Source organism: Netta rufina, assembly GCF_964035555.1.
Source record: "Netta rufina genome assembly, chromosome: Z".
Classification (NCBI taxonomy): Eukaryota; Metazoa; Chordata; class Aves; order Anseriformes; family Anatidae; genus Netta; species Netta rufina.
Window position 1 is genome coordinate 8,055,589 of NC_140126.1, and position 256,718 is coordinate 8,312,306.

The window sequence follows — 256,718 nt, forward strand, 5'->3', positions numbered from 1 at the left end:
GATTGTCTGTATTTCGCATCTGCTTTACTCTTCTGTGAAGCGACTGTCACTTGTGCAAAAGAAAAGGGCATCATCAGATGTCAGCTGTCCCTGTGGCAGGAGACCTTCATCAAATATAGACGTGGGAGCAAAACCAGAGCAGAGACCAGTCCCCAGGGAAAGTGAGCTACTAGCTCCATTTCTCTAGGAACCAAGCTTTGAGCTGCCGTTCTAATACTCCGGTGTATTTGCCGAGTTTCACGGAGAGCTCTGCCTTTTGTTTTGTAGGGGTCCCTGTGCATGCTCGCATTAAGACGTGCGCTGAGAAAACAGCGCTGCAAAAGTGCTGGCCACTGCTGTGTTCATCAGTACTACTGCGTGTAACTCAGTAGATGGCAGTGTTGGACAGCTTACCTTTGACAGAACCCTCATTTGTGTAGATCATGCTGATAGTTTCCATAGCTTGTCTGTCAAAAAAACTCTATGTAACAAATACATAGGTATATAAAAATACATTACTAGGAACAAAACATAACAGGACACTCCAGTAAAGCATGGACACACCCCAAGCATGACGTGGACCGAGCTGAGGTGTCCAAACCCAAACCGTGATCAGTGCAGGGCTTCACTCGCACAGACTTGGTAGGACTAAACTCCTGAAGTACCATGCTCATCATCCCCTACGGCAGGAGGATGCTGTGCAGGCTTGGGGTAATAGCCCAATGGTTGGACCACTCACTTGTCAAGCAAGAGAGAAGCCTTTGCACAGTTCTTCCCAGGGATGGGAAGGCTGAAAGACTCCCCTGCCATTCTTCAGAGCATGCTCTGGCTTACTGCCAGTAGGCAAGAGAAATCCAAAACATATGCAGCTTCATTTTAAGCCTGCACGTCCCCTGTGAGGTTTTCATGGGAATATGAATTGCCTCACATTTAGCACAGACTCCATCATGCCATGGGCATTTTCCTCTGGAGCAGCTGATAAGGTACAGCTGAAACTCTGCTTTACTTCACAGCAATTTGGTTCTCGTATCTTAAAGCAGATTCCAATGCAAATTGCTGAAGAAGTGACAGAGAATGACAGTGAAGGATGCTACCTAACCTGATAAATCATTCCAGTATATAAAAATAAAGTCTGGCAGGAACTTCTGTACTTGGATAGATCACTGTGACAGCTTTCAGTGAGCCTCCTCAGTTGTGCAAACTCACCTAAAAGAGTTTTCCCCAGCCGAGTCATCTGCAGACTGCCATGAGCCAAGATGAGTCCACTACGACTGTTCCCATCACATTTTGGGATCAAATTCCTACAGCAGCTGCTAATAGTACTGCCTCAGACCACTGGGACAACCTGATGCAGTTTCAGTATTCAGATTCAGTAATGTAATTTCAACTCCTCTAAAAGCAGTGAAGAATCACCTTTAGGGAGAACCCAGCTCCAAATCAAATTTTAATCCCTGTAGGCACCTTTACACAGTCAGCCCTGCCCTGACCACACATTTTTCTACTGTATCTAACCCAGTCCACTCCTGTTGCCCCCCTAAAAAGGCAAACAAAACAAGCCTTCTGGTAAAAACAAACAAACAAAAACAATTAAGGGGCTTCTTGTAAAATCATTTAAGCCTTCAGTTTATGCCCTACATAATTTCATGATTGCTTCAGCTTTCTCCACAGTTTCTTAACCACACAGTAAATTTTGGCCTTCAAATCAGATAATGGTAAACTGATGCTATGAAAATTAAGTATAGGCTCTAGCAATACTTATAAAAACAAGACAGTGCATACTGCTTAGTTCTTAAAGAGTATTTCTGAAACTACTCAGCCTATCTACACACTAGTGTTTTCCATCTGCCTGGACAGAAATATTCCTTTACAATTCTCTGGTTGCACTTGATGCCTTCTTAGTCACTGTGATAGAATATTCTCAGATAGAATGTGCTACATCTGGATTTTGTATCAAATTTACTTTTTTTTTTTTTTTTCAGTCTTCAAATAGGAATAGGAGAGTGCATAGAGCAATGCATGGATTAACATCATTGGAGAAATTACTACAAGGAAACTTGTGCTCAGATAAATAAGAGCAGCCAAGGGCATTTTCTTTTGTTCTTGGATGTTAAAGGTAAATCATCTGGGCTATGTAATTAGTTTCAGTAAACAACATACCTGTATCCCATTCCAAATGATATTCTTCAACTGGATCACAGAGCTCTTCTGAAACCAGGAAAAATTTCTAAGATGCAGAGAAGGCAACTTTGAAAACTAAAACTAAAACTTTTGAAAACTAAAAAAAAAAAAAAAAAAAAAAAAAAAAAGGCAATTGAGCAAGCAAGAGGGGTGGCAGACAGGGGCAGAGGTTTAGCAAGGAAGCTTGGAACAAAGACATGCAGTGCTGTCCTTGCCTACATCCAGCTGAAAAGTACAATTAAGCTTCTTGGAGTTTCAAGCGTCCTCTCCTGTGATAGGATTATCTCACTATAAGAAAATACGTTCATTCCATGCCAGTTTGGGGCTGACATTTAAAGTACTTTTTGCTATCCATCACAGGAAGCTGCAGGCCTACAAAACAGGCATTTGCTGATTTATTACACTCCTGAAACATCATTCTTCATTTTGGGAATACTCACAACTCACTCCTGTGCACAGAGTGCGTACGGCAACAGAACAAGTTAACTTAATATTCTGCAAGAGCTTAAATGCACAATGACATTAATCTAATCATGCTTAATATGTGATTTCTCAATTGCACACTTCAGGGACAAACTGTAACCTGTCTATAGTACATCAGCAATAGAAGGAAAATCTATCTGTATTTTTGTTTAATGGGATAAGGCCATGAAGGATGTGATACCCCTGTGTATCTGCAGGGATGTCAGGCTGCACACTGGAACAGCTGTAAATCAGTTGAGGAATGGGTTTCTTCAATATGAATATGACTATGGAAATAAAGCTTTTCTTGGTGCAGCCACTGAAATGTCAAAACAGTATTAATAACAAAGCATACATTTCCAAGAAGCCATTACCTGCTGAGAGCTAATAATCATGCAATCAACTCCATTCATAAATACTCCACTAGGCTATGGGAAATCAAATCACACATGTTCTAAGTTCTGGCCTCCACATCAAGATAGGTGGTGTAATAGATAGAGGGATTAGGTGGAATAAAATACCTTTACATCAAACTGACAGGACAAAGGGATCAAACAGAGACATTCTTTTAGAGTAGGATTTCTTTCCTTAGGATTTTTAAGACACTCTAAGTCTTTGAGCAGATCACCCCTGGGCAGACTGCATGCACAAATACAGCCAGTCAGAGCTTTACTACCAAGTTTTCCCTTTCTTGCACTGAAAGGTAGATATTCCCAAACACATCAGCATCGGGAGGCTGAACTGCTATTATCTCTTACTGGAAGAGATTTTTGAAATTGTTCACCGGATGGAAATAAAAATAATTTCAGAATGTGTAATTTTTAGTTTCCAATGACAAGTATGTTTTATTTTTCAGTATAAGACGTTTTCCACATATTAAGACTTTCAAGATGTCTCTAGAAATGATCATAAAACAACAAATTTCCATTTTGCTTTATGATACATAAACTTGCATCACTCTGGATCTGCAGATAGGGAACTCATAATTAAGGAGGAACAAGGAGCACATTTTGAAAAGGATTTCCAAGCTGCTTTTTTGGGGCTCAGATCCCTCAGAGCCCCTTTGGGGCTCAGTTTGATAACTCTTTCAGATTTCACGTATGGACTGTCAGAGGAACCCAGCATTTAACTTGGCTGATCTGGAAGAGACAACTCAGTGATCTGGAAAACAGACAAGACAAGCTGTATAAAAGACTCAGCCCTTGCAACTGAATTCAAGAAAGATATGATTGGCCTGAGTGGGACTCAGGTAGACACTAGAGCCCAGAGCCAGTACATAACTGATTCTGCAATCAGCTGCTGCCTGGCCCTGAAGTACCAGAACCACCAAGGCAATGACTTGTTTATCTAAAGCTCCCCACCTGTCATGCACTGAGTGCCTGTCCCAGAAGTGGGATTCCCCAGTTTGGTTTCCCTCCTCTGCCTATGGGGGGATTCAAATCCCAACATCTAAAGAGCCTCTTGTCGGACTGGAGTCTCTCCTAGATAGGAAAGGACACAAGAAGGAAGACAGCAAAGAAATGCAGAAAACAGAGCCTGACTGTGCAGCCTATTGGGGATTTCAAACACATTTTAATTTTATGGGAAGGAGCTACTGTCTTCTCACCACCAGTAAACAAAGTTAGGACTTTTCTTTACTTTTATAACAAATCATGAATTCCCAGCAATTAAATTCTGAATTTTCAAGATGTTCCACACAGACTTGGTGGAGCATGAGGTGCAATGATGTGGTGTATGATTCCGTGTTCTCAACAGAAGAATACTTTGCAAAGCAGCAAATTGTCTACAGGATAATCTGTATCTTCCAGTTAACAACCTTGTCACAACAAGTATCACAGATTGTAATTTCAACACCCCCTCCTCATGCATGGAAGATATAGTACATGGAGATTATGGCAAACTGTCACTTTCTCTAGCAGTGTTTCTAAATGAATGGAAGAGAGTAGCAGCTATAGCTAATTATCTCAGTCTGCACACCATTAAAGATACACTGAATAATTCATTTTTCCTTCCATGTCAATGAAGAAAGGCAAGTATTGCATTGCTTAGAAGCATGACATGCACAACCCACTAAAACTTGAGCTAGATATCAGTATACATTTCATACAAAACACCAGTCTTAGCACAGGAAATGAAAAACCTGCTGAAGGTCGTAACACCAACGCTTGCCATTCTCATCCCACCCTGCTGTAACTGCAGGTGCCACTGCTGCTAAATTGTAACACTGCATTTTAACTCTGGTTTCCTGAGCAATAAGCAGGAGGGAAATGTGGTATTCGATTCATGGCTTGAGCTGGGACCATGAGGAACAAAAAGGAAAAGGCTACAGGAAAAGAGAGAGAACGTGGACAAATGGAAGAGAAAGCAGGATGCAGAAAAGGAGGCTGCAATTGTCCCTTCCAGCTTTCACCCAGACTTTCTGGCCAGTGGAGAACTGTGCCTCCTCCCAGACTGCCTCACCTACACCACCAAATAAAACACACCAGAAGTGCTGTCTCGCTCCTAGGCCAAAACTCACATTTCCCTCCCCCAGCCAAAAATACCATGTCCCAGCTGCCCACAGACAGCAGCGCCTTCCAGCTGACACTGGGCCATACCTGGCTGCTACCTGAGTGGCAGTCTGACTCCGGGCTGTGCCAAAGGACATGCCAACCTCCAGGTTATGATCCAGTGCCCCAGCCAACACGGTGAGCGTGTTTTAATTACAGCACATCCAACACTAATCATCCTTGCACAAATAGTTCTGGGTTTGCTATATTAGGGTTGGCTCATAAGCACAGGCATCTGTGTAAAGGCTCAAGGCGGGGGTATTTGCTGTCCCAGCTCTTCTAGCACAACCACCATCTTCAACAACAAAGGAAATGACAATTCAAAGTTCAGCCACATGTGGCAATCCAAAACAGTGACAGTGAAATCTCTACCCTCCTGCCTGCCAAGGGGATCCTCTCTGCACCTCACCTCTCTCCCCGCTGTGGCTGGCAGCCTGCTTATTCTCAGATTCAAACCCCTGGGAGAATGCCTTCTGCTTATGAATGGTAAATTACATCGGCTTTTAACAAGGTAACATGAGCTTAAATGGATTAACTGTGTCACAACCAGAGACAAAATAAATGACAACAGCAATAGAGCAATCTAGAGAGAATATCTACAAATCTTAGTTCAGCGATCACTAACCTGTGCAAGCTGCGGTTGTATGCCAGTTGAAGGAACAAATGATCAGCTCAAAATTGTAACAGAAATCTGGACTAGATCTTTTAACTTTCCATCCTCAGCCCTGTCCTTTCATCACAGGGTCGTTCTTCTTAAAAACTGTCCTACTGATGTGACCGTAAATCATATAATATGATTAATATAATAGCATTAATGCAGTGCCGAGGGACCTCAAACAAGATCAAAACCTCATTGTTCAAATCTGCACACAGGCAGCCTCTGCTCTGAGGAGCCGTCAATTTAATTAGAGGGGGCACCAGGAGTGCAGAGCACCCGGTGTCACCCTGCAACCCACAGGCTGCAGGCTTGCAAACCAGTACTCTGCTCCCCACGCTGCACTGACTCTTCTGCTGGCTTTGCCATGCAGCAGCTTTCATTAGACTGAGTTTGTTAGAAGAAAGTGAGACTGAACATGTGTGTATACATGAACATGTGCGTGCAGCATCTGTCTGCACCACTGCACACAGGTATGGCCCAAGGGATTGCTGTTCCTTGCACCACTGATTTTTACCAGCTGCCAGCACTCACCGGTGGATTTTTGCATCAGAGCAGTCAGTGAACCATGCTACCTACCACAGAAAGGGAAAACAGACGTGGTCAAAACTTTTTCTCTTGAGAAGGATGGAGTTTTTCTGCTGTTCAAGTTGCAGCTGTAAAATGCCCTGCTTGGCGTCACTGCAGCAAAGCTTTGTGCTTATGAGACACCGATTTCCTGTTTGCAGTAGGACCAGCTTCACCTCAAATCTTTAATGCCTCTTTCCCCTAGCCTTGCTGTGTCAGACTGGCCCAGCAGCTGCACAAAAATTATGGATAGTCACAGCAGTACCACTTCATTTTTCGTGGCCCAATTCAGCAATGCACTGCAGAGGGGTGGTGTTACCTCTGCTAACACTGAAAGCAGGATCAGGCCTCTTCAGGATCAAGGGACGCTTGCTGAAGAGGTCTTTGCCACCCAGCCTGCTCTGTGTCAGCCCACTGTGCAGCTCTGCATGACCTGCTCCTCCAGATTGCTTTGGCGCTGTCTCAGGGTCTGCAGGAGAGTGCAATCTTGCAAGGGCTGGACTGTTTGACCCAGCTGACACAGGGAACTCAAGTTGCCCAGAGAAGTGCTGCTTCAAAAGCTGCAAATGGAAAAAAAAGAAAAAAATCAATCATTCCTTCTCTTTGGTCAACCTTGGCTTATGGTATTTCAAGTCCATTATTGATTCTGTACTCAAAACATCACCAGTGCTTTTAAACTGTTATTATCTGTAGAGGGTCCTCAGTTCCTCAGAAGACAATGGTCTTCATAAACTCGTCATCGTCACAGATGATGATGTCTGTAAAAAAAACAGAGTAAGAAAATCTTACTTGCTGTTTACTTTTGTCCCATAGCTCATCAGCATGGGGCTTCAGATCTGGCACAGTCCCAAGGCAGGCAGTTTTCATCATCTATCATGATCAAGTGTAATTCCAGAGGGAGATGAATGGATCCAGAGGCTTTGCAGTCCATTTTGGGGTTACTGCTGCAGATAATCCTGTGCAGTGGTATCTGGAAGGTCTCTCTGAGCCCCTGTTGGTTTGAGCACTGCTCACTTCTCCCCAGTCATTTATTAGCTACTCTTTTTCTCCTTTCTCTGTTCTGTTCTGCAAAAACAGCTTTAGAAGTTGGGTGAGCAACAAAAATGTTACTTCTAGTGTTGGAGTGCACAGGAAGATCTACATTATACACTTGAAAAGGCAAAAGCCTGATAGCTAGCAATTTACTTTTTCCTTACACAGGCTGAGAAATCACTTCAAAAAGTTTTCAGTTATCACGGTGGAGGTTGTCCGTTCCCAGCTGTTTATTATTGTTGGATTTCTGTACTGTTACAAAAACTACATTTACACTTGACAAGAATCATTGCTGCTCAAGAAAAAGAACGAGCTGGTGGGGGAGAGGCATTGTACAGAAGGGCAGCATCACAACCTCAGCAAGGATTACCTCATGTAACAGCAGCACACAAGAATTTCATAAAATCAATGAAGAACTGCCACCCAATAACTTTCATCCTTAGATAAAACTCAGTGCAAGACAAGCTGATTTTTCTTTATCTGGGCTGCAAACATTTGGCTCCCAGTTATACTTTTGTAAGTCCAGAGCATGAAGACTGAGGAAAATTTCCTCAAGAAATAAAAGACATTATTTGTTTCAGTTACCAACACTGTAATGGGCTGATTTTTCTAATTATGTTTCTAGTCCATACTGGGTTTCGATACCCGTTCTGCATTGGGTTGCAAACTTAAGTACTGTCAGGAGAGACTTTTTTGTGAGCACTAAAACTAAAACTAAACATCTAAACATCTAAAACTACCCCAGGCAAATCTTTTGCGTTAACCTACCTGAATACCAGCAGGTGGGTACCTGCTGTCTATCTCAAGTTTATCAGCTTTAGGAGGGCTTTTAGCACTGTCTTCCGTAACTTCTTCATTGACAAGTCAGTGGAGTATGGACTAGGTAGGTGAAGGTAAGGTGAGCTGAACTGAAAAGTGGCTGAAATTCCAGGTTTAACAGGTTAACAGGTTGTGATCAGCAGCATGCAGTCCAGCTGGAAGCCAGTGACTAGTGGTGTACCATGATGTTGAATCTGGGGCCAGACCTGTTTCACATTTTCATTAATAACCTGGACAATGGAATAGAGTGCAGCACCAGCAGATTTGTACTGGGAGGAATAGCTGTAACAGCATTTTCTTTCCTCACTGTGGGAATGGTTGAACACTGGAAGAAGTTGCCTAAAGAGGTTGGGGAGTCTCCATCCAATAAAGGAAATACATATTAAAAACAAAACAAAACAAAAATGAAACAACAACAACAACAAAAAAAAAACACACATAACTCTGGTCAACATGAGCAGGGAGATTGGGTTAGGCAATCTCCAGAGGTGCCTTCTAACCTCATCCATTCTGTGATTCCATAATTCCCATAAAGTGATCAGGTAGAGATCACACACACAGCTTCAGATGTAATAGAAACATAACAACAATCAGAAGATGGCTAGAAGAGTTGAGCTGGAAACTGAAAAGGATGCACACACGAACATCTGTGGGAGTGAAAAGAACCCTGCATTGTTATCAGAGCAGTTTTCAAACTGGGAATTTACAGTCACACAAATCTCATCCAAGAGATGAGGGCTTAGCTGGACACATGAAGCTTCAAAGTTATCGCAAGCTTTGCAAAATATTTTTGTGAACGTGGACTGAATTTCTGTAAATAAACACACAAAGCAATTAGGTTTTTGTCCCTGGTTTCAAAAACAGGACAAGGACAAAGTTCTGTAAATGAAAATCCTCATGAATTGCTGCTCAGTTTTATTCAGAAAAAAGAAAGTAAATACTGCTGTTTTCCAAGTAGCAAGACTTGCTATTTGGGTAGAAATCATGTTGAACCTATCATTTTAGGACTCTTCAGATCTCATACTGAGTGTTCATATGAATCATGATTTGAAGTCGCATATGTTAATAAATAACATACAGTACCATATAACAGGTAGAATATAAAGGTTATTTAACAATGAACAATGATAACTAACTATACCTCATCAGTCACCATGCAGTATTCCTCAAACCTTCATAGGGGGAAGTACAGTCACAGAAAGGAAATTAGACAGGACACTGTAGTTAACATTGCCATATCAGAATCAATTTAAATGTTATTTCTCAGTTGTTGCTAGGACCACATGTGGGGTCAAACAAATGCAAACAGCACGTCAAGTTTTTGACAGCTTGTCAGCTTTCCACCAAGAACCACAACACTGTCAACACGTCACTTTTAAAGGAAAATGTTAGCTATGAAAAAATACAATCTTGTCATCAGGAAAATATTCACTTTGTGTAGTAAAGCATCATTTATCCTAAAATTAAAAATTAATAATAATAATTCTGAGCTTCTCACAAGAGCTGAACAAAGTATCTTCAGCTGTGGTGGTTTTACACTGCTGGGCAGCTGAACTCTACAACAACTCCCTCACTCCCCCTCCTTGAAGTAAAAGGGGAAGAAAATAGTGATGGAAAGGGCTCAAGGATTGAGATAAGGACAGGGAGATCACTCAACCATTATCGTCCTGGGCACAACAGACTCAGTGTAGGGAGTTTAATACAGCCTGTTAGTAATAGGCAATAAATTGTAACAGTGAGAAACTAGAAGCAAACTAAAACCACCTCCCCTACCCCCACCCCACCCTCCACCCTCTTCCACCTCCTCCCCCTGAGTGGGACAGAGGAATGGGCAATAGTGGCTGCGGTCAGCCCCTGATGCTTCATTTCCTCTGGCTTCCTACAGGCAGCAGCTCTTCAAGCACTGCTCCCACACAGCTCCCTCCCATGGGGTCCATCCCCCAGGAGCAAACTGCTCCAGCGTGGGTCCCCCACAGGTGGGTGGCAGCTCCCCCCAGACTCCCTGCTCCTGTGTGGGCTCCTCTCCACGGGCTGCAGCTCCAGCCTGGGGCCTGCTCCTGCAGGGGCTCTCCATGGGCCGCAGCCTCCTCCAGGTCACATCCACCTGCTCCACCGGGGGCTCCTCCACCCATGGGGGGGCTGCAGCGTGGAGATCTGCTCCATGTGGGACCCATGGGCTGCAGGGGGACAGCCTGCTCCACCAGGGGGCCTCTCCACAGGCCACAGGGGAACTGCTGCTGCATGTCCGGAGCACCTCCTGCCCTCCTGCTGCACTCACCTGGGGTTGTGCAGGGCTGCTTCTCACTCCTCACCGTACCAGCTGCTGTTCTGCAGCAGTTTTTGTTGTTGTTGTTGTTGTTGTTTGTTTTCCCTTTCTTCAATCTCTCCCAGAGGCCCAACCAGCATTGCTCCCTGGTTTGGCTCTGGCCAGCCATGGGTTCTCTTTTGGAGCAGCTGGAGCTGGCTCTCGTCTGACATGGGGCAGCTGTGGGGCTCTGCTCACAGAGGCCAGCCATACAGCTCCCCCACTACCAAAACCTTGCCATGTAAACCCAATACAGCAAAGTCACTTTTTATCCATTAAAAACGCCTGACCAGTTCCAGTCCTGAACCGTCTAGAGATTCAGAATCCAGTTACTATTTTATAGGCTAGAAGTCATTGACAATTGAAGTAATATCTGATATTTCATATAGAAGGAGGCATTTTCAATCATAAAATGGGTAACCAGAGAGCGAACTCAGATCACCGCAGATAAGCATTCCCAAGCTGCAAATTCAAAAGCAAATTACTTCTCCTTCACAAACGTATACAGTGGTGTCACAGGGGGAAAGTGCTAAGAAAATGAAATTTCTTCTCGTATAAAAATATCATACATTTTTACTTCATTTTATCTGTAACTAGTAACTCCTACTGATTTGAAGTCATCTGTGGATGTTCTGCCTAACTACAGGCCTATGGCTGTACTTTTGGGATCAGGATGATCACTGCTCAGCACCATACAGGCAAGTAGACCCAAAGTGGACCTGGATTTGTAACAAGGTCACTGCCACCTGCCTTCTCTCACAAATTTCCAGCACTTCAAGTTGCCCTCTTCTTTCACCTCCAAACTGGCAGTAGCTGGACCTGCTCATAAAACAACATACCTGCACTTCTAAGCTGTTACTGAAGCTAAACTGGTCTCCTGTGCTCAAAAGCAGCTCTGCTTCTGGTTTCATCTACAGACAACTACAGACAATACTACTGAATTACTTGTTCACAGGTGCCTGAGGCAGGTGAGGACAACCAGCACCCTTGAAGCCTCCCCCCTTAACCTTATTTGACTCTGCAGGAGCCATGGCCAACTAATGGCCCCAAGGATGGTCCAGGAAGGCTTTAGTTTAATCTGTTTGTGCTCCACGGTAGCAGACAGGGGTTGGGATTCACTTTGATTTTTCAAACACAAACCTGGAGCACAGCATTTCCCATAGTAGGCTCCCCTGCTGATCAAATCCTCAGGCACATTGAAATATGGAGAAGATGGGAAAACATAGACTTTTCAACTGCTTAATAACAAAGCCTCTATGACTCTCTTATTTTTTTTTCTTATTTCAGAGGACAGCTTGCCAGCTGACCCAAAGATGCCTCCATAGTTATGTTAACAGAAAGCTGAGATCAAAGACATTTCAAAGCTCTTTTCAGTGATATTTGGAGTGTGCCTTGAGATTAAAACTTCAGTAAGACAGAGGTTAGTGCTGTGGTTTTTAGTAACTTGTTTCTTATCAAAACAACATGACCGTAGCCTCCCTCGAACAGACAAGAGGCTTGGTTGGACTGAACAAAATATATCTGTGAAAAACTTCATTTTTTCCCATCCAAAATTTTGACTGTATAAACTACTACTATGTTAAAAACAAGCCCATGCAGAACTGATTATAAAAGGAACATACATGAGAAACATCAACCTAACACTTCCATTCCTGTAGAGAGATATTTTTGCCATTAAATATCTTTATTGTTGAGCTGGAAGAGAACAAAAAATGAGTGCTGGGTGAGACAGTAAAAGGATGATTGGTTAGGCAGGGTGAACTGGGTCACTTGCTAAAGTCAATGGAATTTAAAGATCTGCTTTCATAAAGCAAGCAAAACAAAAAGCAAAGAAGTCAAGTCCTATAGAAGAGGTGGGCTGTATGCTGAAGTTCATGACATTGGAAAATAGCAGCAGACTAATGACAAACTACCAGCTGTGTTTATGCTATTTACCCTAATGCGACAGCTGTAAGAAGTACAATTTGCCCCTGAAAAAATGGTAAAAGTAATACCAATGCTGTGTGGACTGACAAGACCAAATTTTCAATTCTGTAGCAAGTTTGTGTCTGCACCTCAAAGTGGATTTTTGAGGGTTCAAAAACAAAACAGAAAAATTGATGTCCATGAAATATCCATGGCATAACTGGAAAAACTCAGCATATTTATTTCATTTCACAGAAGATTTGACCAAAGTTTGCAAGCACCTCTCTGTGGAAGAGATTTCTAATGGAGGCTGTACATATTTTTGGCACAGAAATAACAGCACACAGTCCAGAGGTTGAAAGCATAAAGTACAAAAATTTTCAGCTGGGAAAAGGCTTGAGCCCGTGCAATAATGAAACATGAGGTTAATCTGGACTTTCAGTCATCCTAGCAGGCCAACTCAGAAGCAAACAAGATGCCTTGATTTCACTGGACACAACCCCAGGGTAGCTCAAATTAAGAACATACTTTTCCCTTGATTGGAACAAACACTCTTAAGGACACAATAGTCCTCTAATCAGCAACCTTAATTCACTCATCCACGGATAAAAAATGTATAATTACTCAAAAATGTAAAGGAGCCCAATAAATAAAGGTGATGAAATAGGAGAAGGAAGCCAGCTCCCTGTTAGTTCTTGTCTGCAGCAGATTTTGTGCTCCATATACGGCATATTTTCATCTTAGCAGACAACTCCCAGATGAGAGGGAGCAGTGGCACTGACTGTTGCAGAGGATACACAATGTTCTTTCCTCAAAGACTTATTTTATTGTTTCCCCTATAAAGTTCCTCAGACTCAAGCACATGACGGGGCTGTGTTTGTTGAAACAATGGGAGTCAGTCAGACATACTCCATAAATCTGTTTGGGGACTACTGATTATTAACTTACTGGGGCAATTCAGCACAAACTTGCTTTGGCTGTCAGCTAGTAAAACACACCCAGTGAAAACAACAACTCTCAACTTTGTGCTCAGTACATTTCCTGTATAAAATCTGTATAATTCGTTTGACAACCAGAAAATGAATGGCATCTCTAAGTGACTGTTTCTTTCTCAGGTGACTGATTACTTAAAATAGAAATCACCTGCAGTCAAGATGAAACTAAGATTTTTCCCTGTGCACCAGAGAGGAGATGCTCCTTACTCTCAGCTGACAGACCTAAATATCACATCACACTGTCCATCTCTCAGTGCTACTATAATTATAACTAAAAAAAAAATAAAACAGTGAAAAACTTCTGAGAGGAAAGACTGGAAGGACACCACTTCAGCATCCTGCACAGAAAGACGTGGCACTCATGCCAAGTCACAGCCAGGTACATGATCAAAACACAAGCTCCAGGCAAGGTTGCTGCTGGATGAGCCACCACAGTTTACAGTTGGACTTGGAGGAGCCAGGAGTTGGACTTGATGTCTAATTTGTGAGTCCATCCAACTCAGGATATTCTAATACAGTTTCTGCCTTGTAAACAGTGCCTGCCCACATACCCCAACAAACATTTAATTTCAGCAATATCAAAATTAGCAGTTTTGATGTCTTCCATGACTTCACACTGAACCTAACTTAACACTCCAATACTCCCTTTTTCAATGACTAAGCTTTTTAGCAAAGCTGGTTCCTGTTTCTGTTGTTAAAACTTCTCACTTACACAGACAAAACCATTCTGCACCTAGGGCATGGGCTATTGCCTATAGCTGATGGAAAACTTCACCACTGACCTTGGTTGTGTTTCTACAGATTCACACCTACTAGGGTCTTGGACATGGCAGTCACGACAGCAGGATAAAAGCTCCCAGCACAAAGCTTCCTTTGTGTTACAACATCAGCCAGTGAACACGGAGACATGGGTTGCTTAAAGGATTTGTTGAGCTCAGTGAAGAACACGTTGTGTGTTCCCTATCTTGTTGCCCTTTTGAATACGGAGCAGTGAAAGCCACATTTCCCATTTGGAGGTTGACTGCAGGTCAGACAGATCGGGGTTGAGTCAGAGTGGGTGCTGAAGACACAAATGAGCAGAAGCCCCAGCATCCTTGCAGGGGTTTCACGCCAGCCCTGCCTGCTCCCAGCAGGCTCCCCTACAAATGAGGGTTCCCTCATCAGTCAGACCACGTGTCCCCTGTGGGAAGGGAGCATGAGCCAGCAGGAAGCTTTGCTAAAAATCTAGTTAGTTCAACTTGTGACTGCATTAATTACCAAGACCCATTTCTGCTCCCATTAACTCCAGCAGGGTCTGGCTGTGGCAACATCCACTCTGTCTCTTTGCCTAAATGCATGCTTGGAAGACAAGCGTGGTAAGAAATTAAGTGATCCTGGAGTAACAGGAACTGTCAGCTGTAACTTGCTAACAAGGGGACATCCATTGTTGGCAAAATCCCAGCTCATGCTAGAACCTGAGGACGCTCCTGCCTTCCTGTCAGCTAAGATGCAAAAACTTTCATTTTACACAGCGATGAAGCTGAGATCAGCTGAGCTCACCATCAGATGGGCAGTAGGAGTAAAGTTGGTCCCATTTCCTCTAAGTTCATGGCCATTGCATGCAGGGTCTGGCACAGCCTCTTTTAGCTTGGGGCAGAATCTTGCTGGCTTTTCAGTGTGTTAGTTATTCCAGTGGTGTGTTTTGACTAGCAGGACCAGGCCCATCCCCAGTGAAGTCTAGGAGGACTAGGGATAGAAACACATTGAAATGAATTTGCAGTTTTCCCCTGGAGAAAAACATCATTCAATTAGCATTCAGATAGTAGGACTTGCAGCAAAGGACAGTAATTTTATAAGCCGGCATTATTTGTTATGAGTATGATTCAGGCTGCCATATATTATAACATGACAAGGTATTTTTACTTCCAGAACCAAGCAACCAAACAATACCCTTCGAAGTGAACCCAGAGGTAAGAGGTAATTTAATCTCAAGCTTCATTAGTTCAGCTATTGTATGAAACAGATAACAGATGCAGGAGAATAGACAGAAAACATAGTGTTTCCATGCCTGCCATCTGTGTGACACTTATGTGTGCTTGGGAGCTTGAAAATTCACTGCAGTCCCATTCACAGACTGTCCTTGTGGGTTTGTAACGAAGCTTTCCCTTTCTGGTATTCACGAGAGTAATCGGCTTCCCTCATACTGGAGTCTTCCTTATGGTGGTTTCCCATTAATACCATGTTTGCCACCATTCCAGCACGCCAGCATTCCCAGTGGGAATCTCTTCTAACACCAGCACTATGGTAAACAGCAATGCCCTTTCCCCAGGGGGCTGGCAAGCAGGAACACAGATATGGCATTGCAGGAAGGCAGCACTGGGTGCCTGCTCACATCCCAAGGACCGCTGCAGTAAAACCATGCACTGCCTTGAAATGTTCATATGCACAGTGACCTTGATTTGCCTGGGACCCCCCTCTCACTTGCAATGAATTGTCTTGACCCCACATGCAGCCTTTTCTTGTTTCTGGCTTTCCCTCAGCCTCTCCACACACAGCATGTTCTCTTTTTGCTAGCTGATAGCATTTACTTAAATCCAAGGCAACACTTAAAATCCAAGTTTCATCCCTTTTTTTCATTTATTGAGACTTCATGCAAAACAAAAGGGAATTTGGAGTTTCTTTTCTGCATTTACAGCATAGTAAGAGCTGACACGTGCCACATGTACATTAATTGTGTTCCAGGGGTTCATCACAGGAGGATGGGAAGGGATGGCATTGCAGCCTCACCATATCCAGCTCCAGACCCAGCAACACCCATGAGATGGCTTGAACTCTTCCAAACGCTGCAGTTGGGACCCAGCAGTCCAGAGGAAAAGCATATCCAGCACTCTGCTTGCACGTAAAATCTCTTACCCATAGGAAAATCTTAAACAGGCTTCCTTCATTTGTTTAAAATTAACCATGCTCTATTTACAGCACCTTTCTGCACAACCTGTTGATATGCTGGGATTGCTCCCAGACCCCATGGCTCCCTAGAAGATCTTAGTAATTGTCCTTTTGGGTCCACTTGTCTGTCACACCTATCCCAATGGCCACACATGAAAGCCATGCATTATGACTGTATATGGTAATTTCCTTCTTTCCCAGGTGATTTAAGCAATAGTGTTTTGCTGCAAAAATCTTCAAGGGTAGGAGACATATGAGCTGGGCTCACCCATTTGTCTTTTTGGTACCATAGTTACTGCTTTAAACTTTTCGTATTTCTTGTCAGAGTTTAACCTACAACTTGCCTGGCTGCCCAGATATTACCTTCACCTGAGTGGTATTTTCAGAAGTAATTCATTGTTCAGGTTCACTTTTAAAGGGAGGCCAGTGGGTGAAGAGGACATATAATGGGCTTTTAAAGCCCTGTCCGTCACCATTATCACCTGTGGGATGAGTGTTCACGAACCATGTACTCGTCCACAAAGGACTCCACGCAAGAGCCACAATATCAATAACGTACGTCAACGCTGACACACTGTTCAAAAAGCAAACAACTGAGCACAAAAAAACTGTTATTTTTTCAGGGACAGTGTGTGCATCTGTTTTCAAAGACCACGTAACAGCTCTGAGGTAGGAAAAGCAGGTCCGCTTCAGAGCTGTCACCTTTTCCAGCAATGCCCAGAGTGATAGTTGCAAAAGTAAGTACATCTGTATTTTTACTGTGACTAAGCCAAAAGGCTGAATTTGCAAGGATTATAGCTCCGAAGTTTTAGATACACCTGATAGTAATGACTTCCAAAGAGGACATTACAAGACTTCAGATGCTATGATTACTCTATGTTAGCATGGTTTCAGGCTGAATTAATTACTTGTTTAGACACTGTTTTATTCTCCCACTATTCAGTTTTGTTTTGCTAGCCTGAAGACACCAACAATTGAGTTGCACAAATTAGCTTAGATTTACCTTTCATGCTTTAGCTTTATAGCCCCTAACTCTTTGTAATTAGGGGTGAACATCAACTGAGTCCCTCTCTTGTGTCACTGAAGGAATAGTTATGGAAGTCTTACATACTTACACTTTTCTCAATACTTTTCCTTGCTTTTTATAGCCTATGGTGTTACAGAACATCACACCCAGAGCCTACCTATGTAACAAATTCCCCCTTCTCACATGTCACCCAGGCACCCCAGCTTACAGGGGTGGTTGTCCACTTTGAAGGTGGTGTAGCTATTGCTCATCCTCCTGGCTCTTACTGCTACCATCATTGTGTCTGCAGAATGGACTTGGACTGCTCTGCTAACATACCTCAGGCTTTGTTCCTGTGGGCACCCTGGAGAGATCTGTATTTGTCCATTAAGAGAAAGAAGGGATCAGTCAGTCACAGAAACATGCAATATCCTTGTGTGAGCTCCCCATGTCCTACTACCTGCAGGTGTAAGGGCTAGGGAGGCTGCAGTGCTGGCATCACTCACTGAGGCCTCACAAAGTGGAGGAACTTCAACTCATTTCTCAACCCAATTCATTCCCCCCTCTTAAATCACCTGCACAGGGCTGTTTCCCCTGGGGGCTGGAGATGCTCACCTACTTAGTGAAGGAAGAAGCAGCAACGTCCTACAATTTCCACATGGTGTCATGAGGCTGAACCCCTGGATGAAAGGGGGAAGTTGGGTAAGCGAGCACACTGACAGTGCTCTCTACCCAAGCAGATACGCCTAACACTGATCCTTGTGCTTCTGGGTCAGGTCAAGGAACTGAGTTAGCATGATCATATTTCTGGGCAGCACAGAATCAGCAGTACTTGCAAAACTTGAGTATTGAAAGGATTTGGGGGCAAGGATGGGATGAGCACATTGCAAACAACCCCCTCAAGAAAACAAACACTTCCCACAGTTGGCATACATACATACATCTGCTGCCAGGGCACATCTGCTGGATCTCAGGAGGTAAGATGTCATATATTTAATAGGAAATAACTTAGTACCATGATTTATTCTGCCACATTTTCCCTCTCCTCTTTAACGATCTCTTTTGTGTTGGAATATCAAGCATCAAAATATGTTAATGATGAGGATTCTGCTGGAATAACTAGATAGAAAGCACAGGAAGATACTGTCTTAGGGTTTTGTTGTTTTTTTTTCTTTTTTTTTCTTTTTCATTGTAATCCCATTTTATGAATCTTCTTGCACTGGAAACAAAATACCAGAGACATCAGATGTAAGCAATGCCATTTATTGAAGCTTGAAACAAATATGTCATTGTAGTTTGCTTTTTAAAACTTGAAATATTAGAACAAGCAGTGAATGTGCCAAATACACATTTTTCCTGAACAACCTGTTGAAGCTGAAGTGTTTCAGGCTAATGTGATAATACAATGATATTATGCCTCGGCACTTAATACTCCATTCAGTTTTGAGAATAGCAACCATCTGGGTTAGGATCATAAATCCACCTTTACTTAAAAAGAGATATGTCATAAGAAAAGAACCTTGCTAATGGATGGCAGAGATGTTTGCAAATACTGTTAGCGTAGAGGAGATATTAGGCTGATGAGTGCAATGTAAAAACCTATGTAAAATACAGCAGTGGCACTGCCCTATTAAAACGGTTCGTGTTGTCACAGTCTCTTCCCTAGTTTTAAGCTGAGCAACAGTGCTGACTGTACTTCCCTGGGTAGAAAGTCCTTCATATCACTTACTCACTTTTATCCATTTCAAATGAAATAACAGCCCCCTGTAGTAAACAATGAAGCCAGGAATGGTTTTACTCCACCAGTGCTGCAAAGAGCAGTGGAAGGCACAACCTCCCAGGCACTTTTCCTCCCACCTGCACTACCTCCACTCAGTCAGCTCCCTTCTCATTAGCTCACAAGCCTGATGTCTGTTTGCTGACTTCCACTGTGCATTCCCACCAGTCTAGTCTGCTTGGCCATCAGACAACTGCCTGTACTTGGCTTTACAGGCTCTGCTTTACACAATGCAGCCTGGGGCCAAACCCTGCTTAAATGCTTTCTGAATCACAGATGGGACACCTCCACTCCTTCACATGATTCAGTTCTTCACATGATTCCTCCCACAGAATAAGAACCAATCTGCCTTCTCTTGTTCAGAGGGCCAATAGTCATTCAGGACCTCAGAAGGACATAAGCACACTGTGATACTGAAAAAGCAGTATGTCTGGCATTGGCCAGCAACACCACAGATATGTATTATTTTAAGAAAATGTGCATGTAGGCTATGTACACCCATGCATGCACACGCACCACTGTAAGTCATTGCCTGCAGCTATTTATACTAGCACCATATTTGTATCAGTGGATTTTGAGTTTTATCAGCACCTATAACTGGGGTTACATTGCCATCACAGGGGTTAGTAAATCTAACCTTACCATGCTGCATATCCTGAACTCCCAGAGACTTCAAGTGAAGAAGTGAGCCCTTAGCCAAAGGTCACAAACCTATGAAAAAGGACAATTAGACTTGTGGTCTTCATTAGGTTAATATGATATAGTCAGGCCCAAATATTTCCATTAACTTTCATAAAAGTCTGTCTAGAAATACAACTATTGATAATCATAACTCTGTAACCATAGTGACACTTTGATTCATGGCTATGTATCTCACTCTACATTGCACAAAATATGACATTTCCCTGTATTACAATCTCAAATCGTTAGGTGGCCAGGGAGTAAATACATGATTTTCAAAAGAGCACGAAGAGCCAAGGCGTCCAACTCCTACTGAATTTCAAAGGAATCTAAATGTCAGACTCTGTCCACCTCTTTTGAAAATGCCCACCTTTCCTTCAAAGGGTCCAGTCTGGCATCCCTAAGCGTTGTTCTGCCATTTTCAATAACACACTATTCAAAACACTGTTTGGCTGGTGCTCTCCTAATGCCAGAGGTCCAGAGCTATGCAGATACTCTGGTTTTAGGTTCCTAATCCCAGATGTCATCACCTTCACTATGATCAAGGATTTGCATGGCGGGGGGGATGAAGTTTGCTGTGAGTGAGGTGATAAGAGTAATGTGGATGTGGGTTTATGCTCTACAGGAAATACTGGATTAAATGATAGAACTGTCACTGATTATCTGTGTGAATTATATATCTGCCTATTCAGGTGGTAGATGCAAACAGCTTTGCTTTCATGGTACCAATAAATGTTGCTTAAAGCATATCTGGGAACTTAACATTCCAGATTTGGTGGGTTTCTTCTTCTTTTTTTTTTTTTTTTGTTTGTTTGTTTTGTTTTTGTTTTGTTTTTACATTAGAGCAAGAAGCAGGAGAAAACTGGCCAGGACAGGCTATTTCTGAGGTATCCTTTAGATGTTGAGTCAAGTACTAAATTAAAACGTTTTCTTTTAAAAAACACATTTCAGATCAGCCTACACATCATAATCAGTTATTATAAAACTCTACTTTTGTCTTTATAACAACTGAAGTGAGCAAACAATATAGAGAAACACTGACACCTCACCTTGATTCTGAAAAAAAAAGAACAGAAAAGTAAGTGAGCACAGGGGAATGGTTGTCCCATCATCCGCCTTCACTCAGCACTCTTAAGTGGTGCTGCTGTTCCAAGAGAGTTTTGGAAAAGAGATGGAAGAAAGAGCAAGCAAAACAATCATTAAAAAACACAAAACAACCTTCTTCCAAGCTTGCCTATAGCCTCTATGCACATCTAGGTACTAGCTGCTTGCACATTGCAAATAATGTTACAAATTCTGGACTTCTACAGGTGAAAAAATGAAGCAGTACATTAGAACTGATAACCGTAAGGAATGTGTTTTCCCAGTTATGATCACAGATTTCCATGTATGTTGGACGATTCAGAAAAAACATGAAGAAACAAAACCTGTAAACAGAAGCCCCATCCAAATGAACTACATAAAAAGCAGCTAGTGCTGAGCAGCTTGGTTGTTGTTTTCTTGGTTTTGAGGTGATTTTCTTCTAAGTTTAGTATAATTTTGTTGCTTGAGGCCTCGCTGATCCCAATATCTTGCTTTGTTACGAACTCTGGGATGACTACACGTGGAGCAGCACTGAGTCTGTATGGACGGCACCAAGCACTTGCCAATGCTTTTCAGCCTCTGGCAGAAGTGGACTGACAGTTGGTCATTGCTGCAGGGTAGGCCTATGGTGGAGAAGATGAGAAGAATTAGCTATATTTTGCTGACAAATCATCAGCACTTCCAGAATCTTAAACTGCACGTATGTTAAGGCTCATACTTAGGACCACTTTCGCTTCCTTTGTATTACTTGTCAGCTCAAGCCTCCTGAAATTTTAGGACTAATAAGTTAAAAGTTCCTATTAAACTTCACATGACCTTCTGCCTTGGAAAATACAGCACTTTTTTATTATTGTTCAGTGTGGGTTTACTTTTGCAGAAGACAGAGCTGGTTGATGTTTCTGACTTTACTATTTCTGCTTTTAAGAACTGCCACAGAGATTCAGTAACAATGATTTGTGTGTCTGGCACTTTGACATTCTTGTAACAGTGCATTTAAAATAAGCCCAAAGAGCTGCAGTGTGCTGCAGAGAAATGCAGGGCAAGCAGGAAGAGCATAAACAAGGCATGTAGAACTACAAGTTCAGCTTGGCTCTACTTTCTGCAGCACTAGGATAAGCCAGGGATTGCTAATATCAGTAGTAAGGTGCTGATAGGGCTGTAGTAGCTTAAATAAACTGACACATGTCAGATTTGGTTAGGCATTACTGAAATGGAGGTCCTGAGCTGTGAGAAGAGATGGCTGAGAGAAGGCAAAACTTTGCAAAAGCAGAAAGGCGGTGGATTAGTTGAATGCAGGATTTGTTCAACAAAACCCTCAACACTGGATCTAGGGAAACACAGTGAAACCAGCAGAAAGTGGTTTACAATAGATAGGAGGACTTCTTTTCAAAGCAGGCTATGAAATGCTGCAACTTGCTGCCAGAAAAGATGGCAGAAGCAGACAGCACTGTAGGTTCAAAAAGGGACGTACCATATTCATGCAAAAAGTTCCATAAATGGAAACCAAAGGAACCAGGCTAGGATGCCTTTAATAGCCCTAATATATCAGTTGGGAATGCTGGTAGAATACCAATGAAATGAACCACAGAGAACGACTAAGCTCCTGTACTTTCCCTAAGTGGTACTTCCTAATGCCATCACTGGAGACAAAGTATTGGGCTGCATGCACCACTGGACTGCCCACTAGGTTATTTCCTATGCTGTATTGGCTTCTTCACAGAAATAACTACTAACTAATCTGTGTAGGTACTATTTACCTGAGTCTGTCTTTCCAAACAAGGAGAGGATAGGAGATGAGCAAACCAGTTCGACCTTAGGACAAAACATGTGCTAAAGATCTGTGAATAGCAGGAGGAGTAAAGCAACTTTTATCACTCTCAAGCACATAACCAGATCTGCACTGCTCTCAGGAGTTAAACTCGTCAATCATCAGATTGCACTCTTACTGCTGACTTGCGAGGAGGGAAGAACCCGCCTCCAAAAGCTCTTTGAAGGCTCTTCCAGAACGGATCTGAGCTGTTGCTGTGGGTACCTGTTGGATACTGCTGTACACAGACTACAGAGCTTCAGGTTTTCCTCCACTTTATATTTGTCACAAAGAGAGATAAATGTACTTGTCTGTAATTTTCCCCCCACTCAGTCCCTTTTTTCCTGGCCAATTATCATCTGTGGGAGTTTTATTCTCTCCACCTCTTCATTTTGGAGATAGTTTCACTCTGGGGATCACTGAATTCATAGTGCCAATGGAGTATCTGGGTTCACTGCCAGTCAGATTTTTCTTAGAGTATCTTTTTCACTTTGCTTGCTTGTACTCCCATCCCAGAATCTGCAGTGCCTATAGGGGTGTCTGTCTTAAGAAAAGTCATCTGTATGAACTTGCAGCATTTCCTACCACAGCCCTTAAAGCAGCCTATGAGTTACCTAAAACCAATCAATATAGGAAGACCCATTAATTTAGTTGCGGCAGCATCACAAATTAGGGATGCGTGCTCAGAGAACTGTTTTCCCCATCATAGCAACACAAGGCCAGAAGGGCTGGAGAACATAACGTGGTTCTGCCGATAGTGTGGCTGAGCAGTAGCAGGTTAGGCTAACCTATAAATACCGAGCCTGTAGCACTCAAAACAAGCGTATAGATTGAGTCAGTTCCCAGCTTTGCAGGACCTCAGAACAAAGAGCTCTTTGGACACAATCTGCCACAGGTGTATTATCATACCTGTGATTTTCCTGCACTCTTGTAGATTGCATTTCTGATGCTCCGTTGGCTTGGACTTATCTGCACACATACTGTCATCTTCAGTTTTGTTAGTTTCTGTATTCATGCACTTCACAGTTCTTTGCTGAATGCCCCCTCCACAGGAAACAGTGCACTGAAAGAGTCATTTTAACACATTTACAAGTCTTTTGAGTAGAAATTGTGCACTATGCCAGTATTTGAGCTGTAATGTGACAGAAAGCTAAAAACACTGTATGATCCAGAAACAATGACAATAAAATACTTTGTGTACTTCATTCTCCATATAAACATTTCCATGATATATTGTGGCAAGATTTGTAAGGATACAGTGGACAGGGAAATAGAACAAATACAGCATCTTGGAATGTGTAAGCAGGGTGAAAGGAGTGTTTTCTACAGAAATGCAAAAGCTACATAGACAGTAGTAATCCAAATTAGTATTGCAAAATGACAAATTTTGTTTCCCATGTGTTTTTTTTTTTTTACCAGTTGTATTAAACATGAATAATCTCTGTCAATTAAAATGTTAGGTCTAGAAATGTCTGAGCTTAAGATTTCAGAAAAGCTCAGTGAGAAGTTTTTTCTTTGGTGACATTTGCACTGTGGTTACCCTTTCTTTATGACAACAAAACAACCACCAGCTGCTTATTCTGACTACAGACAGATGGCCATAATAGAACATTTTCAAACCATGTTTCTTTACTAGTCTAAAAATTCACTTAATTCTTCATTCCAGAGCTTATGAGAATTCAACTGAATTTTAAATTCTTATTCTCTTCAGATAAAGAGTGGCCAGCAAGATAAAACAGTTCAATAGATACAGAATGGCAGCTGGTGAAGCGCAAGAGATGAATACACAACTCGTAGCTCTTTAATTTTGCTGCAAATCATCCTCTCTGTATTGTATACCTCTGTATGTATGACACAATCTTTTTAGCGTGAAGTACATGAAGAGATCTTAGATACCCTTTCTGCAACTTTAATGTTTAAAACTTTTTTTCTTTTTTAAATAAAGTATAATAAATGGGATTAATAAATCAGCTGCTATACATTCTGGTATTCAGTTGCTTTCACTTCCATGTTTAAGTGTCAGTGTTGAAACCATTACATTACTCTAATTTCCCATTTGAAGGCTTTCTCTCAAAAGCCAGCCCTCATTACATTTTCTGTGTTAAATGACTCTCCAATATTTACTTATTTATGGCTCCTGGCTTCTGGTGTTCTTTCAATGTTCTCTTCTATTATGAGGAGTATTTGTAATGTATGAATAGGTTTACAAAGGAAACTGGAGGGAAAGATTTATTAGATATACCAGATTTTTTATAAATAGCATGTACTGCAGTTACAGGAAGGTTCTCCAAACATATACACACATATATTCATCAGCTAGATTCCCAGAATCCAAAGTGGAAGGCTATTTGTCAAAATTCAGAACTTCTGTTTGTGTGGACAATTCCAGTATTCAACTAAGTTGCTTTCAGGATATCCTCCTGGCTCCCCAATCTGCCTCCTTGCTTGCCCTCTCCCCTGTTCCAATTCACAAGCTGTGAAACATTACAATGACTGGAAAGGCTCTGAAAGCACAGACAGATCAAACAGGCTAGCTGTGCTAGGAGGGACTCAGCTAGGTTTGTATCAGGGACTTTTATTAGCAATTCAAGCTCTTCCCTCCCTCTCTAAAGATAGTCTGTCTTGTTGTCTCTTTGAAATTTTACCTGACTTTGGATCTAACAGAACATGATTGAATTTATTAGTCTCTTTCAATGGAAAATTTCAAATGAATAAGGGAAGAATATCAATGGTAACACATTCTTTGTTCGAAAAGGAAAAAGAATCATCCCTATAATGTTGATCACTTGAAGGAACTGGAGCTGGCTCTGAAATGTTTGGTAATATTTTCAAGAGATCTCCCATCATAGCCCTAGCTGTGCATAAGAATTTACACCTGTCAGGGGCACTGAAGTTCACAGACAGGTAGATAATTAATTGTCTGCCTAATCCCTCCTCCATTTTTTGCTTTAACACATTGTTTAATCTTTAAATAATAGCAACAATTTAAATACTACCAGATACAGCCAAGTCATGAAAACAAATACAGCAACAAAGAGTGGAAACCTACCGGGCCCCATGTCTGGTTAATCCATTGCGTACAAGGTTGCCTGTTACATGGTACCATGGCAGCAGGTCTTTTTGTCCAGTCACAATTGCCTTCTTCTGGGCAGTAGATACGTCGCTTTTGCTGGCCACCACCACATGTTCTTGAGCACTAACACAAAAGATGCACAAACACACAAGAAGAGAGGTGGGAATGAATAAGAGCCCAGTAACAGACCATAAAGACAAGCAAAGTATTCTTCATTTAGAAATGTGGATACACAGGTAACAGGAAGCATGTCCTGGACCTATATAATTCATTTTTTTTTTTTTCTTTGATCTAGAAAGATGTACAGAATAGCCTACATACCAAGTCTTAAAATCCAGATGAGAAGAAAAGCTCTGCAGTGAGAAATGTATTTAATCATATGCTTGGAAATAGACAGGGAAGAAGCTGTTACTGGTCCAAAATACTTGGGAGAAAGCTGTTCCTGACATATATTAATGCAAGTAATAAGACAGCACAGAAGTAGCAACACAGAATAGGCAACGCAAAACTGCTCATGCAACACCACCAGAAACAGTAATTTCTCTAACAAAAATGAGATTGCAAGTCATGTGCCTGCAGGATTAATCTGCAATATTTACAGAAGACAGTAAAAGTTCATGGGATGAAACATCTCATTTTTATGAGGTGGTTGGGGACATTAAAATTCACCCAGTGCTAACAATAAATTAACTGTAGAAAGGCAATAAAAAGCATCACACAAGGATGGTATCAGAGTTATTTTTTAAGCATTGTTGTCCCTTTTCTATTATTAGTTTTCAACTGATTTTTTACTACTATTCATTAGGTCTGCAGTAGAGCCTGCCTGAAATACAGACAAGATTTGTACTCTAACATGAAATAAGGTGCCAGATATACTTTGAATATTGCATTGTTCCTGTCCTAAGAGGAACTGCATCCCTATGGACAGGGGATCAGAGCTGGCATCTAATAAATGAACCTTTTTGATCCAATTCTACCCGGTATGCTCAATTTGAGGACAACTGCCAGGTTGGACAACTGTTTTTATAGAATATTGTAAGTGGCAAACTATGAATTCATCACAATCATTTGGTTACTCTAATTATTTACTCCCTGCTGACTGCTCTGACAGGAAACCCACAACTGGCACACAGGATGATGTCTCCTACTGCTTACGGCAGGTGGGACGTGTCAGTGACAAGAAAGGAATGTGACCACCTCCCTTAAAATCCAAAAGTATAGGGTCCATAATGATACAAACATTGCAGCACTTCCTCCAGAGCTGCGTTTATTGGGAGCAAACATTCAAAGATCATCAGCCTACGTGCTTTAGCTGACATAAATATGTGCCTGGCTGCCTATGAAAGTTTGTTGGTACAAATTTAAATCACTAAGTGACCCCAAAATCAGATTTACATCATGTCTGACCTCAGCCTCTGGCCCATAAAATTCCAGCCACAAAAAGCATAAAAACAAATTCTAAATAGATCATAATGAGAAAGCAGTGTAACAACGGCAGCAAAAGGGAAAAGTTTGAATGAATCTCATTTACGGATCCAGCAGCATAGCTTTAACAAATCTACTTCATCTTCCAGGCCATCTGCTTCTCTGTTTCAGGGTAAGGTAATTTACCGCTGTGTAACACACGCAATCCTAAGAATGATTCTGGGAAGCCTTACTAACGTCTATGATGACTTTTGCTTTAAGCATACACAAAGACTGCAGCATCTCTAAGTGTGATAGCTGTGTTTCTTCTTTTGTGCAGAAGTTTACTTAGCAGTGTGGGACATACTGCCACTGTTAAACAACAGCTAATAGCTCATTCCCAGTCTCTTTTAAAGACCAGTACCTCATTCCAGGCCTCCACATGCCACTGCAGGCAAGGCTCCATATTACAACTGGTGCTGGGTTGTGGTTTATATCCAAGTAATTGGCAATGAAAAGGCCTGAGAAGTCGCTTTTCACGAATGTCAATGCACTGAACATCTCGGGTCTTGAAACCACCGCTGCAGTTAGCAGAGCACTGTAAACAAAACAGAAAGGAGCACTTCTTCGAATGATGCCAACAGCTGAGCCCTTCCAGTGTCCCTTTTATCCCCAGAGCTTGCTCAAAGTGCCTCATGCATCAGTACCAGCTTTCATCCCCAAATACCACAGCCTCTCCTGCTGCTCAGGAAGAAATGAATTTGCTACCCTAAGGATAAGGACAAATACACATTTAATTATTCTGTCTTCATCCAGAATTAAAGCCTATTCTGCCAATGCCACTGAATAACCACAGATTAGCTTTAACTTCTATGACTGTGGCATTAGTTGTTATCTTGCAAGATTCTCGTTTACATCAATAATGATTCTTGATTTGAACAAGGAAACTGAACATCCTATTTCCCCTGGGAGTAGGAGAACGGGTGAAAGGGGTGTCCAGGTCCTTGTTTACAAAAGTCTCTGCCCCTCTGAATAAAAACAATGGACAAAATTGACTGTGCAAGAAACTCAGTACACAGCAGCCTGAAAACACATGCAAACTGTATTTGGTAATAAACTCAGACTATAAGACCTACTCTGAAACACCTTTACTTTAGGAGAGGGGAAGAATTAGATGAGAGGAAGAGAACACAAAGATTTACGACACTGGCAGTGGGATACAGCTGTCTTGCTGTGGTAAGTTGCCTTAAAATCTTTGAAACAAGTAATGAGAGAAAGAATTGCTGCTTGCAAAAGCAAACAAAAAATATCCATTTTAATATATGAAATTGTAGTTAGGTTTGTATAGTTCAATTGCTGTAAACTAAGGATGGCTTACACAACAGAAATCTGCTAGTAAAGGCCTTTTATCTCAAAGTGTCCTCTTGGACTGAGGCTTTAGAACATTTGTTTCCCATAATATTTTAACATTAAATCTGATTTCTAGCTACTTTTTGTGACACAACCATCACCTACTTGTTGCAAGAGCAATAACTTTTACAAAGGAAGAGTGAAGGTGAAATATGTCTCGCTTGAAGTAGGACTGCAGAATGTCTGTACATCATTTAAAATCAATTTTGAAGGTTTAAGTGTGGTTATGGCCTTGCCTGGACTTTCTACACAAGCACGTATTTCAAGTACAAATCAGTTCTATGTCAAAAAGCTCAATAATATAACCCAGGTTTTGTAACTATAATCTTTTCTGCAGACTCTTCTCTGCATAAATCTGCCCTCCAGTCCAATGGCAACATAACAGTCTACAAAAATGATAAGAGTCTGAGAAAGTTTGAGACACCTATCTTTCTATCCCTTCCTAAATCAACGTTATTTCAAATAGAATTCTGCAGTTCTTCCTCTTCTGAGTCTTGAAAAATAGCTCACTACTTGATGCCCCAGTTCTAAACAGCATGAAGACAAAACATAATAAGCTTCAAGAAGTCACGAAAGTCCTTCCAGGTGTTCACCACACACCTTACAATATCAAAAAAAGAACTCAAACACAATTCCTTGGGTTCCACTTAACCACTTAAAAGTATCCACTTGGATACTTTCCTGTGTGTTGCCCAGACCTTTGTATGTAACTTGGACTAAAAAACACCCTAGCCAAATCAGGCATTCTCCCCGTTACATATTTCTTTATTTCTTTCTCTCTTTCTTTCTCTTTCTTTCTTTTTTTAAATTACAAAAATTATAAGTTAAATGAACAGGGAATAGACCATTCCATGTGAGAAATGAGTAGACACTGGCCAAGGTGAACAGGAGCGTGAAAAGTCCCTCTCCCAAATTTTTACCTCCTTATTAAAATTAGGGTATGCCTATAGAGGCAGAGATCAAAAAGAAACACTTGCAAATATGTAGAGCTTTGCCCTAGGATCTCCACAAAACATGGACCATGAGCTGTGCATTAGCTCTAGGTTCAAGATTTAATGAGCATGACCCCCCCACAGGAAGAATAAAATTCACAGCAGGTGCATTACCATAAATAACTTAGTCAGGAAATTAGCACTGGATGGTCAACTGGGAATCATGTATGCATTCATTAAGTAAATGCTTATTTTAAAAATGAATAGTTAGAAATCCCTAGTCTTTGAAGTTAGCAAGCTTACTGTTCAAACGCAGCTCTCCAAATGAAGTTACCTTGCTCCAATTTCCTGTTTTCCAGCTAGCACATGGGCGGAGATAACATTTTCTGACAGAATCAGGCTGTTTTGTGTGTTGACAGTGAGATGCATTTTTACTGCTGCACTCCACGTGTCTCCAGAAAGCTCCCATTCCACAGGTGGTAGAGCACTGGCCAAGGGGAGAGGAAAGCCCAAGGGGAAAACCTGAGGTTAGTAAATCATTCTGGTAACAATTCAGGTGCCTGAACAAAAATATCTAGAGATTTTAGATAGCCTAGGTTATCTGAGAAGTCTGTACAGATGTTCAAAAGAAGACTTAAATTTACTTGTCTTACATGTACTTAAAATTACAAAGGAGGGCTTTCTGTTGCTTTGTTAGGAAAATACCAATTCTGCCTTACAGCATGCAAACATTCTGATTTATACTCTGGAAAACTTCTGCTTATTGAGACATTCTAAATCTGTACCAGCTGTTCCAACATTTCCCTCTCTGATCTTTGGGGAATCTAAGGCAAAATGTCATTGCATCCAATCTTTGTCAGCGTTCCCTCTCTATCCCTAACACTGCTAATGAGATATTTAGCAAATTGAGTACATGATGCTGAAAACCTGAAATAAATTGTGAGAGACTCCTCGGAAAACTCCACAGTAAAACGATTTTTAAAAGCATGAATCCAAAGAGTGGATAAGTGTTTCCAAAACTGCAGGACGGCTTTAGTATCAGAGCTAAGAGGCCATGGATTGTGCCAGTCTAGCTCCCAAGAGTGCCTGCTTTTCAGCAAGAAGCCCCTGTAAAGAGGTAAAAATTGACTGGAGACCCCCCTTTTACATTTTTCTGCCTTAAAATGTGAGGGACAGTAAACTATATGCATAGAGTCAAATCCAACACATGCCAAGCATATTATAGCTGGCATGAGAAACAGCATAAATAGTCCTGGATTAAGCCACTGAATAATGAAGAGAGCAACTTCTACTGTGTGGTTTACGGTAAATTTACAAGTACAGACATATCCTAAGGAGCAAAGAAGCATCAGAATACTGGCAGTTATTCTGAAATTTATCAAGTGCATTACAGTAACAGTAGAAAGACAGGATAGCAAGAGATTCATCTACATAGAATATGGTGGTATTGAAATATCAAGGCCTTAAAGATAAGTCATCAAAAAACAGGAAGCAATTTTTGCTAAGAACAGGTAAACAAGACAAAAATACACAAAGTCAGGAAACTGTAGACTAAAAATGATTTCTAAGTAAGGAACAATAAGAAAACATTCTGTCAGTGTTAGAATCAAGGTGTGTGTATGGGGAAATATAAGTCCTTCATCTCATGAGAAATGTAATAGCTGACATTCACAAAATAACAGGATAGGACAGGATGCCTGCGGGTCATCTTGTCCAATCCACCTGCTCAAGCTGGACCATCTAGAGCCAGTTGCTCAGGACCATGGCCAGAAGGCAGAAATTAAGTGGGCCAGGCTTCACATAAAGTTAATTTTAACTAGAAGCAGCAGCTTGAATCAAAATAGCAAAAGATAACTGAAACATTAAAAATAGTAAATTGAGATGTGTTAAGTATCTTCAATTTGTTTTTATCAGTTCTGCAAAGCTGCATTTATTGACCATACCACAATAGCGATTCAGGTGTTCATAAATAACCTTTGAATTGTTGAGAATAATTTTTTAAAAATTATGGAAGATTAAGGAGGCCCCAGAGGATTAGAGAAGAACACCTTTCAAATTACCTTTGGGAAAACAAGAAGACAGATCTATGGACTAGGAACACACAGCCTAGCTTCACAGGAAGATACAAAAGCAAAATATTAAACAATCAAGACCAAAATGGCATACGGTAACAACAATGATAAAGCAGACAACATGGATCTTTCAAGAACAAATAGGGTACCTGGTTTAATGAAAAAAAGAGAGCCAGTCAACATGATGCACGTTGGCATGATTGTTCTCTTAGCAAATGATAGAAATATGACCCAAGTGAAATCATTACAATGCACATCTAATCAAAAAAATAAAATAAAGTGGTCCTCAGTGATTCAACATCACAATGAAAAGATGTTTCAAATGCGGCCCTGCAGGTCTCTGTCCAGAGCCAAGCTTTCTTCAGTATTTTCATTAAATAATTGAATGATGAAGGAGAGCATGCACTTAAAAATTTTGCAGATGACACTAAGTTGGAAGAGTTGGCAGGAACACTGGAAAACACAACCTGAATTCAAAAACGTCTTGCCAAGTAGAAAAATCTCAAGGAAAAAGTAAACTGAAATTTAAAAGATGTAAAAAAACTGCATTTAGGAAAAACCTTTTATATATATATAAAGCTTTGTGTACACATATATATATCTATATATACACAACAAACAAAACCAAGAACATCTGTTGAAAATAATAATATTGTATTAAGGGATCCAGGTTTACAATGGTCCACAAATCAAATGAATCAAAATGGAATGGTTACAAAACAAGCCAAATTTCATCCCAACAGTAATATATACAGATGTGTATGTGTGTTTACGTTTGCATATATATATACATACACACACAAAACTATACAACTATAGCTATTATTCCATTTTATTTGCCATCTGTCAGCTAGGTCCATAATGAGCACCACTGTCGATGGCTTGATGACCAGTGATGAGTGGTCCTAAGGGTGTGATCATAGAATTGTAGAATGGCTTGGGTTGGAAGGGGCCTTAAAGACCATCTAGTTCCAATTCCCCTGCATTGGGCAGGGATACCACCCATTAGATCAGGTTGCCCAGGGCCTCATTCAACCTGGTCTTGAACACCTCCAGGGATGGGGCATCCACAGCTTCTCTGTGCAGCCCATGTCAATGCCTCACCACCCTCTGAGTAAAGAATTTCCTCCTGACATCTCATCTAAATCATCTCTCTTTTAGTTTAAAAGCATTCTACCTTGTCCTATCATTATATGATAAAGCAAAAAGTTGCTCTCCATAGTTTTTATAAGCCCCCTTTAAGTATTGAAAAGCTGCAATGACGTCACCTTGGAACCTTATCTTCTCCAGGCTGCACATCCCCAGCTCCTTCAGCCTTTCTTCATAAGACAGGTGCTCCAGCCCTCTGACCATCCTCATGGCCCTCATTCGGACCCACTCTAACAGATCCGCATGCTTCTGGAACAAGCTGCCCAGAGAAGCTGTGGATGCCCCATTCCCAGAAGGATTCAAGCCCAGGTTGAATGGTGTTTTGAACAACCTGGTGTAGTGGAAGGTTCCCTGCCCATGGCAGGGGGTTGGAATTAGGTGGTCTTTAAGGTCCCTTCCAACCCAAACCGTTCTATTTTTTCTATACTCAGTGCAACAAGGCTTCCAGTTATGGACTCGCAGCTGTACTGTTTAGCTTGGCTGTCAAAGAAAGGCCATCAAAAAAATTAAGTAACTTGTTCAGATACCAAAGTCTCTCACTTCAGGAATTATGATTTCAAGAACATCAACAAAAATGGGTATGTTTGCCCCTTCACCGGCCCTGACCTCCTGAATAAGTACTATCTCAGAACACAATAAGATAACAGTACAGAAACCTGACTGTCAAAAAGCATGGTTATGTGTATTGGTAAAGGAAAGTCAATAGCGCAATACAAAAGATGGTAAGCACTTCTGAAAGGCTATAGCAAACTCTGTAATTTATATTGCTCCTGCACAGAAAATAGAAGTTACTCAAGCTTTATAACCGTTCAGCAATGATCAGAGATAGCCAAGTCTGGGAAGCACAGTTCTCTACCTGCTCGATTTAGCATGTGATATACTTGCAAGGTAAGAGTTATGCTTACAAAGTTGAAAACTTCTTTCTGAAAAGCTAAGAAACTGAGACAAGTCTGAAGGTGATGCTGTAAAACATCTTCCAAATGCTTAACAACTCAAAAGAGTGTCCAAACTCCCTGTGAGCTGTACTTGTTTCATTTACTCAAATAGGAAACCAGAGCTTTCATTAGTAGTATTACGGGATATTAACACCTGTTTTGATCCAACTTCGTTCTGGCACAGCCATTGGTGCAGACTAAATCTGCTCATTTCTACCTTCAAATAACAGGACATAGCTTAATGCTGCAATTATCAGCTATTGTATCCAAAGATACTGTAATAACCAAAGCCACTGGCCTGACTATTTTAATTTTTATGCTAACCAGACAAAATGCTTCATGTTTACTACTGCTTCAACCCAGTTCCAACATATGATCACCTAAACGTCTAAGAATGGTGCAGAACTCCATTACAATGTCTCTCTGTGGACATGTGCTGGACAAATTAATGGCCCAGATATACCAGTTTAACTTTGGACTAACATTCTTATCTTGAATTTGTAGATTCAGACTGGTTTTACCAGGCAGAATGTTGCTCTGAGTTGGGAGGTTTTTGCTTAATGGTGGATACAAACACTGATGGTGGTATGAGATAGAAATGCACCACAAAAATCTGTTAATAGCCAACTAAAAATATGTTTCAGCAACCATGACATTGATTTGCTTTATATAGTAATAAAGCCAGCTTACCTACATGACCCTGGTCATGTACTAACTTAGGAAACACACATAATTAGAGAGAAATGATATATAAGCAAAGGTTAGAACTAAATAGCATATCTACAGCTAACTTGAACTATGTACTTATTTGGAAATACAAGCACACTCATTTGGTGTCTCCAGGATTCATCTAATAGCTTATCTTTTTGCTATGCTTTAAAACAAAACTCTCGAGGTATCTCTGGTTACAGTCAACCCTGAATGTCATGTCCCTGGAAGAGCTATGCATAGTTTTGCAGAATCCATAAACGGACACATTCTGTTTAAGCAGCCTAATGCTAGATGTTCCAAGTTCTGTTACCCATTTTTTATACTAATATTTCATTTGAATCTATGCTATTCATGTCAGCTAATTGTGACAAAGCAAGATTTATTTCCTCAACAGTGGTTCAGAGAGCTGACAAGCTCTCCACTACTTACGAGTTAAAAATAACTTACCTCACTCCAGTTCCCTACTATCCAGTAGGCATCACCAGGCAAACTGTTGGATGTTATTAGGTGGTTACTTTCTGTGACATTCGTCAAAACCCCATCAGATGCACTTTGGTTCCTGGTAGCATGCTCAAGAGCTGACGATTGTGTACTGGACGTTATGTTGGCAGGGAGCTTTATTTCTGTTCTGTTGTCAGTCTCGTCTCTCAGTACATTACCAAACACTGTGGGCATTACTGTAACAGATGCTTCTTGGGTAGTTATTTCTATGCTAGGCGCATCAACTTGCAGACTAATAGAGTTTGCTGGTGTTGGAAATGCCAACCCTTGTGCTGTTCTGCTAACAGGAAGGAGTGCAGAAGGTTCTTGGGGAAGAGATGCTGGAGGGAGGTGAGAAGTCACACTCTCATTCTGAAGGATGTGAGAGCTGGTATCTATCGTTGTGCTCCTGGTTGTAATTTCAGGATCGTGTTCTGTGCTGTAAAGATGATCAATCGGTTTCCCACTGCCTCCTACTGACCCGTCAATGTCATCAGATTCTTCGGTTAAGTAATCATAGCTGGAACTTATTTCTGGACTACTGGTAAAAGAGGAGACAGGAGTGTACTCACTTTTTTGCACCTCACCTGCTATAGTAGAAACTGGCTCACTTTTAGAAACATTTTCAGCATGCTTTATAATTTCGGTACTTGAGCTATTATGAAAAGGCCACAAAGTAGTATTTTGGCGTGAACTATTTTCGGTAGAAACAACAGGATAGTTGTAAACACCAGTTGATCCAACAAAATTATTTTTTAATGTTTTGCTGGTTGTTCCTTCTTTTTCAGAGACATTACCCAAACTAGAGGATGTAGGCAAACAGGGAGTTACGCTTTCAGGATTGGGAGTTTTTGTTGTTGTATGGAACCTTGGGCTTGGTAGAGGTATGGGTATCCTGTTAGGATGACTCCGTTTGGGATTTGTTGTTGTTTTTCTGATTATGATCTTTCCTCTTCTGGGTGCCAGTGGGGGTATCAGAAATCTTCCAGCAGAAGGACATTGCTGAAGACCACACAGAGCCTTAGAGTTTGGTCTCTTGGAACTATCACACGGCTCATGGTTATTTTTGGCACAAGTAACATTCCGAGTCCTTATCCCTCCACCACAAGTAACTGTGCACTGCAGAAGAAACAGAATTAATACAATACCTCTCTTCATTCTATTGTACAAGTAAGTTAAGCAACAACTGGCCGCTCTCTTCAATAAAGAAGAATCATTGCAAATAATCAATAACAGGTTTTTTTTTGTGTGTGTGTTTTTTTTTTGTGTTTTTTTTTTTTTTTTTTTTTTCCCCTGAGGAACAAGACCTTCATTTTAGTGATTTCCTATTATCATGGAGCCTTTGCCATATTTTTAGAAGAGTAAATGTCACCTTGAGTGACAAGTTGAGTGATGAACAACTACTTGATAAAGACAAAATATGGAATTCTAGAAAAATATGCCAGAATTTGATTTCTACTGTGAAACAATCACAAAAGTTGTTTAGCCAACACCCTTACCACCAAAAGTATGAAAAACAGACTGAAAAAGCTGCCATCAAAAGCATCTATCTGGCTCACAATGCCACAAACCTGCTGTGATTACTTGTGCAACACCTAGAGCCTTGCTGAGTTTATGAAATGGATCTTTCATTCAGACTGAGTGCAGGCAGACTTATTCTGACAGGGCTATTCACGTCTCTCCTAAATTATGGACTACTACAATTAACCTATGTGTCTGGTTTAAACCAGGTACTCAGCACACTTACAAACACTCCTACTGCCAGCACTTTAAAATCCCTGGGTTATCTAACCTTCTTAGAGCTAGTCAAGGTCACAGAGCAGTAGAAAGACCTGTGACCTTGTGTTATTGGTGCTTCCTGCATTGCCAACACCAGTACAGTAACATCAGCTCTGCAGCAACAGGTGCAGGGAAGAAAGCAGAGTAACCTCAGAGCAGGCACATTCGTTAGACATTCTGTCTGTCCTCCTTGCGCTTCCAGCAGCGTAGCATATTTAGTGTACTCAGAGCTATGCAAGTTTACATCAGCTACAATTTAACCTCTGAAGTTGTTGTGACTGGCAGTAGGATTTTGCCTACTGAGGAAGACAGTAACTGCTGGCATTATGTTGCTGCTTCCAGAGAAATACAACACACTTACTTTGCCACCTGGACAATTAAGATCAGCATTCTGGTAAATTAAAAAGAACATCTAACCTCATTAGCTTTCTGGGACAATATCTGTCTTTCTCCAAGAACTAGCTTTGAAAACCTCTGCGTCAGATTACAGCCAAGTACTAAAAAGAGATTTCAGAATGGCTGTAACACTTCATCCTCATTATCTGCCTAATTAACACAAATTAAACAGCAAAGTAAGTTCAGAGTAAAAGGAAGTTTTGCCTGTATAAAATCTCTCTCTCAAATTTACCAGCAAAAACAAAACAAAACTTTCTCCAATTACAGACATCCTGAAAATATTGTCATTTGTTCAGGAGAAATAATTGAGCCCATACTCCTCCTCCCCACAACTCCCACTTTTTGCAGGTGAATAAAACCATCATAAAATTCTACTAGCTAGCTCATTATCCTGAATCTGCTATCAAACTCATTAGTGAGTTTGATAAAAAAAATAGAAATAGGAGAAAGAAGACAGAAGAGTTTTTAAAAACAAAAGTTTGGGAAGTTTTGAAAAACCTGTTAAATTTCAATTTTATTGACATCTGAAATGGAAATATTTGTTGTGCATTTGCTTTCATGATTATCAGTTACATGTTCTTATCTCAGTAGATACACAAAACTGCCTACTTGTGAGGTTAAACATAAGCAAATCTTACTATATCAGAACAAAACAATTTTAAAATTTCACATGACTCAAAACCTATTTCTTTCCCCCAAAAGATGTATCTTGGTGTGTTTTTAGGTTTCATGTAGAAGTAGACTGCTCAGCATGTTGGGGTTTCAATGAAATGTGAAATTGGGAAGCACCTGCAGATACCAGCAACATAATCTAAAGAAAGCTAAGGAGTGCGAAGTCCTTCCACAGATTAAAATGTAGGACAGAGCATAAAAAACGAGTGCTCCCAATTAATACTAGCATATATTGCAGAATGTGTTCTAGTATATTTAGACAAATTAACTATTTTGCAGTTATTAACTTGACCACCTCACATTCTGCAGTTCATCAGCTGTCAGTGAAATAACTGCACAATATTTAATTAATACTTGAAGGGCGCACAGATATTCTAGTGTTAATCTGAGCTTCAAACTAATACTAGAAGTAAAACGCTTGCATGCTGTTGCAAAAAAAATGACAGAGATATAAATGTAAAAGATATATAAATGTAAAAACTCTGAAAAAGTTTTTTTGTATTCCTGTAGACACGACACAGAGCTTTCCCCATCTGTTTCACAGCAGTAATTTGTATTGCATAGAATTCTGTGCATGCAAACATGCACTGCTCTGTGGCACCAATAGCTCAGCATTCCAAAACCATAGAAACATCTCACACTCTACACTTGTTGAGGTCATCAGCCAGCAAACAGTGCAGCTTTTTTTCTCTTGTGAAGACTCGTTAAAAAATAAGGAAAAAAAAAAAAACAAAAAGCAGATCATCGGTCTTCCCTTGATTATGATGGGTCATTTTGAAAAAATAAAAAACAGAAAACAAATATTTAATGCTACAGGTGACATGAATTTACCTCAGTCCAGTTGCTCACTGTCCAGTCAGATGGGCACAAGACATCCCTGTTGCATGACAGATGGGTCTTTGGTTTAAGTAGGTGCTGGCATTCTGTGACAGCCAATGCCTGCTCATCAGATCCTACTGTCTGGATGCAAAGTACAGTTCGTTTCTTCTGTCCCGTTGGGCCACATGTTGTCGAACATTTCTGCCATTCTCCTGCCCACCATCTGAAAAATGGGGGATACAAAGCATTACAGAATATAATCCATAACCAGCGCATTAAAGATACTCCTTCACATCTAGACTGAGTAACTGCTAGGAAGTATACTTATCCTTTTACTCTATCGTATTATCTGCTTATTGTTACCTTAATAATACAGAAAGAGTTAACAAATCAGAATCATCAGAGGCTGTGTAATTACAACAGCTAGGTGGAACAGACCACCACACGTGTCTATGGAGCCAGTGCTGCAGGAGCGTTCAAACTGGCATTGGCACTGTACTCCCTGCACAAGGGCAAGCAGCAAGGCTTATTGACATCAGAAGACCAGAAGCCACACTGCTTGCAGTCAGAGCTATGCTGCTTGCACCCCTGCAGGATCAGTGCCCAGCAGTGCTTTATCTCTGGGCCTAGCTGGGTGGTCAGTACTACAGCGACCTTTTCTGTACTTTGTTCCTTCATAAAGCAAGAACAAGCCCCTTTTGTGTCTCTCCTGATTACAGATGGTCTTCCATAGCATACTGTGCAATGCTTTACCAAATGAAAATTAAATATTTCATCTCAGATCAGTGTTCCAGTGCAGCTTAGAGTACCCTCGGCAAGAATATAGCATCTATTCCAAGATGCTATATAGGCAGCTTAGCTCAGCTGTGAACTCCAGACTAAAAATGTTCCTAGACATTGTAAGTTGCTCCTGAGTTTTGAAGTAAGTCATGCCAAAGCCTTACACACAAAGCCCCCACCAGGAACATATATTTCATTATGTATTTTGCTTTTATAGAAATATGAATTCATATAGAAATATGAATAAAGAAATATGAATAAAGAAATATGCTTTTCTAGACAAAAAGGGGAAAAAAAAGTTTTGGACTTATACCCAAAATTACTGTCTTTTTTTCCTCCCCTCCTTTTTAGGCCAACGAACTTGAAGCAAAATAAACCTATTTCGATAAACACATCAAAGTTCTATGGCAGGTTTTATTGCAGTTTTCAGCATTCATCTGGATCTGTCACAATCTTCTTGCTTTCTTTCCCATCTTACTGCATTTCTGGCTTCTTCGGTTTGCTGATAATCCCTCTCCCCTTTCAACTTTCATCCTCTGTTTACTGACTAATTTATTATTCAATTGCTAATGAGCTGTCACTGATGTGGAAGGCACCGATAGGCACTGATATCTACTCATAATCATTCCAAAAGAAAAAAGAAAAAAAAAAAGACTCAGAGCAATCAAGCTACACATACAGCTCATTTGTGCAACCATCTGGTCTCCTCTGGGGTACCTACACCTTCCTTCTCTTTACTTATGAATACATATTGCATTTCCTTTTAAATTACACCGTAAGCCCTTTGGGGCATGTGGTGGAATGGTAACCCACAGCCACAGCCCTGCATGAGGCCACTGGACACTGCTGTAATAAAACGAACAAATTAATTCTCTCCTTCTGCCTTTCTTTGGAGTGTTTCTTGCTCTATCAGGTTTCTATGAATAACAAAGTAAAGCTAACAACTAGTTAAAAAGAAAGACAAAGTGCACCTCAGATGTATGTGACAAAAAAATAAGAGAAAAAGATATTATCATAACCTTAATCAAGTCATTTCAGGGTTGTTTTCATCTCTTGCATCTCCTCTCCAATTCTCTTTATCATCTCTAGTATCTTGTAAACAGCTGACGCTTTGGCACAAATGCAATCTGAAGTATGTGAATTGCCCTATTAATTTTAATGGAACCAGATCACGTATTTCCAGTTACAAACATGCTAAGCTGACACCCCCTCCCTCACTATTTTCATGTGGCTCTGAGTGAGGGTTCAGCAGTTTGCAGGTTTAAGTACTGAACTCTTAGCGCTAAATTATCAGTTTCCTACAGAACCTATCTTCACCAGCAGCAATGGTAAATTATTAAAAAGCTAGCACACACAAAACATTTTTTAAAAAGTCACTGAAGAAAATAAATTCTCTGAAGTTAGGAAATCCCAGAATTAAGATTGTATCCTATTGCACCTTCATGGACTACTTTTGGTCATGGAACTTTTCCACTGAACCCCTCCTCATGCACTGTAGGTAGCAGATGGTACTGATGAGTCAATTAGTTAATTGACTAGCACCTTGTTCACCATACACAATTCAAAAAAGAACTTGCTTTTATTAAAAGCTTATTCTCATCAGTAACTGAAGTTCTAATGGTGCATTTTTCTTATTTACATTCTAGTGTATACGCATCTGTCTTAAACACTCAGTCATGAGAAACTTAACATGGAAATAGAGTCTGACTCTTGTGGTCCCCACTGAAGACTTCTGAATTGCAGAAGAGGAAGACAGGCAAAGCAAGGAGTGAAGAACATTTGCCATCTACTTGTCTGTTCTATTGCAGGGTGCTCCAAAGCAGGTCCTGGACTACACATAAGGGAGCAGCCACGTGAGTGACAAAACACCAGTCATCTAGGAGCTTCTGTTGTCTCCACACTGCAGAGCCATGACCGAAACTGGAGGTGGCTTCTGAACACAGCCAGAATTGACACAGCCATCTGAGATCCACACACCCAACTTCTAAATTGAGATGACCAAGCTGTCAGACCTCCCAGCTGTAAGCTAGAGAGTGGACAGCACAACCAGACAGACTTAGCTTTTGGCAGGTTATAGAAAGCCTTTTTTTTCTTTTTTTTCCTCAATCACATGCACAGAGATGCCTGGCAAAGAAAAGGATATGAGGAAGAAAACTAGTAGGTAGCTGTGCTGATTGTGGTGGGAAAAGTTGGTAGAAACTGAAGCCTGATGAGAGCGAATGAGTAGCTCTTCAATATTAATATATCACCTTGTCCCTACAAAGTGACGGGACTGTCTTATCTCCACAGGCAGGTATGGCACAGAAAGATTGTGTTCACAAACAAATGAAGTGTATGATTTGGGTAACTAATTTGTGTGAGTACAAATTTTCCTGAGGCTCTCAAACTAGAGAGCAGTCTGTATGGTGAAAACATAACTTCAGTAGATTTTCCACTGCAGCTGTGAGTGCTCAGCTCTTCTACAATCCAGCTAGTAGCACCCAATCATGCACTCAGAAAATGAAGAGCATACACATAAGAATAATTTTTGAAAAATATGTGACTTGCCTGTTATAACAACAATTTTGGGACAGAGGTAGGGACAAAATCTGATTTTCTCAGGGGGCATTCGGCTGCCTGGAATGAGACTTCTCTTTTTCCTATCATGCTGAGTTTTCAAGGTCTGTAATAATTAAGGCAGAGCCCAACAGCCCTGTCTGTCTATGCCTAGATGATGTATGCTGAATGAGGATCCTGTTAGGATTTTGGAACCTAAGTTTTTGGAACCCTAAGTTTTCATCCTATGGGGCTCAATATTCCTGCCCTCTCACTATTTCTTTAAGGAAAGACTGTCTTCTTTAACTACGCATACTTGTACAGCACCAGGCAGAGCACGTATTAACAAGGCACTGTTTTTTGGTCTAAGTATTATAATAGAAACAAAACTTTACATTCTTATTATGCTGTTGAAGTTTGCTAAACACTTTAGAAGCAGGACAATACAATAAAATTGTAAAGAAGCAGATAAATTTGGATATTGCAGGAGATCCCAAGTACTTTGAAAATATCCTATTTATGGTTCCTCTGTTCAAGGGGCTAGACAGCTTAAAATTGCTTCGGGCAATTTTCTGTACAGGCAGGGTAAAACTTCTACTCAGAGCACAAGTAGTTAAAATTGCTCTCTTTTTCTTCATTTAGTATCTGTTGATTTTTATCATGAACACCTATGGAGCAAAATCCCTGCCTATCCAAGAAACATATAACTGGAAACCTCATTCCATAGTGCAGTATGGAAAACATACATTCACGCCACAGTCACTCCTGTTGAGGAGTTTCACATGAGCAGCCTTATCATGTTTGCACTCTCAACTATTCAACTGTATTTATTTTGTTCTTAGTCAACACGTGGTACACATGTATTGCTCCATTTAAAATATTCGCATTGCCCCAGATTTTTAGTAGGAAGCGTGGGGAAGAAACAACACAAGACAAATATTAAGACTTGGACTTTGCAGAAGCCTGTCATTAAACAGTTTAAAATTAACTTCCTGAAATGGATTGATGAGATAAGACCTGGTTCATGCAAGTTACAAACATTAATGTTATTCTTTGCCTGTAGCTACCATTTGATACATTATCTAATTTTCAGCTAGTCGATAGGCACATGGTAGCATATTTTCCATCCAGAGGATTCAGCAGATCATAGGAGGGTTGTGCAAGACAGCATCCTTGTTTCAGATGGGATGTTTCCACAAAGAAACTGGTTTGCTGTTGGGAAGCATGATATCATCTAGCAGTTCCAGTCCTGTGGCTACAACTCCAACCAAAGGTTCCCAGTAGTGCCATTTTTAATGACACTGTCCTCAGCTCGCGCACAGTATTTAGCACCTCTCTACAAACACCTGTCTTTTGGCAGTTTCACTTGAACTCTCAGTTGTGTTAAATAGTGCTGTACAGGACACCTTTCTCTAACATTCAGATTTTCTTTACAACCACCAAACCACAGTATTTTGTGTGCTTGAAGTGCCTACTTGCTCTTCAGACAGAGATGTCTGAAGTTGAAGGGCCTAGAGAGTAAGTCTTATGAGAAGCAGCTGAGGGAGCTGGGGTTATTTAGTGTGGAGAAAAGGAGACTCAGGGAGACTTCATCACTCTCCACAGCTCCTCCTCAAAGGAGGCTGTAGCAGGGTGGGGTTGGTCTCTTCTCCCAAGCAACAAGTGATGAGACAAGACGAAATGGCCTCAAGTCGCAGCAGGGGATGGTTACGTTCAATATTATGAAAATTTTCTTCACTGAAAGCATTGGTGAAGGTTGTGAAGCATTGGAAAAGGCTGCCCAGGGAAGCAGTTGAGTCACCATCCCTGGAAGTATTCACCATACATGTACATGTAGTGCTTAGGACCATGCTTTAGTGGTAGACTTGACAGTGCTAGGTTAAGGGTTGGACTTGATGATCTTAGAGGTCTTTTCCAACCTAAATGATTTTATGTGTGACTACCTGTCTGGGTTAGGGATAACACATATGTCATGGAAAAGTAAATACCAGCTAAACCCCATGCTGGGACCACAGCCTGGATCAGAGACCAGATCTACAAAATCCTGGGAAGGGTGAATAGGAACTCACTATTCACTGTCAGCTCTTCTATTAAAAGAGCTAGTGGCCACCAAAAGAGGCTGGTAAGAGCCACATTCAAAATAAATAAACTGTGTGGTTCTTTACACAGTAGGAATTAAAAATGTGAAACTTCTTGCAAAGGAAGATGTGTATGAAAGACATTTCACAGTTGCACAGGGAGGCTGAATTACTGCAGAGAGAAGGCATACATTGCTCTAGAAATGCCTCGAGTTAAAAACAGTTGGAAACTCTAAGAGTATTAGAATGAGAGATAATTTATGCTTGCCTTGTCTGCTCCTCCTTAGGCATGTAGTTATGGCCCTGCTGGAAACCAGAATAGGGGTTTACTTAGATGGTCACACTACAGTCATTCTTCTGTTCAGATAAAAATAAATAAGGAAATTGACTCTAGAAGTATATGTTGTCTGGGGTTCCTGCACTGAGGATTGCAAAATTGTCAAGTATTTTTTGAAGTCCTCAGAAGGATAATTATTCCTTTTCTCTGCAGAGCAGAATGAGCTTGAGAAGCATCACTCAAACTGGCAGCATACGAGAGCTTTTCTGCCTGGTTCACACTTAATGTAATTCCATGATCTGCCTTATAATGGACAAGTTCTGCTCCCTCACTTTCAAGAACAGGCCTGAATAATGCAACCACTTAGAGTAAATGGGGTAACTTGAGCACATTTGAAACTTTGGAATAAATAAAACAGTTTATACATGTAATAAATACAAAGTTCCCCCACACGTGGGAAGGCTCGGCTCTTAAGTAGTCAACTAGTTAATAAGTTTGATCTATTGTCAGTTGATTTCCTAGCAATCTATACAGAACTATGAAATGCTGACAGCTTATGCTTTTAACAGTTATTTATAGAGGCTGCAGCCATAAAGATATAATTCCCAAAGGAGGCATCATACTCTCTTGTGAAGATACTTGGAAACGATTAATAAAACCAACAGCCACACAATTTGTTACATTAAAGCATCATGAAAATTGCAGCTGACAAAGATAACATGGTATACTTTAAGGAAATCACTGCAATGACTTGGACTTGATCCTGAATTAACTAGAATTACTATGTAAAAACTTATATACCACTGTGGACATCATGATAAAGGATTTTCAAAGAAAATGAAAGATATGCAAGATGTTCCAGCATCCAAAACACAAAATTAAAACCAATATTGACTGTAGCAACAAGAACAGGAACTGTACTGTCACATCCCTGCACCACTGATACCTTCCAGCAAATCTGTGCCTATTTTACAGCCACAGGCTGCTGTCACCTGGAATGTTTGCTGTGGTTAATCTTCCTTACCATGCTCCCTAAAATTGTAAAACAGAAAAAAGAGAGATGAAAAAGATCATTACAATAATGCTATGGGAATAGAAAAAAATGATTCCCATGTGAACACAGAATGAAGAAAAGCTGCACTTCCCTGGAAAGAAATAAGAAGGGATACAATAAAAAAGATGTCATAAGTGTTATAAAGAAGGTATGGTAATTAGAGTTATGAAAAAGTGTGCATTTCCAATCATCCTTCCTCACAAAAAGGACAAAGGAATCTAAAAAAAAATACTTAAAAACAGCATAAAAAGGCTTAAAAATCTTCTCTGCAAGTTGGGTTTTGAAACATGCAGTGATACAGTATTGCTTGAGCTAAGACAGAATTTTTAAAATAAGAATTTACATGGCTTGCATGCACACCTGCACCTAAACTAAATGAAAAGAGTATCTATACAGACAGGTAGCAGTCTCTGCCATTCACAGCAGATTGCTCAGCAACTCACACTGGAAACTTTACAGGGCAGCACACTCCTAATTTAACTATTACTGGGTTTCTGACACCTCACTCTGAAATACTTAGGAGCTGTCACTGTGGCAGACTGCAGATGTCACATTAATCTGGTATTAGAACCAACATATCCTTCTGAACGACTCTGAAACAAGATTACAAGGGCCCTCCCAGCATCTGGTACCTGGGCGGACAGTCCTTCTCATAGCATTTCTTCTGTCGTCCATTTGGTTGTGTTGCTGGGTCGCAGAAGGAGTTTTTGATCGCTCCGCTTCCCTTTCGCATGCAGTGGGCAATCTGGCGCCGCACCCCTGGAAGAGAAAGACAAAAAAGGAAAAAGTAATCCCTGTAGGCTGGGGACAAGCTGCAGAAATTCTCTAGCATGGCAAGTACACAACGATTGCACTTCATCGTAGAATACAGCAACAGCAGTGTGACTTCTTCTGGAGTAAAATTCAGTTCTGCTGAATGCCTGGGCTAAGTCAGGTATGAGTATACTTACAGAACAAGCTGAAAAAGTGTTATGCATGGCTCTTTTGAATCAGTTAGCTGAAACAACACACTAGAAAGCACTTTGTCTGATCACAATTAAATTGCCAGTCTCCAAAAGGGCTCCTATATCCTGAAATCAGGCACAGCAAAGATGCAATGTGGCAGCACCAGGCTGTTTGCAGCAAGGGAATTTTTCGTGATCTTTGCTTTGTACTTCTGGAATGAGCAATTAAGCAGGAAACAAACCACAGCATTTCCCTAAAAAACATAACCCTGCTAATGCTGAATTCTGCTTTTTAAAAGTTCTGATGCAAATGACCTAAAATGATGATGCTGTAACACAAAGGAAAAGATCTGTTTTTAAAATAACTAATACTCAGCACTAATGACAAGAGGCAAATTACAGCAGCGGAAGGAGACAGAGATATTCCATACATACAATTCAGATTATTTACTAATAGTTACACTCACTAAAATTCCTGCTCATTTAAGGGAAAAAAACATGAACCAAAATATTGCATCAACCTTACTGTGAACCTAAAGAAAATCACTTACCAGAGGCCTGTATTCCACAGAATTTTACAGTAATTTGAGGTAGGTTCTGTGCTGCAAACCCAAACAAATCCCAAGGAGTAATAAGACTGAAGAAATATTTTTATTCATTGCTATTAAACCAATTTTGCTATTAATTCACTACAATTAATATGCAGATGCTAGGTCACTGTCTCTGCCACTTTTATCCCTCTCCCAGGAGGGAATGGGCTTAGTAACACTATTACTATGGTGTCAGGGTAAGCGTTACATTATTTTGCAGTATTTTTAGGAATCAAGCTTAACCTTCTCTCATACCTCCTAATAACCAGCATGAGGATCTGGAAGACAAGAACAGCAATCTGTAAGTAATAATGCCTGGGAAATGTGAAAATATTCTTCTATGCAGCACACACTTCTATTCATCTATACAGTATCCCCATATATGAGAATGAAAATGTATGTCCTAAAAATTCATGCTAGCATTATTACTACTTTGATTTAAATAATATCACAGCAGTCAAAAATTTTAATAAAAAAAAAAAAAAAACAGAAAAAAAAAAACTGCCAAATCTAATACTAGGAAATCCAAAGCTACCAATCAAGGTAATTCTTGGTGGGAGAACTGAACATGGAGTGCAGATATGAAGGGGAATTTATAGCCAAATATTACTGAAAAAGATCTCCATAAGACAGAAGAAAATTAAAAACTTTCTATCCATATTTGGGTCATTCTTTCCATGAAGCAGATGGAAACCTTTATCCCCTTTTGATAGCACTCCCAGATATCAGATCTGTGACACTGAAAAAATGCTACAGCTTCTGGAGTTACTTTCAGACTTGTGACTAGAATGCATGCAACCATTACCACAGCCAGCATGGGATTTGATGTTGAACCTCCTATAGTCATAAACAAGGGTTGATTTTCTAGAACATGTATTTGTTTCACCTAAAAGGGAGAATGAGAGGGACTGCAGCCCTGCCCTTCCATTAATACTCTTTTTGCTGAGGCATTCGTGCTCCAGGGTATGTGATGTGGCAGCAGCTGCATGACAGCACAGCCTCTTTGACTGCAGCACAGACATGGCTCTCCTCTTCCTAAGGGACTCCAAGCAGCAGAATGCTTTTCAGTTCAGTGCAGGACTCCCAGGGAGCAAGGTCCTGTTTTATGCTACGGAAAATGTAACTGGAATAGTAAGCAGCCATTCTGCTAGTTGTAAACAAAGCAGTTCACAGAAATACATTTCTGTTCCTTTCAAAATCATATGATATGTTGCTCTTACAAATGTAAATAAGCTACAGAAGAATTCTTTTGCTCTAACAATTTTTTAGTGTCATTTCAGCTGCTATAATTCACTTTAAAACCACTATAAACCTTTGCAGAAGTATTGTTTAGAGGCTGTACATTTCCATAAAACATTTGCTGATCACTGGCGTCAATAAACGAATTTATTCACACAAACACATTTTTTATTATGAAAGTTATATGAATTTGCACAGTAGTATGAAAATCTGGAAAGTTCTGGGATAGATGCATATGTTTAAAGAAATCATTCATTCATTTTTTTTTCCTCATGACGGTGTACAGTTCCGTTCTAAAGCTGAAAGGAATTCTATATACACATATAGATGCGTATATATTTTCTTGAAAGCTGTCATCTTAAAAATATAGTAGTGCTTCAATTTAGCTGAGATATGTTGGAAGAAAGAAGGAACCTTGTGTGCAATTTTAATATGTTTTTCAAGGTCCTTAGCCAGTAAAGAAAAAGAGATAGAAAAAGAAAGTTAAGCTGGGTGAATGGTTCATGAAATTAGCTTGAACCTGCCCTAAATAGAAATTTTATGCATCCGAAGCCCCATTTTTCTATTGAATATTCAAGTCTTGCTTTCAGCTATACTATTCCTCTTTGCTTTTCCTATCTAACCCGATAGATAATATGATTACCCTTTCTGTGATTAGAGAGAGTAAAATATATATAGGTATACATATAATGACACAACAAAACACAGCTGGGTTTTTCATCTTGAGCAAGTTGAACTAGAAACAGTGCAACAATAGAAAACAAGTCACCTCACACTGACCCTGGTTTACCAACTTTCGCACAGGTCTTAATTTTGATTAAATCTGCTCAGAGACCACTTCTACTTCTCTGTGCCACTTCAACCATAATGCAGAAGAACTTTTCAGACAGGAGATAGAAATTTGACACACTCAGCTCCCAGTTTCTCACTTAGTTTGGAAAGAAACAAGCAAACAAAAAAAAGCACTGGTTTGAAATCATTTGCGTCTGGATGGGTTTGAAAGAGATTAGAATCCTGTTGGCTGAACAGCCCCACCATGGCAGGTGGCTTGGAACCAGATGATCTTTCAAGGTCCCTTCCAACCCAAGCCATTCTGTGATTCTCGGTTTGGGTGAAGTTAAGGCTAAGAATGACAGAAGCAAAGGTCCTGCACCTCCAGAAGCAGACACAGAAACTGTGTGTGCAAAAGAGCATATCTGATAGTAAAATTCACTAGTTCGAACATTAAATTGTCACTGTTGTACATTAAATACTCTGCAAAGAATTCACTTTGGTATTTGAATGAATGACATTCAGTGAATGCACAAAGCACTCACGCAATACAAAACCAGCCTTTACATTCTTAGTGTTATAAAACTTAGACCCATAATCATGAAGGAAAACACAGTGACTGTTGTGTTTGTTTTTTTTTAATCTCAATGCTACACATTTAGTAGTACATTTCAGTTCAGGAACACCTGGAGGTAATTTAGCAAAACAGTCATGATAACAGTTGTAAAGGATTTAGAGGGCACACAACAATTAACCCCCAAACAAATCTTACAGTCAAGTCCTCTGCAAAGGTTTGAAAATTTGCCAATCACTGCTGTTATCTATGAAGAAGTACATTTCTGAAGTTGCCTAATACTCTCCCTTTGTTGCAGCTGTGCTGTGTTTTTTTCCTTCTTGTTACATTCAATGCCACTCAAAGCTAGTTCTAAAAAACATCACTATGGCCTTTTGACAAGTATAAAGTAATTTAACTTGTAATTTCTAATTGACCATTATGTAAAGACAGCATAATGGGTAGAAAGTATAATGGGTCTAGAAAAATACTCAGTGAGGCATTCAAATTAATCTTCCTATAAAAGAAGCTTAAGGGCTTTACATGCTACCTGGCTGGACAGCAGACTCTGGAGGGACAACCCTCTTGGCTAGAGGGTTGCTGTGCACAATTCAAGTTTGACAGTGAAAGAGCTTGCAGGACGCCTTCCATAATGCAGACTTTCTGACTGCAAAGCAATTCCTTTCTTTTGCCTAAAGCAAATGGCAATCAGAGATTCCAACTACCCTGCAGAGAGGACGGAGCAAAGCTTATGATTTTTATTGTATATTATCCCCCTAAGAGTTTGTCACGAATGGATTGCAATGTAATTACCAAACTATTTTCTACACAACAAATAGATATTGTTTATTGCCAAGTATTCTTTTCCCTGCACACAGCGTTAGGTATCTTTTGTACAGAAAATATTCACAGAATCATAGAATGGGTTGGGTTGGAAGGGACCTTAAAGACCACGTAATTCCAACACCCTGGCATGGGCAGGGACACCTCCCACCAGACCAGGTTGCCCAAAGCCCTGTCCAGCCTGGCCTTGAGCACTGACAGGGATGGAGCATTCACAACTTCTCTGGGCAGCCTGTGCCAGGGCCTCACCACCCTCAGAGTGAAGAATTTCCTCCTCACATCTTATCTACACCTACCCTCTTTTAGTTTAAAGACAATCCCCCCTGTCCTGTCACTCTGCTCCCCGATGAAGAGTCCCTCCCTAGCTTCCCTGTAATAAGGGACTTCACCTGACTGCCAGGACTTTTCAAATGTGATGGAGAGAGGCTTGGCAACTCCATCAGCCAGTCCCTCAGGACCCTGGGACGCAGGTCATTGGGCTCCATAAACTTGTACCTGTTCATTTTTATCAGGTGGTCTCCAACCTGCTCTTCACTTACACTGGGAGGAACTTTGCTCCCCCAGCCCTCACCTACAGGTTTAGGGACTTGTAGTGGGTTTACGTGGCAAGGTTTTGGTAGCAGGGGGCCATAGGGGTGGTTTCTGTGAGAAAGATCTAGAAGCTGCCCCATGTTTGGGAAGGGCCCCATTGTTTTCCAGAGCTGAGCCAATAAGAGATGTTGTTTTGCGCCTGTATGAGAGCATATTTAAGACAGGGAAAAAAACGCTGCGCCACACAGCAGCTGAGAGAGTGTGAGGAACGGCCTTGCAGGCACCAAGGTCAGTGTAGAAGGAGGGGGAGAGGTGCTCCAGGCGCCGGAGCAGAAGTTCCCTGCAGCCTGTGGTGAGGACCATGGTGAAGCAGAATGTCCCCCTGCAGCCCATGGAGTACCACAGTGGAGCAGGGTTCCACGCTGCAGCCCATGGAGGAGACCATGGTGGAGCAGGTGGCCCTGCACCGATGGAGGCTGCCGCCTGTGGAAGACCCCTGCTGGAGCAGATTCTGGGCTGGACCTGTAGCCCGTGGAGAGGAGACCACGCAGGAGCAGGTGACCTGGCAGGAGCTGCTGCCTGTAGGGGAGCCAGGTTGGAGCAGTTTTCTCCTGAGGGATGGACCCCGTGGTACGGACCCATATCTGGAGCAGTTCTGGAAGAGCTGCTGCCTGTGGGCAGCTGCTGCCAGATCATTTCATCAAGGACTGCATCCCGTGGGTGGGACCCCACAGCACAGGGGACGAGAGTGACTGAGAAGGAGTGGCAGAGAATAAGTGCTGTAGACTGACCATAACCCCCATTCCCCCGTTCCCCTGCTCCTTGGGGGGAGGAGATGGAAGAAGGTGGATGGGGGGGGGAAGGTGCTTTTGGTTTCTTTCCTTTGTTTCTCACTTCTCTAGCTTGTTAGTAATGAGCAATAAATCTTACTATCTTTTTATGCTGAGTCTGTTTTGCCCGTTACAATAATTATTGCGTGATTTTCTCGTCCTTATCTCAATCCTTGAGCCCTTTTCACATATTTTCTCCCCATTCCTCTTTGAGGAGGGGGAGTGAGAGAGCGGCTGTGGTGGAGCTCGGCTGCCCACTCGAGCGGAACCACGACAGGACTGGAGAGATGTGGGAAGCCTGACTGGCAGTGAAGGTTGAGGCAAAGAACTTGCTGAGTACCTCAGCCTTCTCCATGTCTGTTGTTACCAGCTCACCCTTCTCGTTTTTCAGAGGACATAAACACTCTCCTTGTCCTTTGTTGTCTGGCAAATGTACCTACAAAAATCCCTTCTTGTTCTTTGCATCCCTTGCCAAGCTCAGCTTTATCAGTGCCTTGGCTTTCCTGATCCCATCCCTACACATCAGAACAACATCCCTGTACCCTTTCCAGGCCACATGTCCCTGCTTCCACTGCCTGTGCACACCTCATTTCGACCAGAGGGTCCTTGCCCAGCCATCCCATTCCTCTGCCCTCCCTGCTCACTTTTTACACAAGGGGTTGGAGAGTTCTCGTGGTCTAAGAAAAACATCCTTAAAGAGTTGCTATCTCTGTTCAGCTCCTTTGTCCCTAAGGACATTGATTTTTCAGACTGTATTTTTTCCCTATTAAATACTGTTACTGTGGGCTGGTCAGACTCACTCTCTCTCTGAGACTACAAAAGACAGGGGCATGTGAAGGAGATGCTAGAAAACTTAAGCACATTTACTTCTTTTCTTTCACAGTTGCAATGGAATTGGGGAAGGATATGGGCCAGAGCACAGCAATGTAGGCCCATGGTGCTATCCTGAGGCCAAGAGCCTTTCAGAAAATGTCTATAAGGAGCTTCCGCGGGGTCATTCTGAGAAGGGACAACCTCACTCTACAGAGACATTATGCATCATTGGCAATTTTTCCAGGTACAGACCCATATCCAAGGGAAATGTATCATGAGGTTAGAACTACTTTTTCTCTTAAGACAGAAGAGGCTTTCTTGGATCAGCCTGCTCTTGTGCCTCCAGTCCCATTTGTCACTCTCTAACTCAGTATTCCTCTCTTGGCTCTGCAAATAATTTGCTTGCATTGTCCTGATCTCTGTTGCTACAGAAGACTGAAGGGCTCTTGGATTTACTGCTACCATATCAACCCATGCTGATGAGAGGCCTTCAATGAATCTTTAGACAGGCCCAGGTTTGCTAAAAAAAATTCTAGGTAAGGATCAATTTCTCCCACTGGCTATACCCATCAGAGTTAGTTCAATAGTTCATCTTTCTTGGCCCTCCTTTTGATCCTGAAAAACAGTTAGTTTATTATTTACCAAATGATGACTGCATAAGTCCTTGAAGGTTATTTCACTACCACATTTAGTCTAAACAAATGCAACTTTTTTTATCTCCTTGATCCCCATTAAAGGTTTGTCTTCAGTAAGGGCTGTCAGGTAGCATACTGATAGCTGAAGATAATCTTCTTGCCTACTTCAACGCACTTTATCTTAGAAACCTTACGGAAATCTTTAAATGTCTGAGATCTGGCACTACAGCTTTGTTGCTGCCAATGGCATTAAATTCTGAATCTAAACAGGCTGTACATTCAGATAAAATCAATCTCATTATTCAAACCTAAAAGGTAGTTCTGTGGAAGTTGAGGAAATGTGTTGATTAATGGAGCAACATTGGGAACATTCAGTTCTGCCTTTATTTTGCCTCTCTTTCCTGAGCTCAACTTGGGGGGATCAAAACACAATACTGTGCAATTGTGTGAGAATTTCTGGTTCTACATAAACGATTACTACCATAACCATTACTTGCTAAATGAGGCAAGACTTTAGAGTTTCCATATTTCTATGCTGATGGAGCATTAACATTTTCCCAATACTCCTTCTCTGCTGATACTTCCTGTTTTTCTCATGCAGCAGAGCTCCAGGTGTTTTTTGCTGATGTGTTTGTACTCTGCTCATCCAGACATAAGCCTGCTATGTTACTTCACTGGTGTGGTGCCTTGGAGGGCCAGAGCTAACTCAGACTCACTGCCAAGGTAATACAACAGCATGTTTAGTGCACACTCAGGCAGCCCAGAGCACAGTCAGATTAAGCATCATATACCTGCAGAGAAATGAAAACAGATTGTAATATCAGAACTCCCCAGGTTCAAGTGATGTACTGAAGCTCTATGCCAGGGTTTCCTTTTTTTTTTTTTTTTTTCTAAATAGTGAGTAAGGGACAATACCCTGACTTCATTATACATTAGTAGACCACATATTTCTTCATGCCTGTTCAAACGCCTCTTATGAACATATATATCTAAGGTGAAAGAGAGCAAAGGGTCTACTAATTCCTTTCCTCCTGTCCTCGAAGGAACACAAAGAACTGAGAAGGCTTCCATGCTCTTGAACTGTTATGCACCTCTTGGTTCCCCTGTGCAGTCATACCAAGAAGTTCACTATCTTTCCTAAAACACATCATTTCTACCTATGCAGAAAACAAAGCCATGAGCTCAAGAAATACTTGTTAAGAGTCCAAAGACGGTAATGGGAGAAGCCACTTATTAAATAAAAAACCAAAAAAGCCCCATATCCTGCAGTCCTCTATTTAAGTAATCATGTGGTTGTTAGAAATCAAAGCCAAATCACACAGTTCTTTAGCCAGAAGGTAGTGCACAGGATTGTAATTTACTTAGTGAGAAACACTTCTGGGAAAAGCAGAGCAGATGTCGAATAAAAACATAATAAGCAGTCTAATAACACTTTCCCCCCCCCCCTTTTTGTTATCACGTCAATTGTTATATTAAACATTATCCACAAATAGGTAACAGAGCTAAAACATACAGCATGCCATTAAGCAAAACATTTGTTTTGTACCTAACGAAAAAGCTTTCTTTTGCTAACAAGAAAGCACATGGTGCTATGTGCTGAGAGTCTCAAAAAAAATAAAAAATAAAACACAATTAATATGGGGTGGCTGACCTGGGTCGGGGGGACAGCTTATTGAGGATGGGCTGGGCATTGGTCAGTGGATGGTGAGCAATTGCATTGTGCATTACTGGCTTTGTACATTCTACTACTATTATTATCATCGTAATCATAATCATTATTATTATTACCCTTTCTTTTCTGTCCTTTCAAACTGTCTTTATTTCAACCCACCAACTTTTATTTTTTCTTCCTCCCAGTTCTCTCCCCCATCCCACTTGGAGTTGTGGTGGGGTGAGTGAACGGCTGTGTGGTGCTTGGCTGCCTGCTGGGTTAAACCACAACATGCTGGTAAGCAGGATTACTGCAAACAATACTGGCAATAAGTTAGGAGGAAAAGAAAACTAGGTTTTCATTTTTGTTCGGAGAGGTTGAGAATTTCAAGGCAGATACTACACAAAGCCACTTGCTTTAAATAGGTTTTTTAACTTATTTTATGTTAAAGCCAAAATATATTACAATGTATGCTTTCTCACTAAATGCAAGTAAAACCTTACCTCTTAAAGAAATAGAACACTGTCCAGGTAATTTAAAGCAAAAATGAAATTGGCCAGTAGCAAAGTCAAAAATTAATAGAAAAAGAAAATGAGGAATTACCTCTTCCACAGGTAACACTGCAGGCTGTCCACTCTCCATATTGCCAAAAATACTCTGGCTCTCCAATCTCATTCTCATGACTTTCTTCTTTACGTACAGTGTATTCATACTTGATTCCAGGGTTAGTCTCTTGAAAAAGCAGCTGGAGAAAGAGTGCAGCTTATTTAATTATTTATTATTATAATAATCTACTGGTCCAAAGCTTTCCAAGTGTGAAAGCAGAAGAATCAGCAAGGTTTAAAGCAGCTACCACCAGTTCAGAAATTCAGACCAGCAAATCTTCCATTTGTGTGCTGACAGTGGTGCACACATGGGCCTTTCTAAGACACAGCTATTTGCCAGGCACTTTTGCAAGCATAGGTGGGAATAAGTGGGTCAACATAATTGGCATCCTGTTGACTGTAAGAAAAGATAATGCAAAGTCCATCCAAGGCACTGGCAAATGCGCTGCTGATTAAGAGCTATTGCCAACCACCATTATAAATGGTAATAACCCTACAATATGAAAAATTTTTTAAACATATCCAGTAGATCATAAAACCACAGATTTTATTCAAATACTGCTTTATTATTTTTCAGTGTTTGTGGATTAAACAGGAAAATTCCAGTTGAGATGAGCCACCCAATAAATTCACCATTTGGCCAACAGAAGGGAGAGAAGAAAAACATTTTCAAGGGATAGAATAGTGAGGCAATGAACTTCTATTCTTCCTTCTAATTGTTTCCTTGGCTTTGCTCCTGACAGTGATTGTTAAGTTACATGTTAGATGTGCCTTCTCTCCAGACATTCAAGGTGTGAAAGTGGTGCCCATCTAGCACTTATTTAATGGCATGGTGGATACACAGGCAAACAAGCCATGAAAGAAAGATATATTCACAGAACAAAGGGGCAATTTAAAAATATTGTTTTGCAGGATTAACAGAAGTTGGTTACGTTTAAGTTAGAATCTATAAAGCAATACAAGAGAAATAAAAGGTAGCAACCTTAGTATATGCTAAACAGATCCATTTTACTTACCGTAAACTATTGATCTGTCTATCTAATGCTGTACTTTGTTGCTCAGTATAAGCTGTCACTGCTGTCACTTTGCTAGCTCTCACTGTTTCCAGCCTGAAATCAGCTGCTTTTCTATGACAGTTACTTTTCCTCTGGGTCCAGTTCACATCACAGCAGTTGGTCTAAACTGGCATAAGAGACTGTGAAGTTTGGGCAAAGGACTGACCAACAACAGATGATAGGATTCCTATCCTAGTGGCCACACTGAATTATACTTGCTTTTAATAGTCAGACTCTGACATTCAGTTATGACAAATTGCCTTCTCAAGCAACATGTTGCTTGAGAAGGCAATTCATTTCTCTCCTAAATAGCTTAAGTGATTTTTGCAAGACAGCATGCTAATATCATTATCTAAAAATATACACATTTTTCCAGCCTCAGTGTCAAAGCCCCAATACATTCCGCTGCCATCCAAACCCAGCAGGCTCTGTTAGAGATAACCTATTTACCTGAATCCATATAGATTCATTGGTGGGTCCTGGAGCAGTCAGATTTTCTAGATCACCTGTTCTGTCATACTGAAATATTGTTCCTGCCACTTTGTATTCACCATTCCACTGAATGATAAAACCTCCATTCAGGTAATATTTTTCTGGGTCTTTACTTCGCACAGCGAGGAAATTGCCTGCTTCTGCAACTTCTGTGACTCTGATTCCCCTTGCGCCTTTTGGAATTAGCCCAATATCAACATATCCTAAGAGACAAAAAAGATACAGGGAGGTGAACCACAAAAATGACATTGCATTGTACTTCAGATATTTTAAAACATCAGCTTTGTTTGAAAGTATATACAAATGTGCTATCACAAAGCTTTTATCTCAAGGTATTCTTTTCAGTTAGTTAATGGTGGGACTTCCCAAGCCAGGTTTTCCAGTATCAGTTGGGGAATATGTGATGTGTTTAGGCCATGATAGTGGCATTTAGAAGGGATATGGAGGTGAATGCTTTACTGAGCTGCACCAGATGAACTCTACTCCATTGGTAAGTGTCAACATCTTTATAAACACACCTGAGGCCTCTGGCATACTGCAATGTGAGTGCTCTGGAGAAAGGCTATGGAGTCCCAGTAGGTTAACAGCATGTTGTAGGAAAGGTCTTTTCAATTTGCAAGGAACTTTTTCATCTGTCATCTGTAGATGTACATAATTTCACATCCCTTGTCTTAAGTTACTTCTCCGTGACTATTTCCCTTACATAGCTTTGCTACAAAAACCTGAAAGTCATTCAAATGCCTCAAATTACTAAGATTAGTTAAACATTATTATAAATTACTGAGTTTTATAAGAAAGATCAACAGCTCTTCATTCATGGGCAAAAGTATCTGTAAAAAAAGGTTATTGGTATGTGTGTTAAGAATAAAGACAGTGAACCTATTACAGAATTTTGTTTGTACTTCAGGCAATACAAGAAATCAAGCTCAGTGCTTCTCATCTTAGAGGTAACTACTATTGCTACTGAATGAAAACTGTAAAAATAGGAAGTTCGCATACAGATTTGAACACAAATTCAGTTTTCTTGCTATTGCTCCTGGGTGGGCTTAAGAAATCTGATGGAAGACCAGCTCTTCAAGCAGGTGCCCTGGGAGCGTGTGCTGCAGTTTGGGTTGATTTATTTCAAGTTTGGCTACAGTATATGTATGTGGTTCCTCAGTTCTCATCACACATGGCTGAGGTCACAAATTAAGTCTGAGAATCACATCCCCTTCACCTTTCTTGTGAAATAAGCACATCATCTTTTATTACACTGACATATACCATATTGGCCAAACTTAGTGATCTTCTGAATCAATGTTATCCACGTACCTGAAGTACTAATATGCCCTTTGCTGTTAAATAACTTACTGCAGTAAGTGTCCCAAAGTCTTTAACATCTGAATTTTCCTTACTGCTCTTTTATAAGGTGATATGTGTTGGTCCTACTGTCATATTTTGACAATGGTATAATGAAAAAAAATAATAAAAAAAGATCTATCTGGATCTGTCTGCTTCAGGCTCTTCCTAATTAAATTCAATATATTTTTCCTGTGAATAATGTTAAACAGAGAGAGTTTTCTCTGGTTGCCATCTTTTACAAGTTTTCTACACTGACCATGGGAATTTAAACCTTTCAGTCTTTCATAGGTGAAGGGAATAACAAAATCCTTAGGATTACTGAATAACTTCTATTATAGGAAACTAGAGGTCTAGGTCTATTATAAACAACCAAGGTCTAATGATTGTCCCAAATGCTGTATTCATTCAGTGCGGTGGAGACATATTACAAGCACAGTGTGTGATCGTGTGAATAAAGACCTGATTAGATGGCATACTCACAAGTATGCCAAATTAAAACAGCATGCAAAATCTTAATTGTATCATGTCCCAAGAGCTTGGCCTTGCAACCCTGGTGTCCTATTTCCAGCAGATTTTTTTTTTCTAGATGTAATTGGAATAACATTTGCTCAAAACACAAAATATAAAAACAATCAGTTTTGGTTCTAACATAAAGCCTGTATCGTCTCAAGTTTTTGCAAAACAATTTGTCTGAATCACCTGCTGTTGCTCATAAACCTGATTTTAAATATATTACAGCTGTATTGTGACAGATGTTACATTTGGTCAATGTACCACACTCCTTCCCCCTAGCCCTTCCTTTTTTGACTAGCTAAATTATCTCTTGATTTCCTAGAACCTCACCCTATTTCTCAATGAATGTTATCTGCTTCTGAAAGGAAAGCTAATCAGGAAAGAGCTTTTGACTTTATCATTCAACATAATAATTTTTTTTTGTTTAATAATGAGGTAGATGGTGTTTATATAATTGCTCCTGGTTATATGGTTCCATCTGATAACGATCTAGTAATCTGAGATTCAATAACAGTTAAAATGTCAGCTCTCTAACCTACATGCTGTGTTCATTAAATCCTGGAGCATCCAAGCTCTAGGTGCTATCATAACACCTGTGAAATGGCAACTTTCAGATGCTATTAATCTTTTCCTTTTTAATGAAAAGCTATATGCACCTAATCACAGATGAGAGCACAGTATGAATAAATTCATGCAAACCTCGTAGGCACAGCTCTACTAGGACCAAAGAGCTTGTTTCTCTTTTCCCATTGCTGTGAGACAGAAGTAATTTCACTGAGGTGGTTAGCAATGTATTGTAGATCAGATTACAATCTAGCTATTTCTCCTTATCACACCAGCTCTCATCCTGCTCTCCAGTTTGTCATATCTGTGACTTTCTCACTTTAAAATGTGAGTTCCTGATGCATGATTTTCCTATGAGCTTGTTTCTAGGCAATATCACAAGCATATTACATGGAAAACAGCACAGACTCCCCATGGTTTATCAGGTTTGTACAGTTACATACAGCCTTCTCATGGAACAGACAGAGCACTGCAGTGTATGATGGCCATGGGAAAAAAGTTCTAGTTCAGAGACAGTTCCCTAAGTGAGGATCCAGAAGACCTTCCAATCTCTTGGATCCATATTTGCATGGCTATGTCCAGACTCCATCTCAAAAACACACCAGACCTCCATTTGCACTTGGATAGCAAGGGACCGTGGCAAGTGTTGATTCAGTTCCAATCAGCTTGGTCAAAGGTGACAAGCCAAAGATAAACCTTCAGGTTAAGGCAAATACAGCCACAGTTCCTTGTTTGCACATCACTATCTTAAAATTTCTTCTGCCTTTTTGTTACCCATTTATTCTACGCTTCACTTGCCACAGTCCTAAACCTATATATGTCACATCTCAGTCTTTATTTTACCCCAATGCTTTTCCTCATTCAGAAGTGCCATTTATTCTCCTTCCAAAGACTTTGCGTGCCTTGTCTATGGTCTGCTGTATGGAACAATAGCCCTCTGCAGCCACCACAACAATGTGAGTAATAGGAAAATCTCATCCCCCCAACAATACCCTACCATAAAAAAAAAAGCAGAGTTTTACAATAATCAAAGGATAACTTGTATCTTCTTTGCCTAACTCTAGATCCTGCTTATGGTGCAATCTTTTGGCCCAATTAGTTCAGCTGAAGCAACATAAATGGTTTGCAAAGGAACTTACTGAAAACCTAGTGTGGACTGCATACTAGCTAGCATTAGTGCCAACAGCTAAGACCATTTGCACAAATCAGACCTCTGATTTGTTTTCCAACACAAAACTCTACCCGAACCCACTACACTGATAAAACTGTCACTCCTACGGCTGTGTTGGGAATTCCTGGACAGCTTTCCATATTTTGCATCCAAAGGAAAGGCATTTGAAAGAAACTCTGAATAAAAACATAAAAAATATTTTTTTTATGTGTTTAAAACCTTTTTCTTTTTTTTTTTTTCCTGAACACAGGCAGGTTAAGACTTCAGGTAAAACCTATCCTGAAGTGAAAGGCTGAAGTATTTAAAGCTCTTTCCTAGTGTATCATTAGTCTGATCTGGCAACCTAGTTGTCTTGCAGAGACATTAAACTTTGGTCCAGTACCAGAACCAAGAAAGACTCTGCTGGGCCTAAGTTCTGAAGAAAGCTTTAGATCAGAATATATTAGCTTTGCTTTTGTAATTCTCATTAAACATTCAAAAAACTCATTTTCCTTCCCTGCTGATGGCACCAAGTATCCTGTACTCTGGGCCAGTTTCATTAGCTATACTGAATTTATGTCCCTGAAGTCTTTATGTTTACATAAACCGTTTAGTAGCCGCTGTGTCATAAATCTGTGCTGTATGACAGAACATCACAGTACCTGCAAGTCAGAGACAAAAAGAAGCCAGATGTTGTGAACAAAATGCATTTTCCTTTTCTCAATTTCATGCCTGTTAACATCAGTAAGACAGTAAGATTCATATGTTGCCTTAAAAGCTAAAGAGCCCACCAACCTTTTCCTTTCCTGATATTTTTCCTAATTTTTTTCTGCTATGGAGTTGACTTCTCTAGAAAAGAAAAGAATCTACAGAAGCTATCCCTTAAAAAAATATCTAAAGAAAGTGATTAAATAATTTTCCTTAACATTCAATACTCCTCAGCGGTATCTGTTAGTGAGGTTTATTGAATCTTGAGGCAAGGAAAAAATAAATGAAGATACAAGACAAGATGAATTTGAATAAAATTAGAGACAGCTATCCTCCCATGCATAGATATATCAGACCATTTCAGAAAAGCTGTTTTTTGAAAGCAAACTTCTGATCATCTGCAGCCTTGCAAAACCTGCACACAGACAAAGGCAGAGTAAATTCTAGAGTAGCAGTAGGAAAAGATCAGAGGCTGGAGGATTTCTGCAATATCGGAAGAAAAGGAGCTCTAGATTTTTCTTTGTAAGCCTCATGTATGTATGCCACCTGTGTGGTCACATCATCACATCTGCAGGATACAGAGTGAGTGGCGGGAGCAGAGGAATGTATCCAACATATCCACTGGTTTCCCATTCAAAGCTGTTCATCCCATGTCCAACTCACCATCACTCTTCTTTCTCGGTTTTAGTTACCCCTCTCTCTTCCAGACTTTTTGGCTCCAATTCATCCCACAGAAGGCAACTAAAGGCCTGAATGTCTCACTGGCATTGGTGAAGAAGGGCTTGGTTCATCAGATGCTGATTCAGACCTCCATAAGAGGGGGTCTCCCCTCTTATGAGAAAGACCTCCCTGCAGGGGGTCTCTCTCCCCTTCCAGCACAGAGGCATCCCACAGAAACTTTTATATAAAGCAGATACAAAATTCTGCATGGGGAAGAGTTTGTACATGGCCACGAGAGCCAATGCTATCACATTTAAGATACTTGGAAATGAACTCTCAAAGCACTCAGCACAGCATTTTCTTGGTGCTTTACTCTGTCTACAGATTCAGTCCAGATTTTCCAAGGGCATTAATTACATTCATTTTGTAAATGCACTCACTATTTGGGGTTTTATTGGTGTAACTTGAATAGGACTTGTTAGTCTCTGACATAAATTTTATTAGATGAGGTGAACTTAAAAAGTACGGACCACTGATCTTTTCTGGCACAAGCAGGATTCACTGTGAAATACCCACTTGCTATTTCCTATGCAGATTGATCACTCAGTTTACAATGAAAAGCTTTTTTCTTTTTTTTTTTTTAATGTAGAAAGCAACTTCATCAATGGAAGAGTTTAAGAAAAGAACACGTTTTACCAAATCCTTCACTTTGATTAAAGGTCATCTTCACTGTATGACAGGCAGAGCCATCTCCCAGGCAAACTCCACACTGGTCTTCAGTTGCATTGGAATTTATCTCATAATCACAGCCGACAGCCTGGAAGAAAAAACTGTCTCAGAATAAATATGGTCTCCAAAATCAAGCTTCAGCATACCCTGTCCTCTTCTAAGACGGGGAGACTCAATTTTGCGGCAGAGTATATATTCTACATAAAGAAACTAATAATAGAGATAATTGCATCTAGGTAAAACTCCTGTGGATTAATATGATGTTAAAAAGAACAAAAAAAAACAATCAAAAAAAAAAAAAAAAAAAACAATCAACACTACCATGCCATGAAACATACAGCGGTGTTTAGATTCATATGCTTGAGATGGAAATGTGCTACCCAAATGGCCTCAGCAACTAGGATTGCCCCAAACATCTAGGATTTGTGTCTGCTTTTTTATGCTGAAGACACAACCATGGATTCCCAGGACTACAATGTAGTAATGGAACCAAAAGATAGGTTCACCAGTACCACAAAGAAAACCCAATATTATGCTCACAGACTAATGCAAACATTTTATATCTCTGGTCTGTTTTCTCAACAGATGTAAAACAAAAGCTGTGCACAGGAACAGAAGCTCTGAACCTGTATTAATGCTGGTGTGGTGCAGGGGGTTATTGCTGGAGATTCACTTCCTGAACATGCTGAACTTATACAACTGCACCCATCCAAAGATATAAAGCAACTCAAGATGTGACAGACCACTTTCTGATTGTCATGCCAGCTTTTTGTGGCAGTCCCAGTGCAGAACAGTTACTGCAGACAACCCCCTGGCAAGGTGAAACTCTTCAGCAGGCATGAAGTTTTACACCCATGACACTTGCTTCTCCAGTTCGCCCACATAGGACAATGTATCAGAGAGAAAGTTCTGGTAAAGATCAATTTTTCAGTTCATGATGCTTGGTAGGGGGTCAAAGCAAGAGAGAAAAATTCTTAATTTTGAGTAGGGCAAATCCTTCTTTAAGAACTAGCAAAGTTTTTAAAGTTAAAGATTAACCTGTTTTCATATTTAAAATGTGGTATGAAAATTATTTTATGATTCTTGAATTTTATATCCATTTACTTGAGTAGAAGTAGCACATGCCCTCACCAGAGAAGTAGAAGTGTAATATGTCCGGGTTAGGCACAGCTGAACAGTTTGCTCCCTTCTCATATATAGTCAAAAAACCTTTCATCATCTGAATCAGCTTGGTAATAAGGCAATGCAAGGGTTTGGATTTCCCTGAAACTTCTCTCTCCTGACATGAACAAAGCTCAGCTGTGGGAAGAAAATCATCCCCCAAACTTTGAAAGGCTTCATGATAAGATAAAACTATAAAAATACACCAGGGAAAGGATCCTAAAATTTATTTAAGAAGGCTTTAAATAGCCAGCTTCAGAAACTTTGCAAAAGTTATACTATAACACAAAAGGTAGATTGTAATGTATTGTTAAAATTTGCAGGTTTATATTTTTACAGTACTGCTTTCCAAAGGGTGTACCACATAACAGCACACTTGAGCTCCTAAAGCTCTTTAAATGGTATCTGCATTTCAACTGCTTTTGTCACAAGTCCATATTAATGAATTTTAAAAAACATTAACAGTGCTTTGTACCAGAGCTAATCATCATTACTGAGGAGCAGGCTGTGGCTTTCCAACTAAAATAATCTCCATGTATTGTTCCATGTTTGCTATGTGTATCCCTACATCGTAGCTTCCTCTGTAGCACACTCTCATGCAGATAATGTGCATCAGGCAATGCACAGTCTTCAGTCATGAATAATAAATAGGACTTACTGCTTTTTTTGGCTTAATTTGAAGAACATTCCAACAAATTATTTTGTCTGCTTCCCTCCTCCTTGCATGCTTCATCTGGGGAATCATTTAAGAATTTTAAAAACTTTTTCTAAAAAATTCAGAGTAAATTTCTGGGGGAACTGTCAAAATGCTTTGTTTTCAAAACCACACAATAGAATGTGTCGACTTTCCTGTCACTCCACATTCTCTGCTCCCTCCTTTCTGTATTCTAGTTTCAGACTGAAATCACTTTCAAATTTTGACATGAATTAGTGCATAGTTTCAATCCCATAGATGTTACATTTCTTTATTTGTTGAGTATTTACTAAATAAATAAAATTATATTTAACTTGGAGAGAATAGATGTAATTCTGGACACATTTTTGGGCCAACCCAAGCCCTGAAGGACAGAGACCTGGCTGTTGCTCTGGGAAATGAAGATGGACATTTGCCTCAAATCTTATCCCTTCCTACATTCTCTGGCTGGTGTGTGGATAATGCTTGTACAGCAGCTTGAGGCTTTTCTCTGTTCTCCTTTTCTCTGTTCTGTTGCAATATCAGGCTCAGTCCCAATATGCTACCCATACCTCACAGATCCTAAATCAATTCTTACCAAGTTTTTTTTTGTGGTTTGATTGTTTGTTTTTAGCAGTGAAGCTCCTTGATTTTGTACCATCATCACAGTAAGCTGAACTTGCAGAATGCCGCCCGGTGTCCAATATTTAATAGCTATTAACAGCATCTAAGACATCTGGAAGCCTTCAACAGAAAACTGCCTCTGATTTAGATGAATAACCAACAGGCTGGTGGTAGTTAAAAGTTTTTCTCTGCTGATTTTTCTTAAAATAAGCTTTCAGGTGTGGTACCTGCCAACTTCTCTGAGCCTCTTTATGTATGAAAATCCAGGCATCCCCCCTTTTGATTCTGATCCTATTTCACCTTCAGTACTTCAGCTATTGTAATCTTCTGTAAGCTCTTGACAGGAAAGCCCATCTATTAGATTAATCTAAGTATAAAGGCTTCTTCATATTCTTGCTCTTAAAATGACAGAAAGATAGTAGAAACACCTGAGCTTTTCCTCTGTGCACGAGTGATTTAATGAACAGCTAGAAAAGCTGCAAAGATAAAAGCATGAAAAGGCCCCAAGTTAACAAAGGTGTTAAACCATGTCTCTTGCATTTTTACAGAGGTTTCAAGAAACACTCATCTGTCACTTAATGACAGGACTTATCCAACACCTTTGAAACCTTCTATGAAAACCAATGGCTGTGTCAAAAGGATCTGCAGCAGGCACTTCACTCTTATTTCACAGAAGGAAAAAAAACTTTTCCCTTCTGTGAAATAAAGGGGAAACTTTTTTCTCAGTGTTATTGTAATGTCTTTTGCAGACATATCTCAGTACCAAGGACCATGTTTACAAGCAGCACAGAATGTCACAGTGATAAGCACACGCTAAGAAGGTTCATGACCACAGTTTTGCCTCTAAGCATGTAGCTATTCATCCAAGGATGGATTTAATGAAGTATTCAGAGTACTCAGACACCACTGTGATAAGTGCAAGATGATTATTCCTCTTGCCAAGAGCTGAGATCTAACTCCTCACCTATGAGCTAAGTATTCACTACAGTTTATATTTAGTACTTTCTAAGAATATAAAAAGGTAGACATGTAGCTATTTTCTTAAAAAGATGCATTTTCTGGTGTATCTACTGTACTATCAGTACATTTGTTAATAGTCTACAAGCAGTTATCAAAGTCAGCATTGTCGGGTTTGTCATTAGACCAGAGCAGTAACCAGCCTCCTTGGGGAGTCCAGCAAGCTGAAGTTTATTTTCTGTTCTATGAACACATTCACTATTAAACACAGTGTTGGGGATAAAATGTTTTAGGCTGAAGTTTAATTTTTTTAAATAGATTTTATCTTTTTTTTTTTTTTTAATATGCAAATGAAAAATCTAGAATTGGAACTCCAACACGTCATGTTTTGCTACTGGACAATAGGAGTGAGTGTTTTTGAGCTTCTCTTTTGAACCTCAAAAAAAGACATCTTGAAGTTTTATCATTTTTGTCAAATAAGCATTTTCTACCATGTTCTTAAAAGGTTTCTGTTCACCTTTATTTACTGCTCATTCTCCAGATATAATTTATCTATTGTGAGCTGTCAATCAGACATTCTGAAATGAACATAACTGAGCATATTTCCTTTGTGACCACCACATAGTATGAAAATCCCCAAGCACTGAACAATTTAGTCCTGAATTACTATGCTGTCACTGGTGAAAGAGTCCACTACCACAGTATGATCACTTTCCTGCCTTTGGGGTGCCAATTAGTGTCTCTGTATGGGCTGTATGTACTCTGTACCAGCTCAGATTGTTCACACATTGCCATGCATTTCCCTTATTAACACATCCATGGTATCAAAACATGACATCCTTGTGACACAAAGGGAATGAATCCCTTTGTCCTTTCCAAATATAACCATAGAGGCTTCTATTTCGGTTTTCCTCTGACATTTGAAACAACTTGCACCTGACCAGACATCACCAGACTTATCTATAAGCACAGCAGGGTGTGGTGCAGGGGTCCCCCAAAATGAAGCATCTGCATAGCTGTGTCACAGTAAGTAAAGCCTCCACTTTACTTCCTAGCTACAGGGGTGCTGCTGGTGGTGAAATGACCTTTATATCTAGCAGCAGGTCATCATCTTACAAGGCCATTAATGACCATCACAAAGTGTACATTATCATGAGTAAACAGGTTTAGCAGTCATTCATTACAAATACATTTAATTGAACTGTAATTTTCAGGCCAGGTTTTACCTTCTTGCTCCAGTGAATTTTACATTATTTTTGTTATTTGTCAGATATATTTCTAGATGCTTCCTCCTCCCTTTTATTTCTTTTCCTCAATCTTCTATTTAGATACATAGAAGCCATATATTCTAAAACTGCCTTAAAAAGCATGCCTAAAATTTATGCCAAATTGCCTGTTAAAGAGGATCTGGAGACTAAACACAGGTTATTAAAACAAGAAAAAAACAGCAACAATTATCCTCTGATTGTATTACACATATGCTCTTGTGCACCCTCTGCCTGTGAAACATGCTGTGCTAACAAGAAACCCTTCTGTGCCATAGTATATGCATTGCAAATCATCATCACTCCCTGCAGCCCTTTGTCATAGCCCCATTCACCAAGAGTCTTTTTGACACACCTGAGACTGGCTTTATTACTGGTCCCACCACACAGTATGGAGGCAGAAATAATGACTTGAATTGCCTGGCTATGTTACAGGTAGGAGAAACAATTTATTTCCCGCTGTTTGGTGACTAAAAGGAAAATAGCCAGAGATATTACCCTTTTGCCACTTCCAGAGGGAGAGACTTTTGTGCCAGACTGGCTGTGGGGAGCAGATACAAAAAGTTCTTGCTCTCACTGAAGGGTATGTCCTGGATGTACTGCCTGAATATCAAAGTTATGTGAATCCCATGTTATGCTTCTAAGTTCTTCCTCCATCTGTCTCCCCCACTGGTCTACAAATAAAGAAATCATGATCTTGTCATGTTGGCCACAAGATTGCCTTGAACAGGGAAAGATGTGCCCCGATGTGCCTTATAATTTGTCTAGATGTTTCTGAATCAATTTCCTGTTGGGCTAGCAGTGGGAAGAGGAGATTGAACCATAGTGAATGGTAGTGAAAGTACTACAGAAAGATTGAGATACGTAATCTGCTTTTTAGCACACGGAAAAAAAAAACACACAACACTTTCCTCCCTAGTACAATGGTTGTGTAATTCAATAGTATGTTAATCTCTCAATATAATAACCGCACATTACCACAGAGAACAGTTTACAGATTTGCATGACTGAAGGTCATTTAAACCTATTAAAATTCTGTGCAGGAGACGAATGCTTGTTACAAACAGCAGAGATGCCAGGTCCTCCACGGTCAATGTCTGCACACTCTCAGCGTGTTCACCAAGTTTTCACTTTTAGACAATGCCATGGCATGTTTAACCAAACTCCTCAGTCTGGAAAACTCACGTATGTAGTTTCTAGTAGTCAACAAACATACTACAGTGGCAGTATCTTTGCTTATTGTCTCTGTGGGAGCAGCCAAGTGCTCTAATAAGAATCAGAGTCTGTTTGTGACATATAATTTAAACATGTGAAGATAGGTTATGTTCTTTAACAATCTTCCAAATAAAGGGAGAGGCACCCAAAAGATGAGTGCAGAGAAATATGGTTAAATAGCAAACTAGTCATGATATATCTTGACAATTTTAGGTAACATTACTAACAGATCTTGTTGCCACCTTCCATTTCTAAGTTACAGGATTGGGTCCAAGAAGGAAGGCCAAGCTAGGTGAGAACAGAATAAAAGGGTTAAGGGGACTGCATCCCTCTTCCACTTGGAAGGAAAACATGGTGGCAATTGCAGGCATGTAGCATTGAGGTTCCCCTTTGCAGTCTCTATTCCCAGTGCAGAGTGATTTAACACTATTATACATTCAGGGAATTCCTCTTACATGTAAATGACAGAGCAGAGGGCCCAACTGTCTTCTCTACAAGGTTCTCAAGTAAGTTACCAGTTCTGGTTTGTTTCTGATCAGGAAGTTCTAAAGAAATACCATACCAACATCTAACAGGAAAACTTCCTTGTGCAGTGAGGCATAGGCAGCACTTCTGAAAAATTAGGCCCCAAATACTGGGAAAATCACAAAGGACAAAAGAGTCAGCACTGGTGTCTGTACTTCCCACTGATTTACCAGGATGGCTAGATAACCATTCGGTATACCTTCGGTAACTAAAATGAGGTACCTCAATCCGTGTTTAGCCATCTAGGTAAGAACAATTTCTCTGTCTGCTCTGAGCAAAACCATGGCTATCTGAAAAATCAGGTTAAAATCAGCTGAATTTAGTAGATTAGATTATTGACTGAACTGAGTCTACCTATCTTCCCCCACCCCAGCAACTATGAAAACTCTGAAATTCGTTGTTAAATAGGAACTACTCCACAAACCAAATATGTGAGCAGTATGGACAGACAGATCTAACATACAACATCTCACCACTTTCAGTTTTTTACTAAATTTCAGGTTGAAGTGTTAGTTAGGACTTAGAACAAATGTGAAGTACTTTTGTGAGATAAAGTAATGAAAACCAGAATATGGCATTATTAGACACTGCTGCTAATGTCTGTGAACTCTTTTTCCACGTTATTAGCAACATGTTGCTACTGGAGTACAAGAATTATGTACCAGACTAATTATATTCAATGTATTTCTAGATTTACTGACCATGATCTGCAGTGTATTTATTGTGTTTAACTAGCTGGACTAAAATATTAGTGAATTATGTTGAGAGGTACTTGAAAGAGCTTCTCCTCAAGCTTTATGCTGGGCACTTTTTTATATAAAGACACGCTGTCTTTCAGAGATATGAGATATTTGGGTTTACCTATTCATCGCTGGCTCTCATCTGTGGCAGCTGCATGATTATATTGTTCACTCCATGATTCTGATTCCAATTAGACCTGTTTGTCAGAAGATCTGAAGTGGTAGTCAACATATGAAAGGCTGACAAAACCATATTTATGATAGTGTCAGTACTATGGAAGAAATTTTTTAGTTCTTGAGACTCAAAGCCTTTCTATTTATGTTGAAGTATATCTGGTATCTAGAAACTGCAATTAAAATTTTCCTTTCAACTCCAATCTGTCAATCATTCTACTATTTCCAAAATAGGCAAAAATTTGAATGGTCACAGGCAAAGTTCAATACAGAAAGCATATGGAAGCTAAAATTAGCCACAGTGATCCCAACCCTTTTAGGCTGGAAATCATAACATAAAAGCATATCATCACAAAAACAGCCTTCTGGGTTTAGCTTCCTTGGCCTGTCATTAGTAAAGTGCTGATACAGTATGAGACATTTACTACACTCTTCAATACAGCAGGGTTTGTTTGAAGCTGGCTTGAGCTGTTCACGAGCAGGTCAGTTCTTTCACCATCACAGTTAAAAGGCCCATCCTGGCTCTTAGTAAAGCCAAGTGGAAACTCTTCACTGTGAATCGGAGCAGGATCTCAGTAACTCCCTTTCACAAAGGCATGTTCTGCAAGGAAAACTTAGAACAAATCTTTTATTACTGCTTTCTGAGGGACTAATGTTATGAGGCATATTAACTACCAACATGAAGAATATGCAGAGAAACTTATATTTGTTCTTCAATAAACAGAACATTATTGAGCTACATACCACATGTTTGCCAGTTACCTCATTGTACAACATTATTCAATTTACTGTTGTAAAGGGAAATAATTTTAATTGTCTTTAAGAGCAAGTGTCTGATCCTACTACAAGTCAGTTCAGAACTGCTACATAGTGTGCAATACTGAACAGCATTATGAAGATAAAACCACATATAGCAGTGACACCAATTACAACCCTAAAGCTACCATTCATGAAAATGTTTCACCAAAAACAAACAGGCTATCTTTAACTGTTGTTTTAAAGCAACAGAAGAAGAAAAGAAGAGTTCAAAGGTACCAAAAATAATTAGCCCTCAGGCTAATGGATTCATTAAAACTAATGGAAATGACTCTCACGTCTACTGAGAGAAGTTGTTTTTATGAACTTATTTCCATGATCATTAAAAATGCAATAAAATGAAATGCCTGCCATGGTTCTTCAAAAAAAAAACACCACAAACACAAACACACAAAAAAACACAACCCACAAAAACATTAAGTATTTTCCCATAACTACATAAAATTGTAGAGAAAGAAACATGCAAACATACCCAATACCTTACACATGCCATTAATACAGATATCTCTGCTGTGCCTTCCTTCGAAGCAAGGAGTACCATCAGTGACTGCATCCAACATCTTCTCTGAAAAATGGCCATCTATTGGGCGACAGTGGAGCTCACAGGGGTTTGCTGAAATGAAAACAAAATACTCCCTCAGAAAATATTACAGCAGGACATTGAAGTGTAATGCACTGAGAATGACCGTATATCTTCACCGCACCATTCACTAGCTTTCTCTTATATTTGCTGACAAGAAATAGCATAACTAGACTCAGTTACCAAAGCAATCATAGTAATGCTAACTAGCAAGTAGCAGAGGTCTGATAAACATTACTAGAGTAGGAAGCAGATAGAGCTCTGTACCATCAGACCTCCCACACCTCCACCCTTTCTGTTGTCGATATATTAAAATCCAGCTGGCTGAATTGAGCAGTAATAAGGCCATCAGTTGGGATGGAGAAAGGGACAGGAAACTGGCAAAAACAACAGTCATCAGTGAGGGGAAAAGGAGGAATTTGGGAGTAAGATTGCCAAGGCAAACTGGTTTTTATCAGCTGATGGTTGAGTGATTTCAGATAATTTATAATTCTTGATCAGTGCTGCCAACCCCTCTCAGTGAGCAGTGAAATGATTGCTTCTCATCTTCTACCTGTCAGTCGAGGGTCACATCTCTGCTTAATTTCAGATACCTGCTGGCAGTTAATAAATTATTTCAAACACTTGATTTTTTTCCTGGTTGGCAATTTATTAAATGGAGATAATACTGGTGAGTCTGACATATCCAGGCTTGTTTTGTATAGATGTACGACAGAGAAGAGAAAAACTGCAGCAAAAGCAATTTGTGATTCTCTGTAAGGGCCCAGCCTTATCCTAGTCTATACACTGAATAAAAAGAGCCAAACAGGCACCTGCCCCACTTCATAGATGCTGGTCTTTGGGAACCTGAAGTTTTGAATCTCAGGCTTAAGTGAGTCAAAGGACACAAGTTTGATAAATCAGTTGTAAGCACAGAAGATGAGCTAGAATTGAAACCATGGTCAAAGCCAAGGAAATATTATCTGCCCTCAGATCACTACCCTAGAAACCCTCCAGCACAGTCACCAGGGGTATCCACAGCTTCTCTTCACAGCCTGTGCCAGTGCCTCATCACCTTCAGAGTGAAGAATTTCTTCCTAATATCTACAATAAATCTCCCCTCTTTCAGTTTAAAGCCATTCCCCCTCGTCCTATCACTCCACTCCCTGACAAAGAGTTCCTTCCCAGCTTCCCTGTAGGCCCCACTCAGTGCTATCTGACTGAAAGAAAAGCTATCCCCTGTCACATCCAGGAGGGACAGCAGCAGAAGAACCATCTTTTGCTCCTGGTCTGTTCCAAGACCCTGATCTAACCAAGTGCCACAGCAATTTGTTCATGTTCAGCAAGCCAAAATCCTTTGCTGAGCAAAGCAGTAGGCCTTAAAACTGCCAGTTAGTAGGAACTTCAAGGCACCATATTGAGCCATTTTGCTAAAATCTCCCTGGGTGCTACAGAGGTGCCTGTGCTGAGTGACATTTTCATCCTATGCCAGATAGCCAACAATTGCTCCCCTGTCTCAGAGCAATGAAGGATAACTATAAATTGATATCCTAGACAATGGATTTCTGTTTCCCCTTCCTCCTTTGTTGACCTTGCTTGTGTCATACAAAGAGCTGTATTTAAAATTGGACAAGTTTCTAGTAATGAGAGAAATTCAATTTTTTGCTAATGCAGAGAAACCAAATCATTTCCTTTAAAAGAGCTTATGCTTTTGAAGGGGGAAATTCACTTTCATTGCTCTGGTTTGTACATCACCAACACATACACAGCACCATGCAGTGCACAAAAGTGACAGCAGCTCCTGGCCCTGAAGTGCTTGCAATACCAGCACTGACTCCTGCACAGTCTGAACTTTAACATTATTAATCTCATTCATGTAACCAGCATTGCTTTAAAACTGGGATCCAAAAAATAAAAAGGGGATACTCCAGAAAATCCAAAACCTTAATGAGGAGCTTTGTTTTCCCTCTTGTCAGTAGAGCTAAACGTTTTTTTAAGACTGACAACAATGATGTCCTTGTGGCTTCTGAAATAATGATCTCTTAATAAAGAAAGGGCAATAGAGGGATTAGAGGCAGAGGAGACTGAGGTAATGACACTGGTGGAAATTAGGGTGATAATCAGTCACATTCAAGAATATCAACAGAGATTGAACTGTAAAAATCTCAAGCAAGAACATTAAGTTTGTAAACCTTATCAGTCTTCAGACCCTCTGTGAAAACTGTCAGCCATAACCTCTGCCAGTTGTTCTGATAACAACAGTCCTGATAAGCAATACAATTTATTTTACCTTTACCTAGAGAAATTGTTTTTTGGCTAATTTGATTATGTTAGTGCTCTAAAGTTTGCTTCATCTTCTCACCACACCTTTTTTTAAAATGCTAGTCACAGTATTCATATAGTAAGGACAACAGAAGAATCCCGGCAAGTCTGTGACCTGTTAAAAATGCATCCTGACTGATCCAGACTTTGCTTAAAGCCATTTCAGCTTTTACACTGCTCATAATGAAATATGTAGAGTAGTAGCTTGATACCTGTATCTCCTCCCTAGCTGTATGTTGACATTAACAAGCAAGACTGTATCCAATTTCATTTCAGAAATCAATGAACAAGAAAAAACAGGCAGTGCTGACTACTGACATATTCCTGTCACGACGATGGTCTAAGTATATAACTCAGAAAGAGTTTGTAGGGAAAGATAATCTTCCTCGCTAAGCCAAATGAAAAAGTAAAAATAAATAACAAGCAAACTTTCAGACTTGCAAAGCCTCATGAATCAAAGAAGAGCTTTGTAGACCTGAAAGCTTTCCTGTTTTTCCTAATTGTAGTAATTCATCTAAATATAGATCCTACCTATACAACAAATGCATTTCTTCCTGTAAGTTTTCTACTAAGACCCACTGGAAATGAGAGATTATTGTTCCTTCCCCACAGACTCACTCCTATCCAATATTTTATACTACTGTCCTCACTCTTAAAGCTATTTTCTTATTTCATCTGCATGGGAGGCTGATTAGGGCACTACTGAGGAAATTATCCAAACACTGTATTAGCCATTCATTTGCTGAAATTATTTACTTATCTATCATTATTATTTTTTTTTACAGCTGAGCTCAAGGATCTGATGAAGTATCAGGCCTCTATTATTCTAGGGCTGTAAATAAACATCACAAGAATCAGTCACTGTCTTCCAAACGTCTAACATTTTAAACATGAGACAGATACAGGTATAGAAAGGTCTTACCTACTATTTTCAGATAGAGAACTGCCATACAAGGAAAATACTTTGCCTCATATGATGGAAGAACTCAAAAGCAAAGACTGGCATTGAATTCACATTTTCTAACTCTTATTTTAGTCCTCAAAAAAACTAAAAAGACTAAACAGAGTTCAATGCAAGGGTTTGCATTGCATTACGGCTGCTCAAAAAGAACTCCTTAAAGCAGCTGGTTTAGTTTCCATGTCTTCAGTAAACTTAGTTAATTCATGATGAAACTTTAACAAAAAGGCTGTCATTTTAGTAATTTTTAAGCCAAAAGACACAGAAAATCTTGCAATCCAGCATATACATGGAATACTACATCCAACCTGTAAACATTCAGTAATGATCAGATTTCTGCCTGAAATTTCTCTACAGCAAAGTAGGATCAAAGCCACTTAGGTTGCTCATGCCCTGTTTGTGTTGTAATATAAAATGATAACATTAATTCCTCTAAGCTTCTACATGACCAGTAATAAAGAACTCTTAATGTGTTATCTAAAGTGTTCTTGTATTATTTTGGCTGTTACTGCTTCTCCTGCCTTTCACAGGCATGAAGAACTGCAGGAGCCTGCTCTCCCTTGACTCTCTTTGTACTATCTCTCCCCCCTCTTGAGTTGAGGGGCTCAGAAGCTGCAGTATGAAGTTCAATGGCTTAAACTTGATGCTGAAACTTTTCACTTGATGGTTAAAGCAGAAGAGCTACATTCAAACCTAGCTAATAAGACCATGGGGTCCTGCTTTTCAAAGTCAGTTAACAAGGGCATAAAACTGCTTGAGGCTTTGTAGCTTCCAGACCTGAGCACAACATTGCATGGAGCCATGCAGGCTTGCTAGCCTGTACCTCTACTAGCTCAGGGATATGTACGCGATACACCTTTAGAAACAATCTTCAAGCACTTCGTATTTAAATCACTCAATCTTCTCTTTTCTGGAGAAGCACTTCCCTTTTTCTTGCCTTTACTTTAAACTATAATTTTTAAATTGCTTGTCTTTCATTTTGCTCTTCTGTGAACCTCATCCAGATTGTCTGGCATTGCATTGGCCCTAGCTGAACATGTGTGCTTTTTTTTCCCTGCATATAGCAGAATAGAATTCAGATTCACCAACTGTAAGCAAAATAACATGAAGATAACCAGAAAAGAACATGTTCCCTGCTCTAAGCAGAAATACAAAATTCAAACATTTCCCTTACAGCTGACTTCCATGAGTTTGAATGCAGGAAGGGTCCAACTTAACCTGACTGAGATGGATGTGATTAATCTGTCTGCCAGCAGATGATAAGGCTTCAATAGTTGTTTCCCAACTTCTCAAGGAATAAAAGAGGTGGGCCTCTACTCTTGAAATCCTTGCCAGTCTGTGAGAAGTCAGAATGGGATGAGGAAATCCAAAACAAAATTAGAAAAGACAATTGCCCAGCAGACAAAACAGGTAAAAAGAAACTAAGGTGAAACTACCTTATCACACTAAACAAACTTGGAACTGCAAGAGAAAATGTAATTCCAAAGCAATGGCAGCAGAGGCATTATCTTACACTGCTAGCTGAAGCCTTGTGACTATATCAGTACAGATCGTACTTGACACACAGACGTATTTTGGAAGAAATATGAAATTTCCCACTCTTTAGCTACATAACCCCTATCTGCCAGTGAATTAGATGATCCTGGCACTCACTGAGAAAAGAATGGTGTTTATATAATTACTTTAATCACTTTAATGTAAGATGCATGATGACTATGTGGACTTTAAGTCCTAGGAAGCTATCAGGTTCAGATAAATGTAATTTGTCAAAAGGTATGATAAAAATAGATGTGGGCTCAGCCTGATGACAACAGAAGTCATTTAGCACCAAAATCTGACTGAAGTGTCAATGCAGGGGCCAGAATTATGAGAACAATTCAGTAGATACCCTGGTCAGAGCCACCGTAACACCAAAAAAATTCTTGAACCTGCAAGTTCCCTTCATGTTGACATTCCCATGGATACTCAGGTGCATGAGCACACAGGTTTCTGTGCTCCAGGACAGCTCTACAATAGGACTGTGCAAGTCCCCACAGAAAGCTCAAACTCGTCTAAAACAGGAGGGAAAAATCTCAAAGTATTTAGAATCTTAACCATAGCTGGCCTAGGAAACAGCAAGGTATGACCCACTTCTTTCCTTTCCAGTTGCTTGTTAAAGCTACTTGTTGCATCTCACTATTTACAAGAGAATCTTTATGAAGGTACAATTTACACAGTGGGAAAGAACACTTAAATGGTGTTTAATTAAGTGACAATCATTATAACTTGGTTAAGGAAACTATGTAATTAAAGATGGGAGAGATGGTCATCAAGGTTTCTTTCACCATTTACCATTTTTCCAGAAGGATGAAGGAAAGCAGAAATTAACAGCATCTAGAAAATTTCTATCTCATGGTTTCATCTCAACTAAATCTTTTCACAAAAAAAAAACTGTTACATCAATCAGGGTTTGGTAAAGCTTCAAAACACTTTCTTTTTCCCCTTATATCACGTGTACAGGGTGAGAGAATTGAAAATAACTGATAATAAAACAAGCCAAAACCTTCTTGGCTGCAAGCTTCAAGTAGGAACAGAGTACTTCAAAAATTCTTTAAAATGGGATGGCATTATTTAGGGGGAAAAGTAAGGGAAGATGGTATAGACTGAGAGCCCTGAAGCATCAGCTCTCTTTGTGGGGGTTTACAAGAGACTGTTGGTTTGCTTTTGTTCACAGTCTTGTTTTGTTTTGAACAAACACAGGAAAGGCTCAGACTGCTCCATCTCAGACAGAGAACTGACTGATCAACCTACTTGAAGTTATTGTGCCCAGAACACCGTTAGAAAACACTGAAAGGTGACAGAAAATTAACATTTGAAATGACAGAAAAACTGCCCGATGTACTTCAGTGCAATAGCTGGACACAGCTGGACAAAACTGGAAGCACTACGCCCACAATAGCTACCTACTGCCATAAACAGTCATACAAAATGATGTTAGATGAAGGATCAGCACAGGATTTGGCCAACTCTCTGTCTAAATGCATGTCCCCTGAAAACTGACCTGAGGAAGCCAGGATAAGATAGAATTTAGTAGCAAGAAAACACTTTAAATGATGTTAATAGAATGTAAGAATGAAGTTGCAAACTTTATTTTTATTTTATTTTATTTTTATTTTATATTTATTTTGTGGACCTCATAGATCATGAGGGAGAAATGCAGATCTACACTGAAATTCTGGCTGCTGAGAAAACATAGACAAAAATAGACAAAAAACCTTGTAAGCCAGAGAAGAAATATTTGCTTGATATTTGAAGGATTTGGCAAAAGGTCACCAAAATCGAGGATGCTTCAAATAGAGTAGGATAGCATAGTTCAGTTGGAAGGAACTTACAAAGATCATAGAGTCCAACTGCCTGACCTTTTCAGGGCTAACCAAAAGTAAAAGTACTGAGGGCATTGTCAAATGCATCTTCAACATTGCATGGGGCATCAACCACCTTGCTAGAAAGACTGTTCCAGTGGTTGGCCATCAGTATGGTAAAGAAATTGCTCCTAATGTCCAGTCTGAACCTCCCCAGTCTGAACCTCCCCTGGTCCAGCTTTGTGCTGCTCCGTGTGTCCTGTCATTGGTTCCCAGGGAGTAGAGACCTACACTTTCCACCTCCCCTGCTCACAAAGTTGCAGAGAGCAATGAGGTCGCCTCCGAGCCTCCCGTTCCCCAAAGCAGACAACTCAAGCATCCTCAGCCTCTCCTCACAGGACATGCCTTCCAGCCCTGATATCAGCTTTCTTGTCCTCTTGCTCTTTGTACAGAAGGATGCTGTGAGGAATGCTATCAAAGGTCTTATTAAAATCCCAAAAGATTACGTCTGCTGCCTGCCATTCATCCACCAAATGGATGACTGTATCATATAGAAGGAGATCAAATTACTAAGGCAGGACTTTCCCTTCATGAACCCAAGCTGATGATGCCTGATAGTTGCTTTGTTCGTTAACTGACTTTCAGTAGCATCCAGGACAACCTTCTCCATAACTCTTCCAAGTACTGAGGTTAAACTAACAGGTCAACAGTTTCCTGGGTCATGCCCTTTTTGTAGAAGGGTATAGTATTGGCTAGCTTCCAGCCAGGAGGGACCTCTGCAGACTCCCACTGCCTTTGGTAAATTGTTGAGAGGGGTCCAGCTGTAACATCCCCTAACTCTTTCAGCACCCTGGGGAGAAATCTCATCAGGCTCCATTGACTTATGAATATTTTGCTGATATAGTTGTTCAGTTACAATTTTGGTGACCACAGATGGGAAGTCACTGCTCCCCCAGTCATGGTCCTCCAGCTCTGAGGACCAGGCAGCCTAAGATTTGTCATTACTGTTAAAAACTGAGGCAAAAAACAAGGCATTAAATGTGCCTTTTCCTCCTTCTTATTTCTTAGGTCACCATCTGCTCCACCTACCAGTCCATTGTTTTTCTCTTGCAGCTGACATACTTGAAAAAGCCTTTTTTTTGTTGTCTGACACCACAGTGACCAGGTTCAAGTCAAGCTGGGCTTTGACTTTTCTTGTTCTCTCCCTGCACTTGCAAAACGCAGCCCTCATCTCCCTGTGAAGCCTCGTATCTTTTCTTTTTCTGCTCTAGTACCAGAAGGAGTTCCCTGTTCAGCCAGGCCAGTCTTCTGCCCACTTGCTTGCCTTGTGGCACAGAGGGATTGCCTAATCTTGGGAATTTGTTCAAGACATTAAAAAGAATCATAGCTTCGTACCTGTGTTATAAACTGGCACCCAGTGGTAGAATTCATTTTGGTAGGGAACTGTGTCAAATTCAGTGCACTGCATCTGACGAAAGGTGGGCAAGCCTTTTCGACAGGGGCTAATGTTACACATGCGATAGCGTTTCCTTTCTCCAGTGCAGTAGTCTCCTCCAAACTGTGGTCTAGAAAAGAAGCATTGAGACTAAGATGTGATACTCCGGGTGAAAAGTAGTTTCAAACATGCAATGACTTTTGGGTTCCAATGGGATAACAAGGTGAATCCAAATCCTTTACAGGGTAGTCATACTGTTCACATGTTCAATTACCCAAACATATCTGTATGAAGTACAGGAATCTAGAGGCACTTTGTATCTTGTTACAAGCACAAAGAAGTGCTTGGTACATTGCCTGGCTGAACTTACATCAAATTACCTTATCAAATGAACTCCCCAAAATGCCTTATTTTCCAGAATAATTGACAGTTCTTCCAAAAAAGCCAAGTGATTTCAACTGTTAGGGACCCTCTTAGTGATTTTTCAAATTGAGATGTAGTGTCCTCATAAATTCAAGTATGTATTAGAAAACTCTGCCCTTCATGTTCTGTACCCATCAGCTCATGTATATGAAGCTCAAACAAAGCTGATGACTAAAATAAAACATGAAAGGCAAGTCCTTGATTTCCCTTAGGAACAGAATGCTACCTATTGCTCCTATCCTGTGTATGAAGATGCTTGTTTATGTATGACAGTATTATTAAAACAACATTTCTAACATTTACGCAAAGCTAGCATGAAAAATAACAGGATTTTTTTTTTCATTTTGAATAGAAATAAACTCAATGGAAGGCAAGAATTAAAGTATAAGAAAGACAATGACTGTAAAAGGTGAGCCTTTACCCGTTGGTAAAACAGCATAATAAAGTGTCTCCAACATCATAAGTACCTCAAAGATCTTGAACAAAAAGCATCAAAAGATTGTGCGCTCAGCTTACTCTGGGTTATCGCATGGTCTCTCTGCGCTCTGAACTCCTGCCCCACAGGTCCTTGTGCAATGGGACCAGGATGACCAGACACCCCATCCACCATGGACTGCTTCTGGAGTCTTGCCTACTGTAATGCACTCACCAGAGAAGCACCACTGTCAAGAGAACAAAAAGCACAAACGGGTTAAGATTATTAAAACAGAAAAATGTTACATGAATTTTTATTTCAGTCTCTGAAGGTTGACAACTTAGTGGAAATTGAAACAAAGATGTCACAGGACACCCTTCTACACCAAACAATAGCAGAGTTATTCATGGTTTTTCTGTTTCCGTTTTGCAGACACCACAACTCACAGTCACCTTGTTTTCTCCACATCGAGTTCCATCCGCAGCAGCATCCAGTTTGGAGCGGCAGGAGCCCTTCACTGAGCACCAGAGTGTTTGGCAAAGGTTCTGGAAAAGAAATAAAACTGCAGCAGTCTGAAGCAGAGCTGAAGAACTCCAATGGCCAAGAGTTTCAAAATATTTCCCACAGTTTTGTACATCAATTTAGAAAGCCTTATAAGGGCTGTATTTCCAGAGACATGTTCAAAGTTTTCCACAAGTTAGGACCCACCAAAGGTCCAAATTCAAGTACTGCTCCTTAGGGTAGAAGGAGTGTATATGACAGATCCAAAACAGTCAGTACTTTCTATCAAGTTAACTAACCAAACTATATTTGTGAGTTTAAATACTTCCCTCATAGGCTGCTCACCTCCTAGCTACACACAGGAAAAATGGCTTTACAAAGTTTGGGCACTACTATTTACATTGAAAGTGAACAGAGTCTGCAATATTTTCTTTCAAAGAGTATTAATGAATACATTATTCAATTTTGTATTGCTGTTTGCCTGAAAACTCACAAAGAAATAAAAGGTTACAGGTAAATCCAGGTAAATGAAAACAATGCCACAGTACAACAGCCAGGTTAACAGTCATGAGCTCCCAAAATTGGAAGAGATCAAAACACAGGTCTCCTAAAACATCATCCAAGCAGACACCCAGGAAATGATCTAAAAGAAGTTCAGGCGAACTGGCTGAGAAAAAAAAGCTTGGTAGGCTGGAAAGAGCAAGGGCTCTGGTTGGTGAATATTGGCAGGTTAACAAACTCAGAAACAGGTGCAAGTTCAATGCAGTTCCCTGTCAGTAAAGCACAGAATTTCAGCTGCTGCTCTGCATGCAGGGGTCAGCTCTCTACACAAGGGACAGAAACTCCTGAGAGTCAAAGATAGCAGGTCAAGAATTGTTACAGCCACTTTACAATTGTTCTTCACTCAAGCAGAACTATTCTCTATACAGAGAGGAGAGACATCAAGGGCAATTCCCCCTTGACAGAGGTGGTTAATACATCTCATGCAGACCTGACACAGTTCACACACAGATCAACTGCTCTTCTGGTTTATGTATAGAAGCCCTGCGTGCTTAGGAAATCCTAAGTCTGTGGAAAAACATTTCCAAGTTGGAGAAACCAGGGATGTCAGAGAGAGTGTGCAGTCCCAAATGGAACAGCAGAAGCAAAAGCCCAGAAGCTCTGGGCCAAATCTTGGCTGAGGGTGTTTAACTGCAGAATTCAGTACTGGGAAAGGGAACAAACCTGGCAGCGTTTACCTGTGAAACTGAGACAGCTCTGTGTCATCACATAGGAGAACCAGCAAGAACTATCCCACTGCCAGCTTCCACTGGGATTCTCAAAGTAAAAATTATGCTGGGCTTGGGAGCCAACACTGAAATTGGACACTTGGGAAAATGCAGCCCCAACGAGCTAGCAGCAACGTTTGGCTGAATTTGAAATCAAAAACTTGGCTGCTGGCTTCTGAGCTGCTTCTACTTAAAATAGCTAAGCTTAGGCATAGTCTGTTTTGAGAGAGATGGCTGTTATTTATGTTCTGTATTGCATGTTCATCAGGAAAGAAATTTGATAATACAAAACGTTTCTAAGTACTTTACATGTCCAGTTGGAAATACATTGTCTGGGATATTGCATCTCTGCTCATGTAGCTGCTTTTGGCTGATATTTACGAGCCAGAGATTGTTTTGCAGTTCCCTATTTATAGTTCAAGAGTAGCATTACTGTGCAACTCTTTGTGGAACCATCATTGTCAGCATGTAAAGACAAAGCTAACCAAATGTTCTGGATGATGAATTTTCCATGTACCAGAGCTTTTCTCCATCTCTAAAAATAGTGGAGCACAGTTTACTTTGTACTTTTGGAAATACATGAAGAACAGCTAGGAATTCATGACTGTAACATGGACTCACTGCAAGACAAGTGATTTTATCATCAGTAACATGGTGTATACACTTTCCACTCTATCTGTGAGTTAAGAGTCTGTGCCTTCATGTTAAGCTCCTGCAGTCTGTCCTATAGAAAGCTGAGCATCCACTTACTACTTGGAAAACTCCTCCTAATCTGTATTTTGCTTTTCTTTTCACATTATAGTGACAACATATATGTATTTCACAAGATACTAGAGGAATCTGTAAGTGTAATCACTGAACCTTTGGGTATCTTCAACTATATACTGACATATACTAAATACTGATTCTTCCCTCAGAAAGAATCTGTGGATCGAATTCAGACAGACATTAAAAGTTACACAACAAACGTAGCTTGGTCAGTGAATGTTCAGTAAATACTGGAAAGGTAAATAATAGTCTGATTTCTTAGATGAAATGCCACACAAACTATACTAATTCATAATTAAGCATCTTGCCAGCGCAGCTACCTGTAAAACACAGTCCTTGCACTAAAAAGCAAAATAAGATGATATCAATTAATTTTCTGACATATATCTAGCTGTAAAATTGGTCCATCAAGAGATGCTGAATGTAGAGGTCCACAGGTTCAAACCCAAGGAGACACAGAATGAACCAGCACTGCAAAATTACACTTTAATTTTCTATCTGTACTGTTGGACAAATTACACTAGCTGAGGAAACTGGAACAGCAAATGAAAGCAATTTTTCAATACCTGCTTCAGATTCAGTAGTTGCAGTTCAACATTGGTAATCATGTTATCTATTAAGGCTAAGGGAGATTAATCAGAAGTAATCCCTCTAATAGGAGAGTAAATGAGGATACGCATAATTATCCAAATGGAATAAACAATCAAGATCAGCAGTCCCCAACCCACAGTTGTGCACAATACCTTGCCTAGTGAAGACTCTACTGCCACAGCCCTGCTTAACACGCAGAGGAAAATGTTATGCTGCCTGCAAAGTTTAATTAATATTGTTGCCCAAAACTCAGCAAAACCTAGTGATCACTTAGCTAGACTAGCACTTCAAACCACTGTTTCTGAACTCCTCTGTGTAGGAAAGGACTGCACTGAGCTTCATAGCTCTGAACATGCTATGTACAGTTACAATGGCACAGCGTGACACCATGGCTAATATAATCGGCTACTCTGCAGTGCTTCCTAGCTCTTGCAGGGAATTGTGCTGATGTCACTATACCGTTCTCATGCATCTTCACACAGCACTGTTTTGCTGTGCTGTGAGATAAAACCCCAGGGTAACTACAAATTACCTGTTTAGACATAAAAATCTCATGTATGATGGGGACACAGATTCTTCATAGTCTACGGATTGAAATTTCCTTTAATTAGTTAGACCATCATGAGTATGAAATTCTTCAGAAAATACTTCCTAGAACTGAATATTTGTTACCAGTATAATTTGGTCACTTGAAAGCTATATGCTTGAAAAGCACCTTGTTTTTGATAACAGGACTTAAGTTCCACTGCTAATTTACCTAAAATCAGGATTTTAATTTTCAAACCAAAATGACTCCACCATTGAACAACAGGTACTTAACATCAAGTATGGGGAGACCCAGTAAATGTCTTGAAATATATAAGGCAAACAGTGCAACAAGTCTGCAGGGTAGAATTAAAACACTGTGTTAGGCAATGCTTGTACTGCGCATCTAGCCTACAAGACTGAACATGCTATACATGTAGTTAGCAACTGTGGTTGGTTCACTGATTGCACTTTCACACTGTTCCAAATGTTTAAGCTGTTATTAGTAGAAAGAAGAAAAATACAGAGCACTCACATCCACATCTTCACAGAAAGTAGCATTGGAGCCATACTGAAGCTGGCACTGGTGATGCACATCATAAATCATTCCAGGAGCAATGATTGGCGACTTTAAGAATTCTTTTTGGGGGATATCATCCAGACAGAATCCCCACCCTCGGCTGAAAAACAAAAATTGCATATTGAAAAAAATAAACAAAGCTAAACAAAAGCCATCTTTTGGATGCCTCTATACTGACTTTTAGTATCTAATTGTTAACGGTAATTTTTGATATGGCCTTTGGAAACAACACTTCCAGATTCCAGCTAAGATACACTGCAGTGCTACTGACAAACAGCACTTGTTTCTGGTAGTTTATCAAACTTTTCATACACAGTTGTACTCATTTCAGGGAAATGCTACAACCCAATCACTCACTCTAGGAAACGTGTGATGTATTCCTTGCTACATGGTGACCAGGTGAGCGGAGTAGGATCGTACTGCAGCTGCCGGGACATGATGTACGGGCGCTTTCCAACAGGCTCACAGTCATTCTCTTTTCCGTCATGCTGGATACCAAAACTGGAAAAACAAAACAACATCGAATAACTCCAGCTGATCGGATGTACCACAACACTCATCTATAGGTTCCACGCTGTGTTTAAAAGACAGTAGGGTTGCTTCTGCCTCTGGAGATCTGCAGATACCTGTTTGTCAAAAAAAACCACCCAAAAACATAAATCAGACCCAAAACATACCAAAAATCTACATTCCAACAGGCTTTCAAATACATCTGTTATGCACAGCAATATTATCAGACAAAAAAAAAAATAAAATAAAGAAGTGTCAAAGATTACATTCAGGGCTATTTTTAAGGTTGTCAGAACACTATTGCACAACTTGGCCAGGAGTGCCAGTTTAAACCTCAAAGTTATGTCAAAGCTTCTAGAGTGCTTCCTAGCTTGTGGAGCCCAGTTGCTTAGACTTGTACTACTTTAACTATGGTCAGGCTTTGTTACACTTTCTTTCACTCCCTTATTATGCCTCTCTTGTTTCTTTTTATGTCTCTTTTGGTAGATTTAGACAAAAACATTTTCCACATTACTGAACTTCAGTGGATTAGCCTCCAAACTTCACTTCTTCCTATTTAACTTCCTCCAGATGTATCTTACAAACAGATCTCCATGGCAGGTCTTTCCAATAGCTTTCTCTTCAGCTTTTCTGACTTATTATGAGACTTCTTTATTCAACAGCTTATAAAAGTCATAAACAAAAAACTTTGTGTGGGATTCAGTTGACTAAACATAGATGACTCCACATCATCTCAGTGTGAAGGAGATTATCTGAAATAATAATATACAGAGATATTAGTATATGAAGGATTTTGACACCTGCATTGTTAACATCTGAAGTTGTATATGTCCGTGTGTAGAAGAGCAGTGAAAACTAACTCAGGTCATGATTCAATAATGAATCAGACAAAGACCTTTCCGGTGAGTTCAAACCACTAAGACTTTGTTTCTGGAAAATGTAATTGTACCATGACTCAAATGTTCCAAATGCAGAGCACGACTTCAGTCAGAATCAACTGTAGTAACAGGCCTAAGCTATAACATCAAGTGTGTCCCCCTACTGACAGGCCCTTTTCCATGAACAGGGTCTGTTGATGCAGGAGTCTGTGAACATTTAGAGGGACAGTATGAGAAAGAGTGACTTTTGGAATCCATTTAAAATGGGTGCAGGTTTTTTCTTTTTTTTTTCTCTCTTTATTTCTCTCTCTCTCTCTTTTTTTTTTTTTCTTTTCTTTTTTTTTTTTTTTTTTTAAATCTGTTCTTACAGACTTTTATTAGCCATTTAGAACTTTTATATATATATACTCTATGCTGGCTTGGGTGAAGAATGGTTTCAAGTTCATGATGAACTCTACAGTATTCCACTGTCTTTGTGGAGACCCTACTTAAAGGCAAGGAGGCCCTGTAGCACTCTGCAAAAGCCAGTACAGCAGTACTCTGTCTCACAGCATCCAAAAGACGGTGAGTTACCAGCCATGTAGGTCAAACCAGGAGGTCACACATGACTCTATGGGGAAGTGTTTTCTGATAACAAGCAGTAATGAAAAAGTTCCCTGTCAGCAAGAGGTTATGGGGACCAAGAGACTAAACCTCAAAGCACCTAGATCCAATTATGAATGATTTCATCATTATTTGCTTACATTATTTCCTTTCTGAGAACTGACAGGTTGAATAAAGAAAGGCCAATTAATACGTAACTAATCTTTTTATCAGATTTTATATCTCATCAGGAAATACAGACTCCATCCTGAGTGGAGGTTGGGTACATAATGAAAGTAATGTGATACAGCAACGAACATGTCACCTAGCCAAGCAACATGGCCCAAATGAAAAGTGCCAACATTTTATTCAAACCAAAGTATCCACAAGAATTTTCTAGTCAGGGGAAAGCAACTCAGTCTCAAAAGATTCAAAAATCAAAATACTTCAGGTGAGTTTAATAAATCAACTAACCAACCAAAACACCCTCACAAAGTGGGAATACTGAGAAATCTAGTTTCAAGCAAAAAGACCCAATCATAGAAAAATAAAAAGTTGAGGCAGGTCCAAAACTAAATGCCTAATAAACTTAGTCAGCTTGACCTACATGAATCCACAATGGGAATATTAATCTACGGAAACTACCAGTTACTAAGACAAGACAAAAAGTAACTATTTGTTAATAAGACAGGACTTCATACATGTATGTCTGTGAAGTTTGGCTGGTTGAATTAAAAACAGTTTCCAGCTAAATCTAAAATACTCATATACCCTGATAGAATATGAATGTTTTATATAAATGATTTTGATTAATTTGAAGATCATATGAAGTAATTGCATAGTAATTCAATATGTGCTAGGAAAAATGAGTATGGGAGAAAAGGTATTAAGTGATGATTGTTTGCAGCTTAATCATGTAAATGTATTGCCCTAGCAGAATGTTAAAAGGCGTATACTAAATAATTCTAAGTATAAACAAAGGTCAAAGGATTAAGAATCTCTTATTCCTCTGCTCATTAAAAAACAGAATGGTTTTGATTTCAATAATGAAGAGACATTAACTCACTCCTTGTTTTGTTTCTGACTGGCAATTCAACCATTAATAAGCGAAGAATAAGTTAAACTCATCATGGTCCCCCTTCACTTTCAACTATACCTGTGTCCAAGTTCATGAGCAATAGTGAATGCCAATGGAAGGCCAGAATCTTCATTGATGTTACAGCTTCTGTGAGGCTGACACATGCCTGACAGATGAGACAAACCTAAAGTTTCACATGGACGATTCATGCCAGCACAAATGTCCTTTCTAGAATTAAAAAAAAAAAAAAAAAAAAAAAAAAAGACTTACCATTAAAAGAGTTTTAAAACAACTGCAGAGAGTCTCTTACAATGGGTTGAGTGTTCCTCTCCCCTCTCATAATGTATCACTGCTAATTTGTGCTAATTTTTTTAAACAAAGCATCATGATAACGTTTTACAAACATACACGTAACAACATGCACTTTTTCTGGTACTATTGTATTACAGTGCTATAATTTGTAATCAATATTGACATTGCTGTTGTGCCTGAATACATATGTTTATTCTCAACTTGCAAAAGAAGGTTTTAAAATCTCCACTTCTGACAGTGTTTTGATTATAGCACATGTGAAGTTTTCTAGCACATGCCCGATGATGAATGACATGCAGAATTTCTTTTCTTCTAATTTTTGTACAAGGATTTACTAGTCAGGACAATCATTTTCTCTGTAGTGATCCCCTCTCAGCCTCTTTAATCTGCTTTAGCTTTAGCTTTAGCTTTCACTAGGTCTCTTCTTATAACATCTTTAAGAAAAGTCACCCTTTAATTTCACCACCTCACTTAGGACATCAGACCCACAGCTACAGGCAGCCAGTGTGCTGTTGCAGAAGAGTCTCCACACTACCGTGGTTCCAAAATCCCTGTAAGCTGTTTAGGCCAACAATTCACCTCCCTCATCATGGAATATTCCCCTAGCAAACAGGTGTGTGCTGCTGTGTCATTGCCAACATTAAGGAACTGCACATAGTCAAAAACTGGGCCCTTCTGTCAAAAGGTTTGGCTGGATTCTGTCCAGTCTGCTAGAAAAACTGGAAGAAAGACATGCATTTTTGGGCTCTGAACAGGACATAATACAAACCCCCAAGGCTTAAACCTGTAAAGGAGGGAATGCGACAGATCCTCACAGGGATCCTCAGAAATTTGGGATCTCCTTCTACCAGTTCAGTCAGAGCAGGCTGAGGGGATTACAACCATATTTCAGGCTCTTTGGAGGAACATCCAACCGCAATAGGGTCTCCTCTTAGGTTAAGAATGGCAATTTAGATCCTCTATATCAGCACTGCCAGGTACAATGCATTTGCAGCCACTGAAGGGTTGCCAGAGAGGTGATCCAACATTTACCCAACCACACATTGGCTTCATTTAAATGAAATGTCTGAAGCCTGTTTATTTGGAGAGGTAAACCACTCAACATCTGGAGACTTCTTTTTCTTGTCCTTATTTTAAGACCTGTTGATTTTCTTACTGTAACACTTGAGTTTTTGCTTGTTTGCTTTAAGTTGTTCAGTTTGTATGTTGGTTTTTGTTTTGTTTTGGTTTGTTTTTGTTGTTGTTTGTTTGTTTTTTACCTGACAGACTAGTTTAGGACTTTTTTTTCCAGATCTGGAACCCAAGCTTTCCTCTAAGTTGTCTGTAGACTGGATCCATTCTGACAGGCCTGCAGAATTTCTGCTTCATGTCCTGCCACATACTCCCTGGGTAACCTCATTTATCACCTTTAAGTTTTGTGTGCCTCCATTGCTCACATGTAAGAAAAAGATTGTCTCTTACTCTGAATACTGAGATAAAATCACACACTTTAAATTGTAGTCTTCAAAAATATTTGTCCATTCTGAACTGCACCTGTGTATTATTTTAGGATTTGTCATTATGCAGTTGCTTATCTACATGATAGGGTGTTTGGTATATTCCTTCAAAAAAGATTAAAGAAGTGACTGAGCATTAAATGTAACAGGATCAGGTGGGGTGAAAGACCTGAGCTCTGTAAACTGCTAATCTCTTGGGACATAGTTCTCAATTTCCTGACTAAGGTGCATCTCTAATAAAACACCCACATTCGTATATAGAGTGTTATATGTACTTTGAAAACAAATGAAAAACAGTATCTTTAAAAGGTACAGCAGGTCTAACCTTCACCACATGTTTTTGTAATATAACTCATATTCTCTGCCTTTGTGAATGTCAGGCATGCTCACACTAGCTTATTTTTGCATTAACACTGAGTTTCTGAAACAGCATGTCTTCATCAGATAAATCACTTTACTGGGAAAGCAGAATTAACTAAATGACAACATAAGCTAACAAAAAAAAATCATCACCAAAAGTAATACAACTAAAAAATATCTAGTCCCATCTACTGAACTTCTGTCATACCTGGTTAGAAGGACAGCCACATCGTGGTGTGTAGGGTTGACATCACTCTTGGGATTGACACTCTTTTGCCATTTGCAGAAGCTGGCTAGTGTCTTATCAGCATGGTGAACTATCTTCAAGCCTTGCTAATGGGAAGTGAAAGAAAATACTATTGTAAATACAAGACTGTATTGCAATAACATGTCAGCAATGTTAGCTATGAAGTCTGAAATATAGTTGCTTATGCTTTTACCTAAGCTAGAGCAATTGTTAAGAGTAATGACATGTATTTATATATCATCTTGAATATTAAGTTAAAATCCTTACTTTTTAACGATGGAGCTAACAAAAAATAAAAGGCAGAATGTACTTTTTTTTTGTAAGTGGGCTTCATAAAATCCAATGGCATCGAAATTTTTGAACAAACATTTTGTATTTTCTCGAAAGCACTTTTCCCTTTTTTTTTAATTAAGAGGGTAACAATTAACTAGCGTGGGACTTCATGCTCATGTTTGTCACTGGGTGTGATGTGAACAAACTTATGCTTAGGGAATAATTACACTTCTAAGGGCATATCTCTTTCACAATGTTTTTAAATTCCAAGAAAAGACAATGCAGTCATAGATACGTCTTCCTTATCTTATGATTATATAACATACATGCAAGTTACCAAAACTTCTGAAATATAAAGTATGCAAAATAAATTAATTAAGAAGGACTATTTTCCCCTTTCTGGTCTTGGGTACCTGTCCTATCTTTCCTTTGTATATTGTAGCATTTTTTTTTACAAAGTATCTAAATAACATTGCTACCAGATTGTCATTTCTGAGTAACTAAACCCCAAATTTTTAAATATAACCACCATGTTTGCTTCCAGCATTGCCACACTCAACTGAATAGTAATCCATGCTTTATTTTCAAAACAGACACAGAAATTTAGCAAATACACTTAATTGGAGGTCACTATAGAGTTCAGGTCTTAGCTGTCCTGTTTAAGACATGAACTACAGTTTTTGCCTGCTTAATCTTATTTCACAAGGCATAGCCTCACTCTCTGGCTTTGTTCACTGCCTTCAATAGCATTGCTACCATTTGGATTATGGTCACAAACCATAAGCCAATGAGAAAATCCCCTCAATGTGTTCCTGCAGTCAGAGCAGGAAATAAAATTATCACAATCAGCATGTATTTAAGCATGTAGCAAAATAGTTGTGCATCACTGACACTGGAAACCACCAACACACAGCTAGTTCACAGCAATTAGCATCTACTTAGACCTCATTTTTGAACTTTGAAAGAGATCTAATAAGAAAAATGTGTATTGCAGCTGTACAATAATAGATTTACTTCTTCAGGGACCCGCAAATACTCTAGCATTACACTTCATAATGCGTTTCAGATAATGTCAGGTAATTAGATTCTGAATGGTGACACATGTTAATTTTTGTTCCTCATCTAGTCTTCCTTAGTATCCCATGTTCTTTTGACACTCAAGAGATTCCATTTTGCCATTCCTAATTTACCCATTTTAATTACATTTTCCTTGAGGATTTTATGCAGCAATACCTGAAGTCATGAGCTAAATACTTTCCTGCTCAGGAAAGGATTTATTCTAAAAGCAGATGTGCCAAAGTCAACAGATTAACAGAAGAGTAAAATTAACAAACTATTTTAAGCAAACAAATCCTCCTCTCCACAATTAGGGCTCAACTCCCAGGTGTCATAAATGGTATTTTAAGGAAAATTAAAACCTTACCTCCTCCTCCTCGAAGAGGATGAGCCGGACCAGCACAATGTGAATTGCATTGCCAATGCTTGGATCGTGGAACAGCCCTGTGACCTGTGCCAGAGCCAGGAGGTATGAGATTAACTGATTCCTCTATAGCAGAACAGAACTTTAGAGAGAAAATATGACATTTACTTCAAGCACACTGTACACCTTTGGATATGGGGTGTAGTTTTGTTTTTCTTTAACTTTTTAGATCCCCAATACACTTCACTGAAAATTTAGTGAAAACTGACATTAGAGCTACCACAAAGGGCAGCTCTGTCAAATGGGTGATGCTATAGGATTTGGCAAAAATTACTAACCCAAAGAACAAAAGCATAGATTACACACACAAGATTATTTTGTCCATTTGTCATCCAGATGAATGCACCAACTTTGGGCCTGCACCCTTCACTGCCTGCTGAAACACTTCAAAGTTCTTGAAAAATATTAGCAGAAATGAATGTAACATCTACAGTCACACAATAATGATGGAGGGGTCATCTCAGGGTGCAAAAGAACAGCATGTAAAATCCTCATGTTTTGGTTTGATAGGAATCAGTTTCTGCCAAAACAAAGCATTAGTAACTCTGTATTAGGCAAACAGAAATCAGTTAAATGATGGATACTCATATTCTTACAGCACAGAAGAGGATGTAAAAAAACAAAAGTAAAGATAATGAATCCATATTTAAAAAAAAAAAAAAAAAGGCAAAACAGTAAGGCAAGAATTGAACCCCAGAAAAACTTGGCCAAATAAAATGTGATAAACATCACAATGCTGAATTAGGCAGAAGAAAATGGAATCAGAATAGTATATAGTGAGAATCTACCTATAGGTGAGCTATGCTTTATATCACAAGAAATATGAATGGATAAAAAAGATTGCATTTAGGTCAAAATTGGTTTGGAGAATACCATTAAAGGAGATATTACTGAGATATAGTGGAAATTGTGATTTTAAATACAAAGATTTGATTTGTTTACAATCCTTTTTCAAGATATGGGGCTGGAAATTGAATCATTTTTGGGTAACCCTAATATCTCAGGTACAGACTGCAGAGAAAATTTTAAGACTTGTTTGTTCCTGAATCAAATCATGGCAGAGTTTTATTCCACGGGTTTTCCCTGTGTAGACAAAACTTCATGTGCCCAGCCATCTCTGTGTCTCTTCACTGAGACTCATTACCTCACTAAGCTAGCCAGACCACTTGGGGTAATGTCAGGAACACACAGTACAAATGTAAGCAATAGATCAATTGTCATGGCTAGAATTACACTGTGATTAATTTTGTATATATTACACACACACCATGATAAGGACATGGAATACATCTTCAACAGACTCTCCAAGGTCAATACCTGTTATGATACAGATAACAACATGAAATAATCTGTAGTCTGTCTCATGAAACATCACCGCTTTTCCCAGGTCAACTTATATTTTGAAGCTTGTCACACAGTAAAAAACATTGAAAGTTAAACTGTTAAACTTTCTTTCTCTCTCTCTCTCTTTCTTTCTTTCTTTTAAACATGGTCTTTATATTAGAAGCAGGAAACTTATCCGGAAAAACAGTTGTACACATTTTTGCTTGTATAGAGTTAATTTTCTTCATAGTAGCTCATATGGTGCTGATTTACGACACAGATGTTTCAGCTGTTGCTGAACAGTGTGTATTTGGTGTCAAGAATTCCTGTTTCTCACAATGCCCATAAGCAAGTAGGCTGGGGGTGTGCGAGAAGTTGGGAGGGGGGGACAGCTAACCCCATCTGACCAAAGGGATATTCCATAGGGAAATTCTGAATTCACAGTGTCATTCTCAGCCATAAATGCTGGGGGGACGGGGGAAATGGGAGATGACATTTAGAGTTATGTTTGTCTTCCCAAGTAACCCTTATGCATGATGAAGCCCTGCTTTCCTGGAAATGGCTAAATATCTGCCTGTCAGTGGGAAGCAGTGAATGAACTCCTTGGTTTGCTTTGCTTGTGCACAAAGCTTTGCTTTACCAATTAAACTGTGTTTATCTCAACTGAGGAGTATCCTCACTTGTACAATCATACATGTAGAATCACAGAATCATAGAATGGTTTGGGTTGGAAGGGACCTTAAACATCATCTAGTTCCATTCCATCCCCCCAGCCATAGGTAGGGATGCCACCCACTAGACCAGGCTTGCTAGCACCCCATCCAGCCTGGCCCTGAACACCTCCAGAGATGGGGCATCCCTCTAATACCCTTCTAATTCTCTTCCTCACCCCACTGAAGTGTTGTTGGGGGGGGGGGGGGGGGGGGTGGTGGTAAAGCAAGTAACTGTGTAGGGCTTAGCTGTCTACTGGGGCTAACAACAAAAGTGACAGAAAGGAAAAAAATTATTGCAAAAAATGCTACTGTCAAATATGTAAGTAGCCAAATCATTTCTGTTAGATATAAAACCTACACCCTAAATGTTTTGGCTGAACTTCAATAACAGCATCTGACTCCAAATTACACTATCTTTATAATGTTAGAGCAAAGTTCAAATTCACTACAATTGCTAGTGGGCTCCCGTATACCTTTATCATTCAAAGACATGGGAAAGAATCCCTAATGCTTGAAACTGTAGAATTTTTCTCTATTACTGCAGCTACAGTTTACTGGTCAGCAACAGGTTCTAGGGGAGAACAGGAATTTCAGCTAAATGAAAGTTAGTGCTAGAATTTATAACTTTGTGGTACTGTCCTCAAAACTGAGAACTGCAGAATTTTCATTTAAAATCCAGAGAAAAATTACATCTATGCATCTAAGGAAAAAAAATGCTTTAAAAGGCAGAATTTTAATAAGTATGTATGAACTATATTCCATTTCTTTCAGTGAACAATGTTACCAAATTGTTTCTAGGTGATTAGCAAAATAATAAAGTTGAAATTTGCTCCATTCATCTAAAAACAAACAAAAAAATGAAATGTTTTACATACCATGTTCATTATAGTGAGGATGTATGATTCCACATGGTCACTTCCATGATACTCAACCATCTTACTGTCCGCAACCACAAGCGTCTCCACCCATCGCTCCTTGCTGACAGATCGCCGAGAAACCTTTCTGACAGCCATATGATTCTGTTCCCATTTCTCCCTTCGACGTTCTTCTTGTTTGAAAAAGCTGAGGGTATCTGGAGGGGTAAGAAGCAACACTGACTTCAAAATATTTTCAAGCTTGATTGACATTTGTTGTGTATGGCTGTAGTACTTGTGGACAGTAAGGCAGAACTGCAGAGTCACACGATGATATAGGTTGGAATGGCTGCCACCCACCTGACCAAAAAACTTCAAAGTGACATCCGCCTGCTGAAGGCCAAGTCCAGTGAGGTTCTGAATATCTCCCCCGTGTGGATTAAAAGGTGCTCCGAAATACATATCCAGTCATCCCTACTCAAATACCAGGCACTAAAGTGCAAGACAGAGCCAAGTTTAAAAAACTGAAATGGAGATGCCCTTTTCAAGGTTTTTCTCTTCCATGCTTTCACTCTTAACTTTCCCACGATGCCAATTCATAGTTTAAGATAAGGGATATACTTTCTCCACAGGCAGCTCTTATCCTCAGCAGGATGGCAAATTAGGCCGAGCACTTTGGTACATCCACTAATGGTTTGTTCTGTACATTGAGAATATCACCCTGTAAGCCCTAAGGGGTGGGAATGCTTTACCAGTGGTGTCATCTGAATAACAGTGAGGCAGAGAGCTGCTGGCCCCACAGCTGCCTGTCATGTTGTCTGACTGACAGGTGAGACCCTTAGTGCTTCCACTGTAATTTTGGGATCTGTACATCCAGATTGTTTTGGGAAGAGTTTTTTGCTATGCAGAGTTGCAAGCAACCCTGCCCTGTGCTCAGCAGGGACAGTTACTCTCAAGAACAGAAGACAACAGAACAGAACAGTTCAGTTGGAAGGGACCTTCAAAGACCATTGAGTCCAACTGCCAGACCTCTTCAGGGATAAACAAAAGTTAAAGCATGTCACTGAAGGCATTATCCAAATACCGCTTGAACACTGAGAAGCATGGGGTATCAACAACCTTGCCAAGAAGCCTGTTCCAGTGTTTGACCACCCTCACGGTAAATACATTTTTTCTAATATGCAGTCTGAACCACCCCTGGCACAGATTTTTGTGCTTCTGTCATTCTATCTGTGAATGCCAGCCAGCTGCATTATCAGAGAAGCAGTGGAAATGTAAATAACCCTAGGCCTAAAAAAGAAGTGAGAGATGCCAGTCTGACAGAAACTGGTGACATTTTTCCAAGCTAGAAACCAGAGAAATACTTTTATGGTGCTGGGATTCCCCAAGTCCTAAGAAGGATCAGGAGTGCTTCTTGTTATTACAGATATTGCTGTAGCCCTTTGGAATCTCATTCATGGAAGAGGATGTCCTAGTTCCAGACAGGGTACATTCACAGGCCTTTAAGTGCCTACAGCCTGTCCAGCATTACCCCACATCACTGTGTGGCAGGGGACAGTTATCAAGCATTACCTCCATCTTCCAGCACTACTGAGCATTAAGGGACAGCTGCCCAGACCACACTTCAGGTATAGATGACCTGGTGGATAGGTCTCAAATCTGTGTGTTCACATCAGCAGCAGATCTGTTACGCCTCTGTCACCTAAGTGCTGTTTGCCATTTACAAGACGTAAATTCAGTCAGAATGTATTGTGCTATGTTAAATGCCTGTATGTAGCACTACTGGACAATCACAATGTGTATAATACACCTCTCAGCATAAATGGCATCTGATATCTTGGGTTATTGTATGTGTGCAACAGAAGATGCACAGGACTTCAGAAATGGGTTCTCTGAGGTCAGTCTGAAAGTTGCATACAGAAAAAAATCCTGGTACTGATGGTGCATTATTTATAAAATCAGAACACGCCATGCTAATAATCAAAACTAGAGCAGATGTATAACAATTAGAACTGACTTCAATACACAAATGTGCATTACACAGCTGCTTTGTTAGTTAATGCACACGGTGATCTGTTAGCACTGTGGTGCACCTGGCATGCACCACTGACAAGCACACAATCATACAAACTTACCCCATCCAGGTTCATTTTATTCAATGCAAGCCTGTAGTTGCCTGGACTGCTTTCTAAAGCATACTGTACTAAGCTTGATTAGTATACTATGCTAATTAATTAATATACTATGCAGGATATCACGTATTCTATACCGTAGATACAGAATATAATAAATAAATTTAAATAGTTATATGAACTGGCATTTGCATTTTAAAAGATGCTGAAAATACTACTTGTGAAGGCCAAAGAACTGTAAGATTTTTTATCTTCTTGGCAAGACAAACCTCATAAAAATTACAAAAAGTTTGAATAAATGTAAACGAATTCCAGCAAGCACATAAGCTGCTAAATTTACTATCCATAAACTGTCACAATAAAAAGCCCAACAGTATAAATTTCCTTTGTGATTACCAACCCAAATAATATGTCAGTGTCATCCTACGTAGCTGCACAAGCAGACTGTGCTGAAAATATATATCAACTAGTAAAAAAAAAAGTGCTCAATAAAGAAAGTTCTCTTCCCATCAAGTCAGTGGACTCAAAGAGAGCAATACATTTTGGTATATTAATCTTGAAGAATGAACTGCATGGAAAAATAGCTTCTTATCTATCTGGAAAAATATAATTTGTGAGTAAAGACTAACAGAATAAATTGATTGGTTCGTTTTGTTTTGTTTGTTTGTTTGTTTAAGAGAAGGAAATGGATCATCTCTTCTATAATCCCTACCCTAACTCCACTAGCTGCAGCATCACTCCTGCCATCTTCCCCAACCTTTGTTCAGTTACCGTAATACTCACTGCTATCAGGGCTATTTATGAAATGCATTCATTGATCTCTCCCAGATATTTTTGTGGTTTTCAGCAGTCTTATTTCTCTCAGTAGCTCCATTTTAAAGGGTTTTGTCCCGAGAAACACCTTCCCCACAGTTATACGAACAAAAGATTCTGCTCAGACTGCTGGTTAAACCATTTGCTTATGGCCATACAAAACACCATGTCAGAGGTCAGGCTTTGTACTCACATCCACCAAAGACTTTTAGTTATTGTCTGGAGAGGTGATAGCTCTGTACGTACAAATTTTTAAAGCCATTCAGACCGCAACAATGAACAGCCCTCAGGTCTGTTGATCCGGTTCAGCAAAAGGCTATGAACTGCAGGAAAGGCCAGAGAAGAGATCTGAGTTATGAAAATTGATGTCATGTAGCAAGGAAGTGTTGCAGTCAAAACCCTCTCCTGTCAACCCCTTCCTGTGCAGGGATCTAACCTAGACGCGGGGTGCTGTTGAAGAAGTGGATACCCAGCTGTGGTAAGCCACCTGTCAGCTTTGTTAGTGAGATGAAGCAGAAAGAACCTCTTGGAGCTACACTAACATACAGGCAGGTATAAAGCATGGTTCTACTTCTGCTTTCATATCTCTGTGAATGATGATTGTCTCTTTAAGTTTTTCATTCTGAAGTAAGGTAACATTGCTTTACTTTTACCTTAAATTTGCAGTGTTGCATGTGATTTCAGAGTTGCTGGCAATCCCCAGGTATTCTGTTGGCCAGTAATGGCAATCTTAACAAGGAGCCCACAAGTTCAGGAATATCCAAGGAGGGATGGATAGTTTAAAACCTCCTAACACACAGTGCTGCCTGAAAACAACCTGCTTGCTTCCCACACCACAATCATAAATGCTGAGAATGCCCCACAAATAGAACAGAGAAAGCGGGTTTCCATGCATTTTTGAAAAGCTAGACATGGGTAGATACAGTGCTGAAATCCCTAGGAACAGAAAAAAAAAAAATTGCTGAAAGTACACCCTGGATAGTCACAGACTCAGTGAACAGAGGGTTGGTAAGAGATTCATTTAACAAACTGCATGAAATTCAAGCAGCAGCATTCAGAAGTTTCTGTCTGTTGTGGGAGATAATTTTGCAGATGCGAGGTTTTTATTAAAACACCTGATTTGGCCAAATGGGTCACATACGATGTTACATTGGTCATATGTGACATCCAGCCGTATCACAGGAGAAATTGTGTGGAGGACAACATTTCACCATCTTCTCATTAGAATTTTAGAATCGTTAGAAGATTGTAGGTGTTTTTGTTGTTGGTGGTTTTGTTCTTGTTTGTTTTTAAAATCAAAATCCAATAGTTTTTTAGTGAAAAATGTCTCCTGAAACTATTCATACAAATCCTATCTGAACTGGACAACATACATGACCTCTCAGATATGCAGGAAGATTTTAACTGTGAGTCTGAATGAAATAAGAAGTACAAAAAAAATTATCCAGTGCAGGTTAAAGCTGCATGGCTTTTGGGAAGGAAACAAATCTATATTCTTTTAGCAAATCAATTCTGTTTTATATTAAGTGGCAACAGAAATACATAGTTATTTTGCCAGTTCCCATTAAGATCAAGCTTTCTAATCTTTAAGAAGTAATCTTGATAGCTGCACTATAAAAAAATGTTCAAATCCATTTTGAACAACTCATCCACTCAAGAAGTTGCCTGATTATTTTTTGTAGTTTTTGTTGTTCTTTTTTTTTGTTAATTTCTGCTTTTTTTTTTTTTTTTTTTTTAACCCCCCAACTCCCTTGAAGAATTGATAGTACTTGGCTTACAGGCATTATGTGAGATTTCCATATCAAAGGCTCTCTTTCCACCTTTGTTTCCTGCAGGTGTTGCTCAAAGAAGAGCATACAGTGTAACAGACAGGGACCTGAGGGTGCTAACTGCACACAGACACCTTTCAAGGCCTTTGGAGATCCACAAGGGCTTTGAAGAAGCAAAGTGAAAATGTCTGTAAATTCCCAGGAGAGGAGAGCACAGCCTTTGACTGAAGGATGTCAGACAAAGTATAGTAGTGCAGATTTATGTCTTCACTTTTTATCTTCATCTCCTTTCTCTTTGCACATGTGCTCTTTCATTTTTACCACACTGTATTATTCAATGTCAATATGCTACATCCCTAGACATGAGGTATGAACAATGCTAGGGATGCTAGAATATTAAATTCCATACTGTTCAGAACTTTCTAAATTATGATTTTTCTTAAATCCTTCTCTCTATGTCTTGCTCTAAGACATGCCCTTAGCTTTAAGCATTAACAAAAAGACCACAGTTTGGGGGTGAGTTCTTCAAGTGGTCAATAAACTCTGTTGAAAAGCAGTCACTGTACAAGGGCAGATGAATAAGCATACGAAATCATTTTTATAAACACTTATCCATAGCTGAAAAGAAAACAAGTTCAACCATAGACTAAATAAAGGAAAGGTTGAAGAGTGACTCAGCTAATAAGAGTTAAAAAAAAAAAAAAAAAAAAAAAAAAAAGCAGTAAGACAGAGGAAATCAACATGTCTTTCTGAAAAGTGACCATCATCCTATCAGTTTTGGGATAGATCTAATAAAAGACTTGGCTTTTATGCAGGAGAAGTTTCTCACATAACCAATGTCCAACCTTACCAGGCTGTACCGAAATTCCAGAGAGGACACAGGACACATGCCCTACAAGCACAGACCTCCAGGATATGGCTGCAAGCAGATAATAACAGGTTTCTCCTTGGCATTGGGAGGACTGCATCTCATCGCTGAAAGACACAGTGACCTCAGTCTCCATGGGCATGGGAGCCTTTGTTCCTCCCACAATGATCTGGGCTTTCCAGCAGTCTGCACAGGCTCCTGACTGTCCTCATCAACATGGGAGCTGGGTACAAATTGTTCAGGATTCACATGTAGTTCCAGAAAGGGAGGTCCATCTCCTGCCTTCCAGGCAGGGAAGCAGCAATGTTCCTAAAAATTCCTTTCTTATGATCACTTACAGCACTGGGGGCTCTGGTATGCTCTGTCACCAAATGTATAGCTTGCTATATTCAGATCACAGAATCACAGAATTTCTAGGTTGGAAGAGACTTCAAGATCATCGAGTCCAACCTCTGACCTAAGATGCAGCAGACTGGTTGTTTTGGTCAGCAAAATATCACAGCTCTACCAGCCAATTTACTGCAAGATCTTACTATTAATCTACAAAACTAAAAAGCAATAGTTTACTCAATACAGTAAGTGAACCTCATCCGCTTTATTATTATTATTATTACATAATAAGTAAATCATGTCTATAACTTAATGTCTGTTACCAAATCATTTAAGAATTGCTGACTTCAGTTAAAGAAAATGTAGTTTTGTGAAGCCGTTATGATGTGAACAAGAATTTTAACATATGGGCTTTATTAATATTTTTTCTTCTTTTTACATACCTGTATGCAACTTTATTTGCATGAAATGAAGGCAAATGACTAAAAGCAATAGCTTGAAGTATTTGTCTGCACTTTGTCAGGGCTGACCTATACTCCAGCAAGGTTAACAGAATAGCAGCCAGAAGCTTTTCAATCAGACTACAAAGATTTCAATTAATGTTCCATAAATTTCATTCAGATTATAATGAAGAAAAATAAACTGCTTATATGTTGGTGGTTCGGGGTCACCAGCCTCCTTTAATCAGGAAAAAGAGCAACGCTAAAAAGCCACAAGAATCTTATTCTTGCAGTATTCGCTAAGTCTGCATGCTGTAGGAAAGCATTTGTAGATACAGCAGCATTCAGAAGAGAAAGAAAGGGTTGAAACTCTGGAAGGATACATGCTTTGTAGAGTTTCTTGGAGATACAGACAGGAGGACAGTTATGAACCAGCAGGAAACTGGCAGCACAGGCCTCTGGAGTGCCTATTTTCTTTTTGAAGAACTACTTAGGATTATATTCCAAATCTTTGGGCAGTCAGAGTGATTTAGATCATAGAATCACAGAATCGTTTAGGTTGCAAAAGTCCTCTAAGATCACCTGGTACAACCTTTAACCTAGAACTGCCAAATCCACCATTGAACCATATCATTAAGCACTACCTCTACACATTTTTTTTGAAAATCGCCATGGCTGGTGACTCAACCACTTTCCTGAGCAGCCTGTTCCAATCCCACACAACACTTTCAGTAAACAAATTTCTCCTAAGAGCCAACTTAAACTTCCCCTGGTGCAACTTAAGGCCATTTCCTCATCTTATCACTTAGTGCTTGGGATAAGAAACCAACCCCCACCTCGCTGCAACCTCCTTTAAGATAATTGTAAAATACAATGAGGTCTTCCCTGAGCCTCCTCTTCTCCAGACTAAACAACCCCAGTTCCCTCAGCCTCTCCTCACAGGACTTGTGTTCCAGGGCCTTCACCAGCTTCGTAGCCTTTCTCTGGACATGCTCCAGGCCCTTGGGGTCTTTTCTGTCATGAGGGGCCCCAAACTGGACACAGTGTTCGAGATGCAGCCTCACCAAAGCCAAGTACAGACAGACAATCACTTCCCAAGTCCTACTGGCCACACTATTTCTGATCCAAGACAGGATGCTGCTGGCCTTCTTGGCCACCTGAGCACACTGCTGGCTCATACTCAGCCAGCCATTGACCAATACAACCAGGCGCCTTTTTGCCAGGCAGCTTTCCAGCCAGATGGCAGGTTCACTTACCACATGAGGCAGGACAGGAGAGCAACGCCGTCTTAACGCTGTGAGAATTGCAGCCAGCCTCTAGAGAGACTCAAGAGGCAGCTGAAAAGGGCCTTCTACTTCCAGGGAATTAATAAACTCATGTACCCAGAAGCAGGACGGGTGCTGCACCACAAGGACTGGAGAGAGTCATTCCTCCAGGCAGCTTATGCACCCACACATGCATTTAAATTCATAATACTACCTAAACCCCAGATTGGTGAATGTTAGCAGTTCATTCTTTAAAACAGAATTACTGAGCATAATCACAGCTGATTCAGGGATTATAAACAAACTGGCACACTTCCCTGTGCAAACATTTTATTTCAGAAATGTTGTGCAACTGCTCTTTTATCAGAGGCTGAATCCTCCATGGTACAGATCTGTCTCAGAAGTCCTAAACGAATAAACATTTTGTTCTGTTCCTCAGCAGAACCATGAGCTGAGCTACAGCAAAGGAGAGAGGTATATTAGCATAATGCTCTCCTCTGGTCTATAACGTGCTCCTTTCCACCCTGGTCCAACCTTCAGCCAAGATAAAAGTTTCTTGGGGTTTGACCAGGGATAAACAGCTGCAGAGCAGAAAGGGAGGGTTTGGGATTCCCCATGAGAGAAAACAGGAGGCCTCTTTACTGACTTGCACTCGTGTTCAGCTCTCTGCAAACAACTCAAGATTTCCTTGTCCCTCTCCGGAGAGAAATGACTGCTGCTCCATATATTCAGGATGCACATACTGGTTTTTTTTGGACTTGCAATAACTGTGGAAGGACTCCCTCCACACAGACATCCTTCACAAAATGTTCTCTGTATTGTCACCATCACCACAAAAGCAGTGTGACCAACATTATTTTGTTTGCTTATGGTCCTCCACACATATGAATCAGAAATGCTGGGTGGGTTTGAAAGCCTCCTCCAGGTCTCCAAGAGCTGACCCACATGCCACAGGAACTCCTCCCGGCTTTTCTCTTCAGCAAATATAGCAGAACAGCCACTTGCATCTCCCTATGCAAAGTCTGGTACAGAATCAGCTGAGACCAGCTGCTCCTGCCTCCTCTTGCAGTGGGATAGGAAGTGAGAGGCAATCAGAGAGGCAGTGCAGAGCAGCTGCAAGATGCCACCTCTCCTGTGTTTACTCAGACTTGTGGGTGGTCCCAAAACAGGATGCAGCCTCCCTGTGGGTTGTGACCCTGCTCCAGCTCATATTTTCAGCCTCACAAAGAAAATTCCAAGTTAACAAGAGCTGAGTCTTGATGGATTGCTTTGCAACTGTCTGTGAAAAGTGTGGCTGTTGAACTAAAGCTATTCCACATCACCCACCTGTGTCCTCCTGCTTGGCCTGATCTCTTTGCATTCTTCTGCTCCTCTTGCCCTAACTTCCCCTACTCCCTTCCCAAAATGCCAAACAACTCCCCTCCAAGTACTGTGCAAGACTTCAGTTCAACTGCAGCTCTGATGCACGAGCTGAAGTATCCTGAACTCCTTGTCTTGTTTTTATGTTCTTCTCTCTCTCAGATGTTGGCACGCTCCACTCCACTGCCTCTGTTCTGCTTTGACTTGTGCTGGGTCATGGAAAGCTCAGAAAGTGCTGCTCAGCTAATCCCCCAGGAAAGCTCCAGATATTTGTAACATTCAAAACCAGCAAGCAGACAGTTGTGCCTGTCAGATCTTCTTTGACTTTCTAAATTAATTAGTCACATTCTCCCAGCTAAAATGTTAAATTATGAGGAAATCTTTCAGCTGAGGGCAGCCTTAACTTTGGTTTATAAGTGGCAGGTTTTGTCAGTTTTATTTGTGTGACCCGGGTGTTATAAAATACAGGACCTTGGGATATGACTTCAGGTCAAAAGCTTGCACTGAAATCTGCCAGGTCTTAGGTGAACTGTGGAATAAATTACTTCAAATTACATACTGGGATGAGCCCATTTCTTGAGACAAGGGATGGCTGTAATAGAGAGGCTCCGGAAATATTTAGGGACCAAAACAGGTCCTCCAAGTTATGTCAAAACTGCTTAGGTCAACAACAAGTAGGAGCTCTACATCTCCCCAAGGCCATGGGGGCTCCCCATTCCCCTCCAGATGTCCTACTGGGTACCATGAATGAACACTATCTATATAAAGAGATTCGCTATAGAAATCATAACTCTTATTGAATAGTTGCTCTGGGGCAGTCTTTTCTGGTTAACTAAGGAATTTCACATTCTCTGCATAAATCTTGCTGTCACAAGGAGGGCTCACAAGAAGTCTAGATAGGCTCTGTAAAGAAACTTGCACAGTATTCAGTATTAATTGACTGTCTACAGCTGTCAAATCACCTTGTATATTTAAAATAGTGAGCAAATTTACATTTCATTTTTCATTATCCCACTGACTTCAGGAAGTCGGTGGCAGTTCTCTTCATCTGAGCTATAATTACTAGAAATAGTAATTTTTTTTTTTTTTTTTTTTTTTTTGCACTTGGGTAATATTCGCAGTACACTGGGCTTCCATTTTCTAGATACTTATCTCATTGTTTTCTACACATATAGATTATTTTCAGTTACACCTTAAAAGGCATTATATTTCACCTATCTTTATCACTCTAGTATTTGCTTCATGCTCTCCTAGACAGAAGAGAACAAATACTGATGGTTATTTGTGGGATACCAGATTGGGATAAATGTGGCAAGAGGTTAAACTCAGCAGTGACATCTAGTATAGCTCGTATTTGATGCTATTTAACTATAAAGTTGGCTCCCTTAAGTTAAAGACTGTCTAAAGTTTTCTACAGCAGTTTCTTGACCACTGATGATCTGTAAATATCTACAAGACTGCCCATAAAACCTAATATTTCTACACATACGAGTAAGCCAACAATGTAAGAGCCATATAAACAATCACTCAAAGCTTATCTGATGTTTTAATAGCACATAAATGAAAACTGTACAAAATAGTCATGTTTTTCTCATTCAAGCCAATTGATCCTGCAACTAAAAACAGGTTCTAAAACACTATTCTGTATGAGCAATTAGTAATGACTGACACTCTTGACCTGCTATGAGTTAGCTGAGAGAGCAGCCATCAAAACACTATTTCAAGCACCCACTTTTGACACTACTACAATGCTTAATTGCTTGTCTCTACAGTTGTAAATTCAAGTGACTGAAAGTGACTAAGAAAGTACTATACTGGCATTCAATGCTGCAGGAAAAATTTCAGTCTGTTACTTTTGTCAAAAAAAAAAAAAAAAAGTAGATTCAGGTCAGCTGAAATGCTTCAAAGCAATTTGTGATACCTTAAGATAAATTCTTAAGAAATATGGTATTAAGAAATACCATAAAAGTCAAATGCTTCACATCAAAATTTTGAAAATTGCTTTTTTGTTGTTGTTGTTTTAATTATGCAACCATTTTCAGCCTATGTACAGTTCTATTTACTTAAAACAGGCTGAAAAACATAAAAGCTAAAAATGTTTCATTTCATCCTAGAAATTAAGAATGTTCTATTTAAGCCTGAGCAAAATGCTCTTTAATATGAAATCACTTTCTAATTTTGCTTTTGTTTTTCATCACAACAAAATCATGTTTCATAGCTCACCCTAACATATGCGTCATTTCCCTCTTAAACTCAAATCCCTTTTATTTTCCAGTTTGAGCAATGAACCAAAAGTTTTTGTAGAAAAACCAACCTGCTGGTAGTACCTCTGTAGCTGCATGCAGAAATCATTCATGAAAACTTGCTTCCATATTTCCATAAAGAGAAGCAATCCCAAAATACTTCTCTTTGACCTTCTTAGTTTGAAAGGTTGAAGAGCTCCACTACTCTAGTATAGTATCTTATTCCTAGTTGAATCTCAGCTATAAAACACTGACACCCTGACTTTCTGTGCATGGCACCTTCATTTTTAAGCTGTCCTTGTCAGCATGGCTGTCCCAAGAGTGATGATTCTGACAGGGCACAGAACACCTACCACTAACGTGGTTCCCTCTTTAGACAACATGCTCTTTGTGTATCAAGGACATATAAGGCCACTCCTGAAGCTCTGTGGTGCAAAATGGCACTCCAAACTCCTAACTCCTCTCCTTGACAAAAAAAAAAAAAAAAAGGAACCCAAAGCTTGCCCTATCAGGCTGTAATCTGTAAGGTGTTGTCTGCTCCAATAAATTAAATATGGTCAGGGAACAAACACATCCAGGCACTGGAAACAGTCAACTCAAAAGTGGATGGTTCCTGGCACAGCCTCAGGAAGAGGAAGAGCATGGTCCCAGTCAGTTCCTGAGTGTGGTACAGGAGTGGTTGCAGGCCAGGAATCCCTCTCTGTAGTCAGGATCTGGCCACTACATTCAAGAGGCTAAGAAAATGTAATTCATGAACACAGGCTGGTCTTTACACCTTGGCAGCAATGCCAAAGAATGCAGACATGTTTCATTTATTAGTGCAGATCTGGTCTCATTGTGTTGGACTAGCAGTTGCCAAGAATACCTACATGACTATGGTGTATGAGTAAACACAAGCTCAGCATTTGCAGATAAAACATAATATTGTAAAACACAGTAGATACTGTTTGGAATACCACCACCAGCATATTTAACAAAATTTGTCAAGTAAATTTAATAAAAAGGAAGCCTACTCATGTTCATCATATAACCTGCCTGCCTTTGTGGTTATTCTGTATGCTTACAGTGCTGGACATTAGCTACACATTTTGGCATGCCATCAATACTTTCAATATAATTTTATCATTCAGCTACCCAAACATGTTCATGATTTGAAGAAATAACAGTTACTAGTTCAGCTTTCAAAATGTATAACTTAAATTACAACATGCTTCAAATGTACTCTTTCAAGTGTCAACAGAAAGGTTACTGGATACCCATATATGTGGGAATTAGGTAACTTGTTTGAAATCATACTTTTTGGCAATATCAACATAAAAACCTTGGCTAGATTTCAAGAAGACATTCACCTGCTTAAAATTCTCCAGATGTGAAAGTAAGTCAAGAATTCAGCTAAAAATATCTTTTCAAGACTGGATTTGAGAGCTCTCCAGCTGCAACATGACAGCTATTCCCACTATAAAGCACTAGGCAGAAATAAATGATTTCATGCCCAAACATGAAACAGGTAAAAACTAAAGAAAAAAAAAATTTGTTCTAGACTGATCTTTGGTTTAGTATTTGAGGAATTGACTGGTTAAGAAATAATTAGACCCTAGGTCCTCAGTAGCTAAGTAAAAATGTATGAGGATGCATTTACTTACATAAATTAATGAAGCATCCATTAAAATACAAATGGAATTATTTCACTGAGCACTGACAATAAGATTTTATGGGTCTTATGACCAACAATTTTACAAGTGGCTCTTATCTGCTGTGAAATCCTGTATGTTTTTTTTTTTTTATTTTTTATTTTTTATTTTAAGAGAGGACAGCAAAACAAGAAGAAAATCATCTAGATGACACTCACCAGTTCTCAACATCTTAGCTTAGCTCTCTGTTAATGTAGAAGATAGAACCTCATTTTTCAAAACTAATTTTATGTCAGCCATAGATCTACATGTATCTATCGTAGGCGGTAGCTACATCTAAGAAAATGCATCACACAATTCTTTAGCAAAACACACGGGGGGGGGGAGGGGGTAGGAGCAGGAAATAAAAAATTAAAATGCATATCCTCTAAAAACTAATATCAAGTATTTGGAATGCCCCTTATAACTTTTGAACAACTCTTTTTCAATCATCCAAGGTCAACACAAGGTCCTTCATGTTCCTTATATAAATCAACAGGCTTTGTTTTAGCACTGCTTTTCAACATTTTATATAGCTCATGAATATAAACACAATCCTTTTAATCTTTTTTCTTTTCTTCCCTCCAAAATAGTTTCTCACAGTTAACAGGTAGTGTGCACTAACAGGGCTGGAAAGGAGCTTTAGAGCTTAAAAGTAAGATAGTAATCAGCCATTTCTAAATACTCTAAAACCCTGTTAGGTTACTAGTGTTCTTGGCTGTTATTAAAACAAAAATGACACGGCAATTTGGTATTTGTATAAATTATTTAGTATGTTATCACCATTCTTGTGAATTCTGCAATAGTCTCATTCTGCAAGCTTTGTCTCTTCATCAATTCAGGTAACGGTAAGGTAAGTTTAGACAGAACAAAATGGAAATCACTGCACAATGCTGTATGCATAACTTGCTACCCACAGCAGACTGGCTGAGACACCTCAAAATTCCTCTCACAGTACCCCTGGAGCCCTGCACTCACAGTAGCACTTGCATCCCTGTGCAACCACTTTAAAATTAGGGAAGCTCATCTCCGCCCTCTATTTTCTGGTGTCAAGAAGCAAGCTAATAACTAATTGCAAATTCAGGGAGTTCTGAAGATGTAGAAGGAACAACTGCCTCAGCTCTTTCTCCTCCAAAGGGTTTAAAACATATTGAAATGGGTCACATTAGCAAGACTAGGGAGCAAATAATGCTGACTTGGACTTCCAAAATGATGTGCAGTCCAATGCCCTCCCAGTAAACATCTCAGCTGGCAGGACTGCTGCATGTCTTTTGGTGCAGCATCTCTTTCTTTCTCACTCTCATCTCAGGCAGGCCCAGATCTCTTGGAAATACATTAGAACCAGAGTTGTTTCTATATCAAAACCCATGATTAAATCTAGAAGCATCTCTAAGCAGTGATACAACTTCACCTGCTATATAAAATCCTAGAAATGACATATTGGTTTGAAGACACCAGTAGAGTAATACTGATAAAACATTTATCTGAACTAATAGAGCAAATAAATCAGTAACACCATTAACTCCGTAACAAAACTAAATACCTACTGTAATGGACTGCACAAATCCTGATGTTTGATTTCTAATATTATATTAACAGGATTTAAGTTTCAACTGCTTTTTCCCCCTTTCTTCTTTCCTTCCTTTTTTCCTTCCTTCATTTCTTTTCAACAATTCTGAGGAAAACAGTGCTTTTTCCCAATGCACTCAAAACCATTGTGACATATTTCCATTACAAAAGGAATCCAAGGAGCGGTACTAACATGAGCCAATACAGGGGAGCAAGGGTAAAAGCTGGAGAGAACGACTGGATCCAATTCCTTTGCTCATTGGCCATCCTTATAAACACACAAACCAAACAGGTTCTTCCCTAAAATACTGAAGCCCATTAAATCTTTTTGGCAGCTTCATGCACCTGTCTAAAGACCTTTGGGTTGCAAGACGAGGCATGCTGTGGACAGAGGCCAGTAAGTGAACAATTCTAGCATGGCAGTTTGTTATGTGTGGAAAGCAGTCGTAACAGTTCACACCTAATTCCAGAAATCTGGATTGTTTCCAACAAAAGCCAAACCAAACCAAACCAAAACAAAACAAAAAACTCAGTTTAAAGTCCAACTTTTCCAGAGATACTTTAAGAAATGTGAAGCACCACAACTAAATTGATGCATAATGTCATAATGTCTATGTTGTGAAAGAGAACTGGATACTCACAGAAAAGGTTTTTGAAGTCACAGTCAAACTACGCCTTTTAATTAGTTTGGTTAAATACAGATTACTAAGGGAAAGAAGAAAAAGACAGTCAGGAATTAATATTGAAAAGAACAGTTCTTTTAATGTTTGAAATGATATCTTCAAGAAATGCTGCATATGCTATAACTTTCTTATCTTTGTGCTTATACAACAGAGTTTATTTGGCCTTCTTCTGGACCAGCTGTTGTTTTTTCCATTCCATTTCCATTGTATCTAAAATATACCAATCCCACTAGTGCTCTCAAAGGAAAAAACACATGCTTGCACTTTGAAGGGCCTCCTTGCTCTTGGCCAAGGCCAAATATCTTGTATTTCAGATGACGTTATTAGAGCAATACAGCCTTCAAAGCCTTGGGCCCAATCCTGCTGTGCTTCTGCAACAAACACCAGCAGTGTTAGACTAGCTCTTGCAGGCAAGAACTGCCCTCTAGGCCTGGGCCTACAACAGGGTTGGTTGTTCTGGGAGTTACTGAAAAGAATCATCCTAATATTACATCTTGAAAATCTCAGATGCATACTGCTTTAACTGTTTTCTGTTCTTAGAAGCAGGACCTGACAACATTTTTCAGTTTCGCGACACTTTGAAAGACCATCACGGAGGCTCTCCCATGCCAGCTCTACACACAAGCTTTCAGTTTGCCCAATTACACCCCAGAACTGGAGGCATCCACACACAAGACACCAGCACAACAACAGAGCAGGGACAGCCCATGTCCCAGCTACTCAGGCACCTGTAGCATGAAAAAAAAATCAAAACCTGTCAGGGAAGGTGGTCAACAGCATCTCTGCATGTGAGAAGTTGAGGACTCCTGCCACTAAGCACCCCACATAAGCAGCCCTGTTAGGATAATACTGTCCTGGGGTGACCAGTGACATTATGAGCTCTTCATAAGTGCCACAACCCAGGTGAATGGATATTCATATAATCACAGAATCATAAAGGTTAGAAAAGACCTTCAAGATCATCTGGTCCAACCATATTCCTGGTTTTAGCCAGAGTTTTGAGTGTGAATTTTATTTTTAATTCTTGTTTCTGATCAAACACTAGTTGTCAGATGCAATACAACCTGTGGGAAGTGACGATTATATTAATTTTCTTCCATTTTTGTTGTGTATAGGATGGAGGTTGACCAGTGACACCAGCTGTAGCTAACTGGACTCACTGTGGTTTGCTGCCAATGGAAAACCATGAAAGAATACTTCACAGGAAACAATCGGCTTGCACAATCAAATACCAAGACGTTTGAGTGTTTGCTTAGAACTGGGTTTCAGCTTTGAAATTTGCACTCTACTGGAAAGAAAAATAAGGAAAACCCTGTTAACAGACTTAACATTTATTATTTTCTAAAAAACAGGCTCAGTTTTCATTTGCAGAAAGTTCCCAGTCCTTTTCTTTCCTGTAGTCTTGAGATTTTAAAGGTATGTAAATGGGATCAGAAAAAGAGGAAAATGCAGGAGTGTTTGCCTGAAGACATCCAGTTCAAACACATCATAAAATAATATGATTAATAATAGCCTAAGGAGAGCAAAATATATAAAAAAATGATGAAGATGATGATGGATAAAATTGGGCTATATCCATCCCCTGAGTAAGAGGTTGTTCAGTAAGCCCATCTTTAATGCTAAGGCAATCTCTATTGAAAAACATTTACCTGTCTGCCAGTGTTACTGGCTGAGGCTTTCCAGGAAAGTCCCTTCTTTTTCTGCACTTCCCCATTACCTCCCCAGCAGGCAAAATTTCATTCTTCTCGTACCAGACATCTCCTCAGAGGAACACCTGACTGACAGAAATATTTCACAATGGGGAATGGATGCAACAGGGACACTGAAAATACCATAAGGCGGATAGTTTTTCAGTGAATATTTTACCTGTAGAATGTCAGGCAAATAATATAGAAAATGTCAGGAATGATCCCTTGCTAAAACTTCTGCAGCACCTGAAAGAAGACTTTGATCCACATCCAAATCTCCACAGAGCTGAGGAGAATGCAGACTTGGGGCACAACTGACAACATTGAGGTTCTGAGTAGAAAGAACTTGATCCAGCTTGTTTTAGTCATGAGGTAGGCAAGAAACTTGCTTCTAATTCTAACTTTGGCAGAATGGAAGACTCATACTGAGGCTGTTCTTTGTGTTTAAGAAATATTTAAAATGCAAAAATCTATTTCTCTGCAGCTTCAAATCAAACGGTTTTGCAGCTGAGCAAAACCTTAGACGAGACCTTTTTAAAATGAGTATAAAGCAGAGACGGTATGGAATTAGACTATTTTTGAAGAAATGAATAAATGACATCAAGGACATTCTATTTTGCACAAAGATTTAACTTTCTGGCAGTGTTCCTTGAGACTGGCTAGCACAGTTTAGAGGAGACCTCTAACCATCTAATTTATGTGTAGAGAGACTTCATTAGTAATTGTTTAAGAATGACTGGAAAATATATATCTACCTGATTCCATGTTGTTTGCTTAAGTTTAAGTTGAATATTTGCAAGAAAAGCAGAGTCAGTACACAAGAGATTATGACAAGAATTAATATTCTCTTTTATTTTCTTTCATATAGAAACCTGGACACTCAACAAATGGTTTCACAAAGTCTTCAGTGTAACAGTTAATGGTGGTAGCTAAAAATATTTGCTGTACCTTTTGGCATAGCAGTCTTCTGGTCACTTTTTTTTGTTTGTTTGTTTGTGTTTGTTTTTTGTCTGTTTGTTGTTTGTTTGTTTTTGTTTTTGTTTTGCATAAAGTCAGATGCCTACTTTGACTGAACAATTCCTTTTTCTAGAAAAAAAAAGTGTGTAATTCTGTATGACCTTTCAGTGAAAAATGTCCCTCCAGTCTGTTATTTTTGCCCAGGTTTTTCAGGAGAGTTCTTTCTACAGAAATAGCATACAGCAAAGAGGTATTACTTACAAAGACACCCTGCAGCAGGTAAACTTTACATAAACCCTGTAAGACTGAGGAACAAACCTGTAAACCCTACTAAATGTCTTTCATAACAATCAAACCCAGCTAGTTCAGTAGCTCTCTGAATCTGTGTTGAGGCAGATCTTTGTTTCCAGATACTGAATGCATGAACAGTTCAGATATAAAGACCTGTGTCAGAAACACCCTGGATCCCCAAAGATGCAGACTACTACCTGCCTAGTGTAATTGCTCCTATTAAACAAAACATCCCAAAAACTTGATTCTGCCAGAAATACACGATGAGACTGATCCCCACAGGCAACCATTGCTAGAGCTGAGAACTCCATCCTATACTCAACAGATAATCAGGAGTGGAGAATGGGATCTGTGCACTCCAGAGCATGCCATCAAGTAATCAGGTGAGGAGCAAGGTAAGTCCACATATAGCCTCACTTCTACACACTAAAGATAGAGCTTACAGTTTGCTCTACAAAATGACTGAAATAGTGGAGGATAAAAATAATCTTACAACCTCTTAAGTTATGCAGTACCCTCTGTCCCCAGTTAATCATAGTTAAAATCAATGTTAGTTAAAATCAATGAAAGAAGTAAGACAATCTCCTTTTAACTATAATTCACCCAGAGGACTCTCTTCAATTATGCAAAATGCATCCAAGTTCAAGCAGATGTTGGGAACATGGAGTGAAGAACACTACCCAAGCAAGGAGTGGACAAGCTGTGAGGACACCGTGTTTCCTGCAGAATAAACAGGTGTCCAAGCATTACAAGCCTCTCACAGTTTAAGTGGGTCACATATAACAGAAGGCTACCAGAGGCTCATAAGGGACATGCAGACTTTGGAGGAACTAACTGAGAACATTGAGCTCGTATCAGTGCATTAGCCCCACAGCACAAGCCCAGCACTTCTCAGAAGAATTAGAAGTCTGTGATCTGCCCAGAAATAATAAGGTAATTGTAGATTCTTCTTAGAAAGTTCACAGAGAGTTCAATATGACTGGGAAGTTTGGCACTAACCACACTGAAGGCTGAACAGCTTTGCCAATACTACTCTATTAATGAGAGAAGGGTTCGAGCAAGTTTTCAAACTCTTGTAACAAATCTATTCCCCAATGCAGCTTTCTCTGTTGATTATTTCAACTGTGCAAATAAGGTTTAAAATTGTTCATGGCTAATATTTCTCTACAAAAGAGAAAGGAATGATGGCATGTGAAATGTTACAGTTTAATTTTCAACTGTATTACTCCCCAAATCAATACTGTAGCAATTTAACATTTACATTAGCAAATCATTTGTTTACCAAATCAATATCAATACTTTAAAAGAGAAATAGCATCACACACAGTTTGACAAGGAAAACTGTAGGCACAGATCAAGAGCAGATTATATTCCTCTACCATGGAACATGGTTAAAAATGCTGACCGTAAGTTCATTCTGCAAACAGACTCCTTAATGTGATGAGAGGTTAAGCAAATTGTTCCAGTGAAGACAAGACATCACAATTTACCCTTTAAACTACAGGAAAGCAAGCACAGTGCAGCAAATTCTGCCTCTTCCCAGTGGCACAGGATGGAAAAGAAAGACTGCTGAAATGCGATAAAGGAGACTGCCTCCCCCCACTATAATTTTGACTTACATTGTTTGAAAAACGTCCTTTCACAGAACATCAAAATTTATTCAGTCATTGAACAAGTGTATCATTGTTCTGATACATTTTGGTGGCAACGAGTGACTATTACCAAGTTATAACAACAATCTCCCATTGCCACTTGTTTTCCCCCTACCACCAGCACAGTACAAGTACATATGGAAACCACCCTGTTACAGTTGGTACTGAAATACTGAAGGTTAAATTCCATTGGAAAAGAGAAGATGATAAAACCTTTAGGGATTAGGACACCAAGTGCAGGCACTCTGCCAGCATTGAGCTTTCTCTGCCACATTTCAGCACAGTCTTTGGATCCACTTGGAGAAAGCGCTGGGTTTGATTCTACTGGAGAGGAAGAATTGCATAAAATACAGTATTTTCTTCCATTCTCCTCTACCAATACTTCTACTGCATGTAACTACAGCCTAGGCAGCTCCCAAGGGCAATGCATCCCAAATGTCAGAGAAGACATCTTAGGATAGGATGAATCAGCCTTTGACAATGACTGTTACTCTCCAAGAACTGTAAAACATGCTAGCTTGTAACACATCTAGCTTAAACTAAAGTATTCAACTACTTGGGTATCAAAGTTTAAATGTTTCAGCATTATACAGTGCTGTTACAACATAAAGTTCAAGTAATATTTTAAGCAGATTCATTGAACATCTGTATGCTAATAAATACATCAATACAAAAAGGAGGACTAAGGAGAATCTCCATCCTTTACTGGATGCGGGGGGAAACTTAGTTACAAGAGATGAGGAAAAGGCGGAGGTGCTCAATGCCTTCTTTGCCTCAGTCTTTAGCGGCAATACCGGTTGTTCTCTGGATACTCAGTACCCTGAGCTGGTGGAAGGGGATGGGGAGCAGGATGTGGCCCTCACTGTCCATGAAGAACTGGTTGGTGACCTGCTACGGCACTTGGATGTGCACAAGTCGATGGGGCCGGATGGGATCCACCCAAGGGTACTGAGAGAACTGGCAGAGGAGCTGGCCAAGCCACTGTCCATCATTTATCAGCAGTCCTGGCGATCGGGGGAGGTCCCAGTTGACTGGCGGCTAGCAAAGGTGACGCCCATCTACAAGAAGGGCCGGAGGGCAGACCCGGGAAACTACAGGCCTGTCAGTTTGACCTCAGTGCCAGGGAAGCTCATGGAGCAGATTTTCCTGAGAGTCATCACGCAGCACTTGCAGGGCAAGCAGGCGATCAGGCCCAGTCAGCATGGGTTTATGAAAGGCAGATCCTGCTTGACGATCCTGATCTCCTTCTATGACAAAGTGACGCGCTGGATGGATGAGGGAAAGGCTGTGGATGTGGTCTACCTTGACTTCAGCAAGGCTTTTGACACCGTCTCCCACAGCATTCTCCTCAAGAAACTGGCTGCTCTTGGCTTGGACTGGCGCACGCTTCGTTGGGTTAGAAACTGGCTGGATAGCCGGGCCCAAAGAGTCGTGGTGAATGGAGCCAAGTCCAGTTGGAGGCCAGTCACTAGTGGCGTCCCCTAGGGCTCGGTGCTGGGGCCGGTCCTCTTTAATATCTTCATCGATGATCTGGACGAGGGCATCGAGTGCACCCTCAGTAAGTTTGCAGATGACACCAAGTTAGGTGCGCGTGTCGATCTGCTTGAGGGTAGGAAAGCTCTGCAGGAGGATCTGGATAGGCTGCACCGATGGGCTGAGGTCAACTGCATGAAGTTCAACAAGGCCAAGTGCCGGGTCCTGCACCTGGGGCGCAATAACCCCAAGCAGAGCTACAGGCTGGGAGAGGAATGGTTGGAGAGCTGCCAGGCAGAGAAGGACCTGGGAGTGATGGTGGATAGTCGGCTGAATATGAGCCAGCAGTGTGCTCAGGTGGCCAAGAAGGCCAACGGCATCCTGGCTTGTATCAGGAACAGTGTGACCAGCAGGGCTAGGGAGGTGATCGTCCCCCTGTACTCAGCTCTGGTGAGGCCGCACCTCGAGTACTGTGTTCAGTTTTGGGCCCCTCGCTACAAGAAGGACATCGAGGTGCTTGAGCGGGTCCAGAGAAGGGCGACAAAGCTGGTGAGGGGCCTGGAGAACAAGTCCTACGAGGAGTGGCTGAGGGAGCTGGGCTTGTTCAGCCTGGAGAAGAGGAGGCTCAGGGGCGACCTTATCGCTCTCTACAGATACCTTAAAAGAGGCTGTAGCGAGGTGGGGGTTGGTCTGATCTCCCACGTGCCTGGTGACAGGACGAGGGGGAATGGGCTTAAGTTGAGCCAGGGGAGTTTTAGGTTAGATGTTAGGAAGAACTTCTTTACTGAAAGGGTTGTGAGGCATTGGAACAGGCTGCCCAGGGAAGTGGTGGAGTCACCATCCCTGGAAGTCTTCAAAAGACGTTTAGATGTAGAGCTTAGGGATATGGTTTAGTGGGGACTGCTAGCGTTAGGTCAGAGGTTGGACTCGATGATCTTGAGGTCTCTTCCAACCTAGAAATTCTGTGATTCTGTGATTCTGTGAAAACTTAGTATCCTTTCCATTGCTTAGCAAGAAGACTACACCTTTTCATTTCTTAGAAAGCTCACTTTTAACAACAGCATTTTTGACAGCAAAGTGTAAGGAACAAAGAAGTCTTCTTAAATTTGTATGTCAAATGCTAACAACTGCAAGTTAAAGACTTTTTATCTCCTGAGCACAGAACCTAGAGATTTCAGAAACGGAACTCTTCCTTTTTTCTGGAGAAGGAAAGCACAAGACAATGAAAAAAGAAAATCTATCTTATCTCTGATAAGCTGCTAATAAACTCCAAAGAACTGCTGAAAAAAAAAAAAAAAGAAAAAAAAAACTTCCTGAAACATGAAAGTGTTGTGGTTTAACCTGTCAGGCAGCTCAGCACCACACTGCCACATGCTCACTCCCCCCAAGTGGGATGGGAAAGATTACTGTAAAAGGTAAAACTGCAAGAACTTATGGGTTGAGATGAAGACAGCTAAATAAGAGAGAAAGACATAAGGTAAAGGAAAAAAGAAAAAAATAAAGGAAGAAATAAAGAAAAAAGAAAAAAGGGGGAAAAAAGAAAAAGGAAAATGAAAAAGGAAAAAAAGAAGAAAAAATAAAAAAAAGAAAAAGAAAAAGAAAAAAAAAAAAAAACAAAAAGAAAAAGGAAAAAGAAAAAAGAGAAAAAAAATAAAAAAGGAAAAAGAAAAAAAAAAGAAAAAGAAAAAAAAAAGAAAAAAAGAAAAAAAAAGTGATGCACAACAAAATTGCTCACCACCTACTGATCAATGCCCAGCGAGTACATGCGCAGCAATGGCCCCCCTGGCCAGCGAGCCCCTATTAACTGTTCAGCACAGCACCACACCGTGTGGGACATCGCTTTTTCCAGCCTGGGCCTGTTGTCCTGGCTCTGTCCCCTCCCAGCTCCTGGTGCACCCCCAGCCTCCTCGCTGGCAGGGCCAAACCAGAATCTGAAACATCCTGGGCTCTGTGTGAGCACTGCTCCGCAACAACTAAAACATCAGTGTGTTATCAGCATTATTCTCATCCTAAACTCAAAACACAGCACCATGCCAGGTACTCAGAAGAAAATTAACTGTATCTCAGCCAAAACTAGCAGAGAAAGAAAGTTAGAAACTTCTGCATCTTTTTCTTGAGCTTGTTTGGGAAAAAAATAATTCTGCTGAGATCAAACAGTTAAAAGCAATTCATAAAATATGAATCAAAATTCATATTATTTTTGAAATTCATCAAAAATAAAATTCACTATTAGAAAAAATCAGCTGTGATGTCTGTGTTTCCCAGGTACCCTACCTCTGAAATGCAAAATCTCCCACTGTCTGCACAAGCAGGCGCTCACTGCTCACAGTTCAATGAAGACTGTTCCAGAAATGAGATACTCCACATACTCCTGGAGGCTGTTTCTATTGTGGTTCTGGCTTTAAAACAGAGGTCACTCTGTCTATATGTATCCATTTGCTCTTTTTTCACAGCAAGCACCATTTAAACAGGTTTGTAGAGCATGTTTATAGAAAGGAGAGGGATGCAGGGAGAAAGATGCTCTTCCCTCTGCACTGAATTCAGCTTGGTTATTATAATTCAATATGTGAAGTTACTATTCTAAGAAAAAATAGCCTTTGTGTTTTGGAGAAACTATGCAAATTAAGTTGAATAGTAATTGATGTGGTTAAACACAGGATAAACAAATACTGTAAAAATGTCAGCATCATTCTTTGAAAGATATGGAAGTCACACAGCATGTATTGGGTTCTGCCAGCAAGCAAGGCTGCTTACATTGGCCACAATATTCTTCCAAAAAAAGACAGACTATCCTTTGAGAATAAAACAGTGTCCAGGACTTTTTTCCTGCCCTCTTCCAACTGGTTAAACAAAGGACTTCACTGTCAAGAGCCAAGACTAATAGTTTATGCTGTACGTTTACAGACAGAAAAAATGAAGAGAATCCTCTGGCAGCTGCAAGTTAATTATCAACGACCAAGACCATTATTCAATAAAATCCTGCCCTCAGACACAACCCATAGGCAGAATAGCACGTAACTATCATCTGAAACAGCTTAATAACATTCCAGTCATCTGCTAAATGAATTACTACACAAAACATCTCTCAAACTACTTTAAAAATGTTTTTGCAGGGATGTTGGTGCTCTTCTCCTTCAGTTCCTTCCACCCCTCTGCTCACCTCTCACAGCACTAGGGTACCACCTCCTCCTCCCTCACTCCAGCTTTATCCCATCACAGCTCCAAGGAAAGAATGCCTTCAATCTAATGGAGAAGTTTCTAAGGTTTGTAACTCCTCTGCAGACAAGGATTTGGAGATTCATGTACAAGTCAAACTAATCCCAAATTCTGATATGTGTGGAGCTCATCTATCAACTGTTTTCAAAACTGTCAAAATGAGGCAAAGCATATGACAACTGCTATATGCCGAAAGCTCCTATGACTTATTCACAGAGATCTATTTTAATACCATAAATCTCTCCTTGCTTAGTTATTTAGTACAGTTTACTGCAGCAATCACTGGGCTACAGTCTGAATAAAACTCAGCTACCCTACCTTTAAACTACTGCAACTTGACCACTGCACCAGACCAAGAAAAAGTCCATCTTTTCATATCCTATCAGTCCCCTCTGTGGTGCTGCCATCCCCTATCACTGCTCATCTAGGAAGGGCTCCACTGTCATTCCACAAAGCTTCTCCACTTTGCAGCTCACAAACAAACTCAATACCTTGTGACAGACTGCATTAAAACAAGCAGAAAGATAAAGGAGCAGATCTTCTCTTATTTTGTGAAAGGGAAGTTAATTCATTCTCTTGCGCTGTACCTTGGAGCACTGGAAAGTTTTTAAGATAGCCTATTTAGAAAAACAAAGCAAATCCTCACTTTCCCTCTCCCACAGGCAAAAATGATCAGAAAAGGTATTTGTAAAGGTCAGGGCAATTTTTTATTTATCATGTTTGCCCCTTCTCACACATTTCAAATATCACTGTAATACAGCAGCTTGCAATGTACCGTATCATGGTGCTGTTCTTAAGATAAGCACTCAGTTTTGCATGCAGCTAATGACTGAGTCATCCAGCAATTGCCTTAGCAGCAGCGGGAGCATACAGCACATACCTAAGTTCTAATTTACATCATTTATCACAATGATTTTTCTCCAAATATATGGAACTTCAGGATACTGCAAATTATAAATTAATTAATATAATCATTGCAACAGCACAGGAATGTAACTGATGCAAAAATATTACTGTATGTAGATTAGAGACAGATGACAAGCAGGGTTGGAACCTGGAGATACATCTGGTCATTGTCACAGTAAAAGCTGTTGTGAGCAAACTGCACAGAGCTTTTTTCTAGAGCTCCCTACATCAAAAAAGGCTAAAAAATACTGTACAGGAGGTATAGTCCTCACCTTCTCCTTCCTACAGCAATTCCTCTTTTTTGATTTTGCTTATACAAGTAGTCTTTCTATTCCTTGCCAGACAGACCTGCTAACTCTGACTACATTGCTATTATCACCACCAAAATTTTTGCACGGACTCCAACTTTTCCAAGCAAAAATGATCATAGAATCATAGAATAATAGATTCATTAGGGTTGGAAAAGACCTCCAAGATCATCTGGTCCAACCGTCCCCCAGCCACCAATGTCATTCACTAAACCCTGTCCCTAAGCACCACGTCCAACCTTTCCTTGAACACCCCCAGGGACAGTGACACCTCCACCTCCCTGGGCAACCCGTCCCAGTGCCTGACTGCCATTTCTGAGCAGAAATGTCTCCTCATTTCCAACTTGAACCTCGCATGGCGCTACTTGAGGCCATTCCCTCTAGTCCTATCACTAGTTACCTGTGAGAAGAGGTCGACCCCCAGCTCCCCACACCGTCCTTTCAGGTAGTTGTAGAGAGCAATGAGGTCTGCCCTCAGCCTCCTCTTCCCCAGACTAAAAAATCCCAGTTCCCTCAGACCCTCCTCACAGGACTTATGCTCCAGGCCCTTTACCAGCTTCGTAGCCCTTCTCTGGACACACGCCAGGCCCTTGATGTCCTTCTTATACTGAGAGCCCCAAAACTGAACACAGTACTTGAGGTGTGGCCTCACTAGAGGATAGTACAGGGGGATGATCACCGCCCTGGTCCTGCTGGCTGCACTATTCCTGATACAATTACATTTCAACCTGGGCATATAAACTGTTTCACAAGCATAGTTCTTAGAAATGGCTCAACTGTCTTGGTTTAAGTTCAAAAAACAAGACAAAACAAAAACAGAATCAGAGCTCAAATAAACAAAAGCACACACACTGTATAATGAACCTCAGCCCACAAGCTTAAGATACTTGACTCTGAAAACCAGGTCAAACACAGGATATGGCAGGCAGCTCTTTATCAGTTATTCCCCAGCCCAGCACAAAGTTAGGACTGAGAATACAGAAGAATGGTCATGATGTTGAATCTGTAAAATACAATTTATTTCTACAATTAAATGAGAACTTGGAATTGTTTTCCTTTGAAGTGATCCCAAAAGGCATTAATCTGGGCCATCTGTGATATCACTGGGTATACCAGACTTCTGGCATGAAACAGCATGAAGTGCTTGTGGTGTTGAAAAGAGGGAAGAGGCAACTTGCCACCTTTAAAACTTAATTTATGTACCAAATATTCCCCACACCCTGTGTAGTAAATATATTCAGCAAAGAACTCAAGAATTAACTCACTTTCCATTTTTATTCTGTATTCTACCTCTACAATGAGCAATTGATCTTTAATAATGCCTACTGTAAACAGGAAATGACACTGAAGTCTTTTTCTAGCCCTGTTGAAGAGTTGGCTACAACAGCAGTTGAATAACAGAACATAAAACAAGAATTAAGGAGTTAAGGCCACCATAAGAACCAGTGACTATTATATCTTTTCACACAAAGAGCAGAAACATAATGAAGGGAATGCTTTCTTTTCCCAATGCACTTTTTCACACTGATTACTTTTATTACAGTCAAGCAGATTACTGCTTGACCAAAAGCAGGCATAACCTATAAAGGCTGATCAAGTCAGTTAAACACAGAAGCCTAAGTGACAAGTGCATTACTTTTTTAATTCATAAGATGCTCCCTTTGCTAGCCTGAAATATCATGAACATATTATTAGCACAAGGAATAGCTCAATCGTATTACAATGAATAACATCAGACAGAGTTAAAATCCAAAAGCAAACTTAGCTAGTCTAAGTCATGAAATCTCACGGAAGGTATGCTCAATTTGTCTCAGCATCCAGGTACAGTCTTTCTCAGTCTCATTCTTCAATACTTTAAAGGAAGACCCCAAAGATAAAAAGCGAGAAGTAGAAAGAAAATTATCAGACTACACAAAGCAAATACACAGCACAATGCCTTGTATTTTCTATCTTCTCTCCACACCTAAAATTACCGCTTATAGACATTATTCTATGCATAAAAGAAACATGGAGGACAGTAGACTAGAACAGTTCGTCACTCTTCACAGGCAAATCTAAACAAATTCCTCTCATTTATCCCAGTAATCAGCAAAGGAAATGAAAAATCAAGGAGATACTTTAGATCTGTTAAAATAGACACCAATATTAGATATTCATGGCTTATCAACTTAAGGTTTAGTTATCTAAAAAGTAGATATAATTTTATTTGATGAAAAACAATAAGAAACACCATTGATACTAACTCTTATGGCTTCCCCTTACCCTTACCTATGCATTATCACAGAAGATCGAGTGTCTCCCCACTAGCCCCTAGGCTTCTGGTTTCCCCCAGCAGTTTCACACTGCTCTTATCCAGCAAGAAACAACTGCTATCCAGGTCTACAACCAGAAGCACAGGGGGGCTGAGTTGTCTGCTTCTTTAAATTTTCAATTCACATCACACAGCAATAGAACTGCAGCAGCAGTCATGACTGAGAATTAAAAATTCCAACATATCCTTCCTTCTTTTGCACCCTCAGAAAAGAACCAACTATTATTTAACCATTAACCCTTGAAAAACACACAGACACACACCTCTACGTATTCCGCACCTCTATTTGTACATAACCTGGGCCTTACATCATTTGGGTTATTTTCATTCTTCCTACCAAAACTTTACCATTAGTAATGAATGAATAAAGTAAATGATTCTAAAAATAATTAAAGGAACTCATTTTGGAGATAGGAGATATAAACTACATACTCCACCTTTCCAGGATAGCCTACTGGCTTGTTTTCCCAAAAGGCATAATGCTGACTGTTTTTGCTCCTGTATGTAAATTATTTTTTTATTTATGCTTCTAAAAAAAACACCAAAACAAACATATAACCATTGATCTGTTGATGCCTTACACTACACTTTCAGAACTGTCAAAAGTCTTTAAATATTCTGGTAACAATCACTAAGAATCTATGAAGCTTAAATATAAACACTGGATTAGAGATGGGATATTTTATATTAAGAACAACATTTCTATGGAGTGAGTATACTTTATTTAAAATAATAACAACTGCAATTCTTGTCATCCCAAAACTACTGAAGAATTTCAAGTCAAATTTACTGAACAATTTTGGCTGGAGGAAAAAGTGTGGGGTAGAAAGGAGCAACGGTGTGAAAAACATTCCAGCAGTCACAAGGCGGATTTAAATTCGGACTCAGAAAGGAACCAGATGGGTGGCCATAGAGGTGTTTTGACTGAGACACTCTCATTTTGCATAATCTCTTTTTCTACAGTTTAGGAAAGCCTGGCAAAAGGAAAGGCACAGACAGCTGGAAAATAAAAGCTGCTCAGAGAGATGCGGAAGGCAAATAGGCAGAAATTCAACAACATTTGTACCATTCAATCCACATGCTTGTTGTTCTTCCACTGGGATTGCTCGTCTTCTCCTTAAAGCATTTTGAAGGGTATTTGCCTCATAGATAATGTGGGGATGGGGTGTTCCCTCTTTCTGTGGATGCTTTTTAATGGGCTCAATGAAGTAATCCCCATGGGGCAGTTGGAAATAGCCAGTCTGAAAATAAGCATAAAATAGTTAATCTCTACTGTCCAGTACCTGAAGTCAAAAGTAAAATAGACTCTTCTCACACCACCATCCTTGAGCTCTTCTCATAAGCCAGCCTTTACACTGTGGCATCAAAATATTAAAACAACACAAAACAACATGTTTTCAGCATTTATTTTGCTGCATACATCACAGGTGCTTTGTACCTCATGAAGGTGTAACAGACCAGATGGGAACAGAAGAAATATCTTCTTCCTAATGTCCTGAAATACCATGTATTGAGGCAAAAGCTTCCATATTTGTACAAAGCCACGGAAAGGTCAAGAGTTAATTAGTCAAACATGATGCAGTACAAAGAGCCACATCTTGTTCTTCTGCCGTTTTGCAGCCATTCCCCAGAGAACAAATCCTGAATAGAAGCTATTTCATAAGTGAAAAGCGTAATTCTGCTCCTACTGAAATTCCACAGTCAGATTACACAACACAAAATGGCTGAACTGTGTGGTCCACTCTCAACTCAAACAACAAACATCACCCCCCACCACAAGCCCCCAGGCTTTCAATGGAAGAAATAAGTAGCTTTTCATGACTTATACCAAGCTATTGTGATCATACAATAGGCTGGCATAACAAAGGCTGTAAAATTTCTCATGCTACAGCTTTTGTATCAAGCTCCTAACTTTGACTGAGCGCACTTTTGACAGGGCTTTGATATCAACCTGGACTACACAGGATTCATTTACACCTCCTGCTGCTGCAGTCTGAAAGATGCATGCAATTGAGAATGGCCTTGGTACCCTGTGTCTCAGTTTGCATTTCTGCAGAGATTGCTAACATTGCAAAACCATTTTACAGCCCCTACACTCCAACATATACAGAGCAATACTAAATCTAAAGAGAAGGATCTACTGACAACTTAGGTCCCGTAGCCCACGCTGGGGATGTGACAGAAGATCAAGGTATCCCACCCACTCTTAGACCTTTTTCTCAATCTTTGTTTATTCTCTTGCTGTGGTCAGTGCATCTTTCTTAACCTGCTCTGGGACAGGGGAAAAAAAAAAGTCAGCAACACTGTAATTCCTTAGCTGCTGTATTCAAACTTACAAGGACAGAAAAAATTTTTAAATCATTCTGAAATACTCCAAGGTCCCCCAGTTTCCCTAGGCAGTTGGGAAAGCCAGCACAAAAGCAAGAAGAGGGAACTCTTTGGAGCTGGGGAGTCTGCCCCAACATCTCTAAAAAGTGACAACTCTTTCCCTTTCCAGTTTTCCACAGCAAATCAAAGCTTAAAAAACAGAGATTATTCTTGGCTTGAAACCTTAAGGTTACACCCATAAGACTTCACAGGTTTAAGACTCAAAGTCACATATGTTTGCTCATGTGGGATTACTGTTACTGCTTGTATGTTTTCATTTCCTTTTTAAGGAAAAAAAAAAAATGAGCCTTCTGATTCTTAAACACAAAACCAAAAATGCCCAGGTTTCTTTTTAAATTATAAATCAAGGCTACTTTTGACATAGTCTGAGATGCACTACGAAAGCAATAAAACCCATGCTTAGAATGGATAATGATGTCAAGCAAGCATGAACCTACAGAGGAGGAATTCCTATGTGGAGGCTAGACAACGAAATAAGTAGATGTTGCATTCCTCCTGCTGCTCAAGGAATCAAAGCATTGGCACAGGTCCATTCCATTTCATTCCACAGGATTCGAACTTTCTTTTATATTTTATAAGTCCTGTTGTGTTTTTAGCCTGGTTGGAACCAGGAAGAACTAGCCATCTTCACTGCAGAGGCTGATTTTGTAGGGCAGACTGATTAGACACTGGCTTATTGTGTCAAAGTTGCACCTGTATAAAGGAAGGCAATCACATAAAAATTATATGTATCAGTAGTGACCTCATTTACCAAGCTCCCCAGTTTCTGTATGTCAAAATTCAGCTATCCATCCAAGCTTTACGGAGCAAGAGAATAAAGAAAAAATAAACGTATTTCATATTGCAAATGCACACACATAGATGGCAGGAAAGGTTGTTCAATGAGCCAGTAACCATTGGCTACTACAGAACCCGGCTTTGGACATTCCCACTGATTTTATTTTATTTTTTTTAATGTTACTGTTTCTCAATATGAAACATCTGCTTTCTCGGTCTTAATGTTTTTTGCCATAACAACTCTATTCTAAAGTGAGCTCTGCCACAACAGACATCCCAAACCAGCCGGCATTCTGCAGACACCATTTGTTAAGTTCAGTACTGTAATTTCCCTGTCCCATCCTCCTGAGGTAGAAATCCTGCCAGCCTTCCTGTAGATCAGGGGTGAAATAAATTTTCGTCCTGTCCTCTACAGTAAATGCTTATCTGTACTAATTCTTCTACTATCCTTATCATCATCATCACATCACTTTCCAGGAGTATATGCAGCTACTTGAAGCATGCCTGTATGTGTTTCATTCTTCATGTAGATGGATAACTGAATATGAACAGAAACAGCTGCACCAGCCTTCTTCTAGTTGTAATTACTACCTTCCTGCTTGTCTCCTCTACGTTATGTGAGGCAAGGTCCAAGAGATGCCTCCTGCAATTTATGCAGAAAAACTAGAAATTTTTGATGTCCCTTACTTTCTGGAAAAGACCACACTTATGTCTCTTTCCCTGAAGAAAGACACCTCAGAGATGAATAACTTTTACGCAACGGTTATAACATTTGTTCTTTAAAAGAGGTTTATAAAAGACAGAAGTTTTGCATTTTTTGGCTGCAGATCGCTCTATCTTGGGAAGATAAAGGCTGCTCCCACACTTAACATCGAGGCTGAAGTCGCTGTGAAACATGAAGGAGAAGCCTGGGGGGTTGTTCTACTAGGGAGACATTCCAGACCTTTCCAGTGTCATCAACTCACAATTCAACATGCCTCAACAGCTCCTGACACCCTGGAGTAGCACAGCTAACCTACAGCTATAACTGCTACCAGCTCTGAATAAAACAAGAACAACTCTAAGCAGGCAGCTGAACTCCACCACAACCTCTCTCTCACTCCCCTTCCTCAAAGGGGACAGGGGAGAAAATGCAATGGAAAGGGCTCAAGGGTTGAGATAAGGACAGGGAGATCTCTCAACAATCATAAACTTGGGCAAAATAGACTCAGCATAGGGAGATTAATACACTTTTCTGCCTGTTACTAACAGATCAGAGCAGTAAGAACTAAAAACAAACTAAAAACACCTTCTCCCTCCCCTCCACCCTCTTCTATGTCCTCCCTGAGCAGTGCAGGGGAATGGGAGCTGCAGTCAGCAGCTTCATCTCTGCCACTCCTTCATGGTCACTCTCTGCCCCTGCTCCACATGGGGTCCCTCCCATGGGATGCCATCCTTCCCATAGGCAGCAGCTCTTCAAGAACTGCTCCCACATGGCTCCATCCCACAGGGTCCATCCCCCAGGAGCAAACTGCTCCAGCATGGGTCCCCCACAGGTGGGTGGCAGCTCCCCCCAGACCCTTGCTCCTGTGTGGGCTCCTCTCCACGGGCTGCAGCTCCAGCCTGGGGCCTGCTCCTGTGGGGGCTCTCCATGGGCCACAGCATCCTCCAGGCCACATCCACCTGCTCCACCGGGGGCTCCTCCACCCATGGGGGGGCTGCAGCGTGGAGATCTGCTCCAGAACTTAGGAACGTGGTTTAGTGACGGACTTTAGTACTAGGCTAAAGGTCGGACTAGATGATCTCAGAGGTCTTTTCCAACCTGAGAGATTCCATGAGTCATGAGATTCCATGTGGGACCCATGGGCTGCAGGGTGACAGCCTGCTCCACCAGGGGGCCTCTGCACAGGCCACAGGGGATCTGCTGCTGTGTGTCCGGAGCACCTCCTGCCCTCCTGCTGCACTCACCTGGGGGGCTGCGGAGCTGCTTCTCACTCCTCTCTCCCAGCTGCTGTAACACAGCAGTTTTTTCCCTTTCTAAAATCTGCTCTCACAGAAGTGCAAACAACATTGCTGATAGCTTGGCTTTGCCCAGCAGTGGGTCCCTTTGAAGCCAGCTGAAACTGGCCCTTATCTAACACGGGGCAGACTCATCACACAGAGGCCACCTCTGCTACCAAAACCTTGCCATGTAAGCCCAATATTGTCATACGCAATCCTTCGTGATCAGCTTGGCAATACTAACTGGGTGCACTCATGCAGTCATTTCACACGTTAATTCAGTGGTGAGTCCCCACAAGCAACTGATGGGATGGCATGGAAAAATATAAGCCACCATTGTCACCAAATAGAGTATAACTGTACCTGTTAGGCCACTGACTGTGCACTTTGAATCAAAATGAGGGTTTGTTGCCGTTTTTCTACTTTCAGCTTTGACCTCAAAATGGCTCATGAAAAACTGTTTTAACCTCTGCCTAAAATGTGGTTCTTAAGGCAAGAGGATGTTTCCTTCACTCCTGTTTTGCACGGCTGACTTGAAAAGTACATTAAAAATCTGTATGCTAGTAAGACTGCAAAGACAGAAAGGGCAGAGGTGGCACTTTGTTACTGTTGGTTCCTATTCTTATTCAGAGGATCCAGCAGAACATACAGTTTTTTCAAGTACTATAATTCTAGACAGATTGCAAGTTGTGGCAAAAATAAAAACAATGAACAGTTTGCTCCAGAAGTTATCGCAGATCCTAAATTCTAGCAGCCATACAACTCGTTTAAGCAAAACTGCCTGCTCTATGTATAATAAATTCCTCAGTGATGTAAAAGATTTATAAGCAATCTTTCCTTTCACTTGAACTTTCTGCACTGGGAGATTCTGAAAGAGTTTGAAATTTGGATGAAAACATAATTGCTCAAATATGGAGTAAGATTGATACCATTACATCTTACACAGCATTTTAGTGCCATCTGCATTCTCCACGGTAAAGACAGCTGCCGGACAGTGCAGGACAGAGACAGGATATTGTAACCAGGCCAGATCTTATCTTTCTAAAGGTGTTGGTCACTGTGTAACCAAACATCTCCAAGTACTCCTTCTTTCCAGACAGTTTCAGTATACAGGTATTCTCTATCGGTGTTGCTAGCTTGAAATAAGAGCATGCATTGCCCTTATTTTTCTTGCAGCTGCCATTAATATGGTACTGTAAGCACCATGTGGGGAAAAAAGATGGAAAAGAAGATGAAAATAATGGAAAATAAAATAAACTAGATTCCCTGGTCTGTATTATTCCCAGCCACTATTCCATGAGGATACAAAGATTCTTGAGACCAGTGTCTTAAATACAGCTCTGTGTATGTGTTACATAAATGTTTTCTTTCCTGTAAATCAAAGCAAATTTAGGGAGGCTCCCTCCTTTATCACAAACACTCAGCTTCTTCCTTTATCATGAACACTCACTGATGCTAAATACACTTCAAAAGTATTTTCAAACTTTCTTTACATCAACTCTCTGTCACTGCCAAATCACTCAAGAACTGTTAGAATTGCAAGTGCAATTCAACAGTGGAGTGCACTGAAATACACGATTCTGCCTTCTACATGCAATACATATAGTTTGCTTCCATCATGTATGTCCATGCTTAATACCAGTCAGCAGGACGATGGGAAAAGGACTAAATCTGAAGATACTAAAGGGCTATGGTAATTTTCCTCTGGCAGTTCAATATTGTGTCAGACAAAAACCCAACAAAAGCCTCAACATATTTAGAGTAACAGATAATTCTATTGAAAACACTTAACTTGCTCTCCTCCCCCAGAAAGGGACTTGAAAACTAGTAAAAATAACCATGCCTTGTACCCTACACATCCATCTCATTCAAAACTTGTGTCCAATACTGAGTTTTGGCATGCCTGGTAATTCAGTATGGACATAATAAGGCAGCTAGGACTCATATTTGCAGCAGGATTTCCTGCTATGGTGGAAGTAGCTCCATCAGAATGGAGCTTCTTAAATTGTTTTTCTTCCATCAAGACTTCCTGTAGCAATAAATTCTTTGCTTTAACGCAAACAGGCATCCATTTATCTCCTAAAACAAGATCCCTTATCCTTCCTTTGTTTATCCTGAAACTGTTTAATTTTTGACTGATTAGCTGCCAGGTAGGAATAGTTGTTTTCACTCCTATCCAGAATCATAAAGAAGAGCATAAGTGTTATGCTCTAGGTCATATATTAAACAAATTTTCAATTACACAATCTATCAATTGGAAATGTAAAGACCCTACACATTATAGAGCTAATGAATAAAACTCTCACAGTTTTAACCCTGAGAAATGTGGAGCTCTTTAGAAACAAGTCTGAAAAAGAGAAGATTAATAGTTTATATTTCATGTGCTAATCTAGTTGGGAAAAATATTCTTTAATGAATTCAATTTCCAGTTCTGTCTTCATCAGAAATGCAGTACCCATGTAAATTTATGGGTGAAACCAAATATGAAAATCACAATGCACTGTGCTCACCAATGCTGCTTGGGATGAAGTGACTGTAAGAGTCTGCTTCCAGCACATGCAGATGTACTTTCAAACAGCATTCAACAGACTTTCAGTACTTACTGAATTCACACTTTGCACTTGGACTTTCATTCTCCACAGGCTGTATAGCAAGAAAGGAAGTAATGAGACTAACTGGAAGAAAACGTCACCTATCTTCACATTAAATTTACTTCAGAGCACTCAGAACTGGCAAATTTATCTTTGCTATATAAGTGCTTCTTTAATTTTGTTCATTTCATCTGTTCTTTTTTGACTCTCAAATATAACAGCAAGCGTTTTTCATTTAAAATCCATCAGATTTCAAGCTATGTATCTATACAATGTACGTGTGTGTTTTTTTGTTTCATTTTTCAACAGTTTATAACATTTTTTTATTATTATTTTTTTTCATTTTGTAGCATATTTGGTAATGTGATGAACTGCAGTTCCCGGGTGCATTCATATAGCCTCAGGGTATACAAATAATCCTCACTATGAAATTCTCATCAGAAATAAGCAAGCTTAGTTATGCTTATTGTAAAATGCAGATTTAAAAGGTTAGTTTTTACCACAGAAAAAGTGATTGCAGCCAAGTTCCCTTCATTCAAACTTTCTCATGATAAGCTACTGTATAAAATAATAGAAATGGCCATAAAATGGAGGAGGGTGGGGTCTCTTGTCTACTGGGGAAAACTGAAAAAATGTGTTATTGTTCTTCCTTCCTTCCTCAAATTCCAACATTTTTTTTTTTCCCTAGGCTGTATTTGGAAGCGCTTTTACACTACTTAATGGGATTTTTCACTCAAGTGTCTCATCCTTTTTACACAAATGGCTCCCTGGACATATTGCATCTCCCACACTGCATGTTGCTCACCATGAGGCAATACTAGGACAGTTCTGAATCAAGCTTTTCAGCCAACGTTTTTGATTTTCAGTAGAAATCTCTGTTTTCCAGCGGAAAGCAGGTATTTTTTTACATAATATTTCTTTTGGTCAAATGTTCAGCATTTTTTGTCAAAATATATTTTCTGGCAGGAATTTTTCAAACAGTTCCACATAGGAAACTGAAGCAGAGTCCTGTGGGAGAAGGGAGAAGAACAGCTTTAGCCTTGACTAAGTTTTGTAATTTGCACTTCTATTCCAGACAGGAAGGGCTGGAATTAGTGGGTGTATGTCAGGCGAACAGGGGAAGAAAAAAAAAAAAATTGAGTCCAATTCTCTATTACTGAGAACATTGACAATAATGCCAAAAAAAGTAACATCTGTAATGAGAGCAGTTTGTTCCTCAAAGCAGACTGCAGTATTTCCAACAATAAGTCAGCAACGGACTCTGAAAACATGGTGAGTTTTTAGAAATTAAGGAAAACAAAAATAAGAAGAAAAGATGCTGGTTTTACCCTTAAGTAGTTTGCTGCACAGCCACATACTATAACTGCAAAGTGTGGTAAGAGAAATTCGCTTTGAATAAAGGACTCTTCTAATTAAAGAAAAAATTGTGCTGTAGGAAACAGAAGTATTCCCACACTCATTACCAGAGAATGTCAGCCTCAAATAATCAAAACTGAACTACGGAAGTAAATTATCTGTGAACATATTTTCGTTTTTCTTATTTTCCTTTTTCAGATTCTGATTTGTTTTCTGTGAATTTCCCCCACCCTCCCAAGGTCTTTCTGTTTGAAACATCATTGGTTCCTACCTCCACCTAAAACACAAACCCTGTGACACAAGGATCCAAGCAAAATTTTCATCTCCTTCCTCAGCTACAGCTACAAAGAAATTGACCTGCCATGCCATTGCTCAGGCAGAGAGGAGAAAGCTGAGAGGCTGATTCTCTTTCAAGAATTGAGAAATTGGACAAAAGCTTGTATTATGAACATCACCCCCACAAAAAGCCAGCACTTTATCTCTTTTAAAGAAAATAAATGATGCTTTCAGCAGGATTAAGTGACAAAGGTGCTAAGCCTCTGGAACAGAGTCTTATAGTTTAGCATAGTTTTGGTACAAAATTAAAATAGCTTATTTTTAGAATAAGGCAAGGGAAAGGACAGAATCATTACCTTACTAAATCAGTCCAAACCTGGGCTTGAGCAGGACTGGTTCATTCCTCTTCCCACAGTTTAGCAGAGATGGAGACTTGGATGAAGTTTATCTAAGATGCATTTAAAGAAGCTAAGGCAGGTCTACATTTGAAATCCACCATTTATTTAAATGGGTAAGAGAAGCAAACAGACCAAATTCTGTGTCCATCTGTTCCTCTGCAGTGCCCCAGAAAGAGTTTTTTACATATTACTGACAGCCAGGAATAACTTCTGTGTACCTCCAACTCATTGCAAGCTTCACATTTCTTACAGAACCTGAAGTACCTTGGCTGTATTCATTTATATTAGAGGAAGTTCTCTTTGAAATTAATCTTATGTGAGTATTTGAGAATGGCTCACATTTTTAAAAAAAAAAAAAAAGCACCTTTGTTCATACATCAGGTCATGGCATCCTAACCCTTATTGTTCATCCTAAAAACATTTTTTACTTCTTCCAGCTCTTTGTTGGTTACTCTTAGAAGCAGCAGGCCACATGTCTTATTTACATATTCAGTTCTGGGTGCCCTGCTGGCCACCAACTAGCTAGACCGGCATCACAGACATATCCCATCAGACTACTTTTCTTATGATAGAAGACCTGTAAATGAAAGCTGATTTCTGCATGGCCATGAAGCTGCTTGAAGCCTCATTATAATATCTGTACAGGCTTCTGCTTTGGGATCTCCAGTGGTTCACAAGGAAGATGAACCACTACATCTCTAACTGTATCAGTCACATCTTGTTGTCTAATTCCCAGACTGCCCTTATGCTTCTTTCCACATTCTCATTTTCTACTTTTTGAAATATATCCCATTTGATCTGCTTAAGCCAGATCTGTGCTTCTTTTCTGCATCAAAGGATCAGACACACAAATAAATTCCAACAGAAAAAAAACTTATTGTCCATTAGTGGAGATACAGTGAATATCCATTTTTATAGTCTTAAAATACAGCGAAGATGACATTTATTAAATCTTACACAACTTCCAGCACTGGTTATATTAAGTTGAAACAAGCCTGTGTTTGCCACAGGCTGAGCGTCCAGCAGGGAAATTGCATGACACATCTGACTCGTAATTCATTAACTCCAGCACAGTTTGAGTCCTTATTCTGTTTGCCAGTCTGATTTCCAAACTGCCGCTGAGAGATGGACTCCCAAGAGCTCTCTGAAGCCCAGGGCACTCCTGAGGTCCAGGGCACTTTTTGCCCACGTTGCCTTTGCAGTTCGATGTGTGACAAGTCCGCTGTGTCTTTGGAGGAAATGGCATGGTCCTTTGGGCTGCTGAACCTGCCAAAATCCAGGGAGGTGATACCCCCACCATGCCCAGCCTGTGCACGAGCACATCCACACAGCAGGTCACATCATTCTCAAATGCAAAGTGCCTGCACAAGTCTTTCCTCCTGCATAAGTCGGTTAGATAATACTGAGCACTGCAGCAAGCAATGAGTATGAAAAATATCAATATAGCCTTAAGCTCTACTTCAGAGTGAATCTAATAGCAACTTAAATCTAAATTGAAGATTAATAACCTTTACTGTCCAACCTCAATGACACCACAAAACTTTTCTGAGTGTTTGCCTCTACCGTATGTCCTTGGTCTCTCTGTCCTCCCCCTCCCATTTTGTGAAACCCTTGTATACTGGAAGTTTTAATGGCAGCTTGTACTGAATAAATATAAAACCACCAACAAAACAAAACAAAACAAAAAAAAACATGAGCTGTTTCTCCAGGTGCAGGAGGCTTACTTTGACTATAGTCACAGGAGGGTGAGATTCTTGCAAGTTTTGCCTTAATTTGGAATCCAAAAACAACTTGGCAGGTCTCACTGTTCTGAGACAAAATATGTTTCCCAATTTCTCCAAAAACAACCTTCAGTTTGGAGAAGTAGGAAAGAGCAACAGCTGTTTTATTCTTGGAAAATACTCTTGGAACATCTAATTCATCTCTTTCTAATTAAGCTTGTTCAAAAAGCACTGTATCTAAGGAGTTTACATGGTATAAATACTTTTTCCCCCTCTAATATCCAACCATATCTCATGAAAACAGAAATAAATGTTATAAGAATGGTTTGTAACACCCAGCTTCTGAAATCCCTTGTGACTTCTGATAACAGGATGAGTTCTAATGATTTGATCTGATGGACAATAAACTTACAGTTTGTAAAGTAGATCAAATTTAAAGGTTTGAAGCCTACATAACACTAAAGAATAAAGAATAAACACCAAATCAGTGAGAGGTTTCTTACCTAAACTTTGATTTCTAATAACAATGCAAACATATGCAAGAGGATCCACAGACACAATCTCTAATCCTAGAGACTGAAAGTACCAAGGATGTTTTATTTTACTGCTCACTTACATTCTAAAACTAATTCCATGCCAGCAAGAATGGCAATATTAACACTGCAGAGCTCAAACCTATTAGAGAATAACTAAATACAAATATTTGATCAAGTGACAACTGGCATTGTTTCTACTGACAAGTCTTATTTGTATTACTGTGACCCGCAGGAACCCTAGTCAAGAGCCAGTAAAGCAGAGTTCAGAATGATGAACCAAAGAGACAGCTGCCACGACGTGTGCAGATGGATGGAAGAAAGCACAATTATCCCTTTTTGCAGTGGATGAAAGCTTGGCAGGGGCTTTACTCTCCTAAAGAGAAGAAAAAGGAAGATCACAGTACAACTTCTGCTCCTCCACAGAAATGATTTTGCTTGAAGAAGCTGAAGATTGAAGTCTGAGAAACAACAGACTGGATTTCACTGACCCATCTGCTGACTCTCTTCTAGCTTTATTCTGTGCAGCTCCATCACACAAACAAGCAGCATTGTCAGGAGCAGAGGGTATGATTTAGGTCTGCAGTTGTGATTGTCGGGGTATCAGGGAGAAAGCTTCTGCCTCTCTTTCCTGTAGACTCATGAAACCTCTGGCTGTGTGCCACAGATGGGACTTATGAATGAATTTCAGCATGCCTAAGAAGGGTCACACCACCACTTACCATGAAAGTCACATTAAGGTAACCTAAAAGGCAGACGGTACTGATGCTATCGGTTTCTTCACTTTTCATGCTTCCAGTGCTTTTCCAAAAGGTCATTTTCCCACATCAAACGGTAACCTCAGAGCAGCACTGTTACACTGAGTTTCAGCTCAGTGCCTATGGTAGAAATTATCACTTCTGCCTAATAAATGCTTGAAACATTCTGCCCTTTTTTCCATGGGAGGCATGAGAGAAAGCTTCTCTACCAGCTTTGCACAGGCTGAGAGCCACGCTCACATGGCAGATAGCTACACTGCCACTGGGGAAGATTGAAGGGGAAGGGGGTTTATCAAAACCAAATACACTGTGAAAGAAAATCCAGTCCTTATCTGAGGGCAGCTGTGACACATTAGGATACCAGAATATATCAAAATATGAGTGACAGTACACTGAAAAGGATATTTCGCATCACAAGCAGTGGCTGTATTGAAAAACGATTGAGAGTAAGAATTGAGATATGGGAAGAAAGGGGAGAAGAAATGAAATAGAGCCATGAGAAAAAGGTTCAGAGTCCCTGAATCTGGAGGACAAAGCACTGCCTCTAGTACACAGATGATGCTTGGTACAATGTAGTCTGGAAACCTGCATAACAAAAACTGGTAATTAGAACAGAAATGCTACACTTCTGCAGGCCTGAGGCAAACCACATGCCACTCATTTGACTTTCCCTGTTATTTCTGTCTGCCCGAGAAAGGAAAACTAAGTGATTTTACGACTACATCTGGCACAGCACAATAAACGTTTTTACAAACCTGGTACAAATTCCAGGTCCCACACATACCAAAGTTGAAGGCTGAGCTGATTCAGCATTATGTTCAGGTCATTTTAAGAACATAATGTGTGCAAGTTAGCTGTAAACTTGACATAAATTCCCCCCTAGAAGCTTTAATTCTGACTGAAATCCACTTGTGTTGGTATGAGAGGTACACTGCACGCACTAATACATCATCCAAATTACCTGTACATGTGAGACACCACAGCTTGCAGGCAGAACAACTCTCTCAGAGGTGCAGAGATGACCCATGATTTCAGACTCAAGTTGTTAAAAAAAAAAAAAAAAAACACACACACAAAAAAACACTGAGAACTAAAGCCTGTGGAACAAACAAAAACCCCTAAATCCATTCACATTCAAGTTTCAGTTCAAAACTTGGCAGGATGTACACTCAGTAAGGACCAAACAAAAGGGGAAGTTGGTACCAAACCAGTAACCGAGTAGACTACTTACACTAAGACTGGCATAATTAAATCTCTGCTAATTCCAAGACCCTTCTGCTAGGAAGCGAAATCTGATGAAATGCCAAGCACTGCCCTTGAGGTGCCAAATCCTTTAGCCCCTACTGAAGCAGTTGGGAAGTCAGCATGTTCAATGGTTTCCAGAGCAAGGCCCAGAGTGCATTTTGCATTTTGGGCTCGATCTATAGAGATGGAGTTGTGGCTGCACCACCCTGCTGGGGAAGAATGACAAGCAGCCCTTCTAACCCACACTTGTGATTATACACAGAAAATAATAGTAGCTCAGAATGATTGAGGTTGGAAGGGACTCTGGAGATGATCCAGTCCAACCCCCCTGTCAAGCAGGACCACCTAGAGCACATTGTGCAGGATGGCATCCAGGAGGGTTTTGAATATCTCCAGAGAAGGAAACTCCATGACCTCTCTGGGCAACCTGTTCCAGTGCTCTGTCACCCTCACAGTAAAGAAGTGCCCTCTCGTAATCAGCCGGAACATTCTGTGTTTCAGTTTGTGCCCGCTGCCTCTTCTCCTGTCATTGGGCACAACTGATCAGCTCAAGGGTTTTTCCAGTTACATTCAGACCTGTCCGAAGGGAGTAATACGGTGTGCAGACAGCAGCCCAGGGCAAGGACGAAGAGCCTGTTCTCTTGGATTCTGCTGCTACATAGCTATCTGGGGCAGGAAAATTTCTCTCAGTGCCGGTACCATCTTCAGACCACGCATCTGTGTCATGAACAGAGACAGCCATAAAAACCCATTATATTTCAAAACATGAGGGGAAGTTCCCAAGGGATCAGAGCCCTTGGAGACATCACAGGAAAGTGAACTTTGAAGTTCATTGGGCCAAGCACTCAAGCAACATACAGTAGGGTTGGCTGTACTGATACAGACGTGCTAATGGTCACGTCACCATGCAGAAGGTCAGCTGGGAGGCCACTCTTGCACAAGAAACAGCACATGGGGAAAGGCAATGAAGACACAGCCTCTCTTTCTTATCACTGCCTCCGTTTTCTGGAGGGCAGGTTTGACTCTGACAGGCATTTCCGTGTCTCCCAGAAACTCAGCAGAACTTGGAAGTGAAGTAAGGGGAGGACCAGAACATCCTTTCCATCAGCATTGACAGTTATGCTATGTTCATGTCCCAGTAAGTCTCCTGTATGCACTGAAATTGGTTAGAGCTCTTCCAGAAACTACAGACAACACCAGAGTAAGCCCCTGTGTACAAACCCAGCAAAATGCTTTGTAGCAGGTACTGTGTATATGCTAAAGTACCCACCAAAAAGAAGAAAAAAAAAAAAAAAAGGCAGGTTAACAAGATGGTGCTCTCTTTTCTCTTCTCTCTTTTCTCTTCAAAATCTACAGGAGAAATTCAGTCAACCCACTAGTAACACGGATGCAAAATTACTATATACTTGATGCAAAAAATAGAGAGCAGAACCCAGTAATTCAGTGCAAACCAGAAAAAAAAAATTACAGTACCATTTTGTAAATCCACAACACACCTACACATTGAACACTTTATAATGTCTTGTCTCCCGGCCTCCTGCTCCCAAAAATAGGGAACAGAAGTAGAAAAAGTACACAGAAAGGTGACTCAGGGTAAAGAGCAGCTTCTGCGTAATAAGCACCTGAAAAGGATGTATGAGAGACAACATAGGGCAGGTGGCAAGTGGCACAGAAAAACTGGAGAGTCTCTGCCTATTTGCTGTCTGCTGTAGCACAAGAGCTAGGGAGCTTTAAAAATGCTGGGAGGTTACAAAAGATTTTTTCATCTAAGACTTACTTAAGCTGAGGGGGCATTTGTCACACAAAATTGTAAATGGGAAATGTTTAGAGAGGTTCCAGAAGAGGCTGGATAAACCCATTTAGGAAAAATTCCCAGGCTCTCAAATAGAAAAATACCACCTACAGCTCGGAAACAGCATGTCAAGGAGATGTTCCTATTTCCTAGCTCTGTTCTTATACCTCTCCCCAAGAACCTGCTGTTGACCATTATTTCCTTCTGAAAGTCTGCTGTGTACTCAGCAAAGCCAAGGGCCTGGCAAATAACACCCTCCAAGACACAATCCACAATCTGCTGCTCAGCTGCTGCCTTTGTAAGAGCTTTTTCAGTACGGAGAAAGGCTTTCTGGGTTGCATTTCTTTTGCCTCCCAAGAGGCTTGTTCCTATTGTGCCTTTTACTCTCCTGGTTTCTATTTTCTTGTAGCCATAACATCAGGCCATGATGCCCTTCAGGGACTTCACAACAGAGCACATGTACTCTGTCTCCCCAGCATAGCTCTTCTTCTCAGAGACAGGCCATGGGGCAGGCTGGACCTCTGGGCTGACATGCAACTGCCATGGGTCTTAACAATTTTTGCAAGCGGCAACCACTTCCTTTAGAAAGTGGCACCTTTAAAAACTGTTCTTGGGAATACCTGTCTGTCTTCATGCAGAAAGAATGTCTTAGTTGGGCAGCTCACCCATGGAGATCAAACTCCACGATTCAGATGGAGTCTGGCCTCAGATTTCAGGCTAAAAATGATGAATTTAGGATTATTTTCAAGTATTTTGATATGCACATCTTTCTTCTGTAGAATATTTCTGAAAAAAAAAAAAAGAAAAATATAGGTTTTGCCTATTGAAAAGCTTTTGTTTTTATTTGAAACTGACATTGAATTAGAAAAAGAGAATTAGAAAAAGATATTTTTTTTTTTGTTTGACTACAAAGTTATTGCTTTTGCTATTTTGGAAATAAAATACTTTTTGGAATGAAAGCATTTTATTTTCTTTTTTGAAAAGCAGCAGTCAGCCTTCAAGGTTTGAATGTGGTATGCCCTAGCACAAAGAAAAGAAAATATAGAGAAGAATCAATCTATGTTTCTGGAAAAAAAATGCAGTCAAACATTCTTAGGAACAAGACAGATGGGGAAAAGTATTTTGCTATAGTAAAAGGACTCGTTTTTCTTTCTGTTAAAGCTTTGCTGTCATCTCTTCTTTTGCTCAATGTTAAAGTTTGGTCTTCAAAACTGGCATGTTTTGAAATTCTCATAATGCATCTTTCAGGGATTCTGAAATGATTAAAATACCTTCTAACTTAAAAAGAAAAAAAAAAAAAAGGCATCAATGTTCAGCACTTCTAAGAATTCAGCACTTTGTCTCTTTAGGACATATAATACTGTTTAGAAGAAACCCACAGTGATATGTGGGAAAATATGCCACGCAATATGCCAATACTTTTGTGTGGATCAGATAGATGTTTCACACAGATGAAACACTTTCCTGGAGACATGCTGGTAGTCCTGGATGTTTTACTGAAAAAGTTAACATCTACAAGACTTAAACCTAAAAGATATAAAGTATCTTCAATTCCTACTCAGAATAACTCTTGCTTCTCAGAGACTAATGAAAATCCAAAGGCTTGATAACAATGGGAATAAATAAAAGGTAATAAAGACTAGATCATATGCAGTCCTGAAAGAACTCCAATGGAGTTCAGAGTTCTTAAGAAGAGGTATATTTGACCTTTAGACGTCTAATAAGCAACTTGTGTGGCCAGAGGAGTGTTTAGAAACAAATTTGGGAAGGAAGTCATGACTGAATAATCAGTAATTCATAATTCACCCCTCACAAAGGTGAACTTACAAAACCAGTATGTACAATAAGCAATAAATGCTGCTGTCACTATTAGCGAGAGTTGCACAGCCAAATACCAGAATTTTACCGCAGAAATATCTACAGCTGTGAGACTGTGGGTTTTTCAGTGATATTTTCAACACCAGGATTTTCATACAAGATGATGCCGTACTGTAATGGCACATTAAAGTATGGACAAATGAAATGCTATCATTGTTAAACCATTGAAAAAAAAATGGTTTTGTACCAGTGAAGCAGAGGCAATTTTTGTTCCTTGCCAAAACAATTCAGACAAGATTTCCCCAAGCTGATCTGCTTCCTTGTCAGCACTACAACTTCTTTTCTTCTTCCCTACAACAATGAAAGCTGGAAAGGAAAACACTGAACCAAACTCACACTTAGCTCTACTGCGTTTTATGTGCTGCAGGCATGGATCTGACTGCCTACATCGCAACAAACTATGTGCAGATTCCAAAGGCAATGAATAATATTCTCTCAGCTCATATGTAAAACACATGCACTGTTCTCCTCCATTCTTTTCCTACTTTAAAATATGCTTGACCTCACTCTAGGATAAGCACATAGCACATGGCTGTACCCACAGATCCCTGACATGCATTTTCTATGAGAAGACTTTCAAGGAAGGTTCTGCCAGAGCCGAGCTGGAAACACAGAGCTAGTTTAGTAAAACTGGACACCAAAAATCACATCCAGCTGGCTTCTTTGCCCACCACTGCTTGCTGTTTTCCAAGAGCCACACCATCTACCCCTAGCCCATGACATAGGTTCTTCTTTCCTTCCATGGTCTGACTCATATCCCCACAGCAAATTGCTGTTGTTTGGCAGCACATCTCCGGATTCTGCCCAAAGACTCGCACATGCCTTCTTACAGTTCCTGCCAATGCTGTTGAGACAGCATCAAGGCAACAGCTGTTCTTCCACCAAGACTACTCCAGCATCAAGTCACCTTCCTCCTTCCACTCCAGACTTTGAAGTCTGTGACCATGAAGTCACTGCCCAAGCTGTTCAAATGCCTATGTTTTGTTTCCCCATGTAATCTGATTTGATTAATTTGGCACTGCTTTTGACTACCTTCAGTTGAGAAGCATTCAAGAGTATCCAGAGATAAGAGCTGTGCAAAGTTACTGACCAGGCTGTTTTTATCCTCAGTCTCCTTGATTTTCAGAGATTTCTCGAAACATTTTTTTCCACAGTGCAGGCTTCAAGTCTCAACAAATTATTCTGTGAAGCTCTAGGGAAACAGTTGGGATTTTCTTGACTGCTGTCCTTAAATGATAATCCTGCTAATTCAGGAAGACCATAAGAAAGGTGCAGAAATGAGAAATCAGCTCTAGCTCCACAGAGTTTGAAAACATGTCCAGCTCTCAGCCATGGCACTTTAAAATGCAGAAAGCAAGCATGTGAAACATCAGCAAAGGATGCAGTTACACACAAGGCACAGGTGACATAGAGGAACTATAATAGATCTCAGTTGAATCCCTGAAACTAGGTAGAAAAAGGCATAAACTACTGTGCACTGAGAAGTATTAACACAGCAATTTCTAATTAGTAACTGACTTGCAACAAAACAGCTGACCTCTGTCTCATTCTGTTAGCAATGCATAACGCATGGGACATTCATTTTAAAAAGAAATATATATATATATATATATATATATATATATATATATATATATATATATGTTAGCCTTTTTAAATCATAGATATATACATTTTCCTTTACAGCATTAGGTTCTTAGAAATAATGCACTCCAGGTTACTGTAAGCATGTTGCCTATATATGAGACAGACAGAGAGAGGTTCAGAGCATACAAGCACATTTTTATTAATCACCTGCCACAAAACCTTCAGACGTAAGGAGATTTTGGACAACACAACATAAGCTGCAGCTCTAAATCACCTGCAAGACTAACAGGGCCAACAAGGTTGACAAGCAGCAGTTTCTGGCCTGCTGACACTAATATTCCATGGCAAACACCTTCTAACTGGTGACACATGCCATCTGCACATTTTACCACTACTCAAAGAATTGCTGCTGTTTGTCAGCTGGCTGTCTGAACTGAGAGGTCGAAAAAAGCCTCGGAATCAAACAAAAAATTCAGTTTCCTTTGTTGAAAACAAAAGGTAGAACACAAAAATTCATGCCAAACATACTGTTTCCCAAGGGAAAGTACCTCTTTCTAGTTTGCCCTCATCTGCTACTGCTTGTTCTATAATGAATAAACCAATGAATAAATTTTTGGTAATGTTTATACTGGACCTAGCACAACACCCATGACTCAGACAGCTGGCACTACTGCCATGTGAATTATCACTCTTGATAACAATAACGATAAAAATGAGTAATACTCATGAGGAGTAAAACTCACTTTACTGCTTGGGCTCCCAACAGAGATTTGGCTTGAAAACCATCTGACAAACAGTACCATGTGCACCCATTGCCATTATGGGGTGCATGCATGCGCTTACAGACCTCCCTCTGAGCCTAAGCTACACACAGAATATCAGCGTCACAGCCAAACTACGAGGTAGTAGTGCTTCTCTCCTCATGCTTTACCTCGAGGTACCCAGCAAAATGTGTGGTGGCAAAGACTTGTTCATCACATAGGCAAGTTGGCTATGAAACCCTATAACTAACTACTGGTTAAGTGATATTTTTTTTAATTAAATGCCTGACAGACTCCAGAATCTGTTAAACACCCTAAATGCAGAGAAATCGGAAGCAGACTAGAAAACCAGCCCATATTTGAGACTATATTCCGAAGTTTGTCCGTGCAACTGTAGTTCTACCACCACACTGACCAAGGAAACTTCTGGCCCTCCAAAAACAGTAGTATGTTAGTTTTTCTCTTTTCAAACTGTAATGAGGCCTGGGAGATAACCTTTATCCTTTATATTTTTTTCCAACATTTGCCATCTTTCAAACACTGTATTCACATTCCCAGAAAAACTTCATAATGCCCAAGTTGTAAGTTGAATATGATGTTTTCCTGGGTAATTAACTTCAGGCATCTCTGCAGAGTGAGAGAATAAGCATTTCATTGCAGTCCCCTGCTGCCATGGAATGATTTCTAATAGGAAAGCCCAAATAGAAACAGAAATCTGCTAGCAGAAATTTGAGACGCAGACTTAAAGGCACGTGAGAAATGCATTTGCATTCATTTCCACCAGATCTTTAACCAGCTTCAGACCTGTCTGCTTAGACAACAACTGCAATTCAGAAAACACACACAGTGAATGGTGCTTTATTTAATTTGCAAAAAGAAGAACATCATCTGTTTTATAATGTTTGCAGCAGGCCACAGAAATATTTACAATGGTCAAAGGCCCTGCTGAAAAAAAAAAATAAAAAAGAAACACAGTATTTTCATTCCACTGTCAGGAGAGTCCTGCTTTCACTGCTTCCCATTAAAAAAAAAAAAAAAAAAAAAAAGGGTTCCACATGGTTTAGTTACCCTTCTGCCAGCCCTTCTGCCTTCTATCAGTCTTGGATGCATCAAAACAAGTAAAAAGATGTGGGTGAAGCCAATGTTCTTGCTCTAGTATATCATGCTTCCAGTGGGTATAGGCAGGAATTAACTAACAAAATTTGGGTTTCTGCTCAAATAGCTTTGAAGGTCTCACTGCACAACTCTACTGCTGCATTTGTCACCCAAGAATCAGCTTCAAAACATCTGCTGGACTAATGACCAACAGAACAAATTTTGACAGGACTGGGACTGGCACTGAGGGCTGACAACCAGACATAACAGAGCTGTGGAAACCCTCTCCTATGCCCCAACCATCCTCCAACAAAAAGTCAGTAGCTATGGGGAATGAAGGGGTGTGGGCCTCAGGGTGACCTTGGCTGTTCTGCAGGCAGGTCACCCCATATCAACAAAGATCCGATGGGGGCAGCTGGACTCTTTAGCAGGACAGACTTCACCACAAGGGCTCCACATGCAGGTATTCTGGACACCCTTCTACCTCAGGTGTACTCCCATAATACTCGTGGAGTCACTCCTGATTGAGGACACCAGACCGAAGTGCTGTGGGGCGGAAGAAGCTTTCTGAAAGGCCAATGCTTAAGCCATGTTGGTGCAGGAGATATCTGTAAACTCTTCTTTCCTTTCTTCGTGCTTGCTCCTTCCAAACATTAACTTCACTGAATTATTTGGCTTCTTCAGTAGAACTCAGTGAGACACCAGAGCATTTCAGAAGATACAGAGACCTAAAGAGATGGGAATGGTTTTCCCAAGGCCAAGCCTACACAGGGCTGCAGAGTCCTCAAGTTCATGTGAAGTTCTGCTGCTTGTTCCCAGAAGCAAACCCTGTGAGGGTAATTTTTTTTGGAATTGCAAGTTGTGGTAGATAGAAAAGCCCATGGCTGTACATTATTTCACAGTGTTGCAGAGCAGCGGGGTATTCTGACGGGAAGGCCTTGACATAGGCTACCACCTCCTGGCTTAATGCCACAGCACAGCAGTGAGCTATTGACTGGAATTGACACCACCACTTTGAAAACGTCATCAGTCTTTGATCTCATGTCTAAATCATTACACAAAGAAGTGATCTGTGCTGCCTTTTATAACTGTCGTCTGTGAAAAGAGAAAAGCATCTCAAGAGGATGTCTGAAACCATGGGCTACAAAAGGACCACAGATCAAGGTTTCTAATTTAAAATCTTGGGGCAGTAGGTGGGAAGACTCTAAAGAAAGGAATTCAAGGTAATATAGGCATGTAAAAGCAAGAAGAATTAGCAGCAGCAGACAGCAGGAAACAAAACTGAAACTGAACCATTAGCTTTGCCTAAATCATATTTGTAACTAGCCTGAGCTGAGATCCTTCAGCAAGGCCAATGGGATAGGGTGAGTAAGTCCCATGCAGCTGTTGGTGCCCTGCAGTTCCCCTTGAATATGGAGGGGTATGGCTGGTAACTTAAGCAGGGGATTTAAGCAGGCAGGTAGTCTTGAGAGTGAAGATCAAACGTATTTCTCTGATCTTGTGAAAAATTTTTGAGCCTCATGAGTGCAACTTTCTCAAGCCTTCTGAATTTGAGAATGTGATTTAAGAGACACTTGACACATCGAGATTCAATGGTTACTCAAAACAGAAAAACAATTTAGCTTACTAGAAGTTCTGTGAAAGTGGATTATTATTTTAATTGTGGCTTTCCAGTTAATAGCCAAGAGGACAAACAGTTTGAAACCCTTTCACGGTAGCTTGATGCAACAGTACCCGGTCACTTGCAGCTATGTGCAATATGAAACAATGGGATAATCTGCATGAAGGTTTGAGAAAAGGACAATCTTTGCCTGCCTGAACTAGAAAGAAGCAGTTTTCCTCTCCAGATAATAGCAGCTAGGTCAATCTGCCCATGGGCAGTTTAATTAAAAATCTGTAATCTCCTGGCACTGACTGACCATTGTTTTCCCATTCCTGTTTTTTCACTGATAAATCATTTGTTACCGTCAAGATCAGAAGCATCTGTTCTCTGTCTGAGGGGAAAATGCTACTCTCTTAATTAGCAACATACAGCACGCAATCCTGAAAGTGCCTTTATTTATTCTGACTTGCACAAGTTGGGCTGAACTGTGTTTTGATGCAATATGTGCAGTAATGGATAACAGTACAGAGTTGAAGAAAATAAAATCAATTGCTCAAATTCTTCATTACCCAGCTTCTAGCAATGGCCTAGAACAGAAGGGAATTTTAACAAAGCAAGAACAGCATGATGAATCGCTACACATAGCACTACATCAGGAAAAGCAAGTGTATTTCCCAGTTCCAGCTAGACACCAGTTCAAATTCTAAACACACTTATGCATTTCCTTCAAAATACCAATCTTGTTTATGCTCTAATTCTTGTATAAAATATGTGCACTGGGAGTTTAATGTAAACCTTTCTGAGCATAAAAAATTCTCATCATTGGTAACTTGACTGTGGTCAATGTAACAGTGACACAGAAGACACCTGATGGGACTCAGAGGGTCAGTGATCATCAGCTGAACCACAAGACACCACAAGTTTAAAAAGCAAGGGAAATCAGATTGCTGACTTAGAAGGGAAAGGAATTCCTGCTGCCATCATCCCACATACTACAGCAAGATAAGTTCAGAGTCTTCAGAAGCGCCTCTGAAGTAACTCAGAAGATCCTACCCAGCAGAATCAATTAACATCTGCTTATTTTGTGGAAACATATTAATTACTTACAGAATAGAACTGCTAGCAATAAAATTGTTATTTTAACCATGTAAACCAATGTTTACTTTCATCTTGTGTTGGTGAACAGGCCATATATCAACTTACTTTCCAGGAAGTCTTTTTATTGTTCCTTTTACCTTTCTGATATACAATTTTTTTCTCCCTTTTTTGTATCTTTTCTCTGGCACATAGGTCTGGCAAAGCTGGTCAAAACATATTCCAAATGTCAAACTTATTCTTACCATGAGCCAAAACACAAAGATTAATCTCCCAGTGCTGGGCCGACTGGGTCTAATGAGCTCTACTTATAATTTAGAGTTTACCAAGGCTGAAATCAGACTCCAGATGTGTCATTCATCCTGCCACCACACAGGTCTACCCAAAAATTCAGACCATGTGACTAAGTGCACAGTCCAAACGCTTCTTAAACTCCAACAGGCTTGGTGCAGTGACTGCTTTCCTGGGGAGCCTGTTCCAGTGTGCGACTACCCCCTCAGTGAAGAACCTCTTCCTGATGTTGAGCCTAAACCTCCCCTGCCTCAGCTTGACCCCATTGCTATGGGTCCTGTCACTGGTGATTAAGGAGAATAGATTGGCACCTTCCCCTCCACTCCTCCTCATGAAGAAGCTGCAGGCCGTGATGAGGCCTCCCCTCAGCCTCCTCTTTTCCAATCTGAACAGGCCAAGTGACCTCAGCCACTCCTCATCTACCTCTATGTTTCTGCATTCAGGATCTCTTCATAATCAGTGAAGAACAGGCAAGTTCATCTGATCTGAACCATCAAAATGAGTTAAAATGCACCCCAGAAGCACCTGTTTCTCTTCACTGACCCTAAGTAAGGTCTAGACAAGTGGAGATGTGGGCAACCAGGGCATTTATGTTTGGTCAGGTAAATCTCATTTACAGTGACCTGGGATAATATTAGACTATTCTGCATTCCATTCCACTGTTTTCTCTCTGTCACAACGGATAGCTGTACCCATTTGTAAAACATTGACTGTTTCTAAATCTGTATTGCTATGTGAAGTTCAGACACTTGGGGCATAACATCTTCATCTAATCTGTGTAAAATGCAGAGTGTGTAAACAACACTGAAGGGTAACAAGAAGCTCTGAGGACATTCTTCGCTCCATGGAAATTTTTCAAATTAGAGAATAAAGGATAGAGGTTCTGGAATGTTCTCAATTTCTGAATTACCTCTTGCAGTAAATCCTCACCTGTTCAGTTAATACAGCTTTTACCACAACAAAGCACTGATGCAAAATATAACAAGCATTTCACTGAGAAGCACATGCCTAAATATTCTTACTAATTTACAAGTAACAATGTTTACAATGTCAATTAACAGTATTATTTTTACAAGCTCATACAGATGATACTATAAATACCCTCTCAGATTCCAGCATTGCAGAGTGATGGGAAAGCTAGTTTAGAGCACAGAGTGCTACACACATTCTATCAGTTTCCAAAGCATAAGGGGCAAGACCCCATAGAGCAAAGTTTGCAAACACTACCCCTTCGGACCATTCCATTCTTTAAAGCTGGAGTTGTGCTGATATTGACGTGAAAGACTTCTGAAAACACATCCAGAGTCTACACATGAAGGTGCATATTTGCTCAAATCTGCAGGAAGCCTGAAATAAAATTTAAGATGCGCCTTAGTTTGTTTTCAAAGGATGCGATCTTGGATCCCAATAAGAATGCAATATCCTTGTTAAGTCTGTCCTTCCTCAAAGTGCACATAAATAAAGAGGAGTTCAGTTACAAAGAACTCTGCCAAACAGGCAGAACTGGGTGCAAGGCATAAAGCTGTCAATTGGGTAGCCGCATTACAGAAGGGGTCACTCTTTAATTTCTTGTGGGTGGAAAAGACAAAGGCAATCTTCCCCTATAACATAATGTCAATAATGCTGCTATATACTGTGTGGTAATACCATTCTCCTCTGATGTAGCTGCTCTTGCAGTGCTGTAATAAGATGCTTTTGAGCCCAGAACCATTTTCCCAAAGCTTTGCTTGCAGGTCCTTATTGTCCTGCTGAATCCCTGCCCAGAGAGCTGCAGTAGCAGCAGCAATGCTCGGTAATGTTGACCCCTTTGGAGCCCTCTTCCTCACCCTTTGCTACAGCTCTGTACCTTATTTACAGTCACTGCAAACTAGAGCTAGCAAGGGGCAGCTAAAGTGGGATTGCGCTTGTGCTGTGTTTGCCTTGAGTTTACTGGCTGCTCCTGGAGCCAAGGTGCTAAGGAGACAAATGGGACCTCTGCTGGCTATTTCGGGATCCTTAAGAGGCAATTTCAGAACTGCTTTCAAAACAGTTGTGTGCCTAAAACTGCACAAGGACCACACATAGTGACTAGGTCTTTGCTGTCAGCTACATGCAACAGACATTTCACAACAATACCTACCTTCACCTTAATTCCACTAGCTCTACTAATGAAAATAGTAAGCCATCATTTGAGAATAGCATCAGCTCAAATCCAAATTATGCTGGTGTAGCTCAGCATGTGAAAACTTCACCTGGTGGTGCTAGGAGTGGTAGAAACTGAAGTGTAGTTTGCCCAAACAATTAGATGTTAGCTAACCATTAGAATTGCATTTATGTGCTAATAACCATGTTCATATTTCAAATTCCTGTTCCCATGTGTAATCACTCAGAACAGAATTGCAAATGATTGCAGCTATACCTAATATGGCATTATGTTCCAGATTTTGGATCATGGCACAATGTTATGGGCTATTTCTGAATACAATCTGTCCCATCAGCCAAGTTCTAAAACCAACAGAAAGCAGTTGCACATTCCACTTCAGTTTATGTGGTAACTTTGTTTTTTCCCCAATAAAACCAACAGTTACTCAAGCCCTGTGTAAGCATTTCACTAACATATTTTAAAAATATCATTATACATGTAGGTAACAATCATAGGTAAGAAATGACCTAGCTCTTGGCAAAAGCTAGATTTCTGATTTGGCTTTCCCAAAGAGAACTCATGACATGGCCTCCTCAAACACAAACAACTGCTGTGTGATTGCCCTGCTTAGAGCTAGCAGTGCAGCTATAGGTCAGTGCACAAAGCCAGATCCTGAACTATGGGGGAGAAGTGGATGGGAGAGGGAAGCAAAAAGGTTGTGTGATTAGACCACTACTTAGCAGTCTAATTACACAACAATATATCTGTGAGCATGTGCTATAAGAGAATAAAGGACCTATTCTTAAATCAATCTGATGATTTTATACACCACTGTATCTGTTGTAGCCTTCTTATTGATGCTGGACACATCACTAACATGATCTTACACCATCCCTGATGACACAGGTTTTTTGTTGTTTTTTTTTTTTGGTATCCAACCTGCAAAGAAGGATGGCAGGAACCAAACATGTAAAATCACAAGCTTCTGTATGTTTTGTAATACAAAGGAAAATGTAAAGAACCAGAGAGTTCATTTATGAAAAATATCTCAAAGCAGTGAACACATCCAGTTTTGATCTTTCAGCTCAGGGTTGTATGCAAAACAGAGCAATACTATCACCTTTGCCACTTTAGCTTTGTGAAAAATACATGCATGGTTGTGAAATTCACACTGAGGAAGAAAATTCAGGAAGAACTAAAGCTTTTCCTCATAGCAGGAGTTGCACTTAAACTTAAACTGTGCACTTAAACATAACATGGGTCCACACTGTGAGCAATGTGAAGCAGTTGAAATGGTAACAACTAGGTCTCATTAGGAACACTTGAAAGGAATGAATTGAAAAAGCATTTACGGTTGAGTCATTTAAAGATCTCATAGCATGACCCTCCTGATTCCATACCTGAGGCTGCAACATCACAACAGACTTTCTCAGCCTTAATGCTGTTACAGGAAATTTCTTAAACACGAACCATGCAACAACTCCACTTGCTGTGGGTCCTTCCTGTACATGGCCACCTTTTGCAGCAGTGATATGAGTCCATTTGAGAAGTAAACTATGTTTACAGCTCCACAGTATCTCACACCAGCATGACAATGAAGAATGTATGACAACATTTATTTTATCAGGTGGCATGGGATGGTGACTGCTGGAGGGAAAACAACAATAACAACAAAAATACCCGCAACTGTTAATGCAATTGTTTTTAATTCTCAGCAACAATGTACGGGCTTGTCAGAATATGATGCTGCAGATAAGATTTCCAAGTATCTGCTACACACACACACACACACACACACACACACACACACACAGCACAATCTTATTCTTAAAAGTTGAAAAGGATGAATAAGACAAAGTCTTTTTCTGAGAGCCCAAACCTTACTTTGGATGAACATCTGGACATAACAAAGCATGCATGCTCTCCCTGATTACAATAATCCATTGGGATAAAAAATATTATTTTTTTTGCTATTTTGTATCTGTTCTTCCCTTAACTCCTTTTGCATGCAATTGGAAACTTATCCCTGGAGCCTGAGGAGATATTTTTTTCTTACGTATTTCCTAGGGCAATTAACTTTCAGTAAAAGCTCTCCTGAAGGGGGTGGAAGAAAACAGTCCACTTCTACTCAACAGATTCACCTGCAGTTCTTGGTCTACTTTGAAAGAATCAGAACCAGGTAAGAAATGTTGACCTACAAGAAATATGTTTATTTACTGTTTTAGTCTTCTAGACCATTTCATTCCTGGTGCCTTTTTTCCTGTTGTGCACCTTTCCAGTGCTCAGACTACATACTGTAATGTGTTACTGTGCCTGACATGCAATTTATGGTCCAACAGAGCTTTCTCCTGTCCCAGCACTGCTAACAACTTGCTGTGTGGCTCAGACAAGTCACTTCCACACAAATTTACAATCTGTAGGAAAGATAGTACTTCTCAGTGTCAAACCACAGGAAAATTAAGAGGAATAGAGAGCAGAGGTGGGTGAAGTATCCTTAGTGAAAGGAAAAATGATCTTCAGATTTCAGATCAAATGTGAAACTCAAGCCAGTTTCACCTGAGTGCTGACATTGCACACAATGACTCAGATGCAAATGAATGCTGGTGTAAGGACTTGAAAAAAGGCTTCTGCAAGCATCCTTCAGTGACAGCCTAATCAAATTTTTAGTTGCACATAGTTCTGGAACAAGCCTGGAGAAACTGGATTCAATCAAAATTTGCCTTTGGTGAAGAACAATACGAACTCAGGATCAGACCCATCCAGGTCATTCATTTAAAAACTGCAGAAGCAGAAGGAGTATCTGTGCAGAACTTCCACCTTGCATCTACGTCAGTGAGAAAGTTGCAAAGCCCCATGAAAATAAGACCCATTATTTACTTTTTAATGGTCTTTCTAACAAAGAAATGGTTAGACTCATTGTTCATTTTTAATGGTCTTTCTAACAAAAAAATGGTTACATTTTGCATCAGTGGGGATTCCTTCTCATTCCTAAGCATGAGAAAGGAAATAGTAAATTTTATTCTACAGCACAGTTGTCTATGTACATGACTACACCCAGCTAACACAAATGCAGAAACTTTATCTTTGCTAGATGTAGCAGGGAAATAATATATCTCATATACCCTAAACCCCAAATTTTGGTCTATCTTCTGTGTTCAACGGAACCCAAGGTCTGTTTATAATGTGTATCTGCACATATTTGGGTTGGTAAGTTGAAAGCTGTTTAGAAATAACATAACTCTGAAGAAAGAATGTGATATAATCTGTGCCAGCAAACATCATTTTTAGACATCTGGCTAAAGCCTTGAAGATTAAGCTAATCCCTAGATGTGGGATTGTGATGGATTTTTCCCCTCACATCAAACCATCAGGAAGTGTAGGAAGGAACCAGTACCACCTTCGCAACACAGCACAACTTCCCAGAATTTTCTCTGTATAGAAAACAGTTTTCTGTCACTTCTGGGACTTGAGACTTTTAAAGTCCCTTGGTCTCTCCACTCTTCTTCACTAGGAAACTAAACTTTAATATGCTACCAATGCTAAACGCAGTCAAAACAAAGCTAACTGGGTGAAATTTAAGGTGAGCAGCTTGAGGTCTGCATTCAAAGAGATAGAAAGATAATACAACGTAAAACCTTGTAGAACACTTTAATTAACTGGTATCACTTTGAAACAAAGATCTCTCCCCCACTGCAGTTTCACCATCATTTCAATAAATGATTTCATAGCATGTTTCATCCATAGGTTTGAAAATTCTGAAATTCTGAAAATTGCCAAGCCTGTAGTATGTTGGATTCATCTTTGTAGGACCTAAACTCAGTTTGAGCTCTTCAAATTCATTTTCTGTGCTTAAATTGGATGCCTCACTGGAGAGGCACACTAGGAGCTACTCTGCTTTCATAGCTATACAAGCAGTACTATACACGTGCTGTCAAATCAAGTAACATACACAACATAGCATAGTATGTTTTCCTATAAACAGAGGAACAATTTATTTAAGCCCAAAAAAGAACCCAGAAAAATAGCCAAGTCCACCTGCTAAACACACCTGAACTTCAGTATTCGCTTATAAGAACAGCTCAGACATAACTAGCCTAAAAACATAATCCATAATTCAAACATAAAGCAAGAATTTTGAATGATATAGGAAGTTAGCAGCTATGATGGTCTGCTTAAAAAAAACTCAGATTGAAACAAATCTTGTTTGCAAGTATTTTTTCCTATCATACAAACAAATTAGTGAGCGTGATACCAACACTAACAATGTTATTTTTAACCACAATGCATACAAAAACAAAGACTTTGACTCAAAGCCTCTATTGAGTCAAAACTGAATAGTACAAAAGCACTTTTGTCTATAACAGAAAAAGGCAAATATATATGTCTATTTTATACCAGGCTCACCAGCATGGCATTAAATGATATCAAGTCCCCAGAACAGCCCGAACAGATTTTTAGTGAAAAAACACCAGTTAGAATTGTACGGCATTTGCTTCCAGATGGGATTTAGATCTCTTGTTGCCATTCATGCAAGTTAAACCAAAAACAAACAAATAAAAATAAATAAATAAATAAACAAACAAACAAAAAAAAAAAAAAAAAAAAAAACACCTCTCTCAGGCCTAGCCCACTAGGTGCTTAACACATTAAGGCAATCAAACCCACAAGAAGCTGTACATTATCCACCTGTTTTTTACTATTGTACCATCACACACTACTCTTCTTTGGCATGAACAGCACCTCTATCCCCCCAAAAAAAGAGCAGGGTCTGAATAGTATCTTGCCTACAAAGAGTGCAGATAAAGGAAGAAGTAAAACCTACTTGTTCCTTCCCCTGCTCTGGTTCTCCATCCTCTGCACAGTTTAAGGATCAGGCACCATGTAGTCCTAAGGATCCTACAATACTAGAAAAATAGTCTCTCATCCCAATTTGATTACAGCTGTACAGCTACTTGATTTTGTACATTCAGAAGAAAAAAAAAAAATTGTGCTGAAGGCCAAAAGATCAAGTTCTTTACCTCTGGGACGTTAATAATGTATTTACATTCGGAAAGCTTGCAGACCTTTCTTTGAAAAGCAAATGAAAAAATCAAATACAGCATTAAGTTTAAGAGCCATGTGATCTGTCCCAGGACAGGGCAGCACAATACAGTCCTTCTCTCAGCTCTGCAGCTTTGAATGCTCCATATGGAACTCATGCAGCAAATTTAGTCACCTATTTATGCAGAAGCACCACAGTTTTAGGCACTTAATCCTTTGTGATAGAGATCCAAGGCTATAATATATGCCCTGCATTTCCTGGATGTGGCAGAGAGACATGAAAATCTCTTGAGCTGAGCCTTGAAATGGATCATCTACTTACTGAGCAGAATATTCTCACAAGTAGGCTATAACACATAAGATGAACGTTATTTCCCCAAATCCCACAACCACAATTAGCTTCCCATGAGTGCTGGTAGAACCTAGGTCTGCATCACAGCCAAGATAATTCAAGTGACACAGAAGTGTTTAGGAACTTTCAGGGTTAGACAGTTCCAGAAAGAAAGAAGACTGATTCATTTTCTGGGACTGTGGAAGGACTTCAGATACACAGCTTAACAATAACATAGATCCAGACAGGATCTTATCTTCAGGTATCTGGTCACCCTCTTTTTCCTTTAGCACAGCTCAATGGAAATACATTTGATATAATAGGCTTTGCCAGAATTTAATAGGTTTTTAAGTAGGCTTCACTTCAAAAAGTAGATTGTCTTGAACCAGAAAAACCATTAATATCCATTTCACTGCGCTCTACAAGTATCTTTGAAATGAAATTCATTGTCACTAATGTGACACAGTGCTATCAACACATAGAAGTGAGTACTGTCCAAAACTACGCATTAGTCAGCAGTTGCAGGTACATCATATGACATCAACAGGTATTTGTACAGAATAAGAGTGTATCGAAAACAGGGTGACCATGCACCACCAAATGAATCTATCTGAGATGTTACTTTCACATGAGAAAGGAGGAGTGTCTGCACAGTCTGGGTCTGCAGCAGCCCCAACAAAGAGAAATGCAAGTGCAGGTTCAGAGACAGCCTGTACTCCTGCATACAAACTTAGCAGGGAGAAGATACTTGAAAACTCAAATGTGACAGGTGATTAAGAAGAGCTGCAATGAATTTCAAGCATGCTTCAGGTACAAAATCCATTCTCATACATACCATCTCCACACAAGCTAAAGAGCACGTCACTGAACAGTCATCCAAATCTTTGCACGTACAACAAGACCATGTCTGGGAAAAAAATGACTATTAGATTTAAGCTGTAAAAACGCTTGAGGGATTTCCAGATTCATTTTTACTTTGTTTTGGTTATCCTTGACAACAGGAAAGAAAATAATACACAGGAGCTTCTCTGAAGACCATACACAGGAGGGCCAGCTGTGTCAGTCATGCACATCTCTCCGCTTCCTCTAAAGAGGAAGAGCTATGATTTCAAAAGCATCCCTAAGTGCCTCCAGGTGTGAAAAAAACCCTACAAGCACCAAGCCACATTGAAAAGGCCACTCCAATTTCATTTATTACTTCCACACAACAGAGCTGCCAAACAGGTTAAATGATAATACAGAAGAAGAGCTCTGGACATTAAGTTTTTAAGCAGAAATGCTTATTCAAATGAGGCTCATTTGGAACTAAAAGTCCACACCAACTTTAAAATTCAGGTGAACAGTAGCATTTAAGCAACTACAGAGTTACCAGACAGCAGCTGCTGGCAACAAAACCAGGTATTAAGATTTGTTCATTTAATACACTTTCACATATCAATAGCGTGCCTTTTCTTCAAGTCATGCAATGGAGTCTGAATTTAGTTATGGCACTACACAAGAGAGCTATGGGGTAAAACGCCACAGGTAGCTGTGAATGTAGCTTGTTCAGGATTCAAGAGACCTGTTCAGGCCACCTCCAGAAGGTGGAGGTTGCTGGAGCTGGACCTTTCTGGTACCCAACCTAGTTTAATGCTTGCTCACCCATCTTTGTATGTTCCACAACTTTATAAGGCATAGATGTAGGCAAACAAAGACATTTTTTAATACTACATAATTCTGGTTTTCACTTCTCTTTTAAAACTCAGAACCCTTAAAAGAACATTCAGGAGACACAACTAGAAAGACAAAAACCATGAAGAAATACACAGTGCCTACCTCTAATAATTTAATTTAAGACAAAGCACAACAGGTTCACGTAACAATTTGACAGAATGTAGGGGAGTGAGAGACAAAAGTGTTCCAAAATTAACTCTCATTTTCCCTGTTAACTATAGTGAATTTGATTGCCACAGATCATTAACAAGTTCTTAGACAAAATGAAAAGCAATCAGGAAGAAAACAAGAAAAAGCAACCCTGGGGTTATACTTGAAATGAGAAATATGCATGTATTTTTAACCAGATGGTTTTCCCTCTGAATTATAAGCTCTGATAATATTAAACCGTTACTCTGTGTAATAAGTATTACTACTCTCTTGCTTGCACACATTCTTAATTTCTAAGAAAACCTAACTCTGCAGCTTCACCTCACCTGCAGAGGAGACTTGCAGGAAATGCTAAGAATCAGCAAACTGATCCCCTCAGTGATCAATTTGCTTATTGACTAGTAGCATGAAGCTGAAGATGCCATGGGATCACACATACTCAGTGTAGATAAATGTTTATTAAGGTGATTTGCTTTGGCCTGTATGGAGAAAAGAAAGAAAAATGGCCAGGATTACAAAAAAAGGCAGAAAGCCATCATTTTGTCCAGAGAAGACGTTAAATTATGGAACCTTAGCCTGGAAAAAAACATCCCATTAAACCAGTCAATGAGTAAGGCTTTGGAACATCCTTTTAAGAGCCTCTGGATATAACAAACCTCCAGTAAGAGCAGACTAACAGATGGGAAAATGCTGGTTATAGGAGTATCATTCTTTTCTGAACATAACCCTTTCTAATGTCTGGGATAATACCATATATTCCCTCCATCCAAATTCAGGCACTAAAATGAAATACTTACTGAAGTTATAAATGAAAGACAAACATGAACAGTATTAGGTAAGACCTTCACAATGCCATGAAGCACCAATAATCAGAGTTAAGAACTCAGCCGCTGAAGGCTAAGCCATTTTTAGAGGTCCTCAAAAAAATGACTTCAGCAGGCTGATCCACTCTCCAGAGCAACCATGCTCCCACCTTGAGATCTTCAGGCAACTGTCCAAAACAAAACCACATGAATCCAATTCTAAGAGCACTGGTTTGAACCATGAACAAATCTAAAACTTGTTCATGAAAACTTGTATGAAAACTTGTTCATACATCTCTCCTAATGTACCTATTGTTCAGACTCTTCAAAACACTGCCAACCAAATCAGCAATAAGAAACCCCATAATCCTACTCAAATAGTCCACAGGAAAGCACAGTAATATATGTGACTTGATTTCTTTCAAAACAAAGACAGGACACCAGTTCTCATCAAAATGCCATATGGTGACACTAACCTGTTTCATATCTTTCTGTAGAACTGGTTTCTCAGAAACAGGGGAGCGCAAATGTTTGACCTTCTAATTCATAGCAAAGAATTATTTTACGAGACATTTCAGTAAATGAGGGTAGCATATCAAATAATGTTTCTAAAAAGTACAAGAGCAAGTTGCTATGTATTTTTCAGCAATAATTAACTGACCATCAACTTTGCAAATGCCACTTTCTTTCACGTGTGAACTGCTTTATCTCTAGCTCCAATATGCAACAGCCTGACACAACACGACTGCAAACAGCTTTCCGGATCATTGTCCTTGGACTCCAATACAAGCTGTATTAATGTTCTTTTCCCCAGTGTTAAATGTTTTTGATAGCTAAGAGAAAGGCTCCATAGTGTAAGAGCTAGTTGCTAGATGAGGGCATCCCACTGTGGGCTGTATTTGGCACTTCTTTCCTATAATGTGAAAGCATGACACCCATTAGTATAATTGGGATTTACAAGCCTGCACAATGAAGCAAAACTTATAAAAGACCCAAGAGAGTGAACATAAGCTATCATCAACAGGGGTGAATTTGATGTGTAAGCCATAACGCTGTTTCTAGAGCATTTCTGGCTTTCATGAAAAACAAAATTCTTAGTATTGTTTAGTATGCATATAGTTCTATTTTGCGTTTGTATCTCATGCTATTTATTTTAAAAGTTTTTAAAAAGTTTTTATTTAAAAAAAAAATCTTAAAATCACATGCAGACACATTTTTTTTAAATCTGCTTCAAAAGAATAGCAATAGATTATGTTTTTAAAGTAGGAAAAATTGATGGAATGAAACCTGCTGAGAGACAGACATGCAGGTCTTCATTTCTTCAGCCTTCTTGGCTTTGCAATTCAGAAATACTTGAGTGAAATAAAATACTCTGACTTGGCCTGTGATTCATAGTTTGAATGGTAACTTCTCTGGTGTCCTAAGAGACTGCTTTGCATCTTTGAATACTTACTAAGGTTGTACTCTTATTTCATGGAGTGCAAAAGTGGTCTTTGGAGCTTACACAGACATCACACCTCATTTAAGGCAAGTCAGCTACTTTAAAAAAGCACCATTATGCAGATGGCACAGTTTGAATAAATGATTTTCTCTGAATAACACAGGTGAAAGGATATCCTTAAAAGATTCTTTTTAATGCTGCTCAAATCGCAAGCAAAAGCTGGTAAGTCTAAGCCATGGTCCTTCATTAGTCTGCTAGAACTTGACTTCTCTTATGTTCAAAGAGAGTTCAAAGCACAAGTGCTTATTTGCCCAAAGAACAGTGCACATACTGCAAGGACAGTAGGAATTAAAATAGCATAACCATCTCATCCTAATAGCCTGTAAATATCATGAGTGTGCTTACACTCATAAGCAAGTCAAGCTACCAGACTCAAAAGCAAAGATTGGGATTTACAAGTTCCCCCTAGAAGTATCTTCAAGCAAAATAAACAGATGTCCATGTCAGCAGAGAGAAAAAATAAAGAATTCAGTTGAGGTAGACATCCAGATTGTCTACCTTCTTTCTGCCTCTCAGACAGTGATTACAAAGACAGTGAAACACAAATAACACATGTATTAGAAATAAAAACATATATTAATATAACTTTTCCTTATTAAATGGAAGGAATAGAACTGCTGACAGACAACAGCCAGAAAAAAAAAAAAAAAAAAAAAAAAAAACATAATTGCTTATGAAAATATTCTTGTTTTGTGCATGGGAAGGCAAACCTCCATGGCAGCCATTCCATTTCTACCTCAAAAATAACTAAGATGTCAAACAGCAACTACTACAGCACTTTTAGGGTCACTAAGTAACTTGTATCCAGGAGTAGTAAAAGAGAAAGTTGAGAACTATGAAAACTTCACGTTGTTGCTCTATACATTTTAAAACAAGAGGACTTTTCCTCAAGAGCTGAGGACAGTTAATGTAGGCATAGTATCTACTAAGGACATATAACACAACATAGGATATCACATTCATGTCAGCTTGAAATGATTCAGGGCAAGCAGAGTAGGGAAAGAAGGAAGGACAGCTGATATTAACCAGACTAGTAAAGAATTAACAACAGGAAATATGGTCAAAGCCAACTTTATAAACAACAGATCCTATCTAATGAGATTACAATTTTACATTTTCTAATCATATTTCCTAATGAGATTACAAGTTTGACCAGAAAAAAAAAAAATACAGTATGCTTATGACACATTTAGGCTTTGTAAGACATTTATCTTGGCACTTTTTGAAGAAGAATAATTTAAAAAGAGAATCAATGCTATACATATTCTACTGATTCAAAGCATGGCTAATTGAGAGACCTTAAAGGTATAATTATAAATGAAAAGACATTATCAGGCAGGTATATTTCTACCAAAATCCTCCAGAGGTATCTGTGTTGCACCCCTGAAACTGAACATTCTTATAAAGATTTGGAAGATGATACAGAAATATTCCTGGTGTTATCTGTAGATAATACAAAGGTTGTGGGATTGCTTCATTATCAGGAAGACAGGTGACAGACATGAAGCAGCCAGAGCCACTTAAAATCTGAGCTCCAGGAAACAGCACAAAATTTCTGTGTGGTCAAATGAAAAGTCACACAACACAGAAATTAAGCCTCAGGAAACAGACCTGTAGTCTGTGAAGCCACAACTCTGAGGCTTTTAGTGCCACCTTAGCCTATTTGAACACTGGCTCTTAACAAACCTCCACAGTCAAAAGGGTTAATGCAATCTTGGGAGACACAGCAGGACCTCAGAGTCCTTCCTAGCACTACCATCTATTGCTGCAGGTGCCTGCTTACATCTCTGCCAACTGTGCTTTGCCTAGGCAACCCATTTACCCTTCTTTCATCAACATTCAGGCTTCTCTCAGCACTGAAAAGCTTTGCCAGAAAGCAGGCAGCAGGCTAGTATTGCTCTTTTTTTTTTTCAGGGCTGCTACACCAAATGACAAGAAATGTCAGTATACACTTCAAAATTGCATGTTGCTCCCTACCATCACACAGCAAGCAGTATTTTGTTTCATATTTTTCTTTGTGGTCTTTTTGTCTTCAGCTACCCATAGTTAGACCTTTATCTATCAGAGCTATATGTACAATCTTGTACTACAGTCTTGTTATTCTTTTATCTGCCAGCATTGATTTGCCCACATCTGAGTGTGGTAGAATAGCTTACATTTGCTCAGAAACAAAGAAAAATGTAATTTTTTTCTGTGACACAGCAACAGGTATTACTTCACCCTTCTCTCCAATTTTTGTATTTTGGCAAAACCAATGCAGCATCAATCTTCTTTCAAGTAGATTAAGAATCTCAGAGCTACGCTGTTTTTGCAAAGACACACATCAGCTCTGGGAAATCAATGACCCAAAGTATTTAAACCTGTCCCCAGCATCACCCCTTCAACTAGTATTCATTGATAAGTGTTTCTGAAGTGACACACACACAGTACTTTAGAACAGAGTACAGGGGACAAAGTAAGATAAAGGCACATGTTGCAATGAAGGGGAAGATCCTGTGAGCTTCAAATCAGGCTTGTCAGCACAGTCCTAAGGACGTGACCTTGCTATTTTTCCCAGTAAGCTTAGAAGCATTACCATGCTTGCAGGAACAGTCTACACATTAAACAAACTGCTTGAAAATTAGCTTTGATTAGGTACCCAAGGGATTCTTTCCAACTGCCTGCTGTCTTTCTTACGGGTTTATTTCAACAAATATCAGCTGTGGGCTGCTAGAGTTTTCTGTATGCAAGGAGACAGTGTTTTCCACCTTAAACTAGACGATACATACCAGGTTAAAAAACAACACCCCCTCAAACCATTGTGGATGTAAACTCCTTGTCCTGGGTAAGAAGCAGTAATTAACACAGCAAAATGTCTGCTCTGATTACAAAGGAGGGAGAGCGCACTGGTCCTGAATCCTCATGTCAGACATCCGATTTCCACAGCTGCTTATGCCTCATGAACCACAACACAAAACAGTCTGGATTGCAGCAAGCAGACTTCCAGTGCTTCCACGTACCACCTTTGCTTGTAATCTGCATCCCCCTCCCTCCTCCTAGCTTTAGGATACTACTCCCAAGTGTCCCCAGCTTCTCCTTCCTGTCTCTTCTAGTTCCTCGCAGAGTTTATCAAACATGCTTCCTGATTTCTCCCATGGGGTCCTGACACTTTTCAGTGCCCTTACATTTATCATCAGCAGTCACATGGGCAAGTAGCTTGCTTCAAATCTAAGCATCAACATGACTTTCAAATGGTACTGAATGACATTTAAGAGTGCCAACACTACAATTGCTGCAACACAGTTCTCAACAAGACCACATACCCGAGCTGTGTGAAAAATGCTGAAGTTACACTCCTCAGTAAAAAACTTGGTCAGGTTGCAGACCCTGCCCTTAACACGCCTGGGATGTTATGTATAAGAAATACTGATTTTTATACCACAGATTACTCGTGTAACAGCTGTGTTGTCTAATACTGGTACAAAAATGGGAAAATTTAGAAGCACTATGTTCTTGTCTCATTACACACAAGGAAATCTGTGTCAACATACAGCCAAGGATCTAAAGTTTTCTGAACACACAACATCACAATCTGGTGTTTACTCTTCTCTTGGCTGTATCTTTCTCTTATCATTTTATTCCTTTTCTTTTACTGTATTTTATTGTGTTTTTTTGTCTGTCTGTTTTGCTTTTTTGTTTGTTTGTTTGTTTGTTTTTTGGGGGGACACACGACTTTTATTTGTTCTGCTTTCTCTTTACCTGAATTTCCCTTATCATCTTGGGTCCCGCTTTTCTTCAACATCAGCTTTTTCACTAAAATGTAGAAGCATCTTATTCAATCACATTTTCATCTTTAAAAACAATGCTCAAATTTGCGTAACCATTACCTCTTCAGCTAACTTCTGACTTCAGCTTTAAAAGGCTATCTACAAAACAAAGACTTGTTAACAATTTTTGGATGGGATACAGTAGAGTGTTATAGGAGTACATTCCAGAAAATGGCTTTCACAGATCACTACAATTTCACTAATCCTTACCCTTTCAGCTAACAAGATCATTCTGTCTTTTTTTTCCTCTGTCACCGTGAAGCAAACACCAATAGCATTTTTCAGGATTTTTCCCATATTTTCAATGCTTCGTTGGTAAAAAGGAAGTCCTTACACCAGTCTCCATCTTTATATTAAATTTCTCCACAAAAGGTCAACTGGCCCTGTCACACTGGGCATTTTCCTGAATTTTTTACAGCAATGTTCTCATTAAAGTGCTGAAGTAAGCTTTATTATGCAAAAATACAAGACTCCAACAGGGCGACAGGAAAACATGTACAAAGGCAGTGAGGCAGAGGGGACAGAAAGGTTCTCTCTAACTACCCACTGCATAGCTAGAAGAGAAACACCAGCTTTTTCCAGTTTCCTTTTTATCAGAACAAGACAATGCAGGGAAGAGAACAGTGGAATGGAACAGATTGAAAAACATCCTGAGATCTGCTGGAACCTTTTAACATAGGTCGAAGTGTACCAGACACACGGGTGTAAGTCTGCAGTCACTGCATCTGTCACCGTGCCAAGCACTCAAACATCACCAAACTTTCCTGACAGAGGTATGCCCACAGAGGACAAGAATAGCTCTTAAGAACATGTCTCATTACTGCAAAACATCACACTTTATGTACAACATGGCACAAGTGCCACATAAGTACCACTAACACAACCAAGCTCAAACCTTTCTCTCTACTAAACCTCAGTCTGAAAGCTAAGGTGTTTATTACTGTCATTAGCCCTTTCAGATGATGATTACATCCAACTTTTTCCAGAGATTATTCCCATATGGACAGTGTCTTTCTGAAATGAATCATTCCTATCAAGTCACCATGCTTCAAAAGAGGAATTAAGAAATAAAAAATAAATCAAAAATAAAAAGAACCACCCTAATCTTGAAAGGTAGTTTCCCTCTGTCTCAACTTGCTGTCAAAACTAAGCCTCTAATCGCAGCCTTTTGGATAGAAGGAGATGGCCCAGCTGTAAAAACTCATCAACAACACTGGTAACACAACAAGCATCAACCCTGTCAGACAAATTAAATGTAAACTCCGAAACAATATACTCAATATTATTATTTACTACAAATCATTCAGCAACCACCATCATTCGTCAAAGCAGGCATTACAAGTTCTATCCTGCACAGAGAACACAGTATTCTCACTCTACATACACATTTTTGTCAGGTACCAGTCAAATGATGCTTCTGGTGATTCAGAAGAAGACAAAAGTGAAGCTTGTAAGCAAGCAGACAGAGTTTAATTCCTTGCACCTGCACAATCACAGGCTTCTTGCATGAACTTTGGCAAACCACTGAGCACCTCTATGCCTCCATTCTCTGTTTGCAAATCAGAGTTAACAATCCAGTGAGGTACGGAAGTGTTGCAATGAAGATAAACACTGCGAGATATTCAGCTGTTCCAATTAAGGAGACTACACAAGCACCTAAGACAGATCAAAAATCAATCTTTCACTTCAGCCATCCTCATTTGAGTTTAGTCTGCTGAGAACTCCTGCTGTGAAAGGGCAAGGTAGCAGTAGAGGATGCAGGAAACAAGTGGATGAAGCCAGGCTGTGCCACCCTTCCTTCCATCCTCCAAACAGCAACCAGTCCCCATGAGACCCGGTTGATCTGACTGGATGTGGGATGTGGGGGAAGCTGGCCAGCAAGTGAGAGGTGTAGGTTCTCTACAAGTCTGCCCACAGTCCAACCATGTCAAGAAATGTTTCAGCTTCAGCAATCTAGTTCTGCACTAGAAACAAAGAAGAAAAGCTCTCCCTCTAAGAACTCCCAGCCAGTTCAATCAGTCAGGGACTTCCCATTATAAGCAAGGGATTCGTCCCTTAGCTGTGACTGCCTTTTGCAAATATTCTTATGAGCTTTTATGGCTCAGAAAATGGTGTTTTTCTTGTGACAAAAGTCTCTGCTCTTCTCATACTTCAAATCCCCCTGGAGACGCTATACCAAGCTGCTGCTGCACTACTGTTTAAATAGCCCTTGTACAGAGTAATTCATGTGCAAAACCAAACAATGTGCATTTAAACACTACCTCTATTTTGTATTTCACAACTTCCCATTTTAAGCAAGCTTCACAACATGCCTGATCATCCTAGGGCAGCAGCTAACAAGATAGGGGACACCAGAAGGGAAATGCATTTCCTGGAAGTTGCTGAGAACAGAGGGGTCGACACCTCTGGACCAGGCAGGCAACAACTGGGCTGACTGGATAGAGAAGCAATCTGGGCTGTTTTGGGAGCCAGAAAACCTGCCTAAGACTGCCATAGACAAGAAAAAGCAGCAAGGCCCAAAAGCAGCAATTGTGGGCACCTGCTATACCTGCTCACCCTGCTGTAACTATCACAGCTGCATTCCCAGCCCTGACCCCAGCATCTTGTGGGAGCATTTTGCAGATTGGAGGGGAAGGGGATCTGGGACAGTTAATGAGTGAGAAACAACTGAGTAAATCATCGGGGAGTAAATCATCTGGGATTACTCTCTCTTTTCCTTCTGTAACCACTGCATGGAACTACCCTTCTGGGTAAACCTTTGTCCTCATGACACGTAATAGAACATGAAGAACAGTGGTACAAGTCAGCCAACAAGTTTATGCTGCTGCAGAAAATGGAGGGAGCACATTTCATTCTTCAATGATACAGCAATACAAGAAACCAGAGATGGCCTTTGTCTCAGCCTTCTGCGCAAGACAGATCTGGAAGCACTACAAGGAAATTTTCTCTGATGTTGCCCAACACTTATGTACAGGAAAACAATTAGAATTTCTTGTTATCAACATCAACTTCACCTCTCTCTCTCTCTCTTCTTACTACAGTCCTAGGAGCACAAATTAGACTTTCAAAGATAAAAAAAATAGAGACTACAGAGTAAGCAGAGTGTCTGCTCTCTAACTAAAAGCAGCGCAAGCCATACAGAAAAGAATCCCAGCCAGAAAGTAAATAGTTTACTGCCAGACATACTTTCCCAGTAACTTCTTAAAGTGAAAGGTGACGCAGAGAGTCTTTACAGCCCTGGCTAACCAGAAAGTAATTCTCTAAACAGTTAATCTGACTCATACATTACAGAATTCAGCATGCATCACAGGATGCCCAGGCTTATCTATCAGCAACTCCAATGAACTGCGACCACAAACGAAATAGTGTAAGAAAAATCTTGTTTCAGGAACAGAAAGCAAATAATCTGAATCCTTCATGAAACCAACACCAAAAGGACACATGAGAGTACTAAAAGCTGTAGTGCTATTAAGCCTTTTAGACAAAGAGTTAGTGAGATTCAGCGGATTCTGGGCAGCACCCAGGGTCACTCCAAGTTACTCTGCTCTTGCAGACAAGTGAGGGTATGTTCCTGAGAGATATCAACAAAAGGTGATAGGCTGTAGTTAGAACCTATCTAATTACAAAATCAGAGGCTGCATTTAGAACAACTCTTCCCCCATCACCCTTTCACTCCTGCTATGTTTGAGACGTCAGCTCTCAATCAGCCTTCTCCTACAACCAAACACTTCTGTTACCACAGGAAGGCTTTTTTCCACCACAGCACCTTGCTGAGGAGAAAGAAGGATGCCTCTACCAGCGGGGAAGGAAGGGGATTCACAGCCTGCCTCCAAACCCACCAACCTCCTTGGTTTTGGATGGGAGAAGCCACACAGGCAGCCACCCCCAACTGCAAGCAGTGGCCAGAGGGAGTAACAGAAGAGCAAGCAATGAAGAGACGAGGGGTGAGCTGTACCAGACAGAGCAGTGTATGGCAGCTGACAGTCACACCTAAAGAAGCCTGTACTGCACTACAGGATTGCACTCACAAAGCTACAGGATGACATCCATGGCTACAGGATGCCATCCATTATGGGAAAAAAGGATGCTTGTGGCAAAGTTATGTGGAGACAGATATCTTAATGTGCTTGAGACATCATACATTTTAAGTATGGCTAATGGATGCAGACCACTGCATACATAACAGCATGATCAGAGCAAAAGGAAAACTTTAGGAGGACCTTTTTCTTGCTTGGTATTTGTAAGTAAAATTACCATGGACTCAAGTTCTTTAGTTCATCCTTCTTGACTGATCCAGAAACCCTCACCACTCAGCTCAGACACCGTTCTTTTGATTGAAAACTGGTCAAGATGTGAACACAAGAAGAGGGGAAAAACTCATTTTCCTTTCTCATTCTCCGTTATGAAACACACCCCTTTCAGCATCCCCAGAATATCAATGCTCATACACTGGCATTGGCCACACGCGGCAGCGCACACCTCACGATCACTGCTCCCCAGAGCTCACTCTCTACAGCAGACAGAAATGAAATTTCTTTGCATCAGTGGATTGTATGGCAGGTTCATTTCAAAACAGGACAATGAAAGAGGTTATAAAAATGTTCCATGGCCCTTTCTGGAGCTCATGCTTGCCTCCTCCCCTTTACTGCATCAAATGCCAACACACACTCTGTTGTGGGCACTGCACCCTTCACACACTGAAGTATTGAGATGCTCTCTCCTGCTTTTGTGTGCTTGACACTCTGCTATCCTGTCCTTGGGTCTCCTGAAGGAGGTTGGGCAGAAGCCTGATAAGGACAGGATATTTGAACAGGCCAAGAGTGATGTGATAGAGAAACTCCTCATGCAAACACCGTTTTCAGGATCTACTTCCTTTTCCCTCGCCGTCTACCACTAGTGATCAGTAGAGAAACATTTAATACCAGGGAACAGAAATTATCCATATGGGAAGGCAGACAAGACAGACTGAAAGAAGTGAGCTGCAAATATGCTTTTTGCCTAGAACAATATTTTCTCTGCCACAACCAGCAGGAGAGAGGTTAATGCTGTGCCAGACTCCACAACAGCAAAGCTGTGGAATCCACATCCCGCTGCCTGTGATTGAAAGGACCAGAGAATTATGCTACAGCACTGCTAAAGAGCAGGCCAGCTTTTGGTTTGTTTGCTGTTCTTTTAAAAGCTGTTAAGCAGTTTCTAAGGTTCTGCTGTAGTCTCCCTAAATATCTGCGTTCCCAAATAAAGCCATTTGTGAGTGGATTCTCCTAATGCATACTGCTGCTGGGTGCTCCCTGACACAAATCCTGCAAGAATATTGCTGGGCTCGCTCTCCTTTCAACATATATACAGAAACTGAAGCAGTGCAGTGTGTTTAACAGATCCCAGACAACTGAACTTTACAGCTGCCAAGATCTTTTCTCTGTAATCAGTTACACAAACAACATCCTCTCCTCCTTCTTCTCTCCCCCCTCACCCCCCGCCCTTTTTCTTTTCCTTTCCTTAAAGCTCTCTCCCTTTCTTCTTCTCCCCTCTGTCTCCCTGCATTATCCATGAGTGTGTTGATTTAGCTGATGTGAGGCATTTCTCCTGGTTCAGAAGTCTTTAGGGTATTTAGGGATTGTATTTCGGAAAGGTGTTGGTTTTATTCATTTATCTATGTTCCACTATCTGCACTCATACCGAATACAGGCACACTGTGCCCTGGAGAACCACATTCACTTTAGCCTCCGTATCCTTAAAAGAAAGATAAAGTTGAGGTGAGAGAAGGCGACTCACGAAGGAGATAAGATGCTTATCGATCAGATTTCAGAGTAGTGCTAAAAGGAAATGTCTCCACAGCTTGAAATCCGCTGTCATAGGTTCAAGGATGCCTAAATCATCTTCCACATTTAACTAATCTCATGGGCTCCAACTTCAAAGCTTGTTTACTTCTTGTCAGTTTTCCAGGTCTTCCCAGGAATGTCAGCCTGCTTGTTCCAAGAAGAGTCTGTGAATCCTCACAAACCTCTCTGCCCTGAGCACCCAAGCCACTACTCATGCAGCTAGAAACAGGACTTGAAAGAAAACCCTGAATCAGCAGATCCAGCTGCCAGTTCTCCATCGCAAAAACCGAATCTCACATGAGAATAGCAGGACTGGCTCAGACCACCATCCCTCACCCCTCAGTTTCCAACAACTGCCAAAGGCAGACACCCAGATAACAGTAAAATAGGATGAGATACCTACCGCTAGTTCTCTCTCTGCCTTTTTTTTCAAATAGTGATGAGAAATGCCTGCTCTGTTCTAAATTAACCTTTAGGTAAACAGAGGGAAAATATGGCTAATCTCTGGTCACTCACAAGCACTTTTTTCTCAAGGTAACTTCCTGCAAGTAATAAACTATGTTAGCATCAGCTAGTATATTTAAATCTTGTCTTATAGTTCCAACCAATGAGCTTTTAAAAGCAGAAATTCCTATTACTTGCCAGGTTTATGAATTAACACCCCAGGCTACGACACTTCATTTTTTTTGCCCTGCAAATTCAATTCTAACATCACCTATTTTAGCAGCCCATTCCTGTGGTAATGATACCTTCCAGCTTTGGGTCTTGGTGCACAGCTTATCACACATTTCTTATTTTTGTCCTGTAAGTATTAGCAAATAATTTAAATATAAGCAGCCTCAAAGGAGAGACTGAAGGGACTATGTAAACAGTCTTATTTCACCCAGTAATTTCCCCCCACCTGATATTCTCCAGACATATGAAGCCACATAATTCCATTGAAAAAATCTTTGCTTTGGTATTTACTGTTTTATGGGCTTCTTCCAGTACTCCAGAATGGAAGTTACAGTCTTGCCTGAGACCTGTGGCATATCTGTCCCACCACACTGCCACTAGCCCTGCGAATAAGTTTCTAGCATAACAGCAGGTTGCTGACATCTGGTTTATGCTGCAGTCTGTTACACACAGTGCCATGATCTGAAAACCTCTGCAATCACCGATGACTGCCCCCTTGTTTATGGGGTTTGCACTGATTCCTCTTTACTGCTGCCAAGCTAGACAAAATGGTCAACTATCCTGCAGTGAGATGGATATTACACTTAGCTCGCTGTTCTCCCGAGTCAGCCAGGCACAGCTCCATTTCTAATCAATGCATAGGAAGCACTGTAGTGCTGAAGCAGAACTGGGCATGGCTCAAAGCTTGACATCAAATTGTAGAAAGCCAGGTAACAATGACCTGCACTTACAGCTGGTAACCCCAAGTAAGATAGTGCACTGAAATACAGAGCTGCCATTAAACTGTTATTACAGCATCCTTCTGGACAGACTGTCCAACTGTGAGGTGAACAGGCTCGTGCTGTGCTGGGTGATGAACTGGCTCAACAGCAGAGCTCAAAGGGTTGCAGGGAATGGGGCTACATCTGGCTGGTGGCTGGACACTGGCGGTGCTCCACAGGGCTCAGTTCTAGGGCCAGTCCTGTTCCACAATTTTATCAGCAATCAAAGCAGGAATGGAATGAACCCTCAGCAACTTTGTCAACAAAGCTAACCTGGGGGGTGCTGCTGGCTGCTTGCAAGGATGAGAGGCCTAGGATGAGGGATCTAGATACCTCAGAGCACTGGGTGATCATCAATGGCATGAAGTTCAGCCAAGGAAAATGCTGGGTGCTGCACTGGAGACAGAGCAGTGCCAGACACAATCTGGAGGTGCTGGTCCACAGCAGGCTCAACGTGAGCCAGCAGTGTACCTGGGCAGCCAAGAGGGCAAAGAGCATTTTGGGGTGCATTAAACACAGCATGGCCATCCAGCCAAAAGAGGTGATTCTCCCACTATACTTATTGGTGCAGCCTCACCTTGAATATCAGGTGCAGTTCTGGGCTCCACAATATAAAGAGGATGTTAAGGTCCTTGAAAGTGTTCAGAGGAGGACAAGAAAGCTGGTAACAGAGTCAGAAGGCATGTCCTGTGAGGGGAGACTGAGGTCACTTAGGTTGTCTTCTTTGGAGAAAAGGAGGCTCAGCGGCGGCCTCATTGCTGTCTGAATCTTCCTGAGCGGGGGAAGAGGAGAGGTGGGTGCCGGTCTCTGCTCCCTGGGAACTGATGACAGGGTGTGTGGGAATGGCACAAAGCTGCACCAGGGGAGGTTCACACTGGAGATTAAGAGCAATTCCTTTACTGTGAGGGTGGCCAACCACTAGAAGAGGCTTCCTAGCAAGGTGGCTGATGCCCCATGCCTGTCAGGACTCAAGAGGCATTTGGACAATGTCCTCAATAACATGCTTTAACTTTTGGCTAGCCCTGAAGTGGTCAGGCAGTTGGACTTGATGATCCTTGTAGGTCCTTTTCAACTGAACTATTCTATTCTATAGATCTGTGCCAAATACTGGATGGTAAATGCAAAACACTGGTTTGTAGAGACATCTTGCCACATACATATCATTAGCCTTGATAGCTGGACACAACTAGTTGGGCAGAAAGGCTGACAGGCAGCTCCCAAATGCCTAACATTATTTCTCTCAGTCAGCAGCAATTGCTTCCTGGCACAGCTGTGCTTCACAAACTGTACAAGTACCATGCCAGTATGTAAGTTAGGGCCACGATTTAATTCTACAGTGGAAAAATGACAGTGAGAAATACTACTGAATTTCCAAATTCAATACATACACAAATCCAACACAGATACATGGCTCATTATATTGCCATGGTCAGGTTAAATGACAAGGTCTGTTCAGGTATTTAATCAGGTTAAAAAGAAATAAAATAAAGGCTGTAACCACGCTTTTTTGGTGGTTTTTGTTTTTGTTATTTGTTCGCTTTGATTTTGTTTTTAAAGTCAGATCAATTCGATCTTCTGACTTAGACAGATAAGGAAACCAAGTGTGACTTGCTCAGTCACAAGAACAGCCTGCATGAGGGCTGAGAGTCAGAAATGCCAACACGGACAGTCCATAAACTGCTACACTTCACAGAAATTCATCCTCTTTGAGATTGAACTATTACACTTCCTGTTTTTCTGATTTGAACTTTTAACTCATCCAAGACTTACCCATTTACAGGTTTTGTATGCCATTGCCCCTCTGTTCTGCATCTTGGGTCTTCATACTGTAGTGTCTGGATAAAGAATAACTTGCCATGAAAATGTTAGTTGGGACTTCATAGATCAAGGAACACAAAATCTTAACAATGGGAAAACACTTGTCCAAGGATGAAAAACACAACTCAGTTTGGCTAACTTTGGTCTCCACCAATAAATTGGAAATAGACAAGTTGTTTTGCTTACATTTTAAAATGTTTAATTGCCATTCAAGCTCTTTACAGAACAATCTCCTGAGAAGTGTTATAATAATCAATTTAACTGGAGCAAGTACCACATGCAGCAACATTCACAGGCATAATATGAAGGGACTATGCCAATATCTGCTCTGCCATCTTGTCTGAAGAAGATATGTCCTCATTACAAGAAAATAGCCCAAAAAATAACACTGCTACTGGGTTAGAGATCGTATTCCTTTCTAATGACCAGCAAAGCAGTTCAGAGCACTGCTACACCACAAATTTGATGGCCTAAAACCTCACCTGGGTAAAGAAGTGTAGCTGATAAACTGGCATTACATGCCTAGTCTCTGTGAGAGTATTGACTCTCTTACCCCTTTTCCTGGAAGACAGAAATAATTATTGCAAGCAAGGGCTTTGCAGTTAGTTATAGCTAATTTATGCTCTCCAGTTTCATTCCCTCCTCAGATTTGGATTGCTTCCCCTGGGAGCTGTAATGGACATTTAAGATTTATAACTCCCCTTTGCATCTTTCTCCTGAATTGCTAATACTCTCAGACTTTTGAACTCTTCTCCAAAGCTAAGTGAAATCCATTTTCGCAATTCATAGGGAACACTTAATTGGATAAACAAGAGGCATGTTGTCCCCATGGCTTAGCGAGCCATAAAAGAAGAAACATACATTTCTCTGTGTGAGGAGAAACCTGTACGACTTTAATTCATCCCTTCTTTCTGGATGTTGGGATTGGGATCCTACTTTGAAGAAATAGCAGTAGCTTCCACTGTGCATTTTGATGCAAAAAAGGTTAAAATGCCTGTCACTTTTTGACAAGAATCTGCTAACAAACTGTAATTTAACTAGATTATACGAAGACATATCAAAAGCTGTCAGCAAATACTGAGCAACTCTAAACTGACACAACATAAAAGTCTGTTAGGAGAAGAAACACAGTTTCTCCCTGTGGTTGTGAGTTATTAGGAAAAAGACGATGTGTAGACAATGCAGTTCAAATGCTTTGCTGTCATCATAGACATGGCCAAGACTGCTAAATGCAGATTAAGATCTAATGAGGCCCTTTGAGGACAGAGAGCAACAAAGGGCATCCAGATTTCACATGGAAGGCAGAGCCAGAAAGACCTTGTTTACAAAAGAAATCCTCAAATCTCACAGCAGCAATGGCAGCCAAGTGCTGCCTTCTATACCAGGCACAAAGCAACTTTCAAGAGGAGGGCACCTACATTAACAAGATATGCTGCAACAATACTCTGGGTTGGTGAAAACAATTACATACTGCGTGCCACACGAAGGCAAGAATGGCCAGACCGGATTACTAAGATCCCTTTGGTCAAGGAGGTTCTTAGAAAAAGGTTATATGAACAGTACAAGGATGAAATGACATATTCCTGACCTCAAGATAGTCTGGCAATCTTCCGTTTATATGGGCTTCGTGAGTCAAAGGCCGCACTCTTATCACGTTGGAATTGAATTTTGCTGGAGCTTTTCTCCATCAGTAGCTTATTTGATTCATTTACTATATTGCCATCCAAATTATTCCATGTTTACCCACCTTCTAAGGTCAATTTAAATGACAGCTTATGTCTCAGTAATTCAGCAATTTTATATTAATTCCTTTGAACCACTGGTTAAATACCATCTCATCCTAGTGATATATTATTTTTCATTAAATAATGTCACTTCTCTGCTACAGCCTTATCTCCTCCAACCATTTATTTGATTCTCAGTCACACACACTAAAAAGAAATCTCAGAAGGGCTTCCTGATTCTGAAATGTTTGAAAAAGCTACCACTTGGTGCACCCTTAAAAAGCTTTTCTTCAAAACATTTTTTTTGTTTAGAACCCTTTTTTTCAGTCATCTGGCCAGCTTGTATGTTAATTTTCATTCTCCCTGTCCCCCACCTGAATATAATCTCTGCATTTGCAAGAACAAACTTTTGGTTTTCCTTTTGCTTACTTTTTCTTCTTTCTCTGCTGTTTATTCCCACCAGCTTTTTTTGTGCTTTAAAATTCACAAAAAAAAAAAAAAAAAAAAAAAACATAACTCTCACTTGTCTTGAGCTTCCAAAATAATAATATTAATCAAGCTCTGTATCACTTAAGTATCTTACCCTTCTAGTTGTTTTCTTTCAAGTCTTCATAATTTTTAAGCAGTTTTTCTTTTGTAAGTTAAACAGACCCATAGCAGACTTGCACTACATACAGAGGAGTAGAAATCAGAGCTGCAAGCTCCAGCACAAGTTTATAGCTACAAATTATTGCATGCAATTCTAACTTGTCTTAAGAATCCCAGTCTTAGATTCTGTACCTTATTTTCAGCACAGCACCGTGACCAGATTAAAATGTTTTTTGCCCTAGAAGAATGAACCTTGACAGTCCACTGTAAAAAAAAAATAATAAGGTTACAGACTGAGAAATGTAACACTTTTTAAAATTTATTTATCATGAAATGCAATGCATCAGTAAAACAGGTACAGTTTCCCCTTTCTAGGTGTTTTATCCAGCTTAACCCAGCAGAAAGACTGGGAAGGGTGATTATTACATATTTAGTACCTGTTTGTACTAACACTTAAGGACATAAATAATCTTTCTTGTCAAAATAGGGCCATAGATGAAAGAAGCAGTCATTGACAGCTATCATAATAATAGCTGAATTGGCAAAAGTGCAGAGGAAATACAGCAATCACATGGGTAATTGTACTCAGGCAGCGGGTATACTATGCCATTCTGCACAGCAGGCGAGGGGGAAAAAGAAAACACACATCAGGGATGCTACAAAGAGCAGTTTTATTTCATTCATGTTTCCCTGCTCTGCATAAGACACTCAAGTACACAGCCACTGACTAAGAAGTGAAGCCACTGCAACTTCAATTGTGAAGGTAAACAGGCACCGCACGTAAGTTATCTACTCCAGGCATCAGTAGGCAGGATTCACTCTGATTATTCTTGAGTCAAGTTTGGAAGTCTTTTCTTCCAAGACATTAAATTTTCTCTTTCCTGAAGGCATAGCACGCTGGAAACCTACACACCCTGCAGATCTCCGAATACTTTTTTATCTCCCCATGCCCTCTGTAAGGCAGAGGGGGGCATTGGGGTCCATTGGTTTCATTCTATATACTGCTTCACATTATAACAGAGCCCAGATACTTTGTGAGCCACCTGCCAGCATGCTGCACTGTTGGAAGTGCTTCTTTTTATGGCAACTGTGCTACAGAAAAGGCATATAAAGAAATCCACTTTATGAAAAAAATGCAGCCTTCTCATACATGATTGCACTTCAAGAACCAGGTGTGTGATGTCTGCAGGTGTTTGATTAACTCTCTGGTCTTCATATGAATTCTTCACCTGCCTCTTCCAGCCCCCAACTTACTATTATTATTCCAAATCTTACAGCCCAATATGTCTTATGTATTGCTCCAAATCTTAGAGCCCTGAGCAGAAAGGATTTCATGCCATGAAATGATACACAAAGGAGCAGTGAAGGAGAGTTGCAGTTTGTATGCACCGAGTACTCTTACTGAAGCTCCTTCTTCATTTAACTACCTGCACGTATGCAGAATTGTGAGGGGTCATAGAAGTCACAGTGCTGAGATTACTGCAGAGTCAACAGCAGCAAAATGAATTTTAATGTGCTCAGGTCTGCAACTTCCCCAGATGCAACTGTTATTAATATCTGAAGACACAGCCCCTCCAAGTACCGGGCATACTGGCAGCAGGATGAAAATGTTGCCTCTCAACACAGGTTACTAGAGTGTCTGGGGGCAACCACAGCCTAAGATTGATGACTTCTGGCTTACGTTCTGGCAAACACATCATTACCAGCAAGTAACAGATCTGAAGGAAACTGCAGACACTTTTTTCTTCCCTCAATTTTCTTTCATTTGAAAAACCTAAATACCATAAATCTAGAGAACTACATGCCAAGTCTGTTTGTTTTCAATATAAGATTTGTTCCTGGTTATAAAGTTCACAGATCAGGACATTCTTCTGCCTATCTTTACAAATAGAAATTTGATCCATTGAAGAATGCAAAAATGATTTGCAGCTAATTGATTGCCACCACTGTACAAGTCACAATCAACTATGCAATACTCAAAACGTGCAAAGAGAGATATTTGCACAAGTCCCCTACAGTATCATTTCTGTCCTTACATATTGATGAAAATACAGTTCAATAGAATATTCCACTGATTTGACTGCTCCCACATCCATCCAAAATTAACAGGCATCCCATCACAGACTAAGTAACAAAGTTTTGGAGATGGGAACAATTGTTTGGAATATGTTGTCATATTTTGAAATGCTGAGTCCTTTAAAGCTGAGAATTTTTTCTACCAGTTCCTACCCCTACTACCCTCCCCAGCTCATCCTCCCCAAAAAAGCAGATTGAGATCAACTAAAATAATGTAATGTACAAACTGGGAAAATATTTTTCCAATACTTTTTATAAATCCAAAACATAACCTGTTTCTTAACTTTCATTCAGGAAGGTATTCAAAACCACATACCAAGAGGCAAACCCATAAATAAAAATTTAGTTTTAAATCCAACTAAAGTTCCAGTTGAAATGATATGATGTGGGCATGTAGGGAAAAGGAGGGAAAAAAAGCCGTGTTTTGTTCAGTGACAGAACTCTACAAATTAAATGTAGTTGATCTGAAATTACTAGAAGTAATTATTCATAGTCAAATTTTTGGCAGAGACTTTTATGAAGTGGCACCCATGAACTGTAGTGTAATGGAGTTCAGTAAGGGTTAAATACTACCTACAATGTTATTTCAGCTCCATAAATCCCTTTGGTGGGTTCTTATAGTAATGCATATATTCATATTCCTTTTGCTAACACAGAAGCATGTTAATTCCTAACAAAGGAGTTGCTGCAAAAGGGAAATAAATTACTTAGCAATTGTTTCTGCCAAAAGCAAACAAGCTTTGTCCCCTAATATGTAATCCACTGTTTCCTTGATCTGATCTAATCAAAAAGACAGTGTACCTGACTAGATCTTGATTCATCTATCTAATAAACTCAAGCACAGAGAAAAATACAATGGAATACAAAATGAAGGCATAAACCACAGTTAACAAAAATGAAGAAAAATAGCTGCTTGTACCATTAAGTTGCATTAAGCTCCAGAGCTATGGCTGTGTAACAATGTTGCAAAGGAACCAAAGGCAGATTTTTTTCTTCATAGCAACTTTCCTCATGTTTACATTTTGGATTAAAAATCAGAGACTGTTACACAGAATAAGACTGTTACACTGAAAAGAAATTTGTAAGAAAACTTGAGACAAGTTGAGCTGAGATAGACACTCTATACAAAGACAAGCAAGAACTCACAATGAAGTCTCCAAATATTCCTACAATTACAATAAGTAGTTGCAGATATGGCTGTGTGGGAGGTAATGCTCATTTACGACAATTCACTGAGAAGGCTGAGCACAAAGGTAAGAATTCACTGCAGATTAATGAAAAGCAATACATAATGGCATACCAAAGGAGAAAAAGCAGCAGAGAAACAGCCTCAATCTTTGTGCATTAAGTGATGGGCTCTGACCTGTCTGCTTCATGGCAAAAGAAAAGAAACTTGTATATAACAGCCTAATGACTGTCAAAGGGGGAAAAAAAAAAAAAAAAAAAAAAAAAAAAAAAAAAAAAAAAAAGCACTATCAGGTGTTCTGAAACACTAGGAAACAAAAAGGTAACAGAGTCTATACTATGCAACTGAATAAAAGCATCTCAAACACCATGATCAATGACTGAATGTTCATTGTCTCCTCCAAGACAGCAACTTCAGGAAGAATCAAAAAGAAGCTAACAGAAAGCTAGTTAAAAATGAAATGGATTTAGATGCAGCTTCTTTCAAGTGTTAAACTTCATAGTAAAGATCCACATCTCTAGCACCAGGTGACTCTGGGGATCTCAAGAAAGTATGTAAAAGATGAACCTGTTAATAGATTCAATAAAAACAATCCAATAAATTTCATATCAAGAAGTTTGATGGCAGCCAAAACATGAGGGAGATGTCCTAATACCCTATTCTTACTCTTCCCTAGATATTTATTTGCTAACATTGTTGGACACAGGATACTGAGTAAAACAGACCTTCACCTTACCCACAGCTTCCAATCTTATGGTCTCAATCAGATTTGCTCCACAATGGTTCTAGACAAGGAAACCAATCTAGTTAACATTGCATCAAAATAAACAGATATTCGAATTCTAATTGAGCAGTGTTTTAAATATATGCATACATATTTATATTTGGGGAAAAAAAAAACACATTTGCATAAGCCTTAACATGAGTTATAAATACAACGGATTTAGATCTATTTTTTTTGGATTTCCAGGCATCAAAAAGTCTAAGCAGTTTTACTAGGGACTTGTTGTCAGAGCTACCTGGAATACACAATGGATGTGTCTAAACATTGCCACTTCTTAGCCAACAAGACCAGTTCATTATTACTACTAGTTAATTAGTTATTTTTAAAGCTTGCAATTTCAAATCAGTCTTTCTCCAGAGCACACCCTGGAGCCAGCGTGTGCATAAAGCACATAAGTATCCCAGCCTAAATTAGTAGCTACTTGAATTTTATCTCAATTTACAAGTGGTTTGGGGAAGTTCTTTGATAAGCCTCAGCTTCTAGAGAAACCCAACATATTTGAGCATGGCTTGATAACACCCAACATATATGACAGCCCTGAAGTCTTCGTAATACATGGGTATGTATCTTAGCCCGTAAGCTTTAGCTACAGTTCAACCCTTCTGCAATGCTACAGGTACATATATATTTGTGTATGTGTCTAATACACGTGTATATATAATAGCCCCCTGATGCTGACCCTGCTCACAGCCTGCAGTTGCTCCTCTGTGGAACACTGAATAGGCAGAACCTGATCTCCAAACTGCTGGCTGGCAGCTGTGGCTGGAAGCCAGGATCACAGAGCTGCTGTAAAAGCACCAGCAGCCCATCTATCCTCTAACTGAAAGCAGTAGGCACAGGGTATTTCAGTCTGGTGTTTACAACACCCACTGCTGTCTACCACTTAACTTATGGCCACCGTTTGTCTGCCCAGAACAGGAGCAAGGCAGGCTTTTCTTGGTGCTTTTTTTTTTTTTTTCTTCTTTTTTTTTCTTTTTTTAAACAGATAGATGAAAAAGGCATACAACTGGTGAGATTTGTCCCTATTACTGTCACATTATATGCATCACTGGGTATGTAGGAAAGCGTGAGCTCTTCCCCTCTTACGCTCATCGTTAATAATTACATACAAAGGATGTGCTGTGATGGGCAGCAGGTACAGCACACTGTTAATATGGCAACCAGAGAAAACAATTCTGTTAATCCCCAAGCTGGACCCTTCCTTTCAGCATCATGAAAATGAATTAAAGAGAGGGGAAAAAAAAAAAAAAAAAAAAAAAAAGTTGTATGAAGAGCAGAACTAATCAAAACCTGTTTTCTCCCCGGATTTGCTTCCCACATGCTACATTTCCTCACTTAGAGCTTTTTTCTCCAGTCTCTCTGGAATCTCCTCCTTCTGCAATCCTCAATGCCAGCAGTAGCACTGCATCCTGTACCATGTCATAGTTGTACCTGTGTACGTTCATCACGTCTCTGATTAGGAGATCTCACCTTTCTCTGCAAAATCAGTAATAACTTAATATCTTTGATATGTCCATTTCTCTTTCAGATTGGGCAGAGTTTGGCCAACAACATTCAAAGGTACTAGAAGAAACAGAGAACAGACTGCCTTATAAACCCTATCAATCAAGCTGAAATACATTTTTTTAGTGTATTTTTATGTATATTTTTCAATTCTGGGTTCTGAACCCTTAGACTGAAGTCATGCTCCCACAGCTTTCTCTGAGTGAATGAAAAGCTTTGAAGCTTTTTTATATATAAAAAACACAGCACAGGTGAAATCACCAGTGGAGATTTTTGAGGGGCAAGAAGAACAAAAAAATGCACACAGAGACCATTTATTAAAAAGACTGACTGGAAATGTGACTGGGTAGCTCTGCCTTCTAACAATATTCCAAAGCAATTAGCAAGTAACCACAGAATTATACAAGAAAAGAAGATTCCTTAATACCTTCTAAGAAATGTCTGCCCTCTGTACTGTCAAAAAATAGTTATTTTTAAGCAGCAAGGCAGTCTAATCCTGAGTACATCATTCAGGGTAGTTACTACCAACTAATCCCTACCTTAACATATCTAATTAATGACAATTCCACTGATGTGTAACGTTATAAAAACTGCAGCCAAGCCCAGCTCCTGGGCTAGCAACTTCACACTGGTCAAAGGTGACAAGACCAAGCCCAGGGACACAGCCAGATTCTCAAGTACTGAGATCACTGATGAGATTCATTTGACCTGTCAATTAGAGTATTTTTGCTGACAATAGACTGGGGGAAGGGAGCTGGCAGATGGATAAAGTTGGATTTCAAACACAAAGAAAAGGGATGGATAAAGTAAAGTACTGCAGCAAACGCTATTCAAAGTTTGAATGATTAATCTGTTTAACAACACACAAAAAAAAGCACCACCCCCACAGACCCTACCTTTTCTTGGTCTTCGGAGAAAATAAAACCACACACACAGGTCAAGCAAAAAGAATATCCAAATATTTATTATTATATGGAGAAAAATGGCAAACAAAGCATGACATTGAACAGATGCCTAGAGAACACTGGATTTACTTTCAGTGTATTATTTTTCTATTTACAGCATCTTCCCTACTACTGCCTAAGAAAAGAAATGTACAGCAAGTACACAACAGAGTTACTGAGCAGGTCATTCCTTCTTTACAAGTGACAGAAGGAGCCAAGTCACAACATTTAGACTTTGGAAGTTCCATTATATCCAAACATGGAGAAATCCCCATCCCCAGGGAAAAGGTAGGCAGCTTGCTTTTATGGCTGGCATTCTTCAGATGAGTCATTCCTACACTTCGGCTCCAGCAGATTGTCACTGGCTAGACAAACTGGAAGAGGATGCTGTGGAGATATCACTGACATTAATAAGGAGACACTTGTTCCAAGAATGGAGTTCACCTATTGAGGCAGCACAGCAGGAATACACTCCACTTCACTGTCATCTGCACCTCTTAAAGTAAGAGCCACTAAATATGCATGCTTGTCCTGACACATTCTGGAGCTGTAGAGTTCCCCATCATGGAACAGTGTTGAATCTAATTTCAGATGGTCATAAGGGCAATTTAAAGAAAAGAGAAATGTAGCCTTTTTAAGCATACTTCTGTATTCTCAAGTATTTACCCACTTGTGATAATGAAAATCTACTTGCATTTGAAGAGAAATAATTTTACTGGTCACAGGTATGCCATAGGGCAATACAAAAACACGACCATTTTTCTGGGCTGGAGGAGTAAGTTACGCAGGAGTTTTGCAGGGCTCTAGTGGCTATCTTTAATAACAAGTTAAAGAAGTTTTTCAGAGCTAATAAACCAACCTCACAAGCTGGAAGATGTAGAAGCAGACAAGAATCCCTATTACCTCTTAGTGATGTGTTTTATCCTTCTATTACTTTAGAACAAAATATCATAAAATCATTTTAAAGTAAAGATTCCTTTATCCCCCAACCTTGTCTAAGGAAAGCCCTAGCTTTTCACAGTCTGACAACACGATGCATGCTTTCCATGTCCCAAGAAAGTCTAGAACAGTAGTATTAAACTACTTGCACAGAACACATAACTAATGAAGTACTGTTATGGTACCTGCACAAAACTTTTCAGCTGGAGACAGATCATGAGATAATGCATGGTTCAGCATGGAAAAGCTATCTCACACTAAGCAGAAAAGTTTCTTGGGATAGCAGGAGAACAGTGATCATGCTGGGTTTCCCAAAATTGAAGCAAGTCTTCAACAGAAGTTATTCTTGAATGGACCAGATTAAGAAGACAGGTGGCACTCCATATGTACTAGGCTTCATTCTTACGTCTCATATAATGGATAGTACTTAAAAGTACTATCCTGCAAAAAGGAGAATGGTTACACTTGAGTAGAATTCAACATCGTCGTTCTTTTCAAAGAGAAGCTTGCCACAAGTGCCAGGGCAGGCACTGATCTGTGTGGAAAGGTCCCACTTGGAACATCTTCCACCAGCTGCTGTAGAAAGAAAAGCTGTCATACAGCCAGCAAGCAAGTGTTCACAGATGGCTGTTCTGACTGCGGGGACACAGAAGGAAGAACTGAGGCAGGGGAAATCTTAAAAAATTCTGGGCACAGGCAGCAGACTTGACCCAGTTTTCTACAGACTGATAGCATATGGAGCAGCCAACAGGTCTGGCCTGCCTGCCTGTCACCGCCAAGAAACAGCACTGTTCTGCAGAAGCTTGATTTGGGAAAGGCAGGGGGGAGGTGGGAGGAGAAATAAATAAGCAAACAGTTCTTCATGACTGTGTACTGCGTTGCTGTTGCCTGGGCAGCAAACAACAGCAGCACTTCTGGTAAACACTGATGTCCATCAGGACAGGGGCAAGCTTCTGACCAGCTGGAGAGAGCTGAAGCACGACCTGTGTGAAGACGTCACCCAGCATGGCCACGAGCTTACAAGTGTACAGATCATTCTTAATTTCCATACTAATGTTCTTCCACTGCTCTTCCATTTCCATGCTAATGTTTAAATAGTCTTTGAAGATAAAAACACTACCAGAAGTCCAACAGCAACTGTCTGTTGACAGCTCTACACTATAAACAAGTGTAAAGAAAACAAAGCCTTAATGATGCTCTGCCATCTGAAAGTGCTATAAACAATGTCTGTGTTCCTGACGAATAAAAGAGGGCCTTATTCTAATGAAGAGGATATAGATTATCAGAAAAAAAGTTATCTTCCTGGCTCTTCTGGAAGAGCTACTAATCTTCTACTCAGTGCATAACCTAGAACATTCATTTCATTCAACTCCTGAAATTTGTGCCCTCCAGTCCCACTAAGGGGACAGGCTCACACATGCCTTAGCAGCTATGCAAGGGAGCTCAGGACTAACACACAATTGAGAATCAAGGCATTACTGTTTGGAAAAAAATCATGATAATCTTTTGCTTGAAAGGCACTGTGGAAACATGGAGCATTATTAGAAGTGTGCCCTACACAGCCTGCCAAGACATGTCCAAATATTATTTCCACAGAGACACAAGAATTAAAACATTTCCTCCCCTCACTTGCTCTTGGAAACTCTCCTGTACCCAAGAGATTTCACGTCTGTTCTCCCAAGTGCCACAGTTTTGATCCACTTCTGGCATTCCAGCAGTGACCTTCCCTTCAGGGTTTCCTCCTCTATCTAACCCAAAATAAATAGCAGGTGCCAAATTCCGCACCTGCAACGGGGTGACCCTGGCTATACGTACAGATTGAGGGATGAGAGGCTGGAGAGCAGCCCCTCAGAAAGGGATCTTGGGGTTCTGGTCAACAGCAAGCTGAACTTGTACCAGCAGTGTGCCCTGGCAGCCAGGAGAACCAACCACACCCTGGGGTGCATCAGGCACAGCACTGCTACTTGCTCGAGGGTAGGGATTGTCCTGCTCTGCTCTGCGCTGGTGCAGTCTCCATTACTGTGTGCAGCCTTGGATGCCACAGTATTATAAAGATATAAAACTGTTAGAGAGTGTCCAAAGGAGGGCTACAAAGATGGTGAAGGGTCAAGAGGGCAAGATGTATGAGGAGAGGCTGAGGTCCCTTGGTTTGTTCAGCACCGAGCAGAGCAGGCTGAGGGGAGGCCTCATGGCGGCCTGCAGCTCCCTCACGAGGGGAGCGGAGGGGCAGGCGCTGAGCTCTGCTCTCTGGGGACAGCGACAGGACTCGAGGGAACGGCATGGAGCTGGGACAGGGGAGGGTCAGGCTGGGGGTTAGGGAAAGGGTCTGCACCCAGAGGGTGGTCGGGCACTGGGACAGGCTGCCCAGGGCAGTGGGCATGGCACCGAGCTGCCATAGTTCAAGAAATATTTGGACGACGCTCTCAGAAATATGATCTCATTTTTGGGACCCAGGTGTTGGACTCGATGAGCCAAGTGGGTGCCTTCCCACTTGGGATGTTCTATGATGCTAAAAACTAAAGGGAAATAGAAATCCATTTCTATGTTTTCTATACTTTCAGTGCTGTGCAAGAACGATCTTTAAGACAAAACAGACAAATTATTTTCAATGGAGAAACACAATACATCCCAGAAAGAAGAAAAAAATAGAAGCACAAACATGGATGGTGCTAAAGAGCTAAAAAAATGGGGATCTCCAGGATGGAAATAATTTACCCAATTAGCTCGGGAAGCAGCAGACAACTACAAACAGGCTTGGAAACCTCAGGTTTTCATCCTGAAAATCAGATTGTATTTCTCAACATTGGCAAAACTATTAATTAACAGAGGTTTTTATTGATACTGGCTCTTTTGAAGAGCTTTCAGGGGAAAGGCAAGTTAAGCCACCTTTCCAAGCTCATGGCAGTTGCAGTTATTAAGATTCAGACCCAACTCCTACTACAACCTCTTCAGAACGATGACTTTTAGACTTCATACATCATTCCAAAGTCATCATATTTTTCCCTCAAGGCCCCTTTCAACCTGAATTAATGATTCTGTATTTTCAAGGTTTCATCTTTGAAAAAAAATGAGACCGTATTTGTCTGCTACAGGTGTTTTGTCAAAAAGAAATAATCCCCAGGCTTTTCTTCCAGCAAACTTTGGTTCAAAAACCCCCAAATAAAAGTAAACCTCAAAAAGTTTGTAACTCATATCAAAGGATCACTTTGAAACATACTACCAAGTTGATTTATTATGTAATTTGATAATATTTTTTTTTTAATTGTTGTTGTGGGCTAAGCACATCAGAAGGCATAATGAAGCTCTACTGTCTCATTTTTAAGTTCTCATCCTAATGAAAACTAACCAAGCTGTTTTGGTAAAGCACACAACAAAATGACCAAAGAAACTACCTGTATCATTATATCACCTTTTCCTTACAGACCCTCTATGAACATACGGTCTTTCAGGGAAGTTTTCATAACCTGGTGCCCAGCGGAAGAATTTCCGAGAAAACCCCTTGATATTCATTCCTGTGGAACTGAAGCTCCTGCTCTCAAGTAATGGCCTACTTCTCCAGGCAGTATGCCAAAAGTGTTGCCAGCACTTGTGTGATACTCCAGAGTTTCCCAATTCACGTCCATCAGACCTGTCTTCATGTTAATTTTCATGCACTGTGAGGCTGTTTATGAAACCCAAAGTTCCCAAAGCTTCTGAAAGCTTCATGCTTCTCAATAGCAAGGAACTTGCTTGGATATTGATAGGTTGGCAGGGAACGGATGTACTTTACAGATACCTTGGTGTTGAGTTCAGGCTCAAGCGTGAACCCTCATTCCCTAGCCTGTTGCAGACTGAGATTTGTTGGCCAAGAAAGGTCAATGTGCTGCTCTATGCACTTTAAACTACTATTATTTGTCACACAAGGATTAAGGCACTAAAGCACACGCAGGCTGCACATACTTCAACACCTCTGCCTGCATACTCCAGAAGGCCTTTACATTTTGTCTGTCACAGATTGTGTGCCATTTTACAAAGCTCCCTAAACCATTACTTTCTTCATGTCCATGCGCTTTTGCCTCTTCCTTCCCCCCCTGACAAGATAGGTCTAGCCTTATCCTCTAGAACTAGAAACCTGAGTTACAGTAGTGATAAAGAACAAAGCACAGCAAAAATAAGGCTTCCACCTGCTTGTCTCAGTCTGAACCACAGGCTAGTGACAAATATAAGAGTTCAAGCTTCAGCCTTGAAAGTACTCCTTTGAATGAAGGATGCCTATATGTGATTCAGGCTTGAATTTAAAGCTCTGGCTAAGGCTGCACCTACCCTAGCGTTTATTTCTGAAGTTGCAGAGCAGTTCTGAAACATGTCTTCCAGCTGTCCCCACCTACCACCTGCTGGAGTGTTTTGCAAAACAGTTTCAGTGCACCTGAGCTACATTCCCTGTAGAAGAAACTAAAGCAGAAACTCATATCCAGACACACAGCAAAAGCACTCCAACTACTAAGAGGATCAAAACAATGATTATATATTTGAATGGCTTCAAGCCATAATGTAAAGAGTCTGGAAAAAAAAAAAAAAAAAAACAGAACTAGTCAAATGTAAACCCCAAAGAGCCTCCAAAAGAGCCTCCAACTTTTGGCCTACTGATTCTCTCTTCCAAAATTCCAAATTACACCCCTAATAATAAATCATTTCTTTTAGAGAACTGTGTCAGTAAAGTATCAGATTGGCACATTCCATTTGTTAGCACACGCACTCATATACAAGTGCTCAAGCTCAGTTCTAATAACACCTAAATTAGCCAAGAACCCCTCTAAATATCACTTACCAGGCCACTGCACGTGCTGATTGCTGCTGTCCCACTTCCAGAACCTGGCTGCAATACTGTGCCAATGAAGTGGCAATGAACTCCTGAGTGAGTTGCAATCTTTGCACTAGTATGGTTGCCACGTCGCTTCTCTACTATGTAGTTGTGGGAAAGAAATCCCATGTGGGCAGTCAAATTGAAAAACAGATCCTTCTCCTTGTGGTTAATTTTATAATACACCGCATTTTCTTTTTTGCTGAGATCTCTCTTCTTCTTCGTGTTTGAGATGTGGTGGTGTAAATTAAAAGAAACAAAATGCCCGCTTGCATCTACTCGTGCTGGATCAACCACATGGTATTCTTGCAATGTCTTGATAAATTGCTCTGAAAGGAACAGAGAAAAAAGAAGCAAAACTAGGGTAAGTGCTAGCCTGTTTACAGGTTGTGTGATTTAAAGGAAAACTCGAGAGTGACAGCAATTCACAACACAATCCTACTGGCACAATGGCAGGCAGTACACAGACCAATGTGCAATACAGTCCTTACTTGGGCTTTCTACTCTCCCATCATAACACATTTTAGAACTTGAACATTCTCCTTTTTAATTATTTTGTCACCATGCAAATGAAGTATTGACTCTCCCCATTCCCGATCCCACAACAGCTAGCAACACTGTCTTTCAACCTAAGCACGCTAGGCTCTGATCAAGAAGATCCCCACACATTCAGACAGATGACCACCTGAAGGAGGAGGCAGAGTCTTACAAATACACATAGGAAAAGCAGCTTGGTTCACTGCAGCAATGGCACATCAGTAGCATCAGCTTTAGATGCTGCAGCAGAGGGAATTTTAAAGAGTGGTTTTGAAGGAGAATAAAGTAAATGTACCATATTGCATAAGGATTTCCAACCAGGATAAGATTGGACACCTTGTCAGAACCTAGAAGAGGAAGAAATCAGGATCTACCAGTGAATTAAAGCATTTCTGGCATTCTTGTCTCGTGTCGCAGAACACCTGTCAGTGATTTCTTCTTAAAACCCTAGTGTAAAACTCAAAAGCCCCAAGCAAATAACAAACCCATGTAAAACACAGCCACTAAGAACTCATACCCTAAAGGCCATATCTTCAGCTGGCATACTTGATTTCAGCCCAAGAAATCATAGGCTGAACATATTTCATTAAAAAGAAAGTGTGAGGATACATGTCACTTCTATTCCTCCTTTCCTAGGGCTGTTCTTTGTTCCCAAAGCCTCAGCTGCTTATACATGAAGTGATTACATCTCATTCATTAATTAAGCTGCTTAACAAAGCAATTAACCTGCTCCATAAGCTTTCAGAGCAATTTACTCCTCCCTAGGACTGATAAGGCAATCCTTCTAGACACACTTATCTCTCCACTGACTGCACCTTCAAAGCCACACAGGATAAATCATGCCCAGACACATTATCAGTCTGGATTCATCGCCTTTGGGAAGGAACATAGCTCCCATCAGCTGCAGTATCAGACACTATGGCTTGTGTGTCCTCAGGCCACAGGCACTTCAGACACATGCAGTGAAACAGTCCTATTTGAAAAACAAACAAACAAATACACACCACACTTCCCAACACATAAACTAAACTACATTAGCAATTTGGCCTTGTCTCAACAGCATCTTTTATTTCAGAAGCGAGCTCACCACTCTCCTATACAATAGATGTCTTTGTATGCAAGTCTTCCCAGCAGCCTACAATGACTCTGTGCCTTCACAGGATAACCTACAGCAGTTGGCTCTTAGATCTCCACAGATGCAGGTCTTGCAAAGAGGAAGACTCACACCTACCACAAACACTGAGAGATGCCTCCTGCCCTTGTCCACATCTGCACAGCGGGTACTGAGAGGTTGAAAACTCCATCCACACACTCCTGTCTGGAGTTCACACAGCCTGTTGACAGCACAGCAAGCACCTGCTGCCTGACAATTTAGCAGCAGAAGCTACACTGAGGCCCACCCTTCCTCAAAGTTTAGGGTGAAACCTCTCCTTGCTAGAGGAGAAATCCCCCAAACACATCTTACCTGAAGAAGTTGCATTACAAAACTTCTGGGTATTTCCCTCCATGTCACATACTATGCTAGCAAAGGCCAGGTTACAAAGAATGCTGATAGACCACAACCTCATTTCTCCATTTTTCAGCCCAGTTTATGGAACAATCTAATTAAAACCCTGAAGGAAATCTTACTTTCCACTTTTCCAACTTTGCTTGCTGTCTTGAGCTTAATTTATTATGGCTTAAGTGTTAAGCTCCATGCAAGACCAAAGGCTTGTGGTTTTGGACTTCAGATTATTTGAGGAAATTTTTTACTTCAGCACTACAGTAATTAGTGTGTAGAGGTTAAGGCAGTTTAGACATCTTTGGTAAAACTGAAAACAATGCCTAAGCATCTGGTGACAGCAAGATTATCAAAGCAGAGAAGTCTAACTTCTTCCACCCACCCTTTCAGTACTCATTTCTAACGTTAGTCACTGGAGAGTGGAATTATGCTGAAATAATATTATACTGTAATATAACCACAGAAATGAATTATTAAAAAGTCTGCAAAAGACCAGAGGGAATAAGATTACAACACAATGAAGTTTAACAAGATAAGGCTAAAGATATTTCTGCAAGTTATCATTATCAATATTAGCAAAGGCAATCCCACCAATATTAAAAGAATTAACTGAGCTCCATGTTAAGCCTAACATACTACTTAACCTTTCTAGCTGGAGATGAGTGTTTGAAACCAAGACAGGAGGTACAATTTTGATAATACCTTTCTGCTTTCCTAGGAAAGAAGAACATTCAACAAAAAGGAACTGGCAACAGAGAATAACTTAACACATGCAGTCCAAACTGCACAAGAATAATTGTTATATTCTTCAATATTGACTTCCTCAGTCATCCTACAGTAGCAATTAGTACACATTAAAATGCTACAGGCCACCATAAAACTTTGTGCCAGCAAACACAGAATGGAGGAAATGTATCTTGGTGCCAGTGATGATCCTTGCGGCTGGCATGGCAGGGTGTTCTTCTCCTCATTTTCCACAAAAGCCCTACCTGTCAAGTGGCCCTGCTTGGGATTTGTATTCCAGGAAAGGGAAGACTCCCCTGGGAGGTTTCAGAGCACCAACATGGACACCACTTTGCCTTCCACAACTGCAATCTGAGTGCACTGGCTTGCGTTGGTGCCCTAAACAGGGCTGTAACTTCACATGAAGTAAGACACGTTCAATCTGTGCTTTGCCTTGGAACCACAGTGCTTGCATGGGCCCTTCTGGACAGATAAACTAGCAAGGTTGGCAAGCAAGCCCCAGGCCCTTGGGGCTTGCTTAAGAAATCTAAGAATTGCTCAGCTTCTTTGAGAAACCCTCCTTGCAGACCCTGCCAATGCTGTGACTTGACAAACATCTGATAATATTTAAATCCGTTGCTGTCTGTTCCACTCCTGTGGGGATTCAAACGCACAACACATGGCACAGTGCTGCCTGTATTAAGAACTGCTGTATACAGAGTGGATCAACTAGGATAAAGAGAAAAACATTCACAATCTGTCACACGTGACAGGAAGTGCACAACTCCTTCTAAATGGAAAGCATGTTTTTCTGACAAAATTCCTTTAAAATGTGACACATCATCACTTGCCGTTGTTTCAACTTCATCCTTGCAGTTCATCTGCATCTGCCCTTCAGACCATCTGGCTTCTTTCCAAGTGATCCTGAAGACAAGCACTAGTGTTGCTCACTGCTGTCAGATGTCTTCCCAAGCCAAAGAAAGGCTCTGTACCCACAAAACACCCCTGAGCTGAAAAGACCCATCCTGGGAATCAGCCACTCAAAGAGGCCTTGGACATTTAGCAATGTTTAACTCTCTGACCAGCCACACTCCCTGTGGATGCTGAGTGAAGACTGACACTTAACAGCTGTGCTGGACATTAGCTTTAGTCCTGACCATTGCATGTTTCACATTTAACATTGCATTCAGTCTTCCTCTGGGGAAAAAAAAAAAAAAAAAAAAAAAAAGTTGAACTGTCCCTCTAGACAAAGCTCAGAAAATACTATGCCTAGAAAATGAAATTAATTCTATATCCATTTCTAAATGCCTGGCAAATAAACAGCTAGATGCACTAACACTGCTATCATTGTCCTGTCTCTCTTAAGTGTCACAGAAATGCAATGATTGTATCCATTCACTCTAAATGTATTCTGTGTAAACTAATTTCAGGATAATTGTTGCTCACTTTCCAAGCAGCTTATTTAACCACTTTTCCCTTCCACTCTCTCTGAGGGGCACAGAAGACTTCCTCCTCTGTGCTCTGGCTCTCCCACTGACTGCACCACAGCTGTCGATTAGGCCGGGAAGGTTTTCCGAAAGCAAAAATTCCTCCTACATTTTCAAGCCTTCAACCACTTGGCAGAGTCTTCCAGCTACTCATGATTTTCCTCTCTTGGGAACTGCTTCTCTTTGTGCTCCTTAAACAGGCAACAGCATAAAATTTATGTTACACTACCCTAGCTGGATGTCCAGCTGGTGTGAAAGGGTGCAGTAAAGTTAAGCCACCTGAAGAAGCAGCCCAAGATGCAGGGAGTGGCTGGCAGGAGGCTCCTCCAGCACGGGAGCCTTAACTTGCTGTCCTCAACGAGCATGAATAACTCAAGGAGTTTATTTTACATCCCGGGAATACCGATCCTTTGTAGTTTGTGCTGTTCAGTTCAGCAGCGAGAAATGATACGGGTGTTTAGAGAGATGCTAGGAAGGAAAAAAAAAAAAAAAAAAAAAAAAAAGAAAAGGATTTGGCGGTGCCTTTACGGAGCGCGAGTTAATGACTTCCAAAAAGCGGCAGGAAGGCACAGAAGCACTGGACGTGCAGCTCACGCTCCACCAGAGCGTAGCAGCAGCAAAACCTCGGCGGGGGCTAACACACCGGCGGATTTCGGTCTCCCATGAGTGAATAACACCGGGAAACAGCGACTCGGTCCGCTGCAAGCAAACCCGGAGCCGGGCTGCCCGGCGGGAAGCCCTCCCCGGCCGCCCTCCTTCCCTCCCTCCCTCCTTCGCTCCCTCCCTTGCTCGCTCTCCCCCTGCCGCCGCCCGCGTACCGCTGACCTTGCCTCCCGTCGGGGAAGGGAGACCCGCCCGCCCCGCAAAGCGCCGGGACGTGGAGGACGAGGAGCCAGAAGGAGCCGCTCGCCGCCCGGCTCCGCGGGACACATGGCATGGTGCGGGCGGCGAGCTCCGGGGACGCCTCAGCCGGGCCGCCGCATGGCCGGGGCAGCGGCGGCCTCCCGGCACCGCCCGCACTCCGGCGCCGCTCCCCCGAAAGGGCTGCGCGGGGCCGGCCCGGTGTCTGATTTCTGCCGGCGGAGGAAGGAGGGCCGGGGTGGGGTGGGAGGGAAGGAAGGGAAGGGAGACGCTGCGGGAAGCCGCCGCCGGGGTTAAGGCGCCCCAAGGGAGAGGAGCGAACCGGGCGGGCAGCGAGGCGGGGGCTGCCGCTCCCCTCCGCCCTCCCTTCCTCTGCCTCGCCTCCCCGGCCCCTCAGCGGGACCCCCCTCGCACCGCCGAGGTGCTCGGGACGTGCTGGTGGTCGAGGTGTTGCCCACCGAAGAGGCGAGGCGTCGACCCGCCTGAGGTCAAAGGCTCCTCAGGGCCCTGCTGGGGTCTGCGGCCCCTGGCGCTGGGTGGCCATTACGCAGCCTTGAGGCTGCTTCCCCCCGTGTTGCTGTGTTTTCAGGGTGTGTTACTGTGCTGGGGCTAGTTCCAAACGTCACCCCACAGGTTCTTTGTAGACAAGGTTTGCAATCACCTCATCAGTTATATCGTTAGCTGGGCGCTGTGTACTCCTCGCCATAGATCACTGAATACAGCCTCTGCCTCGCTACCAGCTCAGCCACTTTGTTCCGCAGGTTGCTACAGATGCTCACACGTGGCACCATTTCGATGCTGTCATAGAATCAAATAATAGACTCATTAAGTTTGGAAATGACCTCAAGACCATCTGTTCCAACCACCCCCCTACCACCAATGTCACCCACTAAACCACATCCCTAAGCACCACATCCAACCTTTCACCAAACACCCCCAGGGACGGTGACGCCACCACCTCCCTCGGCAACCCATCCCAGTGCCTGACTGCTCTTTCTGAGAAGAAATGTCTCCTCCTTTCCAACCTGAACCTCCCCTGGTGCTACTTGAGGCCATTCCGTCTAATCCTATCGCTAGTTATCTGCAAGAAGAGACCGACCCAAAGCTCCCCACACCTTCCTTTCAGGCAGAATCACAGAATCATCTGGGTTGGAAGAGATCTCCAAGATCACCGAGTCCAACCTCTGACCTAACACTAACCAGTCCTCCACTAAACCATATCACTAAGCTTTTAAAGACCATATCACTTATCTTTTAAAGACCTCCAGGGATGGTGACTCAACCACTTCCCTGGGTAGCCTATTCCAATGCCTAACAACCCTTTCAGTAAAGAAGTTCTTCCTAATACCCAAACTAAACCTCCCCTGGTGCAACTTTAGCCCATTCCCCCTTGTCCTGTCATGAGACACATGGGAGAACAGACCAACCCCCACCTCGCTACGGCCTCCTTTAATGTACCTGTAGAGAACAATAAGGTCGCCCCTGAGCCTCCTTTTCTGCAGGCTGAACAATCCCAGCTCCCTCAGCTGCTCCTTCTAAGATTTGTTCTCCAGGCCCCTCACCAGCTTTATTGTCCTTCTTTGGACTTGCTCAAGTGCCTCCATGTCCTTCTTGTAGCGAGGGGCCCAAAACTGAACACAGTACTCGAGGTGCGGCCTCACCAGAGCTGAGTACAGATCACCTCCCTAGCCCTGCTGGCCACACTGTTTCTGATACAAGCCAGGCTGCCGTTGGCCTTCTTGGCCACCTGAGCACACTGCTGGCTCATATTCAGCCAACTAACAACCAATACTCCCAGGTCCTTCTCTGCCTGGCAGCTCTCCAACCATTCCTCTCCCAGCCTGTAGCTCTGCTTGGGGTTATTGCGCCCCAGGTGCAGGACCCAGCACTTGGCCTTGTTGAACTTCATGCAGTTGACCTCAGCCCATCGGTGCAGCCTATCCAGATCCTCCTGCAGAGCTTTCCTACCCTCAAGCAGATCGACACACGCACGCACCTAACTTGGTGTCATCTGCAAACTTACTGAGGGTGCATTCACAATCCCCTCATGCAGATCATCGATAAAGATACTAAAGAGAGGGTTCCTCAGTAGTCCCCTGCTTAAAACTGGCTGTTCCATGGGTTTCTGTGATCGTTTCATGGCAATCCAGGTTTCATGATGGACATTCTTCAAGATTTTCCAAAGGGGAAGATTCTTGCCTTCACTGAGCAGAACTCTGAAACTCCAGAGAATGAAAATGCATGAAAGAGTTAAAAATCCAAAGATTTCTAAATGGGTTAGAAATGTGGCTTCTCCCAGTCTTGGGACATGATAGCTCCAGAAATAAACATATTTATAAAAGAGTAGTGATATTTGATTTATGAGTCATAATGTGCTCTCATCTAGCTAATGGAATGACACAAACTATGAAGAAGAGGGTGATTTTGTGTAATATTGATATCCAACAATACTTGCCAAAAGAAGATTTGTTCATTGCAATGTGTTTATTTTGATACAGCTGTCCATATATTTTGCATATGAGTAATGTTATCTTGCACTTTACAGTGACAAGTTTCCTGGTGTTCTTACTGTTAGGATTCTTTCAATAATCTAGTCACATATTGTGCGATAGACACTTCTGTGACACTGGAAGATGTAGTTTGTTTAGATCTTTATCAGTACATCCCTAACATTAATTTAAAGCCAAATGTGACCTGAAGTTGGTATAATGTCTTTAATACTTCAAGATTAAAATTTTAAATAAAATATTTTAAATACACTTGAGATTTAAATAAATTTGAGGCATCTATGGTAAGCAGAATAAAAAGGAAACCGTTAAAATGAACAGAACAGACTAGGAGCACTGGAAAGGAGGGATGAAAGTTCAAGGAATGTGCATATGTGTACAACTGCTGGTTTGGAAAACTTCTTGAAATCAGAAAAACAGCCCTTCTGTGCGAGGCATGTAACTATTTATTTGATTCAGCTTCCCATCATCTTTTGGGTAGCTGTTCACTGTGTATGCAGTGAGAAAACTAGGATTTTATGTAGGATCCTATCTTGGCTTCCTTCTCAGCAGGAAAAGTTAATTCCCATTGCCCATAATTCTCTTGAAGCATGAGGTGTTTCTCCTTCTGCCTTTTTTCTGAAACTACAAAGTTTCTCACTCTAGACAAACTCTCTCAGCCTACTCTTTCCTCCTCTCTTCCCTGATACCTCTTTTCCAGACAGCATCACATGAGAGAAAGAAAAAAAAAAAAAAAAAAAAAGAGAAAAAAAAAAAAAAACAAACAGGAAATGTTGAAGAAATGATGGCTTAAGGAACTCTAGAGAAATGGTGGAAATGTGGGTGTTTTGTTCTGTTTTGATTTTGTTGTTGTTGTTAATGACCAAAAATTGTAGATGTAAAAGCCATACAGAATGAAGAAAAAAACTGTGGGAATCTGAATCGAAATCACTATAATTCCCTGGGCTTTCTGCCAGCTTCCACACACACACACACACACACAAAATGATTCACTGGGTGTAGTGTCAGAAAATACGCTGGGGTCAGTAGGATTCCTGCTTAAGAGCTGAAGTGGTGCTAGCCGACACAATTCCCTACACTTAAAATGTGAAGCAGTGGCACAACTAGAAAGCACTATTGTGCTCTGCAGACATACTGAGACCAGCTACTTAAATGCACAGACTTTATGGCACTCTGTCTTCCCAGTACAGGCCTGATTTAGGAGAGCATTTGTGGGCTATGAAAATAAAAAACCTATATTTTAAACCATGTAGTCATTCACAAGAAATAGTTAAAATCTAATGATAAGGGATTAATTAGATGTCTCCTGTTCCAAAAGAGGCATAACCTGAGTTTTCGGAACCTTTTGTGAATGTAAGGGTTGTTTTTATTTTTATAATTCGACTTCAGTTACAAAAAGGAAAAGAATACACCACATCAGCACTGTTCTTGTGGCAGCAAAGGTATTGCAGTTCAGTAACTGCAGCTCAACACCGAAAAGCCTCTATGTTTATTGAATGGAGATTGGGGGAAAAAACAAAACAAAACAAAACAAAACAAAACAAACAAACAAACAAAAAGATTTGTGATTAAGAGATACTGCCAAACCACCCATATCTGAAACTTTTTAAATTTCCTTAAGTAGACCTGCAGACCAGAGGTAAAAGAAAAGCATGTAATTTGTACACAATAATGTGTATACAAGTGTAATTTGTACACAAAAATGTGTATACAAGTACACAATAGTTTGTCTACTTGTATAAATATGTGCAGAGGGACAGAAATGCAGTTGTTATGATTGGTGAGGAACAACATAAATTACATGATTTGATATTAAGGAGTTGCAAAAAAATTAAGCCCACCTGAAGACAGTAAGGGAAATTCTGCTTCACTGGGAATGAAAGTCTCCTGCCCCAAATTTAAAGATCTAAAAGGCGTCTAATACGCTTGGTTGTCGCTCCTCCATCCAGTAGATAAGAGAAGATGCACCTGGATAAAGAGGAATCACTTTCTGCCACATGCAAGGTGAAGCACCATTTGGACCTGGCTGTCTGTTAACTGTGCAGGCAGTTTAACAATTTGCTTGGACAGGAAACATTAAGGAGATAAATCACATGTGATATGGTGGACCGTGTTAAAACTATGAAGTATTAGCAGAGAAATAAACTGAAAGGGAATGACACTGAATCCCAAACTTTTTCTGGTGGAAAGTTTGCTGAGTAATTATTGTGCACCTGTTCCTTTTTTTTTTTTTTGGAGACATATTTAGAAGGAAGTTTGTGAGTATATTTAAAAAAAAATATTTTCCCGCTTCTTCATTTAGAGACACAGTCTCTTACACCCAGCTAACTTCTGGTAATTGAGACAAAACCAATGTTGGATCTCTCACTTTCCATTTCAGTTCTAGCCTTTAAAGATTTTTGGAATTCAATAAGTTACTCATGCAAAAAATATCTGCTTACATTCCACTTATGGCATGTGTGTGGATAGGTTCCAACAACAGAGTGAAGCAAACTCTGAAGTACTATGTGGTTCCACTACATGAGATTTTTGGGATGCTTACTTTCAGAATCCTGATGAGTGTTCAGACTTGGGTTGTTATTTGTAATTGGTCAGATAATTCACAAAAATGATCCCTTTCATGTAAACTTAAAGCTCATTTGATCTTCCTATCCATATTAACAATTTTGAAGCAAGTTTGTGGAGCAACAGGTCACTTTGAAATTAAATTTCTATGAAAATCAGTGTCAGGAAATTATGTTCTCAGTGATGTACATAGAAAACAGATGACAAGAAGGTGTTAACATGATTTTGTTTTTTAATTAAAATTTCTGTCTAGATTTAAATAATGCTTTCCAGAGAACATGTCTGTATTCTGTGAAGTTTATTGATGATGTTTTCCTCTGGTCACGATGACTGTGTTATCTAACCAAGGTTTTGTAATGAAAATCTGCTTACATTTCCTTCTACACTTTTAAGAAAAGAATTACTGTGAAAGCCTTCCCATGCTGTATACGCACCAAATTGCACCAAATCTTCACTGTCAGGATGTAGAAAGTAGAGCTGTAAAACCCTTTTCAAACTGTAACAGTTCACTATCTGAATATAGTCAAAATCATGAGATCATATCCACAAGTTCATAAAAAGCCAATACGAGACCATATGAGCTCTGAAAATTAGCACTGAGAAAATAAATAAATATGAAGTGTCCTTTCATTTTTCCTATTTTCCTTTCTGCCTCCTGCTCAAAGAAAAAAAAAAAAAAAATTGTTTTAATGAGAAGAAAATGCCATAAAAAGAATTATTCATAAAACGGAATCCTATTGCAAGAAGGTAACATTTAAGAATAATGTCAAGCCCATCTAAATAACACATTAATAACTCTTTATAATGAAATCATTCAAGACCTTTACCATTACCAGTCTTTTTTTTTTCAGTATGTCAAATAGAAAAAAAAAAATCTTTGCCCTAAGAAATAGTCCCATTTGGAATGTTTCTTTGTTTGAAATAATCATACAATATTTCAAAATATTCAATGTATCAAATAGATTGAATATTTCAAAATATTTCAGTATTTCAATATTTCAAAAATGTGCTTTAAGCTAAAAAATAAAAATAAAATAGAGGCCGTCATACTGAAAACAAAACCCCATCTCCCTTGCTGAAAAAGTTTCAGAACAGCATACAGCTGCTTCAGTCACTGCTGTAATCATAATCAGTCCTTTGTTTTTGTAAGAGCTTTGTAAAGGAAGCAAAAAATGACATGGCATCCAGGGCAGGGTGAACTGTATGAAAATTGTCATTTTCAGCAAATGTGTATTTGGCATGTTTATCTGAAACACTATTAATGCAATTCTGGAAATGCATGCAGGGGCACATTTATCGCTGATACAAGGGAGTGGTTGCTGTTGGGATGAGCTGGTGCAAGCTTTCCAAGTTTCCTCTGTAGATAGACGCTATCTAAGTCGAGCGAGCCAAGCTAGCCCCATGGATTCTTTTAGCACAGTATTAAATAAACACCAAAATGCCTCTCCCAAAACTCTTAAGGATCCACCTGAGGTTTCATAAGCAAGCAAACCAGCCTTTATTTCTGTTATCACCAGAACACTCCTTTAAAGCCTCTGCCCATCAAGTATTTTTAGGGTTGTCAAAAAGATTGAGCCAGTAACAGTAATTGCACTGACACTTTTATGAAGGGAAGTCTCCAGGAAGTTTCACATTAGCGACAAGTCTTTTGCAGCATTGCTGCACTGACATGGAACAAGCAGAAAATAATATTTCCCAGAATAATAATCATTAGGTAATGTATCCGATGAATTTTGCAATAGTTTTTCAAAAAATCTGGTGACTTTTTTTAACATTTTTCCAGCTATGGAAATGTACAGATAATATGATGAATAAATTATTCAGTGAATATTTCTTTTATTATTCATCTAACTTTAGTGAGTTCCTTTACCTACCTCTAAAACTTCTCTGAGGTGAAGAATGACAAAAGAAAGAGACAAACCACTGCAGACTGGAAAAATCTGTCTGGTGGCTGTAGCAAAAAACATGGACAAGCATCTCATGCCTGCAGCCCTGATTTCAAAACCCACTGCCAGTATTCCCACCAGTTCCTCAGTCCACATTTGGTGGCTTTTTCTGGGTGGCTAATGAAAAGTAGTGTATGTGCAGGTACATTTCCCCCCTATCCTCCTGATGCATCTTTATTACTGTGCAGCCTACAGTGTACCAACGGAATACACCGGGTGGGGGAAGATTCATATGGCAAAAAAATAAAAATAAAAATAAATAAATATTTTGTGCAATACTCAGTTTCTGCAGTTTTCCCAGTAAAATACTTCAAACTGGGTGTGCAGGCAGCAATGTGGTCAGAATGGGGCAGTAGTCAATCTGGAAACACACATTTCTGCACTGTCTGTCCCATCACCGTGCTGGTGTCTATATGTTATGGTTGTTGCACTGCTGGTGCAGAAAGATCCTCGACCTTCTGTCCTGCCAGCACTATTATGGGCTGCTGTGCAGCACCGGTGGGGCTTTTGTGTTTCACTACAACCATGGCATAGTCAGGGGGAGAGAATGTCAGAAACTGATGCCATTCAACAGGCTAAGGGATGCAGGTTAATGCCCTAGTATTGAAAATACTACCCAAATGCAACCCTGGTCAGTAATTAAGAGGTATGCAAGACTAGAAAGAAATCCATAACTTGGAGGAAAGTGGGGAGGAACTGTCAGAGCTCTGTCTTGCAAGGCCCTCTGTGTCCAGCCTTTTGAAAGCACTTTATTTCAAAATTTTGTTTCATTCTGGTACCAATGTATTTAGCAGAGCAAATCATCTGAATGCTAAGCCTTCCTGGGGCATTACGTTGCTGGCTTCAGGAAGTTATTCCTTTGTTATGTGCCATACAAATGATGCATAAAACTTCCTGATTACTCCCATTCCCCATTAGCACTGCTGCTGGCTGGTACTTCCACAGGGTCACCGCATCTGGAAAGCAGAGGGACGAGTGGGGCTCTGGCAACAAATGGCACAAAGCCGTGTCCGTGCAGGAACTTCCATCAAACAAATCATCTTGGAGGCTACGGAGAAACAAGCCACCTGTTAAACCTTCCCCTAATCCCCTCCCAGGATCCATTTCTCCCTCGAAACCTGCCCTCACTTCGGTCTATCTAAAGCCGGAGCGGAGGATAGGAAAGCCCCGGTTCCTCTCTCCACCTCCTGCCTCCTTTTCCTCGGGGGTCTCGCAGGGATCGCGCCTGGGGGGCGAGGCACGGGCGGCTCCCGGCGGCTGCCGGCGCTGCGGAGCCCCCTGCGGGCGGGCGGCGGCCGGAGCCGCTCCGGGACCCTTCGCTGCCCTCCCCGGGGCTGGGGGCAACCGCACGGCCCCGTGCACCTGCAAGCCGAGGACAGACACCCCCGGGGGTGGAAAGGGGATCGGCAGGACGCCCAGCTCCGGATATTTTGGGGCTCCGCAGTTTGCCCGTCGCCATCCCGCAGGCGGATCTTTTGGGGACGGAGGAGGGCGCCGCGGGACGTCTGCGAAAGAGAGGGGACCGGGGGGCTTCTTCACAACCTGAAACACCGTGCAGACTTTTTTTTTTTTTTTGGGGGGGGGTGTAGGAGGGTGTTGGTGAGCATCCTCCCGTCTCGGGGGCACGCATCCCTCTCCCATCCCGCCCGCTTTTCCCAGGCGAGGACTCCAAGCGGGACGCGTAAAGCCGGGGCCCGGGGCGGGAGGAGACGGGGGACGAGGGGTTGGGTTTTTTGTGTTTTTTTTTTTTTGGGGGGGGGGGGGGGTGGGAGCCGCTCTCAGCACCCGGGAGAGCTCCGGCGCCGCCGCTGCGCATGCCCCGGCCCCGCGGGGCGGATATAACAGCGGCGGCCGCCCCCGGCCCGCCCTGCACAGCCCCTGCTGCCCGCTCCGTGCTGCTCCCGGGGACGAGGAGCGCTGCCGCGGAGCCGTCCCTCTGCCTTCTCTTCCCTCTTTTCTCCCCTCCGTCCTTCCCCTAGCATGGGATGGGAGAGCCCTGTGAGCGCGGACCCTGCTCGGCAGCCGCCGGCATGAAGGAGGGAGCGGATGGGGAGCCCTGGGACGCGGCGCTGGGCTGGTTGGAGGGAGCCCCGATGGGCAACAGGAGCAACGCGTCGGCTTTCCTGCAGCTCCTCAAGAACATCAACCTGGAGAGAGCCGATGGGATGCAGGGGGACAGCTCCGACGTGCTGCGGATCGTCATCTCCCTGGTGTACTCGGTGGTGTGCGCCCTGGGGCTGGTGGGCAACCTGCTGGTGCTCTACCTGATGAAGAGCAAGCAAGGCTGGAGGAAGTCCTCCATCAACCTCTTCGTGACCAGCCTGGCGGTGACTGACTTCCAGTTTGTGCTGACCTTACCCTTCTGGGCCGTGGAGAACGCGCTGGACTTCAACTGGCTCTTCGGCAAGGCAATGTGTAAGATCGTCTCCTACGTGACAGCCATGAACATGTATGCCAGCGTCTTCTTCCTCACTGCCATGAGTGTGGCTCGGTACCGTTCCGTGGCTTCAGCCTTGAAGAACCAGCGGCGAGGTGACCCACTGGGTGGCTGCTGCTCTGCCAAGTGGCTTTGCGCGCTCATTTGGTTGTCGGCCATCCTGGCTTCTCTGCCCCAAGCCATTTTTTCCACCACTGCCACCGTCTTCGATGATGTGCTCTGCCTTGTCAAGTTCCCCGAGGGTCGAGGCAGCAATGCCCAGTTCTGGCTGGGTCTGTACCAAATCCAGAAGGTGCTGCTGGGCTTTGTGCTGCCGCTGGCCATCATCAGCCTCTGCTACTTGCTCCTGGTGCGCTTCATCAGCGACAAGCACGTTGGCAGCACCTGCAGTGGCCCCAGCACCAAGCGCCGCTCCAAAGTGACTAAGTCGGTGTCCATCGTGGTGCTCTCTTTCTTCTTGTGCTGGCTCCCCAACCAAGCGCTGACAACGTGGGGCATCCTCATCAAGCTCAACGTGGTGCGCTTCAGCGCTGAGTACTTTCTCTCCCAGGTGTACCTCTTCCCCATCAGCGTGTGCCTGGCGCACTCCAACAGCTGCCTCAACCCCATCCTCTACTGCCTCATGCGCAGGGAGTTTCGCAAGGCACTCAAGAGCCTCCTCTGGAGGATCACCTCGCCTTCTCTCACCACCATGCGCCCTTTCACCGACACCACCAAGCCCGAGCAGGAGGAGCAGGCCCTGCACACCTTGGTGCCCGTACACCCCATCACAGCTTCCTCTGCGGCTGCAGCGGTGCAGCCGGAGCTGGCTTACTACCCGCCCGGGGTGGTGGTGTACAGCAGCCGCTGCGACGTGCTGCCTGCTGCCTCCACAGAGCAATGCTGCTGAGATGGCTGGGGAGGGGTCCGGGGGTGGGATGGGGCTTGGGGATCTGTGCAGGATGTGGCCCTGGGACAATGAATGCCTGGTAGGAACGAGGGGAGGAGGGATGGGTGGAGAAACCCTTCTGGGGTTGTCTGCTCTTGGAGGCTTGTTGGTGGAAATGGTCTTGCCAAGTGTGTTCCACTCCTCCCCCCCCCCCGGCTTGGAGAACAGGAGTAGGAGAAGGTGCCTGTGGTGCACTGGGGATCAGAGTGTCTCTAGGAGATGCTTTTTAGTGCTTGTACCTGTCCTAGCTCCTGTTGGAGCCACAGCTGGGGGCACACACAGCAGGATACTGGGTGTGCAGGGCTGGCTGGGGTGGAGCAAGGCTGGGGAGCCCCGGCTGTGCTCCCACAGCCCAGCAGCGCAGCCAGCAAGGGGCCAGCATCTCTCCTGCCCCTCTGTGCTTCTGTGGCAGAGGGGGGGGGGAGTGGAGGTGCTTTCTTGCTGCTGTGTGGCATCGCACATAATGCCAGCCTGGCACTGGTTGCCCCTCACCAGGCTCCGGTTAGGGCACAGGCATCAGACAGCCATGTGGGTACAAGGCTTCTGCTTGTTCAGGCTTGGATCCTTTCCCTTCTCTTAAGCACCCAGGAAAGAAGGGACAAGGAGCATTGTGCTCCCCTACAGATCCTTGCAGCATCTGCTTTTTCAGCTCCCTCATCCCCTCTGCTACCACTGGGATACAGAGCAACCCGAACAGCCAAGGAGAAACCCCAGGGCAGGACTTGCAGCTTCATGGTGAGCTTTGCCTGGGTTTGGAGGGGAGGGAGTGACACCCCCATTCCCTCTGACATTGTGTTCTCCAGCCTCACAGCTGGGGGGAACCCACAGCCCCAAACTTTGTGGCAAGGCAGGTGTCCCTCCAGGGGCACAGAGGCTGCAGGCTCTGCCCTTGCACATCAGACTGTTTGGTTACTCGCTCCAGGAGACCAGCATGACTGTAAATAAAGAGGAAAAAACAGATTGTAGCTACTTCAAACTGTTTGCTCCAGGATCCTTCTTGGTTCAGCTAAAGCCAAGCACAAAGGTTTGTGTTCTGCTAAAGTCTTCATTAAGGGTCTGCATTGATGCTTGTCAGTGTTTTGATTAATTCAAGTTCAAATCCTCTGGTGTGAGGAGCCCTAGAGGCTGCAGTTTGGAGCTCTCACCCCGGAGAAGGGCAGGGAGAGTGCCTGTCCCATCCGGTGTTACAGAGAAACAGCCGGGAAATAATTCAAGATCGGTCTGAAGTGAACTTTTAAGGGCATGAAAAAGTGTAATTTCAAGCTGTGAAACTTTTTATGGTAAGGCTATAGGTTTCCTTTTCCTTTATAAAATATTTTTAATATGAGGAAAATGATTTTAAATGGGAAGGTCAAAGCATTTCCTTTAGAAGATGGAAAAATGCAACAGTTCTGGCTTTGTTGTCAAAACAAGCTTATTAATACCCAAAACTGCAACTGGGATGAAGATATCGATACAATATTCAAAAGCCCTCTCTATTTCCACCTCCCTCCCCTGCAGCTTGACTCTGCTAAGGAAAAAGAAGCACTTCTGCAGAGGGTTGTTTGTCACCTCTAAGCACAGATGCAGAACAAACTTGCTATTTCTGTCCAGAGAAAATTGCAGTGCCATTAGTGGCAATTATGCTTTGCAGACTCCTTTAGGTTTACTGTACATGCCAATAACTCCTGTTGTAAAATTCCAGTTTGATCTGGAAGCAGCTGGTTCTGCTACTTGTAACAAGAAGCCGTTCCTTTTTCCAAGTCAGCAGAGACTTCTACTACAGCCTTGGGTGCTTCCTAACTGGGAAGATACTGAGATCTGCATGGTGCCTGGAGAAGAACAGCAGAAGTGAGCTGGCAGCTGATGGACTTCTTTGTAAAGATGCAAAGACTCTGGGGGAGGGGGGGAAAAATCAGATATATCCACAGAAGAAATTGAGCATTTAAGTACTGTACAACTGTCCCTCTAAGTTCCTAAATGCTGACTTGGCTGCCAGTTGAAGTGTGTAGGTACTCAAAGTTTTTCAGTAAAATTTTTTGTGCCTAGAAGTCTGCTCCTGAGCATGCCTAAATCTGCTTATGTCTGTAGCACCTCTCTGCGTTTCATGGGGATCCTGCAGCCAGGACTGGCTGCTGTTTGTACCCTAAGGGGTACTCTGGCACAGGACACCCTGTGCCAGGCCACACCACGTTAGGAGGGGCTGCAAACTTGACTCACTCTCCCTGTCCCTCTGCGTCTATCTCTAAATATGCTTCTCCTGTCCTGCCTTCAAATGCATGTGCAGCTTGTACTCTTTCCTCTTCCCTTTTGAAATATTGCTTCAGTGGGCAGAACTCTTGCCCACAGTCTGGGAGATGCTCCTTTCCACCTTCCATATCCCTGGGGAATCTCTGGGCTTCTCTGTGGATGTGCTTGAATCCTCTGGCTTGAAACAGTTTCCAGATGCATCAGGTGCTCACTGTTGCGGGTTCAGAAAGTGAACTGAATGTTACTTTGCAGCATAACTGCAGCATAACAATTCAGGCATGAGCCCTAGAGAAGAATCAAGATTTCTTCTTTGTATGAATAAATACAGAAGAGAAATTGGATCCAGGTCTGGCTCCCAGGTTTTACCTCCCAGAGGAAAATGATTAACCTGGCTGTATAATCACGAGCTTATTCTTGCTCCCAGGTTCTGGTTCAATTAATATTTCAGTATGCCATGCGTGATGAGATGGCTTTCACAGCCTGTAAGCTTTCTGTCTGTATAAATCCACCAGCCTAATGTGTCAAAGGATTTGTAAGAAATGCATTTGGGTTTTAACGTGTTCTGGGAGAAAGCCCTAATACCTGTGCTAGCGGATGAAGAAAAACACGCTGTTGTGTGAGAAAAAGTGTGCCGTGAACATCTAACTCCAGGGCTCAGACAGACCTGAGCATATCACCACGGAACAGGAAAAAGCACCTAAATTAAGAAGAGAGGATGGATCTTGAAGCCAGATACTTTTCTTGTTTGCTATCGAGCAGCAGAGCTTCTTGTGTGGCTTGCTGTGATTGTAATTCCTATTCTCAAATGCTTTAATGCTCTCGTGCATTACGTAGAAAACTACCCAGGTATCTGAAACACAGCTTTGAATTTCAGTAGATAGTGAATTGCCTAAAAGACTTCCTCTGTGGTGCTCAGCATGACAAAACCCATGTGCTTTTGTGGATGTCGATGTACACATTATTTTGTGGCAGAAAAACAACCCGTAGTTCAGAACAACTCAGATAGTCATGATGCCTCAGATATCTGATCATGAAAGACATAAAAACCTTATGTGTGGCAAATCGCCCGAATAAGAAAATATCCTGGTAGTGCAGGGAGGGACTGGACTCTCTCTTAAGGCACTGATCCACCAGGTCTAGGTCACAGATGTGGTGTTTGAAAGAGGTGCAACTCATCCACAATTGGTCAAAAGTTGGTTTATGTCTGACCTGCAGCTCAGGCTGTGTAGCCGGTCAGTGTGTGTCCAGTGTGGCCCAAGAGCACTGCTCTGGCTGTGCACAGAGAGAAATTTTACTTCATGTGTGCTGTGAGTCCCAACTACCCATGCATGAAATCTGGGCTCTGCGTTGCATGGGCAGCGGCACCAGCCTGGGCACTGGGAGCACTGGGAGCACTGGCTGTGCACACAGCATCAGGCATGGGGCCGGAGCAGAGGGTCTTTCCAGCTCCAGTTTTGAGATTATGTGTTCTCAGCAACAACAGGGTATGGTGGGTTTTCCTAAGTAACCTGTAAGTTACAACACTCTTCAGAAGCTCCTGTTTCCTTGAAATGTTGGTGTGTTCGTTTGTAACAATCACCTTTTCGTGGACTGAAATAAACACAGCTGAAGGATACAAAGCGATACTCACAGAGTTCTCTAAGAGATTGTATTTTTCTTTATGGGTCTCGTCCTGCTGGAGGTTGCTCTTCGGGTGCTGCTCGAAGTGCGCCTTGCTGAGGAGCGATAGGAACCCGAAGGTGCAGACTGACATCTAGTGACAGTCTGAGAGAACCTGCGAAGCCCGGATACTCACGAGGCACCGACACTGTCTGCTCCCGGACTTTTGAATATCTACCCCTCTCAAGTAACTAACCAAGCTCTTGATATGTTAACAACCTCCTATCGCATTTCCAGGCTTCCCTTTGAAATGCCTCTTCGGTAGAAAAAAATACTCCACTTTCTGTGTGAATCATTCTGGCGCTCATTTCAGCAGTGAAGCAATGCAATCCCATTCATCCCTTTTCGGTACCATCCGCCTTACAAGCTGGATATTCAGTCGGGTGCCTGCACAGAAAGCTGATGTAACAGATATCTCTGAGCTGAGCAGGCATCGGCAGAGTGCAGCGCAACTCGAGGGCATTAGTGTGGGAGCCTGGCCTGTAGTTTTTAGTGAGGGTTATTTTTCTCTTGTTTCAAAAGAGAATTCTGATTAAGCCGTCCAGAGGGGGCTATTGGAAATACATTTTTGTCATGATTGCTCAGTTATAAGAGCTCCCTCCAGGTGCACTTTCAGCAGCAGTGATTGAAACAGAGTCTGCAAGAGAAGGCTGGGCAGTGAGTTAACAGACTTGTTCTCCAGTTGCAGGGAATAGTTTTCCTTAGAGTAAGTGCTTTCAAATCCATGTGGACTTGCACATATGGACAGGTTTCTCAGCCTATGTTTGTCCGTAGCCTCAGAATCATTCCCTAAACCTTATGTGTAAGATACAGACTCACAGGATACCAGAATAAATTGGCGGAAAAACAAACAAGCAAACAAAAAACAACACCCAAAACCCAACAAAGCAGCTGGAGACAGAAAACATTTATTTCATCAAGCAAGATTTTTGAAACCCTGACCTACCTCCTTATGGCATGCTAAAAGAAAGTTAAGGTGAGTCGCTTTAGACTAACCAGTTCGGGGAAAGAAAAGAAAAAAAAAAAAAAAAAAAGTAAAAGTAGCTCATTTTCTTGGGCTAATGAGTTAATATTCTGTGCTGTTCCTTGCTTAGGCCACCTGAATGAGGGCAGTCATTGCAGAATGACCAAATTAAGTATTCAGCACTGACTTGTAGTGTCAATGTTCATTGAAGCTTTCCACTTTGATTCAGAAGTCACATTTAGCCTCCTGCTGGATAAAACTGAAATCTTGTAGGAAAAAAAGAAAAAAGAAAAAAAAATATATTCCTGCTGTTTTTGTGGAAAAGTCTCTGATCAGCTTAGATGAGAAATATGAAAATCAAATTCCTTTCTATTTTTCTTTTCAGGCCAAATCCTAAAGCTCAGATAATAAATTTGTTATCAATTTATAGCTACTAACAGTTAGTCCTGGGTCAAAATGATGGGGAAATCACATCTGACCAACTTTATAATCCCCTATGATGAAACAACTAGCTTGGTGGATAGGGGTGTTGTTTATCTCAACTTAAATAAGGGTTTTGATGCTTTCCCATGATATTCCCACAGACAAACTGTTAACGTTGGTCAGATAAGTGGAAGGTGAGCTGGACTGAAACTGGCTGAACTGCTGGTTTTAGGGGGTTGTGACCAGAAACACAAAGTCCACCTGGAGTCTGGTGACCAGCAGGGTACCTGACATCAATACTGAAATCAATTCTGATAAATATCTTCACTAATGATCTGAACTGTGGGACAGAATGTTTCCTATCCTGTTTACAGATGATAAAAAGGTGTGGGTGTTTGTGGGGGTGGTTCCACCATTCAGAGGAACTTCAGCAGGCTGGAGAAGTGGACTGACAGGAACCTCAAGCAAGGGAAATGCAATGTCTTACACCTGGGGACAGATATATCTATGATATGGGACACCACTACAGGCAGGGGGAAGACTGACTGAGAAGCAAGGACCTATGGATCCTGGTGGGTGGACAAATGGAGTATGAGCCAGCAAGTTGCTTTGGTAGCAAAAAAGACCAAGAGCATTCTAGGCTGCATGAGGCAGGGCACCAACAACAGGTCAAGGGAGAAGATGTTTCCCCTTTGCTCAGCACTGGTGAGGCCACATCTGAAGTGCTGGGTCCAGGTCTGGGCTCCCAGTGCAAGAGATACAGGGACTCACTGGAGGGATGCCAGTGAAGGACCATCAAGGTGATGAAGGGCTTGGACCATTTGACATGCAAGGAGAGGCTAAGAGATCTGGGGTTGCCTGGAGAATTTTAATGTGTGCAAATTCCTGCTGGGGTGGGGGATTAGGTCAAAGAAGACAGAACTAGACATTTCTCAGTGGTCTCCATGGAACAGACAAGAGGAAAAAGGCAAAAGCTGATATTCAGTAAATTTCATTTAAACACAGAAAGAGCTTATTTTGTGGTGTGGCCAAGCACCAGGACAGGTGCCCAGAAGCTGTGGAGTCTCTGTCTTTGGACATGTTCAGAATTGGACCAGACACAGTCCTGACCAACCTGCTTTAGCTGACTCTGCACTCAGCAGTGTCATTGGACCAAGTGATCTCCAGAGGCAACCCCAACTATTCTGTGATTCTGTCTGATTCTACAATGGCAAATGAATTGCTGTGAATGCATCTTTGTTCTGATACAATGGAATCAACGTATGTCTGTATTGCTTGATGTTTATTCTGTAAAACCTCTAAAAAATTCAGTTAATGTCCTCAAATCACCTCCTGTTACATATTTAAAATCTTCACCTATTCTATATCTATGGTAATAAACACTTAAACTTCAAAGCTGTTTTTATTGTTCTTTTTATTTCTACTGAAAGAGCTCTGAGGGTTCAAAGGAAATACAACTTACATTTTGTTTCATTAAAAGGCATTTCCTACTGAGCTCCAGATCAAATCCATTGACGCAGCTATATGGGCAGAGAGCTACCTATGAGCTCCTGAACCAAAGATAGCAGGGATTCTGCAGCTCTCAGGACATACTAACAATATTAAATAATAGCTGAACCTGTACCATCAATCCTAAATAATGAAAAGATGAATCTACTCTGCATTTCAGATTTGGGGTTACATTTTCAGAGATGTGGACTGACGCCCTGGTTTCAGCTGAGATAGTTAATTTTCTTTATAGTGGCTAGTATGCTGCCATGATTTAGGTTTAGGATAAGACTAATGCTGATAACACACTGATGTTCTGGTTGTTGAAGAGTAGTGCTTTCACTAAGACAAGGATGTTTCAGACTCTGATGTTACCCTGCCAGCAAGGAGGCTGGGGGTGCACCAGGAGCTGGGAGGGGACAGAGCCAGGACAGCTGGCCCCAGCTGGACAAAGGGATGTCCTGTACCAGGTGGCATCATGCTGAACAGTAAAATCTGGGGAGGTGGGGGGTGGCCAGGGGTGCATGGCTGTGAGAAACACTCCGTAGCCAATAACTTAGGCTCAGGCGAGGATCTCAGTGAAGTAGTAATTTATTTGCAATTGCAATGGCGGGCGCCCCACAAGCAGGAGAGAGCGCATCTAGTAGTTCCAAAACACAGTTTATATACCTTTTGATGGCATGACCCTCCCCTGTTTCCCCACTGAGTGGGTAATCCAGGTTCACAATCTATCTGATGCTTCACAAACAATGCATGGCCTTCAGTCGCCGGCCTGTTAAATTTCAAATTTCTTTTGACATTTTTACTGCTTGAAGTGGTAATGTTTCTTCACTTATCTGACTTGACTTGACACCATGATTTTCACCTAATTGTCCTAAGGAGTCTGATTGTCTGCATTTTACAAGGTCGCCTGCTAAACTTTCTTATCACTGTAAGCATATCTCAGTACCACATTCCCTCCTTCTAAACAATGTAACTCTGCAAAAACAACATTTCTATTCCCACAATGGCCACCACTTGGGGATAGGCTGGGCATCAGTCAGCAGGTGCTGAGCAGTTGTACATCACTTGTTTTGTTGGTTATTGTTATTATCCCTTCCTATTCTGTCCTTTAAACTGTCTTTATCTCAACCTACAAATTTCACCTTTTGTCCCAAATTTCTCCCCCATCCCACTGGGGGGCAGTGAGTGAACGGCTGTGCAGTGCTGTGCTGCCTGCCGGGTTAACAACAGCTCCTTTGGTGCCCAACGTGGGGCACAAAGGTCTGGGATAGTGACAGATCTGACCAGAGCATGTTAAAACAAATTGGTTGTAGGCATGATATTAGTTTAATAGCTTCTGGTCACAATGTTGATTTATTCATTCACCGTGTTACTTTATTTGCTCTCAGGGTTGTTAGTCTTAATTCCTTTTTTGCTGTTTATCAGCTCTGAGGTCTGGCCTAATGGCTTTGGCAGTCTGTACAGCACACATTTTTGTTACACCCACCGTGAACTTACGCTGGTATTTGTACTCCGTATTGCCATCATCCTTACACTGCAGGAACCTTCTCATGGCAACTGTTAATAAGCACGCTGTTTATCTTTTCTCCTCCAAGCAAGTTACAATAGTTCATGAGATTTTTGAATGGGATGTTTAAACTACCATGACCCTGCTGCTATGTCTCCGATGTGTGTTTCCAGATTTGTCTAAGCTCAAACTACTGCTTAAGAATTCCACCCAGAGACGTGCCATGAAGCAGAGTGGTTATGGTGGCAGGGTGTGTCTGAGGATGTGGGCAGGTATCTACCGTGGTTGTCACCTCTGATGGGTTTGGAGTTCATCCCTGAACTTAACCCTAAAACCTGATAGCATGTTTTAAAAAGGTATGTCCCTGTCCTAGCAATGCCGGAGACTTACAGCTCACTGCACTGTGTTGGGGTCTGCACCTATCAAAGTGCACTATTCAGTGGTACTCAGCACCCTCAAGAGGAAGAAAATGCCTCTGGATCTAATCCAGCTGGATCTGAACCTGAGTACCAACTTGTGCTGGTATCAACCACCCCTACAGTCAAAAAGAAACACTGGATGTGGAAAATTATCTTATCTAGTAAGGAAAAAAACTTCCTCCAAGAAGGGAAAGGAGGAAGAAGTGGGAGAACTGGGAGGAAGAGGCAGAAGTGATGGACAAGGCAGAACCCACCTCATCCCTGTCACTGAGTGACCTGTGACAAATATTTCAGTCATCATCCAGGTGGACACGTTGTCACCTGGCTGTTCCCATGCTGGGATAATGGGGCCAGTATCCTGGAATTAGCTGGGGAGGAAGGCAAGTAGCTGGAATCCTTCTCTAGGAAGGGGGTATTGACAAAACGATGGGAAAAGGGGCAAGCCTTCAGCCTCTGGCGGTGACTTCTGTGAGATATAGAGGAAAGGTACCCCTTCAGGGAAGATGCTGCATGTCACCCAGGCAAGTGGACTACCATGGAGGGGGGTATCCAGTACCTGAGGAAATCAGCTGTGCTGGAGGTGATTTATGATGACCTGGACACGACCAGTTATCCAAAGATCCAGGTGAAGCCAAGTGCACATAACTTGTGGCGGAGCCGAGGACTCTCAGCCACAGCAGGTGCTGCCCTGCCAGCAAGGGGCTGGGGGTGCACCAGGAGCTGGGAAGGGACAGAGCCAGGACAGCTGGCCTAGGATGGCCAAAGGGGTGTCCCACACTGTGTGGTGCTGTGCTGAACAATAAAACTGGGGGGAGTGGGCTGGGGGCTGCAGCTGCTCAGGGACTGGCTGGGCATCTCTTGGTGAGCAGTTGTGCTGTGCATCACTTGTTTTGTGTGTGTGTGTGTGTATATATATATATATAATTATAAAAATTGTTCTTTTTATTTTCCATTCCTTTTCTGTTCTATTAAACCACGTTTATCTCAACCCATGAGTTTTCCCTTTTATTTCCAAATCTCTCTCCATCCCATGGTGGGAGAGGGGAGGAGTGAACAAATGTCTGTGTAGTGCTGAGCTGCCTGCTAGGTTTAACCACAACAACTGAAATATTGGATTTTGAGTACACTTGATATAGTGTAATTGCAAATTAAACACTACAAAAGGAATTTATAGGCATGCTATTCAGAAAAGAAAAACACTTTCTGATAAGATACCATCTCTCTCTCCCTCTCTCAGAGATAACCATAGTTTTAACAACTGTTTTGTTGCCAAGTTTTACAGTGTTATGTCAATCTAACAATATTTGGGATATGTTTCTTAAAGGCTTGGCAAATGGGATGTTAGAATTTCAGCACTTAGTTAAGAAAAAATTACTTCAGCCCTTAAAGTCTCTGGAATCTGAGAACTTGAAAATTTATTGCAAAACTATTTTTTTCACCAAAAAAAAAAAAAAATCAGATCAATGTTGAAAAACCAAAGGAATCATCTGGGATACATTTGCACTTGTACTGTGATCTGCCAAGCACACAACTCCAGACTAGTGATCCCAGCCTCTAACAAAAGGCATCACTGCCAGGACCTTTTCGTTTTCCCCCTGCCACTCCTTAGACCCCACACTTTGCCCCTCAGCACCTACTGAGCAGAGGAGCCCCAAGAACAGAGGTTCCAGGGAATGCTGCCTCTTGTCCTCCCTGTGTGCTGTGACCACTGTTCCTGCCACCCAATGCTGCTGGGAACCAGTGCAATACAAACTGACCTGCCAGGCAAGCAGGGGACAGCTGCAGTACTGGTCTGACTCTTGGCATTAGCGCTGAAGGTTTCAGAGGCTAGATCCTAGCATGAGTTGGATGCTAGACAAGTCCTGGGTGGCCTCCAATCACCAGGTGTCTGTATGGATGTGTCTTCATCAGTGTTATGCAGTGTTACAGCTCGTAGCAAGCAAACGTTCGTTTGTTCCAGACACACGAGGGAGAAATGAGCTGCAGCAGGGCATCTCTATAAGGAAACTTCAGAGTAAGACAAAATTGAGAGGGGCAGGCTTTGGGTTAGAAAGCAATAGGGAAAGGCAGGTCCCATGCCCTAGGGAAGTGCTATAATGCCATTGAACACCGGGGGGCAAACAAGCACACTGCCTTTGGGAAGGAAAGAAGTGCTGGGCTCTTAGGAAGGCACCAGACCCATTCCCTTTTCCTTGGAGCATTCTTGGTCTCCGGTAATTTTCTCCCAGCCTACTGCACCCTCCATAGTGGAGAGCACGAAATTTTGTTTTCCAGCTACTGCAAGTAGTTACTTAAAGCAACACGAGGCAGTATTCTCTGGTTTGATGGACCTGCATGATATGAAGCCGTTACTTTTAATACACAGGTAAAATAGTAATACATGGAGAGGTAAGTTCATTTTCAAGCAGAAATACTTCAGGTGATACAACAAATTAATACAACATGAGTAAACCAAACAAGCATGTATGAAATTGAATACAGCATAGAAGGCAACAGAATTAAGAAACCTTTTTCAGAGTTTAGTTTTGCACAACTGGTCCCAAACATTTGCTGTTTAAATAAACAAAGTAGAGCAGCTAGGGAATGAGAAATGAATGCTGGAGACTTAAATGGAAAAGTTCTGTTTTGTAGGTAATTTTTGTACAGCTTTATCATGTCAAAAATAATGTGAAAACATTTTACTGCAGATACTTCCACCCTTTTCCTTCATGAAGCAACTCCGTTACAGTCCAAAAATATCAAATGTCAGCATCAACACGTCTCCTATTTATATCACTATCTCCCTGTATTTTGGCACATTGCAGGGACTGGTGATTTGCAGGCACCAATGCTAAAACTGAGTTGTACCAAGGCAAAGGCTTTTGTGATTCATCCTGAGATATCTAATTTATTTTGAAGAAAAGTGTCTCCCACAAACCACCTTGTTTGCTTGTTTGGAAGTCAAAGAAATCTTTTGAAATCGCTGAGAAAGAATGAAAATTGTGCGCGTGTGGGAGCATCTGTGACATTACCAATACTGCAAGTACTCTAAACAAGAGAATCAAAGCTTCTTAAAACATTTTACTTACATGACAGGCCAGTTTATTAAATGGAAGGAAATGACAGGCACTTGTCAGAGAAAGAAAAAGGAAAGCATCAGGAAGATAAGGCAGCAGGTTTGTTTCCTGCCTCCTTTCATTCTGCCATGATTACCTCTGTTAAAGTGGGAGAGCTGGAAGGCTGGTTATTGCAAAATATCTGCGTCTTCATCTAGACATCTCATTTGCCGAGACACAACATAGATATTTATTTGATTTTATGTATACGGAAGCAAAATTAGACGAGAAAGATCAGACCCAGGGTCCTTCTAACTTTCAAACTCACATAATTGCAATAGAAGCTGATATTAAATATAGAAACTGATCATACTGATAACTCAAATTAAGTCCTGAACTAATGTAGAAAGACAGAAAAGGTGGAACTTCTTAAATTAGTAGCACTAATGTGGTTCTTCAGTGCCTGTAACATAACTCAGTAACTGAAAAAAATACTTTCTTTTCTCTCTTGTCATGAATCAACATTTTTGACTGTTTCCGGAGACACCTGAAATATATATATTTTTTGCTTCAGAGTAAGCACAACCATACTTCTGTTTTAAAGAGTTTTCCAAATTGTACTTATTTTTTTGCTTGCTTGTGACAAAGACACATTGAGTTGGACATTACTTTTAAGCATTAGAAGCAAATATAGGATGTTTTTATGGGAAGATTGTCAAAGAAAAGCTGAATCTATTCTGTTGTGTGCTCTGTAGCACACAACTCATCTGAAAAAAGGAAAGATAATGAGAAAGATGATGTGAGTGCCTGAAACATTTTTCTCTGAACAGACTTGTAAATAAAAGCTTTGATGTTTAAGATAGTCACATCTCCCTTCTCTTTTCAGGTTCACAATTCTTATGTTGCTACAGACCTACCGTCACTCCGTGGGCCTGAATCAATGCCAGCTTTCCCTTTGTGTGAGAGAGCAGAGATAGCACTGACTGTTCAAATTTTAATGTTCTGATGGTATTAAACCTCAGAGAAAATGTTACCAAAAAAAAAAAAAGAAGTAAATGTTGCAAATTTCCTTTCCCATCCTCACATTGGAATTAGAGCTTAACATAGTTAACCCATTCTCAGCTCCTGAAGCATAGGTCTACATGGTGCTTTGTCTTCTCGTCCTACAAAAGTAAATCACCTCCCCCTTTCCTTATTTTTATGGCTCCACAGAAGTCTTGCTCTTCCCTTAAAAATTCCTCCTCCTGCAAGATGCTGCATCAATGCAAGTTAATGATGGCAATAAGTGAACTGATCCTTCATTTTCTGGCCTTCTCCTCTTTGTCCTGGGTGAGGCCCTTGTGCTCCAGCCATCCCAGCACCTACAAAGTGTTTCAAGCACAGTCCAGGGTGTTAATTCTTACAAGGTCTTCTCTTTCTTGAGTATAACAGAAGGATTAATGAAGAGACACAAAATGGAAGAAACCATAACACTTGTATTTTTCACAAGGCAGGATGAAGGAGCTGTGGAGAAAGGTACAGTCTGCCAGGAACTGAGCCCCATTTGGGGCCTCCAGAGGTGACAGACACAAAAAGGCAGCTGAGGCTTTCACAGGCTTGGTATAATTAATGGGTTTATATAAGGTAAATTTTTATTTATTTTTTCCCCATGAGAATAAATGACTTGCCACACTCTTAAAAACAAAGCTGAAGCTGGTGTACCTGTGCAGGGGCTTCTCATGCTCAAATCCAATGATTTGCATGCATTGGTGTCAGTTCACACTGTGTGGAGCTACTCCAAGAGATGATGAGCTCAACAGCTAGCTTGCTGAACAGTCAAGACTGCTCATGTGCAACATGTATATAAAAACATACTTGGCAGCAGTCTTTCTCTGTATCCCCATACATTAAAAATATTGCATTAGTGGATAGCTTCATGGTGCTTAGCACGTAACATAACAAATGACAATCTCCAGAATAGAGGAAGCACAGCATAAATACAGTATATCACTTTCACAAACAAAGGGCCTTTGAAACTCTGGCAATATAATAAAAATAGGAATCAAACTCCATACTCAATTAAACACAAATAACTGGACTGTAGAGTTTAGAGTTACATATGTACAATAATTCATGACAACCTTTGCAGAACTGAATTGACTTAGAGCATTCTGTAAAGAACAAAAAACATTTCACGCAAGGCTAGACATATGCAGGTAAACAGAGAAAACAGATACTACATTAAGGTAAATACTGTTATTTCCAATGCCAAGGTTTGACTGGCTTACCACCATAAATACAATTCTTATTTTCACCAAGTTTATTTTTTTCAATTATAGTATCAAAGTCAAGAGGACAGACTTTTAAGAATTAAGAAATTGCACTTTTCCTGTAGATCAATTGTTTAGGTGCCTAAAAATGGATTTGCAGAGCAGCCTTAGCCAAACTTTCAAAACTGGCAAAGCCAGCCAGTACTTTCATTTCATTTGTACACAAGCAGCAGGATCCAGTATAAAATAATTGCTTTAGTATTATGCTTTTAAACAATTAGCTTCAACGTTTTTTACATTCCAATCACCTTCCATACCCAAATCTCTTTTTATGATAGCCAGGAGGTTAATATACCATTTAATGATCCTGCTAATCATGGCATAATAGCACCATGGCTTATGACACCTGTTTGATGCTCCTGCAGCTTTTGACTACCAAAGAAAATAGCCCCACACTTAAGATACTTTTAAAACAAGATAAATAACAACTTTCATCCCAACTCTGTCCATTTTTATCACTTCTTCAATTTATCATACACTTCATCTACTTCCACAAACTGACAGTAAGTTTCATGGCTTCTCAAACAGGGCATCATGACACCACAGGCAGACGTGTCTTCACATACAATACAGTGTGTTAATACACTGAGGTCAGCAGGAAGGAAGTAGTAAAGCACCCAAAAAAGAGAAACTTTCGATCTGAGGCTTGAGGCAACCAGTTTTACCAGGTCTTCACTTTGCAGATAAGTGATGCTCTGGAATTGCAACTGCTCCAAGCAGGTAAGAGAGGAGGGTGTACCAGTAGCATCAGCATGGCAAGAGCACCAGTGCTACTGACCCAAAAAGAAAACATTCCCCTAGGGGAATTTCTTCCAATTGCTTCACGCAGTTCTACCCCACATATCGAACACAAAAAGCAACAAAGCAGCAGCCGATCAGTGACACCATCGATGCAGAAATCACAGTGACCACACTGCCAGCTACACTAACCAAGAGCCCCAGGCCCACACCAAGAATGATCTGGGCCAGCTGGACCATGCAGGTGAGAGCAGCGCAGTCGATGCCCTTCCCTCGCCTGTGATCTGTGTCTTGTTCATCTTCTCGCAGACTCTGTACCTGCAAATAAGCAAAAAACAAGATTCAAGGAAGGGAACTTAAACACTGCTGGTAACTTGCACCTCTCAGCTGATGATGCACTGTCATGACATTCAAGTGCAGCAAAACAAGCCAATAGCTCTCTTTTTCCTTTCCATTTTCTCCTGCCTGTCCCACAGAGGTTACAAAGTTCAAACAGATTTTACAAGTGATAGTAAGTTTTCCAAATTGTCCCTTTTCTCCCACCTCCAACTTTTCCCTCTAACCCTTCTTTCAAGGAAGGAATCGAAGAATGATCAGCAAAACCAATCCTTTCCTTGAAGTTCAGGTCTACTTGAGCTCTGGCAAACTAATATAAGGAGAAAAATTCACTGTACAGGACACCCTGTCAAGGATATTTTCACTCCAGCTCTCACATGGCTGCATCATACAATCATCTAGCAATGACAGAATGGAAAAGGAATGGAAGAGACCTTCAAGATCATCAGGTCCAACTGTAAGGAGGGCCTCAGGGGGTATTGAGACATAGTATGTCCCACACACATACAGATCATAATTTGTTGTAATGGAGCTCTTGTGCTCTGAAGTTATGCCTCAAAGCACATAAAGGAGTTCACTATTAAAATCTAACTGTAATGCTTTTATTTCTGAAAAAAAAGTCTGAGAATGAATGTACAGACTAGGATTCTTCTACATTACAGAAGGCCATTATCAGCTATGACATTCAAATGGCATACATAGCAGAGGAAAAGGTTTTATTCTATATGAGCATCTCATATACAAGCACCATGTGAGGTTGGCTGAACACTGGAACAGGCTGTCCAGAGAGGTTGTAGAGCTTCCACCCACGGAGACCTTCAAAACTGAACTGGACATGATCACAGGCAATGTGCCAACTGCTCTGTTTCATTGGAAAATTACATAAAAGTTTACGTATTTATTGTTCTTGCAGTTGAATGGAGACAGTTGCTTTGTAACACACAGAGGGTTTCTGTGCTGTGTGCTAGCTGAGCTGGTCTCTATCCAAATGCTCTTGATTGTGATTAGGATGCTTTTTTTCAAGACCTGTTATATTGTTTTTGAGCTGTTACCACCCAAAGCTCAAAATTACTGGAGGCAGTGTCTTCCTAATCCCGTAGATGAAACTGAATTTGGATCCCAGGGAACAGCAGCATGGAACAGGAATTGAAAGGGCAGCATTTTAAAAACCAGCACATGATTTTGGTAGACTGCATACTGAGGGAAAAAGTCTGTTCTTTGTTTTGGAATAATGCAGACCTTTCCTCTGAAGTATTTTCAATTTTAGACACAATTTCTTTGGAATTACAACTGTTTTGCTGTGCTCTGCCCAGGGTTCCTATGTGCCAGTAGTTCTGACCACAATAATATGAATGTGTGAATGAACACAATCTTGCACTTGATGTTTCCTCTTTACTTATTTTTTTTTTCCTATTATAGAAGGTTTGGGACAAACCTAATTCTGTTAATGTCAGATGTCAGATCTCATGTAGAATTATCATTTAACATCTGGCATAGCAAGTACCATACACCAAACAAGAAACAATCAGTTCTCTCACAAGTCACATTTGAAGCCTATTAAGTACAAGGTCCATTTACACTCAGCATATTCTATTTCACTTCTATCTTGAAACAAGTCTGAGTCAGAGATGGGCTATAATTTACTTATAACTACTTTACTCCCTTTCTCTGAGCTGGCTGGCCTAAGATTAGGGTTGTGATCCTACCCCAAACTGGGTTCAGACCCTGTCTTTTGTTAAATCCCTCTGAAATTCTGCATTGTAATTGTTTTCTGTTGGAAGAAACAGGGAAATTAACTGAAAAAATTGTGAATCGGATCTATGAAATATTTATTCACCTTGAAACATCCTCCTAGGATTCAACAGAGTAATTTAGGGTTTTCTTGTACTCATCATTCAGGTGATGATGCTTAGAAGTCATATAGAACAGTAGGATATGTTCTCATGGACTTAATCTAGTCCTGTGCTGGTCTCAAGTATATATATATTTTTTTGCTTTTCAACTGTTCAACACTTTCTATATTAATTTCTTTGAATGTCACTGGACATAATGAGAACTTTTCCTAAGTCCTCCCAATTCTCCTTAATCCTTCTTGTTTCCAGCTCTCTTACTAATTTGAGAGAACTTTTCCATTAAAGAGCTAAACTCTTTACAAGACTTTAAGATCTTGCTGTGTCCAGTAACATGATAGAAGGAATGCAGGCTTTTCCAGATTTCCTTTGGAAACAGGATTTCATGCTGTGGAAGACCAAAAACAACCCCAGACATTTAGAGGGAGAACAAGAATGTGGAGTATAATTTATTACTGAGCTACATAAAGCTGTTCGTACTTGAATTGCATATCTTTATCAGCTAACAGTTTTTTGTAACACTTTGCAGTTAACTGAAACTTCTGACAGCTTTTACAGCCTGATTATTAACTTTAGGGCCTCAGAAGTCAGTTCCTCAGCTAATATGAACAGGCTATGATTCCCTGAAGTAATTTGAGTTTGGCAGCTGCTCAGCCTGAGCCCCTTGCATTTAGAAACAAGGGCACACACACACAGCTGAGAGATCAATGGTGCACAAAGCGGTGGTTTAGATTTGATTCTTAGGAAGGCAGTCCTTGAAAGCAACACAAATTGGAGCCCTGTTATCCTCTTCCTGCCTGAACATGTATTGTGACTGGCTTTGTTTCAGCTGGGATGATAAATAATTATTTGTCTCAATGCAGGACTCTGTTTGGAGAGCCTGGAGCTGGGACCTTAGCTGCGAGGTGTCATGTAGCTACATGACAACTAATAATATTAGTGTTGTTTAATAAAGTCTTGAACATCTTTATGTCAGAAACTTTCTGTTCATAACGTGTCACCGTAAATAGTTTGAAATTACAATTAAAACCTGTTTGCCAGTTCTATCCAATGTTCCATCCTTTACTGGATGAGGGGGGAAACTTAGTTACAAGAGATGAGGAAAAGGCGGAGGTGCTCAATGACTTCTTTGCCTCAGTCTTTAGCGGCAATACCGGATGTTCTCTGGATACTCAGTACCCTGAGCTGGTGGAAGGGGATGGGGAGCAGGATGTGGCCCTCATTATCCATGAAGAACTGGTTGGTGACCTGCTACGGCACTTAGATGTGCACAAGTCGATGGGGCCGGATGGGATCCACCCAAGGGTACTGAGGGAACTGGCAGAGGAGCTGGCCAAGCCACTATCCATCATTTATCAACAGTCCTGGCTATCAGGGGAGGTTCCAATCGACTGGCGGCTAGCAAACGTGACGCCCATCTACAAGAAGGGCCGGAGGGCAGACCCGGGAAACTACAGGCCTGTCAGTTTGACCTCAGTGCCAGGAAAGCTCATGGAGCAGATCCTCCTGAGAGTCATCATGCAGCACTTGCAGGGGAAGCAGGCGATCAGGCCCAGTCAGCATGGCTTTATGAAAGGCAGGTCATGCCTGACGAACCTGATCTCCTTCTATGACAGAGTGACGCGCTGGGTGGATGAGGGAAAGGCTGTGGATGTGGTCTACCTTGACTTCAGCAAGGCTTTTGACACCGTCTCCCACAGCATTCTCCTCAAGAAACTGGCTGCTCTTGGCTTGGACTGGCGCACGCTTCGCTGGGTTAGAAACTGGCTGGATAGCCGGGCCCAAAGAGTCGTGGTGAATGGAGCCAAGTCCAGTTGGAGGCCAGTCACTAGTGGCGTCCCCCAGGGCTCAGTGCTGGGGCCGGTCCTCTTTAATATCTTCATCGATGATCTGGACGAGGGCATCGAGTGCACCCTCAGTAAGTTCGCAGATGACACCAAGTTAGGTGCGTGTGTCGATCTGCTTGAGGGTAGGAAAGCTCTGCAGGAGGATCTGGATAGGCTGCACCGATGGGCTGAGGTCAACTGCATGAAGTTCAACAAGGCCAAGTGCCGGGTCCTGCACCTGGGGCGCAATAACCCCAAGCAGAGCTACAGGCTGGGAGAGGAATGGTTGGAGAGCTGCCAGGCAGAGAAGGACCTGGGAGTGATGGTGGATAGTCGGCTGAATATGAGCCAGCAGTGTGCTCAGGTAGCCAAGAAGGCCAACGGCATCCTGGCTTGTATCAGGAACAGCGTGACCAGCAGGGCTAGGGAGGTGATCGTCCCCCTGTACTCAGCTCTGGTGAGGCCACACCTCGAGTACTGTGTTCAGTTTTGGGCCCCTCGCTACAAGAAGGACATCGAGGTGCTTGAGCGGGTGCAGAGAAGGGCGACGAAGCTGGTGAGGGGCCTGGAGAACAAGTCCTACGAGGAGCGGCTGAGGGAGCTGGGCTTGTTCAGCCTGGAGAAGAGGAGGCTCAGGGGTGACCTTATCGCTCTTTTTAGGTACCTCAAGGGAGGCTGTAGCGAGGTGGGGGTTGGCCTGTTCTCCCACGTGCCTGGTGACAGGACGAGGGGGAATGGGCTTAAGTTGAGCCAGGGGAGTTTTAGGTTAGATGTTAGGAAGAACTTCTTCACTGAAAGGGTTGTGAGGCACTGGAACAGGCTGCCCAGGGAAGTGGTGGAGTCACCATCCCTGGAAGTCTTCAAAAGACGTTTAGATGTAGAGCTTAGGGATATGGTTTAGTGGAGGGCTGTTAGCGTTAGGTTGGAGGTTGGACTCGATGACCTTGAGGTCTCTTCCAACCTAGAAAAATTCTGTGATTCTGTGATTCTGTTCTGCCAAAACAGACTAAACAGATTTACCCTTCTTTAGACATTGAACTTACCTCTTCTTCTCTGTGATACTCTGCAATGAGTTGGAATGGCACTGTGTACAGTGTGCTGGACATGACACCAAAGAGGGAACACAGAGCCAGAGTGGAATAGACGTTGGGAAACAAGCCAATTAATCCAGTACCCAATCCAAAAAGTAGGTATCCAATGAAATAAAGTCCCTTTAATCCTATGTATTGCAGAAGGATTTTCTGCAGGTCTGGGGAAAGAAAGAAAAAATGCTGCTGAGACTAGAACAGAATAAGTCACATTTCATTGGGGAATTCCTTTAAGGAGTTTTATTTCGTAAGATGAAATGAAGGAGAAAATTATTGATTTTTGAAGTTGCCTTAAATTACTGCGGTTATAAACTTGCTGCAGAATGCTTCTTTTTGCTAACTGTCTCTGGAGATACATTTATTCAGACATAACCAAGCTCTGAGAAGAAGTAGTTAACAGCCATTCTGGAAGAACTGCCCCATTGACAACCTCAGACATTTCCGCTGTTTGATTACAATGGGAACATTTGGCATCAGCCCTTGTCTGAGCTGAAAGAGGTGCTACATAAATGCCTATAGTTAAGCTCCAAATGAGAAAGCTTCTTTTAGGTGCTCACTTCAACTCCCAAAATGCTCCTAATTTGAGTTTTTGGAAAGCAAGAAATTTTTAAATCCTGGGTAAGAGCTATGGTGAGATTTATTTGAGAAGCTGTGCTAGAGTATTTACACATAATTTTTGAGAGCAAGGTTCACTTTTTTGGCAAGAACTTCTACTGTAGTGTGAAAAGGTCATTTTGTGAGAAATGCAGAGGGGGAGAGACCATCAGACCTTTGAAAACCTAATGCTACAGGTCTGCTAGGTGAAAGAGCATCTCAGAATGATAACCATGGCTTGATTTTACTCTGACATTTAACTTTAGGATAATACTCAGTGTTTAGGGTCAGTTCATATGCAGCACAATGCCTTACTCTTAAAGTGACCCCTCATCACATGGTCCAGACAGGAACTGCTCATGTCAAGATACAGATTTATAACGCTGCTGAGAATGTAATATTTCTTAAGGTTTTTGTGAATAAAAAAATATTTGGCATCACTTTATTTTTTTAAACAATGGCAAACTGAAAGCAGTATAAACACTGATTTAAAACAGTGCTGGAGTACATTCCTGGATACTTACAAGAATAGACTGAGGATGAAATTGCATTGATGCACAGCCCCCAGCATCCAACCTCTACACCTCTTCTGTAGGTAAGGTAAACCGTGGAGTTATGAGGTGCATAAGGACTACCTTGGTATACAACCTGAAAGAGACCATAGAGATCACAAAAGACAAGGATGCATTGCATGTATACAATACCTCCTGCTTACCAGAACATGGGACTCAAGACAGGGCCTCATCCCTGGCAGGGGTAATGATCAGCACCCAAGAAATCTTTCAAGCGGCGCCCCCATCAGCCATTTGCAGTTCTTCAGATTTCACACTCATTTCTCCCAGACTCTCACGTACCAGATTTGTCCTCATTTCTTACCCTCAATTTTTTTCTGGACTGTCCACTCATTTGCCTGTTTTCCTTTGAGTGTCCCATCTCCCACCCTCCTTCTCTCTCTGCTTCTGCTTTCCTGCTTTAGCATCTATTTTCTAATTTATCTATAACTACTTTTTTTTCTTTCATGCTGCACATACGTTTTTCCAATCAGTCATTCTCTTATTCAGTCCCCTATCCAGCCAAGTAAAATTTTTCTTTTAGGTGTTCATATACATTGCAGGAAACTAAAACTCCCTCTCACTTAAAGAGACCAAAAAAAGGCAAGGAAACATGGCATACTGGATGGGAGTCACTGACATTCCTTCAGATTTGTAACAATATATTGTTTCTTTTTGGTGGAGGAGGAGATGCTACAAGGGAAGAAAAGCAAGAGGATTTTACACCTTTACCTGTCCCATGAAATCCGTGAAGAAGAGCATGTTGGACAGGAAAGCCATCCATCCAAAGAGGTGGCTCACACACAGATAGCGATAGTGGGATGGCATGCTGAAAAGCGTCTTCAAGAGTGATTTAAGGGTCATCCGCCTTTGAGTCTAAAAGCAAGTATTTAACAATAATACTGTATTATTGCCCTGAAAGCTAATAAAATAGCTGATGGCAAATGGAGAAGGCCTCAGTATCTTTTCATTGCTAAACTTCCAAAGTGTTTTATTTGTTATTGCTAGGATGGGTTGCTTGAGTACTGAATGTCCTTCACTGTATATTTGACTTGTAAAGCCATTGCGTAGTAAAGTCATCTGAAAGATCACAGAGACTTGGGGAGCTGGGGTGCACCAGCAGAGATGTAGCAACACTGCTTGTTGTTACAGGCAGTAGAATTATTGATTACCACTGGAACCAAGTGAAAATTTTCTGCCAAAACACATTCAGCAGGGGCTCAAAAAACAAAAGAAAATAAACATGAAAAGAATTATTTCCTGGAGACAATTAGCTTTCCATCACAGATTTAAAGCTGCCATGGAAAATAATGAAACCCAAAAATATGTCCTCAGAATTAAAGTATATCAGTTGCGAAGTATTGCAGTTCTGAGACTTTGTTCCCATTCCTCTTTCTATGTCCTATGTTCCCTAAGAAACTTAACCTCTTCTGGTGTATAATCACTATGGAATTTCCACTACATCTTCCCCCTCAAGAAGCAAGAAGAGGTGATATGACAGGAGATGCAGCACCACCCAAAACCCTATTGTCCAGATAATGTAAGCTCCAGCACCTGAACACCCCCACCTCATGGGTAAAACAACTGAATACAACATCAAAAACATTATAGGTATGGGTTAACAAATCTCACTGACATGGAAAAACAAATTGTCTTGCCACCTTCAATACCCCACCTTATCTCCCTCTTCCTTGTCTGAACCCTGTGCCCAAAAACTTTTTTTTTTTGATTTTATTTTGTTTTGTTTTCAGTCACAGACATCAAATCAGATCACCTCTTTCGCTTGATTTCTTCAGTGCTTCAGGTGTGCTTGATGTCAGGCATTTGCAACATACATGTAGAGTCCTTACTACTTAAAAGCTCCTGCATGGTTCTTTACTTTCAGAGAAAGACAAATGTTATTTTTTAATACTATTCTGTGCATGATGGAACACTTCCAGTTTTCTCTAGCAATATTTGGTGGCAACAGTGGAGAGGTGGTGAGGAAAGCTGTATGGCCACTAAATGTGGACAAACTTTAATGTTATGTTCATTGCTGGAAAGCTGAATTGTGTCTTCAATTTGCTGTTAGCTGATAACTTTTCTCCTTCCTTTAGTGCTCTAGCTACTTTTCGCAATTCTGCTTTCCTTTGAGCTAGGTTATCCTGCAAGCTGATCTTTGAACAATCACCACATATAAAGTTGGAAAACACATTGCTCCAGTGTGAGGTTTTTAATCCTCATAGGAATGCCAGAATTCAAGTAACTGACTTTTACCTTGAACTGCATATTGTCTAAATCCCTTGGAATTTCTCTCAGTATCACTGTCTCTTTTAACTGTATTTTAAACAGAGTAATCATTCTATTCAACTACAATTATACAAACAAAACAAAACAAAACAAAACAAGACAGTTCCACATTAACTCATTAGCGTTATTTCAAGGATAATTGCTATTGTTTGACTTAGCTTATATAATTTGTTCAACTCTTCCACAAAGTTCTTCAAAATAGGCTTTCAAAGGTATTTTTAAGGTATTAGGATATGGTCAGGGAAATTAAAGGGGCAGTAATTCTAAATAATAATTTGACAGTTAGACAAGCTTTCTTTCTATTTAGATATTTTAAAGAGTAGAAATGGAAACAGAAATGTTTAATACATATGTTTAGTGCCCTCCAATGCACAATCATTTAAAATCTCACAATACCTAATCATTTTTTCTACAAAATCGGTACAACTCAAGGCTGATTCATAAGGATTCATATTACAGGATTTATGGCCATAGATCCGGAGTAATTTGGCATCAAAATAAAGAACAAGAGTAGAATATTTTTGGATTTCTGTTAATACTGTAACAGGTCAAATCTCATTAATAACCATGGACGCTATTAGTATGTAAGAGCATAGCCCTTAATTTAGAAGAAATAGGGCCGTGATGCCTGCTGTGAAAAAAGAGGCACAGAAAAACAGGAAGCCAAATCATTTATTCAAGGAAGTAATTACGGTAATGAATGAACTCAGAAAACATGTGCCACAGGAGGCAGACCACTGCAGTAGTGAGAGTGTCCAGAATTTGCACAAGCCCAGGCACATCAAACAAACATGAGACAGATCAAAGCACAATGAGCATCTGATGGGCTGTCCAGCTAAAATCCTAGAAAGAAAGGCAACAGCAGAAGCTGGCCTGCAGTGCATGACAGAACTTTTCTTCGGGTGTCACATGCTACTGATTCACTGGTATTAGTTCTTGCCAAGCAAGAGGCTAGCCCAGCCCCCTCTCTTCTTCATTGCCCTTCCTTTCTTTTGGAGCTTGCATTGCCCAGTCAATGACACAGAGTGTCTCTGACAATTTAGAGGATGCTCAGAGATAACTGTGCTAGTGAAGGATGCTGTCTGCTCAGGTTGGCCTGTGGTAGGGAAACGGGGAAAACACTGCAGTGTTCTAGCCATATTCTCCTGACACACTGCTGCTTTGCTGCCAGTCCCTCATCGTGTCTGGCATCCTCACCATGCAGTGTACATCTTTTATTCTGGCTTTGTGTGGTGTCTGCTATAATAATATTCTTATCTGGGTTGCGAGTACCTGCTAGAATACAAGTGTTAAATACTAAAAGATAATAAATCCATTATATTGGTACTTTAAACATGAATTTGGGTTTCTAACTTAAAATCATCTGTGTGTTCTCATTAATTTTTAGCTTATTTCCTAAGAATTGTGTCAGGGATATATACACATAAGGCCAAGAGATAAGAAGTGAAATGAATGAACAGCCAACTGTTTCATTACTTACTGCCATACTAGGAACCAAACATATATATTAACTTTTGCATACCGAGGATACCATGAAAGGGTGGTAAGGATTCCCACATTAAAAGTCATCAACAAAACAGTGAAAACCACTACCTGTTCCTAAGACTATTCTATAAATTTGTTCCCCAGATATTTTTCAGGTAGGTTCACCTTTTCTTTGCTGCCTTAGATTGAAGCTATCTCTCATAAGAATTCAGCAGGAACAAAATACCAGTGATTACTTGCAAATATAGGCTATTCTCTCCCACCTTGAATTCTGCCAAAGGCACAGCTACATCATCACTTCAGAATAAAACTAAAACCCTGGAAGTGACGTTGCACTGTTGCTTAAGTAGCAATTTCAAACAAATCAACACCATCAATAAATCCTCAATGAAATACTGAGCAGTAGCATAACTGCTACTACTATAAGTTTATCAGACCAGGGAACTAACTCTTCATATGTACTAAATATGGAAGCATGTTGACATCAATGGGAGCTGCACATTTATATCAAAGATTAATGGTCTGTAGCTCCTGTCCACAATGTGTTGTGAATTCTGCCAGGACTGAAGGACAAATTATATCCTCTTGACAAATTTCAGATGAGGAGGATACAAGAAACTGACGAAGGGTGGAAACTTGAATCTGGTTCTCCCTCATCCCTGCCAACTGTTCAAAGCATCAGGACTAGTCTGTCTCTGTCTGTCTTGCTGGAAATACTTTATAAATAACAAAAGAAGAAAAGAAAGAAGACTTTCTACTGATGTTGCGTCCTGGTGGAGGATTCTTTTACTGAGCGTGTGTGTGAAAGGGGTATATTCTAAATTGTCAGCATTAGCTAATTAAAAGGCTGTTGGTCTCCAAGGATGGAATGATATGGGCTACAAAATCATCTCTGCACTTACCTCTGTACGTGATGTAGCAGCATGTTTCTTTGGTTTTGCTGCAGCGTTTATTTCAGTACATGCTATGTATCCATTCCTGATTTCCTCTATGGAGCTATACTTCCTGGGGTCAGTCACTTCCAACAATAACTTTGTCTCTTCTTTGTTATATCTGAGCGGGACTTCAGGAATACTGCGCAGATGTACAGTAAGGCAGATTAGGAAAACCAAGGCTGACAAGAGGAAAATCACCTGGAATTCTGATGTTAAGGAATATCCTAGTATGGTTTGACCCCAATCCACAGCACCTGTCAGGTAACCCAGGGCTCCTCCTAAGCCTACACGGGGAAAAAAAAAAAAAAAAAGGGGGAAAAAAATCTACTGGTATTCATAAAATAAACAAACAGCACACAATACCCTCAGCATGTGATTCCCTCTAGTAATGATTGAATAAACACCCTTCAGATACCATTATATGTGGAAAGAATCACAAGGAAGTGGAACACTGAGCTGTTCCCACATATGAGCAGTTACCAAAATGTCTCTTGGAAAATATCCTTGGTTCTGGTGGATGAAGCTCTCAAAAAAAGACCCAAATATTTAGCAACATGGACTTACATCTCTTTGCCAGCCAATATTCTGTATGATTCAGAAACATTTCTTTGAAGCTGTCTTTTCTTTGAAACAGTGAGTAATACAAAATAAAACTTTTCTAAAAAAAAAAGTTTTTTTTCTAAAACTTCGTAGAACAAACAATTTTCCTATTACATCAAGACTATCTGTAGTTCAGACTTTGCAAAATGTACTTTATACAGCAGAATCTGAACAGAAATACTGCTTCCATGTTGTTTTTTGTTTGTTTGTTTGTGTTTTTTTTTTTAGGAAAGGAATGAAATAAAAACCGTTGTTTTGTAATCACCAAAATCCAGTACCTCTCCACTAGGAAAGGAAAACAAAAAGGAACGAATATAAATGAGAAATTCCTCTTATTGAGCTTCCCCATCTCAGAAAATTTAGCATGCTCATTTTACTGTTTACTCTATCTTGTGTCTCAAAGTTAATAAAAGAAGAATTCAGTCTATTGTTTTACAATTCCTTCTTTCTGATGAGAGTGCAAGCTGTTTCAGAAGCACAAGGTACAAGTGTACACTGTTACATCCAGCACGTAGCTTTGGCAGGGGAAGCAGCTTTGCACAGTCCTGCCACCTCGTTAACCAGGTGGTTCTGCAGGACGTGGAAGTGACCCAGCACAGAAGCATCTGAAGGACTTGGATGTATTTCTGCTCCTCTGCTTAGGAGAACTGGAGACAATGCACGGCAGAACCATTCTGTCCAACAAAAAGTAACAGAGGTAACAAGAACCACATATGCTTCGCCTAAACACCACATCATTATCATTCCATTCTGGGCTTTCTGTACTTATTTCCCTCTTGGGTCTGATCACAGCCCTCCTTCCTTGTGCCCTACTGGATGGGGACTCTATCATTGCTTTTCTAATGAAAAACAATTAAGCTGTTAATATCTTTTGGAAGAAAACTTACACTAAATGTTTGCACAGCAGTTAATGCTTGATGCTCGAGGTCTTTTTTGCATACTGTTTTGACAAAAAGTAATCATGATATTGGAATGCACAGTCTGTGTGTTGTGTGTTGGGTATGTGCAGTCTTTCTTCTACTTGTCTCAGTTTTATATCTGCGAGCTATCCAGTTTCATGTTTGAACTTTAAAAATGGCAAAGACAAATTGGAGAGCAGTCTTGGGGATAGTTAATGTAAAAAGAAGGAACTGAATAGGGGAAAGATAATAATACATAAAACAGAAGCAATTAAAAAGGGGAAGGAAGGATGCTTTCTGTATGTAATAGAGACAGAGAAAAGGAGTAATATATTTTAACTATAGGAAATGTATATTAAGATTAGATTTTAGGGAAAAACACTTAACAGCAAGGCCAGTGAAATGCTGGAGCAGGCTCCCTTGGGAGGGCTGCAGAATCTCCAGCTGGGCAACCACCCATCCAAATGGGTTTAGGTACAGACGATCTTGATATAGTGACAAGGTGTTGGACCAAATAATACGGAGAAATCTGTTCTGCTCGCATTTGATGTGATTTATCTTACATCCCTTTTCACCACACAAATGAATCAGTTCAGTAGCTCTGAATATAGAAATCAAAACTTTTCAGTAGGAAAAATAGTAAAGAGTTCTGCTGGAAGCAGGAGACTTAGAGACTCACTCCTCATTCTGTCCAAATGAGTGATTGATTAAAATGTTGTCTGTGGGTTTCTAATGGCTCATACTGACTTCATTCCCATGTGGCTTCAGGGTTCTCTTAGAATCTGTGCCCAGGTTCCAGGACGCAGCTATTTCGTATATCCAAAATCTGTCTGTTGCCAATAGCTACTACACCTCCCTCTCAAATGGGGTAACCACCACCGAATCCATGTGCTTCTGCTCTTGGTATGGTTCAGATGCCACAAAAATCTGCATCAATACAGACTGCATGACTTCTCATCTAGCCTGTTTTTTGTCTAGACCTTTCACAGTGACTGCTCTCAGACACAGCTGGAAGCTCCTCCAAAGTCACACTACAGGTGCACAGCCTTATGTGCATTGCCTGTGTGTTTCCTCAACACAGGGCAAAAGCGAACTCAACACAGGGCAAAAGCGAACTCAGGACTAAGTGAACTCTTTCCTTCTATAACTCAGCAACTTTTCAAATGTCTAAAGGCAATCACATGAAGCAAGTTTTTGGACTGAACCCCTTGGTCTTATTTTCTGGAAGATAGTGATTTTACATAAGCTTCTATTTCTAAAGTGGAGGGCAGCATATGTTGGGTTGGAGCACTGTCAAAGAACAGAAACCAGCTGTACTGCTGGTTACTTGCTCTGTCATGTGTAAGTGCTACAGCAAGGAAACAAGATCCTTCTCTTAATTTTTCCTTCACCAAAAACTTGAAGAAAATCAGAACAAAATGACTAAACGCTACTTCATAGTTTTTTTAAATAGTTAATTACCCTTAATTGAACCGTGGCTATACTACTGTAAATGTTTATGCCTGCAGCCTTCTGCAGCAGAATTCTTGTAGCAGCAATCACAAGTTGCTGTGCTCTGAAGTAGTGAAAACCCAGCAACAAAAGACCCGTGACTGAAGCACAGAATCAGATGATCAGTTCATTCAAGATTAGCACAGAGTGAATATAAAATCCATGCAACTGCCTTCTCCTCCATCAAAGTAGGAAGAAAAATAAAGGATCTGAGTACCTGTGAAGAGGGCATGGTAATGCAGACCCTTCTCTTTATCCTGATGAGAGCAGACATCAAATAAATATGCTTTGATAGGGCCATCAATAAAGTCAGCTGCAAAATCAAAAAGCACTACTCCCAGCATGGTAACAACTATTGCCCACGTCTGCTGCTTGTCTCTCCCATCGATGAAAGCTACAAAAAGAAGAAGAAGAAAAAAAAAAAAGCCTCATTCTGACAGCAATAGTGTCATGTTTTGCAAAACCCCATTTTTCTTTCCAGAAACCTCCAAATCTAAACAATGCTGTTACGCATGAGAGCTCAGTCATAACAGAATGACATCTAAGAAGCAGGATAACAATATTTTGAATTTGCGTAGCTCTGAGATGTGCTAGGTTGACTTTTATACACAAGCAGGAACTTGTCAGCTCAAGGCTCTGCAATCGAGAGCATCACTAGCCTTTCTCTACTCTATGCACTTCCATTGCATGTTCTGGTAGCCTAAAATACTTGCATTTTGGAGTATTTATTTGTTTTACTCCTTTTGTTCCACCCTTGCACTGTTATAGACAGTCAAGAGTTGGCTAACATCTCTTTCTGGGTAAATGAATACAGATACATACAACAACAGCAATATCCAGAAACAGAGAATAAATCTGTGAAAACACGCTCCTTCCCACAGGAAGGAGACACAAGCCACGATGATAGTGACAACTTTCTAGCAAATCTTTGAGAAGTTAGATCTCAAGCTAAAATAAAACAGCATCTGGGGACATCACTCCTATCTGATTTTGCACACTCCAGGTGCAACAGGGTTTCCAAGGAGTTGTGATTTGTATTATTCACCAGCATAACACATTCCTGAGCCAAGCAAGTGTTGCAATAATTAAAGCTACATTAAAAGATGAATTACAGATAAATTTGAATGCCGACCCATCTAAAATATGGACTAATAGACATTCTCTTAAGATTTGTACTACATCATACAAACAACATAAACAATTTAACTTAATAAGGTAGATTTTAGTTCTTAAAAACTTCTCTAGGCCCAAGCAGAGTATGAACCGACCAGGCAAGCAGATCAACATACAAAATGCCATAATCACATGCACAAACTACAGAACAGTACGTACAGGGCACATAACATGCAGCATTAGGACTGAACATAGATTGTAGTGCTCCTCAGCTGCTTCAGTGCCGCTGAGTAACATGCTACCTAATGTTAACACCCAAGTTTTACAGGGAAATAAAGGAACCCCTCCTTTCTTTCCAATTCAAAACACCGGCATGAGTTTTGTCTGTCAGCACAGCGCATTCCCCTCACTCACCTGAGATCATCTCGTCCCCATTGAGGTACAAAGCCATGCCTACCAGCATTATGATGCCCAGACCCAGAATGAACGGTCGCCTCCTGCCCCAGCTACAGGTGCAGTGATCACTGGCTGAACCTACCACGGGCTGCAGCATGAAGCCCAGGATCGGGCTGATGAGCCACACCAGGCTGTAGAGGCTCTTGGGCAGCCCTACACTGAGCAGCACCGGCGTGACAAAGGCAGCCTCCACAGCATAGCAGAACTCCCTGCCAAACATCGCCATGCTGTGCATGACCAGCCTTCCCGTCAGTCGCTTCTTCGGTACCACCATCCCAGTCCTGGGCACGGATTGCTGCATAGCCTTCTCTTTCCCTCTGGTGTGGTCCAGGTTGGTCATGGCCACCTCGGAAGGGGGTGGAAGGGCCCTGTGGAAGCTCTGTTTGGTTAAGGTCATGGCTCTGGTTACTCGCCCCGGGCCCAGCAAGTCGGTGCTGCCTGCTCTGGCTGACATGGAGCGCAGGTCATATGCCGGGTGGATTTGGTCTGCAGTGGGGGAGGGACTCACATACTTTTATGGCTCTGCGATCACAAGTTATGAAAGGAAGGGGGCGGGGATGAGCGCTAACATTAGCAGATCTGCCCTCCTGGATGTCTGCAAAGCTGCCAGCCATCCAGGACTAAAGCGTTACTGTTGAAGCGCGAAACATGCCTACGACAGGAGTATACATCACATGGGCACGGCGCAGGATCAGCCCGGCACAAAGCTGCCCCTCTTGCTGCTGCAAGACAGCAGTGACACTGGGAATAGAGAGCCCTCATCTCTCTGCTCAGCAAACAACCCGCGTGCCGGAGGGCTGAATTCCTGTAGGAGGGTTAAAAATACAAATAAAAATCTATAATCGCATATCCAGAAAAGGATTTCGAGGCACTTGATGAAGATAAGCGAGCCTACCTATTGTTCTAGTGCTGGTGACAGACACACAGCTTGACAGAAGTCTGTCAAACAGCAACTGCTGAATATTTTTTTTGCATCTGCTCTGTGCCACCCTCGATAAACTGATTATTTTCTTGGTTTCTAAAAAACAAAGGGGTATCAGGATCACTTAGTTTTTCTTTTGTTTTGAAACAGTCTCACCTGCCACATAAACTTTTGGCAAGAAAACAGAAGGTTTTAGAAGAAATCTATAGTGACACACTAAACCCCATTGTGTCCCCTATAGTGACCACCAAAACCACTGACCTTTTAGGTCAGCCACCTGACACGGGCAGCTGAGCCAACCTATGCTGAACTTAGCAGTAGTTTTTATATTGACCTCAGCAAATACTGGGTCAAAACCTGGGTGTGCTGTAAAGTAAGTTTGACAACGTTGATTCTCCGCCAACACAAGCAGATGCATTTGGGACTAAGCAAGCTGTCAGATCTTAGTGTGGAGCCGGGAGTTGGACTCGATAATCTTGGCGGGTCCCCTCCAACATAGGATATTCTCTGATATATGGCAAAGGTGCATAATACTCAGCAATTCGTCAGAGTGATTATCTGCTGAAAACTTAAAATACTTTTGTTTAATTGTATATCTAACTTGTCAATACCTACTAAATAATTCCTCCTTCTATGCAGGCGTTTGTGTAGTAAGATATAAAAGGATTTTTGGTAGTAGCAATGCTGACATTTTGGCATGACATCTCTAAAATAAGCTTTGGAAGTCTTTGCAAGCAATGAGTTAATCTTCAGCAATGTAAACACTGAAAATATCACTCTCCCACACCCCCTAAAACAAACAAACCCTAACCCCCCCTTAATTCCTGACACATTGTATTAATGATTGTATTGAGACCATATAGCTAATTATTTTTAAAAACATATTTATATTTGTGTTGAAAGAGCAAAGACTGCTTCAAATGACTAATTTGAAGGAAATGACAACCACCATAGAACAACCATTGTTTAAAACCAATGCAGCTAAGTTGCCTACCATTTTTCCAAAAAGAAAGAAAAGGATTAATACTTGGCAGATATTTTGTAATAACAAATTTATTTCTGAAATTACTTTTCAGGCAAACTAAAATGTTAAATCTAATATAATCAGGCAACTGCATAAAGAAAATGTAGACAGAATTTTAAATACAATTACTTTATCATTGTAACTCTACAGCAATACACAAGAAAACAGCGTTATTTGTGTAATTGTTTTGGCATGGTAAAGCAAATGAATCAACAGAGAAAAATAAAAATCCCCTTTAATCTATGAGTAAACAGTCATATGTTTAGGAAGTATATGACTATATTTTATGAAAAGGTAAGGCCTTCAGGTAATTACAACACAACAAAGCAATGGATCAACTATGAGTCAAAAGAACCAACCATTTCACAGGATATGGTATTTTTAAAATATTTTGAGGATTTACATCTGCTTGCTAAGGCAAATAGTGTAGAACTTGAGAACACAATTTCATTATCATCCTAGACTGCAAACCATCCCAGCACACAAATATGTAACTCCCATTAAATCTAAAACTTCAATCATTTAAAAGTAGTAGCACACAAACTTTTATTTGTCATGTCATTAAATTTAATACATAAAATCTTACTACATCAGCCTGAAGTTTGTCTGATTTGCATAGTCAGAGATTATAAATTAGCTTTAGGTTTGTTGAATTCTATTACTTTGTCAGAATAAAGTTGAGCAATCTCGTTCTTAGTAAATCCATATTCCAGGAGTATCTCTTCTGTGTGCTCGCCTATAAAAGGATCTCTTTTAAGCGATGGAACAGCAGGGGTCCTTGAAAGTAGAGGAGCAGGTCTAGGACTTATCTCTTCCCTATCATTTTTGATAAAAGAACTTCTTTGTTTGTTATGCTGATGTGAGGCAGCATCATCAAAGGACAAAACAGGTGTCACACAGGCATCAGTTCCATCAAATATGCGGCACCATTCAGTTTGTGTCTTCTTTGCAAATATGGATGCAAACATTTTCTTCATTTCAGGCCAGTCAGAGAAACTCAACTGATCAGGAAGTTTGTCTGAATCGAGCCCGAGACCTGAAAGAAGAAGATCAAAGCTAAGCATGTCTCTCTGGAAGCTTTCGTTCTGCAGGCAGTCCAACACAGCAGAGCACAGTAAACAAAAAAACTTCATTGGGATATCTATGACTGGGGGAGTAGGGATCAGGAAAATAAAGTGTTATATTATTTGCATTACACTAAATTGTATCAGCTACCACCTCCTAACAACACCAAGGTGCTGGAGCGTGTCCAAAGAAGGGCAACAAAGCTGGTGAAGGGCATAGAGAACAAGTCTTACCAGGAGCAGCTGAGGGAGCTGGGGTTGTTTAGCTTGGAGAAAAGAAGGTTCAGGGGAGACCTTATTGTACTTCACAATTACTTTAAAGGAGGTTGTAGTGAGGTTGGGATCGGGCTCTTCTTCCAAGCACTAACTAGTAAGACGAAGGGAAATAGCCTCAAGCTGCGCCAGGGGAGGTTTAGGTTAGATACTTGGAGCAGTTTCTTCACTGAAAGGGTTATGCAGCATTGGAATAGGCTGCCCAGGTATGTGGTTGAGTCACCATCCCTGGAGGTTTTCAAGAAATGTGTAAACGTAGCATGGTTTAGTGGTGGCCTTGTCAGTACTAGGTTAAAGGTTGGACTAGATGATCTTAGAGGTCTTTTCCAACCTGAATGACTCTATGGTTCTGTGAACTAAGTTCACATAAATGCTCATTTCTGCAATTTATAATATCAGAGGAGCAGCAGCTGCCTCAAGATCACATTTTGTCCTGACAACAATTTCTATCGCAGAAGCAATGTCACAGAAGCTGCCTGGAGTCCAACATGACCAAGTATTTCCATGCTGGAGATGAGAAGATGGTGTGGATGGATAAGCTTGGGTTTGATGTGAACAAGGCAGCTTGGCAGCAGGTGCCTGCAGGCTAACTGACATGCTTCTTTGGACTGCCTCAGTCCAAACAGATTACAGCAACATCTACTGCCCTCGCCTCCTCGGCATGGTCCCCACGTTCAAACTCTCCTGCTGCTTCTCTTCTGGACGAGTGAAACCCGCAGCCCTCACACTCACGCTTAAGAACCCAGCTTCCCAGAAGGACACTCACATGGACCACCAGGTATGCAGTACACACACCCCTTCTGAGACACAACAGCATGAGATCGACATGCAGGCTTCTGCTCTTCAATATCTTCCTTTTTCCTTACTATCTCTACTATGTTACATCATTGGGTCTCAGTCTCTTCTGAATTATATAGGTATGTTAATACAAAATGAGTTTCACTGTTGCTGACAAGATTCTTAAATAGTAACTTTGAAAAGAAACACATGCTTTGAAATTTAATTTTGGTGTTGCAAAAAGTATGATGCAGAGAGACTGCTAATCTCCAGATCCAGAAATACTGCCTTGAAATAGTTCAAAATTAGAACAAATCAACACAGTCAAAGGCAGAATAAGAATCCTCACATCTTATCAGAGATTCCCAAAGATATCAGGTTAAGTATCACTACAAGGCAAACATTTGTCCTAAGCAAGTTACCATGTCACATGCACCTTAAATCTCTAAACTTGGAATCTACTATTTATAACCATTCATATCATCTTCAAAAATAGATCAACTAAAGATTACTCATAATGGTTAAGTATCCAGAATTACATTGAACCTAATGATGCTTACAAAATCTTCAAAGTATAGTACTGAAGATGAACAGTGCTGGACAGCTTACCTAAGAACCAGGAAATGAGGGAAATTTATCTTCCACAACAGTTAAAGCTAAGCAACAGCATATATTTGAGACTCTGTCTCGGTGCATGAAATCTTGTCTATTGGAAACACTGTCTGATAAACACTGATTTGCTTATTAATTATATTTGGGTTCCACTAGTCAGCTCAGTATGAATAGCGCTCTACTATTATCCCATTACACAATTATATTTGAAGACCATGCCAGATGGAAAGTTGGCTGAATCTAGCCATACATGCTCTAGTAAAATAGAACAATATGTAGAACCTGGAATTTAGTATTACATGCTCATTTTCCACTGACCACTGAAGAGCTCAACTTTAAATAGTATGAACTGACAGCATTTAAGCACTAAAGCTTCTAATTTTCCAGCTTGTGCTAACCATTTGTGGTGCAGATGAACAGAATCACAGCAGGAGTGACTGAGTCAACAAGGAAACAATTACACAGCACAGAATTGTTTGGGATACCACAGAACGACATATTTCACCCAATATAATCAAAAACAAAATATCCTTTACAAAGAATATCTGGTAGAGCAATCAAAACTTGTTTCCAAGTCTTTCTTGCTCAGATTTCCATCTAGCGATTTTTGTTTAAAAAAGCCTAATAACCTACTCTAGTACAGCCTTGACGTAATGTTTTTGAAAAAGAAAATGTAAGTCTCCTTGTAATGCTATAGTTGTACGTCTCCCTTAAATCATAAAATCACAGAATGGTTTGGGTTTGAAGGAACCTTAAAGAAGGAACCTTAATGACCACCTAATTCCAACCCTCTGCCATGGGCAGGGACACCTCCCACCAGCCCAGGCTGCCCAAAGCCCCATCCAGCCTGGCCTTGAGCACTGCCAGGGATGGAGCAGCCACAGCTTCTCCGGGCAGCCTGGGACAGGGCCTCACCACCCTCGGAGCGAAGAATTTCTTCCCTGTATCTAATCTAAATCTCCCCTCTTTTAGTTTAAAACCATTACTCCCTGCCCTGTCACTCCACTCCCTAACACAGAGTCCCTCCCCAGCTGTCCTGTAGCCCCCTTTAGGCACTGGCAGGCTGCTGTGAGGTCTCCCCGGAGCCTTCTCTTCTCCAGGCTGAACACCCCCAGCTCCCTCAGCCTGTCTCCATAGGAGAGGTGCTCCAGCCCTCTGAGCATCCTCGTGGCCTCCTCTGGACTTGCTCCAACAGGTCAATGTCCTTATGCTGGGAACCCTGAAAGCAGTACTCTAGAGTGTGACACACCTTAATTGAGAGATACATCTACAAATTATTTATTAAAGCTACTCTATTTCTGCAGAACTTCATGAACAAACTGTAATAAAATTAGGCACCTATTTTCTCTGCTTAAAGCTTCTGAAATAATATTTTTAGAAAGTGACAGTTTATATAGACTACCAGACTAACACCAGAGTGCCACTAAAAGCACCCACAGCTGTTCTCCAGGTTTGCATGGATAATAGTAACAATTGTCAATGTTTTGGTGCAGCAAGAAACTGGCCCTGCTACATTCCTGTACAAAATGTAAGGCATATCGTGATAAACAAATTCAAGTAAAACTTAACATAATGTGTGACAAGAGTGTTTAAAACATAAGAAGGAAACTGTTTGTCCACCTTACACATCTTAATAATGACATTGTAACAAATTCAGTACATTAATGGATTTTTAATACAGTACACAATCACTAAATCACTGAATGGAAAGCTCCATGGAAATCCTTCATAATCACATAAACTGTATTTTTCAAGTGCTTTCTACATTTTTCCATCCTTTTAAATAGAAGACATACAATGTAGTGAAAAGATTATTAAATACTTGTTCAGAACTTCAGTGGCTATTTCTGCTTTTCACATAACTGTAAATTTACACCAAGTTCATCTGATATAGCAGAACTTATGCCACATTATAATGCAGAAGCAACCTTTGCTTTTACTTGATATATGAAATTTACTGTGTTGTGCATGCTTCCCCTAGACTGGCTACAACAATACTAAGCACGTACTGCTGAAAATTAAGAGAAACTTGCAGAAGCAATTTACAGGTCTGCTGGAAGACATTCTGTCTCTTTTTATCAAAATATTGAGACTTAACCTTAGTAGCACATGTTCCCTACATCTGACTTCTTGTAAGATGCAAAGGTATTTTCATTATTCATTGGCCGACTTTAGTAGTAATAAAATTAATATAAGCAAAAGGATTACAGCATGTTTGTGAACAGGAAACAGTCTGTAATGTAATCAGAATACAACTCCTGATACTGCAGCTATTACAGCAATTATTTACCGTATCTATTTTATATAGCTTCAGTTTCTCATATAACCAATTTTCTTTAACTTCATAAACCTGTGGTAAGAAGAAATTTAATTTTCTCTGCCGAGCACAATCCACAAAGCCAACAGTTATCTCAAACTAAGATACTGTATTTTCTTAAACTTAGTAAATTTCCCTCTGCAGATCCTTAAGAAGAAACTTTCCTCACTATTTCATTAACTGCACTCAGATCCACTGAGCTCCTCACTCTGCAGGAAAACAATGACGTAAACTCAAAGCAAAAGGAAGATAGTTTCACTTCTGCTCAATTAAATTCTGTGGGCACTGACAGCTGGTTCAGAAATCATGTTCCCTTCTCACTTATGCACTCTTTAAATCTCTGACCATTACTTCTCCAACACCTAAATCCTCGTGTTCTCATTATATAGGAGTGGGAAAAGTAACCTGTTCTCCCAGTATGGACAGAGAGACAAAGTGGCTTTTGAATTTATTTTATCTGGAACAGCATCAAATTGTTTACTAGAAAAATGACCAGAATTAAGGGAGGAGAGGGAGAACGTGAAATAAAATTATGGAAACTGTAACTGGAACATACCATTTAAATCTACTTCAAAGCATGGAGTTAATGCCTTAAACAGACGACTCAAGTCTAAGCTCCTTGGGTTTGTGAAATAGCAATACAGTTCTCACGAGCAGCTTTCTCTTCCCTATAACATTCACAGGCTTAAATTCTGAACTGAATTTCTGCAACAGATACCCCAGAAAGGGAAAAAAAAAATCCCTAAGCCACAAGAACCAGCTGTTTGAATTTAATCCACTGTTGCTTCAGAAAGGCTGCAAGAAGAGCTACTGAAGGGGGTAATTATTTTCTATATGGAAATCAGAACAAGTCACACAAATATAATGAAGACCCCTTATTTTAAGCTCGTTGTTGTGCAAACATCTGATACTTTAAACAACACACTTCTACAGAATAAACAAAAAAAAATTAGTGAATGGAAATAAGCAAAAGTTGAAAAAAAAAAAAAAAACAGGCAAAAAGCAGCACTTCCATGAAGACTGCAGTCTGTATGCTGAATTTTTGACAGAAGCACACTGAAACACAGGTGCATCTGTGAGTACACATCATCTACCTACTTACATCTAAGTACATGGGTTCTTTATTGGTGGAGTAACTGTTTTTGAAATTTCAGCCGTTGAAAAACAAGCCATTTATGTACATTTTAAGCAGACGGAAAACTTTTAGGCATGAAATTAATGTTGCTGAATGATTGAATGATGTCCCAATATAGGCAGATGAATTTATAGTTTCTGCTCTAAATTTCTGAAAAACCACATAGAGAAAAACAGAATTTCAGCATTTTCCTCAAGAAATAGTTATCCAGATAAGACAGAAACTGGTCAGTGGTCATGTTATATTGCCTTAACACTGGATTCATTCATCACAGGGATCTTCTCATATAACATGGCTGGCTCGCTAGCTGACAAAGAAAAGGCTTAGTCCTCACCCTGTGGCAACAATCAACACAGGATGCCAGAGTGTCCGGCAAAGGCTTTCTGAGGAATAGTAACAAACCAACATCTGACTTCATTGCAGAATTTGTTGTTTTAAGAACAAGGATAGACTCTTTCCCATTCCTGCAGCTTAGAAGTAAGTACTATTCAGAGAATAATAAAATACAGCAGCCATAAATGCTTCAGGCCAGTGTTTGATCACTTCAAGCCAAACATATGGGTGTTTGAGTAATCAGCTTTATTCTTTTTTTTTTTTTCCATTGTATTTAATATGGGCATTCTCCCTAAGGACATGTACTGGAATTCCAATTCCCTAACTTCCATAACAAGGGTTTCAATTTTACTTTGATACAGTTTTATATTTATTTTTGTTCTCCAACTACTTCTTGCAATCAAAAAGAATATATATATCCAAAAATCCCAAGGGATTGGATGAGAATAACATTTCAAAGAGCTGCTAAGCGTGGAATAAGCAACCGTATTTTCTCTTTCAAGAAAAGGTAGCTTATATCTGGAGCTCAAAAACAGAAAAATTATTCTCAAGGCAATGAGGAGAGGAATACCACCATCTTCAGCCAGGAAGATGGCTTACATTTCCAAACGTGGCATCTGATCTCGGTGCCATACGTAATGCTGGATATATCACTCTGTGAGTCTGCCTTATGAATTTCATATACCAATATGTAACAATTCTGATCCTCTCTGCAAATGAACAGCCCTTTTTAGCCACACAGAGGAACAGCCATTTACAGCCACTGATGTTCAAGAACTTTCTTTGGAAAGGCACATCCCATCTCACAACTCCATACCTTCATTTCATGCTGTCTTAATCATGCTCCTGAATTTCAAAAGCTCCTGGAAGTGCAGGTCCTGGCATTGGCTACGCTTGTTAGCACAATGTAGCTGATTGGGGCTGAGCTGACAGTAACTGCCCGTGAGAAGGTATACCCCCTACAATTGAAGAAACAACCAGTGGGGACAAACTGAGCATCAATAAGGAGCTGCTCCACTGCCACCCTCACTCAGCAAAGATTTACCGTATTTAAGCAATTCATACTAAGAAGCAGTATACATAACGCCGTCTGGGAACATCCAATTCATGTATATTCTGTGTTGGTACTCCTACTCATTAAGCACAACTAAAATTAGACTGAGAACTTTAGATATATTTCACACGCAGAACACTGGAAACAGAAAATATATCCCTAATTATTTTGTGAATTTTCAAAATTTTTACAAATTCTGTATGAAAAGCATAATAACATACCAAAGGAGCACAGTAGAAGAAATCTTTTTGTAAATGAAACAACCAATAGGAAGCTAAAAGCACATCTGATCAAAAACACAAAGTACACAGAAAGTTCAAAGGTAAAGAGGCACTGGCGTGTGTCTGTTTTGACTACATGCATTAATGATTTTGCATAGAACATCCCAAGTTGCAAGTGACCCACAGGGATCATTGAGCCCATCTCCTGGCTCCACACAGGACAACTTAGGCTCTATGTCTGAGGGTGCTTGAAACACTTGAACTCTGGCAGCTTGGTGCTGTGCCCACTGCCCTGGGGAGCCTGTCCCAGTGCCCGAACACCCTCTGGGTGCAGGCCCTTTCCCTAACCCCCAGCCTGACTCTCCCCTGTCCCAGCTCCGTGCCCTTCCCTCGGCCCTGTTGCTGTCCTCTGGCAGCTCAGCGCCAGCCCCTCTGCTCCCCTCGTGAGGGAGCTGCAGGCCGCCATGAGGCCTCCTCTCAGCCTGCTCTGCTCTGGCTGAACAAACCAAGGGGCCTCAGCCGCTCCTCATACGTCTTGTCCTCCAGACCCTTCACCTTCTCCATAGCCCTCCTTTGGACACTCTCTAATGGTTTTACATACTTCTTACATATTAGAAGTACCATGACCAATTCTAATTTTTCAAACAGGTAAGTAATATTTTAAAAGTCTTTAGTCAAATATAAAAATCATATCCATAGCTGGACAGAAAAAACACTCAATTCTGTGATGGAAAATAATTTATAAAGCTTTGATATTATAAAAAGTTCTCGTTTATTAGGAAATACTATAAAATATCCCAATTAGCATTCATTTCTAAAATAGTTTATTTAAAAATTTAATAGCAGAAATAAATGAAATTGCTTGCACTTTTATTTGCAGTAACAAAGGCATATTTACTTGCCTCTGAATAAAGTAGTATCAAAAAATAGTTGATTAGTTCTTAAGCCTGATCACAGACTACCACTGCTGTAATTTCAGAAGAAAATTTTTAATTTAAGTGTAGTGTCTGGGGATAAGGTCAAGAAGGGATGAAAAACAAAGAAAATCAACTGCTAGAAGAAAATCTGTTAAACTGCTACCACACTACCCAATTGTTTTTGAAAAGTGTTTGGCTTTTACAAAGAAATCAACATAACTGATGTCATGAATCAAAACAAAGTATTAAAGCACTCATTCGATCATGCTTTGCTGATGTGAAATAACTACTCCAAGCTACTTACCTTTTAGTAACTGCTCATAGAATTGGGGCTCAAGAGCACCAACAGCCATGAATTTTCCATCAGAGGTCCTGTAGGTTTCATAAAATGGTGCACCACTGTCTAGTAAGTTCTCACCTCGAGGTCTGTTCCAGAATCCTAAACTTTGCGTTTTCCACAGAAAAGAACTTATGTATGCTATTCCTTCTACCTGAAAGATACACAAAACAAAACCAAAAACACAATAGCTTCAGTAAATTCGCTGGCACATTACCTTAATTCTACATAAAACAAGACAACAAAAACTTACGGTAAGGTCTGTCCTTTGTCAGGATTTATGTCAAAATTTCTGGTAAGCAGTTTAATTTCTTATAATTTAGAAGTACTACTTGCATTGCATATGTAAAATTGTCTAGAGTTAAAGAATAAGGAGTATAAATGTAATAATGCAGCTTCAGATGCATCACACACTTTCAACACATTTTCCTAGTTTCTCGAACCACAGAATGGTTTGGGTTGGAAGGAAAGCTTAAACTGCATCCAGTTCCAACCCCCTGCCATGGGCAGGGACACCTCCCATCAGCCCAGGCTGCCCAAAGTCCCATCCATCTTGGTCTGGAGCACTGCCAGGGATGGGGCAGCCAAAGCCAGCGCCTCACTGCCCTCCGAGTAAAGCATTTCTTCCTGATGTCTAATCTGAATCTCCTCTCTTTTAGTTTAAAGCCATTCCCCCTCATCCTATCACTCCGGGCCCTGACAAAGAATCCCTCCCCAGCTTTCCTGCAGCTCCGTTTAGTCACTGGAAGGCCACTATAAGGTCTCCCCAAAGCCTTCTCTTCTCCAGGCTGTACAACCCCAGCTCACTCAGCATGTCTTAGTAGGAAAGGTACTCCAGCCCTCTGATCATCTTTGTGGCCTCCTCTGGAGTCATCCTAATTTTAACAGTCCATGTATGAAAATAAAAAGCTACTGATTTTTCATGGGGAAATATCTATTCATTTCTACCTTTCTAAGTGAGAATTTAAAATATGCAAATCTTTGAAGCACTATAGCTTCTTTGTTTAATACGTATTGCTTGGCCTCTTTCCCAAGTTCCTGCCACAAATGCTGGAACAATTTTGCCCTACGTTTCTATAAGAAAACACTATGTACCTTCCTCTGCATGTTTGCAAAATAATTGCAGATGTGCCTGCTTTATTGATGATCTTATCTTTCACTGCTCCTAATAACAAAAAAATGCAAGTAAGGATATTAACAAACTAGAACAATATTAGAATAAGCTCTTAATAGAAATTAGATTTTAGTGCCAAAATTTGACAGAACCACCAACAATCTACCATGCTACCAACCCTGTAGACACTTTAAATAGAATAGCTCCTTTATTTTGGACTGGGATATGCACTTCAGAAATACCCCCAGCTGGGCAAATGGCAGCTAGATTCTGCCTGAGGGCTGCTGCATTTCAAAGATGAAAGGCGCCAAGCATCTGCCCCAAATCCCTAAAGGCATGTCTCCAAATGGCACCACACACACTGATGTGGTCTTTCTTTTAAACTTTATTTTAAAACATGAAAAGTGTAACACTGGAAGGTTCCCCTTTAGCCAACTGTACAGCGATTACAGTTATAGTTAGACGTTTCATTTAATGACTCCCTAAAAGCATAAGCTGCCTCTGAAGTAGGGACAAGAATCCAGAGGCACTGTCCCACTGGGTGACCTCTATTAGCTCCGTGAGTCTTCTGGTACTTCTGTAGAGTGAAACATTTCAAACAAAGCGGAGAATAAATGCACACCAACCTAATCTATCCTCGTGATTGAGGAACTCTTTTTAGGATGTGGGAGTTTTGGATTTGAATACCTCCAGGCTGAGAAAAACATGGAACCCCAGCCTTCTGTCAGACAGTGGACAGCTCTCACCATGAGACTATTATGCAAGTGATGATTATCATGATCTTCCTGTGGCTGTCTTTTCACAAAGAGTGAGTCATTCTTGGTCAGATGCCTACCGTCAGCAGAAGATCGCGTCTAAATTCTGAGTGAACCTCAAGTGCTGCCCTGTCTCGCATCCCTCTGTTCCAGAAGAGTGTGAGAGTGCAGTTGCATCGTTGTGCCTACTGTATTGTATCGCAGCATCTGTCCCGTGTCCCATGCAGCGTGTGGGAACTACCAGGGTCACGGCACAGAAACCTATAACTCTTGCAGAGTCAATGAGAAGAGACAGCAAATAACACGAAGCAGTTCAGACCAGGTTCTGAGCTATGCAGGTGAAACGCAGGACCCAGTGTCTGCTTTTCTATGCAGCACAACAGTAACACAGGACACTGAACAAATTCTGCAAAAACATCCCTTGGCAAGATCATTTATACTCTCCTTTCCAATCAGTTTACCTTCACTAACTAGGAGGAGTTTATTTTATGTATATTACAGTTCATTAGAGTGCTTCCAAGACAACTTTTTAGCTTTCAACACATTGATTAGAAATAAAAGATATACAACAAATTCTTGCATCAGGAAAATTCTGTCAAACTAGCCTCAAAGACAAAAAAAAAAAAAATGCTATTTTAGATGAGAATAATTTACAGTGCAATAAAAAGACAAAACAAACACAGTCAGTTTAACAATCCATGAAGTAAGATAAAAACTGAAGTAATTCTGAGGACACAAAGCTGCTAAAAATAATAACTTCATTTTCCCTCTTCTACCTTAGAAAATTCCACCATGTGTCAGACTCATTAGCACATCCAGACTAACAAAACTGTACAGCAACTTAATATGCCTATTAAATAAAAAAGAATGTTAAAATGAAATGACAGCTCCAATAGCGCAGTATTGTGATTTTAAAAATCTCTGTTTCCAGGAAACAAAGTTAGAAATAAAAACAGATTCATCAAAACAGTTAAATAAACTGTCTGCTATTTATGATGCACATATATTTTTCATCAACTGTCTCATTGGAAGTCTGTTCAAATAAAAGTCAAGCCTTTCATAACAACTTTCCAGAAAAAAATACATCCAGCAACACTTCCATCCATTTTGCAGGACACCAGGAAAATCAGCAGGGAACTGTATATTCCACAGTTAACAATGAAACAAGAAAAAAATGAAGGAGAGAAGGTTTGCAGGCTTTAAAATCAAAGAAACAACTAAAAAAACGCACACACGACCAAAGATGTCCTAATGAGAACTCTGGAACATGGGATAGTACCAGACCCAGAGTGATTCTTCTTGCAGGAAATTCTTTTAATGACTAAAATCGCCAATAGTGAAGATAAACTAATACTCCAAACAGTTGGACTAGATGATCTTTGAAGGTCCTGTCCAACTGAACTATTCTGTTCTACTCTAAAACAGAAGAAGCATCTTTTTAAGTATTTGAAACTCATCATTTCTTTTCATAAAGACACAAACCCTCTCAACCTTCCTTTCTAGGTCATGTTTTCAGACTTGCAATCATTTTTGTTGTGTTCCTTGGACCCCCACAAATTGGTGATTTTCTGGGGGGAAGGATGATGGCCAATGCCAGAAACTGTACTTTCCTGTGGCCTTAAAATGCCAATGAGATGACAAGACTTAGTTAAGAAACCTTGCTGGGACTATTTCCTGTTTATGCACCCTAATACAGTATGTATGTGTTTCACAACAGCATTATATTGTTGACTCATGTTCAGCTTGTGACTATTACAAACCCCCAGGACCATACTTCAGCCAATTGTTCTCACACTATATTTGTGCGGCTAATTGTTTCTGCCTAAGAAAATTACAAAGCAGCAGAATTGATAAATTTCAGCCATGTTTTTCAGGTCATTTTATAATTTGTAAAGGTCATTTTCAATTCTAATCCTGTCATCCAACATGATTGTAGTTTTTCCCACATCCACATTATCTGTGAATTCACTAAACACAATCCCTTACCCATCTTTCATCTTACTGTAAAAAAAAACACACGAAAAAATAAACAAGATACTCATGGAGCTTCGCTTGGTAAGATTCTCATTTTGGCAATCAACTACTAATAACTACTGCCAGGGTAAAAACACTAAACCAGTTTTGCACAGATTTTCATCAGGACAATACTGCTATGGCCTACTTCTGAGGAATGTCACCTGAACCTGTCAAAAACTTAAGCAAAATAAGTCAAAGTAGCTAGCACCTCTTGCTATTTTTTTCCTTCAAGACCTCTTCAATGAAAGAATTTTGAAAAAAGAATTATGTAAATTGGAAAAAATTATATTTACAATCTAAATGATAGCCTACACTGTATTACAACACCTCAAATGCAGGTCAAATTTTGTATTACAACATCTCAAAGGCAGGTCAAATTTTAATTGCACAGAGACAGAGAGAGAGAGAGAACGGAGGGGGGCAGGGGAGAGAGCACATATGAAGATAATATAGTTTTCAAAGATAAATGTACATACATACTTTTCCCCTATATGTAAGTGGGTGGCCTTGCACTGAAAAAATCTCTAGTATTAATTATTAAGCAAGCACAAAATTTAGCCTTTATTTTACAGCATATTACTTCGAAGTGTTTGAAATTGCTCTCCCTGGCAATTATCCATGGCCATTAATTTTTCTTGGGAACTGTGATTCTCATAAGCACATTCAATAAAGCTACCTTCAATAAAGCTACCACAATTTATCTTCAATAAAGCTACCACAATTCTTTATTTTATTAGGATCAACATTTTGGCTGTTATATTATTATATTTCCATACCCCAAAGTTAGTTTTGAAATATATAGAGCTAACATTTTTTGAAGAAGATAGACTGGTAAAATGAAACACAGGGAACGGCACAGGGGAAGAGCTGCACTATGTCACCCATGTTGTAAGGATGTCATGGCAACAGTGACCTGTGAAAACTGCTTTCAATAAAGGTATAGCCAGTTTATGTGATGACTTACTTTCCCATTCCAACCTCTCAGTTTTAAACCTTACTGTTAGCTCCAACCTCCTTCCTTTTACAGGCTTAGTGTTGGAAAACAAAAAACAAAAACAAAACAAAACAAATCCAGTCACCCCCCACACACTTCCCCAAGAGAAAACTTACCATGCTTGCATCAATGATCTGTCCTTTGCCAGATTTGGTACGTTCATAAAGGGCGATGAGAATGCCCATTGCACAGAGCACACCTCCACCAGCAAAATCAGCCAGAAGATTGACTGGTGCATAAGGATTTTCAGATTTTCTACCTAACTTTGACAGCACACCTGGTAGTAGAGGAAACAAAGCAAACTTAAGTATAAAGTTAATTGTAGAAATGTAGAAAGCAATGTTTATGGTCAAATTTTTGTTCTTTTCAATCTATGTGAGTAAATAAAAGCTGTGAGAAGTAAACAAGGATGGTGGAAGGGATATGGTTTAGACTTAGGGATATGGTTTAGACTTAGGGATATGGTTTAGTGGGGACTGTTAGCTTAGGGATATGGTTTAGTGGGGACTGTTAGCGTTAGGTTGGAGGTTGGACTCGATGACCTTGAGGTCTCTTCCAACCTAGAAAATTCTGTGATTCTGTGAAGTAAACTTCTACCAACAGTTTCTCATTCAGCTCCATCTCTGTCTTACCAAATAGTTACTCCTTCATTCACAAAATTATTAATAGAGTATCTCAAATCATATTAGTGAATATGCATTTAATTAAATAAATTAATAAAATAGATAGTATCTTATAGATAATCCGTTGATCATTTGGCTCTATGAGGACAAAATTTCATACAAAAACTTGAATGAATGCAATAATTCTGTATTAGTACTTTGTACACGCATAGAACCTACCATAAAGGAATTCACTAGGCAATATGAATGTGCTTCAAGCAACTTCGGTAAATTTTTAAATCAGATTTACAGTCTTCTGTGCACATAACCCATGAATTAACAATCATAACAAAAGATTTCACACTGACAACTGCACTTCTGTCCTTTCTTCCCACTGTAGCTTTGAAAAACAGGTTGTATATCAGAAGTATGGATGAATATAACATACAAAGGTTGCCTCTGACTGCATGCAACATAGACACAGGGAAACTATGTTTATGCCAGAAATTATGCTGAAATGAAAGAGGATAGAGCAAAGGCAGTTTTGCCTCTGAATTTGTTGGCATTTCTCTGCCATTCTGAGGAGCTTCTTTACTGTCACTTCACTCTTTGTACTTCCCTCATAGGTAAGAAAGTCCTATTTGCCTCATAGGCAAATACGAAACTCTGCATATGGTCATGTCTCTTCTAAGTCTATAGCCTAAGGTCTGAGATTCACAACACACATGGTCAAAATTTCTCAAGAACTGCATGATGGTAAAGCATTGTTTAGTTAGCTACAGTCTAATGCACTTCCTAAGTGCAAACAATACTCACACAAACAAGTTCACAGTGTAAAGAAGTTTGTAGAGCATATAGGACAAGCATAAAGCCCTGTCACTGACTAAAATCTCTCTTTTAACAGTCTAAAGGTTGTCACGGGCACCATCCAGTTAACACAGTAACTTGTATCTGGAGTTTCTAATGCAAGCCAGTTTTATTTGAAAAAAGCCAACACTCATTAAGAAATTACGATGTTAGATCTCATTTTTCAGGACTGATACATCCCAAATACCTTGTCCTATTTCTTTAGAATTTCATACAGAATGACTTAAGTTTTAGTGATGTAAGATAGCGCCAACTAAAATACTGATTACATCAGCTCCAGAGACAGAAACATCACTTTTTGTAAACAGGAAGTACTACAGCCTAAGACAGCAATAGACAATAATGTTTGACTCTCTACCTATGTTAATAACAAATTATCATAATACTTTGAAATCATCTCAGCATGAAGTCACAACTGTTCCAAGCCAGGTGTCTTTCACTCTTTTTGACTTCCTGACAATCTTACATAATGAGGGAAGACCAAGCCTATCCCAGACAAAACTTCACAACACTGTAGACCCTCACAGGTGGTGATTCCGTATCACATCTGCAGCACCTCTGCTTTGGCCCTTTTCTGGGGCTAAAAGAAATGTACCCTGCAGTGGGCAGCTGAGAAGTTTTGGCCCACTTTCTCTCCTCCCTCGCGGGCAGTGACAAAAGCAGCATGAACAGCAGTAAACAGGACCATGCATGACAGCACTGATGACACAGTGATTGCTACCATCAGATTTGGGTATTTTTGTTATTGTTTCTTCTTGCATACCTGTGGAATTATGATACTTAAAATCAGCATTCTGTCAACAGTAATTTAAGGAAACATAACGCTGCAGTCAAAACTGCTTCATTTTAAACTTCCTTTCCCTTCAGTTGGTATCATTAGAGATATTTATAGCAGAAAAGAAAAGAACATGAGAATGTTCAAATGGCTTAGGTTGCCTAGTTTTTCTTTACTTTAAAGCACCTGCTCACAAACACATACAAAATAGTCTACAGCCCTTTAGGGACTGTAAAAAGATTTCCTAGGACAGAAGCCCAGTAGAAAGACAAAAACACATTAAAACTTCAGTCCTTTCTTTAAAGAGAAAAAAAAAAACTTATTCAGATAAAATGGCACATAAAGGAAGGAAAATACTGTACAGTCTGAGATGTCATGCTGATCCAGCCTAACAGCTCATTGCTGCTGCCAAAAAGAACAGTCCAGTCCAGCCTGCATTTCTTCCTTTCTTGTACCAACATTTTGTGTTTGTTAGATCTCCTAATGAACTGCTTCCTCTCAATAACCTGGCAGAAAAATATCCTCTTTTTTCCTACTTAGTTGTTGACTCATTAGGGAGCTGAGACAGCTCACACAGGGGTTAAGCAAGCTCCAGATTTGAGTGGAGAGAAACAAGCAGGGAGAAGCACAGTAAAGGAGAAGGAAACCTTCCTTTCACTGACAGGGACGTTTCAGATCTGCTCAGCTGTTTCATCAGACTAAACCAGTGGTAATAAAAGATGTTTAGATGTAGAGCTTAGCGATATGGTTTAGTGGGGACTGTTAGGGTTAGGTCAGAGGTTGGACTCGATGATCTTGAGGTCTCTTCCAACCTAGAAATTCTGTGATTCTGTAATTGTAACTATCTGCAAAGAATCTTTCAATAAATTCTTGAGTCTTGACATAAGGGGAAAAAAATTATTCAACAGAAAAATTTACAGCTTACCTGATAAAGCCACATAATTGATGTCATGTCCTGCAGACTTGGCATATTTTCCTGTCTGACCAAATCCAGTAAGTCTAGCATAAATGAGTCTGGGATTCTCATGCATAAGGACCTCTGGACCAAGACCGAGTTTTTCCATGACACCTTAACAAGACAAAGCACAAAATCCTAATTTTCATTTATTTTTAATAAGACACAAAATATAGATGGCTCGAAGTTTAATTATAAAACAACAGAAATGAATTGAAATTTCTGAAGTAATACATTGTAATTCAGTATTTATAGTAAAATAGTAACAGTCAGAATGTTACAAATTACCGACAAACTGTATACATTTTGTATGCAAGCCAATTAAGAGGAAATTAAAGTTTAGGGTCTTTTCTTTTTTTTTCAGCCTCTTTTCTGTTTTTACTTCCCCAAAAGCCTGCCGTTTAGCTTGCTATCCTCTATGTACCACTGAATGAGCAAGAAAGCTACCAAAGGCAGGCATTACTTTACAACAAACAAACAAAAAAAAAATAGCAGACTCTTACGTTTTCCACATTAAAATGACCTGAAATTGCTTCCACCTTTCACTGGAATATACTTTCCTCATCACGTTAGCCTCTCAGTACACTGTGTGTTCCTGTATCTTTTACCTCACCGATGCAAACGGGCCATGCCACCATATATTCCAAAGCCTATTTGCAGTGATTACATTAAAGAAAATGTTTTTTTTTCTAATGCAGACACTAAGGAACTTTTAGAAATCAATGAAATATAGGTTTGGTCAGCTTGGGTCTACAGTAATCAAGCATAAAGTTTTGATCTTGCATGCCAAAGTAGTGGCTTTAAAAGAAGCAGATACAAGTTGCAAATAAATCACAGATTTTTGTTGGCTCAGTGTCTGTTGGTCAGACTGTATCTTATGATCCGTAACGGGACTGCAGAGAGACATGGTTTGGAGGGGAACAAATCTACTCTCCTGACATAACTTCAATGCCCATTCTGCCCCAGGACCAATTACTACAGACTATAAAATCTTCAAATTCCTTAAGATCTCCTTCTGTTCTATTGCTTACTGGGCAGTGGCAAATGATAATGCTAGGGAGAGAAGTGGTGAAATTTGTAACACATTTCTAACAATTAGAACCTATTCTGAGAAGCCAGATCCATCAAATTGCCAAGAGAAAATTGTAAAAATTAAATTAAAGGAAAAAATATTCTCCCTACAGGCAAGAGCAGAGTTTTTAGGATTCATAGTTTAAAATGGGAACTAGGGACATGAAGCTTCAAGCAGACTTCAGGACTGGCTTTTATAAAACTACAACAGCTTAGTGCAACAGTCTGAGTGCTTTATTATTTTAAACTTTCAATGAAAAAGAGTTATTTACAGAACCAAATACATTCAGTTCATAAATCTGCTTACATGACAGCAAAGACACAGAAAAAAAAAATATATACAAATTCAAAAGCTAGTTTCTGGTGACTGCCTCGTTAATGTGTGAGCAAAATTCCCAAAAGCACAAGTGAGAACTGAGTGTCCCATAACCACTGGTGCCACAAAATCACTGTTCAAAGGTCGATGGTATGTGTGTGTTTAAAAAAACCTCTCCTGCTGCTTGGGCCCTCATTGTCTCATTGCTTCCACCAGCTCCATGCTGGAGGATCACAGATTTGGCTAGTTTGGTCACAGACCTGTAAACTTTAATGTCTTGTTACAAAATTATCTGCATTACCAGATAATAAAAGCGAGTGTTTATAAAGCCAAAGAGCATGGAAATTTCCACTATATGCAAAAATTAAATAATAACAATAAAAATGTTAGAAAACAGGAGGCAATTCACAACAAAAAGCTGAATTTAATTTCTTACTTTCTCTGCGCTACTTCAGAGAGAAAAAAAACACCACCACCAACAACAAAATATACTCATAAACCCATTTTCTGAATGAAAAGCCCGTGTCGTTGAACTCCTAAACCACACAGAGGCACACCCTATGCATGAGCATCAGCTGAATGCCCGCACAGGGCTTATGAGGGCAGAGAGCTGCTGTGTGCAGAGAAATAGTAAGACTTGATGCCTGCTGCGTCTTCCCAAGGCACTAACCCTACAAATGGGACTTGAACTACACCAACAGGCCCGCACACAGCGCTGCCCAGGCTCACACACCCCCCCTGCTCTGTGGCACACAACTATCTGCCACACAATCCTCGGCCAGCCTGACTTCACCTCGGTGCTGCTCACCACCCTTTCACCAATCCCAGCCGTTTTCCACCCAAACACGGGAAACCGACTCCCATCACGCCTACTCCCTCCCCGTGACACCCCAAAAGCCCACAAACTAACCCCAAACCCCCCCAGCCCTGTACCCTACGACCCTCTCGGTGCCCCCCCCCACCCCCCGCTGTGGTGTGGGGGGGCGCCCATCACCGGCCCCGCCTCACCGTGGCGGAAGGGCTCGATGAGGACGTCCGCCCCTCCGCACAGCCGCCGCAGAGTCGCCGCGCCCGGCGGCCGCTTGAGGTCGAGCGCCAAGGAGCGCTTGCCGCGGCCCTGCACGTCGACCGCCACGGCGGAGCGGGGCGCTCGGTCGACCCGCACCACGCAAGCCCCGAAGTCGGCCAGGATCATGCCGCAGAGCGGGGCCGGAGCCAGCCCGGCCAGCTCCAGCACCCGCAGCCCGCTCAGCGCCATGGCGGGGATGGCGGCTGCCGAGCGCCGAGACATCGATCCTCGGCGCCGCGCCCAGCGGCCACAACGGGTCGACGACTCCCGGGGCGGCGCCCTGAGGCGCTTCGGCGGGGCAGGGCGGGGAGCCGAGACCCCTGTACTTCGTCCCCGGCTTGTGGGGACGGGTCGTGCTCCTCTGCCCCTTTGCCTCTGCCTCTTCTTAGCGGCAAGTTTCCCCGCCTCGCCTTCAGGTTTCCACGCCTGCAGTAGGATTTCAGTCAGGTTAAGGCGTGCGGGGGTGCCATCCCTCGCGGCTCAAGAGTTGGGCGGATAGTAAGGAATGTGAAAATCAACACCCAGTTTACACACACACACACACAAAATAAAATCCCTGTGGTTTACAGGGCAGCTAGCTCCACACCGGTTGTCTGTCCTGGCCTTGTGAAGCTGCTGCGGAGGGTCCCTGACAGCTCAAACCCACACTCCAGGACATTAGTGGATGAGATGATAAAAACTCTTGTTCATTTTCCTTTGTGTTTGTTTTTGTTTTCTTTTCTCCCTCCAGATCTGCCGTTCAGCTGGCCTGTCTGGTCCTGCTACAGCAGCTGTAACCTCTGCTAGAGGAGCAGTGCCCAAAGCTAGGATAGCAACATCTCAAACACTTCATAATAGCTGGTCAGGACCAGATTATCTGGTTGAGACAGGGCTGGCACAGCTGTTCGCGGCAAATTTGCTGCTGAGATTTTAAATACAGATCTTAACCAAGGTTTTACTGCTCACATCTTGCCCATGTGGAGCCATTATTAGCTCAGTGGTGCCGTAAAGGGAAGATCATGCATGTGAGGGCCATCAGCCCAGCCTTTGCACATCAGGAGCATCGTGGAGCTTGAGCCAGAAATATCTCCTGTCTCATCATCGAATCACAGAAAGGTTTGAGTTGGAAGGGACCTTAAAGACCACCTAATTCCAACCCCCTGCCATGTGCATGGTCACCTCCCACCAGACCAGGTTGCTCAAAGCCCCGTGCAGCCTGGCCTTGAGCACTGCGGCATCCACAGCTTGTCTGGGCAGCCTGTGCCAGGGCCTCACTGCCCTCAGAGTAAAGAACTTCTTCCTAATGTCTAATCTAAATCTGCCATCCTTTAGTTTAAAGTCATTTCCCCTTGTCCTACACTCTAGAGTCCCTACCTAGATTTCTTGCAGGCCTCGTTTATATACTAGAAGGAAGTTTTCCTGAAGTTTTCACTGTTCGCCACACACAAAGCCACAAAGCACAGGTACTTCTGTTTGGTTAAATCACACCAGATTTAATATAGCCTGTATTCATGTACATTTGCTCTTTTAATTCTGCCTGTCTGAAAAGCAGACACATTTGACTAGAGGCAATGGTCTTTTTCTTTTTTTTTTTTTTTTTTTTGTATAGGCTGCTGACAGAAATGGACATCCATTCGGGAAAAGTGATGGAACAGGCATCAGATTAACAGGGCTTTTCACAATTATGTCCTGCTCCCAGTATCTCAGGTTATGGGAGCAAAGAGGCCCTTACAATCAATTTCATGTTTGTTTCATTTATTTATTTAAATTAGTTGGACTACAAAAATGTGTAAAGGCTGCAAATACACATACAGGATTTGTTTTAACTGCTATGGTTAGCAAACAGAAGAGGTCTATTTCTAGAACACTCTTTATTTTTCAAGTAGACACCTGGTCCTACAATGCAGGCACTGATTGTATCCAATATATGCTGTCATCCACAAGAAATGGTGGAGAGAAAAAATAATAATATGCATTTTTATTCAAATGAAGCTAGCTTGTTTCATTTATTATCCATTTCCCTTAGAGACACTGTTCCCTACACAGGTTTGTTTCCACAGTTACCATGATATTACTGGGACACTGCATTTCTCTAAGTGATTTTCAGTTTCATTTGTCTCCTCTCAGCTTAGGGTCTTGGAGTGTGTGTTGAATAGGAACAGGCAATTTCACCTTTTTTCATTTCACCTGACATTGTTTAGGTTAGCACATCCAAATAACACTATAAGCACAACCTGTGTAACCTCTGGATTTTGCTATGGTTTAAGTGAGCAATGCATTTATTCTGGCTGTACACCTGCATTTTTGCTGCCATCAATCATTCCAATAGATACTCTGTGGCAGAAACATTCAAGTCAGGACCTTATTAAATTACCTTAGTTTCAGGGAAGCAAGGGCACCACTTCAAGAGCATTAATTTCACTTTGAAAAATTGGCTTTTAACAAATTAAGAAAGACATGGTGTGGGAGAGAAAGAGAGATCCTAATTCACCAGGGGATGAGGCTGATGATCTGAATCCAACAATCTCCCCCAAAGCAGTAAGTTGCCCAGCAGAAACCATGTGCTGAACACAAAGAGCTATCTCTTGACACAGGCTTGCAGTAAGAACAGTGCAATGCTGATATATGCAATACCATTTAATATGTTTCATTAATAAGCAGCAGCAAGGGGGTGGCTATATAAATTCAGCACTGCAGAGGTGTGGGAAGAGAGGTTGTTACGAGGTTAAAACCCCTATCTGGGTGGCAGGGCAGGCAGTTCTGTTTCAGATCTTGCCAGGCTGCTTTTTTGGGCTTGATTAAATTACTTCAGTAAGTCACTATCCATGTTATCCTTTGGAAAGTGTACACGTCCTATACTGAAGCTAGGGTATTCCACAGTCAGTGTTGAAAAAAATGAAATAATGTATCATATGTTACATCAACTTTCCTGACACAAGTACAGGCACTTCTGTGATGCAAGCTGGCTGCACTGCATGCCAGTTTTTTACAGTTCGTATCAGAGTTGTTGTTTACAATTACCCTCATTTTTCAGTCCATTGGAAAACCACCAAGGCAGAAATGTGAATTACAGCTCTGCTCAAAACCTTGTTTCTCCTGATTCTTTCTTTTTGCAACTATATTATTTAAATTTCATCTACTCCACTGTATGGTTAAGAGACACTACTAACAGTTCCATTTGTACTGGTTTCACTAAAATGAAAAAGCAAGAAGTGCAAAAGAATTGCTCACTTCTGTTGTAATATTTCAAACCTTACGTGATAATTATCATTGCCTAAAAATTCACAACATAGAGTGACACTTCCTTCATACATTCAAACATATCTGCATTAATCTGAAGTTGAGAACTTTAAAGATTCACATGAAGTTTGTGGTGGTATTTTTGTGTCCCAGATTTATCAAAGCTTTCGAGTATGGGTGCTTTATCCCCAAACCTGTGTTTATCCTTTGCCTGAATAGCAGCTGTTCTCCATTCATAATACTTCTCAATATTTGCAGAGTAAATTTACTCCACACTTCTGACCTCATATCACATGTTGTTATGGCACACTCTCCCTCATACAGCATGCTTCTCAAATGCAGCAGCCTAATCTCTGCAATTTCAATAGGTTATTCATCTAGGAGACAGAGCATCTCTTTTGCCTGTCTGTGGTTGCTTCCCTGTGAGTGTGAACTGACACTTCCTTACTCTCGGTTTTAAGAGTGCGTCCCAACACACACACAAGCCCAAAAGCGGATCTATCTTGAGGTCAGTACATCCCTCTAAAGTAGCTGTGAATTCATACTGCCTGAAATTCTGTCTCTGTCTG

General features: G+C 40.8%; 4 protein-coding genes across 4 annotated transcripts; 1 reads left to right on the forward strand and 3 right to left on the reverse strand.

Moving 5' to 3' along the window:
* Positions 1-21,305: 21,305 nt before the first annotated feature.
* On the reverse strand, positions 21,306-190,816 carry ADAMTS12 (ADAM metallopeptidase with thrombospondin type 1 motif 12; the record flags this gene model as incomplete). Its single annotated transcript, XM_084305715.1, has 24 exons — positions 21,306-21,541; positions 23,635-23,788; positions 25,775-25,921; positions 27,627-27,800; positions 29,879-30,031; positions 34,859-36,010; positions 38,570-38,780; positions 45,914-46,040; positions 55,285-55,426; positions 56,792-57,036; positions 62,466-62,586; positions 71,128-71,261; positions 79,224-79,393; positions 80,203-80,348; positions 80,554-80,646; positions 84,290-84,434; positions 84,692-84,835; positions 87,461-87,610; positions 89,759-89,883; positions 91,494-91,577; positions 94,462-94,658; positions 123,450-123,624; positions 185,599-185,960; positions 190,705-190,816. The coding sequence occupies 24 exons, from the start codon at positions 190,814-190,816 to the stop codon at positions 21,306-21,308; spliced, it is 4,899 nt and encodes a 1,632-aa protein (XP_084161841.1).
* Positions 190,817-199,743: 8,927 nt separating this feature from the next.
* Positions 199,744-201,084, forward strand: RXFP3 (relaxin family peptide receptor 3; the record flags this gene model as incomplete). The annotated part of the gene is made up of 1 exon (XM_084304994.1): positions 199,744-201,084. One exon carries the CDS (start codon positions 199,744-199,746, stop codon positions 201,082-201,084), a length of 1,341 nt encoding a protein of 446 aa, XP_084161120.1.
* A 14,906-nt stretch (positions 201,085-215,990) lies between these two features.
* Positions 215,991-231,807, reverse strand: SLC45A2 (solute carrier family 45 member 2; the record flags this gene model as incomplete). The annotated part of the gene is made up of 7 exons (XM_084305052.1): positions 215,991-216,215; positions 220,953-221,158; positions 222,116-222,239; positions 222,875-223,018; positions 226,819-227,135; positions 230,059-230,235; positions 231,369-231,807. The coding sequence occupies 7 exons, from the start codon at positions 231,805-231,807 to the stop codon at positions 215,991-215,993; spliced, it is 1,632 nt and encodes a 543-aa protein (XP_084161178.1).
* Positions 231,808-233,373: 1,566 nt separating this feature from the next.
* AMACR (alpha-methylacyl-CoA racemase) lies at positions 233,374-253,188 on the reverse strand. Its single transcript, XM_084305543.1, has 5 exons — positions 252,870-253,188; positions 250,445-250,588; positions 247,392-247,552; positions 242,364-242,550; positions 233,374-234,392 (listed from the first exon to the last, which is right to left on the reverse strand). Exons 1-5 carry the CDS (start codon positions 253,150-253,152, stop codon positions 233,983-233,985), a joined length of 1,185 nt encoding a protein of 394 aa, XP_084161669.1. The 5' UTR covers positions 253,153-253,188; the 3' UTR covers positions 233,374-233,982.
* Positions 253,189-256,718: the final 3,530 nt, after the last annotated feature.

Bases quoted from the DNA above. Each gene is read 5' to 3' on its own strand.
- AMACR (XM_084305543.1), bottom strand. From the start codon at position 253,152: ATGTCTCGGCGCTCGGCAGCCGCCATCCCCGCCATGGCGCTGAGCGGG. The intron at 247,553-250,444 runs GTAAGCTGTAAA...CTCTACTACCAG, and splicing joins CAATTATGTGGCTTTATCAG to GTGTGCTGTCAAAGTTAGGT. The intron at 242,551-247,391 runs GTAAGTTTTCTC...TGTATCTTTCAG, and splicing joins AGATCATTGATGCAAGCATG to GTAGAAGGAATAGCATACAT.